This window comes from Cupressus sempervirens, chromosome 6 (genome assembly GCF_028749045.1).
Source record: "Cupressus sempervirens isolate cs-2001-9-10 chromosome 6, ASM2874904v1, whole genome shotgun sequence".
Taxonomy (NCBI): domain Eukaryota; kingdom Viridiplantae; phylum Streptophyta; class Pinopsida; order Cupressales; family Cupressaceae; genus Cupressus; species Cupressus sempervirens.
The window spans coordinates 262,900,918-263,189,275 of NC_143123.1; the positions used below are offsets into that span (position 1 = coordinate 262,900,918).

The 288,358-nt window shown below is 34.4% G+C and overlaps 1 protein-coding gene and 1 pseudogene across 2 annotated transcripts; both read right to left on the minus strand.

The window, feature by feature from the left end:
- Positions 1-167,327: 167,327 nt before the first annotated feature.
- LOC149552245 (obtusifoliol 14-alpha demethylase pseudogene) lies at positions 167,328-168,599 on the minus strand (annotated as a pseudogene).
- Positions 168,600-246,991: 78,392 nt separating this feature from the next.
- Positions 246,992-250,066, minus strand: LOC149552246 (protein phosphatase 2C 50-like). Of its 2 annotated transcripts, XM_089787768.1 has the most exons (5): positions 248,845-250,051; positions 248,322-248,678; positions 248,081-248,186; positions 247,756-247,955; positions 247,096-247,652 (listed from the first exon to the last, which is right to left on the minus strand). In XM_089787768.1, the coding sequence occupies exons 1-5, from the start codon at positions 249,412-249,414 to the stop codon at positions 247,647-247,649; spliced, it is 1,239 nt and encodes a 412-aa protein (XP_089643894.1). In that variant the 5' UTR covers positions 249,415-250,051; the 3' UTR covers positions 247,096-247,646. The 2 variants fall into 2 exon arrangements, with proteins under 2 accessions (XP_089643893.1, XP_089643894.1); XM_089787767.1 differs by having other exon boundaries at positions 246,992-247,955; positions 248,845-250,066.
- Positions 250,067-288,358: the final 38,292 nt, after the last annotated feature.

A 288,358-nucleotide genomic window follows, 5' to 3' on the forward strand; every position in this document is an offset into this window, starting at 1 on the left:
TATGACATCATGCTAAGTGAAATGGGGGCTACGCCTATTGAGGCACTTGCTATGGTTCGCCTTTTAAGCTATCTAAAAAGAATCAAAAAAATGGAAGAGGATAGATGGCCGAAAGTTGTCTTATGGACACACTATGTAAGCGAAAAAGGACATGGATGCAACAAAACATCAAGTGGATGAGTAAATGGAATATTCATTTCAATATGTGCCCCACAAATAATAAAGAAATAAAGGTCTTTGTTATGGAGAAATTCTACAAGAGAAATTGGGGAAGCGAGATTGGGAGGAAGAAACTATATTATATGAGTTCAACCCCATTTGTGATCAACTCGAAAAAGCGTACATAGGAGCCAACATTTCTTGGAGAGCTAAAATTCTTATTGCTCAGCTGAGAACCAACTCTCACCAACTTCGTTGTGAGACCGAGCGTTGGAAGAGGCCAAAGGAGGTTTGGGAAGAGGGAATTTGCAGATTTTGCAATTCTGGGAAAGTGGAAACTGAACAGCACTTTATTTTAGAATGTGAGGCCTACAAGGATAGCAGGGATAAGTTTGCGGATACTATATGTGACAGTTCTTGGCATAACCTGTTCAACGAAGAGTACATTGAGCAATTGGGGGGGCTCATCATTAGTCTACACAAGAGGTGAACAACGCTACTTAAGTCTGCTTGAGTTGTCTTGCTGTCCCATAGGCTATTTTTAGCCTCGTGGACGTTAATTTTTTTATCTATCTATCTATCTATATCTCTTAGGCATGCCCATCACTCGTAGAAGGCTTTGTAGAAGCCATTGGAGTGGCCATTGCGGTGGAGTTTAAAGAAGAGTTTCAACTACAAAAGAAGGAGATTAAAGCCAACTGTGATTGCGAGGATGACAGAAGTAGGTGAATTTTGGACAGAATTGTTGACAAGAATATCTGCGAGACGGGTACAATTTTACGTGTCTAGAGGATTAATACGCATCAACATAATCCAGTCTCAATTTGCAGGAATTCAATTTATTAAAATAAATTTAATAAAGATTGAGAATACATAGTTCAATTTTAATCTATGAAAGACTCTTATGTACATATATGAATTCTTTATATTTGTAATCACATAAAAATTATGTTTAGATTTAAAATTTAATAAATATTAAAAATACATAACTCAATTTTAATCTATGAAAGAATCATATATAGATATATGAATTCCGTACATTTGTAATTACATAAAAATTATTTTTACATTTGTTTAAATTTTATATGTGAAATAAATATTCAATTTATAATTTTTCTAATAAATACATCAAATAATTCTCATTATAAGTTTCTATGATTTGTAAATATGATTTTTTTATTATATAGAAATTTGATGGGAAAAAGGTTAAAAACAATGTCTCATTTTTAGTGAAATTAATAAAATTGATTTTTTATAATAATTTAAGAAATATTTCTTAATTTATTTAAATATATAAAAAAAATTAATGGTTGGAAAATAAGTAGAGTATAATAGTATAATATAAATGACGTATAATAGTATACTTTCTTAAATTCTTGAATGATTCATAACTAGTACAAATTTAGGATTGAATATTATGAAATTGTGATGTTCATATAAACACTTTTTTTTTCAAAATCAAAAGGTAGAATATTTCTTTTACATCAAAAGATAGAATATTTGTTCCCATCTCTTATTCATAACAGAAATTCAACAAATCTAAAATTATATAAAAAATTCACCCCAAATTTAAGTATTTTAATCATCACATAAATTGGCCATAACCAAGAATCCTTGGAAAACCCGAAAAAATAAAAAATGAAGAAGAAAATCTCGAACTGCATATAAGCAAAAGCTTTATATTCACGAAATATACAGAATTAATGCCGGAAATAAATCTATGCTACAAATTATGGCCAATGACAATCTCTGCGACATTTACAACCAAATGATGGAGTAACAGTGAATAAAATATTGGCGAGCATGAGCATGAACAGCAAAGGATGTCAAATGACAGCCAAATTCATAGTATTTATTGATATAATAGAGAAAGAAATCTCCAGAGTATTTACAGGGAGGAGAAGAAACATCGAAATTGATTACATGAAACCCAAGAGTATGGCCTTCTCGAAGAAGGCTTCCATCCAATCTTCACGGGCATGGAAACTGTAGGGAGAAGCCGATGCGTTACTGCTTCTAAAACGCAACCAAGAAGTAGAAGCAGACGAAGCAGAGGAAAAAGAGTGAGTTTCAGAAGATGGTTTGGAGCGCACGCCGAAGTAGAAGAGAGACAACATTGAAGCAGTCGGAGCCATTGGCGGAAGTGAATGCGTTTGAGGAATGGATGGAAGGGGAGTTGATATAAGGGGGGAAATCCGATTCTCATCCGCATGTTTTGTTTGGGGGGTGAGAAATCAATGGGTAGGGCCTCTGGTATTTACATATTTCACCCAACGTTTTGTCCATGGCTCATGGGAGCGTGGCGGGTGCGTGGAAGGCGGGGGGTGGAGCCCATGACGAGTCACAGTCGGGTGATGCACCACGCGTATTCCTCTCCCGCCGCGCATGCCGGACTATGGCAGTCATGCGTTCTACTGGGTCATAGCACAGAGTAACGTGTAAAACCAAGAGCTAACTAAGCTTCACATATATCGGTTTCTAAGTGAAAGGTCAGGGATTGGGGGAGGGGGTCGTAATCATAATCTTGGTCCTAGTTGGCAATTGGGTTCTAGGTTGGCAGAATTTTGATATTAAATCCTTGTTGAAGGTATAGTCAATGTTTTTTATAGCATGAAAAATGATATACTCGTAGGATTCTAAAGTCTTGTTGTTGTTATTATTATATTCATAATCAAATCTACAATGGGTTCTTGAGGCATGAGAAATGATACAAGAAATAGACTTAATTATCTATAGTTTTTTAATGATAATTTATATATATCTATAATTAAGGTTTCAATGGCATGAAAGATGATATATTGGTAAGGTTAATTATATTCATTATAAGGTCTTGTTATCATTATATTCATAATCAAATCTATAATAGGTTTTTGATGGCATGAGAAATGGTACAAGAAGTAGATTTAATTATCTATAGTTTTTTAATGATAATATGATGCAAGGAGTAGACTTAATTATCTATAATTTTTTAATGATCATTTTTTTGTATTTATAATTGTGGCATGATAGATGATACACATTGATTTTTTTATTAGATTAATTTACAAAAGGATTGTCATATATATAGATATTTTATTCATAATCAAATTTTCAATTACATGAAAGATGATATAAAATGAAAATATTTTTATATTAGGTTGTCTTATAAAATGAGAATTGATTTATATGAATATTTTATTCATAATCAAATCTTTAGTTTGGCGAAGATGATACAACATGTACATTTGCTAAGATTTTTTCTATTAGATTAGCTTATTAAATTTACAATCAAAATTAAAATTAGAGAGTCACATGTCACATATGTCAGCATACAAATTATTACACAAGACAAATGCATGTTCATAAAATAGATAATATTTAAAATAACAAAAAATCATAAGTAGAAAGCAAAAAGATAATAAACACAAAATCAACCTCATGGTATCTTCAAATTGTCTATAATGGCTAGGAGCTCTATTATTGAAATTTAAAAACTAGTGTAAGGTTATTCCATCACATGGGTAATTTATTCATAATAAAATTTCATTGAGGTGAAAAATGATATAGTGGGTTTGTCTCATTGTAGCTTTTTAATTATAATAAATCCTTTTTAAATATGGGTATTTTACTCTTGATCCAATCTTCCATGACATGAAGATGATACAAATTGTATGGATATTAGTCAACAAGGTCATGAAGAGTTTGTTTTATTTGATTAACTTAAAAAATGATTGTCAAAGATGGATATTTTAAATTCATAATCAAATCTTCAATGACATGAAAGATGATACAAAATGTTTGGACATGAGCCAACAAGGTCACAAAGAGGTTTTTCATTGAATTATTTTCAAACAAGAAACTACAATGAAAGAAAAAACTAGAAAATCAAAGATGTAGCAAGTCAACATACAATTTATTGCACAAGAAACAACATGTGACTTATCAACGTTTTTACACCCCACCAAAGAACCCTCAAGAACAATACAGTGTACAAACATGATTTCTTTTGTTAAACAAAAGATATTTAATTATACTACCAATGAGAATATACCAACATTAGAAGACATGATGCATACATGAAGCATTGAAATACATTACATATCAAATATATAACAAGAATTGTAGTGTCTCTCATGTTTGTAGAATGTACCTTGTTATATTTTGATCTGAGAGATACTTGTACTCATCTTATTTTTACTTTTGAGATGACCTGAGAGTCAGATGTTATAATTTGATTTTAGTATCATAGATGTTAGACTATTATGTTGTTTAGTTGATCATATTTGCATGATGATGCCATTTTGAGATGACATCATGTTTTATGATGATATTTGGTTACCCGATATTTGGACATATTTTTGATCATGTTTATGTGTTGGATTTAATACTATGGTGATTTACTTCATTATTATGCAAACATGAGTGATGTAAATGGATTATTTCAGTAGAATTGAATAAATGATTAAATTAAGTTATTTAATGAATTTATTGCTTCGACTATGTTATTATATGCAATTGCATTTGATCATGTGTTTTAGTGTGCAGGATTTATATCCTTGGTAGTGGCACATGAAGTTAGTGATTCAACTATTCATATTTTACCAATGTCGTCCCTGTATGGTCGACATATCTTATTTAAGTGTTTTAATTAAACCCTCTAGTGATTTGATAAATCTAGACTCATTTGCATTATGTGATTTGACCTATGAACTTGTTTATGCATTTAGAGGTTCGCATTGTCACGAAAGTTGTTAAGAAAATTTCTGTGATTTTGGATTTTCAGGCTTTATTTTAATCGATTTTAATTTTTGGCAACTTTTCCATAGATGAATTCCAATTACTTGAATTAGCCTATTTTTGTTTGGGTTGATTCGAGATTTAAATAGTTTCTTGGTTAATTGCCCTAATCGATTATTCACTGAAAAAGTGAATAAGTATCCAAAGAGGAAATTAATTCCTCGCTTCTCACTTTTACAAATTTCAAATGTGAGAGCTTTTTCCAAAATCCTCTTCTTAAGGTTTGTATTTCTATTCGTTGTGAGAGCTACGGGCATGGGATCTTCGCAAGATCGGTCTTGTTGGATCCAGCTTGGGGAGACCTTGCTTTCTTGCGACTTTTGGCAGCTTCTATATGATATTTATTTTATCTGGCTATTTTTCATTTCTGCCCCTTTTTCTATCAAGTAGGGCTCTCCCATTTTCATATTTTATCTTCGTTTCTGATAGCTATTTGTTAGGAGGCTAAGAATTAGTGGTTCTACCCAGTTGGTTTGGTATGAATATTTTCCCATTTTTTAGGATGAGGGTTTGGGGTTTCACACTATTATGCTAGTCATTTTTGCATATGGAGTTTGAACCTAAATTTTATTGGTTTTTTGTGGTTTTTGTGCCCTAAGACCAAATGGGTTTTATTTTCAAAGTTTTCAAGTTTTGGGGTCTTGACCTCGATTTTTGTGCCACCCAATTTTATTAGGTTTTCTTGGGATGATGTTGGTCGTGGACTTAGATCATCTATAGGATGTCAATGAGACCCAAGCTGTTATTCGATTGAGTGTTATATTTTTCTTGTGTTCTCATCCAATCCTTATGTTATGATCTTCATGATTGTGGTGCACCACACACGAGCATGTGTGCATGCATTTGTAGGGTGACTTGCGAGGCCTAATCTTCCATGGTATTTCAAGAGTTATGATTATTTGGGGTTGGGTTGGGAATATGCATGCCTACAGGCACTCATCATTGGATGAGCATGGGTAGGGTAGGGTGGCACCATGGAGGGGGCTTCTATCTCATAGCTTGGTGATCATTGTGCCTAGAGAAAATTTTAATCAAGTGATAACTAAATAAAATATTGGGTGGTAATAAAACTAAGATAATAAAAGGATTTTGGATTTTGTTCCTTCCATTGGAAAGTGTGAGTTTCCAATACTAGCTTGGGCTATCCGATGCCAAGAAACTCTCCATGATGTCAACCCCTACATAGTTATTCATTGAGTGTCTAACCTGGACCTTTAGTCTTTGCATTGTCTCATGTTCTTGGTTTCAGCCATCCTTACTGTTTAGCATGAGTGTTAGCCATGGATGTTTTCTTTATGTGTATTTGTGGTTGGATCATTATCTCCATTAGAATGGCGGGAGTGGACCTACAGGTTTCACATGGTTGGGAGGCATAGCTACCTCACCACTATTGGGGACCATCGTATAGAGATAGTCTATTATTCTAGTGTGACCAATGCTTGATGTTCACTTGGTATTTTGGTTTATTTGGAGTATATTTCCTTGTCATTTATGCTTTCATTGGAATGCTTGGATAACATGTTTAGATGATGTTAGTTATTCAATGCACTCCTATATGATGATATTTAGCATGTGATTATATGAGGTGATTTGATTAATTGGAATATCTATTTCTTTACATATTAGCATGTTAGATTTCCTTGTTTTTATGATGTTATTATGCTTTAGTAGTGACACCATCATAAGACAACTCCAACTATGTAGTTGGTAGTTTGGGATGTTGCACACAAGGGATGGCTAGGACCTTCGAGGTCTCATGATGTTATTATGGTTGGGAGGAACCACATAATAGATTTGTTGTTGTTGTTTATTGTGATGTTTCTTTTAGTTCATTTCCTTATTGTTTCAGATTAGATGGTTAGTTTTTTTATCTTCCATCTCGATGTTTTGTGTTTAAGCGTCCAAGCCTTGAGGTGGATCCAATATTCCTCGGTGTGGATGTTCTAATTCTCTATTTTATCTCTCTATTTTCCCTTGGAATGTTTCTTGCTTTTCCTAGGTAACAATGTTCTAGCATTGGTTGATACTTATAAAGTATCGCACACCCAAAGAAGAAGTATCATGTGATAGTGGAAAGTATCGCACACCCAAGGGAAAATTATTGCATGATACTAGAAAGTATTGCATTCCCTTTGAGAAACTATTGTACAACACTGGAAGAGTGTCACACAACCTTAGGAGAAGTGTCACCTAGACCTTGAAAGTACTGTACACCCAGAAAAAATGTCGTATGATACTACAAAGTGTCACACAGTGCTATATGAAATTCTGGCCTGGTTCTTTAGGAAAACCTATTTGGGCAGACAAAGGACACTTTTTGGTTTGTCTAAAAGTTTTTAGGAGGTTTTCTGACTACATCTATGGTGTTCTTGAATCCCTTGGTATTGGATTTTGAATTTAGAATGTTTTAGATTTGAAATCATTTGCATTCTTTCGTGGGTTGTCATTTTTGGCCAATAGTGGCATTTGGAGATCCATTGGTGTTTGGATGTTTTTAAAGTCTTCCTTGTGATATTATTGATCCTTGTATGTTGATTGTCATGTGCATCCATACTTTAAAAAAATAAAAAATTATCTTGTCTTGTATTGAATCCTTGTTCCAAGGATCTTTGGGTGGGGCATTACAACCATGGTAATCATTAAGTAATAAATGGGGAAAGTTTATTATTCTCAAGTGTAAGAATTTGGTATAGCTCTGATACCATGTAAGAATTTTCCTAAGGCAATAATTCAACACCAAGATCAAGAAGCTTAGTAGATAGCACAAGAGAGACAAATGATGATCAAATGAGAATCTCAATAATGATCAAAATGATAATGGATATCTAATGATTGGATATGAGATGAATAAACACTAGAAGTGATTTTTCTATAAAGGCAACTAGAATGACTAGGTGTTAGCAAAGAGATAAACATCACAACTAAGCACATGTCCACCAAGAGTGGATTATTCTCCATTGAGCACAGGAGTTTCGGCGATGATGAGATGATAAGTTTACATAGGTGTATCTCATAAAGAGATGTTGTAGACACCATGTGCTTTATTAAGTTGCTAACTCTTGTGTTGTCATCAAGACAACTCATATGACTATGCATATTCCTAGGTATCTACATGACAACTAATATAAAAATGCATTATCCTAAGTAAACTTATGTAAAGTGTAAACAGTAAATACTTATTTACACCAACATCAAGGGTCCTAAGTATGCCATGATGCAATCACTCAATGAGGACCTATGAGAGAATTTAAACTGGAATCACAAGGCTCTCAATATGAAAAGTAGCCTATGGCACACATTGGCCACTTTGTTCTATGACACTTAGGGTCTAGTTCTAAAGACCCGATCAACAAGTACAACAAACAGGGTCAAAATCTACACATGATTGCATTAAAAGAACTACAAGGGAAATGTGTATCCAAATCTATGCTTCATTTATACCACAAATGGACTAGAACATATGTACCATTTTTTTTAAATTATGAATGTGCCACAAAATTTAACATATGTGCAACAAGATTTAACAAATGTGCCAAAATAATTATCACATGTGTGCTAAAAGAATTGACACATACTCTAAAAATTAACATATGTGCTAATTCATTTTTTAAATCCAAACTTCAATCAATGGTGTTTTTAGGGGTTAAAACACTTAGATAAGGCCAATTAAAAGTCGATTAACTTCCCAAAATGTTTTTGAAAGTGTACAAGAGGGTCACAAAAATGTCTAAGAAGGTCCTAACAATGTTATTCTTCGAAAACACCTTATTACATGACAATTTTCATCATAATGATGAATACACTCACTATGTTGAAGAACTCATCTTCGTACATGCACTAACTTGTTGAGAAAACATTAGAAGCATATGAGTTACATCTAGATTATCATGACAAAATAACATCCACTAGCATAAAACATAAGATTCCATGTGGTGGTTATAACCACATGTTTCATGTACGTGACATGAAAAAATGATTAAAGCATCATAACCATGAGATGAGTAAAGGAGAAAATATCAAAGATTTCTAGAATTCTCCAATTTCATCAACCAAATAAAGATTATTCATGAACAATATGGATGAATATACATTACACATAACCATGGTGATAATACCATTTACATTATAAGAGGTCCAATCATCCCTATGTGAGCATACATCCACCATGTGCTCTAACATAAGTACATGAACAAGCATATAAAGAGTGTCATAATGTCACAATGAAGTCCACTCGTAAATTGGTATTGATAAAATACTTGTACACTTTTCCTCGATAGTGGTCGGCCATGTCACTCTACCATGAGTAACCCTTAGGCCCCCTCTCACCATGCTTTGGAGATGACCATATGTTACATACCACATATTCCAAGAACTTATAGGGTATACACATGCACAACAAAGCAACATCAAACCATGATCACAAGATACTTAACTACAAAGAATTTGGGAATCACAATCACCATGAACAAAATCCTCTCAACATAATGAGGCAATATCATACATTACCTAAGGAAAATAGACAAAAAAATAATGAGAAGAAAGATTACATTATATGCAAGGAGGAGCACACAAAAATATATAAAAGGTTACAACTAATCTAAAACCATAATCACCATGCAAGAAACAAACTCAATAACAAATAATCATAAAATCACAAATTATGTAAAATGGGTGAATAGTTTGGTAATGGGAGTAACATTGCATAGCCTCACTGAGGAATAGAAAGAGTCATTTCCTCACAACAATGTGACTCATGTGGTGCCAAGTTGATCTCTCATGGTGATAAGGAGCTTGACATGTCAATACCCTAGCACATATCCACTATATTTGTGGTCAATACACCTGCATTCATAATTATGTAGGAGGTATCTTATTGGTCAATCACTCTCCAAGCCTACTCAAGCATTGCTAGTCACTCTCCAAGACTAATCAAATTTGGCCAGTCATTCTCCACTTTCCTACTAATGGTATTATTTCTCTTATTTATTTGGTTTACCATATTATTTTATTATACTTTATATTATCACTTGAATAACACTCTTTAATGGGTTCTTGGTGGCCCCTTCATGCCCTAGTCCCTCCCCCCATTGGAGAGCTACTCACACTAATGGCTAGACATCCATTCAAGAATGTGCATGGCATAAAATAAGATATCCTAACAAAAGATGCATAGAATATTACCAATACATCCATTGATTAGAACACCATGATCTTAACCAAAAAAAGAATGACCAATGATGAGGCTAATTATTGCCTCTATTTTATGTTAATTTTAAATACTCTATTTTAATACTACCAAGACATTTGTGAACTTATGCTTAACTGAACTTATGATTAAGTCTAGATAGAACCGTTAACCCATGGGTAGATAATATGTCATATTTTGCCAATATTATACATATAATACAATATTTCATATAACCATTAGAATGTGTGTTCTATTATTTGGATTTAATTTGATTATGTTCATTTGCATAAATATTTCTGCATCACAACTAACTTGTTAGGGAAGAAGTTGAAGGATGGTTGATAGTATTCAAGGAGGAATACTAAGGCCCAGCTACGGTGGAAGAACTATAATGGTACCAGGAGACACAATTGCTACAAAGGAGGAGCTATCATTCAAGGAACATAGGGATGAAGTGTTGCTATATTCCCTCTATATTTATTATTGTGTTGAATTGGTTACCTAGAGTTTATTACCTGTACTGTGAGCTATTATATTTCCTTCCTCTTCTTTGGTAGATTTGTTGTCAATTCATTTTCTTTCCTATTTTAGAATAAGTGTCAAACCTCTATTTATAGGGATTTGATTGATAGCTTTTGTGGTTAGAGAAAATTTTATGAAAAAGCATTGTTGACTCTCGTAGTTAGTTGTTTCATAGTTTTATGTATTGTTCTTATGTATTGAATTTTGAAATATAATGAAGTAATTCTTGGTTTACGTTCCATGTTAGTAGATTAGAAGAAGCCAACCAAGGGGGCCCACTTGGGAGGTGGATTATACTAGAGTAGTGTAGATTTACTTCCAACATTTCTAGTATTTCAAGTAGGAGTTATAAGTTTCTTCTTACAGCATTTGAAAAAGCAGTTATAGTGGATGGTTTGAGTTGAAATATAAGTTAGCATATAATTGTGTTTCTAGCATTCATTTCAGTAAAGAGTTAAGTGTGTTATTTTCTTGCAGCACTAGTGTAGGTTCTTTCTTTGCATTTTACTTTCATGCAACATAAGCATAATGACTCCTTAAGAAACCTAATGCACATACAGTACCAACCATTTCAAGTATACATCCTTGGATTACCAAACTAAATGAACCCCATGGTGGGGGAAGTAATCCTTATATTGAATGTACTATTCCTAAGTAAGGCCTTGGACATGATTATCACACACCTATTATGAGGTAGACCATTTTTGGCATTATTTTCGGGGACGGTGTCAAGCTAGGAATATCTTTTTGGTCATAGTTTTTTTAGTTAAGTTTGTTTAGAGATTTGCAATCCTAAAAGTTTATTCACAAGTGTGAAGAATTCAGTTGCCTGCATCAAAGAGGAAGACAATGAGATGAATATGGAAAATTTCTCCCATGAGAATTTGCTAATTTGAATGACGAAATTGAAGAAGAAGTTGAGTTGCCTTTTGAGGATGCAAACCCTAATTTTCCTACAAGATCTTCCTCTAGAGCGGAACCCTTGGGCAAAAACAGTCTTTAGCCTTTTGCTGAAATTTTGGCTAGCTTTCTTGATAATTCTAGTCCAAATCCACCTGTTGTTAACAATCTCATAGCCAAGGCTCCTTTTCAGCAACAACCTCATAATCAAATACCTCTAGTAATGGCACAACCTACTTTTCCATTTCCTCTCCCAAGCCTCATTACCAATTCTAATCTCAAAAATATACCTACAACTACTCTTCTAAAGTTTTATTGCCTTGTAATTGAGGATCTTGATACTTTCTTGTTTGAATTTGACATACTCTATCATAGCTTTGACAATAACACTGATGCCCATAAGCTCAAGTTGTTTCCAGCAACATTGAAAGAATCAACCTTACGATGGTTCATGGGCTTAGGAGCCAATGTAGCAGGTATCTGGGATGAAATGCAAACTCCATTTCTAGAGAAATAAAAAGTGTATTGCAAGAGGAATGATCCAAGAGGAGATGACATCTTTAGAATATCACAAAAGGAGGACAGAGCATTGGAAGACTATGTTTCACATTTCTTGTATACACTGTAGAAGAACCCCCAACATGTACTAGTGGAGGATTCACAAAAACTAGTCTTCTTAAGAGGGGTAAATGGTAATTGTCTAGAAGCACTAGACCTGATGGCTAGTGGTGATGTATACCAATCCTCTTGGGATGACCTCAAGAAAATTTATCTTAACTACTCAAGGTCAATTGTGAAGAAAGGTAAAGGATACTAGTCCACAACTACTAAAGGGATCAGTCAGGGTATTTCAAAGCTCGAGATATCTAATCTACTCTCAGATTTCAAGTAGGACATCATATATGATGCCACTACACATCTTGACATGATGACTACAAAGAATAAGAATGCAGAAGCTAAATCATGATTCATAGAGTACTATCCTCACTACCACAAATAGAAGTAAGATAGAACACATAAATTGGTATCCAACCTAGAGAATCAACATTTGGCAAAGGAGTACATGAAGATAATTGGGTACAACAATCAAGTGTTCTCCATTGCTCAATGTTGACCATGGGCTTCAAGAAAAGGTATGCCTCAAGATCCTTTACAATTTTCAAATCCTTACAATAGTCAGTGGAAAAACCAAAACTATTAGAATCCTTCTCAGTACTCCCAACCTTCCTGGAAAAACTAGCAAAACAGCCAGTGGCCTAACCAACAAAACAACCACTGGCAAAACCAACAAAATAAACAATGTAAGAATCAACAAAATCAATGGAAACCACCAAAACGAAATTGGCAGCCTAATAATCAATGGAGGGGGCCTCCACAATGGCCTAACCAAAATCCTGGTAACCCACAACTACCGCCTCTAGTCTAACAATCTACAATAATGCCACTTCTTGCAACAAATAATACTAATTCTAAGCCAACCCAATTTCCTACTCAGCCTCAGCCAAATCCAAACAAAAAGTAGCAACAACAAAAAATGTAAACTACTGATACTCAATAGTCCCCTACATATTCACTAGAGGTGCCTAATATCCATTTAAGATTGGGTACAACTTTGCCTCCACCAGAATACCCTATTATCATGGAAGTTAAAAACACTCCTGCAACACCCCTTCTAGAATTAGAATTGCCAAATACCAAACCACCAATTGATGTACCCATCAGAACTATTGACCATACCACTATGAATCCTCCCTTTCCACATAGGCTAAATAAAGAGAAATCTATATTCCAAGAGGAAGAGACATTTGACATTGTTGAGTAGCTAGAAAACATGCACATCCAAATTCCTCTATTTCAATCTATCAAGGATGTCCCTCTTTATGGAAAGGTTACTAAGGAAGCATGCCTTAAGAAGCTAGGGTAGAAGAAGAAGGATCCTCAAATAGTCCATGTTGTCAAGAAATTAATAGATATCATGTTAGGGAAGGTAGTGATACCAAAGTATTTAGATCCTGGTAGTCCATTAGTTAACCTAGTCATAAATGGATAGGTTGTGAAAGATTCTTTAGTTGATCTATGAGTAACAATAATTGTGATGAGTAAAGATACAATACATAGGTTACATATGGAAGGCTTAAGAATAATGCCCACAGTGTTACAACTTTCAAATAGTTCAGCTATCACTCCAGATGGTCTCATAGGAGATGCAATAGTGACTTTAGATTCATAAGAATACCTTGTTGATTTTCTTATCTTATCATCCAAAGTCAAACTTGCTGGCTATCCTATCATATTAGGGAGACCTTGGTTAGCCACCATTGATGCTAAAATTAGTTACAAACCATAAGGAAGCTAGAGCTATATCCACCTGCCCAACTCCAACCATACTTGGGAGAACCTATTTGGCTAGATGTAGGAGATGAAGTGGAAGAAATTAATTCTATAGCTCAACTCATAATTTTGCATAGGAAATCTTTTCTAAAAATGAAGGAAGAGGATGATGTAGTACATAGCATTCTTACCAATGAGTTTATAGTGTCCAAAGATATTGTTGAAAGTTCTATCTTCCAGCTATGTACCTATGAAGACTATGTCTACCCAGCAAGCCCTAAAATAATTGAACAATTACTACCAAGTGAAGTACCTACAAGTCCAACACTAGAAGTGTCAATGGTAGAATTAACAACTATTGTGGAACTTTCTCTTGGTCATAATCTCCATGTAGACAACAAGTTGTCCATATCACAATTGGAATTGATAACCAAGCTCCTCAATTAGCATGAGAAATCCTTTTCTTGGGGCTATAATGATATAGTAGGATTGAGCCCTAAAATCTGCACCCATAGGATATACATCAAAGATGGAAGCTTGCCACTCTATCAGCCTTAGAGGAGAATAAATCCAACATTGTGCAAAATAGTTAAGACTGAGTCATAGAAGTTTTTGGATGCTATATTCATCTATCCAATATCTGATAGTAAATGGGCATCACCATTAGTTAGTGTACCTAATAAAGGAGGAAAGTAGTAGATATGTGTAGACTATAGGGAATTAAATAATGTGACAAAGAAGGATCACTTTCTTTTACCCTTTATTGATCAGGTTTTGGATACTTTTGGCTAGAAATAAATACTTCTCATTTCTAGATGGATACAATTAGATAAGTATTGCTATAGAAGATCAAGAGAAGACCACATTTAAATGTCCTTGGGGTACCTATGCCTATTTTTTATTACCATTTGGCTTATGCAATGCACTTGTTACTTTCTAGAGAACTATAATCAACATCTTTGTCAACATATCACATGATTGCATGGAGATATACATGGATAACTTCACTACATTTGGTGTCACATTTGAGGAAGATTTGGAGAGCTTGGAGAAAGTAATGATCCAATTTGAAGAGCACAACCTATCTCTCAATAGTGAAAAATGCTTTCTAATGATGCAAGAAGGTGTGGTATTGGGACATTTTATCTCTAAAGCTAGAATCTAGGTAGACCCTACAAAAGTAGAGGTAATTCTCACACTCCCTACTCCTACAAAGAAAAAAGAAGTTAGATCTTTCCTAGGACAAATTGGTTATTATAGGAGGTTTATCAAAAAAAATAGCTAGATAGCTAGCCCTCTTTATACTTTTCTTACTAAGGAGGCTGAATTTTCCTGGACAAAGGAATGTGATAACTCCTTCCAGGAGATCAAGTCACTGTTGACAACTACACTAATTCTTAGGGGTCCTAATTGGACTTTTCCCTTTCAAGTACATATAGATTCTTCTAACTATACCATAGGTACAATCCTAGGACAAAAATCTTGACATCTTTAAAATGCAATCTACTATATCAGTAAGAGCCTTCATGGACTAGAGTTAAACTATACAGTGACTAAAAAAGAACTATTAGTAGCAGTTTATGCTCTAAACAAGTTCTAGCATTACATAACTAGTTATCCCATATTTGTTCATATTGACCATGCAACAATTAAGTATCTCATGAACAAACCTACTATTATAAGTAGGTTAGCAAGATGGCTACTTTGTAGCAATTTGATATTACAATCATTGACAAACTTGGGAAGCAACTGTGGCAGCTAATTATCTATCAAGAATACACCATAATGAAGATGATACTACTTTGATAGATGATACATTTCTAGATGAGAATTTGTTTCATATTGCTATCAAAACCCCATGGTATTTAGACATTGCTAACGACATTGCAACTAATAAAATGCCAACACATTTCTCTTACAAGGAAAAGAGGCTACTTGCAGAGAAAAGATTTCATTTCTCTTGGATTGATAACATACTATTTTACACTGGACTGATCAAGTTATGAGGAGATGTGTGAGAGAAGATGAGACATATGACATTGTACATGCATGTAATAATGAACCATGTGGAGGAAAATTTGTAGCAAAAAGAATAGCATTGAAGATTTTAATAACTAGTTACTATTGGCTTACACTTCATAAAGATGCAACCAATTTTACACAGAAGTGTGATAAATGTTAGAGGATAGGCCGACCAACAAAAACACATGAAATGCCTCTCAATCCATAATTGGTGTTAACACCATTTGACAAATGGGGCATGGACTTAATTGGTCCAATAGATTCTCCATCCAATGGGAAATCATATATCCTTGTATGCAGTGACTACCTGACAAAACGGAAGCCATGAAGCATGCCCGTGATCATAAAGTTGTCAAATTTATGAAGAAATCTTTACTCGATATGGCATTCCCAGAGAACTTGTCACTGACTAGGGTCCTCAATTCACTTCCATTTTGATCACAAAACTCATGAAAGAATATAATATCAGACACCATAAATCAAGCCCCTATCACTCCCAAACTAATGGACAAGAAGAAGTTACAAATTAGGAGATAGAAGCCATCTTCACAAAGACAATTCATTTGCACCATAGGATTGGAGCAATAGACTACTAGAAGCTATTTGGGCATACTGAACAACATGGAAGACTACCATAGGGTTCACACCATTTGAACTATTGTATGGAAAAGTAGCAATGCTACCCATTGATTTTAAACAAAAAACTTTAAGAACAACACTAGAGTTGAACATTGAACTTCCTAAACTTAATTCTTTGGATGAAGTGTGCAAGTTTTCCCTAGAATGCAAAAAAATCATACATAAGCAAAGGAAGTAATGACATGGCTCCCACATTAAGTGTAAGAAACTTCAAATTGGTGAGTGGGCATTGCTTTATGATTCTAGATTTAAAGATATACTAGGAAAGCTACAAACACAATGGATGGGCCCCTATGAAATAAGCCACATCTTTGAAAATGGAGCCATTCAGTTAACCAAAATTGATCGAGTACACTTCAAGTTATTAGTCAATGTACATTGGCTAAAGTTACATAAACAAACCCAAAAAAAACAAGACTTCCTAGAACAATTTCAATAGCCAATTTCGAATGCAAAACAACTAACACTTCCTATAGCAGAAGGTGCTAACCTTCTGCCTGCAGCTCTTTAATAAGAATTCCTTTGACCATGCCCATAATAAAATCTTTATGTCCACATAAAATTCAAATTCTCCATTCACTTTCTAATTTATTCCTTTTCAACTCATCTCATTTCCTTCTTTACCACCCACCATCTTCCACATCATCATTTTACAGTACTTTCAATAACACAGAGAGTTCGCTAATGTATGTTGTTGTTGGTGACCTTCAACTCTTGTCACCTTTATCTGGCACATGCAGTGATCAATTAGAAAGTATAAAATTTTCAAATTTCATTCATTTTTAACACATATATTTCATTGATTATATCTATTATAGCATTAAATATATTGTTGTGGGATTATGCCAATTCCATACCTTGTGCCAAGTATGACTAGTGAGGACACTTGTCCATATTTTGTAAGGGGCGGGGAAGGTTACTAATTCCTAATGACATTTCTATTTATTCATTAAAGATCATCAAATTTGTACTCTCTCTTTGTTTGATTAAAACCCAGTCACCATAGTATGCAAGTGTCAAGTGTTGTACCCTTATTCCCAAATAGTTCCTCATTGTCAGGCTATGATATAACCCAAATTCAATTTTAATGTGACCCAAATTCAATTTTGGGATGATTCTCGCATATCTATGATTTATTTTCATTAAAACCATATTATTATTGCTCATGACATATTATTCATAGAAATGAATGTGAAATTTGAAAAGGGTTCGTGGTTTTCAAAAACAAAAGAAAGTTTGAGTTCACAAAAGGGAAGAAGGTAATAGTGCAAATAGAGAAGAGATTGAAATTGGTAAATACAAATGGGAGGACACTTATAGAGATGAGAACTAGTGGAATATAGTGTTTTACTTTTTGATGTAGAAGCAGTGAGAAGATTTAATGCATGTGGCTGGTTAGGATATTTCTTGAAACTATTAGAGTTTGATGAAGAATAAGTTATTGAATTTATACATACATTTGAGGAAGGTGAAGCAAAAATATGGAGATTGACAATTGTTTCCATAGAAGAGAGGATAGAAAAAGTAACTGGGTTGCCAGTAGTAGGAGAATACTACCCCAATGCACATGATGCTAGATCAGCTAGGGCCTAGTTTTCATGCCAACTGAACCTCCATTGGATATAACCAAGCAAGGTTGCAAAAGAATGTATCTTCCACCACCGTACAATGAGTTGATCATACATATTTTCAGGTATTTTACTTGTGAAGGAAGATTTTCATATTTGTATGCACATCACTTTGAGTTGCTTAGTTATGTAAGGCATAATTTTCCAGTGAATGTTCCCAATTTCTTGTACAATATGCTATGCATTAATGTTGAGGAAACCTAGAAAAGGAAGAACACCTCTTTTACTCACCATGCCCTAATCAAATTTCTCATAGAGTGATCTCTTAGGGATGCCTCTCCGATGTCATGGGCAAAATTTGTCTAGCATAAAACCTTGTAACCTTAGACTACCTGAATAGCCCAGTGAAGAAAATGCAATCCCCATTGACACAACTATTGAGAAAAGCACCCAAGGTACGAAAATTGAAAATGCACAAGAAAATGTGCCTTTACCTACTCGAAAGAGAAATATACCTACCCTTTCTTGAGCAAAGAGGAAAAAAAAATTACAAGAAGAAACATTAGCTCCAATAATAGAAAAAAAAAAACCCTACAATCTCAAAGAAAAAGAAGACAAAGTTGGGTCCTGCAACACCCACTCCTATAGTAGAGACACTAAAAAGGGTTAGTAGGAAAAAGGTTATGGTGCTTGAAGAAACCCTTGTGTGAAGAAGCCCTAGAATGAAATGACAAACTCCTAAAGTATCAGAAGAAACTTAGTCCACTTCACCAAAACCATCTAATGAAGAATCGCTAGTACAAGTTGTCCCATCCCCCAATCAACCTAACATTTTAGACATTCCTCAAAACCCTAATTAGGACTATAAGGTTGAGATAAATGAAAGCCAAGATAATCCCCCAACAAGCCAACATGATACTCCAGGATCTAAAGAAGAAAAAGCTCCAATAATGCATCAGTTAACTTGTTCAAAAACTTCCTTGGTTCCCTACAAGAAAACATGGTTTACAAATTTCTTGGTCTGGGAGAGAACACAAGGATTCTACTACACCTTCAGAAGTAGCATACAAGGGAGGACAGAAGGTGGAGATTTCTGATCAATGACTAAAAGATGCAATGCTTGAGGACAAGCATTAAAATTACCAGAGGGCAGATGATGAGGCTAATTATTGCCTCTATTCTATGTTAATTTTGAATATTCTATTTTAATACTGCCAAGACATTTGTGAACTTATGCTTAGTTGAACTTATGATTAAGTCCAGATAGAACCGTTAACCCATGGGTAGATAGTATGTCATATTTTTCCAATATTATACATATAATGAAATATTTCATATAACCATCGAAATGTGTTTTCTAATATTTGGATTTAATTTGATTATGTTTATTTGAATAAATATTTCGACATCACAACTCACTTTCTAGGGAAGAAGCTAAAGGATGGTCGACAACATTCAAGGAGGAACATTAAAGCCCAGTTGCGGTGGAAGAACCATAATGGTACTAGGAGACATAGATGCTACAAAGGAGGAGCTATTATTCAAGGAATGCAGGTATGTAGTGTTTCTATATTCCCTCTAGGTTTATTATTATGTTGAATTGGTCATCCAAAGTTTATTACATGTACTGTGAGCTGTTATATTTCCTTCCTCTTCTCTAGCATATTTGTATTTAGTTTGTTTTCTTTCCTATTTTAGAATAAGTGTCGATCCTCTATTTATAGGGATTGGATTGATAGTTTTTGTGGTTAGAGAAAAGTTTATGGAAAAACATTGTTGACTCTCATAGTGAGTTGTTTCACAATTTTATGTGTTGTTCTTATGTATTGAATTTTGAAATATAATGAATTAATTCTTGGTTTACATTCTATGTTAGTAGATTAGTAGAATCCAACCAAGGGGTCCCACTTAGGAGGTGGATTAGACTAGAGTAGTGTAGATTTACTTCCAACATTTCCATTATTTCAAGTAGGAGTTTTAAGTTTCTTCCTACAACATTTGCAAGAGCAGTTATAGTGGATGGTTTGAGTTGAAATATAAGTTAGCATATAATTGTGTTTCTAGAATTCATTTTAGTATAGAGTTAAGTGTGTTACTTTCCTACAGAACTAGTGTAAGTTCTTTCTTTGCATTTTACTTTCATGCAACATAAGTATAATGACTCCTTAAGAAACCTAGTACACATACTATTTTGACCATTTCAAGTATAAATCCCTGGGTTGAAAAACTAAATGCACATCATGATGGGGGAAGTAATCCTTAGATTGAATGTACTATTCCTAAGTAAGGCCTTGGGCATGATTATCACACACCTATTGTGAGGCGGACCAACATAGCACTAACTTAGTCCTCGACAACCATATATAAATTCTCATCCTTAGAAGGAAAATCATGGAAGTACCAAAGATGGTGTAAATATAAAATCCATTTAAAATTAATGTGAGCCCATTTAATGGGTCACAATGTCAAATTATACCCTCATAAGCAAGGCAACATATCAAATGGAAACAACAATACCAAAAAGCTATACTCTCACAACATTAGAGTCACTTGGAATAAAGAAGGGTCCAACTAGATACACATAATCCATAAAATGATGATACTTATAATTACATGGAACCCAAAGATTCAAAACCATACAACATTTTTGTTCATCATGATGACCATAGTTTTTCCTTAAAAAATTGAATAATTACACAAGGCACACTTCCAGATACACAACCAATAAGATGTCAAAGAAAATCATGCAAGAGCCAAACATTTACAATAAATATGACATGAAATAATTACATCCACAAGATAATGAAATCACAAGAGAAAATGAAATTCCAAATAGAATTTCCAAAAGTTATATTATTTCATTCACATCCAAATAGAGGATTGTCCAATTTTGGCTCGACACAATCACATGATGGTTATCACACACTATCATTAAAATCCAAATAAATGACATCCCAAATCATAGAAAATACCATGAATAACATTATTCATTCCATAATTATTTTGCACCGAGTCATTCTACATTGGTAATTCCATTAAAATTGAATGCATACAAGCACTAAGCAAAAAATTGTTAGCCACAATTGATGATGTAACTAAGAATATTATGAATGTATGTGAAAGAGTCATATCAATTATTATGTTACCATTGGTATCAAAGTGTTATTTGGATAGAAATTATGTTAATCTTGTAAACTCTCGTATCATTTGATTGATGAAGAGGATTTGAAGAAGGTATGTTGATGATAGAGTTGATGAGTATGGTATTCAATGGGAACATGAATGAATTGGAAATTGATAATTTAATGTTGGTTTGATTGTTTTACAATCATGTAATTCTATAAAGTAATGATTAATTATATGTATTCTAAAATCTATACAAGCTAAACCGAGTAACAAGGTGAAAGAAGGAATACAATATTGCCTGAGATACTATAGTATTAACCAAGGAATTTATATGTTAACCAAGTGATGAATTGACATAGTGAAATGTAGTGTTCACCAAGTATGAGTTAGAATGACAAGTTAAGAAATATAGAATCCAAGGACAAATTATGGTGAGAATATAGAAGCATGAGAGGATTAAAGGAAAAATTCAAAGTTTGTTACACAATCTACAAATGAAAAAATACAAAGAAGATTTGATGATGGAGATTGAAACAAGATAAGGATGAGTACAAAGTTCTATGAAAGTTATAATTTTAGATTGGCTAGATTTAACATATTTGGTATGAATATGAGATCTAGGGATGTGGTTAAGCAACAAAACCTTAAAGAATCTATAAGAAGAGAGTACACTATTTAAGGAGAAGTTGGAACAAGTTTTTGGTTGTTGATTGTTGTTGATCAATATTGTTAAGTTGGAGATTTGTGTGAAGAAAAGAGAAGGGAATGAGAAAGGATAATTGAGAAGAGTAGAAGGACGATCAAGTAGAGCTAGACAAAAGTGAAAGTGTGAAGAAGTTAATCAACCAAGAAGAGATAAAGAAAAGATCTAAGAAACAACAAGAAGAGAAAAACAAAGATCTAAACCAAAAAGGTAGTGTTAAATCTTATAGATCATTTAACAGTTACTTTCTTACCATTGAAGTAGAAAAATATCTTAACTAAGTGGACCTAATAAGTCTATAAAGTCCTATATGGTGACATCAATCAATGATGTTTGTAATTCCTTTAGAGCGGGCCACTCTTTAGACAAGATCAAGGAATGATAAGGTCTAGATGATATTTCTATTAAAATCCTCTAATGAGGTCACACTAAAAATGTTCATGTACCTTTAACAAGGTTGGTTCCTAATAGATATCACTTTAGAAGAGTAAAAATTATTTGGGTTGTCTATCCCTAGTGTTTTTCCCTTTACAATGTTTCCACATTAAATTATGGTGTCAATTGTGGGAGTGTCTTTATGTTGCAAGTTATTTTTTCATGATATTAACTTAATAATGTGTTTTCTAACTCCTATTATGGATACACTTTGAATAGAACCCAATCCAACTATAAGTTTATACTCCTTTTCTCTTTAGGATCTACGAAACCTAGGTGGGTAGACCTTAGATTTATTTATGCCACTAGTGTAAAACATTAATCTAAATCTAGACAAAGCAAATAAACCCCCAATTCTTCTATACTTATGCATTAACAAAGGTATGCAACAACAAGTTACAAAACCTATGCATTCACAAGCTAAGTGAGGGTTATCCTTTTAGCTCTTCAACATAAAATAGAAAAATGATTTTGATAATAAATGTTTTTCAACATAACCTAGATATGAAACAAAAAAATTATGCAATCTCCTAGCCGAGATTAGTGCCTAATCCATTGGGTGTTACACAAAATACAACACACATTAAGATTCCTATGATCTCTCCATCTATTTTATAAATTAGACATCAACCTTTATCATGAATCTTCTACTTATCAAAAATATTTCCATAAGATCTACAACCTTGTTAGAATACATCAAGCATTTACTTAACACTTTGAGTTAACAAAAAAATAGTAAGATATAAAACCCTAAATAATTTTTAACTAAGATCTGGGTTCTTTTTCTACAAATCACATAAGATTGTAAGACTCAGAGATAGGAGACAAGAATCATAATGAAACTATTTGCAATAATGTTTTGTATTCATTTCTTTGAAATGAAACACATCAAGATGAATGTAACAACTCATGAAAATATGTAATAGACTATAAATATGACTATCAGTTCTTTATTTATTGTTCATAGAGAGAGAAAATGTTGAGAATAGGTAGAATCACAACTAGAGGCTTTCTCAATAGACTAGAATCAACTCTGTACAATGAAAGAGAAAGAGATTAAGTAGAAGAAGAAAGAAAAGTCTAACTTGATGTGATCATGTCATGTGTCTTCTTAATTATTCATCATCTATTGAGTCCAACTATATCTCTTCTCTCCTCAACCAAATACTAAATCAAATCTTCATCAAATTATTGTAATAAACTTTGAAAATATCTCTTCAAAATGATGAAACCCTCTTTGGAAGAGAACCATAACTGCTGATAAAACATTGCTAAAAGGTCAACCTAATGGATTAGAAAGAAAAAAAACCTTAGTAACAACATCCTCTACAAGTTGGGTGACAACTCATTTCACCATTTTGCCACAAGTTGAATTTGAACTGCCAAACTAGAAATACTATTGGGAAAATGAGCCTACTAGAAAAATTTGAGAATAACTCTCACCCACTAATACATGCACTTAATTTGGTTGTAAAAATGAAATCTACACCTCAAAATATTTTCAATGATATATGAAATGCCTATGTTTGGATCAAAAACATGCCTCTAGAAGCCAGTTGAAGTTGCTGACTAGAATAAGGAATACAACTTTTAATATTTGAAAATATTCGATTTTATAATAAAGTGTAAACCTTTGATATTTCTTGTTAATTATTTACTGGCATGTTCAACTCAAGAGAATTTTATTTTATATTTACTTTGAAAACTTGATCCTTTCCCTCTAACTTCACTAAGGTCCAAACTGTTTGAATTTGGATAGGTGTCACATGTCACATTCCAATTGGTCTTTAGATCTCTATCATCAGCTACATCACTACACCATTTGGGAAACTACCACCTTAGTGCCATGTGGCACTCTCTAATTTTTCAGATGATCCACCTGAAATCCAAGCCCACATGTGCCATGTGTCATGTTCTCATTGGGTCACTTTTTTATATTTGTTATCTAGTTAGCAAATTTTTATGGCAACCTCATGACAACTATTGATTTATCTCCATCTGGGAAAATTTGGTACGCTGTCTCATTTGAGCTCACTCCACCACATGTCATCATGTTGTAGACCACCTCAGTAATTGCCATGCCAATAGTGACAAAGTGACTGCTCACCATATGTCTACTCTACCAACTCATCTTCCTTGAGATGCATGCCACATGCTATGTCCTTATTTGTCATCACTTTGCCACATTGGACCAAAATTACACCTTTGATCATTGTCCAGTTAATTGGGACCCACACACATGGGTTTTATGTCTCACAAGGTGATGCCTTTTAGAAAATTTATAAATGTGTGTATATAAATACAACAAAATATTCTCTTCCACTATCAATTTGGGATATACGAGATACATCATTTTACTCTTGGAAATCCTTATGATTAGGCTACTACCTTTTGGATTTTCACATTGGAAATATACCAAAATCATAATGCAATGTGTGCATGGTTTACTGTCCTTGTAATTTCTACTTTAGAATCATCTATGATGTATCTTCATGAAAACTAAGTAAAAAATTCTATTGCACCAAACTTCTTATATTTCACAATGGTGACCTCCTCTACATTTGGTGTTACTTAGATGACTCTATGAAGAATGATGATCATTGTGTAGTCTTTACTCTTCTTACTATTGCTCTTTACCAAATTCCAAAACAAGATAGTGAATCTTTGTTTGTTTTTGGTTCTTGTACTTTCTTGAATGAATAGATTGGAAATGGATTCATTTGATTCATATTTAGATTAGGCCTCAAAATGGTGGTGCTCTCCTCCCTTTCACAGAATAACATGCACTTGTAATCTATCCAACAATGACATCTTGGGTAGTCTGTAAATTATTCTCAATAACATCATTGCATATTTCATAATGTATGTAGATGCAAAATGTGGAATCCTAAAAGAGGGAACAAAGCTTTGGAAAAACTATTATCTTATTCTATATAAAATTGAATGTACATAGGTAGTAGGAAAACACAACATTTCCTAAGGTATGAAACATACAAAAAATAAGTGTTGCTGGAAGAGACTACATAAACAAAAGGTATGTCCAAGATGCAGGCTTATAATAGACGATTATCATAATCAAAGATGAAATTGCTGTGTAAAATGCATAACTTTCTTCATAATAAAATATAGAATATTAAATTGGAGCATAAGATTTAATGGTATAGGATATGTGCAGGATCAAGGTGGGCCAAACTATACCCTTAAGTGGAAATCTAAAATCAACACATCAAGTTTATATCAATTTGACATGCAATTTTGAGCTACTTATGAAAATTATGTTGTAAGAATAGAATCTATAGGAAATTGAATATAGTTTCTAAAATACTAAGCCTTATCTAAAAATAATTTAATTTGATTGTTCAAAACTATGTATTTTAATGCAATAGTACAAGAATTTCAAGAGAAAATTAAGAAGTGGGTGTATGTCTGACCACCTTAATCACAATCATATAATAATATTTTCTTATAATATTCTAGATATAAGAAGTAGAATCATGCCTAGATGTGACACATTTTTTTGGGTATATTTATTCCAAAAATAATAATTAATTATGAATTTTCTAGTACACCATTTTTAGAAAAAAGGCTTGTGTCTGACCACCTTAACTAATTCAAAACATGACCAAATTTAAATATATATTTTTATTGTAGTAGGTGAAGCATAGAATGTGACACATCTTTCCAACTTCAAAAATGTTTTATGGTTTGAAAGTAATAGTCATTTTTCAATAAGTATGTAAATCAACACTTTACATATATTTTCATTTAAAAATAAGTAACAATTACATATCAAACTCATATTTTGACAATAGTTATATCATTGGAAACCTGAGAACATCCTCAAGAAATCCTTTTCATTTTAACAAATTTAGTCATATTAAAAGTTGTTAGGTAACTCCTTGAATTCTAGAAGTCACCTAAATGAGGAGAAATCATGTTCTTTGAGTTGAACAAGGAGGCTTGGTAATTACCAAGTCTAATTGGACACTCAATATATTGGGTATCTGATATATCTCGCCTAAATATGTAAACAAATCAAATTTAAAATAGAGGGCAAGGATTGAAAGTTGAGGAAGGGTCCTCAATACCCCCTCCATGATCCATGTGAGGTGTTATAACTATTACAAATGATATTTTTGTTCAAGTATGTTATAATATATTCCTATTATACTTTATTATATTATAATATGAATTATATTATATTATATTTTAATATCAAATAAACTATATTAAATTATCTGATATAATATATTTCCCCATGGGTACTAGGACCCCCAGAGACATATCTTGTCATGAAATATGTTGAAAGGGGTCATAGGTTAAGCTATGACCCCTTTCAACCCATACGATCAATTAGAATTTGTCCCTAGGGTCCTATGACCCCTAGGGACATATGTTGTCATGAATAGTGTTAAAATGGGTCATAGGTTGATTAGAATATGTCCCTGTGAGTTGTATGACCCCTAGGGACATATGTGGTCATCAAATGTGTTGAAAGGGGTCATAACTCAAATCGTGACCCCTTTTGACACATATGATCAATTAGAATAGGTCACTACAGAAGCTAGGACCCCTAGGGACATATGTTGTCATCAAATGTGTTGAAAGTGGTTATTGGTTAAGCTATGAGCCCTTTTAACACATATGATCAATTAGAATATGTCCCTAGGGGTCCTAGGACCCCTAAAGACATATGTTGTCATCACCAACATTGAAAAGGGGTCATAGGTTGAGCTATGACCCCTTTCGACACATACAATCAATTAGAATACATCCCTACGGGATTATCATCAAACATGTCAAAAGGGGTTATAGGTTAAGCTATGACCCCTTTCAACCCATATGATCAATAATAATATGTCCCTAGGGTTCCTAGGACCCCTAGGAACATATTTTTCCATCAAACATGTCAAAAGGGCTCATAGGTTGAGCTATGACCCCTTTCAACCCATACAATCAATTAGAATATGTCCCTAGGGTTCCTAGGACTGCCAAGAACATATGGTGTCATCAAATATGTCAAAATTGGTCATACGTTGAGCTATGATCCCTTTCAACCCATACAATCAATTAGACTACATCCCTATGGTTCCTAGGACCCCTAGGGACATACATTTTCATCAAATGTGTCAAAAGGGGTCATAGGTTGAGCTATGTCAACCCCTTTTGACACATATGATCAATTAAAATATGTCCCTAGGGTTCCTAGTACCCCCTAGGGATATATGTTATCATCAAACATGTTGAAAGGGGTCATAGGTTGAGCTATGACCTATTTTAACCCATACAATCAATTAGAATATGTCCCTAGGGGTCCTAGAATCCTTAGGGATATATGTTGTCATGAAACATGTCAAAAGGGGTCATATGTTGAGCTATGACCCCTTTCGACACATATGATCAATTAGAATATGTATCTAGGGGTCCTAGGACCCCTAGGGACAAATTTTGTCATGAAACATGTTGAAAGGGGTCATAGGTTGAGCTATGATACCTTTTGACCCATATAATCAATTAGAATATTATAGAATATCATTTATATTAAATATTATAATGCAATATAATATATTAAAATATAATATAATATAATATAACATATTATAATATAATATAATATAATATAATAAAGTATAGCATGAATATATTATAACACAATTGAACTGAAATATTGTTTGTAATACTTATAACACGTTGCATAAATCGTGAAGGGGATAATGAGGACCCTTCCTCAACTTTCAATCCCAACCCTCCATTTTCCATTTGATTCCTTTATATATTAAGGTGGGAAATATGAAGTATTTGATATATTAGATACCTAATATTTTACTAGTGAACTTTTTCAAAAATGTGACTGTGATCCCCTTACCCGAGACATGCAAAAATCCAAGCACATTTTCACAAATGTTTAGAGTTTTGCAGGGAAAAGACAAAATTTGGGGTCCATATTTTTAGAAAGTGATCCAATCTATTGATTAGGTTTCTTAGAATTACTTACACTCTAGGGAGCAGTAGTAGGAAAAAGTATAAACAAAAGAGGAAGGTGATGAATGAAGGATTTGAAGAATATAGGGAAAAAGATAGAGAAAACCATCATAAAAAGAGACACAATATGTTAAATGTGAATGAGGTCAAGCCCTTAACAAAAGTTATCAACAAAGATGATGTTGAATTAGATAATATGAATCAAGTTAATATTGTGAATGACAATGTATTAAATAAATAAGAAATTGTAGATCTTGAAAGATAAAATATAACAATTGAGAATGATAGTGTTGCAAATGAACCTTACACATCTGGTCATTATAATCAATTTGAGGTTCCTTGTAATGAAGAGAGATAAACATATGACCCTAAACCTAGTAGAATACTAAAGTAATTACTAGAAATTTATGAGGTCATTTTGATCCTATTGGAAAGGAATATATCACATAGAATAGTTTGGTTGTGGGCTTCAAGACTATATGAATAATGTTTTGGCAACATGACATTAGTGGAGTAATGCCAATTTTTTGTGCAATTGTTAAAGATGCAAAAAATTAAGACATGCAATTGAAATTGAAAATTCATGTGAATAAGAAAATGGAGAGACATGTCATAATTGTGAAGAATATTTTCAATGCTCTTGATAGCATAGGAAAAAAGAGTAAGGAAAAGGAAAAGGCAACTACTCGTAGGGTTATTACAAATTCCTTGGTAAGTCATCATTTGAGAAAAGTGAGATTTATTAGACAAAATTGTGTTAACTTTAAAATAAGTCATGAATTTTTGAAGAACACTTAAAAGAAGAGAGAGACTTGACAATCCTCTTTAAATTGATGCATCAACTTATTGTGAGAGACTTCCATGTTCTGATAAGAAACTAACAGAGGGTGTGAAGGAACAAATTATACTTTTTGACACTAGCTCAAGAGTGTCACCAAATGAAAAGGATGTTTTAAAGTTGAGGATTGGAAGTAAAGATTGTATCCCACATCCAAAAATTTATTTGGAGGTAAGTCAAATAATGTTGTTCAAACAATTTTGTGAGGCTAATCCAACATTGCATTTATCACAAAGGGATTTTGAATAAATGAAGCCATTTTATTGTGTGCCTCTTAAGATTCAAAATGCATGTTGTCACAAATATCATGTCAAGTTTTCTATGCACCTTGAAGTATTACACTCCATCCATTCTACTTTTTCATACTGATAAAATGTTAGAAATATGTGGTGTGTTAATTCATGATTTTTTAGAGTCATCATTTTTATCCTTTATTTTTGGTTCACTCTTGTTTTCAATTAATGTTTATGTTGAACCATTGGTTCTGTCAAGAGTCAAATGTAATTTGAGGTATGATAAAATTTTCATCGATCATTCACCAACCTCATCCTTTCAATTCATTCTTCCCTCAAGATAATTGTTGACCAACTTCAACCCCCGAGGTTCCTTTATAAACAATTTGGTTAAGGCAATTTTTGGTGATTTATTTTTCTTTGATCTGTCTTGAACCTCTTGTACCCCTTGTACCATTTGGACTAAGTTCCAAAGGTTCAATTGGTTCATCATTTTAAACTTTTTTTGGTCTTCATGTAATATAATTAATAAGCCATATCTTTTCATGCCATAGAGTCCAATTCTTAGAAAGTGTGCTACAATTGGATGCCTTTTTGGGTTTGACATAGAGGGTGTGTGATGTCATCAATCATGGATGGTTAATAAATTGAAGCAAGGTAATGATCAAATTTCATGCTGAAAGTTATTTTTAAAGGGTGAAAGAGAAGTTTGGCATGTGCGGAGGCAACAAATTATTTACATTACTCACTTTATATTTATTGTCAGAAACCACATTGTCACATCCTCCTTTCCCTATGACATGTTTAATTAATTATGTCCTTCCCATGATTAATGCCTTGATTTGGCTACAAATTATATAAGAATAAAATTTCCCTTCTATGTAGACATATTTTTCTTTATTTGATTGAGTGTAAACAATAGGAGTTTGAAAAAGGAAAGTGTTGTGGTGTCCACAACAGACGCCCCATTCCTCAATAGGAATGGGGACCCCCTACTTTTTTTTACTCCCAGACTCATAGTTTCGGAGTTGGGAGAAGAAATTTTAGAGTATAAAATAAAAAAAAATTGAAAAAACACTAAAATTAAAAAAAAAAAAAATTGAAAAATAGCAAAAAAAAAAAAATCATCTCGCGCATGTGTGCATTGAGGCGCAGTGTTCTTTGCAAAAGAGAGAGAGGGTTATAACCCTCCCTCCCCTTCTTGCCTTGCTCATTTTTCACAAGAGCAAGGAGGGAGAGGTATGGAGACACCCCCTCCCCCCATTTTTTTTCCCTCTCATCTGTGTGCACGCATGGGATGTAGCACACAAGGCCCTTTATGTACGTACATGCTATGCTTGAGTGATGTGCCATGCTACTTGCAACCACTTTTGGGTGCATGCAACGTGATGCATGCTCAGCATTGCTCGCACCCCCCTCCTGGGTGCATAGCATGACAGTGTTGCTGCACCCCTTTTGGGCATGAGGTGTGGCACCGCTATGCCCCTTTTGGGTGCGAGGTGCAATGCTGCGTGAATGCCCTTTGGGATGCACGTGTAGAAGCACTGTAGTGCCCCTTTTGGGCATGCAGTGTGGTGCTGCATGTGCCCCTATGGGCTACACGCATGGCAGTGCTGTTGCACCCCTTTTGGGTGCGTGGTGCAGAGCTGAGTGCACCGTTTTGGGCTACATGCACGCACCTTTGGGTTGTGCACGGTGCTACTTGTGCCCCCCTTTTGGGCACATATAAGGCACATGCCACCCTCATGCAAACCCTAGCCGCGTGCACCACCGTGTCTCCACCCACACACCCTAGTTTTTAAAATTTAATTTTAGTTTTATTAGTTTTAGAGAAAAAGGAAAAAAAACAAATAAATAAGTTCCCAAAGGGGACTTTTTTTCTTTTATGCTATATTTTTTCAATATCCAATAATTAATTATGTTTTCTTTTTCCCATGACGTGTAGGTAATATAATTAGATGGCATCCACATCTAGATCAACATCAAAACTAGTTGTGTACAAGTTCCAAGTTGTAACCCCAAAATCACGGTTGGACAATGAGTATTCTAAGATCAAAGACATAGAACTTGGACACACGAAATTGGGAGAGTTCTTGAGAGTTTGTAACAATCCAACTGAAAGTTCATCCTTGAGATCTGCCCTAATCCATTCTAGATTTGTAAATGCAGCATCACATCCCAGGACCATGCAGTCAGCTAAATTGATTATGAACCTATCTCGGCATTTTGTTCCTAATGAAAGGGTGCTAAAGAGCATCACTGGGGAAGTGGTCTTGGATCTACGACTTGATAATATTGAGAGGGTTTTTAATCTACCTAGAGTTGATCAATTCATCAAGCTTTCATATGAAGTAGCTAAGAGGTGGCATAAGGATCATTACCAAGAGGCCATCGACATCATATATTCCTCATACTTCATTGAGAAACCACCTTAGGGGAAGACAATAAAAAAAGTGGATATGACTCAAGGATACATGAAGGATGACATTGGATATTCAATCATTCTCCTTAACAGAGTTATGGGATTGCCTACAGCAGGTCATCTCGCTTCATTCATGGTCAACTTCATTGAGACCATAAGACATGAAAAGATGCCACTGGATTGGGTCACCACACTTAGTGAGAACTTGTGTGACCAGTCATAGTTAGTAAAGGACAAGAAGAAGTCCTATATGACTTCTTATGTGGTATATCTACTTGCAGCAAGGGCAAGCGACTATCCCAAGTTGTACAAGAAGGGAATTATGTAGGATCCTAATGCATGGCCATAAATAGTCTATCCTTAGCTAGTGAAGAAGAAGCTCTCACTACAGAGCAAGGAGTGAAGAATTGTGAACGATGCCTTCATCTTTGCAATTATTCAATTCATTGAAAGGGATTATGGGAAGAGGTTGTTCGATGAAGCCAAGATGCAGATCATAGCTCTCAGTGCATATTCCATCCAGTTTCAGACATTCACATACATTTAGGCTGGCGGTGCATCAATCAATCCAAAGAAACTCCCAAGGTACCCAAGTGACAAGTTGGTTCTAATGGAAATTTTTTGGCAGATTGAGTCAGCTTATGAGAGGATCAAAAAATAATGGAGGCATCGTTGGGATTGGCCTTCTGCAATAGGAGCATACTAGGTAAAGAGAGAGTAGGATATCCTAACTTTCGAGTGGGAATGGGAGAATTATCCTCTTGAAGAATATAACTCTCCCTGGCCATTCTTTGACAATGTTGGTAAAGTGGAAAACCTGGCAGGAAAAGAGTTCTACCACAAGGATGCCATTGAAGATCATTGGATGAATGCCACAAATGACTACAATGTTTGTATTGGAGACTATTGTAGAATGAATTTGTATTTAGCATAGAAGACTCTCCACTTGGCCATCCTAGATGAGATAAGGCTACAAGACTCGCAGGAGATACTAGATCCCCTATTCAATGCAAATAAAGTGGGCGAAAGGCCCATTCTAAATGCATAAATTGATAGAAAGGAAGGAGATGATATTAATCATCAAGCAAGACATGTCATTAGAATGACAAAGAGTTGGATCAAGAAACCATTTCTACTTGATCCAATTCTAGATACAGTGGTATTCCATGCACATGCTCACCCAAAAAGGGGAAAGGGAAAGAAAGTCACAATTCCTACCTTTGCACTCTAGTCTCCTATTAGGCTGAAAACAATCTACTAGCTAGATCATCGAGTGGGATACTACCACCCTTCAGAATAGAAGGGAAAGAGGAAGAGAGCCTCTCTTTAGAGGATTTAGGTAGAACATGTTGAAGAATAGGCCCCTTCACAGCGACAAAAATCCACTCCCCAAGAACCCCAAGATGGTGGAGCTTCTCATATCTAGGTTGAATTTCCATTACCTCCAATTTTGTCAAGTCAATAAGAAGAGGGAGAAATTCTAGAGACATCCATTCATCCAGTGCATGAAGAGCCCACTTTTCCTATGGTTACACAAAAACCAAAGAGGATCAAGGTTAGAATGAACAAGAGGCAAAGAGTTCATAAAAGATGAGTGCCTAATTCATCTATTCATGAAACCACTCCCAAGGAAGAATCATATGAGGGGGAAACAGAGTTAGATGAAGAGGAGGGGAAAGTTCCTCTACAAAGGAGAACTTGGCTAGCCAAAGCTATAGAATTGGAAAGAAGCAAGAGTGTCACAAATACCCCACCACCCACCCAATCTGAAATGGTAGAACTCTCTTCTTTAGAAGATGAAGTACAATGATGGGTGGATGAGAAAAGGGAGCTAGGTGATAATGTTCTCTCCATCACAAATTTTGATTTCATGCCAGTGGGTACAAAATTGGTTGGAGATAAGATTAGAGATACTCCTACAAGTGAACTTCAATAGCAAGATTGGACGCAGATGCCACCCGAGACACAAGGTCCTCATCTCACTCCCCCATCTTCACCTCAGGTTATGATGGTAGATAAGGTATCAGTGACACCTCCACTTCTGAGTTCAGAAGAACATGTTCAGAAGGAATTGTCATTACAAGGAGAACTAGAACCAAGGGTTACTGATGAGCCATCAAAAGAGGCACAGGTAGTAGAATGTATACAACAACCTTCTTAAGAAGTTGAGTATCAAACTATGGGATCTATAGAAATTGAGACTATAGAAGAAGAACCCTCACAATAGGAGACTCCGAGAAAGAGTGATAGAGGGAAGGAGGTAGTTGAACACATCCCTTCATCATCCAGAGCCAAGGTTATAGAAAGAAATATCCCGAGATGGTTTCAGAAAGAGATAATGAGGAGTGCTAAGCATCAATTAAGTGCTTCAAAGGATGATATTTGTGACATTGCAGAGATTTTGAACAAGCTTGACTCTCCATTACATGATGCAACACCATTTGCATTCATTACTACTACTCGGAACTAGGACTTATTTGCACAAGTGGCTCACCCTTTGAAAGGTATAGATGAAGAAGTTGTTAGCCTTTAGAACTATGAAGTGAAAGATATCATGTTAGGAAAGCCTACACGGGATACTTCTTGACAGATGATGACTATGGGAGTCAAGGAGGTTCTCAGCCATATGGAACAAGATGAGATTGAAATTAGAACACTTTGAAGGCAAGTTGAGATCTTAAAATGATATTTAGCTGAAGTTATTAGTCCTCTTGATTTTGAATGCCCTGAGGAGACTTTGAATACCATTCTTAGAGAAGGGGAAGGTGTATGACTCAATCCATTTTTTGAAAGCTTGTCAGGATTGGCAAGATAGCCTTGAGGATAGGGGTGTTACTATAATCATAGGAAGTCTAAAGTTATTGCATGCTATACAAGAAAATGTTGACAAGATCGTGGCAATTTTGAGGCAAGACTTCAGCATCATGGATGAGGTATGGGTATGGAGTAAGGATTTACAAACTCTACAAGCCATAAAAGGGCAAAGGTACCACATTCTAATTGATGTATATACTAGAGAAGAGTTAGACATGATAGATGATTGGATAGAAAATATTGTAGATGGAAATTAAGTGATGGAAACATTGCATGATGAGATACATAGGCTCAAGGACCAAGCTCGAGAGCAAATTTTGGAAGCAAAAAGGTTGTACAGTGATGCATGCTTGGACATTTTTGAAGATGAAGAATGGGAGAAGCTTTTACCAGTTGAGGTAGTTGTGGAAAATTTTAGAAAGACTTTAGAGGAAGCATCCAGTGATGAAGACATCAGACAAGCCTTCAAGACAGAGGAAGCACTGTTAGAGTTGGACACCAAACTCGGAGATTTTGTAGAAACTTGAATTGAGGTGGAAAACTATAAATAGAAGGTCAAAGAAAGGTATGAGGCTTTGGATCTTTCAGATGCTGCTAAGATTACTGAGATTATAGAGAAATTCAAGGGAAAACATCCAAACATATCTTTAGGATAAAGATGAGCAAAACCCAAATGCCAGAATTTCAATTTTGACACTAAGTAAAATTTTGAGATTTTTGACCTAGTTGAGGTCCATAGCTCCGCAGGTCTGCAGCTTTGTAGCTCCGCAAGCCTGCAATTCAGAGGTGCACCAACAGTTGACTGCCAATTCCAAAAATAGCACTTTCCATGCATCAAGAGCACATTCTGACGATAGTTTAACTTTGACACATGCTTAGTGAAGGCCACAGCTTCTATTTTTAGTGTCTCCATGCACTTCTACTTTGACTAATGACTTCCTCCTACTTTCTCTCTCATGCTTTCATTTTTTTTGACATGGTAAGGGCTCATACATCCAATTAATGTATAAAATATGGATGAAGTCCCTCTAAGCACCTATTAGATTATCAGTTTGTATATATTTAGTTTGTTTAAATGTTTTAAAAGCATTTTATTGCATCAAGATATCCCTCACTCTCAACACAAATTAAGGAGATGATTTCTTATAAATAATCCATTGTAGAATGTAACAAAGGCTGCCATTATTATGCAATAAAGTTATGCTTTTGGTGCTAGCATTCATAGTGTAGTTATTCTTTCCTTAATGTGTCATTGTTTTATGGATTTTTTTCATGAGATTGTGATTGAACCAAAGGTTTATTGTGTTGTTTTTGGTTTTGCGATCTTTTAGTTTTGGTCTTTGCTATAGATATATGAATTCTATTAATGTAACAAGCTTGAGAAGAGATCACACTATTGTGTCTACATATCTTTTTATCTCGCATGAGCGCACTTTTTGTGGCCTTGCGATTTGATGAAGAGTGAAACATCATTCGATTTATTAAAGATTCTCACCGACGATTGCATCAATGGATTCTAGGAAGCGTTGCTCCTATTTTCATTGGTTTCCTACCAATTTCTTTGAAGGTTTAACTTGCAACTTGTTGTGTTTTGTGGCTTATTTCCATTTAGGAATTTCAATTTCAAGTTATTTGATTTCATGTTATTTGCTTTCAGTTTTGTTATTTTCTTTGCTAACCCCTTGTTAGAGTAGGACCTCATAGTAGCTGCATTGTTAGAGTTGCATTCATTGAAAAAATAGAAAATAAAAAAATATTGTTCTTTTGGTGTGATATTTTGAGACAGTAAATAGATTTTACTTTGATTCCAAGATAAAAGAGTTTTTAGAACCAGCAAAGGCCTCCTTGTGAACACTCACATTTATCTTCTACTAATCAGATTTTGGTATGTCGCAAGACAAAAATTGAACTTTGGAGTGAATCCTTAAAAAGATTTTCTTTTCAAGAGAGAAATTACACTATGGATTCCTGCCATTGACGTCATGCAAAATGAACACCCAACAAACGTGGCACTAGAAGGAGGGCCCAAAACAAAGAACCTACTATTGGAAACAAGACAACTTTGATAAAGTTTCAAAATTTTTGCACCCTTGCAATAATCTACACTCCGTAAAAGTTTAGAAATCACTTCTAAAATTTTTAAAAATTCAGATCCGCATGTCCGTAGATCCATAGAACTCTGTGGTGGGAAAAATTTAGAAGAAGTGAGGAAGTGTACTTCTGTAGAGGTGTGCTTTTTCTAGAATTGATACAAGCTGGAAGATATTGATCCAAGATCCCCATTCCAACGAGTGTTGAGATCTTCACCAAGTGCCCAAGAATTTCTAGAGCTTACTCATTTTTGTAAGCCACATAGTGATAGAGGAATACCCTGAATTCAACCACTTCCATTTGACATTTCATCATCTTCTTCTACTCCACCACCCATTCAACCACCAGGTAGACCTCCACATATTCCAACACTCCCATCACCATCCCAACCACCTTTAGGTCCACAACATCATCCAATGGCCTTTTTCACAAATGTAGTTGATTCACCCATTAACTTGAGAGGTGCCCTCCATGACCTCCCTAAGAATCCTGAGAAATTTTTTCCAAGGTTCATCTATGGAGAAACAAGAATTTTTGAAGATCATGTTGTGCACTCGAAAGTGTCACACTCTAAACCCTTCTATCCAAACGATTCCATGAGTTGAAATGTTCGAATGTCGGCTTAGAGCTCCCTATCCACAGAGTGTAAGAGAGTATATTTCAAGAATAAGAAGGCTCTTAGATGAGCCTTAGAGATACTCTTCTTTCTAGTAAACCATGCAATGGGAGGTTCCAAAGACAAGATGCAAGAATGCAAATGTCCCAAGGAGTTCCTCAAGAATGCAATGCAACTAAAGATTAAACTAGAATGAATATGAAAAGTGCAGCTATTCTAAGCATGGATGAGAGTTGTACAATCCAAACATTAAGCTATGTGAGATAGATTATTGCAAAATAGAAGCTAAAATGCTATGGTATGAGAGAATGTAGACAAGAAATAGAAGTTCTCCACAAAGCTCCAAAGAAACCTGTTAGAAAACCTGTAGCATAACAATATTCAAAATGAGGATGGATTGAGGGGGAAAGATTTCTCCCTTTTAAAGATGCATGGATGGTAGAGATCAAGATGAAGATGGTGGATGATCAAAGGTGGAATTCAAAAAGAGGAGTGATCCATGTGCACACACAAGTCAACCAATAGAATATAAGTTGACTTGCAATATAAGATAAAAGTCACAAAGCCTTTTCTTTTAATTGCAAAATAGAAAAAGGACTTTATGTGTGCACTTTAAGTGGGTTAGGAGAATGGGGTATTTTATTTAATTAAAAGGGGACATGTTCTTTTAATCAAATAATGAACTTAGGATAGCATAGTCAAACTATAGGTTATAATCAAATAAATTGATTATTAGCAATTTGGTCTAGGTAAATGATTAAATTAATTTAGCCAAAATGCTGAGAAGGGGGCTAATAGTCTAGATGACCATTTTTAGGTGATTACATTTGCCCCTCTTTGAATAATGCATGATCGATCTGGGAACACATTATGTCAAAGAAAATCAAAGCCAAGTAGGCAGTGGTAGACATAGATGTCTGATTCCAAAGAATGAAATGCAGAAATAGATAGCAGGTCCTGAATGCACAGCCTGATAGTGGTAGTACTAAACATTAGGAAGATGATGTTAGGATCCAAAAAGGATTCTAACACCTAGAAAAGTGAATAGATTGAGAGCAAGTGATAAGGTCAAACAAATGCTCCTAAGAAATAGATAGTTGTTCTAGTATTTCTGTCCCCTCGGGATTGAAATTGAAATGAGGTAAGAGGAAGCAGAAAACTTAGCTAGACATGAGAAAATTGAGATATAGCAATGTCCGTTATGACAGATAAATGATTAGAACCCAAGAATGACTATGAGAAATTGATAAAATGCCCCAGTTTGACCAAAGTTGACTGCGAAAGATAAATCATAAAAGTTAGGTCAAATTGAGTAGAAAGAGGATTTAGACATGAAATAGTGAATTGAAGTAGATATGAAGTATGGAAATGATGAAGATATGAAGAAATGAAGATGCCCCAATGATGATTCAGAGATTAGACCTTAAAAGGTCAGCTAACTACTCAGAAGAAAGTAGAATATTAAAAGACAATTTTGACCATCAAGATGAACTCAAATTTGGATTTTGATCTCGAAAATGAATCTAGGATGTTGAAATTATTTAAGAGGTCAAAACTTTATATAATGTGATGATAAGATAGAAAAGAGATGAAGTGAAAGATTAAGAAGGTAAAGGACATGAACAAGAAGAAAGTAAAGAAATATATGAAAGGAGTTAGCCGATATGTCTATGAAAAGATGAAGAGAAAGCTCTCCCCATATGCAAGAGTGCAAGACTAAGCTAGAAAATGAACCTAAAATGTAAGCTAATATGCAAAGTGGTTTACCAGAAAGAAGTGTATAAAATTTAGACTCTTAATTTCATCATTGAGCATTTATTAGGGACATCATGAGATCATACAACCATCACTAGTATAACTATGAAGATATGAATATGATTGAGATCAGATAGGTATGTGGAAATCCAATCTAAGCATCAAAGACATGTAAGTCAAGATAACTACGTGATTAGATTCCCTAAGTTTAATTTAGCAAGATTACACATGTATCAAGGCATAAGTGCTAGGATAAACCCCAAGTGTGGTCTTGTGAAACAGTCAAGGATGATACATTTATAAGTCAAAGTATTGAATAGGACAAGCACGAATGCTTACAACACTATAGACAAACAAAGTATACCCACAAGCAGAAATCAAGAAAACATGACCCATGCCCCTAGTCTTCTAGTCAATGACATCCTTGAAAGACTATTAGGGATGGAACATAGAGTCCTTTTTCTATTTTACAATTAAAAGAAAAGGCTTGTGAGACTTTTTTCTTATGTGACAAGTCAACTTATATTCTATTGGTTGACTTGAGTGTGCACATGGATCACTCCTATTTTTGAATTCCACCATTGATTATCCACCATATTCATCTTGATCTCTACCATCCATATATCTTTAAAAGGGAGAGAGCTTTCCCCCTCAAAGAAGGGAATCCATCTTTTGAATATTGTCATGCTGCAGGTTTTCTAATAGGTTTCTTTGGAGCTTTGTGGAGAACTTTTCATTTCTTGTCTCATTCTCTAATTCCATCATATTAGCATAAGATCATATGGCATTGTTAGCATAGTTGCATTTTAGTTTAGCTTTGATTTCTTGCAATAATTACCACTCTAAACCCTTCTATCCAAATGATTCCATGAGTTTGAAATGCTTGGATGTCGGCTTAGAGCTCCCTATCCATGGAGTGCAAGAGAGTATATTTCAAGAATAAGAAGGCTCTCAGATGAGCCTTAGAGATACTCTTTTTGCTAGTAAACCATGCAATGGGAGGTTCACAAGATGCAAGAATGCAAATATCTCAAGGAATTCGTCAAGAATGCAATGCAAGTATGGAAACTAAGCTAAGATGAAAATGCAAAATGTAGCTATGCTAGAATGTGAATGAGAGTGTTACAATACCATTATTTAAACTATGTAAGATTAAGCTACATGTAAAAATGAAAGCTAAGCTAAGCTAGAATGCCATGATTCCATGAATGAGAGAATGTAGATAAGAAATAGAAATTCTCCACAAAGCTCCAAAGAAACCTGTTAGAAAACCTGCAGCATAACAATATTCAAAATGAGGATTGAGGGGGAAAGCTCTTTCCCTTTTAAAGATGTATGGATGGTATAGATCAAGATGAATATGGTGGATGATCAATGGTGGAATTTGAAAATAAGAGTGATCCATGTGCACACACAAGTCAACCAATAGAATATAAGTTGGCTTGTCACATAAGACAAAAGTCTCACAAGCTTTTTCTTTTAATTGTAAAATAGAAAAAGGATTTTATGTGTGCACTTTAAGTGGGTTAGAAGAATGGGGTCTTTTATTTAATTAAAAGGGGACATGTTCTTTTAATCAAATAATGAACTTAGGATAGCATAGTCAAACTATAGGTTATAATCAAATAAATTTATTATTAGCAATTTGGTCTAGGTAAATGATTAAATTAATTTAGCCAAAATGTTGAAAAGGGGGCTAATAGTCTACATGACCATTTTTAGGTGATTACATTTTCCCCTCTTTGACTAATGCGTGATTGATCTGGGAACAAATTATGTCAAAGAAAATAGAAAGCCAAGTAGGCAGTGATAGATATAGATATCTGATTTCAAAGAATGAAATGCAAAAATAGATAGTAAGTCCTGAATGCACAGCCTGATAGCGGTAGTACTAAACATTAGGAAGATGATGTTAGGATTCGAAAAGAATTCTAACACCTAGCAAAGCAAATAGATCGAGAGCAAGTGATAAGGTCAAACAAATGCTCCTAAGAAATAGATAGCTGTAACAATTAGCAATAGAGTATTTTTGCCCCCTCGGGATTGAAATCGAAATGAGGTAAGAGGAAGCATAAACTAGCTAGACATGAGAAAATTGAGATATAGAAATGTTTGATATGACAGATAAATGATTAGAACCCAGGAATGACTATAAGAAACTGATGAAATGCCCCAGTTTGACTAGAGTTGACCTTGAAGGATATAGCATAAAAATTAGGTCAAATCTAGTAGAAAGATGATTTAGATGTGAAAAGGTGACTAGAAGTAGATATGAAGCATAGAAATGATGAAGACATGAAGAAATGAAGATGCCCCAATGATAATTCAAAGATTAGACCTCAAATGGTCAGCTAACTGCTCAGAAGAAGGTAAAATTTTAAAATGCAATTTTGACTATCAAGATGAACTTGAATTTGGATTTCAATCCCGAAAATGAATCCAAGACGTTTGAAATTATTTAAGAGGTCAAAACTTTATATAATGTGATGATAAGATAGAAAAGAGATGAAGTGAAAGATTAAGAAGGTGAAAAGACATGAACAAGAAGAAAATAAAGAAATATATGAAAGGAGTTAGCTGATATGTCCACAAAAATATGAAGAGAGAGCTCTCCCCATATGCAAGAATGCAAGACTAAGCTAGACAATGAACCTAAAATGCAAGCTAATATGAAAAGTGGTTTACCAAAAAGAAGTGCATAACATTTAGACTCTTAATTTCATCATTGAGCATTTATTAGGGACATCATGAGATCATACAACCATCACTAGTATAACTATGAGGATATGAATATGATCGATATCAGATAGGTATGTGGAAATCCAATCTAAGCATCAGAGACATGTAAGTCAAGATAACTATGAGATTGGAATCCCTAAGTTTAATTTAGCAAGATTACTCTTGTATCAAGACATAAGCGCCAGGATAAACCTTGAGTGCGATCTTGCAAAATAGTCAAGGATGATACATTTGTAAGTCAATGTGTTGAATAGGAGCAACATAAATGCATACAACACTATAGAAAAACAAAAGTATACCCACAAGCAGAAATCAAGAAAATATGTCCCATGCCCCCAGTCTTCTAGTCAATGACATCCTTGAAAGACTATTAGGGAGGGAACACATGGCAAAGAAATAATCATAGACAACACACAAAGTAGATAAAGATTAGCATAGCTCAGTCGTTTAAGTGTTGAAGTGCATGTGTGTAAGTCACTTGGCCATTTTTTCAAGACTTGATTCTGATAGTGAGAAATATCGTGACATCGGAGACCGTAGATAAACTATTTGTAAAGTGTTAAAAAAACACTTGATGTCAAAGTGGGGGAAGTGTTGAGAAACATTGTTTTGTGAGTTGTCAAAGAAACCCTAATGCACAAGAATACCTCAATAGGCTAAGTAGCTATGCCCCTAAGATGAGGACAAGAAACAATTCCAAGCCAAGAAATGTGTAGCGAAGTGGGTGATTGAGACTGATAGACATAGGTGCAAGGGTTTCAAGTAGTTCATATTTCTAAGTTTTCACCACTTGATAGATTTTTTCAGGACTTTTTAAAAAAAAATTTGGCAATACATCAAAGTGCCTATTGCTAGGTTTTCACTAAGATGATCCTTTTTTCAGGACATTTTCTAATTTTTAAGATTTTTTTTTTAGAATCATATATGATTTTTTTTGGAAATTTTTAGAAGGTTTTAGATATCACTAGTTCTCAAGCAAGATCACATCATTTTCTCCCAATGTCTAGCAAGGTATAGGATATGATGGAGCAGAAAGTTGGTGAATAGACAAAGATGGATAAGAAAGGAGTATGAAGCAAGTGAAAGTGATCCTCAAGGACTGACTCCTCAAGAGTACCCAAGCTAGGGAAAGAGGTGAAAAAGTCATATGAAGCATATTTTGGATAAGCAATGGAAGAAATGAGCAAGATAGCATGTAGGATAAGTAGTGAAGCCAACAAGTGTGATAGCATATAAGATTAGCGATGGAAGCCAATGAATAAGATAGCATGTAGGATAAGCAGTGGAAGTCAATGAGAGAGATAGCATGAAAGCGTGTAGTCCAAGAGAGTAGCCATGTCAAGAGACCTATGAGAACCATGTTTCATTTATTATGATCAAGACTAAGGGGTCAACTAGATAGTATAGCAATGGGATAGAGCAATAAGAATAAAGCTCAAGATAGAGCTATGAGTGAATGGGAGAGCACAATAAAAAATCCGGTGGATAAGATAGCCAATATGCAAAGATAGCTTAACATTGTCAAGATCAAAGAGAGAAGAGGGGATAGGTGGATGATGAAAGAATTACGCATGATGCCTGTTTGCCATGTTTTCATCATGGTACTTATCCAAGGTGCTACAAGAAGTAGTTTTCATGGTAGGATAAATTTATTTCTCTTTACTTTTGCTACCAAGGTGCCACAAGAAGTTATTTTCACCAAGGCACATTTTCATTTTTCTTTTTTTCTTTTAGAAAGAGCTCAAGCTTTTTGAATGTAGATAGTGCTCCTATAGGAAAGATAAGTCATGATAAGCCAAGACCATAGAAAGGTATGCTCAAAGATGTTGATAGGGTGATGAAAGAGAAATGGTAGTAGGAAGAGTATATGGAGGATAATAGTTCAGGTATGGAAAGTAAGTGTAAGCTTTAGAGGATTTCATGAGGGTAGCTGAAATATTGGACAAGATCAACGTTGACACACACCTTGAAGGGTATTGGAATGATGGAGGAATCATGGATGAAGTAGCTTGAGGTTTAGATGTATGAGGTGGTAGAAGAGATTTGGAAAAAAGTGGAGTGGAAGGCTTTGGAATATTTTTAGAAAGATTTTTGGAAGAAGATGGAATGGAAGCCTTTGGAAGCTTGAATGTCAACTTTGAAGTATTTTCAATATTCAAGTCTTTTAAAAGAGACTTGGGAATCCATATAGCTTTAGATTTTTCTTTGGATACTTTAAAACACATTTCTTCTATAATGGGTTTAGGAACCCATATTTTCTTTGATTTAGCTTTTTTAATAGTGGACCTTTGCATTCTCTTTTGTGCATTCTCATTCTTAGCATTCACATGTTGATTAGATGGGACATAGTGATCTCCATTTTTCAATGGATTCTTATGTTTATTCTCACTTCCAAAGGACTTGGGATTTGTGGATGAATAAGGATGATATGAATAGTTTAGATGTATAGATGGGTGAAAAGTCATCATGGATGAGTTCCTTTGTTGATCTTGAGGTATTATAGGAGAGCTAGGGAATGTGCTATGAGTGAATGTAGGAGATGGAGGAACATAAGGCCCCAATATGGATGGAAGGTTTGAAGGCTTTAGCTTTGATGGATGAGGACCAAGGATAGATTTATAAGATGCAAAGGGATAGTGGGAAGGGATATCAACATCTTTAGAATGAGAAACATGGTCAAATCCATCAATAGACTCATGAATACCTTTGATAGGAACAACATTTTTAATAGAATCACTTGAAGCTTGAGCACAATTTTGAAGTGGATGTGGAGAAGTAGAACATGAGGGGATTCTTTGGTCTTGACAAGTAGCTTTGGATATCATAGGAAGAAAAATTTTCTCATAATTTTCAGTAAGCTCAAGGGAGATAATGGAAGTGGTATCTTCATCATACCTAGGAGGTGGACAAGATATAGGATATGGAGGGGAAAAATCTTGAAAGAGATGAAAGGGTGCTTGATCTTGATCTTTCTTGACATTTATAGCTTTTTCTTTTTGAGATTCCTCTTGACATGGAGCCACTTCTAAGGACAAGGGAGAATGAAGAGTGAATGGAGTAGTGCTTGTATTAGGCATAGTAGTGCATGAAGGTTGAGGATGTTTAGGATTAGTAGCACGGAAAAGGTTTGCAACCAAGTGAAGGTTAGCTTGAGTTTCTTTTAGAGGTAGCCCTTGAGGATACACATAGTCAATGTGGAAAGCATTAGGTTCCTTTTTTGATAGAGGCATGTTGGAAAGCTTTGAAGTGTTGGGAGATGCATGAGTGTTGGAAGAAGTGGAAGATGTAATGGAGCCACTACTAGACATAGGTTCATCAATGTGATCTTGCTCAAGAGAAGTATCCTCAGCACATGAGTCACTAGAGGTTCCAAGATCAAAAATCTCATCATCAATGAGATCTTGGATTTTATGTTTGAGCTCTCTACAATTAGAAGTAGCATAGACATTAGATTGATGATAGGCACAATAGGTATCCAAGAATGGATTTCCATAGGAGCTAGACTTAGGAAACATGATGAGCTTGGTGCCAAGAAGTGTTCTCAAAATTTCATCATAAGAATTCTCCAAGGGAGTAAAATTTCTCTCAAAAGTATGTCTATAGTCCTTTGGTTGTTTCTCAAGTGAATAGAATGCATCCATGTCTTCATTATTATCTTGGTCAAAGATAGGTCCATCATGAAATTTTGGCATAGGCTCAAAGGAGGTATCACTTGCTTGTTCTCTAAAGAGGTTTTTAGATCTAGAAGATGAAGACATTTGATGTCTTGAAGTAGAGCATGTAGACCTAGAAGAAGAGGATGACCTCAAAGAAGGTGACTCACATGCATGTAAAGATCTTAAGGAAGATTCATGTAATTATGCAATATTTTCCTCTAACCTTTTCTCAAGTTTAGACTTCATTTCTGTCATGCGCTTAGAGAGATGAAGGTAAGAAAGATCATTTGTCTCTTTTAGTTCTTTGTAATGCACATATAGATCTTGAAAATATTTAGTGACATGGAGGATATCATGATCATCTAGATTTGGTTGAGGTTTGGTAGCACAAGCTTTGAATTCCATAGTTTTAGATGCAAATCCAAGCATAAAAGAGCCTAGAAGATAGCTTGATGTTGAAACTATAGGAGGTAAAGTGTTCACTTGCCAAGATAGTAGAGAGAGATTAAAGTGACTTGTCAAACAATATGTCCAAGAAACTTACGACATGAATGACTCAAGTCAATGGCTAGGCAAGATGCCCAAATAGCCAAATAGATAGAGCAAGTAGGGTGACAAGTGAACAGCTCTCCAACCCAAGAGTGTAGTCAATAAATCAAGGAAAACATTTCAAAAAAAGGATAGCTAGCAAGCAAACATAGACCATGAAGACAAAAAGACCAAGAGCAATAAGACCAAAAATTCACTTTAAGCATGTTCAAGAACTAGAGACATAGAAAAAAAAAATCAAATGATGAGACTCCCCTTAGCAAGCAACACAAGAAAAATGTTAAGAATTGATGCTTTGACTTGGTTGAAAAAGTTTGACAATAGTTGATAGCATAGCAAGTTTGACGTTCAAAAGCAATTTTTTTCCAAGCAAGATAGTGGCACATGGAGTATTCTTCAAACAATCAAGTAAGGGGCAAAGAAACCTTGCGTGATACAAGCATATGTGACATCTCAAAAGAATTCCCTAGAATTATCGTCATGTGTATGTTCAAAAGATTTTCACTGGTATACCACATTCGAGAACGCATCAAGCAATATCTACTTAAAGGACATGGTTCATTACTCAACAACTTGGCCCACGCTTGATGCTTCTTTGCCTCACACCAAGTGGTTGCCCACAAGAGATATTGTCTTTGTCATGGAAATTCCATAAGCATAACCAATGGAACACATATGATGAGTGTAAATCTTGGGGTGATCAAGGTAGTCCACTAGGATCAATCCTTGCACCAAGAAGTTGAGCAGTTAAAAAGGGTAGTTACTAACTTAGGATGTTTAGATAGGGCTTCCTTTCATATTGTTCCTCTTGCTCCCAATTACGGGACACCTCACCTTGCGATGAGTAACCGATCTCGCGATCACAAGAGTACCTTAAGCATTCTTGCCTAGTGATCTCCCTATGGTCGAAATCCCATAAGTGATCACACTAGGAAAAGATAAACACTACATCTACCAAAGTTTTGTGTCCTTGATAGCCTTGAGTTTATAGTGGGTTGGAAGAGCTGGGTAATTTTCTTGTCCCCACTTGGGTCGTTCCTCTCAGGTTGTCCGAGAGCAGGCCCTCTAAAGGATTCTAAACTACACAAAGAGTGGATCAACTTTTGAAAGTCAAGATTTTTGATTCACCACAAGGGTGAAGATCATACTCTCCTATTCCAATCATTTTCTCCCAAACACGCCAAAAAGATTTAGTTGCCTCTTACTCTTGAAATCAAATGGTATGTCAAAATTTCTGATTCACCACAAGGGTGAAGAGCATACTCTCCTATCACCTAAAGATCCAAATTGTAAGTTTTAATGTTCCTAAAAATAAAAAACTAGTATATGCCGCACATGTAAAAGTAAAGAAAAAGTAAAATTGAGTTTTTATGCGTTGGGCAACCCTACAAACAATCGTTAGTAGCTCTTGTGCATTTGAAGCTTTGACATGCATTCTTTTTATGCAATGTTTTAATTTTTTTCATAAGGATGGCAACCTGTAATCACAATTTGTTAGCACCAAAAGTTAGTGTGAAATAACATAAAAATCTGCAATAAAACATGGTGAGTTACCTCAAAAATCCAATTTATCTTTCAACCAAGTGAATGCAAAGAAAGCGCAAGTTAATCACAAATGCTCTCATTTTTACTCTTTGATTTGACCTAGTCAACAAGATTGGACTTGTTTGCTATGATTTCGTATCCAAAAATAAAAATGAAAAGAAGAGACCCCTATTAAAAATTAGAGAGCTTTCCAAAAATGCAAAAAATTTAAAAAAATCTCTTCATTTGCGCTCTAGAGATCGATTTTGTCAAAACAGGCCAAATTTATCAAATCAAATTTTTGATCCTTAATACAACCTCAAAATTCAAAACAAAAAGAAAGAACTCCCATTAGAATTGAAAACACTTTCTGAAAATGTAAGTTTTTTTGAAATTTTTTTTGATTTGAGATCAAAAAATGCTTTTTATGAAAAAAAAAAAGAAAAAATCATAACTCCCAAAATCAAGTCAAAATGTTCTGAAAATCGAACTGAGACATTTTGAGCACATACCCAACTTGAAAAAAAAAAATTAGAACCAAAATCTAAGCGGTTTAAAAGATATGATCAAATCTTTAAACCAACTAAGTTTTTGGCCTTCAAACCAATCTACTTATGGGTTGGCCTTAAAACCAAAGTGATAATTCTATAAAAGCATTTGATTAGATCCAATATGCTACTATAAAAAACTAGAGATGAAAAATAAAAGAAAATGGAGCTAGAAATTTGATTCAAGCCCCACGGTGGGCGCCAAAAATGTACACTCGAAAGTGTCACACTCTAAACCCTTCTATCCAAACGATTTCATGAGTTGAAATGTTCAAATGCCGGCTTAGAGCTCCCTATCCATAGAGTGAAAGAGAGTATATTTCAAGAATAAGAAGGCTCTCAGATGAGCCTTAGAGATACTCTTCTTGCTAGTAAACTATGCAATGGGAGGTTCCAAAGATAAGATGCAAGAATGCAAATGTCCCAAGGAGTTCCTCAAGAATGCAATGCAACTAAAGATTAAACTAGAATGAATATGAAAAGTGCAGCTATTCTAAGCATGGATGAGAGTGTTACAATCCAAATATTAAGCTATGTGAGATAGATTATTGCAAAATAGAAGCTAAACTAACATGCAACATGAATCTAAGCTAAAATGCTATGGTATGAGAGAATGTAGACAAGAAATAGAAGTTCTCCACAAAGCTCCAAAGAAACCTATTAGAAAACATGCAACATAACAATATTCAAAATGAGGATGGATTGAGGGGGAAAGCTCTGTCCCTTTTAAAGATGTATGGATGGTAGAGATCAAGATGAAGATGGTGGATGATCAACGGTGGAATTCAAAAAGAGGAGTGATCCATGTGCACACACAAGTCAACCAATAGAATATAAGTTGACTTGTCATATAAAAAAAAAGTCACAAAGCCTTTTCTTTTAATTGCAAAATAGAAAAAGGACTTTATGTGTGCACTTTAAGTGGGTTAGAAGAATGGGGTCTTTTATTTAATTAAAAGGGTACATATTCTTTTAATCAAATAATGAACTTAGGATAGCATAGTAAAACTATAGGTTATAATCAAATAAATTGATTATTAGCAATTTGGTCTAGGTAAATGATTAAATTAATTTAGCCAAAATGCTGAGAAGGGGGCTAATAGTCTAGATGACCATTTTTAAGTGATTACACATGTCAAAGTTTTAAAGGAAATTTGCAACCGAAAGCAAATTGCTAATGAAGATGTGGTTCTTCATTTATTTCCCTACTCTTTGGGGGAAATTGCATTCAATTGGTATTTGAACCTACCACCAGGATGTATTAGAGACTGGGACACTTTCAAAAAAAAATTCTTGGAACAATTCAAAACATTCATCAATCCAACAGTGATACATCAATAATTCATATCAATAAAAAGGGACCCAGCTAAGACAGTTTCACGCTTCAATCATCGCTTTCATATGGACTATCGCAAGTTGGAAACACCATACACAACACTGGTTGAAGCTATCATCCAAGTTTATTTGAATGATATGGAACCTCTTACTGTGATTTTTCTGAGAAGATTTCCTACAGAAAATATTTACACATTGGATAAAGTCTTTGTAGAAGCAATCACATTCACAAAGCAAGCTAATCCTAATGGGGGAGGAATGATGCTTCCTACACAAACAGTCCCTACAATGCCAACATATACCGTGGGAGCACCCACTGTGCCTAGTTAGTTCATACCTATGAACCCAATTCCATTGCAGCAGGCATCCACTCTACAAACTCAAGTGATAACATATCCAGGGTACGAGCCCTCGAAAACAGCTTTCTTTGAATTTTACTGTGGAAGTAGATAACAATCTCCTTTTAGAAGTTGGTCAAATGAAGAAGACCATGTCACAAATGAAAAATGAGTTGACACGTCTTAGATTGTCACAAGGACAAAATAACAACTTCCAAAGAAATAATGCTGGCCCCTACAATAACAATTTTAGTCAGAATTACGACAAGAACTTCAACAATAACAGTGCCAACAATGTAGGAAACAATGACAGAGGAAACAACTTCAATCCTCTTGATCACAATAATGGCTTCCAAAGACAAAACTGACAATGGAATACTTGACCAAATAATGGAAGCATCCTTTCTAATAACAACAACAACAACAACAATAACGACAACAACAACAACATTCAGTATGCTGATATCAATTAGTATGATGATGGCCAAAATATGCCTAGCAATGATGGTTCATACTATAATGGTAATCAGGAGGTGAATCAAAACTCACAAGTGAATGATGATCCTCCTCCTATTAAATTCAATGCAATGCTATTAGAATCTTATGATTCTACACAGAATGTAAAGGTGGAACAACAAGAAAGTGAGGAATTCTCATTCCCTTTTAGTCAAGAACACGATCTTCAACATGATGAGATGTTTTCCTTTTGAAATGACAATCAAAATACATACAATCTTAGAAACAAAAAGGATCCCTTGACCAATGGAATTCCTCTTGGTTTGCAACCAACTCCACCTGATCCTAGAGTAAACAACAATCCACCACCAGTAAGGCCAGCCCAAGGAGGAAAATAGTATCAAAATCAAGTGTACATACCAACAATACTAAAGAACCGTACTTGGTCTATTGAAAATTATAATGCGGTTGAAGCTCTCAAGAAAATGAAAGACAATATGTCCATGTTCAACATGTTGCAGAATTGTCCACAAAAAAGAGAAGCACTCATGAAGACATTGGATAATACAAAGGTTTCCCATAATATGAATAATGTCCCTCAAAAGATGGTGTTGCAACAAGTAAATGCTGTAGAAGCAATGCCCACTATGTTCAAGGACAAATTTGAGGTACCCCCATTTTTTGCTAAGCATAATGATTTAATGGAATAATCTTCACAATTGTCTTATTGATTCAGGAGCTTCTGGTAATGTGATGCCATTATCAATAGCTCAAAGGCTAGGAGTTAATATTCAACCCTCTAATCAAGTGGTAATATAGTTGGATAAAATAGAGGTAAAAGTCATTGGAGTATTGAAAGATGTGTGGATACAGTTAACAGTTGATCCTTAGATCCAAGATATTATTGACATACATGTGGTTGATATCCCAGAGACATACAGATTACTCCTAAGTAGAGAATGGACAAAATGTCTTAGAGGATGGTTCTCTATAGACTTCACTCAATTATGGTTGCCATGGAAAGGATTGAACAACCAAATCAAGATAGATGTTGAGCCCAAATTGAAAACAATGATCACATATTACAATGCCCTGAATGAGATATCATTCTTACAATCGGATTTGGGTTCGTACAAAGTGATGGTATTGAACATGGTTCCAAACACTACATCTCAAGATCAAAATGAAGAACCTAAGGTGTCGATACCCAAAAGCGAGACCGTGACACAATTCATAGAGAGTATGGTGACTAATTTACATTGTTTAGGAGAGGAAGCTGACCCTAGTATCCTCCTCCTTCCAAGATTTTTCCAGTTACACAAACTTAGTCATTCAAAGTTTGAATTTTTAGTATGCCAAGAAGCAGTAGCAAAGGTTTTGACACAAATGATGGAAAAAAAGAGTACAAAGACCTCAAAATATGAAATCAATGAAAGTCAAGATTCAATGAATTCATTCAACCTTATTGAACAAACTGAAGAAGAAAGTGAAGATTTAAATGTATCATACAGTGATAACTCTTTAGATGGTGGAGGTTTATCTTCTCCTCCTCTCGGGATGATTAAAGTTCAAAGAAGAAGACTATATGTCAAATGTAAAGGATGGACTTTAGTAGTCATTCATCCTAAACCTAAAGTTGAACTAATTAGTGAGCTAATAGGGGAAATTTAGGAGAAGCAAGAAAAACACACTCTTCCTCTATCCATATGATATGAAGGAGATTAATCAAGCCCTACATGAGAAAAGTTACAATGGGTGCCGAAGAAATAGTCATTCAAGGCTCAAGTAAAAGAAAAGTTAAGGACGAATAAGAACAAACTCAGAAAACCAAAGGAAAATACAGTTTGGATATTCCACTTTGATTGTTCTAGATGAAAATTAGGAGCCAGTGTAGGTATTGAACTAATCAACCCAAAAGGTAGGTCTTTCTATGTTGCATATCGATTGCAGTTTAGATGTACTAACAATGGTGTAGAATGTGAAGCTTTGATTCGAGGACTTCTCTTTGCATTGGAAAAAGGAGTCATCGCTCTTATAATTGAAGGGGATTCTCAACTGGTCATACGACAAGTAAAATCCATATACTCATGCAATGACAAAATATTAATCACTTATAGGAAAAGGGTATGGGATACAATGGATGAATTTGAAGCTCTAAACATCAAATCTATTCCAAGAAGAAAGAATGTGGTATTAGATGCCCTTGCTATTTCAGCTAGCACTTTGCAACTAGTTGAAAAGATGAAGTTAAAAATATTCTCAGTCGAATTAGTTGTTGTTCCTTTCATTCCTGACATATATCATGAACTTTTAGGTCTTTCAGGATGATCATTATGTACTTGAGTTTATTATGTGCAGTCACCATTTTCAAGGACAAGAGATTGATGATACACTTGAGGACAAGCCTGAAGATGATGAGCTCAAGGATAATGATGGAATCCTTAATTTGAAAACCAAAAGCATTCCAAAAGGAATGGTTGAAATTGAACGCATCTTTGACTATGATGAATCAACACTCAATAGAAGGGAAACTCAAGAGAAAGGAATCAAAGAATGTGACTCGTACAATTTGGGTACTGATGAAGAACCAAAAATGGTACAAATAGGAAAAGAATGCAATAAAAAAGAAAGGGATGACATGCTCAAATTGCTCATCGAGTATAAAGATGTTATTTCTTGGAGCTATGAAGAGTTAAAAACTTATGATCCTGAGATTATCACACATGACATCCCATTGAAACCATATGAAAAACCTTTCTAACAAAGACAATGACTAGTAAATCTGATAATCAAACCACTAATTATGAAAGAAGTTAAGAAACTTTTGGATGCTAAGATCATATTTCCTATCCATCATTCAACATGGGTGGCAAATTTGGTTTATATACGGAAGAAGACCAGAGAGATTCATCTTTGTGTTGACTTTCACAACTTGAATTTAGCATCTCAAAAGGATAACTACCCTCTACCCTCACTAGATGAGGTGTTGCAAATCGTTAATGGTTCAAAGATGATGTCATTCTTGGATGGTTACTTAGGATATAACTAGGTGATGGTCGATGAAGAAGATAGGCTAAAGACTGATTTCACAACCAAGTGGGGAATGTTTTCTTATAGAAGGATGCCTTTTGGGTTGATTAATGCAGGAGCTACATTTCAACGAGCAATGGATGAAGCTTTCAAAGGATTGATAAATAGGTGTATAGTCATCTATATGGATGACTTGACTGTCTTTTCAAAAGATCAAAGTACTCATATTGCTGATCTAAGGTAGGTATTCAATAGATGTCATAGGTATGGCATATCACTCAATCCCAAGAAATGTTCATTTGCTGTTACTAAAGGGAAGCTTCTGGGACACATCATTTTTGAAGTCAAAATTTTCATTGATCCAGATAGAGTTGAGTCTATTTTGAAGTTAGCACCTCCACAAAGTTGGAAGGAATTGAAATCTTTCTTTGGAAAGATAAACTTTGTATGCAAATTCATAAGTGGTTTCACAGAGATAGTTCACCCCCTCAATGATTTACTCAAAAAGGGAGCTAAAACAGAATGGGTACTGGAGATAAAGAAATCATTCCAAGATATTAAGGTTGCCATTTCCATAGCCCTAGTTTTGGTAAGTCCAGATTATGAGTTACCATTCAAGATCTATTCATTTGCTTCTAAACATTCTTGTATAGGGATCTTGACACAAAAAAGAGAGAAGGAAGATGAGTGACCAATTACTTTTATGAGTTGTCCTCTAAAGAACGTTGAGTTGAAATATTCAAATCTTGAAAAATAGTCCTTTGCATTAAGCAAGGCAGTAAAGAAGTTTCGTCACTATATACTTAGAAGTAAGGTGTATGCAATTGCACCTGACCTAGCAGTAAAGACACTTTTGATGCAGAATGAACTTGGTGAAAGAAGGGGAAAGTGGATGGCAATACTTAAAGAATTCGATCTTGAAATTCAATCTATGAGATTAGTCAAAGGCCAAGGATTGTCCAAAATGATCACTGACAACCAAGATGGAAATCAAAAGGAATTCAAATTTTATGATGAAATAGATGAAGATGATCAAAAGAAGATGGTTATATCACAAGTTCATATTAATCAAGGTGTGGTGATAGATGTGTGGTACTAGGATATTGTCTATTATCTCTTACAAGATCAATGCCCCAAATGGATGAACAGTTCACAACATAGGGGACTTAAGATGAAATGTGAGTCTTACAAGTTACTTGATAACAAGCTGTATAAAAGGAACTACGAAGGGATTTATTCGAAATGCTTAGGACATGAAGAAGCTAAGGATTTCTTGGAACATTTTCATGACAAGTATGGTACGGGACATAGTTCAGCAGAAGCAACAGCTCACATGATTTTAAGATCAAGTTAGTTTTGGCCCTCAATATTCAAGGATACTCTTGAACATGTGCGTTCTTGCCATATATGCCAAACCAGTGCTAACAAAGAGAGGCATCCAAAAATGCCACTATAACCGGTATACAAGGTGCACCCTTTTGCAAAGTGGGGATAGGATTTCATTGGTCTAGTAAACCCACCATCATCAACTGGACATGCATTCATTCTTACAGCTACAAATTACTGCACATGATGGATGGAGGCTGAGACTTTCAGAAATTGCACTGCTAAGGTGGTGATTGGCTTTTTGGAAGAACATATTGCTACTAGATTTGGAATGCCATTCACTCTTGGATGTGATAATGGATTTGCATTTTCATCTACATTCTTGACACAATGGGAATTTGAAAACAAAGTCATCATCAAATTCTCCTCAAATTACTACCCACAAGGAAATGGGGTAGCGAAGTCTACAAACAAGAACTTAATCACTGTGATAAAATGATTGTTGAAGGAGAGTCCTAGGGATTGACATACACAATTGAAATATGCCTTGTGGATGGATTGGGTCAGAGTTAAAAAGGCCTTGGGGACTTCTCCATATCTACTTGTTTACAGGAAAGAATCGATATTCCCACTCAATCTCAAGATTCTTGTCTTAAAATTCATGAGTGGGTATGTTGATGACATTGACAGAGTACAAATCCGATTGATGAATCTTCTAGAAATGAATGAGAAATGAACAAATGCATTAGAGCACATAGCTAAACATCAAGCTATTGTTAAAAGATGGTTCAACAAGAGGGCCACAATAAAATCCTTCAGGATTTTTGACCTTGTTCTACTGTGGGATAAGGCAAAAGAAAATCCAGGCAGCCATACCAAGTTTCAATGCTTGTGGATAGGCCCATATCAGATTGCAAAAATTCTCAAAGAAAACACTTTTAGGTTAAGTTCCTTATAGGGGAATTTCTACCTTTTCCCGTAAATGGGCAATTTGTAAAACATTATTTTGAAGCCTAAAAAAAATAAAAAAATAAAAAAATTAGTTAGATTTCATTTCTGCATCTAGATTAGATTTTCATTTCTACAACTGTGTTTCTTTTCAAGTTGTGTGTTTGCTTTTAGTTGTGTGTTCATTTTCAAAGTTATGTCAGTCCTAGGGGATAAGGTGTACTTGGGATTTTTCTCAAGATTTTACTAACCACTCTTTGGTCCCAATTTCAAGAAGATTTATTTCTTTGTCAAAACATTTGGGTGATTGTGTGTCTTATACCAACTGAACAATAGACATTTCTTGTGGAAATAATATATTTTCAGTTTGGAAATCAAGCACTTTAGCCTAACAAATTCTCAAAACACTTTGAAAATTTTGAGATTTGATCATTTTTGGTGTTGTTGAATTCAGGTCAAAGATGATGAGAGATGATCCAAGCTCCAACTGGTTCAAACAGGAAGGGTCTCCTCGAGAGATTGCTAAGATCATTGATTGGCATGAGAGTTTCTAAAAGAGTTCTAAAAGAGGAATGCAAGGGATGTTCACAAGAGATCAAATCCAAGAAACGACACCGATGTCCCGATTACACAATCTAAGCATAGTCAGGATACAATTTTTTTTTTTTTAGAAGAGAGAGAGCGAGAGAGAGAGAGAGAGAGAGAGAGAGAGAGAGAGAGAGAGAGAGAGAGAGAGAGAGAGAGAGAGAGAAATACGGTGTTAAGACTGAAGGATTCCAAAGATCTGAAATGGCAAAAGATACGTTCTCAAAATAGAATATCTTATATTGAAAGTATTGCTTCATCAAAACTAGGATTCTTAACGACATGGAACGATTTTCTCAAAAAGCCAAAAAGCTAAAAAATGTGACATCCCGCCAAGAGCCCTCGAACTGATTCTCTCATCTGGTCAACCAATTGATTAATAAAATTCTTCATGGAGGTTCCTACGAATGAGCTAGGAGGAGTGGAAGATCATTTTCAAGTTTTTAGAAAACTTGGATAAACTACATCCCAAGGCATCAAAGGGAACAAATACACATTGCACACACTGAACCTGAAAATCTCGAGTCTTGATGTTTTGACTATGAGGTCATCTAAAATATGCTTCAGATGTTCAAATTTCAGTTGATGTTTAACATACATCGAAAGAATTTTTGCTGATGAAGAAATTCCTTGGTCATTTCTTCCTTTTTTCGGGGCTATTTGTTGTGGTGTCCACAACACACGCCCCATTCCTCAATAGGAATTGGGACCCCCTACTTTTCTCAACTCCTAAACTCATAGTTTGGGAGTCAAGAGAAGAAATTTTAGTTAGGAATTTTAGAGTATAAAAGAAAAATTTTAAAATTGAAAAACAAAAAGAAAAAAAAAATCATCTCGTGCACACACACATCGAGGCATGACGCGCTTTGCAAAAGAGAGAGGGGGTTATAAAACCCTCCCTCCCCTTCTTGCCTTGCTCATTTTTCACAAGAGCAAGGAGGGAGAGGTATGGAGACACCCCCTCCCCCAATTTTATTTTTCCCTATCAGCATGTGCATGGGAGGCAACACACAATGCCCTTTTGGGCATGCCTGCATGCCATGTTGCTTGCGCCTGCTCGGTGCCACTCATGCCCCCCTCTTGGGTGCACAGTGTGACAGTGCTACTCTGACCCTTTTGGAAGCACTGCAACACTCATTTTGGGTGTACAACATAGTGTTGCACGTGCCCCTTTTGGGCTTGTGGCAGGAAGTCACACGTGCCCTCTTTTCTATACCAGTGAAAATCTTTGGAACATACACATGCTGATAGTTATATAGCTTTCTTTTGAGACCTCACATATGCTTATATCATGCAAGGTTGCTTTGTCCCTTGCTTGATTGTTTGAAGACTACTCCATGTGTCACTATCTTGCTTGGAAAGAAATTTCTTTTGAACATCAAATTTGCTAACCTATCAACTATTGTCAAACTTTGTCAACCAAGTCAAAACATCAAGTCTTAACATTTTTCTTGTGTTTCTTGCTAAGGGGAGTCTCATAATTTGATTTTTATCTTCTATGTCTCTAATTCTTGAACATGCTTAAAGTGACTCTTTGGTCTTGGTGCTCTTGGTCTTTTTGTCTTCCTTTTGCTAAAATGGTTACCTTGATTTCTTGACTGCACTCTTAGGTTGGAAAAGTTGTTCACTTGTCACCCTTGCTTGCTCTATCTATTTGGCTATTTGGGCATCTTTCCTAGCTATTGACTTGAGTCATTCATGTCGTAAGTTTCTTGGACATATTGTTTGACAAGTCACTTTAATCTCTCTCTACTATCTTGGCAAGTGAACACTCTACCTCCTATAGTTTCAAAATAAAGTTATCTTCTAAGCTCTTTTATGCTTGGCTTTGCATCTAAAACTATGGGATCTAAACCTTGTGCTACCAAACTTCAACCAAATCTAGATGATCATGATATCCTCCATGTCACTAAAGAGTTTCAAAATCTATATGCACAATACAAAGAACTAGAAGAGACAAATGATCTTTCTTACTTTCATCTCTCTAAGCACATGATAGAAATGAAGTCTAAACTTGAGAAAAAGTTAGAGGAGAAGATTGCATCATTACATGAATCTTATTTAAGATCTTTACATGCATGTGAGTCACCTTCTTTGAGGTCATCCTATTCTTCTAGATCTACATGCTCTACTTCAAGACATCAAATGTCTTCATCTTCTAGATCTAAAGACCTCTTTAGAGAACAAGCAAGTGATACCTCCTTTGAGCCTATGCTAAAATTTCATGATGGACCTATCTTTGACCAAGCTAATGATGAAGACATGGATGCATACCATTCACTTGAGAAACAAAAAAAGGACTCTAGACATACTTCTAATAGAACTTTTGCTCCCTTGGAAGATTCTTATGATGACACTTTGCAAAAACTTCTTGGAAATAAGATCATCATGTTACCTAATTCTAGCTCATATGGAAACCCATTCTTGGATATCTATTGTGCTTATCATCAACATAATGAACATGCTACTTCTGTTTGTATAGAGCTTAAACATAAAATCCAAGATCTCATTGATGATGAGATTGTTGATCTTGGAACCTCTAGTGACTCATGTGCTAAGGATACTTCTCTTGAGCAAGATTACATTGATGAACCTATGTCTAGTAGTGGCTCCATTACATCATCCACTTCTTCGAACACTCATGCATCTCCCAACACTTCAAATCTTTCCAACATGCCTCTATCAAATAAAGAACCTAATGCTTTCCACATTGACTACATGTATCCTCAAGGGCTACCTCTAAAAGAAACTCAAGCTAACCTTCACTTGGTTGCAAACCTTTTCCATGCTACCAATCCTAAACATCCTCAACCTTCATGCACTACTATGCCTAATCCAAGCACTATTCCATTCACTCTTCATTCTCCCTTGTCCTTAGAAGTGACTCCATGTCAAGAGGACTCTCAAAAAGAAAAAGCTATAAATGTCAAGAAAGATCAAGATCAAGCACCCTTTCATCTCTTTCAAGATTTTCCCCCTCCATATCCTATAACTTGTCCACCTACTAAGTATGATGAAGATACCACTTCCATTATCTCCCTTGAGCTTGCTGAAAATAATGAGAAAAGTTCTCTTCATATGCTATCCAAAGCTACTTGTCAAGATAAAAGCATCCCCTCATGTTCTACTTCTCCACAACCACTTCAAAATTGTGCTCAAGCTTCAAGTGCTTCTATTAAAAATGTTGTTCCTATCAAAGGTACTCATGAGTCTATTGATGGCTTTGACCATGTTGCTCACTCTAAAGATGTTGATATCCCTTTTCACTATCCATTTGCATCTCCTAAGTCTATCCTTGGTCCTTATCCATCTAAGCTAAAGCATTCAAACCTTCCATCCATATTGGGGCCTTATGTTCCTCCATCTCCTACATTCACTCATAGCTCATTCCCTAGCTCTCCTATATTACCTCAAGATCAACAAAGACAGTCATCCTTGATGAATTTTCACCCATCTATACATCTTAACCAGTCATATCATCCTTATTCATCCACAAATCCCAAGTCCTTTGGAAGTGAGAATAAACATAAGAATCCATTGAAAAAGAAAGATCACTATGTCCCATCTAATCGACATGTGAATGCTAAGAAGGAGAATGCACAAAAGAGACTGCAAAGGTCCACTATTAAGAGAGCTAAATCAAAGAAAATGCGGGTTCCTAAATCCATCATTGAAGAAATGCACTCTCAAGCACCCAAAGAATGACGAAAATCTAAAGCTATGTGGATTCCCAAGTCTCTTTTAAAAGACTTGAATATTGAAAATACTTCAAAGTTGACATTCAAGCTTCCAAAGGCTTCCATTCCATATTCTTTCAAAAATATTTCTAAAAATATTCCAAAGCCTTCCACTCCACTTTTTTCCAAATCTCTTCTACCACCTCATACATCTAAACCTCAAGCTACTTCATCCATGATTCCTCCATCATTCCAATATCCTTCAAGGTGTGTGTCAATGTTGATCTTGTACAATATTTCAACCACCCTCATGAAATCCTCTAAAGCTTACACTAACTTTCAATACATGAACTATTATCCTCCATATACTCTTCCTACTACCATTTCTCTTTCATCACCCTATCAAAATCTTTGAGCATACCTTTCTATGGTCTTGGCTTATCATGACTTATCTTTTCTATAGGAGCATTATCTACATTCAAACAGCTTCAGCTCTTTCTAAATATTCCAAAAAAATTCCAAAAAAAAAAAAATAGAAAAAGAGAAAAATTCAGAAAAAAATAAAAAAAATTGAAAATGTGCCTTGGTGAAAACCACTTCTTGTGGCACCTTGGTAGCAAAATTAAAGAGAAATAAATCCATCCTATGGTGAAAACTACTTCTTGTGGTACCTTGGATAAGTACCATGATGAAAACCTGGCAAACAGGCATCTTATCCATCTTTGTCTATCCACAAACTTTCTGCTCCATCATGTCCTACACCTTGCTAGACATTGGGAGAAAATGATGTGATATTGCTTGAGAACTAGTAATCTCTAAAACCTTCTAAAAAATCCAAAAATCATATATGATGCTGAAAAAATCCTAAAAATCAGAAAATGTCCTGAAAAAAAAATCTTCTTAGTGAAAATCTAGCAATAGCCACTTTGATGTATCGCCAAAAAAATCAAAAATACAAAAATACAAAAAATTGAAACAAGTCCTGAAAAAATCTGTCAAGTGGTGAAAACCTGGAAACAGGTGCTACTTGAAACCCTCGCACCTATGTCTATCAATCTCAATCATCCACTTCGCTACACATTTCCTGGCTTGGAATTGTTTCTTGTCCTTGTCTCAAGGGCATAGCTACTTTGCCTTTTGAGGTATTCTTGTGCATTAGGGTTTCTTTGACAACTCACAAAATAGTGTTTCTCAACACTACCCCCATCCACTTTGACATCAAGTGTTTTTCAAACACTTTACAGATAGTTTACCTATGGTCTCTGATGTAACGATATTTCTCACTATCAGAATCAAGTTTGGAAGAAATGGCCAAGTGACTTACACACACGCACTCTAACACTTAAACGACTGAGCTATGCTAATCTTTATCTACTTTGTGTGCTGTCTATGATGATTTCTTTGCCATGTGTTCCCTCCCTAATAGTCTTTCAAGGATGTCTTTGACTAGAAGACTGGGGGCATGGGGCATGTCTTCTTGATTTCTGCTTGTAGGTATACTTTGTTTGTCTATAGTGTTGTAAGCATTCGTGCTTGTCCTATTCAACACTTTGACTTATAAATGTATCATCCTTGACTGTTTCGCAAGACTGCACTCAGGGTTTATCCTGGTGCTTATGCCTTGATACAGGTGTAATCTTGCTAAATTAAACTTAGGGAATCTAATCGTTTAGTTATCTTGACTTACATGTCTCTGATGCTTAGATTGGATTTCCACATAACTATCTAATATCGATCATATTCATATCCTTATAGTTATACTAGTGATGGTTGTATGATCTCATGATGTCCCTAAATAAATGCTCAATGATGAAATTAAGAGTCTAAATGTTATGCGCTTCTTGCTGGTAAACCACTTTGCATATTAGCTTGCATTTTAGTTTCATTTTCTAGATTAGTCTTGCATTCTTGCATATGGGGAGAGCTCTCTCTTCATCTTTTTTGTGGACATATCAGCTAACTCCTTTCATATATTTCTTTACTTTCTTCTTGTTCATGTCTTTTCACCTTCTTAATCTTTCACTTCATCTCTTTTCTATCTTATCATCACATTATATAAAGTTTTAACATCTTAAATAATTTCAACATCATAGATTCATTTTCGGGATCGAAATCCAAATTCGAGTTCATCTTGATGGTCAAAATCGCATTTTAAAATTCTACTTTCTTCTGAGCAGTTAGCTGACCCTTCGAGGTCTAATCTTTGAATCATCGCTGGGGCATCTTCATTTCTTCATGTCTTCATCATTTCTATGCTTCATATCTACTTCTAGTCACCTTTTCACATCTAAATCACCTTTCTACTCGTTTCAACCTAATTTTTATGCTATATCCTTCAAAGTCAACTCTAGTCAAACTGGGGCATTTTATCAATTTTTTTATAGTCATTCTTGGGTTCTAATCATCTATCTGTCATCTTGGACATTGCTATATTATAATTTTCTCATGTCTAGCTAGTTTTTTCCTCCCCTTACCTCATTTCAATTTCGATCCTGAGGGGGCAAAAATACTCTATTACTGATTGCTACATCTATTTATTTCTTAGGAGCATTTGTTTGACCTTATCACTTGCTCTTGGTCTATTCACTTTGCTAGGTGTTAAAAATTCTTTTTGGATCCTAACATCATCTTCCTAATGTTCAGTACTACCGCTATCAGGATGTGCATTTAGTACTTGCTATCTATTTTTGCATTTCATTCTTTGGAATCAAATGTCTATATCTATCACCGCCTACTTGGCTTTCTATTTTCTTTGACATAATGTGTTCCCAGATCGATCACGCATTAGTCAAAGAGGGGCAAATGTAATCACCTAAAAATGGTCATCTAGACTATTAGCCCCCTTCTCAGTATTTTTGGCTAATTTAATTTAATCATTTATCTAGACCAAATTGCTAATAATCAATTTATTTGATTATAACCTATAGTTTGACTATGCTATCCTAAGTTCATTATTTGATTAAAAGAACATGTCCCCTTTTAATTAAATAAAAGACCCCATTCTTCTAACCCACTTAAAGTGCACACATAAAATCCTTTTTCTATTTTGCAATTAAAAGAAAAGGCTTTGTGACTTTTGTCTTATATGACAAGTCAACTTATATTCTATTAGTTGATTTGTGTGTGCACATGGATCACTCCTCTTTTCAAATTCCACCGTTGATCATCCACCATCTTCATCTTGATCTCTACTGTCCATACATCTTTAGAAGGGAGAGAGCTTTCCCCCTCAATCCATCCTCATTTGAATATTGTTATGCTATAGGTTTTCTAATAGGTTTCTTTGGAGCTTTGTGGAGAACTTCTCATTTTTTATCTCATTCTCTCATTCCATCACATTAGCATAAGATCATATGGCATTCTTAGCATAGTTGCATTTTAGTTTAACTTTGATTCCTTTGCAAATACTTAGATCACATAGATTAATAGTTGGATTTGTAACATTCCCACCTCTTTGTTAGCATAGCTTGCATTGTGCATCTCATCCTAATCTAGTTTCATTTTTGCATTGCATGATCTAAGAGTTCTTTGACACTAGCACTCTTGCTCTTGTCTAAAGAATCTCCCATTTTGTGGTTTACTAGCAAGGGCTGTATTTCTAAGGCTCAGCTAAGTGCTCCTATATACTCATTTGTATGCCCCTTGCACTCCATGACTAGGGAGCTCTAAGTCAGCATTCGAGCTTTCTAATCTATGGAGAATTTTGGATAGAATGATTTAGAGAAGTGCACCTTTTCTAGTGTACATGATGCACACTACTTTGGGCTACACATGACACCACTCATGCCCCCCTTTTGGGCACGTATAAGGCATGCGTTGCCCTCATGTAAACCCTAACCATGCATGCCATTACGCCTCCACCCACACACCTCATTTTTTAAAATTTAATTTTAGTTTAATTAGTTTTAGAGAAAAAGAAAAAAATATACATATAAAAATAAAAAATAAAATAATAATAATAATAATAATATAAAAAAATAAATAAATAAGTTCCCAAGGGGGACTTTTTTTTTCTTTTACGCTATTTTTTTTGATATCCAATAATTAATCATGTTTTCTTTTTTCCATGATGTGCAGGTAATATAATCAGATGGCGTCCACATTCGGATCAACAACAAAACTAGTTATGTACAAGTTCTAAGGCATAACCCCAAAATCACGATTGCACAATGAGTATTCTGAGATCAAAGAAATATAACTTGGACACACAAAATAAGGAGAGTTCTTGAGAGTTTGTAACAATCCAACTGAAAGATCATCCTTGAGATCCACCCTAATCCATTTTGGATTAGTAAATGCAGCATCACATCCCGAGACTGTGCAATCAGCTGAATTATTTATGACCCTATCTCGGCATTTTTTTCTTGATGAAAGGGCGGTAAAGAGTGTCACTAGGGAAATGGTCTTGGATCTACAACCTAATAATATCAAGAGGGTTTTTCATCTACCTAGAGTTGATCAGTTCATCAGGCTTTCATATGAAGCAACTAAGAGGTGGCATAAGGATCATTACTAGGAGGCCATCGACATCATATATTCCTCATACTTCATTGAGAAACCACCTTGGAGGAAAACAATCAGCAAAGTGGATATGACTCAAGGATACATGAAGGATGACATTGGATATTCAATCATTCTCTTGAGTAGAGTTATGGGATTGCCTGCATCAAGTCATCTCACTCCATTCATGTTCAACTTCATTGAGACCATCAGACACACAAAGATGCCACTAGATTTGGCCAACACACTTAATGAGAACTTGTGTGACTAGTTGTGGATAGTAAAGGACAAGAAGAAGTTCTATATGACTTCTTATGTGGTATATCTACTTACAGTAAGGGAAACCGACTATGCTGGGTTGTACAAGAAGGGTAGTATGTAGGATCCTAATGCATGGCCGTATATAGTCTATCCTCAACTAGTGAAGAAGAAGCTCTCACCATAGAGCAAGGAGTACAGAATTGTGAATGATGCCTTCATTTTTTCCATCATTCAATTCATTGAAGGTGATTATGGGAAGAGGTTGTCTGATGAAGCCAAGACATAGATCACAGCTCTTGGTGCATATTTCATCTAGTTTTAAACATTCACATACATTTAGGTTGGTTGTGCATCCATAAATCTAAAGAAACTCCCAAGGTACCCAAGTGACAAGTTGATTCTAATGAAAATTTCTTGGTAGATTGAGTCAGCTTATGAGAGGATCAAAAAATAACAGAGGCCTTGTTGGGATTTGTCTTTTGCAATAGGAGCATATAGGTAAAGAGAAAGTAAGATATCCCGACTTTTGAGTGGGAATGGGATAATTATCCTCTTGAAGAATATAACTCTCCTAGGCCATTCTTCAACAATGTTAGTAAAGTGGAAAACCTGGTAGGAAAAGAGTTCTACCACGAGGATGCCATTGAAGATCATTAGATGAATGCCAAAAATGACTACGATGTTTGTATCAGAGACTATTGTAGAATGACTTTGTATTTAGTAGAGAAGACCCTCCACTTGACCATCTCGGATGAGATAAGGCTATAGGACTCGAAGGAGCTACTGGATCCCCTATTCAATGTAGATAAAGTGGGCAAGAGGCCCATTCTAAATGCATAAATTGATAGAGAGGAAGGAGATGATATTAATCATCGAGCAAGACATGTCATTAGAATGGCAAATAGTTGGATCAAGAAACCCTTTCCACTTGATCCAATTCCGGATACAGTGATATTCCATGCACATGCTCGCCCAAAAAGGGGAAAGAGAAAGAAAGTCACAGTTCCTATCTTTGCGCTCTAGTCTCCTATCAGGCCACAAATAGTCTACTAGCTAGATCATCTAGTGGGATACTACCACCCTTTAGAATAGAAGGGAAAGAGGAAGAGAGCCACTCCTCAAAAGATTCAGGTAGAGCATGTTGAAGAATAGGCCCCTTCATAGTGATAGGAATCCACTCCCCAAGAACCCCAAGATGGTGGAGCTTCTCATATCTAGGTTGAATTTCCATTACCTCTGATTTTTTTGAGTCAACAAGAAGAGGGAGAAATTCTAGAGACATCCATTCATCTAGTGAATGAAGAGCCCACTTCTCCTATGGTTCCATAGAAACAAAAGAGGATCGAGGTTAGAATGAACAAGAAGCAAAGAGTTCATAAAACATTATTGCCTAATCTATCTATTCCTAAAACCATTCTCGAGGAAGAATTAGATGAGGGGGAAACATAGTCAGATGAAGAGAAGGGGCAAGTGCTTCTTCAAAGGAGAACTTGGCTAGCCAAAGCTATAGAATTGGAAAGAAGGAAGAGTGTCACAAATACCCCACCACCCACCCAATCTGAAATAGTAGAACTCTCTTCTTTGGAAGATTAAGTACAATGATGGGTGAATGAGCAAAGGGATCTAGGTGATGATGTTCTCTCCATCCTAGATTTTGATTTCATGCCAGTCGGTACAAAATTGGTTGGAGATAAGATTAGAGATACTCCTACAGGTGAACTTCAATAGCAAGATTGGATGCAGATGCCACTTGAGACACAAGGTCCTCATCTCACTCCACCATCTTCAACTTAGGTTATGATGGTAAATAAGGTTTCAATGATACCTCCACTTCAATTTCTAAAGAACATGTTTAAAAGGAATCGTTATTACAAGGAGAACCAGAACCAAGGGTTACTAATGAGCCATCAAAAAAAGCAAAGGTAGTAGAATGTATACAACAACCTTCTTAGGAAGTTGAGAATCAAACTAGAGGATCTATAGAAACCAAGACTATAGAAGAAGAACCCTCACAATAGGAGACTCCAAGAAAGAGCAATAGAGGGAAGGAGGTAGTTGAACACATCCCTTCATCATCTAGAGCCAAGGTTATAGAAAGACATATCCCAAGATGGTTTCAAAAAGAGATAATGAGGGGTGCCAAGCATTAATTTCGTGCTTCGGAGGATGATATTTGTAACATTGCAGAGATTTTGAACAAGCCTAACTCTCCACTACATGATGCAATGCCATTTGTGTTCATTACTACTACTTGAAACTAGGACTTATTTGCACAAGTGGCTCACCCTTCTAAAGGTACAAATGAAGAAGTTGTTAGCCTTCAAGACTATGAGGTGAACGATATCATGTTAGGAAAGCCTACACGGGATACTTCTCGACAAATGATGACTATTGGAGTCAAGGAGGTTCTTAACGATATGGAATAGGATGAGGTTAAAATTAGAACACTTCGAAGGAAAGTTGAGATCTTAAATTGATATTTAGCTGAAGTTATTGGTCCTCTTGATTCTAAATGCCCTGAGGAGACTTTAAATACTATTCTTAGGGAAGCAAAAGGTGTATGGCTTAGTCCATTTTTGAGAGCTTGTCAGAATTGGTGAGATAGCCTTGAGGATAGGAGTGTTACTATAATTACAAGAAGTCTGAAGTTATTGCATGCTATACAAGAAAATGTTGACAAGATTGTGGCAATTTTGAGGTAGCACTTCAGCATCATGGATGAGGTATGGTTATGGAGTAAAGATTTACAAATTCTACAAGCCATAAAAGGGAAAAGGTACCACATTTTGATTGATTTATATATCGGAGAAAAGTTAGACATGATAGATGATTAGATAGAAAAGATTTCAGATAGAAATAAAGTGATGGAACATTGCATGATGAGATACATAGGCTCAAGGACCAAACCCGAGAGAAAATTTTGGAAGCAGAAAGGTTGTACAATGATGCATGCTTGGAAATTTTTGAAGATGAAGAACAAGAGAAGCTTTTACCAGTTGAGGTAGTTTTGGAAAATTTTAGAAAGACTTTAGAGGAGGCATCCAATGATGAAGACATTAGACAAGCCTTTAGGATAGAGGAAGCACTATCAGAGTTGGACACCAAACTCATAAATTTTGCAAAAACTCAAATTGAGGTGGACAACTACAGATAGAAGGTCAAAGATAGGTATGAGGTTTTGGATCTTTTGGATGCTTCTAAGATTATTGAGATTATAGAGAAATTCAAGGGCAAACATCCAAACATATCTTTAGGATAAAGATGAGCAAAACCTAGATGCCAGAATTTTAATTTTGACACTTAGTAAAATTTTGAGATTTTTGACCTAGTCGAGGTCTGCAACTCTACAAGTTTGTAGCTTCACAGCTCCACAACTCCACAATTTAGAGGTGTGCCAATAGTTAACTGCCAGTTAGAAAAATAACACTTTCCATGCATTGAGAGCCCATTTTGATAGCAGTTTTACTCCGACACACACCTAGTGAAGGGGCAACATCTATTTTTAGTGTCTCCATGCACTTCTACTTCGACTGATGGCTTCCTCCTACTTTCTCTCTCATGCTTTCATTGTTTTTGACATGTAAAGGGATCATGCATCCAATTAATGAATAAAATATGGATGGATTCCCTCTAAGAACCTTTTAGATTATCAATTTGTATATATTTAGTTTGTTTAAATGTTTTAAAATCATTTTATTGCATCAAGATATCTCTCACTCTCAACACAAATTGAGGAGATGATTTCTTATAAATACCCCATTGTAAAATGTAACAAAGGCTGCCATTATTTTGCAATAAAGTTATTCTTTTGGTGCTAGCATTCAGAGTGCATTTATTCTTGCTTGAATGTGTCATTGTTTTTTGGATTTTATTCATGAGATTGTAATCTAGCCAAAGGTTTATTGTATTGTTTCTAGTTGTGCAATCTTTTAGTTCTAGTGTTTGCTATAGATATATGAATTCCATTGATGTAACAAGCTTGAGAAGAGATCACCCTATTGTTTCTACATAGATTTTTGCCTCGCATGAGCACACTTTTCATAGCCTTGCAATTTGATGAAGAGTGAAACATCATTTGATTTGTTAAAGATTCTCACTGACAATTGCATCAATGGATTCTAGGAATCGTTGCTCTTGTTTTCATTGGTTTCCTACCAATTTCTTCGAAGGTTTAACTTGTAGCATGTTGTGTTCTATGGCTTATGTCTATTTAGGAATTTCAATTTCAAGTTATTTTATTTCATGTTATTTGCTTTGAATTTTGTTATTTGCTTTACTAACCCCTTGTTAGAGTAGGACCTCATGGTAGCTGCATTGTTAGAGTTGCATTCATTGAAAAAATAGAAAATAGAAAATATTGTTCTTTTGGTGTGATATTTTGAGACAACGAACATATTATACTTTGATTCCAAGATAAAAGAGTTTTTAGAACTAGCAAAGGCCTCCTTGTGAACACTCACATTTATCTTCTACTGAGCGGATTTTGGTATGTCACAAGACAAACACTGGACCTGGGAGTGAATCCTTAAAAATATTTTCTTTTCAAGAGAGGAATTATACTATGGATTCCTGCCATTGACCTCTTGCAAAATGAACACCCAACATGAAATTTCTTTCATAGTCATGATAATCGCTTCTATTTAGGTAATTCTTGAACCCTTCAATCCTTTTCCTTTTCACCTATTAGCAGAAGAAATTATATTTTCTACTTTGAATTTCAAGCAAAGGGAGGGAATTTTAAACCATGAAATCTACTCTGTACATTTTTGAGAATACCCACAGTATGTATAGCAAATCTCCTATTGTATCAAACACATATCTTTTAGGGGTCAATTTAGGCAAGGTAATAGAGAGATTGTGTGAAAAACTAGCCCAACCCTTCTCCAACAAAGTCTTAGACACTAACTTTCTTATGGCCTCCAATTTCCCACAAGCCTACCCATGTCGAAAGTTTATTTAGGAATGCATACAGAGATATGATACACCTAGTGGAAGTATTTTGAAGAAAGATAAAAGTATACTACTGAATATCTCTAGGAAGATCATGTCTAAGTTGTTCCACCTTGAAGAGCAAGAATTTGCAGATTTGACCCCTACTTTATCGCGAGCTAGATTTTTAGAAAAATCAAATGTTTATAGAAATCCCATTGTGAAGAGTTGGACTATAACCCCTTATAAAGGTGGCTCTAGATTGCCCAAAATTCTTAAGAGAGGTGAGATGACTCCTCAATTCCATGATGTCATGGTCTTGTTGTATCAAATATATGGTTTCCCAGATGTGTCTTCCTTTGAGGAATGGATGTATTTTTATATTCAAATTATTTTGAAAGAATCTCAATTCTTAGACTTGGCCAAATTTGATTGGTAGATCTCTAAAGAGTTAGCTTAGACGAGTTTTAAGTATAAAGAAGGATTTTTATATGTCTTCCTATTTGATATATATGCTGGCTAGTATGCAAGATTTGTGGTACTTACCTCATGAACCCTGGGAAGAAAACATCACAATTTATAAATATTACATTGTGTTGCACAAAGATAAAGTTCTAGAAAGTTTCAAGAAAGTTCATGACACTTTTTTAGGGAAGTTGTGCTTTGAAATGAAAGGTCCTCCTCATTTTAGGTTTTCTTCTAAATCTCTGAAATTCATTCAAACCTTTGGTAGCATTTTTATCGAGTTTCCCAAGTTTACCTATCTGAGGGTGGATGGTTATGATGAAGAACCTTTGAGACTCTCTAGGTTTTCCCTTGTTTGTTTCATATTGGCTGGAGTATATTGACAAATTTTCTTAGTCATAAATAAATTTTTAACTAATGAAGCCTCTGATGTCATTTTTCCACTCAAGCTCGAAAAGCTAACTTGAAAGAGTATGGAGGATGCTATGTGCATAAGTTCGGATTTAACCAATTTTCATCTTGGCTCCTATCATGCTAGGAAGAAATTTGATAGCAAAGAGATAGCTCATAGCCTATTTGATTCTCACGAATTTTTTTTACATTATCTAAACATTGAAGACTATTGGGAGGATTATGTAGATGAGCTAAAAGTTTGGAAGAGGGAATATGACAGGTTCAACATTTGCCATATTAAACTTTTCCATCTAAATTTTGAAATTGATGTCTCTGGTATGAAAGAAGATAAAGAAGATTTAACATGCACTCAAATAACATAATCATTAATTTCTAACAAAGCAATTATTAATTGGGAATTTGAAGAAGAGGATTTTCTCCTTGAGAGAACAAAGACAATGTTTGAAAGGACCATTTTTTGGTTAATAATGAAAAAGGCACAACATGCTGGGAAATCAATTGATTCCTATTCTAATGTTCATTTCAATGTTGTAGGTAATAGGAGGTATGCAAAAATTAATAAGGTGCAAAGTAGTAGTCCTCCACTAGTGAAAGAGGCCCATTCTCATAGAAGAAGCAATATGGCAATGCCTGTTAAGTCAAATGAAGCCATTCAGGTTAATAGCAAGCCTGATAGGGATTCAAGTGGTGTCTTGATGGATAACCTTCATCATGTTTAGATGATAGTAGGAACTTCTCCACAAAGGATGGATAGCTTGGGCACTCTAGCTAAAGATAAGGAACTTCAAAAGGCTTCTAATTCCACACCCAAATGGCTAGTGGCCTTGGTTAATAAGAAGAGGAGTCTGATCTCAGTGTGCTTCCCTATTTTATGACATCATAAGTAAATACACCACTAGAGCACTAAAATCTAAAAGGACTTAAAGTTTAGCTAGGATAGTCTTTGATCAAGATATAGGTAACAACATTGCTGAGGTGATGATATATAACTTGAAGGATGATACTGGTACATTAGACCTGAGTAACTTTGAGCTTGCTCATACCAATCTGGGGGTAATTAATGAAGAAACAAAAGAGCACTGGGTGGATTCATCCACAAAACAAATTATCCTACTATCACAAAAGGATGGTGTTGAGAAAAAGATGCTGAAGGAAAAAATCCATATGATGGTGGAGTGCATTAGATCATTAAAAGATAAAAGTGCTGCAACTGATGGTTCTTCTTGGCTAACATTTGATCCTAGTGCACCTAAAAATCAATGGCTTATGGATGATTTGAAGAAGGGAAAAGCCATAATCTCTATTATTCATAATTGGATTGATTATGTGATAAATATTCCACTAAGTGCGTACAAGACTTGCATAAGGTATTTTCTCTTGCTGAAGTGGTAATAGGCGAGGCTCGTATCTAGATGACAATATGGAAAGTGTAATCTAAAATGTTGCTCACCATGGTTACATAGCTTGGAGATGTGGAGGAGTGTGACCCTAATAAACTCATAGAGGAGAACCCGTTATAGATGGTTGATGTAGGGCTAATTTATATATTGTGGAAAAACATAGCTTGGTGGATCTCCAATTATGGTTCGGCCATTTTCCACATTCAATCTTTTGAAAATGAATTCAAAATGATCCAAGATGGTTTAAATAAAGACTTGCAACCATTAGTTCAACTCTCTTAGCGCCTTTAAAAGAAGGAGCTTCAGATGTGGAAATATTGGTTAAGCAGTACAAAGAAGCGCTATATGGGAATAAAAATTGAGTCAACTTGACTACAATAGACCTCACCAAGCTTGCTAAAGTTGAAATTATGATTAGCATATGTAACTAGCAACTTCTGAAATACCTAGACAATGTCACTAGAATGAAACAAGATAGGTACATGTGGAAGAACTACCTGCAGAGTATAAAGAGCCCAAATAAGAATGCCATGGTAGAATTCATTAGCACATACAGAGTCTAGGAACTGGCACGTAGACCTCTTGCTAAAGATGATGATGAGGAAGAAGAGCCACTAAAGAAGCATGATGATGATTCTCTCTAAGGAATCTTTATTTTATGATCTTTTTATTTTCTAGTTTTAAATTAGTTACTTCAAGGGGCTATGTACCTATTAAAAACTTGGTTTTCTCAACTATTTTTAAACCGTTTGAGAATCAGGTTTTGATGGAGATTCTTGGACATCACTTTATTTAAACTAGAAACTAAGTAGTGTAAGGGGTTGGTAGTTTTTTATGGATATGATACTTGTTAGAGTAAATAATTATTTATTCTTTTACTTAATTTTACTTAGGTTAATGCATTTATTTATTAGTTGTAGTTGATGAGTTGTTGACAACACAGGAGTTTGTTCCTATCTAAGTCATACTTATCCTCTCATCCTATTCGAGGATATCCCACCTTTTGTGGATGTATGCTTAGTTTTCAACCTTATCTTCTAGCACTTTCCAACTTGTTCTACAAGCTTCCTTGAGGCCTTTATATTCAGGCTCTCTCATTGTATTTTAGATTTCATTTTCAATAGCAATACTTTTTTCTTAGTTTGCAATATCTTCTCTCTCAGTCTGTTTAGTGTTTTTTCCAAGCTCCACCTCTTCCTTCCTTGGTTTCCCTTCAACAAGTTATTTGCATGCAGGTGATCTTGGAAAGCTATGAAATTGGCTTTCATCAACTTCTACATGGTATTAGAGCCTCCCTACTACTTCTTGGCTGAAGTTTTTTTGAAGCCATGATTTAGAGACATAAACCCTAGTTTGTTTGTGCATTTTTCTTCAGTCTAGGGGAAGAGATTTTTTTTCAGAGCACTTTGGGCCTAAATAGATGCTTCCATTGACTTCAGAAGGCCTATTATGGTTAGGATCCATATAAAATTTGTCCATTTTGGTGATAGGAGCTCCGGGAGGCAAAACCATTTTAGTTCAGCCTATTGTATAGACTATACGGATGATTTTACAAAATTAAAAACAAAAAAATTTGGCACTACTACCCAACGCTCACCAGTGCTCCACCACTACACCACTCCCACACTACTCCATAGCCACCCTAGCATTGTCAACCGATCTCCTTTGCCATAGCAACACTAGCGGAGCAACCCTTGTAGCCACTGCCGCTAGTGCCCATTGCCCTTTTGTAGCCCCAACAACACAATAGCTTGCATGGATTTTTTAGACACTTGGCACATTTTCTAGTGGACACATGGCATATTTGCCACATTGGCATTTGCTACATGGTCCCCAACACATCACCCGCCAACTCAACACTCTACCACATGGCACACCATGTGGCCTTTTTTTTGCTGTGACGAATGTGAAGTCATCAATTTTAATAGTGTGATTTTATGACATTAGCATGACATCACACTACATCAACACCCCTGCTAGCACTCTAGATCCTTTTTTTACCTACTCGTGGTATTTTGGCCATAACTTGAGCATATGGAGGTATTTTTCCTATCCAAAAGAAGCACCCAAAAATTAGTTCCGAGATTGAGACATTGGTGTAGGTATTTTCAAGTTTTGATGTAGTTTTGTTTTCTATTTTTGTAGTTGAAGTTTGATATTATATTTTTCACTCTGGTAAGCATATCTTTTGCATCCCATTTCCATTTTTTGAAAATGTTATATTTTTGGAAAGCTGGTTTTGTCATCTTTTTATAAATGCTATCATTTCATTTTGATTCTACCCCATTCTCTTTCTATCATGTTTTTGGCATTTTTACTCTATGTTGTATATCTTGGGTGTTCCAGGTCTAAGGATCATTTTCATGGCATGAGATCTTTTGTTGTAGGTTGTACTATCTTTTGTATTAGCTTTTTACCTTTTTTGATCATTGTAGATATCATTTGTAAGCATCTTTATGTAAATGCACTAAGATAAAGTGCCACTCTTTCATTTTGGGTTCATGAACATTGTTTTGAGATAGTTGTACTTGCACTATTTTATAAGACACCATGGGGGGATAGTTGTTTGTTATTTTTGTGGCCTCTTCCTTTTTTTTGCCCCATGCAGAGTTTGTGACTATGCCTTTATATGTGTTTGTACCTCTTCAACTCTCTCATCATTCTTGGTTCTTTCTATAGGAGAATTTTGGCCCACCTTTTTAGTTTCCTATCATCTCACCCCGTCTACATTAAGGGGGGGTTATTTTGTTGTTCTAATGCTTCCTTATTTTGATGGTTCGATAGTGTGATTTATGTATTCAATACTTGATCCTATATACTAGGTGATTGTAGTGGCTAGCTACATATGCATTTCAGCGAGATGGATCATCTACCATATAGACACCCTTGGTTTGTGCCCTCTTCTTCCATGTAGGTTCTTCAAATCTAACAATTTTCTTTCTGATAATAGAGTTTGCAGCTTCTTCATGTTTCAATGATGCTCTTCATGCTCTTCTCTTTGTTCCTATTTTCTGGGACATTCCTCTAGTTGGAGGCTCCTTTAGTCCCTCACTAGTGTTTCTTACCTCTTTTTGGGGGAGGGTTTTTCCCATGAGGTTTTCTCTCTTTCCCCATTTCTAGAGGTTGTATTTTTTTGCATTGTACATGTGTACCTAACATGGCCTTGTTGCCAGGACCCATTCTGCATTTCATCTTAGTTTTTGTGAGCTTAAGACATTCCCCTAAGTTGCACTTAAGGGGGGGTGTTAGAGTAAATAATTATTTATTAATTAATTATTATTTTACTTAGGTTAATGCATTTACTTATTAGTTGTAGTTGATGAGTTGTTGACAACATGGGAGTTTGTTCCTAGCTAGGTCATACTTATCCTCTCACCTTGTTTGAGGATATCCCACCTTTTGTGGATGTATGCTTAGTTGTCAACCTTATCTTCTACCACTTTCTAGCTTGTTCTACAAGCTTCCTTGAGGCGGTTATATTTAGGCTCCTCCATTGTATTCTAGATCTCATTTCAATAGCAATACTTTTTTCTTAATTTGCAATATCTTCTCTCTCAATCTATTTAGTGTTTTTTCCAAGCTCCACCTCTTCTTTCCTTGGTTTCCCTTCAACAAGTTATTTGCATACAGGTGATGTTGGTGAGCTGTGAAGTTGGCTTTCATCAACTTCTACAATATTGTGAACTTAAATCTAAGTTTCAATAATCATGTAGAGGTTGTAAGTTTTCGAACATTATACTTAAACAAGATTTTTTTTTTGGAATGAGAAAGATCTGATTATTTGAAGATTGTATGCATTGGATTAGTTCATTGTTGATTTAGTATTGAATTGATGTCAAAATATTAGAATCTCTTTCTAGTGATGGATGATGTATGGTGGAACCATACATCATGTAAGAATTTTCCTTAGGGTATAATTCAACCAAGACCAAGGAAATTCAACAATCAAAATTAGGTGCGATCATCAATTCAACAATCACTTCAACAAGCAAAATCAGAAGTCCACAAAGGCCAAAATTGGCAAGTGGCCATTGTAATTGCACTACTTATAAAGTGCCAAAATCATCTATTCTTTTTTTTTTTGGGGGGGGGGGGAGGGGTGGTTTCTTGATTTAGTGAAAAGGGGGGTGTTCTTGGTGTTGTGTTCCTTCTTTTTTGCAATTTTTTTTCATTTTTTGCATTGTGAGAAATTTTAAGTTTTCAAAATTAACTCCACATAACTATGCTACATGGTCCATCAAAATGTGGTATTATTTAATGCACAATGGAGTTTCTTAATATGTAGATGGTACCCTTCCTAAACCAGCAGGTGATAATGTATTAGCAAGTGATATTTTAGCTTGGGTGGAAATGGATAGGAAAGCCCTAGGTGATATATGTTTGGGGGTTGATGAAAAGATCATGTATCAAATTAAGAAGTCTTCTACATCCAAGGAAGCTTGGGATACCCTTGAAATGCTATATGGTAAAGTGTCTGAAGAGGATGTTTTCAAAATTGAAGATGAGCTTGTCTCCTTAGATCCTAAGTCATTTGATTCTATATAAGATTTCATCATTAAGGTGAATGAACTAAGGGACAAGCTTACTAATTGTGGGAGTCCTATCAAAGATGAAAAATTGATCTATCTTATTCATAATAAGCTACCATTGAAGTATTCCACATTTGTTTCTTCTTATAACACATCAAATATTACATTAGGGTCTACCTTAAGAAAGTCTCTTTTGATGAATATGCTGATTTGTTGGATACAAAAAGAAAGAAGTTGAAATCAATGAGGATTCTCAATTCACCTAAGTCTAAAGCATTGTTGCCCAAGAATGAGGTTTCTAAAAATTCAGCAGGACAATCTTCAAATAAAGGAAAGGGTAAGAATAAGAAGTGGAAGAAAAAATCAGAGAATGCAGAAAATACAACACCACAATCCAATCAATAAGGCAAGTCTTCATTGAATTCCAACAAGAAGGGGGGAAATAATAAGGAAAAGAAAAAGTGTGCCTACTGCAAGAAAATGGGTAATGAAGAACATGAGTGTTGTGTTGACAAAAATTTCACTTTTAGAATTAGGGCTTTTTCTACATCATAATGCTTTGAGTGCTTTTCAGAATTGTTGTACATCTGAGCTACAATGCTTAGTGATAGATTTGGGCCTCAAAAGGCAATTGTAATTTTTTTTTTCAGAAAGTCCACTTTGTTCATTTTGATAAGTGGCCCATTGTACACACACTACTTATAAAGTGCCAAAAGCATCTTTTTGGGGGTGTCTTTTGATTGAGTGAAAAGGGGGGGGGGTGTGCACTATGTTTTTGTGTCTCTCTTTTGTGCTCTTTTCATTTTCTACATCATGGATTCATTTAAATGTCCACCTTTAACTTCACATAATTATTCTACATGAAAAGGTATTGCATTAAGTAGATTAATGAAAAATAGTTAGTCTTTATGTTGATATTACAATCACCAAACCTATTGATGCTAAAGAACTCATTGAATGGAAAAAACAAGACCAACAAGCTTTAAGAATTATCAAGAGTTGTGTACATAGAGATCTCTCCTTCTACATTGCTGGTTTCAAAAAATTTAAAACAGCTTGGAACAAACTTGAATCATTGTATGGTAAGGTGGATGAAGAAAAGGGATTTTAGATTGAGGATGATCTACTTCTCTTGTATCCAAAGAACTTTGACACTATTCAGGATCACATCAACAAAGCCAATGAGTATAGGGCACTACTTAAAGATTGTGAAAATCCCATGAAGGATGACAAGTTGATTCATCATATCCTAAAGAGGCTACTTTTATAGTATGCCTCCTTTGTTTTGAGTTATAATACTCATAGGTTGACCATGGGAATTGCTTACTAGAAGCCTACATTTGATGCATTTGGAGATGTTGATTGTTGAAAAATCTCAATTGATGGATTTAAGACTTTTCATGACATCAAAGACCAAAGCCTTGGTGGGCAATGATGAGCACCAATAAAGTCAAGGAGGGAAAAGTTCTAGCAACAATAAGAAGAAGCAGTGGAAGCAAAAATCATAATTTGAGACACAACAATCCTCCTCACAATAAGGCAATTCTTCTTCCAACAAGAAGGGAAGTAATGAAAAGGACAAAATTTTTTGTGCATATTGCAAAAAGCCAAATCATGATGAGCATCATTGAAAGACTAAAAGAATCAATTACTTACAAAATCTACTCAAGAAGAACAAGATTCAAGGGCTAGGTACTTCCAAGGATTCAAATCCAACCTCTTCAAAGGGAGAATAGCAAGCACTTATGGTAAACACAAGTTCTTCTTTAGAATGGATACTTGACTCCAGTGCCTCCTATCACATGGGTTATTAAAGGGAGACTTTTCTTCATTAAAGAAGTCAAAGGTACCACACATCTTCATGGGAGATGATACTAAAATGGAAGTGGAAGGAAAAGGACATGTCAAAATGGAAAATGGGGAATTCAAAGATGTTCTCTACATTCCAAACCTTATCTCCAATCTCTTATCAATTTACCAAATCACTCACCTTGGAGATGGTCACATAGTTGAGTTCCTTCCAGATTTAGTGATGGTGCATAGTCTAAAAGATGATTCATTGGTTGTAGTGGGGAAAGTCAATGATGACAAGAGCCTTTATTCCTTCTCCCACTTTGTGCCTAAGTCTACTTCACAAGCCTTGTTGACTCACTCTAATTCCCAAATCACACTATGGCATGAGTGGTTTGGTCATCTTTCCTTCTGCCATCTTCAACAACTTTGCTCAAAACACTTGGTCAAAGTTCTACCTAACATCAAATTTTCTAAGGGTGAGTGTTCATCATGTTTAGTGGATATCCATCTTGAGGAGAAGTATGATAAAGGAAAGTCTTCTAGAGCTCCATTTCTTCTTCATCTAGTTCACATGGTTTTAATAGGTCCTTTTATAGTGACTTCAGTCAACCAAGGCTACTACATTCTTACTTTTGTTGATGACTTTTCAAGATTCACATGGGTCTACTGCCTTCATCAAAATAGTGAAGTGGTTCATAAGCTTCAAGCCTTTAAGGCTCATGTTGAACATAAATCAAGGAAATCCATCAAGGTTCTATGGGTGGACAATAAGAACATATATGTGGATAGAAGACTTAGAGACTTTTGCAAACATGAGGGAATCGATCTTCAAAATCCATCAAGATTTAGTCTGCACAAGACAACTATTGTAGCTATGAGGATTAAGACTCTCATGACCATAGAAAGTTTCATGATAAATGCCAAGTCTCTTGATCCTACATCAGAAGTTGAAGCCATTAGTAGTGCCACTCACATACTTAATAGGTCTCCTCATAATGCCTTAGATGGGAAGACTCCTTTTGAGGCATGGTGCTGCAGAAAACTAGTTGTGAGTCACTTTAGAATCTTTAGTTTTTCAGCATAGGAAAACCTATCTTATAGGGGATGTAAGGCACCAACACCTAGGCCTTGTACTTTCATAGAATATGAAGACAATGTGAAGGCTTATAGACTTATGGATCCAAAGACTCATGAGATTTTTGTGGAGAAGGATATTCATTTTGACGAAAGTTCACCCAACTTATCCTCTACTTCTCTCCGCACTTCATATATAGTGGAAACTGATAGTGACACTAGCGATAGTGCTTCAATAGATTCAAACATGTGGGGTTCTATCGATAGTTGCAAAGAGAGGTCACATCATTAGTTTAGTCCACATGCTTACATTGCTATAGTGAAAGTTCCCGCACAACATGATACATGTTGTCTTCTAGCTCCAACTTTAGTTGATGACTACATGGAAGACATTGTAGGTTTGTTTGTGGAGTCACACATTGCAAACTTGGGGGAAAACTTTGATGATTTACATCTTCTAGTTGATGAAAATGATCCTTCTATAATTGTTGTGAGGGCTCACTCTGACCCTCATGTCCATTCTCTACATGATCAATCTTTACAGGTTGGCATGATTGTGGATCGTCATGAACAACAATTGGAGGAGGTCTCTTGGTTAGTTGAGGAGATAATGGTTGACTGGAATAGGTTTAATAGATATCTTTTCCAAATCTACCTTTGTTCTTTTTAGCACAATTGGAAGGAGCAAGCATCAACATCAACATAGGGATACTTGTGCAGGTTTTAGGGCCATCATACATCTTCAGGAATGTTCCCTTGCCATTGTTTCTTCTAAAGGAGAGGAATGTCATTCTGCACTCTTGGACCAGCTTCTTCCTTGGAGTGGCTTTCACTGATAGGCATTCTTCATTTGGGGGGGGAGGACTACCTTGTCTCTCTTCCTCTTCTTTCTTATGGGGGGGATTCTTTCCTCTTATGAGGTTCTTGTTCTTCTCCTTCTTCACTTTTGTATATATTGGATGGACGTTGTAATGGGGGGGTCTTGATTACTCCATCCATCCATGCATCCCTATTCATCTCTCTTTTTTGGGGAGGGTTTTTCCCATGAGATTTTCCCTCTTTCTTTGCTTTATGTGAGATTGCATTTGCATTATGTACATTGGTACCTAACATGGCCTAGTAGCTAGGACCCATCATGCATCTTCATCCTAGTTTTTTGTAAGCTTAAGGGAATTACCCTAAGTTTCCCTAAAGGAGGGGTGTTGGTGTAAATATGTATTTACTATTTAAACTTACTTAAGTTTACTTAGGTTAATGCATTATTTTATTATTTTATTTTGTGAGACACTTAGGAGTTTGCACACCTTTTTGAGATGTCATGTTGACAACACAGTAATTCACACTCCCTTATTAGCACATGTTGTCTACAACACTAATTTGTGTATTACACCCTTGTAGGCTTATCCTCTCATCATTGCACTTACTTCCATGCTTAATGGAGTATAACCCATATCTGGTGGACATGTGTTTGGTTTTATGACTTATCATGTAGTTGATTTTGAGGCATTCTAGATTAATCTTAGAGCCATTTATATACAGACACTCCTAATGTACTCTAAATGCATATCGAATGAATATATTATCATTCTGATCATACTCTCTCTTTTTGGTCTATAGTTGTGCTTGTGTTTGAGTTCTTAGTTCCTGGGTGAAATTTTTCCTAAGAATTTTGTCATCACAGGCTTGGAGGTTGTTGACATCATCATTCTACAAGCCTAAATTTGATGGCCATTTGACCATCATACTAGGGAAAATTTGAACTATAGTGATAGCCATATGACCGTCAAATTCAACCTCGTCATTTTCTAATGCAACTCCTCTCCAAATTGATTTTTGATTTTACAGTCCGACTATGGGAGGCCATATCTTAGTCATCCAGACTATAAATTAGGTGCAATTTTTTTTGAAATTAGGTAGAATTTCCTAAGCTTTTCAATGGTGGAGCTCTTTTCTAGTTTTGGTTTACAAATTTATCAAAAATTGCATCTTTTAGCAACTAAACTTGTCCAATCCTACATTTCACAACTTCAAATGCTCTGTACAAGCACATCTTGACTCAAAAATAGGTTCTATTTTTTTTTTTAAAGTGCATTATTTTTTGTCTACTTTCAAGATCTGCAATAGAATTGTAGAGTTGTGTGGAAAAAAGTGTCACTTTCAGAAATAAGGCCTTTCTTTGCTTTATATTGCTTCAGAATTGTTGTACATTGTAAAGTTCTAGATTTCTAATCTTTCAAGAGGTTGTAACAAGAAAAATCAAAAGTCCACAAAGGCCAAAATTGGCAAGTGACCATTGTAATTGCACTACTTATAAAGTGCCAAAAGCATCTATTTTGGGGGGGTTTCTTGAATTAGTTAAAAGTGCGGGTGTTCTTGGTGTTGTGTTCCTTCTTTTCTACAATTTTCTTTCATTTTTTACATTATGGAAAATTTTAAGTTTCCAAAATTAACTCCACATAACTATGCTACATGGTCCATCAAAATGTGGTATCATTTAATGCACAACAGAGTTTCTCAATATGTAGATGGTACCCTTCCTAAACTAGCAGGTGATAATGTATCGACAAGTGATATTTCAGCTTAGGTGGCAATCGATAGGAAAGCCCTAGGTGATATATGTTTGGTGGTTGATGACAAGATCATGTATCAAATTAAGAAGTCTTCTGCATCCAAGGAAGCTTGGGATACCCTCAAAAACTTATATGGTAAAGTGTCTAAAGAGGATGTTTTCAAAATTGAAGATGAGCTTGTCTCCTTAGATCCTAAGTCGTTTGACTCTATACATGATTTCATCATTAAGGTGAATGAACTAAGGAAAAAGCTTAATGATTGTGGGAGTCCTATCAAAGATGATAGGTTGATCTATCTTATTCATAATAAGTTTCCATTGAAGTATTTCACATTTTTTTCTTCTTATAACACATCAAAGACTACTTTAGGGTCTACCTATAAGAAAGTCTTTTTTGATGAATATGCTGATTTGTTGGATATAGAAGAAAAAAAGTTAAAACCAATGGGGATTCTCAATTCACCTAAGTCTAAAGCATTGGTTTCCAATAGTGTGAGTTTTCAAAATTTAGTTGGATAGTCTTCAAATAAAGGAAAGGGTAAGAATAAGAAGTGGAAGAAGAACAAATCATAGGATATAGAAAATACAACAACACAATCCAATCAACAAGGTAGGTCTTTCTAAAATTCCAATAAGAAGGGGGAAAATAATAAGGACAAGAAAAAGTGTGCCTATTTCAGGAAATTGGGTCATGAAGAACATGAGTGTTATCATAAGAAGATTGATAAGTTGACCAACATCATGAAGAAACATAATGTTCCACTACCTAATGTTTACAAGGAGAAAGGATCTTCTTCAGATTCAAAGGGCAAATGGCAAGCACTCATAGAAAATAATAATTCTTCAACATAATGGATCCTTGACTTAGGTGCCTCATATAATATGGGTTCTAAAGGAGTATTTTTCTTTATTGAAGCAGTCAAAGGTACCACACATCTTTGTAGGAGATGATACCAAAATGGAAGTTGAAGGGAAAGGAAACATGGAGATGGAAAATGGAGAGTTTCAAGATGTTCTCTATGTTCCAAACCTAAGTTCTAATCTCCTCTCAATCTATCAAATCACTCACATCAGAGATGGACATAGAGTTGAGTTTCTAGCTCAGTACAAGTGTACAGTCTAAAAGATGAATCCTTTGTTGTAGTAGGGAAAGTGAATCATGAGAAAATTTTGTACTCTTTCTCCCATTTTGTGCTCAAGTCTCCCTCAAAGGCCTTGTTATCTCAATCCAATTCAACAATAAAATTATGGCATGAGTGATTTGGACATCTTTCCTTCTGCTACCTTCAGCAACTTTACACAAATAGAATGGTCAAAGGTCTACCCCAAATTAACTTTTCCCATGGTGAATGTTCAATAGATTTAGTGGATATGCATCTAGAGGGAAGTCTTTAAGAGAAATAGTTGTTCTATAGATGGTTCACATGGTATTAGTAGGACCTTTTGTAGTGACATTAGTCAGCTAGGGTTGCTACATACTTGCCTTCATTGATGAATTTTCAAGACACACTTGGGTCTACTTTATTCATCATAAGAATGAAGTGTTGGACAAGTTTCTAGCCTTCAAGACTCATGTTGAATAGAAATCAAGGAAAGCCATCAAAGTTCTCTAAATGGATAATGAAAGTAGATATGTGAACAAAAGACTTAAAGAATTTTGCAAACATGAGGGAATTGATCTTTAGAATCCACCAACATTCAGTCCACATAAGACAAATGTAGCAGCTTTGAGGATCTAAACTCTTAAGTCTATGGCAAGTTGCATGATACAAGCTAAGTCTCTAGATCCATCACTTGAAGTTGAAGCAATTAGTGGTGCCTCTCACATTCTTAATAGGTCTCCTCATCCAACCTTAGATGGCAAGACTCCTTTTGAGGCATGGTGTGGAAGAAAACCTATTGTGACACACTTTAGAGTCTTCGGTTGTCCTACATGGGAAAACACATCTTCTAGGGGATGCAAGGCATAGTCACCTTGGCCTTGTACTTTCATTGGTTATGAAAATGGTCTGAAGGCATACAAACTATTGGATCTAGAGACACATCAAATTTTTGTGGAGAAGGATGTACACTTTGAGGAAAGTTCACCAAGCTTGTCCTCTAATCCTTTCCACACATCATATCCTATGGAAATTGATAGTGACACCAGTATAGTGCTTTAAAAGATTTAGACATGTAGGGTTCTATTGACAGTTGTAGCAAGAGGTCACTACATCAGTCTAGGCCACATGCATATATAGCCATAGTGATAGGTCAAACATAGTAAGGGACGTATAGTCTTGTAGGTCTAGCTTTAGTGATAGATTTGGGAGATAGTATTGATGATCTGCCTCTTCTTCTTGATGCAACAAAACCTTCTCCAGTTGTCATGAGGACTCCATCTAACCCACTTGTTCATTCTCTACATGATCAATCATTATAGGTTGAAGTGATTGTGGATACTTATGGTCAACAATTGTAGAGGGGTTCTTCATCAGTTGAGTAGAGAGACAATTCTTTGAGGCAGGTTCTTTAGCCAGATAAGCAAGTTTTAGAGACATCATTTATCTATGAGATTCTTTCCATGCAAAATGGAAGAATCTCATTTGTACCCTTGGCCTTGTTTCTTCTTAAGCGGAGGAAAACCATTATGTAGTCTTGGATTGGCTTCTTCCTTGGAGCAGTCACTAGCAGGCATTCTTCTTTGGGGGGGAGCCTATTTTGTCTCTCTTTCTCTTCTCATTTTTCTCTTATGTATATACTAGATGTATATCATAATGGGGGGTCTTGATTACTCCATCCATCCATACATCATGTGTATTTTTCATCTCTTTTTTTGGGGGAGGGCTTTTCCCACGAGGTTTTCCCTGTTTCTCTACTTTATGAGAGATTACATTTCATTATGTACATGGGTACCTAACATGGCTTAGTAGCTGGGATCCACCATGCACTTCATCCTAGATTTCATAAGCTTAAGGACATTCCCCTAAGTTGCAATTAAGGGGGGGTGTTGGTGTAAATAAGTATTTACTATTTACACTTTACTTAAGTTTACTTAGGTTAATGCATTATTTTATTATTTTATTTTGTTAGACACTTAGGAGTTTGTGTACTCTCATGATTTTTCATGTTGACAACACAAAAGTATTCAACTCTAATTCAGCACATGGTGTCTACAACACTAGAGTTTACATCATTCACTCAGTTGTCATGTAGACAACACAGTTATTTGCACTCTCTTTTTAGCACATTTTGTCTACACCACTAATTTGTGTGATACACCATTGTAGGCTTATCCTCTCAGCATCACACTTAATCCCATGCTTAATGGAGGATAATCCATATCTAGTGGACATGTGCCTAGTTGTATGACTTATCATGTTACCGACTTCTATGCATTCTAGAAGCTCTCCAGAGGCCTTTATATATATGCACTCCTAGTGTACTTTAATATGGCATATTGAATAAATATATCATCATTCTAAACATACTCTCTCTTTGGTCTACTATTGTTCTTATGTTTGACTTCCTTGGTATTGGGTGAATTCTGCCCTAAGGCAAATTCTTACAATGGTATAATGTGCAAAGAGGATTAGAGGACAAGCCTGGTGAACTTTCTTCAAAGTGTACAATGGTAAAGGTACAATCTTGAAGATGTATGCCAGTCCTAAAAACCTGCTCAAGTATCCCTATGTTGATATTGATGTTTTCCCCTTCCCCCTATGCTGAAAAGAATGAAGCTAGATCTAGCAAGGGTGCCTATGGAACCTATTCCAATAAGCCATCTGTCTACTCAACTGAAAAAGAGACCTCTGACAACTATTGTTCATAAGGATCCACAATCATGCCAACCTATAAACATTGATCATGTAGAGAATGGAGATGAGGGTTAGGGTGAGCCCTCACAACAACTGTAGAAGGATCACCTTCATCAAAGAGAAGATGTAAGTCCTCAAGGTTATCTCCCAAACCTATAGTGTGTGACTCCACAAACAAACCTCAAATTTTTGCCATGTAGTCATCAACTGAAGCTGGACCTAGAAGACAACATGTACCTTGTAGTGCTAGATCTTTCACTATGGCAATGTATGCATGTGGATTGGACTGATGTCATGACCTCTCACTAAAACTATCAATAGAACCCCATGTGTCTAAATCTATTGAAGCACTATCACTAGTGTCACTATAAGTTTCCACTATGTATGAAGTGTGAAGAGGATTAGAGGATAAGCTGGGTGAACTTTCCTCAAAGTGAACATCCTTCTCCACAAAAATTTGATGTGTCTCAAGATCCATTAATCTATAAGCCTTAACATTGTCTTCATATCCTATGAAAGTACAAGGCCTAGGTGCTAGTGCCTTGCATCCCATGGAAGAGAGGTTTTCCCATGCTAGAAAACCAAAGACTCTAAAGTGACCCACAACTAGTTTTCTATTACACTATGTCTCAAAAAGAGTCTTCCCATCTAAGGCATTATGAGGAGACCTATTAAGTATGTGAGTAGCACTGCTAATGGCTTCAACTTCAAGTGTAGGATTGAGAGACTTGGCTTTTATCATGCAACTTACCATGGTCGTGAGAGTTCTAATCCTCATAGCTACAACATCTATCTTGTGTGGACTGAATGCTGGTGGATTCTAAAGATCAATTCCCTCATGTTTGCAAAAGTCTCTAAGTCTTTTGTCCACATATCTATTCTCATTGTCCACCCATAGAACCTTAATGGCTTTCCTAGATTTGTGTTCAACATGAGTCTTGAAGGCTTGAAGCTTATAAACCACTTCACTCTTGTGATGGAGGAAGTAGACCCATGTGAATCATGAAAATTCATCAACAAAGGTAAGGATGTAGCAACCTTGGTTGATCGAAGTCACTGCAAAGGGTCCTGCTAAAACTATGTGAACCAACTAGAGAACTACTAGTGCTTTAGAAGACTTCCCTTTATCATACTTCTCCTCAAGATGCATATCCACTAAACATGATGAACAATCCCCCTTATAAAAGTTGATGTTAGGGAGACCTTTGACCATATGTTTGGAGAAAAGTTGCTAAAGATGGTAGAAGGCAAGATGACCAAAATGCTCATGCCATACTTTGGTTTGTTGAATTGGATTGAGATAACAAGGCCTTTCAAGGAGACTTGGGTACAAAATGGGAGAAAGAGTATAACTTTTTTTCATGATTTGCTTACCCCACTACAACCACTGAGTCATCTTTTAGACTATGCACCTATATTGAGTCTGGAAGGAACTCAACTCTATGTCCATCTCTGAGGTGAGTGATTTGGTAGATTGATATTAGATTTGAACTTAGGTTTGGAACATAGAGAACATCTTGAAACTCTCCATTTTCGATTTCCACATTTCCTTTCCCTTCAGCTTCCATTTTAGTATCATCTCCCATGAAGATGTACGGTTTTGATTTCTTCAATGAAGAAAAGTCTCCCTTTGAAAACCCCATATTATAGGGGGCACCTGAGTCAAGTATCCATTTCAAAGAAGAACTTGAGTTTTCCATCAGTGCTTGCCCTTTACCCTTTGAAGAGGTTGGAGTTGAATCCTTGGAAGTACCTAGCACTTGAATCTTGTTCTTCCTAAGTAGGTTTTCTAACTCATTGATTCTTTTAGTCTTGCAATGATGCTCATCATGATTTGGATTTTTCCAATATGCACAAAAAAGTTTGTCCTTCTTTTCATTACTTCCCTTCTTGTTGGAAGATGAATTTCCTTGTTATGAGGAGGCTTGTTCTGTCTCAGATTGTGTTTTCTAATTCCACTGCTTCTTCTTGTTGTTGCTAGAACTTTTTCCTCCTTGACTTGATTAGTACTCATAACTAGCGACCAAGGCTTTGGTCTTTGATGTCATGAGAAGTCCTAAATCCATCAAGTGAGATTGTTCAACAATCAACATCTCTAAAAATGCATCAAATGTAGGCTTTTGGTAAGAAGTTCCCATAGTCAACCTGTGAGAATTGAAACTTGAAAGAAATGAAGCATACTCTGAAGGTAGTCTCTTTAGGATGTGTTGAATCAGCTTATCATCCTTCATGGGATTTCCATAATCTTTACGTAGTGCCCTATACTCATTGGCTTTGTTGATGTAATCCTAAATTGTGTCAAAGTTCTTTGGATCCAAGAGGAGTAGATCATCCTCAATCTAAAGTTGCTTTTCCTCATCTACCTTACCATAAAATGATTCAAGTTTGTCCCATGTAGGTTTGGAATCTGTGAAACTGGCAATGTGGAAGAAGAGATCTCTATGTACACAACTCCTGATAATTCCTAAAGCCTATTGGTCTTGATTTCTCCATTCAGTGAGTTCTTTAGCATTAGTAGGTTTGGTAATTGTACCATCAATACAAAGACTATAACCTTTTTTCATTAATCTACTCCATGCAATATCTTTCCATGTAGAATAATTGCATGAAGTTAGAGGTGGACATTTAAATGAACCCATGATGCAAAAAATGAAAAGAGCACAAAAGAGAGACACAGTACACACCCCCCCCTTTTCACTCAATCAAAAGACCCCCCAAAAAAAGATGCTTTTAGCACTTTATAAGTTGTGCATGTACAATGGGCCACTTGTATAAATGAACAAAGTGGACTTTCTAATTTTTCTTTTTACAACTGCCTTTTGAGGTTCAAATCTATCACTAAGCACTGTAGCTTAGATGTACAACAATTCTAAAAAGTAATCAAAGTAGTATAATGGAAAAAAAGCACTATTTTTTAAAGTGAGAATTTTTTCCATAAAACCCAAAAATCTGACTGTAGATTTGAAAAGTAGATGAAAAATAACACAATTTCAAAAAATAGAATCTATTTTCATGTCTAAATGAGCTCATATGGAGCATTTGAAGTTGAAAAATTAAAGATGAAGTAGGTACAATCACCAAAAAATAAAATTTCTAAAAAAGCCTTGCTCCAAAATTAGAAAAGAGCACCACTACTAGAAAATTTAGGAAATTCTACCCAATTCCAAAAAAAAAACATCTAAATTAGAGGCCGTATGACCAAGTTATGGGCTCGCAAAGTTAGGCTACCAAATCAAAAAGAAATCTAGAGAGGGGTATGGTAGGAAAATTGCTATCTTAAATTTGACAGTTATCAAATCATCATAGTAGTTAAAAAATGGCTAGGAATGATGGTCAGATGACTTTCAAATTTTTTCCTATGAAATGCTAACATTAACAAAAAATTGACACCCCAAGGTGACATGGTAGCTAACTAGGATGTTTGTATGGTACAGACTTTACACATGGCAAAGGTCATACACAACACAAAATTGTTGATAGAGCTCTTGCATGGTAATTAATGATGATGTGGGCATAGTACAATGACTATATGCTACTTGGGTAGGTATGCCATGTGTCAGAGTCTATTGTGGCAAACACATGTGTTGAATGTGTAGCTTGCGTACAATGGACCTAATTTCAAAAATCACTTTAACAATCAAAATTAGGTGTGATTTTTTTTGAATTTTGGTGTAAGATGGGTCCATCATGGGTGCATAAGTATCTACAATCACTTTAACTTGTAATGATTGATCATGTAGAGAATGAAGAAGAGGGTCGAATGGAGCCCTTGTGACAACTGAAGAAGGTGTTGCTACATCAAGAAGAAGAGGCAGATCATCAATACTATCTCCCAAATCTATCACTAAAGCTAGACCTAGAAGACTAGATGTACCCTACTATGTTGGACCTATCACTGTGGCTATGTATGCATGTGGACTAAACTGATATCATGACCTCTCACTATAACTATCAATAGAACCCCACATGTTTGAATCTATTGAAGCACTATCACTGGTGTCACTATTAGTTTCCACACGATATGATGTGCGGAGAGGATTAGAGGACAAGATGCGTGAACTTTCCTCAAAGTGTACATCCTTCTCTACAAAAATTTGATGTGTCTCTAGATCCAATAGTCTATATGCTTTCACACCATCTTAACCAATGAATGTACAAGGTCGAGGTGACTATGCCTTGCATCCCCTAGAAGATGTGTTTGCCCATGCAGGACAATTGAAGACTCTAAAGTGTGTCACAATAGGTTTTCATCCACACCATGCCTCAAAAGGAGTCTTACCTTCTAAAGTTGGATGAGGAGACATGTTAAGAATGTGAGTGGCACTACTAATTACTTCAACTTCAGGTGATGGATCTAGAGACTTGGCTTGTATCATGCAACTTTCCATAGACTTAAGAGTCTAGATCCTCAAAGATGCTACATCTATCTTATGTAGACTGAATGCTGGAAAATTCTAAAGATCAATTCCCTCAAGTTTACAAAATTCTTTAAGTCTTTTGTTCACATATCTTCTTTTATTATCCATTCAGAGAACTTTGATGGCTTTCCTTGATTTCTATTCAACATGAATCTTGAAGGCTAGAAACTTGTCCAACACTTCATTCTTATGATGAAGAAAGTAGACCCAAGTGTATCTTGAAAAGTCATCAATGAAAGTAGGTATATAGCGACCCTATCTAACTGATGTCACTATAAAAGGACTTGCTAATACCATGTGAACCATCTGTAGAAAAATTGGTCCTCTTGAAGACTTCCCTTTTTGTAACTTCTCCTCTGGATGCATTTCCACTGTACAAGTTGAACATTCACTTTGGGAAAAGTTGATTTGAGGTAGAACTTTGACCATTCTATTTATGCAAAGTTGCTAAAGATAGCAAAAGTCAAGATGACCATACCACTCATGCCATAATTTTATTGTTAAATTGGATTGAGATAACAAGGCCTTTGAAGGAGACTTGAGCACAAAATGGAAGAAAGAGTATAATCATTTTTCATGATTCACTTTCCCCACTACAACCAATGAGTCATCTTCTAGATTGTGCACCTATAGTGAGTTAGGAAGGAACTCAACTCTATGTCCATCTCCAAGGTGAGTGATTTGGTAGATTGATAGGAGACTTGAACTTCGGTTTGGCACATAGAGAACATCTTAAAAATTTCCATTTTCCATCTCCACATTTCTATTTCCTTCAACTTCAATTTTAGTATTGTCTCCAACAAAGATGTGGGGTACCTTTGACTACTTTAATGAAGAAAACTATTCCTTTGAAGAACTCATGCGATAGGAGGCACTGGAGTCAAGAATCCATTCCTTTGAAGAATTTGAATTTTCCATGAGTGCTTGCTCTTTTCCCTTTGAATCTAAAGAAGACCCTTTCTCCTTTTAAGAATTAGTTAGTGGAGCATTATGTTTCTTCATGATGTTGGTCAACTCATCAATCTTCTTATGATAACACTCATGCTCTTCTTGACCCATTTTCTTGCAATAGGCACACTTTTTATTCTCCTTATTATTTTCCCCCTTCTTGTTGGAATTCGAGGAAGTCTTGCCTTGTTGATTGGATTATGGTGTTTTCTTTTCTACATCCTCTAATTTTTTCTTCCACTTCTTATTCTTACCCTTTCCTTTATTTGAAGACTATCCAACTAAATTTTGAGAACCCTCATTGTTGGTCACCAATGCTTTAGACTTATGTGAATAGAGAATCCTCATTGATTTCAACTTCTTTTCTTCTATATCCAATAGATCAACATATTCATCAAAAGAGACTTTCTTATAGGAAGACCCTAATGTAGTCTTTGAGGTGTTATAAGAAGAAAAAAATGTGGAATACTCTGATGGCAGCTTATTATGAATAAGATAGATCAATCTATCATCTTTGATAGGACTCCCACAATTAGTGAGCTTTGTCCTTAGTTCATTCACCTTAATGATGAAATCTTGTATAGAATCAAGTGACTTAGGAGCTAAGGAGACAAGCTCATCTTCAATTAGGGAAAAAATCTTCTTTAGACACTTTACCATATAGGTTTTTGAGGGTATCCCAAGCTTCCTTGGATGTAGAAGACTTCTTAATTTGATACATGATCTTGTCATCAACCCCCAAACATATATCACTTAGAGATTTCCTATCCATTACCACCCAAGCTGAAATATCACTTGCTAATACATTATCATCAACTAGTTTAGAAAGGGTACCATCTACATAATGAGAAACTCCATTATGCATTAAGTGATACCACATTTTGATGGACCATGTAGCATAGTTATGTGGTGTTACTTTTGGAAACTTAAAATTTCTTATAGTGTAGAAAATGAAAGAAAATTGTAGAAAAGAAGGAACACAAGACCAAGAACATCCCCCAATTTCACTAAATTAGGAATGCCCCCCCCCCCAAAAAAAAAGAGAGAGATGCTTTTGGCACTTTATAAGTAGTGCGATTACAATGGCTACCTGCTAATTTTGGCCTTCATGGACTTCTAATTTTTCTTGTTACAACCTCTTGAAAGATAATAAATCTGGAGCTTTACAATGTATAACAATTTGAAGTAATACAATGTAAAGAAAGGCCCTATTTCTAAAAGTGACACTTTTGTCCACACAACCCTAAAATTTGATTGCAGATTTGGAAAGTAGACAAAAAATAATGCACTTTCAAAAAAAATAGAACCTATTTTTGAGTCCAAATGTGCCCATATGGAGTGTTTGAAGTTGCAAAATATAGGATTGGATAGGTACAATCACCAAAAGACACAATTTCTGACAAATCCATGCACTAAAACTAAAAAAAGTTGCACCACTAAAAAGTTCAAGAAATTCTACCCAATTAAAAAAAAAATGCACTTGATTTGGAGTCCAGATGACTAAGATATGGCCTCCCAAAGTTGGAGTACAAAATAAAAAATCAATCTAGAGAGGGGTTGCATTAGCAAAATATGGGGTTAAATTTAACGGTCATATGGCTATTATAGTAGTTCAAAATTTTCCTGGAATGATGATTATACAACTATCATATTTGAGATTGTAAAATGATGATGTTAGAATAGCCTCAGTCTATGATGACATCAAAATGATGTCAACTATATAGATTCGTACAACCATACTATATGGACTATACAAATAGGGCTAATGTGGTAGGATAATCAGATCCTGACAAGGATGATGTACTACTAACTATTGTATGATGTGGTAGTGACTCAGATGTACAGTCACTATAGAGTCAGCAGTTATGCTTGCTAGTTATGTGGACTCCACACTAGATGGTATCGTATTCTGAGGTGGCTTCCACATATGGCTAATGTATCGACATATGTGGCAGTTAGTTGGCTAAAGATTTGGCGATAGGTGAGCAAGTGTGATTGTACCACATGACAGATGTTGAGAGGTCTACATGGAAGTCTATGCAATGTGGTAGGTCAGCAAACTATCACTACGCTTTCCAAGTGGCTTGTTTGTTGAGTGCCATGTGGTGCAAAAATTGTGGCCCAAAAGTTAAGAAAAACTACCAGTGAATTTTTTTGATGGTCGAGAAACTCCAATAATCCCTAGGTATTGGATTCAAAATTTGTAGGTTTGCGTTTTAATTTTCTTTCACCAGGCTTTGGTTTTTTTTATCCCACATTCACGGGTTGGGAGAACTTAGAGGTGTTTTAAAAACTTCACCACAAACAATGTATATGAAAGCCGTTGGGTGGGTGGGGCTCAGCCGATTTGGTTTGTGTTGCTCACTGATTATGACTTAGCCAAATTATGCTTGCTGATGGTAGAATTTGATTGATTATCAGAAAATTGATTAATGAGCCCGCATAAAATTGGAATATTCCTTACAATAATAGAATATTCCTTCAAAATTGTAGAGCTTGGGTGTGATTGCTCGATTTTGCAAAAAAATTTCTCTGACTGGGCAAAATATCCAAAAATACCCAAATTGCAAATAAATTGTAGAGATTAAAATTAAATTTAGATCTGAAATAAATTCATAGATTGAATTAGATCATACCCAGTTTGAAAATTGGTGCCTTTGGGTGCTAGTTTGTAAATTTTTTTTGCCTCACGATCAACTTTAGCCTAGCATAGGAAAATTTATAGTTGATCTTCACCGAATTGGCATTTCAAACATAATGGCAAGGTCAAATCTAGCTCTAGATGCTCCCAATTTTTGTAGAAACTCTAGATTTAGGTTGAAGTACTGAAGCATGAATGGTCTGAATTGGCTTTGTTTAGAGAATGTCCCTGAGCTCTGATACCATGTAAGAATTTGCCTTAGGGCAGAATTCACCCAAGACTAAGGAACTCAAACACAAGCACAATAGTAGACCAAAGAGAGAGTATGATCAGAATGATGATATATTCATTCAATATGCCATATGAAAGTACACTAGGAGTACTTGTATGTAAAGGCCTTTGGAGAGCTTCTAGAATGCATAGAAATCAGCAACATGATAAGTCATACAACCAGACACATCTCCACCAAACATGGGTTATCCTCCATTAAGCATGAGAGTAAGTGTGATGATGAGAGGATAAGCCTATGATGGTGTATCTCACAAATTATTGGTGTAGATAATATGTGCTAAAAAGGGAGTGCAAACAACTATGTTGTCTACATGACAACTCAGTGAATGATGCAAACTCTAGTGTTGTAGACACCATGTGTTGAATTAGAGTTGCATACTTCTATGTTGTCAACATGACAACTCATTAGAGTACACAAACTCCTAAGTGTCTCACAAGATAAAATAATAAAATAATGCATTAACCTAAGTAAACTTAAGTAAAGTGTAAATAGTAAATACTTATCTACACCAATAGTTGATTTAGTATTGAATTGATGTCAAACTATTGAAATATCTTTCTAATGATGGATGATGTATAGTGGACATGTTAAATAAGTTTTCTATTCTATATGCCCTTTTGAGAAGTTATTGATAGAAAAACTATGTGTTTTCTCTATTTTGTTCCTTCTTGTTTGTTTATTTGTTATTTTTTGATTATCCCTCCATCCAAGAATAAATGGGAAGCCTTATTACTTTCTAGTTAAAAGTAATTCTCATTTAAAAGGGATTTTTGATTGAATATCTAATAAGGAAGATGAACCTTGCCAAAATTTAGATGAAAATTAAAGAAGTTAAAATTCCTCGACTATTCCAAAATTGTATTTGTCTTACAAATTTGGGCATAGAAATTCTTAGTTATTTATTTTCTATTAAAATAAAAATCTATATACAAACATGGTGCTACTTGCCTTCCAAAATCATTAATATTGTTACTAGATCAAATCTTATGTCATAGAGATGATGGTTGTTTCTTTTATAGAAATGATTGCTTAAATGCAAAGTGCTTACAATGTGGTAATTTATCAAAAAAATTGACATGTTTTAATTAGGGTGTGAAGAATATATTGGAAAGATGTTAGTTTCAAAGAAGCTTTATGAAACAATTAAATACACATTGAAGAATGGAGGTGAAGGCTCTAGATGTGAGTTGGTTGCAAAACAAATGTGTGTGGCTGATTTTATTTGAAGATTTCAAGGAAAATACATTTTACAAGTATGCAAGGAATAGTTATAGGTCTCAATATTTGGATCAACAATTTAGAATGTGTAAGGACACTTTTCCCATTGACACTATTATGTCAATTATTGAATTTACATAGAACTATACATTACAACCCCAAAATGAGACACAATCTGAATATTAAAACTCCATTCATATTGCTATTTTTGTCCATATAACATATAGGCATGCCCTTGATAGTGTGGAAGATAACCAAAAGATAATCAAGGAGTACTAATTTTATATGAGTGATGATAGATCTTACTCTCACAAGTTTTTCCAACATTTTTGCAAGAATTATTTTGAGTTCTTACAATAACATGATATTTCTATAAATAGACATCTCATTTGGTCAGATAATTGCATAGGTGCATTCAAGAATGTTTGCATGTTTTATTGGTTGTTTACAATTCATTTTAAGATAGATGTACCTCATATTTGGATATTTCTTGAGTTTGGACATGGGAAAGGGGAGCATGATTGAGTGGGGGCATGTGTGAAGAGAGCTCTAGTGAAGGAGCAAATGAAGATTTCAGCAGTAGAACTTCTTAATTCTTGTACCATATTTGATTGGTGTACGTCTGCATTATTACATGGGAGGAATCTTGATTCAGTAGTCCATAGATTATTTTGGTTGGTTGAGGAGGGATCCATAGGTGATAGATTGGATTGTGCTATAGTCAGAGATTCTTGAAAGATGCATTCATTCTGTAGCTTTGATTGTAGTACATGGACCATTTGGACATGATAGCTAGCTTTCTTTTGTCCTAGTTATTTACAATGTGATTGATATCATTGTGAGTCAAGTGAGTGGGTGGATACATGGGGTCCACATTATCTTGATTCATTATCTCTCATGCCCTCTATCAGAAATGATGACATGGATAGTTCTATTGACCATAACCATCTATCAAATCTTCTTTAGCCATGATAAGTCTTTGCATTGGTTGCACCACAGGGGAATCTTTAGAAATTATATTATTGGTTAGTATGTTGTGTAATAGGTAAAAAAAATCTTGCACAACCGATTACAAATGATGATGGATTCACATATCCTATTGGTTCAATTGTTGTTGCTAGAACATGGATGCGGACATACATACTTAGAAAGAATGGAAATCCCACATTCAAAGACTATGAGAAACAAAAAATAATTCTCATATATTTACATCTTATTATAATGGAAAATATGAAGTTTTGAGGTATCAAGGAAGACCAAAAGTAAAATAACTTTTTACTATTATTAATGTTGATCATAGAGCCCTATTGGAGACCCTCAAGTAGAGAGATGACCCTTTAGGAACACTTCACTAGTTAATATTGACTCACAACAAGGTTTCATATGTTAATAATATGCTTCAAATTTGGTTTCATATGTTAATTATATTCCTATACTTGTACTTAATATTAAAAACTTGCAATACTAACATTTACTACAATATTGAATTATAGGTGTCTTCAACAATAGCAGTGCATAATGATAGAAACAATTTTAAAGAGCTTTAATCAAGGATAGTGGGCAGAAGATGGAGCTTTTTACTTCTAGTTTATGTAATATAGTGGTGAGTTTAAGAAATAAACACAATGAAGAGATCATGTTTCTAGATACTATTGGAGCTAAGAGTCTAGGTAGTCCAAGTAAGAGAGCAAGGTAGAGTATGAAGAAAAAGGTTACTGAGGCTTCTGTAGTTCTTGGGTTTGCTAGGTTGATATCATCTAGCGCACTATGGAGGCATGCAAGGAGGTAGAAAAAATCATTAAAGAGCTACTTTAGGCATGTGTTAGGTTCACTGCTACATTGGTTTATGGTCCATGTTGGTTTGTTGGTTCTACTTTTAGTTGTTTTGAGCTTTTTGTTTTAAACTCTAGGTTCCAGGTCCTTGTAAAACTTGGGTTTGTTTCTAATTGGATTACTCTAGTGGTTTTAGGTCTCTGTAAAACCTATTTTTTTAACATTTTGTGGTGAACTTCAATTTTCAATTCCTTGTTAAACCTGGTGATGTGTCATGTTTATCTTTAGCTTTTGTAAAGTATTTTTTGCATTAATTTAAACAATTTTAAAGAGCGGAACAACGACAATCCTATGATAGTTTAGTCTCTAGGATTTTTGGCTATTGAGTAAATGTAATATGGTTCTATCAATTATATACACAAGTAATTTAGTATGCACAATGATGTACATTATGTACCTTTTATTTCATATACATAACTTTGTATAGAGAAAGATATATTCATATTTCTATCATTTAGTTGTAATTATGATGAAATACTTGAAATGTTGTAAATAGAACTATTGATTTATGATATCTTTTCATAAGGTTCACTAATTTTTGTTTTCATATTAAAAATATTAGTGGTAAATTCTTATGGACATCAATGTAACCATTTAACCTATTGGTCTGTGTTGGTAAAAGGTTGATCAAAATTGTCAAAGTAGTCATAGTCATTAAATAACACGGAGGGAGCATAAAAATTATATTTTTAGTTCATCTAGTTAACATTGGTTATGTTTAAAATGTTCTAATGAACCCCAATAACACCACTTTCTTAACCATAGAGAGCCTAGAACATTCGTGAGCACCTTGAACCAAAGCATCTCCAAGGTGTCCTAAGGATGTTTGGGCTATAATCTTCTAACACTTGTAACTTGGAACTCATGATGCCTATTAAAAAACTATTGTATGCTAAAGATCCATGATATTGATGCCCACAATAACCTCTCTCAATTTTGGGAGATTCAAGTTCATTTGAAATTGACACAATGATCTTTTTCGATACCAAACCTTATAGTGTTCCTTAATTAATTGGTGCACCAGTGTGCAACTTTTGAACCATTCATCATGGTATCATTTTTTCAATGCCAATAGCTTTGGGTGGTCAAGTGAACCCCAATGTCACCATTTTTTTGACCATAGAGAGTGTAGAATATTCATGAACACTCTGAACTAGAGCATCTCTAAGGTGCCCTAAGCATATTTGGGTTGTGATCTTTTGATACTTGTAACTTAGAACTCATGAGTCCTATTGAAGAATTTTCAGTTGCTAAAGGACCATAATATCGATACCCATAATAACCTCTCAATCCTATGAGATTCAATTTATTTTGAAATTAGCACATTGATATTAGCCAATGCCAAACCTCACAATATTCCTTAGTGAATTGGTGCACTAGAGCATAACATTTAAACCATTCATTGTGGCATCATTTCATCAATGCTATTAGCTCTAGATGGTGAGGTGAATCCTAATGAAATTACTATTTTGAATATAGAGAGCATAGAATAGTCGCAAGCACCCCAAACCTGGGCATCTCCAAGGTGCCCTAAGAACATTTGGGCTGCAATCTTTCGATGATTATAACTTAGAACTTGTAAGGCCTATCAAAGAACTATTAGATGCTAAAGGAACTTGATATTTATGCCCACAATAACCTCTCTTAGTTATGTGATATTTAATTTTGTTTTAAATTGGCACAAAAAATCTCATTTGATGCCAAACTTCACAGTGTTCCTTAGTGAATTGGTGCACCAGTACACAACTTTCAAACTATTTATTATGGCATCATTTTGTTGGTGCTATTACCTCTAGATGGTTGGGTGAACCCTAATGACACCACTTTTTTTTTATCACAAAGAGCCTATAACATTTGTGAGCACCCTGAACCAGAGCATCTCCTATGTGCCCTAAGCATGTTTGGGCTGCAATATTTCAATGCTTGTAACTCGAAACTCATGAGGGCTATCAAATAAATATAAGATGCTAAAGGACCATGATATTGATTCCCACAATAACCTCTCTCAGTTCTTCAAGATTCAATATTTTTAAAAATTGGCACAATGATCTTAGTCAATGCCAAACCTCATAGTGTTCCTTAGTGAATTGGTGCACCAGTGCACAACTTTCAAGTTGTTCGTTGTGGCATTGATTCATCAATATAAAGTTTGCAAACACCACACATCAAAGTTTTGACAAGATGCATTATGCACATTTGAGAAATGATCTTTGAGAGTCGTAACTCAAAGCCCTTGTTTTTTTATTTGTTCATTGTGTTCATGGTTAGTTGGATGCTAATAAATTTCAAGGGCTTGTCTTCACTTCTAGCTATATTTTCTTAAGGGGGGATTTCAGTTTTGGGGTTGCTTAAATATTTGGAGGAGTTCAATTATTTTCTATTAGTGTGATATTGATTTCATAAACCATGAAGAAGATTCTAATGAACAAGATTACAATGAATACGATTTCATAAACCATATACAAGATTCCAATTAATGAAAATTCAATTAACAAGATTTTAATGAACATTATTAAAATAAACAAGATTTTATACATTATAAAAATACACATGTGCAACAATTCAGAATAATATAATATATCAAAATATATAATCATATATAAACTCGATGCATATATATGTTGAAAATGTAATGACAAGAATGGGGGGGTTTGTGGGGGGTAATTAGGAACCAATAAAAAATTTCAAACTTAGATTATCTAATATACTACCATGCATGAACACAAAGTAATAATGAAATCAATGTAATGTCCCATTTGGTAGTTTCTCTTAATTTTTTAAATTTCTAAATTCATTTAGAATATTTTACATAACGTATAAATATGTTTAGAACTTCTTCTTATAAAAGAACTATTTCAATCAATGTGCAAGTTCTCTATTTGACTATATTTTAATATTTCTTTATATTCACATCATCCCATTTAAATCTCTTATTTAATTATATCTAATAATCTCTTTTAGTTTTAATACATTATTTATTCTAAGTCCTTTCCTTTATTTTATTGTTGCTACATAATTTGGAATTCCTCTACTTTATATTCTTATCCACACTTCCTCCATCCCTTATTTGTTGTTCCTTTATTTTTAGATTCTTTTTATTAAATCATATTTCTAGTGGCTTACTTTTTCTACATTTTAATATTTCCAACCACGCAAATTTAATACTATATCAACCATGTAAATATTGTTGTTATTTATATGTTGATTTTTTTTTGATATTTTTATTACTTGTTTAATGTCATTCAAAAATTCTCTTATCATTTTTACTTCCTTATTTTTTAGCCACCTTCCCAATAATTCACTCCTTCTCCCTCCGTACTTCACGTACTCAAGTCTTTTATATGCATTCATGTACCTTTTCTCACATGTTGTGTCCCATGCAGTCATCTTATTATTTGATTGCAAATTTAATATTTTAATATTGTATTTCAATTATTTATTTTTAATTGTTAATATTTATATATGTTATTTTATTTATCATGTGAGAGTACTATTTATTAATAGTTTCTTGAATAATTATAAGTAATTGTTTATCACTTGATATTTTAGCTTAGTAATTATTCTAATATTTTAATTATGATATCAATATAATTAACTATGCTTTATTTGTGTAATTAGTTATTTATATTGTTGATCTGATCTTAATTGATTACATTTTATATGCTAATGATGCATGTATTCATAAATGTATTTATTTTAATAATTATATTTATTTTCAAGCTCTAGGATTAGGATATTATAGTACTACTGTTGCAAAATTGCTTGTCGTCAAGCAATTACAATTTTTCATTTCATTGATTAGATCAAAAATCCATCCATGACTTGTTCAATTTTGAGTTTAAAATAATTGATAATTTGAAATGTGCATTTCTGTATGAATGTTATGAGTGATTGTGATATATAGTTTCAATGTCTTATTGGTGTAGTTGATTCATTTATTGGTCATTTTGAGGATCACTTTTTCTTAGTCATTTTTAATTCTCATATGACATCATAGAGGATAGAAATCTCATTGTCATAGGGTGTTAGATACTCTATGAGTAGGCTCCCACAAGGTATTTGGACTACATGTTTGTACCTTTCTTAGACTTTTTTCCTCAAGGATTTTGGCATCATGTTCTTACCCATCTCAGACTCTTTCGTTAGGGCATTTGAAACCATGTCCTCACCTATCTTGGAATCTTTCTTTGAGGCATTAAAACCCATGTCCTTACCTATCTTCTAATCTACCTAACTCATGTGGTTTTACTCTGCCTCTCCCTTCTTGACAATAAAATACTTTAATCATGAATTCATATTCTCTGTGCTAAATTATCACCTATATTCAATTCTTATGATCATGCTTTCTTGACAAGATGGCAAGATCATGCTCTAATACCACTATAATGTCCCCATTTGGTATTCAATCTTAATTTTTTTAATTTCCAAATTCATTTATAATATTTTACATAACATATAGATATGTTTGGAACTTCTTCTTATAAAAGAACTATTTCAATCATTGTGCAAGTTCTCTATTTGATTATATTTTAATATTTCTTTATATTGACATCATCCTATTAAAATCTCTTATTTAATTATATCTAATTATCTCCTTTAGTTTTAATGCATTATTTATTACAATTCCTTTCCTTTATTTTATTGTTGCTACTTTAACTTGGAATTCCTCTTCTTTATATTCTTATCCACACTTCCTCCATCCCTTATTTGGTGCTCCTTTATTTTTAGATGCTATTTATTAAATCATATTTCTAATGGCTTACTTTTTCTACATTTTAATATTTCCATATAGGTTGCTCTTTCCCATGTAAGTGAAAAATGGGATGGGAATATTCTTATATTTGCAACCATATAATTTTTTCTGCTATATATATTTTCAGCCATGTAAATATTGTTGCTATTTATATGTTTATTATTTGTTTGATATTTTTTTATTAATTTTTTAATGTCATTCAAAAATTCTCTTATCATTTTTACTTCCTTATTTTCCAACCAACTTCCCAATAATTCACTCCTTCTCCCTCCGTACTTCTTGCACTCAAGTCTTTTATATGCACTCATGTGCCTTTTCCCATAGATTGTGTCCCATGCAATCAACTTATTGTTTGATTGCAAATTTAATATTTTAATATTTTATTGCAATTATTTATTTGTAATTGTTTTAGATTATAGTAAAACAAAGTTTTTAAGGGACTTGAAACCCTTTACAAAATACTAAAGGTAAACATTTAGTACTACCAAGTTTTACAAGGACCTATAAACTAAAGTTAAAAAACATCAAAACCAGGTTTTACAGGGACTTGAAACCAAAAGTTTAAACTATACAAAATGACCTAGTTTTACAAGGACTTAGAACCTAAAGTTTTAAACAAATTGGAAAGCAATAAAAAGAAAAACTAGCAAAACTGCCTAGACATGAAATCAGCACACCTAATCCACAACCAACACCTACAATAGCTCATTGATAATGTTTTTCACCTCTTTACCTACTTCTATAGTACTCTGGATGATCCTTAGCAACCTTTTCCCTTGTGCTCTACCTAGGTCTCTTGATAGGCCCACCAAGACTCCCCACACTAGCATTACCAAGGGACATAATCTCTTCATCACTTTTCTTTCCTAGACTAGCCATTGCTACACAAAGACTAGAAGTGACTTGTTCCATTTTTAGGCCACTTTCCTTTATAAGGTGACAAAGCTTCTATTTGTACTTATTAAGCTTATTAGGGATGTTACCAATTTTCACTTCTAGTTGGGTTCTCTTAAGCATGTTCGACATCCAAATCTCTTTGCATTATCCCCATTTTCTTCTTGAGACCCATTAATTCATTATATAGCCATGAATCACCCTGAAGATAAATATCCACCTTAAGTTTAGTAGTATAAAGAAAGGAGAGCTTAGCATCATGGTAGTCATCCCTCTCATCAACCATATTCCTAGGCTCAAAGGAAGTCATAGTATTGATCTAGGTATCAGTATTAATGTCCATATTCTTTATCCTTTCCTCATTTGCATCTTTATTCTGGCTATTATCCTTATCAATAGGTTCTTTTTTTTCATTCTTTTTTCCTGTTTCCTCCTCCATTTTCTCCTCATTGGCATTATGTGAAGGGTGATCACTCTATTTATCCTCCTCCTCCCTGAGGGCTTCCAACCCCACATTCATGTCTGTATTTCTTTCCTGACTTCCTTCTACATTATTTTACCAGTTGACACCCCTTTATTTGTAATTGTTAATATTTATATATTATGTTATTTGATTTATCATGTGAGAGTACTATTTATTAATAGCTTCTTGAATAATAATGATTAATTTTTTATCACTTAATTATTAGCTTAGTAATCATTTTAATATTTTAATTATGATGCATGTATTCATAAATGTATTCTTTTTAGTAATTATATTTATTTTCAAGCTCTACAATTAGGATATTACAATCAACACCATAACACTTTTGACACAAGATAAAGTAACCTAGAAATGCTCCAAGTAGAAGGTAAAACTGGGGTGGGGATAACACCCACAAGCTTCACTACTATAGTAATAAAGTTATCCTATTAGGGCTTACAATTGATCACTTCTAGTGATCTACTCTATTAGGAGCATGAAGGACTACTAGGTCCATGTTGCAAAAGGATTTTACAATACAATGAAGTGCCTACTCTATTAAGAGACTTTACATAAGACCGTTAGGTCCACCTTGTTATAGGATTTGACTAATTCACCTATTAGGATGAATCAACAAGATGATCTCTACAATGCAACTTGATTTGTTGAATAATATCCTTTGAATAACCTGATTACTTGATTGTGATGGATGAGTATCTACTTTTCTCTTTATACTACCTTGTAGCCTGATTATATATTCTGCTCCATATTTTCCTTTATTCTAAAAAACAAACATATATATTCTTCTCTTTCAATATTATACACTTACACAAATAATTTTTTCTTTCTTATATATCTTTTAAACAATAACTCTATATCAAGTCAGCTCCCACAATAGAGATCATTACAAAAACCATATATACCTTTTAAGTTAGCTCAAGTATTGATGCTTGGGAAATGCAATGCATTTTATCTTCTATTGTCACTTAGGAAATATAGAGAGCTTGAGTAATACTGAACCTTGGTTAGCCTTGGATGCACAGGTACTACTATGAATCTTGGGTGATATAGCTAGCTCAATTTACATAGACAGCTCGATTAACTCTATGAACTTGCTTCACACTGTCATGCCCAAAATACAGGGCAAAAACACAATTTTTTTTTAAATTTTTTTTTTAATAAGTGATAATCGAATTAAATGTAATACATAAGTATTCAAATATAATTACTTAACTTTCTCACACTCATGTATAATTATGAAATTTAAGTACAAATCAAATGTGAATTTTCTTAACATATTTTAATCTTAGGTTGCATAAATTGATATATATCACTACGTTATCTAATTAACTTCATTCAAATAAATATGATTACAAGACATATGAATGTCGTAGTAAGAGTGAAACATCATCATTTTATCCATTTTCAAATAAACATATGTAAAGAACTGAAATACTAAAAGGCTCAATGCAAGAATATTACTCAGTCTTTTCTCTTCTATTAATCAACCTAGTTCAAGGCTCTATCAAGAAAGAAACAGTAAGAAAATTCGACATCCTTGCAAGTAAATCAAAACTTAAATACATTTTTACATAATGTTACAATTCAATTGAATTCTCTTCTAGGTCTTTCAAAAGAGGTATTTTCCAATATCTCCAATGCACCAAGGAAACCATGAGAAAGACAAGAACTGACCTAGGGGTAAAACAACATATATGATGAATAATTCAATCATGCATTCTCAACTTGGTTTTGCACCATAGGTTCAACATTGAACCAAAATAGGGGGGAGGTGGATTTTCTCAATAGAAGATGTCAATTACCATACCATAACATAGCCCTTTCGATGCTAAAATTCAAGAAGTTTCATTCTTCTACAAATGCCCTTTCGAGGCCAATGCAACAAAGATTTTCATTCTTTCCCTTCTACAAGAATTAAAATTTTCATACAAGGTATGTGATGACAAGTAGGGGCCCATACACGCTACCCTCTTTCCCTCTTCTCACCATGATAGAAGACTCTACACTATTGAGGTCCAACTAAGGCCCTGCCCTCATACTTGGCCACTTCTTCCCTATCCAAAGGTGAGTAATACCAAAACAATCCCCATGAAATCCCCTCAAAATTTTAAAGCAAAGCATAAGAATGACACCCAAGAACAAGTCAAGATCCCTCCCAAAACACCCTCAACACACATACAAGCAATACAAAGATCATCACAATGCCTTATGTATGAACCAAAGTATGAACAATATGAAGAACATGATCAAAGAGTGAAGAACCCTACCTTCACAAAAAAAATTATGTTAAAATGACAAGTTGAGAAGAGCTTATCCTTCCTTTCCTTCAATCTTCAAAACTTCTCTCTAAAAATAGAGATTGGGTAACAACCCCAAAAAATTCTCCCAAAATGCATCTAAAATGATCCTAACTCAACTAGGCTTTAGGTAACCACAAGGTGGAGTTTGAGTCACCAAATCATGAGAGAGAAAAATTAATTTTCGCAATCAACCAAAAGTAGGGTTTTTGAGTGACCCTAAAAGTCAACCTAAGAGGCTAAGGGGGTGCAAAGTACTCCCAATCGATACCCTTACCCCTAGGATACTTAAATTTAATGTTTTTAGGCCTTAAAGACTTAATAGAAACCAAAAAAAGCTAGGAGAATTTTAAGACTATATAACAACCTTCAAAGAAAGACAATGCAAATTAGCACAAATAGTAAGGATTTCAGTTTCGTCTTTCCATTAGATTTCCTAGTTAAATATCCCGCACACTAATTGTACACATCAGTAGTTCAAGAAATCACATGCATATATGTAAATTATGTATCAAGAAAATCATGTAAATTTAAAACATCCATCTTTCTAATAATCAATTGTTTAATTCATTTCTCCTCACATTTAGTCATTAGAAATCACATAATCAATATAACATAACTTATTCATTAATTTAGATTTAAAAACTAGAATAATCATCATTAGGCATGCATATACCTAACATCATAAACATCACCAATTAAGAAACACTTAACTATTTGAAAGCATAAAACTAAAACATTGAAGTGCCAAAATCAACACCCTTATCATTAGGTGAAAATGCCTTGTATCATTGTAAGTGAAATTCTAATCTTTAAACCGTCGAGATAATGCAATAGTTCTCAAGTCATTGAGTATTAAAATATCGATATATCAACTATTCTCTATTTCATTAGGATATTCATAGTATAAAACATAACTTCATATTTGTTAAAAAATCCTACAACCGATTCAATGGAGAAATTGATATCTAATAAGTACGTGCCAGGAGGGACCTTACACACACACAAAGTCTATTTCCCATTGATAGCTCAATTCATACTATGAGCTCAATTAGCATAGTATATTTTCTCAGGTTGCACTAAATTTTTTTCCATAATAGAAAGCTTGGTTACAGTATTAACTAACCTTCCTAGTTAGCTTAAGTGGTTTTTCACTAATTGACAATATGTCTTGCCATAGGGTCAATGATATCCCCCTTTGGAATTAGTGAAAAAAACACTTATCCTAAGTAGTTCTATCTATAATAAAAATTACTTACTCAAAATTTTCTTGTCAAACTCCCCCTTTTCATGTGCATGGTTCTATAACTTGGTTTGAATTGGAATGATGTTGCTCAATTACAACTAAATTTGGATTTTTCAAAAATTTTTTTGTTTGACTTGACAATTTGATTTGTATTATATACATATTCCTCTATACATTTCTATATATTTCCTCATGTACATATTTCCTCCATAATTATATACATACTAGGATTCCCCCTTTTTGTTATAAATGCTAAAAATATATGCTTACAAACTAATACCACAATGTGTGAGGAAATAATTATGCACTTTCAAAATTAAAGATAGTTTTATCCAAAATCTCTTGTAGTACCTTCAAAGTGTGCAATTCAATCTAGAGTTCAATTGATAGCTCCATCATGAGGTCTGCAACTAAGAAATTGGTGTCATGTACTAGTGTCTTTGCATGTGCTAAGTGCTTCTGAATCACATCCATATAAGAATGTATCATACTTTGGATGTTTGTAATGGTTTTCCTTTTTTAAGCTTCCTCACTCAATAAATTAGCTTGTAAATTTTTCAAAAATCAAACATTTACAAAATGGTTTGAGATGGTACTCGAGTCAAGCACTAATTGGTTAGCACCGCTCTTCAAATCTTCATCAAGTTTTCTTAGTTTTTCTTTTATTAACTTTGTAAAAATTAATGTATCACACAATTTCGTAAACAATAAAAAATTATTTCTTACAACTCCTTCAAGAGTTCTAATCAAAGTGGAAAGTTCTACTTGATTTATAAAAACCTTCTTTGCAACATTGTCCAAAATTAAATTTTCAGAATTTCTTTCTACTCTTTATAGAAGTTTCTTATGCCCATCTATATCCTTATTGAATTTATGTACAATATCTACTAGTTTTTCAGTAATAGGGGCCTCATAATTTACCTCTATTTGTAGTATATCCAATCCATGATATCTTCAAACAATTTTCCTCTATCTCTTTTTGCTCTTAACTTCCTCTATTGTGCCCTCTTTCTCCATAGATCACTGATGATCTCCATCTGATTAGAAGTGAGATTAGATTGATCCCAATTTGGAATCACAATCTCAGTATCCAAGTCTATCTAATCAAAGATCTTTACATTTTCCTTTCCTTTTTCACTGGGAGAGACAATGATTGCTTTATTTTAATCATCATCTTTCTTCTCTTCTCCACTTGGTTTACTCATAGGTGCTTCTTTGCTCTATTTCTCAACTTTTTTTTCATCCTTATGTTCTTGCTCATTTAAAGCTATCCCAGATGTAGATTGAGTTTGCAACTCGGTTCCTACTTGGATAGATGGAAGACTCTACTCCTTCTCTAATTGGTCTAGAATGAGTGTAGAAATGGCTTGGATTGGAGTGGAGGGTAGAGATACAATCACTACTACTACCATAATCTCTAAATCAAACTCTTCAATATTCTGTACCTCTTATTCTTCATCTTGCTTCATTTTTCCACCTTTGTCAAAAATTATTTTCCAGAACTTTGTTGTGGATTGCACAACATCCTCAATATTGTTTGTCAAAATTTAGAAGGCTTTGAATTTGAGAGCCTTCCTATTCTTGTTCTTTTTCATGGCCTCTTTGATTTCTACATTGGAGATTTTATGTGTGACACTTTTCAAAGTTTTCTCTCTGATGTCACTTTCTATCTTAACAACATTAGTCCACCTTTGTGTGACTTGCTTTGATAAGACATTAATGGCTTGTCCTTTCAACTCATTAGGGTAATGTTTCCATTTTTCCATCTTCTCCATTAGAGTATCTTGAATCTACTACTTCTCTTCTTTGCCTCTAGTTTCATACTTGATGTACTTGAAACCTGCCATTCAAATTCCTTCTCTTAATCTTTTAACTTGTTTCTCAAAGGATAGTGGGGGATTATTTAACTAGATGATAGTAGTGTTATCCTCTTCATCATCTTCATCCCAAATCTTCAACTTCCTCTTGAATTTCTTGGTAGTAGTGAATATAGGGGTAGCTACCTTGGGTGTAGCCTTCTTAGATACCCTTTTAATCCCTTTTCCCTTCTTCTTAGTGTACACTTGAATTGTGTCACACTCTGAACCCTTCTATACAAACGATTCCATGAGTTCAGAATGTTCGAATGCCAATTTAGAGCTCCCTAATCATGGAGGGCAAGAAGCTAGTATTCAAGCATGAAGACTCTTAGCCAAGCCTTAGAAATGTGCTTCTTGCTAGTAAACCATGCAACGGGAGGTTCTTTGAGGCAAGAGAAAGAGTGCAAATGTCTCAAGGAGTTCCTCAAGAATGCAATGCAAGTATGAAAACTAAGCTAAGATGATAATGCAAAATGCAGCTATTCTAAGCATGGATGAGAGTGTTACAATCCAAATATTAAGCTATGTGAGATAGATTATTGCAAAATAGAAGCTAAACTAACATGCAACATGAATCTAAGCTAAAATGCTATGGTATGATAGAATGTAGACAAGAAATAGAAGTTCTCCACAAAGCTCCAAAGAAACCTGTTAGAAAATCTGCAGCATAACAATATTCAAAATGAGGATGGATGCTTTGAGGGGGAAAGCTCTCTCCCTTTTAAAGTCATATAGATGGTAGAGATCAAGATGAAGATGGTGGATGATCAACGGTGGAATTCAAAAAGAGGAGTGATCCATGTGCACACACAAGTCAACCAATAGAATATAAGTTGACTTGTCATATGAGACAAAAGTCACAAAGCCTTTTCTTTTAATTACAAAATAGAAAAATGACTTTATGTGTGCACTTTAAGTGGGTTAGAAGAATGGGGTCTTTTATTTAATTAAAAGGGGACATGTTCTTTTAATCAAATAATGAACTTAGGCTAACATATTCAAACTATAGGTTATAATCAAATAAATTGATTATTCCCAATTTGGTCTAGGTAAATGATTAAATTAATTTAGTCAAAATGTTGAAAAGGGGGCTAATAGTCTAGATGACCATTTATAGGTGATTACATTTTCCCCTCTTTGACTAATGCGTGATCGATCTGGGAACACATTATGTCAAAGAAAATAGAAAGCCAAGTAGGCGGTGATAGATATGGATATCTGATTTCAAAGAATGAAATGCAAAAATAGATAGCAAGTCCTGAATGCATAGCTTGATAGTAGTAGTATTGAACACTAGGAAGATGATGTTAGGATCTGAAAAGAATTCTAACACCTAGCAAAGTGAATAGATTGAGAGTAAGTGATAAGGTCAAACAAATGCTCCTAAGAAATAGATAGTTGTAACAATCAGCAATAGAGTATTTCTGCCCCCTCGGGATCAAAATCAAAATGAGGTAAGAGGAAGCAAAAAATAGCTAGACATGAGAAAATTGAGATATAGCAATGTCTGATATGACAAATAAATGATTAGAACCCAAGAATGACTATAAGAAACTGATAAAATGCCCCAGTTTGACTAGAGTTGACCTTGAAGGATATAGCATAAAAATAAGCTCAAATCTAGTAGAAAGATGATTTTAGATGTGAAAAGGTGACTAGAAGTAGATAGGAAGCATAGAAATGATGAAGAAATGAAGAAATGAAGATGCCCCAGCAATAATTCAAAGGTTAGATCTCAAACAGTCAGCTAACTGCTTAGAAGAAGGTAAAATTTTAAAATGCAATTTTGACCATCAAGATGAACTCAGATTTCAATTTTGATCTCAAAAATGAATCCAGGACATTGAAATTAGCTACAGGTGTAATTTTTGTACAATTTTGAGGAGTTTGAAAATTAGGTCAAAATGAGGTTAGAGGCTATAAAAGGGGTCCAAGTGTCATTTTTACTATTCATTTCTCTTTTTGTGATTGGAGAGATTTTGTGTGGTCCACATAGCATCATGGCTCAGGCGAACATTCCTCTTCATCGACATTATTTTGAGCGCAGTCGGTTGCACAACCGGCCAGAGCGATATGGGGTGCCGGTAAGTAACTACCTTTTTATCGCTTTTTGTCGCTTTTTCACACGTTTTGAGAGTTTTTGAAAAAAAAGTTGCGCGATACTTTTAAAGTATCGCACGAACATGGAAAAAATGTCGCATGAAATTTTTTTTCAAAAAAAGTACCGCACCCCTTAGAAAAATGTATCACCTCAGGCATACCCAAATGTCGCACGATGTGGTGCGAAATGTCACATGACATAAAAATGTCGCATGTCTTTAGAAAAAGTATCGCGCGACACTGTTTCAGAAAAATGTGTTGCACTCTTTATGTAAAAAGTGTCGTACAGACAGTTTTTGTTGTTTTCCTTAATCTTTTTTTTCATCATGTGACTATTACTGATGATTTCTTATTTTACCTGGACAGGAGGTATTCCTGACATTATAGATTAGAGCTCTTAGGGTGGTTGGTTTGCACATTGTGGAGCATTTGAGCGATGAGGAGTAGACTGTGCTAGTGGCTATGGGCTTGCATTGGGTTGTACGGATGCCCCATATTCGAGCAAACCACAGTTTGCTATCTGCACTGGCAAAGAGGTGGCATAGTGAGCATAACACCTTTCACTTACCGACTGGTGAGGCATCTATTACCTTGGAGGACATATATCACATTCTCTGAGTGCAATGCCATGGCGAGCCAGTAAGTTGTTTAATTAGTAGTTTGTTGATTTTGGATGCCAAGTGTACTAATGTCAAGTTTGATGATGGCACAGGTGTACTATGATACGACCCCGATAGTGGGGCGAGCACGAGTGCAGGAGTTATTCCAGGATGTGACCATTCTAGACCGTCACTTGAGTTGGGAGAGATTGATGACTAAGTATGGATATGATTATCCTTTTCCTAGCTTATTATGCTCTTTGGTAGCCTAGGCCCTAGTGATAGACCAAGGCCAAAAGGGCTTCCCGCTAGGATGGGGTCAACTGGTGTATGATTTGATCTCCCGACCATGTAGGATGGCATGGGGGCCTGCCATACTAGCAGAGATGTACCATGAGCTCCATGAGATAGTATACCATGAGGGTAGGTCATGGGCATGTGGAGCAGTGCTAGCACAAATCTAGGCTTGGGAGCACATCGCTGTGATTCGACCACAGGTGCAGCCACGAGAGCGTAGCCAGCCTTATATTTTTTGCTATAGAGGTTTCATCCCACAGAGGCATAGTGGAGATGTGACCTACTACCAACACATGTTTGATGAGCTGATGTCATTCACATGGCGACCATACCGGGAGTGTTAGCAATGGTCAAATTCATGGGAGTTAGACTATATGTGGTATAGCAGACCGTTGGTGGGTTAGAGCACAGACATTGTGGAGTAGTTTGTGATCAATCGCATATGGTAGTAGTTTTTAGAGTGGCAAGTGGTATCAGTGGAGACCACGACCTATGCTCTAATGTGCATCGATGAGGGATTGGGATGGCTATCGATGCTGGACTATCAGACAACAGTTTGAGATACAACAGCGCTAGTAGCGACTCCCTGGGATTATCGCCCAGATGTGGTGGATGCAGGGGCTGATCTAGGGTATCTTTATGAGATGCAGAGACACCCGTTCCCTCGGTTCACACATCTAGATGTGGCACCTGTAGGAGTGGGAGGTGGAGGCGACGGTGGAGGAGGAGGAGGAGGCAGAGGGAGAGGGAGGGGGAGAGGCGACAGGAAGATGGAGGGGGAGAGTTCTTGAGTAGCGCAGTAGAGGAGTCATCAGAGTCTGATGGTGATGATTGTGGGGAGGAGGAGGTTCCCTTGAGGAGATGGTGAGCGTTGAAGTTAGAGGCACCTGCAAAGCAGCCAACAGGAGGAGAGGATCAGGGTGTGAGGATCCATGCCTTGGAGGCAGAGCTGCAGGCAGCTCGGGTGACCATTGCAATATGGGATCAATAGCTGATGGATGAGCGGGCATGAGAAGATGAGCTGCGCTAAGAGAAAGATACTGCAAGGTGAGAGGCAGCGCATCATGGTGCATGAGCTGCATATTATTATGCCGCCTATACGAGTGTGGTACCACCAGGACAGGGTCTTCCTGATTATTCAGAGTGAGCGGGTAGATTAGAGGGTGCAGTGTAGGCATCGGATAGGAGAAAGGCTCCTCCACAAGGGTCAGCACTAGCCGCAGAGGGTGGAAGTCAGACATGACATCTAGTGATAGCTATGCTTTGATTGTACCTTATGTATTTTTGAGACATTTATCCAGATTTTGGATCTCACATTTGTATATGTACCATGACACATTTGATATATATATATGAGATACTGGGTTTAGCGATATTCTTGTGTACTTGTCTCAAAATGTATGTTTAGCTTTCATGTGGTATTTCAATTTTTTGTTTTCAGCTTATGTATGTGTATATGCTCATGTGTATTGATTTTGATCTCTCATATGGATGGTAAAGACTTTAAATGTTTTTTTTTTTGTGAAAATATGTGACACTTGGATAGATCGTATGTGATGATTTTGGATTAACCCCTTGTGATGACAGGATAGCAAAGAAATGTAGCGAAAGATTAAGAAGGTAAAAAGACATGCAGAAGCAGAAGATAAAAGCAACTAGCTGATATGTCCACGAAAAAGATGAAGAGAGAGAGCTCTTCCTATGTGTAGGAATGTGTAACTAGAAAAAAAGACATGAACCTAAAATGAAAGCTACTATGCAAAGTGGTTTACCAGCAAGAAACTCATAACATTTAGACTCTTAATTTCATCATTGAGCATTGATTAGGGACATCATGAGATCATACAACCATCACTAGTATAACTATGAGGATATGAATATGATCGATATTAGATAGGTATGTGGAAATCTAATCTAAGCATCATAGACATGTAAGTCAAGATAACTACGTGATTAGATTCCCTAAGTTTAATTTAGCAAGATTACACCTATATCAAGGCATAGGCACTAGGATAAACCCTGAGTGCGGTCTTGAAAAATAGTCAAGGATGATACATTTGTAAGTCAAAATGTTGAATGCGACAAGCATAAATGCTTACAACACTATAGACAAACAAAGTATACCCACAAGAAGAAATCAAGAAAATATGTCCCATGCCCCTAGTCTTCTAGTCGATGACATCCTCAAAAGACTATTAGGGAGGGAACATATGGCACAAAAATCATCATAGACAGCACACAAAGTAGATAAAGGTTAGCACAACTCAGTCATTTAAGTGTTAACATGTGTGTGTGTAAGTCACTTGGTCATTTCTTCAAGACTTGATCCTGATAGTGAAAAAAATATCGCGACATCGAAGACTATAGGAAACTATCTAAAAAGTGTTGAAAAACACTTGATGTCAAAGTGGGAGAAGTGTTGAGAAACACCATTTTGTGAGTTGTCAAAGAAACCCTAATGCACAAGAATACCTCAATAGGCTAAGTAGCTATGCCCCCAAGATGAGGACAAGAAACAATTCCAAGCTAGGAAATGTGTAGTGAAATGAATGATTGAGACTAATAGACATAGGTGCAAGGGTTTCAAGTAGCACCTGTTTCCAGGTTTTCACCACTTGACAGTTTTTTTTAGGGCATTTTTTGATTTTTAGGATTTTTTTAGGATCATAGTTATATACAAGATAGCTAAGCAGCAAGCCTCTAAGTATAGAACTTCTCCAAGTGTAGGATGTTGATAGGCTCTGCAAGTTCTTCACCCTCTGAAGTAGATAGTTGATAAGCACCAGACCCGAATGCTGCTGTGATAATGTAAGGACCCAACCAGTTAGGTTCAAATTTCCCTTTCTGTTCTTGTTGTTGCTGATTTTTTTTTATTCTCTCTAAGCACAAGTTCACCAACTTGGAACTCATGGGGGTGAACCTTCTTGTTATATTGTGTAGACATGTGCTTCTGATAAGCTCTCATGTGATCAAAAGTAGCCTTGCAAAATTCATCCAGAGTTTCCAGTTCTTGTACTCGCATAGCTCTATGATCTTCATTGGTTATTAACCCATGTAAGGAGATGCGCAAGGAAGGTATCTCAACTTCTAATGGGAGAACAACCTCAGAGCCATAGACTAGAGAAAAGGGTGTAGCCCTTGTAGGAGTACTAATGGTGGTCCTATAGGCCCAAAGTGCCAAATTTATTTGTAAGTGCCAATCTTTCCCAGACTTGTGAATTATGCGGTGTAGGATTTTCAGTAGTGTTTTATTAGAGGCCTCAGCTTGGCCATTCCCTTGGGGATAGTAAATAGAGGACCAGTGTTGCTTAATTCAAAACTTTTTGCACAGCTATTTTAAGTCCTTATTCTTGAACTTCCCTTCATTATCCGTAACAATAGAGGATGGGATACCATATTGGCAAATGATGTGATTCAGTATAAATAGGACAACATGTTTTCCTGTAGCAACAGATAATGATATAGCTTCAACCCACTTAGTGAAATACTCTGTTGCTGTGATGATGAATTTATGACTACTAGATGAGCTTGGATGAATCTTTCCTACCAAGTCAAAGGCCCATTGTTGAAATGGCCAATATGTCATAGAAGGGATTAACTCTTGCTTGGGAGCATGTATCAAGTTGCCATGGAGCTGACATTTCTGACAGGACTTTGCGTAGCACACAGCATCAACTTGCATGGTGGGCCAGTAATAACCCATCCTAAGTAGTTTTTGGGCAAGTGCAAGGCCATTAGAATGTGCCCCACAAATGCCATCATGGACTTTAGTAAGTGCCTTCTCGAACTCTTCTAGCTCTAAACACCTAAGCAACATTCTGTCTAGACCCTTCCTATACAAGTCACCAGAGACCAAAGTGTAGTGTGAAGCATTACGAAGGAGTTGGCATTTTTGGTTGCGTGTGAGGGTTTTGAGAATAACTTGATCACGTAGGTAGGAGAAAATAGCCGCATAGCGGGAGGAATCATGACCCACAATAGTGTAGATCACCTAGTTATCTGAGGAATCATAGGCTAGATGACGTAATTCTTCCACCAGGAACTCAAATCATGATTCATGTTCTTGCAATTGGAGGATAGATGCTAAGGTGGCCATAGCATCAATGGCCTTGTTTTCTACTCGGGGAATTTGTTGGAATGTTACAAAGGTAAAATAATTCCTTAGAGCATCTATCAACTTTTTATAAGGGATCAACTTGTCATCCTTTGTTTGATATTCATTATTCACTTGGTTCACAACCAGTTGAGAATCCCCATAGATGTGTAGCTCAGTTATTCACCATTCAAGGGCCATTTTGATCCCATTTGTTAATGCTTCATACTCTACAATATTGTTTGTACATGGGAACAATAGTTTGTAGGACTTTGGAATTGTATAACCATGAGGGGAAACAAACAAAATCCCTACTCTAGCTCCATTCTGTGTATGGGATCCATCAAAAAACATCTTCCATGTTCTGTCAGAAATGTACATGATCGAGGCATCTGGAAACTCAATTTGCATAGGTGCTACATCTTCAAGTGGGAAGTCAACCAATTAGTCAGCTATGGCTTGTCCTTTGATTGCCTTACATTCCACATACTAAATGTCAAATTTGAAAATAATCATCATCCATTTAGCAAGGTGACTAGTAAGTGTAGCTTTACTTAAAAAATATTTCAAATGGTCTATCTTAGCAATCAAGTGAACTGTATGGGTCAACATATAATGCCAGAGTTTTTGGGAGGCAAAAACTACAGCAAGGCATGCCTTCTCTATACTTGTATAGTTTAGTTAATAAGCCACCAAAGTTTGACTGATATAGTAAATGGCTCTTTCTTTACCCATCTCATCACTTTGGGCCAAGAGTGCTCCTAGAGAAGAATCCGTAGCTGAAATGTACAAGATCAAAGGTTTTTCCAGAATGGGTGGCATCAAAACTGGAGGTTTTTCCAAGTAGCCTTTGATTTGATCTAAACTTTGTTAACAGGCACTATTCCAAATATGGGTAGATCCTTTATGCAGATTTTTATTGAAAGGTTGAGCCTTGTCAGCTAATTAAGAGATAAATCTTCTTATTGATTGTAGACATCCTTGCAGACCTCTAAGCTAACTAATAGTCTTTGGTGGAGGCATATCCATGATAGCTTGGACCTTTTCAAGGTCAACCTCAATGCCTTTTGCTGAAATCATATAACCTAGCAATTTTCTAGAAGTGACACCAAAGGCATAGTTTTTTGGATTCAGCCTAAGTTGGAATTGTTCCATACGGTCCAATATATAACTAAGGTCTTTGAGATGTGTGTCTCGTTTCCTCGATTTTGCCAATGTGTCATCAACATAGACTTCCATGTTTTTATGCATCATATCATGAAAGATGGTTGTCATTTCTCTTTGATATGTAGCGCTAGCATTTTTAAGCCCAAAAGGCATGACATTCCAGCAAAAGGTACCCCATGCACATGTAAAAGCTGTCTTTTCTTGGTCTGCTAGAGCTATCTTTATTTGGTTATACCTAGAAAACCCATCCATGAGCAAGTACATCTCATAACCCGTAGTCATGTCCACTATCATATCAATGTTTGGTAGTGGAAAGTCATCCTTGGGGCATGCTTTATTGAGATCTCTAAAATCAGTACAAACTCATATGGATTTGTCATGCTTGGAGATAGGTACAATGTTGGAAATCCACTCTGCATAATCAATGGCCCTAATGAAGTTTGCATTCAATAGTTTTTCTAACTCTGTCTTGACCAGTAGGGCCACATGTGGATGCATTTTTCTCAACTTCTGTTTGACGGGCTTGACATCTGGTGAGATTGATAAGTGATGCATGATGAGATCTGTATCAAGCCCTCTCATATCAGAGTATGTCCATGCGAAGTTGACCTTCTTGTCTTGAAAGAATTGAGTAAACTGTGTCTTTTCTTCGTCTGACAAAGATTGAGCTACATGGATAATCTGAGGACATTCTTCTATACCCAAGTTGATAGCCTATGTAGGTTCAATGAGAACCGAAGATCTATCTTGGAAATAGCTTGGCAGACTACCAAGTACCTCATCCGCAGGTGCCTTAGAGAGGTTTTCACCATTAGATATGCCTTTATTTTTACTTTTTTGAAGATCAGACACCGCCACAATGTGGTTTTCACCATCTGATCGCTTATTTTTCCTTTCAATTTTTTGATTGAGGTACTTGATATTTGATTCTGTCATGTTAACCGTAGGTTTTCTAGTGGAAGAATTGATAGGCTCAATTGTGTTTAGATAACAAGCGATCTCATAGTCATTTAGGAAAGATCGTATTTCAGGTCTTTGATTTTGGATAGACCAATCTATGAGATCTGGGTGAATTACCGAGAGTGAGGGGGAAGTTTCAATGTGATTGACATGGAAGGAGTCATCTCTGGTGACCTATGAAGTTGAACCTATAGAAAATGTCGGAAAGGAGTCCAGCTCAAGAATAGTCTTGGAGGAACTAGCATGATCCATTGAGACATTGTGTGAGTCAAACTCATCCGACCCCATACTAGACCATTCGAGTACATCGGGTTGGGTTGTATAGGTATGAATAACATCCACCCCTAGTTTGCAAGATGCATCAAAGAGGCTTTCCCACTCATACCCATGAGAATCTATACTTTGATCCCTAGCTATGAGATGAGCAATATTTTGCCTAATTCATCCTCTATTTATGTCCTTAGAAGTAGACCCTTCATGTTCCTGTTGTTGAGAGGTAGAAGCTTCTTCATTATTAGCAATCATTATTTCTTCTCCCCAAAGGAGGGAAGTGAGAGGAACAAAGCCTTCATCTTGTGAAGTGGTAGCGATTACTGGAGGGTCATCATCCTCCGATTCACTAGACATGAGCAATCTTTGATCACAGGTTGGTATATCATTGTTTAGCCCAAAGCCTAGACCAGTAGTATCTCGAGTATCATGACCTTGAGTGTGACTTAAAGGTTCAACTAGAGCATTCTTACAACCATTTAAGGACCCGTGGCCCTGGTAGCCCATTTTTGTCAAAAAATTATAACCTTTTCCATATTTTTTTGGAGAAATAGGAGTAGTCAATGTAACCTCCTCATCTTCCTCTTCTCTATAGATCCAGTCCCTAATGGCATGTTCCTCCTTTTCTGCTTCTAGTGGTATGGAAGATTGCACAAAAGCACCAAAAAGTGTCATAGCAGAAGCAAAAGACTTCTTTGCAATAGTTGGTTTCCCATAGGACCGAGGGGAAATTGGCAAGGCAACAATAGAGTCCAAAGTGTATTCACCCATACCAAGGCTCATCATTTTCAATTTTTGTTCACATTCTGTGAAAGATGGTGCTAGCTCATGAGAAGAGCGATTGTGCAGGACTAGTGTTTCAGCAGCAAATAATGTGTTGATAGACATGGAGTTGTCACTGGGGACAACTACTTCAATACCATTAAAAGGGAACTTAATGCACTGATGGTACATGGAGGGTACTGCTTGCATATCATGAATCCATGGCCGTCGCAACAACAAGTTGTATGCAAGTGGTATGTCTAAGACTTTGAAAATGACATTCTTCTCAATTAGACCAACTCTGATTGGAAGTACAATTAGCCCTTTAGAAGGATTTTTGACCTCATCATAGGCCTTTATAGTGATCTTGTGCTTAGGATCGATGGCAAATTCAGACATGCCCAACTGTTGGATTACATTGAATGAAATGATATTTAACCCTGCACCATTGTCTATCAGGACTTGACGGACGTGAGTACGAAATATTTGAACTTCGACATGAAGAGCAAGGTTATGGGTATGACTAAGAGCTCAGTCATCTTCTTCAGAGAAGGTGAGATAGTGAGGCAAGGAGATGTGGTTCACCATAGCTTGGAATTGTTCCACATCAATATCTATGGGACCGTTGGCCGAACGTAAAGCTTTCTCAAGGATATCCCTATGCAAAGGAGATAACTCTAGCAATTCAAAAATGGAGATTTGTGCTTGTGTGCATTTCAGTTGGCTAACAAGATCATAGTTGGAGATCTTGTAAGTAATTGGTTGCTTAGATGATGAAGCATTTTTAGGATTATTAGCAACTTTTAGGACAACCTTAGATTGCCCCCTAGTGATAGTGTTAAGTGGTTCATCCTGAGAAGATGAAGACTCAGCCACTCAGAGTACCACCTTGGGTCTAGTATCAGTATGATCTTGAGGAGTGGATCATGTCCTTAAGACCACTCTTGGTCATTGATCTTTAGCATCATGATTTGGCTAGTTGTCATTGTTGGAGCTTGTCATACATATGTATTCAATGGGCTCAAGCATGCCTATAACATTATTAGTGTTAGCATAAGCATAATTAATTTTGGTGTCATGATTCTTTTTGGCAGCTACCCTTGAGGTCTCACCCTTTTCGTATTCAAGTAATGGTTTTTGGAAATCTTTATGATCAACATTTTTAACAAGGCCATCTATAAAAACTTTGCCTGCTTCGATGAGGTCTTGAATTACATCTTTGAGTTACCTTCTTGTTGCTTTGTTGCATAGATAGCATTGGAAAGGTTAAATGCAGGCTCCTTAGTCTTAGGAGTGTCCACTACTCTGTCATTGACAACATACTTGTTTTTGTTCCAAGGTTTGCCTTTGTCTTTACCATTTCCATTGTTAACTCTATCCTTGTTTATGGCAATGTCACCTCTTTTGATAGTAACATCCTCAATGCGATATGCACTTTCCACCATGGCATTGAAGGATGTGAATAACTATTTTCTTAGATCAAAGTATAATTTGGGTACAAGCGTATTGACAAAAATGTCAATTTTTTTAGCCTCAAACACTTGCCAAGGATATCGAGAGTATAAAGATCTCCATCGTTGAAGGTTTATTGCAAAAGATTCTCTTGGTTTTTGTTTGATGTTGCATAAGTCTAGCATAGTCACAGGATGTTGAATGTTGTATGAATATTGCTAGATAAAGCATTGTGTAAGTTCATCAAACGTCTTCAGAGGGGGAATCAATTTGGTAAACCATTCCATGGCTTGTCCTCTCAAACTTTTGGGGAACAGACACATAAGAAAGGTGTCTTCATGCATAAAGTCCATGCTAATAGCATAGAAATGTCTCACATGGTCGTGAGGATCACCATTTCCATCGTATTTGTCATACTTAGGAACCTCTATATCCTTAGGAAATGGCAGCATGTATAGACTCCTATCAAATGGAAAAACACAAATTGATTCAACAAATGATGTTTTAGGTGGCTCTTTTGAAGTTTGCAGTTGTGCAAATTGTTTCCTTAGTTCCTATATTTCTTCCCTTAAGATTTCAGCCTTAGTGGGCTCTCATTTTGGAATAATATGCTCAACATTAAAACCTTGAGGGAGTTTCCATCCCCTAGCTGTCATGTATCTAAAGTATTGGTCTCCATTTTCTTCTAAAGCTCTGAGCATTAGTTTTTGGGCGAAGCCATCTTGTTGAAATTTGATCACGTCATTGCTAGTTACTTCTTCATCACTATCATGATGAGATGGTTTAGGTGAAGGACATGCACCAGCGACAGCTCTAGGAGTCCTTGGAGGTGTGTGATTACCATCATTGTTCTCAAAAGGATTTTGAGGACAAGTTCCTTTATATCCTTCATAGCGCGCCTGATTGCCAGTTTCAACTTGTTGATTTTCTCTCTCCATAGCATATATAGCCTCCAAAGTCTTTTTGGTTTCACATGCTTGTTCTTCTAAGTGATGTTTAATTTCATCAGGGTGCACCATAGTGACTATACCACTTGTATCCTTGGGTGTCTCAAAGGGTGTACCAAATGGATTTTCAAAACTATAAAGTGGGTTGTGCCAAACATTGGCTATTTGTGTTTGAGCAAATTCGAGATTCTTATCACAAGGTTGCTTGTGAGGATGTTTGGGTGGTGTTTCCAATTGCTTGAAAACAAAAGGCGTGTGGCTACCATTACCAACTTGATATCTAGTTGTGATCGGTATGTAAAGAGTTTTCTTTTTTTAGTAGGACAAAAAAAGCAAGCCGAATTTGAAGCTTTTATGATCAGGACTAGTCACTTGTCAAAATGTGATAGATGGCTTGTCAAATAGTGCTCAAGATCTTACAGCATGAGTGACTCGAGCCTAGCAGACGAGCGAGAAGCTCAATAGCGGGTAGCTAGAATAAAATAATAGCTAAATTTTGACAAGTGATTCATCAAGATGTTTCAAGACTTACATTCAACGGACTAAACCCATCTTTTCAACCTAGGATGAATTCCTCACACACTGATACATAGCCAGGATCAAGGGTGACCAATGTGACGCTCCTTAGACCAAATAAATCCAACCACAAACTCTGTTTTGACCCAAAAATGGCTCTAGGCGATACTTTCTCAAAAGGAGGGCAACATAAGTTCAGCAAATAGTGTTGTGCGATAGAATTTCAAGAAGGGTGTGACACTTTTTGTCTAAGTGACAGATATTTGAACTGAGTGCGACAGAATTTTATACACAGTATGACATAATTTACTACTGACATGCGACAGAATTTTGGGTAAAAATATGTCACATGATATTTATCGTGAAAGCGTACGACAGAGTGCTAGTTTTGTGCAAAAAAAAGTCAATTTTTGGTTTGAAGTTCGTTTCAATTTGTCAATCAGACAGTTGTTTCAATCAAACAGTGTTTCATTTTAGTTCGTATCAATAAACAACAAGGTTTGCAAACAGTAAATGTTTTAACATGTCTCAAAATAATTGATCAAGGGTAAAAACAACCTTGTCAATATGCATTTGGGATATCAGAACGGCCTTCCTAACAACTTTTTATCAGAATTTTTATGTTGCAAGAATGTTAACACTGGTCAAAACATCGAAAACAATAGCCAAGAAATCTACCTTAGAGTCACAGTTCATTACTCAACAACTTGGCCCATGCTTGATGCTCCTTTGCCTCACACCAAGTGGTATCCCACAAGAGATATTGGCTTTGTCATGGAAGTGCCATAAGCACAACCAAGGGAACACATATGGTGAGTGTAAATCTTGGGGTGATCTGGGTAGTCCACTAGGATCAATCCTTGCACCAAGAAGTTGAGTGGCTAAAAAGGGTAGTTACTAACTTGGGGTTTTTAGATCGGGCTTTCGTTCATAGTGTTCCTCTTGCTCCCAATCATGGGACACCTCACTTTGTGATGAGTAACCAATCTTGTGACCATAAGAGTATCTTAAGCATTCTTTCATAGTGATCTCCCTATGGTCAAAATCCCATAAGTGATCACACTAGGCGAAGACAAACACTACGTCTACCAAAGTTTTGTGTCTTTGGTATCCTTGAGTTTATAGTGGGTTGGAAGAGCCAGGTAATCGGCTTGTCCCCACTTGGGTCGTTCCTCTCAGGTTGTCTGAGAGAAAGCCCTCTAAAGGATTCTAGCTACACAAAGTGGATCAACTTTCGGAAGTCAAGATTTCTGGTTCACCACAAGGGTGAAGAGCATACTCTCCTATTCCAATCATTTTCTCCCAAACACGCCAGGAAGATTCAGTTACCCCTTGCTTTTGAAACCAAATGGCAAGTCAAGATTTCTGATTCACCACGAGGGTGAAGACTAGTATACTCTCCTATTACCAAAAGACTCCAATCACAAGTTTTATGTGCCTATAAAAATGAACAATTATTCAATGCCGCACATGGAAACCAAAAAAATAAAAATCAAGCAAGTTTGGGTTTTTATGCTTTGGGCAGCCTTGCAAACAATGTTAGTAGCCCTTGCGCATTTGAAGCTTTGACATGTGTTCTTTTATATGCAAGGTTTCAATTTTTCTTCTCAAAGAGGGCAACCTGCAATCACAACTTGTTAGCCCACAAGTTAGCATGAAATAATCACAAAAAATGCAAATTAGACCTCTGTAAAACAACTTAGAAATCTGTTTAAGAACAAAAATCAGCCAACTAAGAAGGAATTTGATCAAATCCCTCAAGGAATGAGCAAAAAATTGTCAGGCAATACTTTTTGCTGAACAAATGTCGTGCGATACTTCGCAGTATACCAGGGCAACAGTTTATGTTCAAGCGATACTTTTTCTTCAGTCGTGCGACAGAGTTTTGCATAGAGAGCGACAGAATGTAGGCTTCAAGTGTGACATTATTTCCAAAAAAGTGTCGTATGATAGTACTGTGAACTATTGTGCGATACTAAAAAAATGTCGCCCAACACTGCAACTATAAAAAAAAGAAAAAATGCAGAGTAGTAAGGGAAATGCAAGCGAAAATAGGAAAATGCAAGGCAAAACATACAGTCCAACCCCACGGTGGGCGCCAAAAATGTACACTCAAATTGTGTCACACTCTAAACCCTTCTATCCAAACAATTCCATGAGTTCGAAATGTTCGAATGTCAGCTTAGAGCTCCCTATCCACAGAGTGCAAGAAGCTAGTATTCAAGCATGAAGGCTCTCAGCCAAGCCTTAGAAATGTGCTTCTTGCTAGTAAACCATGCAATGGGAGGTTCTTTGAGACAAGAGAAAGAGTGCAAATGTCTCAAGGAGTTCCTCAAGAATGCAATGCAAGTATGGAAACTAAGCTAAGATGAGAATGCAAAATGCAGCTATTCTAAGCATGGATGAGAGTGTTACAATCCAAATATTAAGCTATGTGAGATAGATTATTGCAAAATAGAAGCTAAACTAACATGCAACATGAATCTAAGCTAAAATGCTATGGTATGAGAGAATGTAGAAAAGAAATAGAATTTCTCCACAAAGCTCCAAAGAAACCTGTTAGAAAATTTGTAGCATAACAATATTCAAAATGAGGATGGATGCTTTGAGGGGGAAAGCTCTCTCCCTTTTAAAGTCATACGGATGGTAGAGATCAAGATGAAGATGGTGGATGATCAACGGTGGAATTTGAAAAGAGGAGTGATCCATGTACACACAAAAGTCAACCAATAGAATATAAGTTGACTTGTCATATGAGACAAAAGTCACAAAGCCTTTTCTTTTAATTGCAAAATAGAAAAAGGACTTTATGTGTGCACTTTAAGTGGGTTAGAAGAACGGGGTCTTTTATTTAATTAAAAGGGGACATATTCTTTTAATCAAATAATTAACTTAAGCTAGCATAGTCAAACTATAAGTTATAATCAAATAAATTGATTATTAGCAATTTGGTCTAGGTAAATGATTAAATTAATTTAGCCAAAATGTTGAAAAGGGGGCTAATAGTCTAGATGACCACTTTTAGGTGATTACACTTAGGAGGTTCTTTCTCCTCTTCTTCCTCTTCCTCCTCTTCATCTTCTCCTTTTCCCTCAGTAAGAATGAGAGGGTCACCTTTCAATTTATTTTTTAGGGTCTCCATCCTCTTCTTCCCTCTTTTCAAGACTTTAGGAATCTCTATTTCTAGAGATATCCTTGTCTTTTCTTTATCAAAGGTTCCAAAATATGTTGCCTTAGGGTTAGAAGGCTCATTAAGAAGAGCCTCCATGGTATTATTTTTATCATCAATGTTGACTTCATATCCCAAGGGTTTCACCCATATAGTTCTAGGAATAACTTCTTGAATATGAGTGTTATCACAGTCAACCAAGAAAAAAATATCTTGAGTATATTGCTTAACCAACTACTAAGGTATCCTATACCTCTTTTTCCTTTTATACTTGAAATTCTCAAAATAGGCTTCCATTATCCCATCAAAATTTTCTCCAAATTCTTAAATGAATTCATTGATTTGATAAATCACAAGTTTTTCCTTAATCCATACAACACTACCTTTGGATGGAAAGAACTTTTGAACATAAAAGAATAAACAATGAGTAGGGATCCAAAATTATATATATTCTTCTTTGAAGCTCATATGCTCTCCATGTTCTTGTTAAGCTGGCTGAGCTACAACTTGGCAAGGTCAAATGACATGTTGTTCTTCACCACCTTGTAGGACAAGTCAACAACCTCACATGGGACACTATTTGGTCTACTGAAGCTGTAGATCTTTTTAGCAATGACATGGATCCCAAATTTGATCTTCATGTTAGTGACATTGTTTATCTTCGTCCCTCTTTCATCCCATTGAACTAGGGTCTTCTTTTTAAATTCTCCTTGAGCTAGGGTTTTTTTTTTTTTTGGTCTATCGAACATAGGGTAACCCATTACTTAGTGAACAATCTTCTTCATAAACTTCACATGCTATTTGAGCCAGAAGGACATGTCGTGCACTCTACTCAAGATGAACCTACTCCACTTTATCTTGAAATCTCTTGGCATATATAGGAAATGCATCAAACCCTTTATCTCCAATTTTTTTGGGTGGTATGGTTGAATGCACTCCCATTGGATCCTTTTGCTCGATAATTGTTGTATGTAGCTTGAAAGTTGGTTCCTTGCAAGCCACATTCCCCACTAACATTTCTAAACCCTTTTTTACCTTCAAGCTAGAGATTAATGCCATGATTACTTGATGAGTGATGAAATTCATAATGACTAAAGAATTTAATGAAACTTCTCTCTTCAAAACTATCACCTATAAATCGCTCTGGTGCTCAAAATTTCTCTAAAGAATGAATGCAAGGTAACAATAAAACCCTTGATTTTTTTGTTCTATAATTTTGTTTTCAAAATTTAGGGCCTCTTAAATGTATTTTACAGTGGTAGGTGTGAAAACTTGGTTAATTCATTCAAACTCAGCTTGAATTGATCCTCCCATAACTCACTTAGAGATAGGTTCTAACTTTTCTCAGTGACAATAAGAAACTTGGTTACAATTACATTGTAACTTGGTTAAAACATAATCTAGTTATGTTGCAAATTGCTTCCTTCATGTGCATCTAAAAATGATGCAGGATATTCTTGATTGCTCAATTCTAGTCATCTCCATGGATGTCTGGCTAGATGTGGATGCTTCAACCAACTCATTAGATTGGATGATGATATCTTCTTGATTTGGGATTTATTCTATTTTCCTTACCCATTTCTGATTTATCTAAGTTTTGATTTCTTCAATCTTCAACTTACTTTTGTTTCCTTCATCATTATTTTTGTATCTCTATTTATGTAGTTTCTTGCCAAGTGACCTATCTTCTTGCATACATAGCATCTTATATTGGTATTTCTTTTTCTAATGTATGTTTCTACATTATTTATAACAATGTATCCATATCATCCACAATAATGACATCTTCTCCATGTATTACAGTCCCAACCAATAGATTGTCTTTGTTTAGTTCCATTGTGCTGAACATTTGGATATGATCTACATTATGAAGATTTTAAACCTTTTTTATGACATGTGAAACAATTTCCGTCAAATTTTGATTTGGTTCTACATTCATTTGCCTTGTGAACAAATTTGTTTCAATTGTAGCACTGACCTTTAAACTTGGGTTGCATGGTATTGTTCCAATAAAAATTTGATATATGTCTTATTTTTTTACAAGTGTTTCATGTAGGCTTATTGTTCTTTTGTGCTCCTTTTTTTGATGACTCTTCTTGATTTGTGTACCCTAAGCTAGTAGTTCCTTTGGGTCTATTCTGAATTTGCCCATAAAATTGATTCAAACTTTCTAGTGATCTCAATCCTCTCTCATTTAGTTCCTTTTAAGCTCTTGTATCATTTTGGTGTCTCTCATTTTTTTCTCTTAGATTAGTGATTCCCTAATTTGTATCATCTAGCTAATCTACCAAGTGTACTTGATTTTGAAAAAACTATTGAACTTCATTGGTATTTTCCTCTAGCCTTGTAGTAAGTATTCTTCTATCTTAATCTACCATTTATTGATTTTTTCTTTTGCTTCATGATTTTACATAGCCTAATCGAGTGACTTTCTTGTTCTCTTTTTAGTTTTCTCACTTCTTGTAGAGTAGCATTTCTCACCAATAGATATTATATAGATGCATCTTCTTCTTCTGAACTTATTTCTTTGTATAGGTCCTTTATAGTTTCTTATGTGTAGAGATTTGCATTCATTTGTATAGCCAATTCTTTTCTTCTTTTTATAGAGTCATTGAGTTGTTCCTTGAGTTTCTTGACTTGCTCCATGGCCATGTGTAGTTCTAGTTTTTCATTGTCAATAACTTTCTCTAACTTATACACTTCCATATTCTTAGATCTTTAGTCTCTAGCTATTAAGCATTTGACAGGAAAACCTTGCTCTGATACCAATTATTGGAAATTTAATGACAAGAAAGTGACTAAGAGGGGGGAGGGTGAATAGGGAAATGATAAAATTTTTCTCACTTAGATTACTATTTTAGATTATCTAATATGCTACCATGCATGAACTTAAAGTAATAAAGAAATCAACACTATAAAAATTTTGACACAAGATATGGTAACCCAAAAACCCTCCAAGTAGAAGGTAAAACTAGAGTGGGGATAACACCAATAAGATTCACTACTCCAGTAATAAAGTTGTTTTGTTAGGGCTTACAATTGACCACTTTTGGTGATCTACTCTATTAGGAGTATGAAGGACTGCTAGGTTCACCATGAAAAAGGATTTTAAAATATAATGCATATCTTCTTAGTTAAGAGACTTTTCAAAAGACTGTTAGGCCCACCTGGTTAGAGGATTTGACTAATATTCTTGTTAGGATGAATCATCAAGATGATCTTCACAATGCAATTTGATTTTCTAAATAAGATCCTTTGAATAATTTGATCACCAAGTATGATGGATGAGTCTCTTCTTTTCTCTTCATACTACCTTGTAGCCTGATTATATATTCTGCTCCATATTATCCTTTAGTCTCAAACATAAACACACACACACACACACACACACACACACACACACATTCTTCTCTTCCAGTGTTACACATTTAGAAAAATGAATTTATCTTTCTTATATATCTTTCAAATAATAACTCTATATCAAGTTATCTCCCACAATATATATCTTCACAAAAACCAAGTATACCTTTTAGGTTGGCTCAAGTATCGATGCTCAGTCAATAAAGTGCTTTTGATATTCTACTATCAGTCAAGCAATATTGAGATCTCAAGTGATACTAAACCTTGGTTAGCCTTGGATACTTGGGTACCATTGTGAAGTTCAGGTGATATAGCTAGCCCAATTTACATAGAGAGCTTGGTTAATTCTGTGAACATAGTTCACACACAAAATCTATTTCCCACTGATACCTCAGTTCATACTGTGAGCTCAACTATCACAATATATCTGCTCAAGCTACACTATAATATATTCCCTAATAGAAATATTAGTTGCGATATTAACTGACCTTCCTAGATAGCCTAAGTGGTTTGTTACTAATTGATAATATGTCTTTCCATAGGGTGAATAATGTATATCAAAATGTACATTTGTATACAAAATATGGTGCATGCTATCAAAATATGTCTATAAAATCAAATTTTATACATAAAATATGGCATATGTCATTTGAAAATGTACCCTAAGTCATCCATAAAAAAATACTATATCCTAGGTTGTGGGAGGATCATCAAAATGAATCCTCTTCAATGCAATCTCTGAACTCTCAAGCTCCTTTATGAAAAAAAAAGATAAAATCCAAGTTAGGCTATTTAATTAAACGATTTGTAAATATAAAATATAAATTTATTCAAATGCATATTGATTAATAATGAAGGCAACTTCATTTACCTCTCTCCATGCCTTCCTCCACTACTCAGGAGTCCTCGCATATGTCCTTGGCAAAGCACACACTCACTAAGTTTGACCTAAACATGTTTGTATGGTTTTCATATTGTTCTAATACTTAAACTATAATGTTATTAATGATAACATAATCAAGAATTCAAATTATAATTTACCTTATGTGATCTTTGATCGACAAATGTTGACTGAGTGAGAAAAGATACAAATACTAGTAGAATTTTGACAAATAAATGTTTGTGAATAAAACATTTAGTCACATGACTAAACGTGATAAAATCCTAGTAATGTTTTGCAATTTATAAGTATAGGTGACTAAATAAATGACTAATTTGGCCGTCAAGTAAAATCAAAAGGTTAATAAAAGATAGGTGAATAAATAAGTGAATAAATGAGTAAACAATTGTTAACCAAAACGAATGACTAAATGAATGATCGATGAATGTTTTATCATATTAATACATTCTTTAACATTTTTTAGTATAGATTTTATTTCTTATCATTGATTTTTTTGTCCTATCAATACATTGCTATAAATTAAGTTCCTTAAATGTCCTCTAAACTAATATTGAACTAGAAATGAACTCAAAATCACCCCTATCTACACTTGAACTCCTTAGAATCTATACATGAACTCCTCAAATTATATATATATATATATATATATATATATATATATATATATATATATATATATATATATAGAAAATTAGGTGAGAGTTGTTTAGTTATAATAGAATATCTCATCTTACTAACAAAAAATAGTTCATTTATATCATTTAACAATTAGTATTAGTATTACGTTAAAATTTATAAGGCAACATGAGCGAATTTAACATGAGGCCTGATTATCTTCCCCATAAGATTTTTCCTTCTAGGATTATAGAATATGCACAATTTGTGTCAAAATTGTTTTTCACTTTCTCCTTAATTTTGCCAAAGTAAGAGCTTTAGATTAGGGTATGGAATCTATCAACATATAATGGAAGGATATTTTAATAGATTTTTTAAGAACTTTCTCACACTCTCTCACTATCAAATTTTATTTAATACTTATTATTAATTAATAAATTAAACTTACAAAGATACAAAATACATTAATATAGAATTGTGACTTTAGTAATATGTGTTTAATATTATTTATAATTTAAATTTAATTGATAATAAAGTTAATTTTTAAATATAAATTTCAAACAATAGTTAATTTTTTTAATTTAAAATATCATGTTTTAGTATTACACAGAATATATAAGATAAAAAATCCTAGTACCTTTGATTAAAATACATTTTATAAAAAATAAATATGAAGTCCTCGAACCTAATCTCAAAATTCATAAATTGTAATGCATATTTTTAGTTTACTTCACATTTGGTACTTTCTATCATGCCACCACTCTATAGAAGGAAGGGTTAGGCAAATGATTTCATGTCTTTTTCAGTTTGAGCTTCATCCATTCACATGTACATTCGAGCTTTGAATTTGAGATTTTCTTTGAGCTACATTCAAAAATTGAATACTTCAAATGCTTGAGTGCCCTTCATTTTTTGAGATTAACAATTGATATTTTCTATTTTCTATGTAGAAATTTTTATTTCATTATTCTTGAGGATTTACTCAAACATAGCTATGAGGTTAAACTATGTTTTTTTCTATAATTTTAAAATTTTATATTGGGCTATGATCTTAATAGATTTTCCTCATTATAGTGGTAGATTGAAGGTTCTTGCTAAAATTATTTTAAACATTTAATAGTATTTCTTTGTTACACCTATAACTTTCTTTGCTAGAAAATCAGGGATCTACTAGAAAATTAGGGTTTTCTTGTAAATGTTTTCACACTTTACCTTTTGTTCTTCTCATCATAAATAAATGAGGATTTCTATTAAAAAAAATATGGTTTACCTTTAAAAGAAAATAATGAATTCTTTATTGTGGCCACTTTATTCAATCCTTGAAAATAATTGGATAATTACCTTCTATCAAATTAACAATATTCATTATTTAAACTTACCAACTATGGAAGATTGATTAAAAAAAAAAAAAAGGTTAAGAGTCAAGAGCGAAGTTCAAATTCAAAAATCAGATTTAGGATGGTAGCTTGTCAAATGTTTGATGAAATGTCAAACATTAAAACCTAAGGAAAGTAAAAATATATAATTAGTAAAGGTTTGATAGGGGTTGATTTATTTTAGAAGGAAAGATTACTCCCTTCATTGGTATTAAGAGTACAATTAAATTTTTGTTTCAATGAAATGTTTATTATTGTATCTTTCATATGAAGGTTTTCAATAAATCTATTGTTAACAATTACTAATATCTTTAAGATGTTTTCTCTTTTTGAAGATTTGATCTAAAAGAATTAGTAATTTGTTTTGTGTGGGCCAATCAATTTTTCAAGTGGAGTTCTCGACCTACTTGCCAAGGATTATTTATGCAATCTATGCCATCACTAAGTGAAGCTCTTAATGTCATGATTCTACAAAGTAAATATTTGCATGGTTTATTTTTTTGGCTAGGTTTTGCAACATCACTTAGCGATGAAGAATAGTGAAGGGTTTAGGCAATGCTTTTATTAGAGGTCCCATAACACTTTGATATATAATATGTATCTTCAATTCATAGATTGAATACTATATTTTTGTCTCTGTAATATTTATCCTTAGTTAATAGATTGAATACTATTTATTTTTTCTTTCTGTGAGAATGATTTTTTTCCATCTTGTGTAATATTTATCTTCAAGCACCTTTAATGTAGTGCATGTCATTCAATAAACTCAATTTACATAGGATAATCCTATTTTCAATATGTAATCATCTATTTATAGCTGCTTTGCAAACTATCTTTTAGAAATTGGAAGTAATCAAATTTTTATTAGAATTTGACTTGTAAACTTTGTAAAGCAATAAAGAGAAATATCTGGAGAAAGAGACTGCAATTTATAGGACAATTCAAAGAAATTTCTCATCATTTTAGGAAAATGGGCCAACCCACAAATGTTTCTCCTAGTACAAGAGAGAGGGATTTCCTATTTTAAGAGGTAAAAAAATCAGACATCAGTATTGTGTTTTCTATTACATTATGCTCTAGGTTATCTCTATAGATATTGAAATCCTTAATAAATTACCACAAGTTAAAATCTTATACAACATTTAAATCCTTGTAGATTGGAAATGTAAATAATGTAGAGATTTATTAATAAAACACCTTAAATGTGAATCCTTCAACAATTTTGGTGAATTTGTAGACATCCATTAATGGTGCATACCACATTTATGGAGCATTAATTTAATATTTTTAAAGCTAGCTCGATGTATTATAGACTCTATATATATATATATATATATATATATATATATGTATGTATGTATGTATGTATGTATGTATGTATGTATGTATGTATGTATGTATGTATGTATGTATGTATGTATGTATGTATGTATGTATGTATATTGTATTTATGAGTTGTCTTATTTTTGAATAAGAAATTTGTATCTGGGACATGTTATTTTAACTACCTTTAATTACTAGTATACCAAAACCTCTTGGAAGATACTAGTAGTTAGTAACTTGTATTGTCCATTTCAGGTCTTTACTATAGCTATTATTTTGGCTAGCATACTCATGGTTTATGGACCACCCATGTTGGAGATCAATTGAAACTAGTTGGGTGCTAGACAAGGGACCCCTCAGTCCCTATCAAAGCTCTAGTGTACACTAATCAACATGAAGGATACAAAGAGTTAATAAACCCATCACTCAAATTATTGTGCCCATTGGATTTCCAGTAGCACTAACTGAGTAACCCTATCTTGAAGCCCCTTTCCCTAACAAGAAAAATGAATTATTCAAAGTATGTTTTATTAAATACTTATTGCACATTTAAGTATAATAAAAAAATAAAAAAAATGGTTTATTGAATTTACACCAATGATACTGACAATACACTAGTCACAAATTCACTAACTTGGTAGGAATTACAATAATATACTAAAAATTATTTTGTTCTCTCTGTAACCTTATAGTGTCCAATTTCAAATTTTCAAATAATCATTTGTAGCATTATATTTTTTGTAAGATGGAATTACCCTAGCCTTAATAATGTCTCTTGTGAGTCCCACTAGATCTCCTTTACTATCCGACTTAAAGATGCTACAATAAAACAAAATAAAATGTCAAACTGAATTTATTAAAACCATACATGTTCTTTTATTGTTATTTATTTCTTAGGGAAACCATCCTAACAATGCTTTAGAAAAATAACTATAGATGTAGGCAATGTTGGCTTATCACGAATAGTTGGAAACTTTTTTCCCAGGTCTAACTGACCACCAATTCAAAGAGAGTTATGTGTCACTTGGTTAACTATTTCTAAATCTTATTAATGTAGTTAAAAAACCACTTCTTTGCTGCATATAATACTCTAGAAATTTGCTAACCTTATTTTAAATAAAATTGTTACTAATTCTTAATATATATTATAAATTAAACTAGTCACTTGCTTGATATACCTTCTAATCATTCTACAAGGTAGAGACTCAAGCTCTCCAAGAGCACCTTGTTAAAGAATGTTTTAAAACAAATATGTATTTTCAAATAATCAATTAGTTTTCTGAGTTATTTCCAAAAAAATTCAAGATTTTTTTTTTAAAGTCCAAGGTTTTAAAACAATTGCCAAAAATGATTTCAGTCAGAAACAATGGGGTTCATTTTCATATATTTAGAAAGGTTCTAAATTTATGAAAAAACAACTATTTTCAGAGTTATTTGATTTTCTAAAAAAGTTTTAGTTAAAGTACCAAAATTAATTGGATATTTTTAAAAGGATGGGAGACTATTCAAGAGATGCTAGTTACTCAACCTATATGTAGAAGTCTTTTTTTCTACAATTTGGGATACAAACTAATGAGATCTTATGCTCATTGATACTTTTATTTTGGTTAACAAGAACACACAAAGAAAAATTAATATTGCATCAAAGGCATTTTCCCTTCTATTCATATCAAGGTGGATAACCATTTAATAAATATACATATAACTATTTGCTAATGTTTTCCTTATATAAAAATAGTGTCATTTTAGTTAAATCAACATTACTAATTGTTGGAATTTATAAGTGGGAAGAATACTTCTAAGAGCAGGGGGGGCAGGTGAATCGAAAGTACCAAACTTTAAGCCATAAAACTTTTAACTGAAATCAGTACATGCATGAAACATTTCTAATTAACATGAAAGTAAAGGCATGAATGAAAATAGACAACACAATATTTGATCACCTAGAAACCCTCCAAAATGAGAAGGTAAAACTGGGGTGGGGATGACACCCACAACTTACCACTACAGCAATATGTAACTTGTCAAGGTTACAAAGTTTGACCATCATCAATGGTTTGCCCTATGAGAGGCTTGCCCTATTAAAGGCTCTAACACTCTGTTAAAAGTGTACTTGTCTAAAGGATTTACAAAAAATTCACTTGGAATGTCCCTATGTTAAAGGACTTACAAAGTGGTTGTTAAACCAACCTATCTTCATAGGATTTTCATTCTCCTAATACAACCGCTAAAAAGTATGGTAGAATGTGTTGACCTGATAACTTACAATCTTCAATTTCTAATTTTAGATTGATGTTCAATCCATTTTGATCCTTACTGATCTAGTATGAAACTGTTGTGATCTTGATTCATTGTTCTGCTAACTATACATGATGAATCTAATCTTTTTGAGTTAATATACATTTGTTTGGCATATATATAAAACTTCAAAAATTGTTCAAAATTTTATGAAGATACCTCAAAATTTGTAACTCCCCCTGAGTTGATGTGCCTTTGCTAGATCCACAACTTCTCATGTTGAATTTGTCTCATGTTGATTCTGATACTCTTTATCTCTATCTTGCCATTCTTTCTCTATCTACTCTATTCTGACTCCCACTTTCACACATCTTCCCTTGCAATTATTGTTTCCTTTTGGCTTTTCTATTTCTCCCCCCCAAAATTTATCTCCCCAAAATTTTATGTCCCCCTTTTTTGATACTTATGTCAAAGGGATCTATACATTAACAGAATGTTTATCCAAAAAAGGTTTATTTACCTCCATTACTATCTTGAGAGTAGCATCCTAGTTGTCTAGTGCAATTTCTAGTGATTTAAGTTGGATGGCTCACTCTATTGCAAGGTGAACTAGACCTTCCAATGTAGAAAGATTGGGGTCTTTCTTTAACATATTTTCAGCATAGTCTAGTTCTTTGTGAAAATTTTCCATGTGTGGGATTATGGCAGATTGAATTTGTATTAACTTGGCCTTGATATTTGCCTCATCTACTATTAGCACAGCTAGTTCCTTTTGAGTATATAGCATAGTTTAAAAATGCTTCTCACTGTGAGATGGATCATTGGGTAGTTGCATGCTTAGTATATTTAAATTCCTCTCCAAGCTCATTATTTTTTGGCTAGTTTCTTGTGTGAAAATTGATAGGTCACACAATTTTGAGTACAATGAGAATATATTCTCAAGTATTGCCTTTACATTTTCAATCTTCTTTTCTAGCTCCACCTGTGATAGTGCTATTTCACTTGATATTCTTTCATTTACCTTTGTTTAAAACATCTTTTTAGACCATTCTAACAGTTTTATATTAGTATCAAGGTCTTCATTCTATACCTAGTCCACTATACTAGATAGTTGTTCCATAATAGGCTTGGTTTCATTAGGTACCTACAAGCTAAATCCATCTAGAAAGATGTCTTTAATCTCAATTAACACTTGTCTTCGTTTATACTCATTCTTGAGTATCTCCTATTTCTTTTTCTTTTCTAGTGCCTCTTGAAGTTCATTTATTTGATCTATGTTCATAGTTTCATAGTCATACTTTGGAATGACTATGTCCTCATCTAATGCAGGATCTCCATAGTGAAGTACCCTTGCAACCTTTGTGGAGCTTGAGCCTGGTGCTAACATTTGGAGTGGTATTGCCTAAGTGCTCATCTTTTGAGATTTTCCAATTGGAGTCTCTATTGTAGGAAAATCTATCAATGTTTGTATTGCCTCTTGTTCCTTCTTAGGACTTTCCTTGTCCTCTTCAAATATTTCCTTATCAATTATTGTGATTTGTGGGGGTACACCTTGTTCTTGTGTTGTAGAGATAGAGGTATCCATTTATCCTATTTGATCCTTTATTGGCTCCTCAGCAATTGTAGTGACTATAATTATGGAGTCAACCTTAGCTTATGTATCTTATGCAACTTGCTCTTGGGTTTGTCTACTTGTAGCTATTGGGATATGAGAAGGTGGTTCTTGTGGATTCGCCTTATCCCTTGTGAAGTCAGCTACAACTTTTTGTAGTTCTTCCACACTCACCAAGACTAAATTTGTACATAGTTGTGCTTATAGGGTAGTTTAGTGAAGAATCTTTTTGAGATCTTCTACAATCAATGGATTGACGTTCAAACTAGAGTTGTGAGGAACATGTTGTATAGTTACTATATCTCTAGGTATGAAGTTAACATGTGGAGGACTTGGTGGTGGCAATTGTGCATTTTGTATACTCTATTCTATTTGCTGCTATTCAAAAATTTCCATATTATCTTTTTGTGTCTCCTTCTCCACTATATCATCTGCCTTATCTTTTTCTCCTTCTTCTTCCTTATCATTGTCCTCTTCTTCTTCATTGTTTCTTCCCTCAAATGGAACTGCCTCTCCTTCTTTGATAGTTGTGAGGCCATAAATTAATTTCCGCATTTGAGTGGACTTTTTGACAACATCTTCAATTTTATTTTGCATTATACTAAATGATCTATATTTGGGTGCAAATTTGCTCCCATGTTTCTTATTTTCTTTTCTAATTTTCCCTTTATTTATTTTAGGCATTACTCGAGCCAATGTTGATTATCTTATTTCTTTTTCCATATCAAGGCACTAATGCCATTATTTTTCTACAATGGAATATAACTCCTTAGGCATTGAATTGTCAAGTTCAAGTGGAGTGTTCTTGAACTTTTCCATCATGGTGTAGACTAACTCTTCAGCCATGTTTTATTCCTCTCTATTCAACTTATTAAAATCAATGCTTTTTAAACCTAACAAGTTTGCATTATCCCTAATGTTATCACATATGTTTTCTCAATCAGACTTATTGGTGTGACTTACCACTCTGAATTGGTTGTTATCATCAGATTCTATTCTTTCTTCATCTAATTTATGGGGTGCAACATATTTTCTTCTCACCTTCTTATTGGCTGGACCTACCTACTTAGTAGCCTTCTTCTTTTTTTGATCCTTATCCTTTCATGTAGCTCTTGTACTGGCCCTTGTGGTAGGTTTTGCTAAGCTAGGCTTGGCTATCTTCTTGCCTTTGGGCTTAGCTACATGTTATTTTTGATATTTTCCCTTCTTTGGCTCAGGTTTGGTAGGTGCTTCCTTAACTCGCTCTTCCTCCTTGGCACCTTCTACCTCTTTTGCATCTTCTCCCATGCCTTGGGTCAATGAAAGTGGCCCTTGATCCTACTCTTCTTCATCATCCTCCTCACCTTCTGTTGTGCCTTCACCAAATCTAGCCTTAAGCTTTTTCACCAATCTATCCTTTTTCTTCAAGGTTGAAGCAATTTTCAATTCCATTTCAACTTTGGACTTCACAACATCCAAAGTGGCAAAAGGTTTTACACTTTTATCAATATCTTTTGCTAGCAATGCTATAATTTCTGCTAATGCCTCATCAATATTGATTTCATATCCAAGTGGCCTTATCCATCTCACCCTTGGTATTTCTTCTTGGATGTATTTGAAATCATTGTCAACTAAGAAACAAATTTCATTAATATGTTGTTCAACAATAGAGATAGGTATCTCGAGTCTCTATTTCATTGACTTATTAAAGTCTTTGAAGTAGCTAGTCATTATAGTTTCAAAATTTGCCCCCATTTTCTATATTTATTCATTAACCTATACTACTATTGATCTATTTGTTTTCTATTTTACCTTTCCAAAAGAAAGGAATCCATTCTAAACATAGAAAAATAAACATATCAAAATTGATCCAAATTTGCATTGGGCACCCTTGGACCTCCTTATTACTCCCAAATTCTACATAATCTATTGTAGTTGTAGTTTAGCTAGATCATAAGTATGATCCTTCTTAACAATTTTGTAACCCACATCAATTGCAATACAAGGTACATTGTTGAGTCAGCTTGATTGGTAGAATTCATGAGATATGACCCTAATAGAAAATTCTACAAGAGGATCTGTGATGGTGTCAATAGTCATCCCTCTCTTGTTCCACTTTGCCCTAGTGTTCTTCTCTATGGCTTCTTTAGAATCACTCCTTAGGGTCTTTGGCCATTTTAGGGTTGGGTACTCAATTACTCTATGTATAATTCTTTGGGTCCATCTTCCAACCATAGGTGTCCATCATGGATTCTACTTAACACAATTCTTATCCATTTAGTTTTGAATATAGTAGGAAAATCTAGGGCACGGGTTAAGCCCTTCCTTTCAACAATCTAAAACTCTTCCTTCAATACCCCATTCTCACAATGTTTTTCATATGCTTTCTGAATCTCCATGTCACCAATTGCACCTATTTTATAGTTATAACACCTTCTAACATCTTTCACCATCACAACTTTAGGTGGAATAATGGATAGAGCACCGGTAGGGTCATTCGTATATGCAACTTTAGGAATTGGTCTAAAGTCTAGTTGTTTTACTTCATTACTAACCAATTGGACCTCAAACATCTCCTTGTCCTTGGGGTTTCTAGAGCTAGATGCCATTTTCACAAACTAGGGTTTAATGAATTCAAATAACGTGTAGCTCAACACTTGAATAAATACCTTAAATCAATGAAATGATGTTGAATCTTGGTTGAAATCTTTGCAAAGGCTTCAATCTCTACTTGGAATTTCTTTTTGTGCTCTTCTTGCTCTTGCTCTATGTAGCAATGATGAAAACTAATTGAAAGCTCAACCTTATACCTTTCATTTCATAGCATTTAATTCTTAGTGCATATACAACTATCCACTTAGCTCCTCATGCAATTCTATTTCACTCAACTTCCATTGATTTTCTAACACTCAGCATACACTAGAGTTTCCCTTACTAAACTTCAATAGGAATTTCCCTTCACTCAGTATCCACTACTAACTTAGCTTCTTCTAACTTTGGTAGATAGCTTGGCATATACTAGGATTTTACTTGGCATCTGAAGGAAACTTTCCTTACTCAACAACAATGTGAAAATTTTGAAGATTTAACTTTGTATCTTTATTCACACTGATCTATCATTTTCAGTACTAGTTTAGTCTTGGAATTGATGTATGATAAAACATTTAAATATCAATCCCTCATACCTTCTTTTTCTTATTTGGATAAAGTGTGACCACTTGACCTTTTAGGTGAAGTGATCCCTCCATTGGATGTGTTTCTTCCATCTTTTCTTTTCCATGTTCTATTCATTTCTCCTTTGATGTGTTCAATATCAACTTTTCCTTTTCCTCTATTGAACTTAGAGTTGGGTGCGTTTGACTTAGTTGGGTAATACTTGCTGATGTGTCCAGTCTTTAGGCAACTGAAACAAGTGGTTTGACTGAACCACCTATTGTAGTTGCCACTAAAGTGTGTTCTTATGCAGTTCTTAGGAATGTGTCCATATTCTTGACAGTAGTGATAGCTCTACCTAGTGTTGTAGTCCCAATTGTAGTGATGTCCATGAGTATTTGTCTTTACTGGTTGGTTTGGTGTCTACATAGGCTTATATCTACATTCAAAGGCTCTATATCCATACTTCTTGCAATTGTACTAGTGACCTTCAAATTTTGGTGTCCTGACAGTTTTAGTTTTGCAGTCATATGCCCAATGACCTTGTTTATTGCACTTGTGATAGTGTCCCATGTTTTTAGGTTTGTCATGCTAATTGGCATTCTTTCTCCTACATACATTAGAGGTATATCCCTTTTTCTCACAAAAATGACAAGTAGGTTTTGTGTTCTTACCTTTGTTATTTCTTTCATTTGTAGTCTTAGATGACTCTCCTTCTTCAATGCTGGTCTATCCTAGTATTGAAGTTTCATTGTTGGATCTTGGTGATTTTAGTAGCTGTTCAAAGTACTTGATGGCTTCATTAGGTTTGTTGAAGCTTTTTGCAATTTCTTTTTCTCTTTTGAAGTCATTTTGCAGTTGTTCATTTTGCATCTATAGCATGGAGATCTCAATGTCCTTGACATTCAACTCATGATGGGCATTCATCATTTGGCTTAGGGTGTTTAACTACATGTTGGAAACTCTTGCAAGGTCAATTGAATTTTCCTCTAGTCTGTTGGCAAGGTTTCTCTTGTCATTTTCCATCATAGCTTTATCTTCAATAGCTCTCTTCTTCTATTCAGTCACTTCATAAAACATCATGGCTTGTGATTCTTGTTCAGTCTTGAGAGTTTTGATCTCTTCTACATGAGCTCTGTTCTTCTCCATTAGGTCTACAATTGCTACATCAAACTCCTTAGGATCTCCATTGGCAAATACTTTTTTAGTGTCAATCTCCTTATACTATGTATCATTTTCAGCTATGGCAATTTCTTTTCTTCTCTTTAGGGATTTCTTCAATTCTTCCATAGCTTCTTCTAGAGAATGTAGAATGAGATGTATTTCAATCTTATGATTCTCTATAATCTTCCCAAGATTTTAGACCTCCATTTCTAGATCTTTTCTTCAATTTTTAAGGCTTCTCCTTGTAAGAACTTGGCTATAATACCAATTGTTGAAATTTACAAGTGGGAAGAATACTTCTGAGAGAGGGGGGGGGGGGGTGTGAATCAAAAATACCAAACTTTTAGCCATAAAACTTTTAACTAAAATCAATACATGCATGAAACATTTCTAATTGACATGAAATTAAAGGCATGCATGAAAAAAGACAACACAATATTTGATCACCCAGAAACCCTCCAAAATGATATGGTAAAACTAGGGTGGGGATGACACCCACAACTTATCACTTTAGCAATATGTAACTTATCAAGGTTACAAAGTTTGACCATCATCAATGATCTGCCCTATGAGAGGCCTACCCTATTAAAGGCTCCAACACTCATTAAAAGTATACCTATCTAAAGGATTTACAAAAAATTCACTTGGAATGTCCCTCTGTTAAAGGATTTACAAAATGATTGTTAAACCAACCTATCTTCATAGGATTTTCATTCTCCTAATACAATGGCTAGAAAGTATGGTAGAATGTGTTGACTTGATAACTTACAATCTTCAATTATTAATTTTAGATCAATGTTCAATCCATTTTGATCCTTATTGATTTGGTATGAAACTATTGTGATTTTGATTCACTGTTATGCTAATTGATACTGCAATGCTGTCCTTCATCTAAATCTTTTCAACCCTTTCACTTCTTTCAAACTTTTCTAGTATTCTCTGCTTGCATGCATTCTCTTCTCACATACTCTCTCATGCATTCTTGAATTATGGGGTTTCAACCTCCTTAAAAAGGTTTCGTGACTTAGGATTAGGTATGAATCTACAATTGATATTTATCCATCTTTCCTTCTCAATTCTTTCCATTTTTCTAATTGGTTGCATGTTGATTTCATAGGGAATTAAATAGATTCAATCTTATCTTTTAATCCTTCAAGATTCCTCATATGTCAGCTGAAAAATGATTTACATCTTAGTTTGTCGGGGCACAAACTCTTATGTTGATTCTGTGTTACTCGACACTTACTTATTACTGATGCTCAACACATATAAAAAATGTGTCTTTCTTGGCACCTATAGTTTACTTGACAATTGAAACTTGCTTAGAACTATCTATTTGCTTGGCACATATTGCAACTCAACATCAATATTATACTCAGCATTATCTAAGAAAATTTCTTAAGTGTGTTGACACTTAATTGTCAAAACCAATCTAAGACCAACAATATAATTTGTATTTAGATAGAGTGTTTATTGACCATTTTCAAAATATTAGTAATAATATTAATAAATATATTAAGAAAACATTGACAAAAGTTATACTGAATTAACTTAATTTTGAAATCGTTTAAGATTATTATAGAATTCTTGCAAAAAAACTAGAAGTGTGATGAATGCAATTTTCACCTTAGTTATCAGCATGGCATTTGTTGAATAATTTATAATATTAGGATACTAAATTATGAGTCCTCTCCTATTGTCCTTCAACTTTTGATGCAAAATTGTCAAATTGCCAACTAAAATAAAAATACTACTAAAAGCATAAAATATTAATGTAAATAAATCATAATTATGTATATTATTTTATGTTTTGTATATAATTTCATATAAATACAACCTTTGCATCACAAATACTATAAATTACAATATCTATACTAATTCAAGAAATGATTTTAAATATTAGATTCAATGTTGAATTAGAAGGGTCACAGTTGTAAGATAGCTATAGGAACTCCAATTTTTGAAGGAAAATAATTGATAAGATTCTAAAAATTTCAATGGTGATTCTATCATAGTTTGAGTGTTTCTTCAAATATCTTTCTCTTTTAATTGGAATAACAAAATAGAATGGGTGCAATGGGAAGAGAAGAGGAGCCTAATCTAATGGAAAACCTTGAAAGGTTATGCTTGATTCTCATCAAGTATATGTAAGTTTGGGAAATGTTCAAGAAAATAGTTGACTGGTATTTTCTTATTTGGCCTTACATACTCTAAATTTTTCTTTTGTCACATTTGAATTTCATTTATGGAAAAATAGATTGGATAAGGTTTTAAAATATATTGAATATTTTTTGGTAGTAGAAGAGTTTGACCTTTCACAAATATATGTCAATGGGAAAATTTTACCCACACTAAGAAGCACTTAAATAGAATTTTCTAAGACCAGAGTATAAATTAAATCAGACACCCAAAGATATGTTTAGTTCTTCTATATTATATTTTCTACTATTGTATTGCACTACTATATTTGTATTTATTAAAAGAGGGATAAATACTTTGACTTCGAGCTACAAACTAGTGAGAACACAAATGAGGAACCTCATAAAAATATAATTTGAATGGAGAACCTCGTCAAAATGCAATTTGGTTTCCCACACTATATGGTCATTTGGATTTTATTACGATGTGTTATTATCTATTGATTCCTCAATTCTATAGTTAGTGAACTAAAATCCCTAATTCTATACTCAACATGCTAAATTCCTCAATTTATTGTTTGTTACAATATTTTGTGAATTACTTATAGCAATAACCTTGTGCATTTGGCTAAGTAGTAGGGAGCATAATTATGCTAGAAACCAAGATTTTTCTTCCTTTTTTATTGGCCTTTTACATTTCTCTGCATTCAATTTCGATGTGTACACAACAATGACAACAAAAAAATCAGATTTTATATTTGAGAGATTCAAGGATTCCAATGAGTTTTAGTGGAATAAAAAAACAAATATAGAGCATCTTGAAACTCTACCAAATACCTAAGATCTTGATGATCCAACCTCCATTTCAGCATATTGACAATGCAATTGAGACATGTTCATAATACAATATATTCTAGGTGCACCCAATGGATGGGTTTGAAACATATAGTAGAATTAATTTAATGCCCTTCCAAGGGATCCAAAAGAAATAACCTAAAGTTTTACTAAGTTTGGTAGAATTTTTTCTTTTTGAACAAGAAAGGGTAACATACACATGAAACACATAGTATCAGAAGCAATAACATGCAATCAACTAAAAGTATACATAACAGGGTACAATTCTTAAGGATCCCATGATGATGAATCACATTTAAATTTAATTAATACTAGGTTCATCAAATACCACATACATACGAAAGAATAATTATAAAGTCCAATGTCCTTTAAATAATATACATTTTTTCCAAATGACTCTTGGAAAATTATATTTAGAATGCTCAATCATCCACTATACATGTCACAGGGTACGATGCTAAAAGAATATACATATGTAGAAATAAAAATAAATCATCCTCCTCGGATCCATGATACAAGGTACAATAAAAATAAATGAAACCATTCACCATACATGATACATCCATCCATCATAAAAGATATAATATCCATCATGAAATATAACCATCCATCATAATGATACATAGAAAGAATGAAAGTAAATGCAGATAAGGAAACTCTAGCCACGGTGACTACAGATGGATCTCAATGGTAAGAGTGAAAAAGAACCACCACCTAACTGTGTGAAACCTAAATGGCCCACTCCCACTGCGTTGGGGAGAAAGTCTCAAGTCCCAAACAAGATATCAAACCAATATCAGAATACTCTCTAAGTCCATGAAATCCTAAAAGTATTCTAACTCAAAGGGTTCCAAGATAGGTTGACATGTACACTGAGAGACACACAAGACATGTAGGAAACCTACTATGTAAGTGGGCAAGTGTCACCACACGAATCATGCCACAGTTACCCTGGTAGTCTCTCAAGACCTTGACCCCCTAGTGATCCTTATGTAGCCACTAGTATCCTCTTCTACTGACAAGGCATACTATGGATGCCAGGTCACAACCAATCATTCTCTCTACTCCCATCCTAGTTTGTACTAGCACTCGAGGCATGGGCAAGAACATACAAAGACTCTTATTAGGTTCATTTTACTCTCATTTAGTGTAATGCTTTCACTTATTAAACAACTTACAATGAGTTACCCTAGCAGCCACTTAGGGCCCTGGCCCCCATTGCAAGCCACTTCCTAACATTACTTATAGATTTCCTACCCTAGGCTCATGAAATCAAAAATTGCAGAATCATAGTAAAATTCACCTCAGTCCTATACAAGTGACTAGAAAGCATCATAGATAAATCACAATATCTATCAGTTCTCAACGAGCAACTGGAAAGTATCCCAATAATATTAATAAATGACTCAAAAATAGATAAGTCAAATATCTCATAACATAAATCTCACCATCACAAAGGCACTCAAAATAGTAATCACAAATATAAACACACTCAACATAGAACATATCATCACATACCATGGTTAAGTAAATGTAATCAAGATTGAATCAGCATGATAACACACTCACCAAACCCTTGAGCCTTTGGTAGACATCCTATAATTAGTCAACAATCTAGTCAACCCCAAACCCCAAACACAGACATCATATAGAAACAAAATGCAAGTATATGTTTTTGGTTTGTTTTGAATCACATGGTTGGGTTAAATACAAGGTTTCCATTTTTGTTCCAGTGTATATTTCAAGTTAAAAAGATTCCTCGTTTACCCTATAGTTAGGTCATGAATTTGTTTAAATAAAACATGGATTTATCCTCATAATTTTTTTTTGAAATCAATTTCCTAAAAATTCTAAGGATAAATTATATTTTTTTGTTTAAATTTGCTAAGATAAATTCCTATTGGTTTCCAATAAAATAATTGTAATTTTTCTAAAGTTAGAATTAAAATAATCTTCAACAAATTTTAAAAGATCTCCCATCTAGCTAATGTTCATAATAAATTAAATTAAATTCATTTAAAATAAACTAATATCAATTTATATGACACTAATTATAAATTTATTTTAAATGAATTAATAACTATTTAAATATCATGCCTCTTTAACAATTTTTTTAACTACTCTGCAACTTGCCACTCAACTTTGAATTTGAATTTTGAAACCATAGCGGGCCTTGAGCCCCCAGTTTCACCTCCTTGCCTAGATTTGCAAATGGTGCTTGCATTATGTAGGGAATTGGAGGACACCAGGGATGGTTTTGGGTCCAAGGGGGATGTTGGGATGTCTTCTACCAACACTATTGTCTTGGGCAGTGATGGCCCTACTAGTTGTCCTCCAGTGGGTAGTCAAATGATGGCTAATGGGGCCCTGATGGGTTGGAAAAATGTTCTTGTGGGATCCTCAAGGACTAATGCCCATTCAGAGGATCCCAAGATTTCCCATGGTTTAGATGGTCTAGTGATTTCCCTCCTTGATAATTTTATGGATAGTATGACTTTTGGTCTCAAACTTTGTGTTGTTGGCAGATTCGTTGCTTTTAGACCCACAATCAAGATGGTTAAAAAATGGGCGAGTCAGAAATGGAAAGTTAGAGGTAGTGTGGGAGTTTCTACAATACCTAGTGGCCTCTTTTGTTTCGAATTTATATCAGAGGAAGATACCAATCTTATTCTCTCAAGTACCTAGTATTATGGGAAACATTGTCTTGCTTTGACAAAGTGGCATCCGAGTTTTGATGCTAGTGCAGAGCTAAATAAACTAGCCCCAGTCTAGGTTAGATTACCTAGACTGACACTTGAATTTTGGGATGAAAAGATCCTAAGATGGGTGGGAAATTATTTTGGTCATTTTGTCACAATGGATAAGGTAACTATGCAAAAATTATGCCTAGTTTATGCAAGGTTCTGTGTGAATGTACCATTGAATCATGCACTCCCTACTATGATTACACTTAAGACCAAATGGGGAGAGAAAGTCTAGCTCATTGAATATGAGAATGTGGGCTTGTTCTATCAAAAATGTGGCCAGTATGGACACCTTATTGTGGACTACAAGGCCCAAATGCGAAAGGACAAATAGAAGGAGGGTACTCTAGGGATTGTTATGGAAACTTTGGGGGAACCTTTAGAGGCCCCAAGATAGGAGGTGGAGATTTCTAATACACAAATTATGGAGGTTCACCCCATGCTTTCCACCCCAGGCAAAGAGCATAATGCTACTGGGGAAGGGGAAGCCTTGGAGGACAGGAAGAAATTAGAGGAATATCCCTTTAGAAGGGAATTAGAGGAACTATTGAGTTCACCCATGGGGGTACTTAAGGAAGGAGAGTTGTTGGAGGAAGGTGAAATAGAGGTCTTCCACCCTCTTCCTGGCTCACTAGAAAATCAGGGAGGTAATAACCTACAAGGTCATATGGCCATAGAATGTGATACTCAAGTAAAAGTTTGCACACCCTTAAAAATGGTTAAGGCCTTCCCAATGAAGATTGTAGCTAAAGTAATGGCAAGCAATGATAAGGCTGATAAGGAACATAGCCCTACCTCACCACAAGAGGAGGATAATGGGGAATGGGAGGTTCAAAAAAAGAAAAGGAGGGGGGGGGGGGGGGGGTAAAAAGCTGGATGTGGGAACCTATGAGACTACTAGAAGGCCATCTAGTAGAGAAACCAAGACAAAAAAAGGAGCAAGGGATGTGGCTAGTGGTAAGCAACTTACACTAGAGACTATTACTAGAGGTAATAAATGAAATTCCTCTCTTGGAATTTAAGGGGGTTGAATAACCCCTAGAAGAAATATGCTCTGAAATAATGTATTTTTTAGGAAAAAGTTGACTATGTTCTAATACAAGAAACTAAAATGTCTAGTGCCAATTTTGATAAAATTGTTAGTCATGTTTGGCTTGGTGTTGGTTACATGCATATGGAGGCTGATGGAACTTTGGGGGGTATTGCTACTATGTGGAACCTGAACTCTATGATGGGAGTTGATTTTTGGAAGAATATAAATTTTATAATAACTAATTTCCAATCTAGTATTCACTACTGGGGACTAATTAATATCTATGCCTCTAATAAAAAGCTAGGGATGAAGGAAACATATGATAAATTGGCTAGGTTTATAGAAACTATGAAGGATAAGAAATTGATGTGTATGGGTGACTTTAATACTCCCTTGTACCACTTGGAGAAATTGGGTGGTAATAGGGACTATCCAAAAATCATGCAAGATCTAAATGATTTTATGAGCTGAATAGACTTTATAGATGTGGAACTAAGAGGGAACCCATATACTTAGACTAATAATAGAAAAGGAAAGGACCTTATCCAGGTTAAACTAGATAGGTTATTGGTGAAAGGGAACTAGAATCGACTCGGTAATTCCCATATGGAGAATCTCACTAGAACTGCTTCAGATCATTCTCCCTTAATCTTCTAGTGGGAGGATGGTTTTAAGAGAGGGCCAAAACCTTTCAAATATGAAATAATGTCGCAAGCTCACCCAAAACTCAAAGAGAGAGTACAAGAATGGTGGAATATAAGGATAGAAGGTATGGAAATGTACAGACTGACCCAAAAATTGGATAATATAAGGAGAAATGTTAAGGGCTAGGCTAAGGACTCATTTGGTGATTTGTTTAAAATTAAAGGTGAGATGGAAGAAAAAATTTAAAAACTCCAAGGGAAAATTACTAGAGTTATCAACCTAGAAAGTGCAAATCAGGAGGAAGAGAAATATGGAAAAGTGGAAGAATATTCTGTTGAGGGAGGAAATTTTTTGGGGTGTTAGTCTACAAACCTCCTAGATACTTATTTGGGATTACCATTAACTACTAAAGAAGTGACTAATGAATTCTAGAATATGATAGAGGATAGAATTCAAAGGAAACTTGTAGGATGGAAAGGGAAGATATTAAACAATGTTGGAAAATTGCAACTACTCTTGGTAGCTCTCTAGGGCATTCCCATTTACTTCCTATCCCTTTTCAAAATTAGTCAAAATATGGCAGAAAGGATTGAGAGAATACAAAGGAATTTACTCTGGTTAGGAACAAAAGAGAAAAATAAATTGAGTCTAGTCAATTGGGAAGAGGTGTGCAAGCCAAAGGAAAAGTGGGGGTTGGGAGTAAGAAGAACTTGTGACCTTAATAAGGCTCTTCTTATGAAGATTGGCTAGAGATTGGGTGAAGACAACACTGATTGGGGTAATATAATGAAAGCTAAATATCTGTTGAATTCCCCTTTCAATTAGAACCTATTCAATAATGACCTCCCTAGAGGCTCTAAAATTTGAATGAATATTGTTAGGAGTAAAGGATTATTGAGAGAAGGAACAAGGTGGATATTTGGGAATGGTCATAGCATAAAATTTTGGGAAGACAATTGGCTAGGAGGGAAACTACTAGTCTTCAAGAGATTCAAAAGAGTAATGGAGTTACTTAAAGAAGACATGGGAAGGAAGATAGAAGACTATATTGATTAGGGGAGGAAGAGAAAGAAGCTTTATAAAGATACTCTCAAGATGATATTTAGCTACTAAAGGAGTTGGAAGAGTTGTTGGGAACACAGAGACCCCCAATTCTGCTCCAGGAGGACATTATTGTCTAGGACTTAACTTCAAGTGGTTGCTTCACAATCAAATCGACTTACAAACACCTTTTTAGCAAGGACCCCCATCCACCATGGTGGTGTAAGGTTTGGATTTTTAACCTTCTTCCTAAAATCAACTTTTTTTGGTGGACAGTTTAGCATGGCAAAATTTTAACCTTAGACAATTTGAAAAGAAGGGGATTTTATATAACAAACTGTTGTTATCTTTGCAAGGAAAAGGAGGAGAGAATTTCTCACATATTCCTTGAATGCTAGTATGTTGTATGGATACAAGCAAAATTCTAGGAGAGATTTGGTTTGAACTGGGTTATGAAAGACAATATGGATCAATCCATGGAGAACTGGTGTTGTCCTTTCTATCACCCAAGATTGATCTTCCTATGGAAAATTGTTCCACCATATATTTGCTAGCATATATGAAAAGAAAGAAATAACAAAATATTTAGGGAGGAGGAAAAATTGATGGAGGTAGTTTTTGAGATAATGGAGAAACTACTGAAGGACAATATAAGGGTTGCCATATGTAAGGAGTTGAAGGAAGAACTAAGTAGGCAAGAAGGAAAAATTGTAGAAAAATGGGGTTGTGATGAGGGTTTTTTCCTTTTTGATAATAAAAAATGTTAAGGAGACAAAAAAATGAGATGGAAACCACCTACCCTTACACATTTCAAACTAAATTTTGATGGTGTTGTTGGAGGAGGTATTGGAGTGGCAAGTGGAGTGCTATGGGATAGGAAGGGTGATGCACTATTAGTCTATGTTGGCAAGGTGGGAAATGGAAGTAATAATCTAGTTGAGGCAATGGCATTGTTCTAGGGGTTGTAGCTGATTAGTGAAATGAAACTTAAGGAAATAACAATAGAAGGGGACTCCAAATTAATCATTTATTTGGTTAATGGGGTTTCCCAATCAGGATGGAATATCTATACTATCATTATGGATATCAGGCATATTTTAGATGGGATGGAAAGAGTCCACTTGCATCACATCTATAGGGAAGGAAATATGGTGGCTGACGTAGCAACTGCCATAGAGTTTAAATCTATGACATTCACGTGATGAAGGAATATGGAGAATCTTAACAAAGATCTTAAGTCCTTGATAAGCAAGGAAGGTAGAGAGAGTATCATGTAATAATGTCTATAATATTTAATGCTGGGGCAAAATTTGGCAAGTGTGAGTTGAAGTGTGCTAAAATTAAGAAAGGTTTTAGGGAAATGAGGAGACGTGGCCATACAAAAAAAAAAATGAGTGAATGAAAATTAAGAGGAATGCCACTTCATCATTATGGTAGCCTATCATAGAATTAAAATTTCTCCCCATTTAAAAGTATGATTGATATCATTTATCAAATTGTCAGAGATTTTTGGGGTGTTAAAATTATAATACTATACAATCACAAATACCATAATGAATTTGCATGGGATTTTGAATATTTTCAAGCATGGGACTGTAAAACCTTTTTGCTCATTATTGAAAGACTCAAGGTCAATTATAGGTTCAATACTTTTGCAGACAAGGAGGTTTAGATGCACATCGCTAAAGTGGGGGAATGGAAAATTGACAGGATAGATATGGGTAGGGACTTGAATAGGCTAGAGCCCACAAAAATGGAGAACTTCAAAGATAGGATGGCCACCTAGTTTTTGTTGAAGGAGGGGGCTTTCTACCCTACATGAAGTCAATGGCAGGGTATGATGAGAATTGTGCCCTTCAGTTTGTTAACAGGTGGAATGACTGCAAGGTCACCATTAATGGAATCACCTTTCAAGTGAATGAGGAGGTGATAGCCATGGCTACTAGTATTTCAATGAGAGGAAAGAAATGGAAGAAGGTCACTAAAATTGTGGACAAGGCTAGTATGAACAATTTTTTCTGCAAACGGCAAGGAACCAGTGCACTATAGAGGAGAATTTAAGAGGGACAAACTACCAGCTCCATGGGACGATGTGTGCCTGATTCTTATGAAATATATTATGCTACAGGGAAAGTTGGGTGGTTTCTACTACTATCATTTCCCTTTGTTTAATCATTTTAGGATTAGGGATTTTATTTCTATCCTATTTTTTCTATTGCATTCTCTAGAAGATATGGTCAGTGATGTTAAGGAGAAGAGAAAGAAAGGGAAAAACTTTACCATTATCCACCAAGGCCTTATCTTTTTCCTATACTGATTCCACCTTGCCCTTTGCCCCCCTAGGGTAGTGGTGGTTGACAACTAGTGCCACCATCAAAATTCACCCTTGAGCACCAGTACTAGAAAAAAAATTCATACCCCACGACCTTCCCCTAGCCATGAAAATAAGAAAAAGAAAAAACTTGATACTATTGGGGAAAAAAAGGGTAGCAAAAAAAATAAAATGGAAAAACTTGTGGTGGTGGAAGAGGAGGACTCAGAGGCGGAGGTTGAGGGAAAGGCTAGGAGAAGGTCTGGGAGAATTGCCCAATCCCAGGCAAGGCACAAACAAAAATCCAACAAGTTCAAGGTTGAGGATGCTGAAGAAGAGAGTGCAAAAAATAATGAAGAAGAAGGGGAGGAGGAGGATTCCAAAGGAGAAGAAGGAAAGGAGGTAGAAAATAGTGTTAACTTAGTGGACAATTCTATTGACAATGCCCAGTTATATGCTAATAATACTCAAGTGTCAGTTGGCAATGCTGCAACCATGAAGACTACCCATGTTTTTGCCAACTTTACCCTTCAACCTACTGCCTTCTATGAGGATAGCAACAAAGTGGACACTTTCCCCATCAATATCTCCTCCCCAGCCAAAGAAAAACTTAAGGTTTTTATTAACCCAAGGGTTTTGCAGAATGATAACCAAGTGAAGAATGCTAAAGGGAAAGCTAAAAAAGTAGAAGGGGATAATATGGAAGAGACCAAGGAGCAATTGGAGGTGTATGCCAAATTGGAAAAGAGGGTTAAAACCTTAGAAGAAGGGTTCTTCCCCTTCTCTAAATTTTCCCTTAAGGTCACCCACACTGCTGCCACTGCCCTCCAATTGTTGGATCAGAAGAAGGAGGACACTGGAATGGATATGGAGGATCATAAGCTCCTCTTTAAATTCCTTGCTGATGACTGGGCTTAGATTCTACGAGCTATGAAGGGAAAGGAGAAAACTATGAATTAAGTTTTTTAGTTTTTTGGGGATCCTCAGATCCAAGTTTTTATGTTTATATGCGATTTCTAGTTTTGTTGGTTTCTAGCTATTGCTTAGACTTGGGTTGGAATAGTTATGTCAACAATTTTTATGATGAGCTCTTGTAGTTTGATAGACTTAATAGACTGTTACTATAGTTTAGATGATTTTGTTCATAAAATAGTGCTGGTTGGTTACATGCATAAGTTTTACTATGGTTATGTGGAACTTTAGTTTAATCTGTTAAGGTCCTCTATAGGTAATGTGTTGGTATTGGTAATGTCCTAGTTACCAGCTTTTTGTTTGTAAGGGCTAACCCCCTTGTTTTTGGTTGTTTTTTATTTAAAAAACTATTTAAATATCATTAATTAATTATTATAAATTAAAAACTTTTTAATAAATTTTATTTAATAAAAATAATATTAAATAATTTATAATATTTAATATTTAAAATCTTTTAATAAAACTAATTTTAATAACATTTTAAAAAACTTTAAAAAAAATATTGAAACACGTTTTTAAGCCCGCCAGCTTATGCAAACCTCGCAGCCTGTCACAGTACCCTACTGTTGTAAGGCCTACAGTGACAATAGGTATAGAGTACCCATGTCATCACAGTACCTACAATGGCAGGTGCTTGCTGCAATCACGACAGGGGTTATGGGGTAATTCCCTCCCCCTTTGCTTTTAATAATTCTAATTTTTTTATTTATATAAAAAAAAATCATATAAATGTTTTCCCCTTTAAAATATATAAATTTATTTCATTATAATTTTGTAAATAATGAAATTCGGTAAAAAAAATAATTTTAAATGTATTTTTTTTTTAATCAGAGCCCATAATTAATCTGATGGAGGAATACGATGTAACAACTTCTTTTTTCATTAGAAGATTTTTCCATTTAAAATCAAACCCTACCCAATAAATTTCTCATTCCTTTAATCTACTAAAAGAGGGTTATACAAATCTTTTGTTTTCCAAAAAAAAGAAGATCTACTATTCATATTAAAAATGCATATCACTGAAAACATTCATAACAAGAACTATTCAGAAAAACACTCAACAGACATGATGAAGACATGAAAGAAAATAGCATATTAAAATATGCGAAAATCACAAGCATCTACCTAGACACTGATGCTAATCACTACACCCTAGAAAACTGTAGATACAATTCCTCCTCTCAAAACCTTCTCCTTTTCAAAAATTTCTTCCTTCTCCAAAATTTGCGGTGATTTGAAAATGAACCCTCAAGTTGTGATATGGAGTTCTCTCCCAAAAATTGAAGCATTAATTATGCCTTCACTCGAGAAAACTCCTTGCTCATAACCCTTAACTCATTATTAACTTTTTTTAATCCTTCTTTTATCCTTTCCATGCACATTCACTAATTAATTAAATTACTTTATTTAATTTTCACTTGACTCTTTTTAAATTAATTTATTAAATTTAATCGCATGCACGTATCATGCAATCATGAAACTTTAATTAATTAATTTCTTTTCCCACTTCTAAATTTATTTTCAAATGTTAAATTTGATAACTATTTATTAACTTAAATAATATTATTATTTATCATTTACATAAAAATAAACTCTAAATATATATTTGTTATAATTCTTTAGAATAACTGAGAGGGGGGGTGAATCAGTTATCCAAGGTCCAATGCCACTTTTTCTCCAAATCCTTAATAGCACATAACTAAAACTATCATGCATGCAATTTGAACATTTAAGCAACTGTGAAAAGTAAACATGCGTCATACCATAACACTAAGAATTTGATAACCTAGAAACCCTCTAGGAATAAGAAGGTAAAATTGGAGTGGGGATGATACCCACAAAATAACTGCGCAATTGATTTCAACCACTTCTGATGGTCTGCCATGTTAAAAGTCTTCCCTGTTAAAGGCTACAACACATTGTTAAATGTGACCTTGTTAGAGGATTTCACCATACTATTAGGAATGGGCCTAGTTAAAGGACTTTGAAACATTCACTTAGAATGTCACTCTGTTAAAGGATTTACAACATGGCTATTAAACCAACCTAAGTCCATAGGATTTATCTTAACTATTACAATTGCTAGAGAGTAACAACAATGGCTTTTGATATGATACAACTTACAATATATCTTGCAGATTACAGATCACACTATAGTTTAATCCTTTGCTTGGCTTTAATCGCTATAGCTTTGAAAGCTTGTCATCTCAAGCTTTGTCATCTTGAGTCTTCTTACTCATCATACTAATGCAATCATATCTATGGTCACCTATCGAAGCAGAGTATCTGTGCTCTCTTCCACCTTAGCACCTTCTTCAGCATTTCATAATTTCATGCTTGACCACCACACCACACTTTTCTTTGTGACCTTATGACTCCTTAAATAGAAATTTAGAATACCTTTCCTGCTCAATTCTTCCTCTCCAATTTTAGGGTTTCAATGGATTCGGTAAGATACAATGTATCTATCCCATATCTTGCTATTATCTAATAACTTCATCTAGAATCCAATTGTATTTGTCAAGAATGATTTACATAGTGTTCTATGTCACCAGCTCATCATTCTTATCTTCTATCTAATTCATAGAATTCTAGATAACTACCAAGTTGGCTCAAATCTGACGAATCTTTGATTTTCAAAATAATGTAGCAACTCGGCATTATTGATTTATTGATGCTCAGTTTCCTTTGTGTTATTCAGCTCCTATATTTTTCTCGACATCTGATCTTCACTCAGCACCTGATCTTCACTTGGCACTTGATCTTTACTTGGCACTTGAAGATCACTCGGCACATTCTAAAAGTGAACTTTCTCGACTTCAACTGAGAATTTTTTTGGCACTAACTAGCTTGCTTGACACTGTCTTATGAACTTAGTTAGGCTTTAAAAATGACTTAGCTAAACCTTACATTTTTGATATGTCTTGGTGTGTCTATCCTTTGTGTCTTAGAGTATGTCATCAATACACTATTTCATCAATGGCTTAGCTAATCCTTATACTTCATTACAACATCATAACTTCAACCTTTGTCTAGGTACTCTAGTTACATCTTATTGATTGCCACCTCCTTGTCAATCAACCAACTTATAGTATTTGGATCACTAAAGCAATTGTCATTCCTGCAAGTAGAAAGTTTGACATCAATGAAAAAACAATGATTGAAAACATTCTTTACTAGTTCCATTACTCTTCATTCATGAGCTTTTCAATCATTTCCAACAATCTCCCTCTTTGGCATTGATGGCAAAACAAACTGATCACTTGATCAACTTAGTTACCACCAAAATTTTCTACTACATTCTACTTCCTTCTTGACTTCTGCATCCTTTACTACTGATCTCATATATCTCCATATCTTTACCTTTGAATCTCCCTCTTTCATATATATGTCCCTCTTACTTTGTAGATGATCAATTTTCTACATATATCTCCCTCTTTGACATAAATGCCAAAGATGTAACATCTTAATCATGTGAAATAAAATCTTTGCATCTCATATTGTCTCCCTCTGTCACCATGCTTGTGACTGATTTGGAGTTCCTGCTCTTGTTGTCATCCTCTGCATCATTCTTTTGATATTTCATTGATTTGGTCCTATTCATGCAGGGCATCTTCTTTGTTGTTTTTAAACTACTTGAGTTAGGGGCATTACCCCCAACTTGCCTCTAAGATATTCATAAGCATCCTTGGGCAATGGTTGGTGAAAATATCTACAGTTTGTTCCTTTGTGTGAATGTACTCCATCTTCACTTGTTTGTCTTCTACCAATTCTTTGATATAGTGATACTTGATTGCGATATGCTTGGTTTTTACATGCATTACTAGATTCTTGGATATGTTTATTGCACTTGTATTATCACAATACAATATCATAGGTTTGGTTACCTCTTCTTTCATTCCTTGCAATAAATGTGTGATCCACACAATATTTTTGTAGTTGACTACTGCTACCACATATTCTGATTCTGCAGTGGACTGAGATGTGCATGTTTGCCTCTTGCTAGTCCAAGTAACTGGTCTTTTACCTAAAAATAATGCTCCTCCACTTGTGCTTTTTCTATCATCAATGTTGCATCCCTAATCTGCATCTATGTATGCATTGAGCTCAGACTTTTCATTCTTTTTATAATATAGGCCAAAATCATCAGTTCCTTTGAGATACCTCATTATTCTTTTTATTTCTATGAGATGGTTCTCTTTAGGATTAGCAAAGAATCTAGCCACTATTCCAATTGCTAATGCTATGTCTGGTCTACTATGTACAATATATTGTAGTTTTTTAATCATGGACCTGTACATTTTTTGATTAACTTCAACTGATACATCATTTTTGGATAGCTTATGTCCTATTGCCATTGGTGTGCTAACTGGTTTGGAGTCTTCTAATCCAAACGTTTTAAGTATCTCTTTGATGTACTTTGATTGTGTCATAAATATATCATGTTTTAGCTGATGTACTTGCAAACCAAAAAAAAATTCATTTCTCCAAACATAGACATTTCAAACTCATGTTTCATTTTGTCAGCAAAACTTTTGCAAAAGTACTTCCTTTCCTCCAAACACTATGTCATCCACAAAGATTTTAGATACAATAATATTTTTTCCTTCTTCTGATTTGATGTAAAAGTTATTGTTATCATCAGTTCTTTCAAATCCTAGTTGCACTAGATACTTGTGAAGTCTCTCATACCATGCTCTAGGTGCTTGTTTTAGACCATAGAGTGCTTTATGTAGTTTACAAACCATATCCCTATTATTTTCATCAACAAATCCCTCTGGTTGTTCAATATAGACTTCCTCTTCCAATATACCATTCAGAAAAGTAGACTTTACATCCATCTGATAGACTTAAAAAAATTAATATGCAGCATATGCAAGTAAAGTTCTTACTCCTCCCATTCTTGCAATAGGGGCAAATGTTTCCCCATAGTCTAATCCTTCTTCTTGAGCATAACCCTTACATACTAGTCTACCTTTGTTTCTAGCAATCTCACCATTCTCATCTAGCTTATTTATGAATATCCACTTGGTGCTAATCACATTCTTATCAACTGGTCTGGGAACCAAACTCCAGGTTTTGTTCTTCTTTATTTGATCAATCTCTTCTTCCATAGCTTTACACTAGTCACCATCTTGTAATGCATCATATACTATCTTAGGTTCAAATTTCCTTAACAGACATGATTCATTTCTTAGTCTATTTCTTGTCATTGGTCTTGCATCTTTGTCACCAATTATTTGTTTAGCAGGGTGATGCCTCTTCACATATTTGGACAATCTTGGTTCTATCCTTGTTTCCATGTTTGATCTTTCAGATTCAAGATCACTATGCACTTCATTGTCAAATAGTTCTACATCTCTATCATGTGTAATGATTTCAAAGTCAAAATGAGTATTTCCTTCATTCTACAACTCAACTTCTAATTGCAACTCGACATTCATTGGTTGTGACTCGGCTGAGATTGAAACTTACTGTTGAATTCCAATTTGATTGGTAGTACCCTCGTCAATAGGCATTCCTTCATAAGAATACACAAAGGTTTTGTAGTCATCCATTCTCTTTGGTTTTTCAACTTGGACATCTGCATGCTCATCAATGTTTAGATTTGCACTTTCCACAATTTTGTTAGTGTTAGTATTCAAACACTTGTATGCTTTACTTCTAGTGGAGTAACCAAGGAATATGCCTTCGTCACTTTTTGCATCAAATTTTCCATTTCTAGCATCTTTAAAGATAAAGAATTTTCAACCAAATACTTTGAAATGCTTTACATTGGGTGAGTGACTATACCATAATTCAAAAGGTGTTGCACTTGTACCTTTCTTGACTTGTACTTAGTTCAGTGTATAAACAGCCACACTTATAGCTTCTCTCCAATATTTTAGAGCAATAGTCTTTTCCATCATTAATGTTCTAGCATAGTCAATCATAGATCTATTTCTTCTCTCAGTAATTCCATTCTGTGGGAGAGTTCTAGGAGCTGATGTTTGTCTCTTGATTCCTTTGTCATTGCAAAACGTCTCAAATTTATTTGATGTGAATTCACCACCTCTATCTGATCTCAGGCATTTCAAGCTCTTCCCTATTTCTTTTTCAACTCTAGCCACATACCACTTAAACATTTGAAAAGCATCATATTTTTGTTTTAAGAACATAACAGTAATCATCCTGGAATAATCATTAATAAACAACATTATATATTTATCTCCTTTGTAGCTTTGTACTTCTATTGGACCACATAAGTCAGTATGAACTAACTCAAGTACTTCTTTAGATGTATAGTTTTTACTCTTGAAACTTGACTTGGTCATCTTTCCTAGCTGACATTGCTTGCACATGATATTGTCAGGATTTTTTAGTTTAGGTAAACCTTTGACTTTCTTCATTTTGCTGATATTGACCAGATTATCAAAATTGACATGACATAGCCTTCTATGCCATAACCAAACATCATCAAATTTTGCAACAAGAAAAGAAGTATTTTCCAGATCAAGATAAAATAGATTATTTCTTGTTTGATCTCCTTTTCCTATCAATCTACCATCAGTATCATAGATTTTTGCAGTTTTATTTCCAAATTCTACTTTGCACCCTACATTACCTAACTGTGAGACACTTAGAACATTGTAGTTTAGTCCTTCAACATAATATGCATTATCACATGAAATTTTCTCTATAAGCTTAATGGAACCTTTTTCTTTGATTTGACATGGAGCATCATTACCAAATCTAACACTATTTCAATCATACTGAGTAAAGTTAACAAACTTACTTTTATCTCCTATCATGTGATGTGAGCATCCGCTGTCTATGATCCATCTATCATTCTTGTTCATACATGTTACCAATGTTGTAGGCTCTTCTCATCATATTGGCCCTTCATAGCTACATAAACAACTTCATCATCATTATCATCAAAATCTTCTTCAACAATATAGCACTTCTCTCCTTTGTCTTTGTAATCTCTCTTATCATCTTCTCTTCTATTTTTGTACTTGTTGCCTTCCTAGTATTCCTTTTTCTATGTACACCTTACAACAATATATCCTACTTCATTGCAATTGAAACAAATGATAGGCATCTTACCTTTGAATTTTCCTTTGCCTCTATGAAATCTTCTAGCTAGTAAAGCTTCTAATTGATCCACATCTTCCTCATCAGTGCTACTATCACTGGATACATATTTCATCTTTCTTCCTTTCTTTGATTTCACCTAATTAGCATCTTTTAATGATAGCTTGGCCTTGAAAGAAGATTCAACATTCTCAAGTATGTAGTTGTCAAAGTTAGATAACTCAAATGTAGTGAGTCTACCCACTCTACCTTCAAAACTTAGATTGTTTCTTGGCACACATCTTAGCTCTTGTATAGCTGATACTCTAATATCATATATAGGGAGCAAGGTTCTTAAAAACTTACTATTAATAGTATCATCATCTAATTTACCATTCAAACATCTTATTGCACTTACCACTTCCTTTATTCTAGAGGCATACTGAACAACATTCTCACTTTCTTCCATTTTCATATCATCGAACATTCCTCTGAGGCTTTCTCTTTTTTCTCTTTGGATATTTTGATCTCCTCCATAAATGTTTGATAGGGCTTTCCACATCTTGAATGCAATGTCACATCCTTTAATATCATCAAATTCAGCATAGTTGAGTGTAGAAGCAATTTCTAGCATTGTCTGATTGTGTTCCTGTTTGTTTCTCAAATCTTCTGCAGTAAGAGTACCAGTTGGATCAACATGTTCAATAACAATTGAATTTTTGGCATAATCTATAATGGATCCAAGATGTAGCTTCATCAAGCTTTTCCATGCAACAAAGTTGTCTTTGTTGAGCTTGGGAACTTCTCTTAAGCATTTTGATCTTTTATGCTTCTAGTCCCTTTAAACTAAGTCAGTAGCAAAGCTCTGATACCAATTGTTATAATTCTTTAGAATAACTGAGAGGGGGGGGGGGGGGGGGGGGGGGGGGTGAATCAATTATCCAAGGTCCAATGCCACTTTTTCTCCAAATCCTTAATAGCACATAGCTGAAACTATCATGCATGCAATTTGAACATTTAAGAAACTATGAAAAGTAAACATGCATCATACCATAACACTAAGAATTTGATAACCTAGAAACCCTCCAGGAATAAGAAGGTAAAACTGGAGTGGGGATGATACCCACAAAATAACTGCGTAATTGATTTCAACCACTTCTGATGGTCTTCCTTGTTAAAAGCCTGTCGTGTTAAAGGCTACAACACATTGTTAAATGTGACCTTGTTAAAGGATTTCACCATGCTATTAGGAATGGGCTTGGTTAAAGGACTTTGAAACATTCACTTGAAATGTTACCTTGTTAAAGGATTTACAACATGGCTATTAAATCAACCTAATTCCATAGGATTTATCTTAACTATTACAATTGATAGATAGTAACAACAATGACTTTTGATCTGATACAACTTACAACATATCTTGCAGATTACAAATCACACTATATTCCAATCCTTTGCTTGGCTTTAATTGTTGCAACTCTGAAAGCTTGTCATCTCAAGCTTTGTCATCTTGAGTCTTCTTACTCATCATACCAATGCAATCATATCTATAGTCACCTATCAAAATAGAGTATCTATGCTCTCTTCCACCTTAGCACCTTCTTCAGCATTTCATAATTTCATTCTTGACCACCACAACACACTTTTCTTCGTGACCTTATGACTCCTTAAATAGAAATCTAGAATACCTTTCTCGCTCGATTCTTCCTCTCCAATTGTAGGGTTTCAATGGATTAGGTAAGATTCAATGTATCTATCCCATATCTTGCTTTTATCTAGAAACTTTGCTAGAATCCAATTGTATTTGTCAAGAATGATTTACATAGTGTTCTGTGTCACCATCTCATCATTCTTATCTTCTATCTGATTCATAGAATTCTAGATAACTACCATGTCATCTCAAATATGATGAATCTTCAATTTTCAAAATAATGTAGCAACTCGGTATTATTGATTTACTAATTCTCGGCTTCCTCTATGTTACTCGGCTCTTGTATTCTGCTTGGCCTCTGATCTTCACTCGACACCTAATCTTCGCTCAGCACTCGATCTTTACTCAGCACTTGAAGATCACTCGACACATTCTAAAAGTAAACTTGCTCGGCTTCAACTAAAAATTTGTTCGGCACTAACTAGCTTGCTCAACACTCTCTTATGAACTTAGTTAGGCTTTACAAATGACTTAGCTAAACCTTACATCTTTGATATGTCTTGGTGTGTCTATCCTCTGTGTCTTAGAGTATGTCATCAATACACTATTTCATCAATGGCTTAGCTGATCCTTATACTTCATTACAACATCATAACTTCAACCTTTGTCTAGGTACTCTAGTTACATCTTATTGATTGTCACCTCCTTGTCAATCAACCAACTTATAGTATTTGGATCACTAAAGCAATTGTCATTCCTGCAAGTAGAAAGTTTGACATCAATGACAAAACAATGATTGAAAAAATTCTTTACTAGTTCCATTACTCTTCATTCATGAGCTTTTCAATCATTTCCAACAATATTATTATTAAATTAAATAAATACCATCATGTTCTAAATTTATACTTATAACTTTTATCTTCAAATTTACTTCTTTTTATTTAATTAATTTCTCAATTAATTAAATATAATTAAATATTTTAATAATTTTCCATTAAATTAAATCATTAATTTAATCTTTTAATTAGACTTAGTTAATAGAAAATTCACCAAACACTCATAAGGTAAAATATGAAAACCCATCATAGAAAAACACACACAAATCAAACTAAAGGGTTAATAATCATGAATTAATGTCATCTGACACATTTGAAGGGTACACAAATTAGATACTTGTCCTATTTTTCTAAGACAAATGGCTTAAAGGTTTAGGATTTGAACTTAAGAATTTATCTCCCCTCTCTTACCATTGAGATAATGTGATAGGGTATACTCATCTTGGTAATTCAAGGAAGTTGATACCTAGTACCTCAACCTGCATAAAATTCACACATGTAAAAACATGATATTCTAAGCTAAATAGATAATGGAAGGAAGTGGTGCATCTTCTAGATCTCAACTAGCAGGTAACTATTACTCCCTTCCTTAACCACATCAGAAATGCCATACATAAAGGAAAAAAAACACACACACCATACACATGCAATATGGGGTAAGTATCCATAAGAAAACACATATAATGATCCATCTAACTAAACATCATCAATAACTAAAAAACATTGTAATAACCATCATGCATACATGAAGTACAAAGTACCAAGTAATCTCATCATATATCAACTGAGTTTGAAACAACATCTGATAATCTCAAAATAATTCTACTAATCATCAAACATAAAACTAGTCTAAACGTGTTTGGCAATGATAGCAAAAATGTAAACTAGGAAAAATGTGAAGTAGGGGGAGGCACTACAATTAACATTTCCAAGGTTCATGTAAAGTTTGTAATTTTGGGAACCAAAACAACCTCCCATTCAAGGTCATTCTTCAACATTAGAGATATTACTTAACATTTCAATTTGTCAAGGCTTTACAAGAACACCCTTTAGTATTCCAACTCAGTACTTCCAATGAACACTCTACTCAAGACCAAATGATCCATCAAACACTCCTTACCAAATAAACTTAGATATTTAATTAGTGATAAATAATACCTTGAACCGATTCCATTTTTCCTCAACACCCAACAACTATTCTTCATATAAACATATATATCAGCCTTACACATTATTCCTTCATTTGTCCTACAATATCAATGCTCATCCAACAAGAAGATTTCAAGAAGCCAAAAAAAATTCTATTGACATGGTTATTATGTTGTCCTTAAATAAAATCAACAACAAAATTTCATACCCTTGAGTCTCATCATCATTATAACTCTTCACAAAAACATTATTCCATCATAAGATATCACTATCAATCATTATTATTTACCTTCGCTATCCATTCACATTAATAAACAACTCAAATTGTTAATCATTTTGTGATCTTCATTGTTGCTTTCCATGCATACAATACAAACCATGAATGAAGACTAACCATCTATTGGAGTGGTTATAACATAAAATGGAATCATTATAATTTAAAGTGCATAATTTCAAATGACTTTAGTATAAAAGAGCAAAAATCAAAACTTATTTATGACTCTCCTTATTAATGAGTCTATCATTTTATGACAATTTTCTAAACCTGTACTTTTTAACCCCTAAATTTTAGATAACACGTTTGGTTTGAAATCACTCTAGTCATATTTTAAGGAACTAGTTTTCATTTAACATTTCTAAAATGGAGACAAATCCAATGATGCATTAAATAAGTACATCCCCCACACAAAGAGCTAAATTTATAACCATAAAAACAAAAAAATTATTATTTTAAGCAACCACAGCATCAAGATGTACACAACACAAAAAACCCATTTAATTCCAAGCCAAATCTATGTGAAATTATATTTAATCAACCACTTGAATCCAAGATATCTCTATTTTCCAATGGTTGTAATGTGAGATATTAATCAACCCTTGCTTATATCTTTATAAACAAGGGTTTAAAATAGTTCTATATAAATCCATTAGATCTCCCTCTAGCATCCACAAATGTTTCCCTAAATTTATTCAAATGAAATTTTATTCATCATACTACATTCCTAAACAATATGAAGACTTATTCAATCTATTGGCATGTAATGAAATGTATGGAAACAATAGATACATGTGCCAAGGCATAGTCATTCAAGGAATATATAACAAAATTTATCTTCTATTATTGATCTCTAGCATATTTGCAACTTTGATGGCACACAGGGATTGTAATCCATTCTCCACTTCTATTGTAACCATTTCATGTGCTCAAATTGATAAACAAATATCCCTACTATCCACCAACCCTGTAGGAATAAAGGGGACATCCAAGGGTATCATGAGTTTGTCCAATATAAAATTTCCACTAACTAATCCCTTATTAAATTTGGCCAAATGAAGACTTGAATAGGCCTTTTCATCTCGCTTTACAATTACAAATTACCTTTAGGACTAAGTATATCTTTTATTTACTAATTGTGCAACTTTTATGAAATGTTGCATTATGCAACTTTTGACAACTCTTGGATTTTGATACAACTAGCTTCATATTATTACTATGAACATATTTAACATCTTTAAATGGACTTGAGAAAACATAATAAACCCCTCCTAACCATTATTGGACATATTTTCATGACTTAACCCTCATGCCTATTTTAGCACCTTATTTGGACAACTTCGTTTACTCAAAATAGTTGGCATGTATAACCTTATACATAGATTAAAATAAACTCAAAATGACAATATAAAATCACATGTAGTGAATGAAATAAATCATGTTATGAAATTTAATCTCCTTATGTATTGAGATGCTTAGGTGCTTTTGCACCATAAACATTGATTCTCAAGGCATTCTAGAGCTCAATAATTTGACATAAAGTGTAGGGCCATGCTATTTATCCAATCCCTCTATAGTTAAAAAATATCTCCACTAATTCTACAATTTATTTTAGTACAACTTTTATCATGCTATTTGCACATGCATATCAAAATGTGGGAGGCCATAGATTGGCCTTTTGTGGATACACCTTCTAGAAGCTTCTAGGGGTCCTTTCTAGTAAGTACCTTGGTATATTCAATTCTTCCAATAATAGGATGAACAATAATCACATCCTTATAGTAGATTTTGATATTATCACATTATAATAATTTCATGACATTGATGACAACCATGTTGGAGTGAACATTGATGGTCTCATTTCAAGAAAATATGCAATTATGACCTTTGTGAATGACAAGAAGTTGTATAAGGAATTTGATCTTGAGACTTAAAAGAGAATTCAAGGTTGGATAGATTTGGATAGAGAAGATACTTTTCTAAATTTGAGTGTTATCCTAGGGTGTTTGACTAGGCCCAAGGTGCCTTTAATTTTAATGCATCTTGATCTTTCTAGGGTTTTTGAAGAGTTTATGTATGTGGGTTTTTATTCCTCCATAGAGTCTCTTTAATACAAAAGACTTTGGGATGAAGTTTTAGAATGAATAGGACTACACAAAATTTGGGTCTTTCAAACCTTCCTATAGTTTTCAAAATATATCTATTGGCTCTTTTCATTGTGTTGGATGACATTGTTTTGTGAAATCTAGATCTATGATTATTTAAAGAGATTCAGATCCTTGAGGTAACTTCTATCTATTTCTTGGATATTAGGTTTTTTGGTTTCCTAATTATTTGAGCACTAGAATTTCTTGCTACAATAAGAGTTTTTATCAAGAATTACTACCTAAAACTAGATTTTTTGGCTTCCCATATTTTGAACAAATGTACTAAAGTCTAGAAGATCTAGTATTCTTACACCAATTTTGAATTCCAAATGTAGTAACTAGTTAGTTACAAACTCTCATATCAGCTAGTATGTAGTAGATTTTCTAATCCTATAAGATTAATTTTACAAAGTAGTAAAATCCTCTATAAGAAGAATCATAACCTATCTCTAGTGATCTCCATTATAGTATAAACCTAGAAAACAATGCTAAAAATGAAGTTCAATATTATAAATATGTATCTTTTATATATATATTTTTTAAATTTTATTCTTTATACATAAAGGTGCTTATTTTTTTTTAAACTCAATCATTGCAAAAAATAGGGTTCAAATCTTCTATGAGAGAGTGGGGTTAAAAATTTCTCTTTCTTCGTAGCTTTTGAATAGATCAGGCCTTATGATAAGGTGCAATAATGAGGTTTGAACCCAAAAACCACTTGCATCATCCAAAGATCCCAAATACCCAGAAGTGATTCAAAAGCAAGGTATTTTATTGATATGCATCTATGTTAACATTTAATAGTTGACATGTGTTGAATAAGATACTGAATATTAGAGCTTGATTGTGGAGATATTTTCCAACATGAGATATACAAGATAGTTGATCATATTGATGTGGGGCATAGAAATATTATAGGAGGAGATGTTCAAGCCATCCAATAGTAAAAGATCAATACTCTTACTTTCTCCTATATAAATTTCCTTTTTCCTTTATAGATCACACTCTTTTGAAGAAAATTTTCAAATGTTTTTCTTTAGATAATTTTTTTGCTATTAGTCTTCTCCTAAGAGTGTTCTAATCCTATTTTCTTATTTTGTAATAGAATTGGACCATTTTTCTATGTCTTTCTCATCCTATTATATTCTTTTGAAAATATTTGGAAGTTGTGAACTGTTGCCTAGAAGGCTCCTTTGAAACCATTATATTAATTTTCTTTGGAAATTCTTGTGTATAATAGACCCTTTGGATACAATTAGATACAAAAGTTTCTTTATTTTGATATGTTTAACCATGGGACCATTATCTTGCTTCTTATTCTTAGTATTTAAAAGTATTTCCTAGTTATTTCCCTTGAGCTTTACCTAGTTCAATTCATAATGGAAATGATCAAGGTACTTTGAAGGAAATTAGATATTTTTTCCACTTCCCTACATGTAGACTAGCTTCTTTAGACTATGAATGCAAAGACTATACCTTGCAAAATAATCTTAAACTTTTGTGAATTATTCTCCAATCTTAACTTTAAGAGGGCTTCCTCTCAACTTGATGTTGTTTGGAAGCCTTATTTTCAAGCCTCTAGACAATACAAGGTTTTTTTAATTTCACTCTTTTAATACATAATTAACCTAAATTTTTTACTTTCTAAGAAAAAAATTCTTCCATTGCATAGATGATAAAATATATACTTCAACTATAAGTTTCCAAAATTGTTGCAAACACTATCCTCTACTCTTATCATGGAAGAAGTCTAGGAAAGTTCAATTGAACAATATCATAATGTAACTAAAAATTAAATACTTTCTTTTTAAGTTTGGATAATGATTTCAAAAGAACCAGAATATCAAAAACCTTGCACATAGAATTTCACAATTAGAAGCTATGAAGTGATCAAATTAAGCCAAGGAAGCTAACATAAAAGATTTTTCATTTCTACAAGATGAAATCAAATCTAAAAATCACTGAACAAACAACACTCACCTTTTGTAGATGACCATCACCTTATCCTTGACGCCAACCACCATAACATTCCAATCAATATCTAGGAATGGGGAAACAAGTTGGAATTCAAAATTTTGGAGTACATGGATCCATATAGCTTTGATTTGCAGGTTGGAAAAAGGTTCACCCAAAAAACCATACCTCCCTCCTCCAAAAGATATGTAAAAAAAGAACCTGCCACTTTGACATCTTCATGACGTAGAGCATAATAGTCTAGATCATATGCATCTAGATTTTTCAACACGTGTGGAAACCTATATGAGAAAGTTGGAGATGTTACAAAAATATCCCCCTTAGGTATGGTATACTCCTTCCCATTACAATTAGTAACACTAAAATCTTTGTGGTGGTCGTGTAGAAGAATAATCAATGGTGGATATAATCTCAATGCCTCTTTAATAGACCTATAGAGTACATCCATCTTAGAAAAAATTTCATGGTCTATTTTATATCCACATTGCTTCATTATGTCTTTCTTCTCTTACAAGACAAGAGATAAATATTTTTGGTGGTTGTTCAAAGATTGAAAGTGATTAGGTAATAGTAAAATCTTCATTAATATATACAATAAATAAATAACACAATTAAAAATACATAAATAACAAAATAGTAGGCTTCCAACATAGAATATACATACATAAGAAAATGTTAAAGCTATGCCTAATATGTTATGGTATAAATGAAAATAAACCACAGAAGTTTTGAGAACATTTAACCTATAAATAGGTAAGATAATAGTTATAATCTCACCTTAAGATGTATGCCTTAGTCCAATTTGATGTAATAGAGGTTGTATGTTGACCCAAAAAAATAGTTGTAATTAGAAGACCTATTTATCTCACCTTCAATTTTAGAATGACCATCTTTGTACTTGGACTCTATAAATAATTGTAACATGTTTCCTTTCTTGAAACCAAATTGTTGTCGATTGTGAATATTTTTTGTAAAAATATTAGCAAGTTTCTTCCATGCTCTGTCTCTCTTACAATGCAAAGGAATGGGAAAATATGGACATGTGACACTTTTTGGGAGCATTAAACTATCAAGGCCATGAAAAAGGATAGAAAAATCTTCAAGAAATTGGTCCCTAACCTCTGTACCCAAGAGAATTCTTCTAGAAGTTAAAATAATTAAATTTTCCATCTCATATTTGAGAGAAGAATACCCTCCTCTCCCCACTTTGAGAAGTAAGTACACGAATGAAAAAAAAGAAGATAATCTTTAGTGAACCAAATTAAGTACACCATCTCTTATGTAGCCAGACATAATGAATACAATAATTCAATTTATATTATAATCAAAGACATGAAAATTGTGTATATTTATGCATACATGAAAGATATACATGAACTATCTTTCGTATTTAATTATAAAAAATTATTTATATATTTGAATGCATGAATTATCTATCAAATTTAATTTTACACAATTAGCACTCTATGCTTTTCAGTTGAATGTTTTGGTACACCACATCTTGTTCCTTTTCTTAATTAGTGAAAATATGTAAAGTAAGTGTCATAAAAACTTCAAGTGTTTTAATTAGGGACTTCTAGAATTGACATGAAGTAGTTCAATTTCAGTTGTCCATTTCCTTTTATTAATAACAACATTTCATTATTCAAAGATGGAAATAATGTGAGGTAGTGAATATCATTTTTTGTTTTTTGTGAAGTACAACTTAGTTGTGTGTGTATTCATATAATAGAAAAATTATGTAAATAACCTAGTAGTTTGTAAATAGAGATTTTTACTTCATGGCATCACCTCCACAATGGATAAATCTAGAAGAAGAGTTTCTTTATGAATGGTTTTTACTTTCATTTATTTATGGAATACAAGGTTTGCACAATATTCTTCTTGTCACATATTTCAATCTGTCTACCTTTCATAGGTTGAAACTTTGCAATACCATACTCATTGATCATAAGCCTTTCCAAGATACAAGTTACCTTTTAATCTCTAGACACAAATTCTTTATTAAGTGAAGAAGAATCCTTTGATCATGTTAAGTCCACATGTTTACTATATGCATTATAGGTTGAGAAGAAGTATCAAATTGATGAATACTATCATGGAGAATATAGATACTCATATGTCAAATGGGAAACATTTATGGCTATTGGACTCAATACATGTGTCCCTTGGTAATGTGTAAAAAAGAAGATGATCCTAATCAAGTTGAGTTTTGCTTTAATTCTTCAAATCATTTCTACTTTTAGCATTTCTTTATTTAAAATTATAATGTTAGGGACCTTTTAGATAAAGGTTTTGTTTTATTAGAGGGAACCTTTAATGCAAGAGTAGATTGTCTTCAACACTAGCTAACTATAATGAGTATGAAAATCACTAACTATTTATGATATTAAATTGGTTGATTTGTTCTGATTCATCTTTATTAGTTTAAAAACTCAAAATAGATAAGGCAATAAGGTCTACTTTTATCACCTCTATCACATTCTAACAAAGGCTTTATGTAGAAAATTGCTAGATACGGTTCTCTCTCTCATAAAGAATGTAAGAGATGGCTTGAAGGATATTTTATGTGATTCCTTGCAAGCTATTATCTTTCATGGCTAACTTACTCTTAATGACAAAGAAGATAGAACCAATATTTTCTTGGTATTTGTCTAACTATGAAATTAATCTTTGGAAGTTTCAATTTGAGAAAGGTATTAATAAATTAATAATATTATCAATTTATTTAACATTTTGTGAGTGTTCTTAATTTTTTACAAGAACATTTTACCTTTAGCAATGAAAATGAATCTTTATCATAAGTACTACATTAATATTACATTTTATATTTTTGGTCTTTCATTACCTATGTAATCTAATATATATATATATATATATATATATATATATATATATATATATATATATATATATATATATATATATATATATATATATATATATATATATATATATATATATATATATATATATATATATATATATATATATATATATATATATATATATATATATTCTTTTTGCAACAATATTTTGATAAACTCAAAGAAGGGAATAAAGTTAAAGTTTTGGATCCATATGATGGTCCTGTTTCTAGTATTGGGATAATTTAATGCTTATTTATTTTATATGGAGAAAACATGAATGAAACGGGAGATTCCAATTTAAATATTTTAATGTTCAAAAGTAATGTACTACTTGCTTATGAAGATATAATAGATGAATTTGTTTGTCTCAATGAGAAAGAGGGAACCTTCACAAGGCTATCACTCAAGTGTTTGGAGAAAATGACATAGTTGATCAGTGTGTTATTTGTTATAAAATGTGTCTCATTGCTTTATATTATAGTTTTTTTTGAATGTGTTGTTTAAACATTTTAATTATCGATGTGTATTTGAAAGAGTTGCAAACTCTTAGACAATTTTGATGCTTTTTTATCATATTTACGTGTATACTCTTTAGCAAAATTTGACATATTTTTACACACACACAAACACATAACACACACACACACACACACACACACACACACACACACACACACACACACACACACACACACACACACGCACTAATTTTTTTGATCCCAAGTTACCTTTATTTACTTTGATATTGATTCAATATTTTAATTTTAGTGTTATTCATGTGTAATATTTTCATTTATCATGATGTTTAATAAATATTTTAATTTGAGTTATGTTCATGTGTAATATTTTCATTTTCTTTAATATTTTAGTTTAACTCTAATATCATATTTTTTGTATTTTAAAATTCATGGTATTGAATAAATTATTTATTTCATAACTATATTTAGTACTAATCAATTGAAATAAATAGCCAAATCAACTATCAAATAAATGGACTAAAATACAAGAGGGGATTGGGGATATGGCATCGTGGCATGATAGTTAGCAATGGCAGATAGGGAGGTTTGTAGAGAAATTCTAGTTTTCTAAGCAATCGGGCAAGGTGGATTGATTTCAACATGTTGTAGGCAAATGACTCAAATCTTGGGATGAAATTTTCTTTAAAAGGGAAATCATGTAGCTCGAAAAACCCTTTTTCTTAAACCCTAGATTTTATATTAGCAAGAATGCAAAAGCCAAGCAGTAACAGTAGGTACCCTTCGACATTTGTGAAAAAGAGACGCCATTCAATGGTCCTCTATAGGAACTAGTTTTTGAGCAAAGGGTTATGGATGGTGATATACCCATTCAGCAAGGCAATGGACATCCTTCTACTAGGGATACATATCCAAGGTTATTAAAAGAATGAGATGCTGATGTTAATCCCAACCAACAATTATATGGGTGTTCTTCCCAGGTAGGAAAGGGCTTTTGGGAGAAGGGTGAGAGTTCTATACAAGGAATGCAAAGGAAAATGATTTCCACAAACTCTGGGAGAGCTCCTTCCAAACCCAAATTTTTAAAGGCTAATGGAAATGCTAGTAGACCAAAGAAGATTTGGAGGAAGAAGTAATCAAAGAATATTGTTCATGTAGACATAAGATTTAAAGATTAGGCAGTAATGGAAATCACTATTCCAGAAAGGTTGATTTCCCTACATGTTGAATTGTTGAGAAAGATAGTGCTTAGGGTGTAGATTCAAATGCATAATTTAAGTAAAATGGACACACAAGCATGGGTTTTCAATAATTGGCTAGGTACAAAAGAGGTATTATTCCATGATCAAGTTTTAAACTATTTTATTATTTTCTTTACTTCAACTGAGACTAGGGATTGGGTGCATAAATTCAAAGGGTGGTTCTATAAAGGTTTTGGTATATCTACCTATCTATTTTCCTCAATTTTTTCCCCTAAGTTGAGTGATGTTATCTTTTTTCCCCACTAGATTGAATTACTAGATTTGCCTCTTGAATACATAAACACAGAAATTGTTGAATTGATAGAAAACAAGGTGGGTATCTTTATTAGGCATGATCTTATCCCTTTTGAACAAGTCTTTCACCCAGTGAGGGTTTGCTTACTTCTAAGAAATTAGAAACCTATTCCACAATATATAATTTGCCACTCCAAATGGGGGGATAGGAAGCAAATTGTTTGTATTCAAGAACTAGAGGTTATAGATCAACATTCGTTGATTTTGGGGCATTTTAATTTTGATTGCTAAGGTGTTGTTTCAGAATAGATTATGGTATGTGAGGATCATTCATCAATGCCTAAGAAGTGTAAGTTTAGGCATGTTGCTGATGTAAATAGTATAGATACCCATCGAATTACTAGTAATAATGATGCTACTCTGCCTATTTATCATTCAGACTTGGATGTACCAAACAAAACTTCACAAGATCACATCCTTGCATCAAATTTGTAAATTGAAGGTACTATTCTTTTAGATCATTCTTCCCTCTCTTTTTTAGGCTACTACTCTTGTGTAAATCCTACAATGGAGGTCTATAAAGATAACCAATTTAGTCATGGCCTGGAACTACAGATTTTCAATACTTCAGAGAATTGTCATAAGATTATGGATAGAAGGGTTTTAGTCAAATGTCATCTTGCAAAACAATTTCTCATATATTTGCTAGGAGTAATTTTTAAAAATCAATTTGTTTTGATGGCACATGCTCAAAAATTCCACACATTTTATATCATCAAAAAAATTGTAGGCAGTTGAATTTTTAGGATTTTATTTTGCCTAATTGGAACAAACAAAGTTGGTCTATAACAAATTTAGTCACATGTCATGTTATTTTTAATTAGTCCCCTATGGAGATTTTTGTCCCAACATGTAAATAGGCCATGCAAGGGCTTAGGCTAGGTAGTAATGTGGAATCCAAGTTACATCAATTAGCTAATGAGATTTCAGCATTTGTGCTATCAAAACAATTTCAATTAATTGTAGAAGAAGTTATGCAAGAAGATATCTCTCAAATATCAATACAAAATTTTGAGGAAGGTCAAAGACAAGTAGGAGATTTCCAACCTGAACAATTGATCAATGGCAACATTGGATGTGGGTCTACTTTTGATTTCTCACAAACCCCTTTAATTATGAAGTCACCTGGAGATTCCACTATGGTATCCTCTACACCAAAGACTTGGGGCAAAAAGAGTAAAAGTACAAAAACTAAAGAAGAAATTGCAACAGGCATTCAATCCACATTGGATGAGAAATTTAAATCCATTAAAAGAGTCACTAGAAGGACTAAATATCCTCTAGTGGAAGGATGAGGATCATAACATGGAATGTCAGGGGCATCAATGCCCCTAACAAAAGAAGTAAGATCAAAAAATACTTGATGAGTCGAGAGGTGACATTATATTACTTCAAGAAACAAAGTTATCAAATGAAAAGTATGAGGAGTCAATTTCTAAATGGAAACATTGGAAATCTATCCATTGTCCTAGTGCTAGTGCATTGGGAGGTTTAACCACTCTATGGAACCCGAAAGTAGTTACTAGAAGCTTAATAGATCAAGATTTGGGTTGGCAATGTTTCAAGTTTCAATATTTTGAAATTTTGATGGTTATCTTTAATGTTTATGGTCCCTCAAGTACTTCAAATAAGGCTAAACTATAGAATATGATTTTAGAAAAAATTAGATCTTTACCACAAAAAAATTGTATCATAGGTGGTGACTTCAATGCAATCCAAAGTAATAAGGAGAAACAGGGAGGAATTTTTCCATCTCTAAAAATTATGGAGCAATTTGACAACTTTATCACTGCCAATGAATTGTTTGAAATTGAAATGTCTAATGGATGCTTCACTTGGCATAACAAAAGAGATAGTTTCCTGCAAATTGCTGAGAAACATGATAGATTTTTAGTTTCACAAGCATGGAAAGTAACATCTATCCTGCTCTCAGTAGAAATTCTCTCTTTTTTGGGTTTGGATCATTTTCCTATTTCATTATCCTTAGATAATAAAGTGGACTAGTCAATATCACATTATGAATCCTCATTTAAATTTGAAAGAATGTGGCTCATATATCCAATGTTTCTTCCTTTAATTAGACAGTGGTGGATCAGTTCTCCATAGGAAAAAGGTAATAGTATGTTTTGGTTCTATAAGAAACTCCAATATCTTAAAGACAAAACTAGAGTCTGAAACAAATAGGTTTTTAAAAATATTTTTGAGGAGCAAAAATATAGAGAATTATGGTTAAGTGATGGTGACCATAACACAAAATTCTTTCATGCTTTAGCAAGTCAAAAAAGGCAAGTAAATCCATTTTCTTAATTACAGAACAACTTATGGGTAAGAAATTATTGGATGAGGCAAGTATCAAAGGGGAAGGGGTTAGATTCTTTAAAGAACTTCTTAATCCATCATGAAAATGGATGTAAATAATTATCAACTTGACTCCTTCTTAGAGGTAGTTCCAAGAATTATATCAAATCAAGATAATGATTTTCTAATGAAACCCTTCACTTTGGAGGAAATTTGGGTAACAATTCAATCTTTGCCTCTAGATAAAGCACCTAGTCTTGATGGTTTTATAGCTATCTTCTTTTAGAAATGTTGGGATGTTCTACGTTGGGATTTACTTAGGGCTCTAGAATCCTCCTGACACAAGGGTTATATGTGTGGGAATTTTAATTCTACTAATATTGCCCTTATTCTTAAGTCTAGCGATCCCCAAAATTTTGTTGATTTTAGATCAATTTCATTGTGTAACACTATATATAAAATTTTCACAAAGGAAATTTACTCTAGACTTCAAGTTTTTTTGCCCAATATCATTTTTCTAGAATAGGGTGGTTTTATGCCAGGTAAAGAGACCTCAGAAGGGGTAATTTTTGCTCATGAAACACTTCATCATATTAAAGAAAACCAAATCCCTTCCTTTTTTATTAAACTTGACATGATGAAAGCATATGATAGAGTTAATTGGTCCTTTCTTATTAAAGTATTGGGGAAATTTGGATTCAGTAAAGCCTGGTGCAAATGGATTAAAGCTTTTTTTATCAAGGACTACTTTTTCAATTCTTATTAATGCGTCCCTAGAGGGATATTTCAAATATTCTCAAGGTATCAGATAGGGTGATGCTCTTTCACTTTCCTTATTTATTCTAATGGCAGAAGCTTTTAGTAGGGCCATAATTCAATCTCAATAGCTAGAGCTTTGGAAAGGCATCCAATTTGGAGGAAATGATCTAGTAGTCACTCACTCTCTCTTTAAAAATGATACTTTATTATTTGGATCAAAAAAAATCAATGAAGCCAAGCATATTAAGTACTTACTAGATCAATATTCACTGTTCTTAGGTCAGATGATTAGTAGGGTTAAATCTAAAATTTTCTTCTTCAACACAACTCCACCTATTGTACAAAGGATTAACAAGATTCTCGATTTTGAGGAGGAAAAATTACCATCTATGTATTTGGGTGTTCCCTTTTTCATGGGTAGTAATAAAGCTTCTTATTGGAAAAATATAGTAAATAGAATTAAAGCCAGAATAATGGCTTGGAAGGTAAGATGGCTCTTACTATCTGGCAAAATTCTTTTAGTTAAGTCTATCTTATTAGCTATCCCAAATTATTACTTCTCTATATTATCAGCTCCCAAGTTTATTATTAAGTAGATTGAAGGCATTATTCAGGGTTTTTTATGGACAAAAAATATATTAGGTGATAGCAAAATCCCTCTCATCTCATTAAAGGAAATTTCTTTAGAGAAGTACCAAGGTGGGGTTAATCTTCCTAATCTAGATTTAAGAAATATTTCTTTTGGAGCAAAATTAGTTTGGTCTATGAATGAGAAAGAAAAGGCTAAATGGTGTAAGATCTTTTAGAGAAAGTATTTAGATTCTTCTAACCCATCCAAAATTTTCACTAAGGATCAGTTGCCTAAAGGGTCAACTATTTGGAACTTGGTAGAATCTCGAGATTTAGTGGCTAGATGTTTGACTTGGAAAATTAACAATGGTTTTAAGGCACTTTTTTGGCAGGATTCATGGAATGGTCTTCCTTTGCTTTGTAATTCTCCATCCTTTGACAACTAGATTAAAAAAAAAATTATTGAATGGGGCCCCTATGTAGCTGATTATTTTCAGTGTGTTGATTCAATATTAGGTATAATTACTTGGAAAAACCTGGACAAGTTACAAATTCCTAATCAAATCAAAAAGAAATTTGTTAGTATTTTTAAATCAAGGACTATTTTAGTTTCTAATCTCCCAGATACACTGATTTGGGCCCCACACCAAGAGGGCATATATTTAATAAAACTGGGTTATTTAGCTACCAAGAATCTAGAAATTGGGTATAAGTCATTTTAGGCATTCAAATTTTGTTGGAACCCAGTAGTCTTACCAATGGCAGGTAATTTTTCTTGGCTAGCTTTAAAAAACAAAATCTTGATAGGAGAAAAGCTATCAAAATTGAGTATTGTTCATAATATGAAATGTGTTTTATGCATGGAGGTAGAGGAGAAAGTTGATCACCTCTTTGTTTAGTGTAAATTGGCATATCAATATTGGATCTTTGTTCTTCAAAAATTAAATTTTAGTATGCCCCTTTCAAATACCTTATGGGATATGTTCCAAGATTGTCCAAGTCCAATTAATTGTATCCTAGCAATAGTTATTTGGGAAATTTGGTGGGAAACGAATAAAAGGATTTTTAGAAATCAATCTTTGACATTAGAATCTATCTTGTTAGCTTTAGAAGTTGCAATGGGGGAAGTTGTGGTAGCCTATATCAAAAGAAATTCTGAACATCTCATTGTCACAAGTTGGGATATTGCTTTGGCTAATAGATGGTCTTCTTTACCCTCTCCATCTTACCAACTCATTACATCTGGTGGTACTTGTGAGAATTTTAACAAAAATTTGGTTAAATGGATTCCTCCTACCAGTTGAGTTTTAAAGTTAAACCTTGATGGCTACTCGAGAGGTAATCCTAGTGAATAGGGAGTTGAAGTGTGTACAAGAGATCACAATGGGTGGGTGTTGGGTATGATGGCTCAAAACTTACCAGTTGGTACAAATAAAAAAGCTAAAGCCATGGTACTCTTACTTGGCTTAGAACTAGCATTTCAACTAAACATAGCTAATATTCACATTGAGGTGGATTCTTTAGTGGTTATTAATTCATGTGTAAAGAAGAAATCAGAGAACTAGAAGTTTGGCTATACTCTAGAAAAATGTTGGGAAATGATTGATAAATTTAAAGTGGTGTCCTTCTCTCATACTCCTAGTGAGGGAAGATAGGTTGCAGATATTTTATCCAATATTGGTTGCAACTTGAAGAGTACTAAAGAAAATATTACAAAGTTTATACCTACCAACTTTCCCACATTATATTCCTTAATCCAGCAAGAGAAAACCTTTTAATTCTATCTTGATCCATTTATCATTTTATGATGGTTGCACATAAAATATTATGATCGACAAGTAGATTTGAGCAATTCAAGGGTGTACAAATTATGCTAGATCTTAGTAGTTTGGAAAAAGCTAGATCTTAGAAAGAGAATTTTGTTAGGGGAAAGGTTGCAAAAGTTGAAAATTGACCACAACTCTTAATGTGTGATGTGCTTTAGTGTCTACTATGTGACTATGATGTGCTTCAGTGTCTATTGAGTGACTTGGTTTAGAATTGTTGGAGATGCTCAAGTGTAGCTTTTGCCAAGTGACCCAATTCAATGATTACTGAGTGTTGAGTTGTTGGAGATGCTCGGGTGTAGCTTTTTTCAAGTGAACTAATTCAATGATTACCAAGTGTCAAGTTGTTGGAGATTCTTAGTGTAGCTTTTTATGAGTGACTCGATTCAGTGATTACCAAGTGTCTCAGTACAGAGTTGGTTGATTGACCCGAATTAGAGTTGACCAACTTTGGTTGGGTTCATTCATTATTGAGTGACTTGGTATGGAGCTAGTCAAATAACCCTATGAAGAGTACACCAAGTTAGGTTGAGTTCTTTGATTGTCGAGTGACTCAGTACAAACCTAATGTAAAGTTGCTCGAGTGTGAATGGAAATATTAATTGCCAAGTTAATTATGTCTAGTAATTACTGAGTGAGTTAGTTAACACTGGTTGAATTGCTCAGGTCTAGTTATAATTGGGTACAAAATATTAATTGGTTGTTCATGCCAATGTTTAATATGGTTAGTACATATTTGATGTGTTTATGTCAACTTATAATTTTAAGTTTGTCACAAGTTAATTGAAGATTTGTTAGTGGATTTGGAGATTTATGAATTGCAAGTTGACAAAAATGGTACATTATGTGGATGAATATGGGAGTTTGAGATCATTTCATAGCATTCAAAAGGTGGATTTTAGTATGTATGTTCATTAATTTCTTGAGTGATGGAGCTTGTTAAATATGCAATTTTTTCTTTAGTTTCTTTGGTGTTTTCTAAATTTGGGATCATGGTTATTCAGGAAAGTGAGCGTAGATTTTTTAGAGTGTTCATCCTTGGGAGAGAATGTGAGCTTCCATGGTTTGGTAGTGTGCTAGTAAATGAGTTAAAGGAAGTTTTGAATATAAATTATGATGTTTGCATGCATTATTTTAGTGAAATTTTGGGTTCAACACCTTTCTCTTCAATGCGGCCACAAGTCTTTTTCCCATCTCATATTTTATCTTATTTTTTACTTATGTTACCAACCTCCTTGAAGATTTGAGTCTGGTGGAAGGTGTAGCAAATAAGCTTAGTTTTTGTTCTCTACTCAAAATGGAAGGTCTTAGGAGAGCTCTTCATGAGTATGTTTTAGCAGTGGGTGTGTTACCTTATGTAGGGGTGAGTGGTTTTTTCCAAGCTAAGGGTAATTCAGACTTCTTAGATTTTGTGGCATCCTTTTCCAAAGCTTTGGGTGCTGGTAATTTAGGACAAGTGGAGCATTTAATCTTGTGCTATGGTGGTTATCTATCCTAGGAGGCTTGTGAAGAGTTAAAAGGCAAGGCTAGAGCAGTTGATGAACTTATAATGCATGATCATGAGGTATTGACACAAATTGATATGGTGGGGTCTTCAACTAGACAATCTATCAATATTATGTAGATTGATAACCCATTGGGTAGGTTGGATCTCTCGACAAATTTGGCACCCTCTTAGATGGAGTGGGAACTATGTTGAGGAGCATTAACCAACTACATACTTGTATAGTTGGTTTTTTGGTGAGACTAGTAATGGATAAAACATGCCTTCTACTAGTCTATGGTTTTATGGTCTCATGCTAGTATAGTTGGGGAATTTCTTTTTGCCTTTTATCTGGATATGTAATACATTTTTTGCATACCAATTTGAGGCCAAGGCTATTGGGGTGTACAATTGTCATTTTCACAATTTTGCAATACTTTTTGTAAATGTGTGAATTTTTATCATTCACAAATGTAACTTTCAGTGAAGGAGTTAGTATTGTAGAAATGTATAGTTATACTCTAGGTAAGTCTTGTAATTAGGGTAAAGACTGAAGGGTTTCTTGTTGAGTTCTTCCTTCATGAGCCTTTGAACCAGCTTTATTAATATAATTATTTTCGGTGGCTTGCCACCCTATGCCAAAAAAAAAAACTATCAAATAAATGACTAATCAACTACCAAATCAACTACTAAATATGCTATCAAATATGCTACCAAATCAACTACCAAATATACTACCAAATAAGTAGCCAAATAAACTACTATTTAGTAAAAATCAACTACCAAATAAATCACTATTTAATAATGATCAATAACTAAATCAATGACCAAATTAATGATTAAAATAGTTTAGTCATAAATTTAGTTGTGCTATTAATGACTGGAAACAAACTACCAATGGTCACGTGATCAAAATTGGTCATATATCTACAATTTGTAGTAGTTTATTTAATCATATATTATTGTTTTTGTAGTAGTGTTAAAGCCCTATCAATCTCCCTCCATCACATTAGGTGTTTCGTACAATAGTTAAAATGTTATTTTTGCAATGATGATAATAATTTCTTTATAATATAAGAATAGTAAGATAAGTAATAAATAAACAATAAATATACATGCTATAGGGCTCTTGCTAGGAATGGAAATGCCTAAGGGTATGCGATGGTGAATCTAGGTATGTGCATCATTAGAGGCCACCCCATATAAAATAAATAATGAAATAACATTTCATTAGTATAAAAAACTAAAAATTACATATCTATCTATATATGCATTAAATGACTTTAAAACATATAATTACCTTTTCCTTGTAAATGGTTGGTGGCACAAACCCCTCACACTATCCCCCACTAACATGTGAAACCTATAAGAGAAAAAGAATATACAAAATCATTCAAAATATAATTTCAAATAAGAAATTAATGAGTAATCAAATAAAATATATCATAGAGGTCTCAAGGCCAAATAAAATGGCCAAAAGTGCAACAACATCCAAACCTCTCATCTCCTCCTCTATCATTAGCTGGACATAAATAAATCACATAATGTACATAAGTATTAAGTTATTTATTTTTTTAATATAAATATTGATTATAAATTAGCAATGCTATGAAAAATCAAATTTATAGACTTACCATAACAAAAGGAGTCCACATCTTTGCCCACCCCTCCTTGTCCCTTGCAAGAGCTATGAGTATCTCTACATCCATGCCTATTATGTCATCATCCTCAACCTTAAACTGAATCTCATAATCATTAATGTGATCAAGACAAAGACTCTTGCACATAACACAATTATGTGACACATAGACATGTGAGGAATTGTCACATGTACCAGTGCCAACATCATCAACATGGGGAAGCAACAACGACCTAGTCTAGATGACTAGTAGACTACTCAAATAATGAATGAATCTAATAGATGTTGCATTAGCATCAACAATGATATTAGGATACTGGATTGGAGGAGGGGCAGGGATATTAGGGAGGAAAAATGTGGTATCTTTCTTTTGCATCACCCAAGGTCTATCCTAGTGTAGAGCTCTACCTCCTATGCTCATATTCAACTTCATACTCCAATAAGTAACGTTATGCCCAATAACAAACTCAATACATAATTTTCTCAAGAAATATATGGGCACCACCAATTTGTTGTGTAGTGGTTTGTCAAAAACCATCTATTGAGATTATGTGTGTTGCACACATTGCATAATATTATTATATGGTATGATGCAGGAGCATCCAGAGGTATAAGGGCAATCCTATGTCAACCGAAAAATGTACTTAGACTAAGTTTTTGTTTCATGTGTTTTCATTTTTGGATACCCATTTGGGTCAAATAAAGGTTCCAACTCTCACAGTTCCACTATCAATGTTCTAGGATAGAGTGTTTGAACACCTTGGGATACATGTAAATGCCAAAAAAATAGGAGTATGTAATTGAACCATCATTTTGGTGAACTAGAAGGCATAAATTGGTCAGAAGATTGTAATTGTAATTTAGAGCATTCCAAAAAAAGAATCAGGTCAAAAGGCCCCACGGTTTGAAAGTTATCACAGTTTTTTGGTTTTTGGAGACCTCCTAAGAATGCTTCAAAGTCAAGATAGGGGCATTAAATGACCTCAAACAAGGCCAAAAAATGAGGGACGAGCAATGCTGGTCCATAAGGCTATAGAGTTCTTCGAGAGCTTTATGAAAATGTAAACAGTTCGTCAATCAGAGCTATGGTTCAAAAGTTATGCCTCCTAGAAGTTTGATTACCATTTCTGGATTCTTCTAGATTTGCGCCGACTTCTAACATAGCTTCTAGAGCCTTCTACTTGGTTAGTGGATGCCAACTAGCACTTTTTAGAATTTATTCCTAATCCTTAACCTTTGGTGTCTATTTAAGAACATTTTTAGCATTGCAAAAGGAAGTTCAGTGTGGAGTTTGAGAGGAGGTACTAAAAAGAGAAATTATCTCCAGACTTATACTGTTGTAAGCCCTTAGGACATGTTTTGAAGTCTATTTTCTCTGTACTAAATGTAGTAGCATATTTACACAGTTAGTAAAATTTTCCCTTTCCTATTGTGTCCATTCTGTGCTTGGGTCGTGTCCCCATCAAGTGGTATTAGAGCGGGTTTTCCTGAGTGTGTAGATAGAGCGTCGACTGTGAGGCAATTTGCACTAGGACTGTGTGATTGAGGGTTTGAGTTAAGAAGATGCCTCTACAAAGAGAGCATGGTGGAAGGGCTAGAGCTATTAATCTTGAGGAGGTTAGAGCACTCCAAAGGAAGGTACAAGCATTGCAGGAGGAGCTCCATAGAGGAACAAATGTTGTCGTAGGCGACAAAAGTGAGGAAGACAATGAAGAAGAAGAAATTGGACCAGAAGGGGAATTTGATGAGGAAGTTCTGAATCAGGCAGAGAAAAGGCTTTTTAGGGCCATTAATAAGTTTGGGAAAAGACCTATAGTTGATGTGGGTGTATTTTCAAGAAATCTAAAACCAGATGAGTTGATCGACTGGATCAATGAACTAGAAGAGTACTTTGAGTATGAGGATATCAGGGATCCAGGTAGGGTTAAGTTTGCAAAGGCAAAACTGAAAGGCCATGCCAAAATTTGGTGGCAAGAGGTTGAATTAGAAAGAAATAGAAGAGGAAAGGAGAATATTAGAAGGTGGGATCGTATGGTGGACAAATTGAAAAAGCAATTCATTCCTGTTGACTATGAGCTTGATTTTTTTAAGAAGATGCATGGGTTAAAGCAAGCAAAAAAATCAATCCAAGAATATACAGAGGAGTTTTATCGACTTTTGACTAGAGCAGGGCATGCAGAAGCAAATAAGGAGAAGGTTGCTCATTATATCAGTGGGTTGTGACCTAGCATCTAGGAGGAATTAAGTCTGGTAAGAATGACCAGCGTTGAAGAGGCATACTAGTTTGCCCTACAAGTTGAAGAGAAGCTATATAAGAGGTTTGAAAGGAGACAAAAAGGGCATGGTCAAGAAGGGGTAGTGGTAGGTCATCTAGAGGCCGAAATGAAACCTAAAAGAAAAATGAAGATGTGGGTACTAGTAGGAACCAGAGGAATGAGGGTTTCAACCGCTCCCATAATCAAGACTTTAGAAATCAGAGAGAAAGAGGTAGAGGATGTGGATAAGGAAGAGGAGGCTTTCATGGTACCTATTTCCATTGCAATGAAGAAGGTCATCATGCCTTTAAATACCCTCAATGACAAGGAAGGATAGATAGGAGAGCTGAGGCTCAAGCTAGGGTTGCTCATGTGGATGAGGATGCACAATCATCACATTCAGAGGATGTAGAAAGAGGAGAGAATTTAGTAAATGAAAAGGTCCTACTAAGTGGTGAGATTGAACCAGGAAAAAGGAGGAGTTTTTTTCGTACCAGATGCAAGTGTGAGCATAAATGTTGTGATGTGATCATTGATGGCAGTAGCACTAATAACTTGGTATCAGAGGATATGGTCTCTAAGTTGAAGCTCAAGAGGGAGAAACACCCCCATCCCTATCGGATTGCTTGGGTGAAAGATGATCATAAGGTCCCAGTAAGTGAACAATGTTTAGTGAAATTCAAAATTGGGAGTTACCATGATGAAGTTCTCTGTGATGTTATTCCAATAGATGTTTGCTATCTATTATTGGGAAGACCATGGTAGTTTGATAGGCATGTAGTACATGATGGTCATGTAAACACATACTCTCTAACAAAGGATAGAGTTCACCACAAACTGAAGCCCATGAAAAAGGAAGGTGAAAAGGTATGTAGCAGTGCTAGGATTTGTCTTGTTGATGGAAGGAAGTTTTTAGATGGCATGAAACATTAGCGTATGTGCTATGCTTTGATTCCTAGGAAAGATAAAGAAGGTAGTAGTGAAACGCCACTTGAAGTTTCAAATTTATTAGGTGAGTTTGGAGATATCATCTCTGGTAATGTTCCAGAAGGATTGCCACCAGTAAGGAAAATCAATCATTATATAGATTTAATCCCAGGAGCTAGTTTTCCTAACAAGACTACTCACAGGATGACTCCTACTGAAACTAAGGAGCTAAATAGACAGGTTCATGAGCTATTGAGGAAGGGCTTGATTTAGGAGAGCCTGATTCCATGTGTAGTACCTGCAGTATTGGCACCAAAGAAGGATGGAGAGTGGAGGATGTGTACAGACTCTTGAGCTATAAATAAGATAACCATCAAGTATCGATTTCCTTTGCCAAGAATGGATGATCTTATGGACTACTTGAGTGGAGCTCAATACTTCACAAAGATAGATCTCAAGAGTGGCTATCATCAGATATGGATATGAGAAGGAGATGAGTGGAAAATAGCCTTCAAGACCAAGGAGGGTCTTTATGAGTGGTTAGTCATGCCCTTTGGATTGATGAACGCCCCAAGCACCTTCGTGCGGCTTATGAATGAGGTACTTAAGAAGTTCTTGGGAAAATTTGTTATTGTCTATTTGGATGATATTTTAATTTTCAGCAAGACTTTGGAAGAACATTTATTGCATATTCATAGTGTGCTTGAAAGGTTAAGGGAAGAGAAACTATCAATTAATTTGGAGAAGTGTATCTTTGCAAAAAGGGAATTAGTCTACTTGGGGTTTGTTATATCACCTGAAGGTCTCAAAATGGATCCAGAGAAGGTAAAAGCCATCTTGGAATGGCCTACTCCAATGTCTACTACTGAGGTAAAATCATTTCATGGTCTGGTTAGTTTTTATAGGAATTTCATTAAGAATTTCAGCGGCATATGTGTACCCCTAACTAATACAATAAGAGGGGATAGAAAAGAGTTCGAATGGACTGTGGCAGCTACGAGAAATTTTGAATTGTTGAAGAAAAAGGTGAGAGAACAACTTGTGTTGGCACTTCCAAATTTTAGAAAGGTGTTCCAAGTGGATTGTGATGCTAGTGGTAGTGTTATTGGGGTTGTATTAAGCCAAGAAGGTAAGCCTATTTCATATTTTAGTAAAAAATTGAATGATGCAAAAAAGAAGTATTCTGTTTATGATCAAGAGTTCTATGCAATAGTTCAAGCCTTAAAGAAATGGAGGCATTATTTATTGCCAAAGGAATTTTTTTTGTATACTCATCATCATACATTACAATACCTAAATAGACAAGGTAAATTGAATCAAAGGCATATGAAGTGGGTAGAGTTCTTGCATAGCTATACATTTGTGTTGAAGCATAGAAGTGGAAAATCTAACACGGTTGTAGATGCATTAAGTAGGAGATAGTTGTTGCTTACAGTAATGCAGGGTGAAGTAGTTGGGTTTGATGAACTCAAGAAACTATACCCTTAGGATCTTGATTTTGTTGAAGTGTGGAAAGCTTGTAAGGAGCCTGTTGTTGTAGACAGAACTAAGTGGTTAAACTATCTAATTCAGGATGGTATGTTATTCAAGGATAGTCAATTATGCATTCCAAGGAGTTCCATGAGGGAAAATATGATTAAGGAGAAACACAGTGGAGGGATGGTAGGACATTTTGGTCAAGATAAGACCATTTTCATTCTTAGAGAACATTATTTTTGGCCTCAGATTTCACAAGATGTGAAGAAGTTTGTACAGAATTGTTAGATTTGTCAAGTTGCCAAGGGATTTAGTCATAATACTGGACTATATTAGCCATTTCCTATTCCATCAAAGCCATGGGAGGACATAAGTATGGATTTTTTTCTTGGATTGCTGAGGACACAAAAGGGTAATGACTCAGTATTTGTGGTGGTTGATAGGTTCTCCAAAATGGCACATTTAATTCCATGCCACAAAACTCATGATGTTGTCTATATTGCAGACTTGTTTTTTAGAGAGGTGGTAAGACTACATGGTCTTCCAAGGAGTATAATTTCTGATAGAGATACTAAATTTGTAGGGTATTTCTGGAGAACATTGTGGAAGAAGTTGAGAACAGACTTGAAATTCAGTTCCACACATCACCCATAGACTGACTGCCAAATAGAAGTGGTAAATAGAAGTCTAGGCAATTTGGTGAGATGTTTAGTTGGGGATAAGCCCAAGGGGTGGGATTTGATTCTACCACAAGAAGAGTTTTCTTACAATAACTCTATAAAAAGGAGTATTGGTAGATCACCATTCCAAATTGTATATGGAAGTAGCCCAAGGACTGCACCAGAGTTGAGGAAGATAGAGCAAGGGAAGAGGACAAGTGTTGAAGTTGAAGAATTTGTTGAACATATTAAGCATTTACATGAGGAGGTTCAGGCACACATTACCAAGATGAATCAAGAGTATAAAGCTAGGGCTGATCAAAGGAGAAGACAAGGAATTCCAAGTAGGGGATCTAGTCATGGTGCACTTACGGAAAGAAAGATTTCCATCTGGTACTTACAATAAGCTGAAAATGAAGAAATTTGGTCCCTGCAAAATTTTGAAGAAACATGACTCAGAAAATGCATATGAGGTGGAGTTCCCAGATGGAATTCACATTTCTCCTATTTTCAACATTGCAAACTTAATAGAGTATCATGATGATGGTGCAGATGAGGAGCTAATGTTAGAGCCATGTTCAATTCCTACTTCTAAGAAGGAGGAGATAGAAGATATTCTAGATCATCGTGTGGGTAAGAGTACCAAAAATAGGCAATATGAAGAGTATTTGGTCAAGTGGAAAGGATGATCGATAGAGGACTCAACTTGGATATCAGCAGATGAGGTTTCCCATTTGGGATTTCCTCTACCATTCATAAAGTGACAAGGTCACTTTTCAATCTACCCTGGGTGTCCGATACAGGAGCATCCAGAGGTATAAGGGTAATCCTGTGTCAACTGAAAAATGTACTTAGACTTAGTTTATGTTTCATGTGTTTTCATTTTTGGATACCCATTTGGGTCAAATAAAGGTTCCAACTCTGACAGTTCCACTATCAATGTTCTAGGATAGAGTATTTGAACACCTTGGGATATGTGTAAATGCTAGAAAAATAGGAGTATGTAATTGAACCATCATTTTGGTGAACTAGAAGGTGTAAATTGGTTAGAATATTTTAATTTTAATTTAGAGCATTCCAAAAAAAGAATCAGGTCAAAAGGCCCCACAGTTTGAAAGTTATCGCAATTTTTCAATTTTTGGAGACCTCCTAAGAATGCTTCAAAGTCAAGTTAGGGTCATTAAATGACCTCAAATAGGGCCAAAAAATGGGGGATGAGCGATACTGGTCCATAGGGCTATAGAGTGCTTTGAGAGCTTTTTGAAAATGTAAACGGTTCGTCAATCGAAGCTACGGTTCAAAAGTTATGCCTCGCAGAAGTTCGGTTACCATTTTTGGATTCTTCTAAATTTGCAGCGACTTCTAACACAGCTTCTGGAGCCTTCTACTTGGTTGGTGGATGCCAACTAGCACTTTCTAGAATGTATTCCTAATCCTTAACCTTCAGTGTCTATTTAAGAACATTTTTGGCATTGTAAAAGGCAGTTCAGAGTGGAGTTTGAGAGGAGGTACTAAAAGGACAAATTATCTCCAAACTTATACTATTGTAAGCCCTTAGGGCATGTTTTGAAGTCTATTTTTTCTGTACTGAATGTAATAGCATATTTACACAATTAATACAATTTTCCCTTTCTTGTTGTGTCCATTCTGTGCTTGGGTCGTGTCCCCATCGTGGTATTATTTTATTTTATTATGTAATGTTGTACCTAGGAGCACCTAGATAGATGTGCAACATGGAGAGATTCCTACGGGATATCCTTGCTAAGTTGTATTGTAACATTGTGATAATATTTGATGTAATTATTTAATATTGGGGAAAATAATTAAATGGCTAATATTAAATGTGCAATCAATGGGTTAAGTAGCACACGGTTTACGTAATACCACTTGGTGGTTTTGTGTGACTTCCTACTATATAAGCAGCCACAAGGGTAGTTGTAAAGATAAGATAAAAGGAAAAAGGAAAAAAAGAAAGTTGAGCAAGACAAGGCTTGATAGGTTAGCCAAGGGAGAATTTGTGAAGGTTGGAAGCATGTCATGGGATGTATGGATTCATGCTTGTTCACATAGATTGCTTGGTTGTGGCTATGGCTTTAAAAGCTTCCATGGTTGTATTGCAATGATGAATTTTTTGAATAATACATGGTGATGGATGTTTTTTGAAGCTAGGTTGTTTCCCTCAATGAGGGTTTCCCAGGGTATATCTTGTGTCACATTTTTGTGGGTATTTTGTCTTTTCTCTTGTATGTGGATTTCAATTACATATTTGTTTCAGATATATTATGGGTTATGTGGAAATGGTTATATATTTTATTGCAAGTTTCCTTACAAGTGGTATTAGAGATATGGTTTTTTTGTTCTAACTATAGATTGAATCCATAGGAATGCATGAGAGGATAAAAGAAAAGGAAAGATATATGGGTTTCATAGGTGGTTTATTGTAGATATGAGAGTTTTGGATTTTTTGTTATGATGGGATGTTGGCTGATTTTGGGCATGTGAAATTGTTGGTCAAATGCATTTTTTGGATGTTTCATTTAAATAAGTGTTTTAAGGGGGAGCTTGTAGAAATGACCTCCTATGCAAAAGGAGACCTCACCATTGGATCATATCAATAATTCCATAAATTTTGATATATAATATGTCCTAGTTTGACCATGTGAAGAGAAAATGCAAAGATTTTTTAGTTTTAGGCCATGACGACTATCAAATTTAATCCTATCAGAATTTTTGTCACAAAAAAAAATCATAGTGAAAATTAAAAAATGACTACCTTGGTAAACTAACCATAAATTTTTCTCAGGATACTACAACATTTGGGGTCAAACTATGATGGTAGTGTAATTTGTGGTCATTTTCATGTTTTTTTTTGCAATTGTCCCTAACTTTATCGCAATACCAATGTTGGAGTCATAATTGTGATGCCCTCATGAGAATAAAATAAAATACAAAAATCATTTTCCATTTGTTTTGATTTTGGAGAGTTGTGCAAAAAAGAGGTGGAGAGCACTAAACAAGGGTGGAGATTTGTGAATGTTGTTGTGGCCCTTGTGATTGGTGCATTTGGTTGATATACCCTTGTGATCTTTGTATTTCATTTCCATGCCCTTGCTCTAGGATTTAATTTTTATTTCATGCCCTTGCTCTATGATTTCATTGTCATGTCATGCCCTTGCTCTATGATTTCATTTCCATGGCATGCCCTTGTGATCTATGTGCCCTAGCTTTGCGATTTTATTCAAGGGTGAGAAGAGGTACATATGTAAATATTTTTTATTTTCCTTGTAAACATGTATGTCTTTATTTTTCCTTCTAAACATGTATCTCTTTATATATTCAAAGAGATCTTTTTCAAGGTGCTTATTACATATATGATCCAATTGCATACATATTCTAGAATCCAAATAATAAAACAATAAAAATCACTCAACTTGTGCTAAGTGACTTACCTCAAGATCATACACAAAAATAATGCAGACCACAAAAAATGGGCCAACTTTACAAGAAATTTTACAAAAACATATAATAGAAGATATTTTTAGAAAGAAACAAGCCATAACTAGTTAAATGGGTCTAGTTGTTGATTAGTTGGGTTGATATACATGTATATTTAACTGGGTTATGACCTATACAAGGGAATGAGCCTTTTGATTATGGATATGTATTTGGTGCATTTTGTTCCCATGATATATCTCTACATTTTTTTGTCACACCCTTAATCTATGATTTGGTTTTCATGCTCTTATGATCTCTACATTTTGTTGTCATTCCCTTGCTCTATGATTTCAATGTCATGCCCTTGCTCTTCGATTTTGTTTCTATGTTGTGCCCTTTCTCTATGATTTTATTTTCATATTGTGCCCTTTCTGTAAAATTTTGTTGCCATGCCCTAGCTCTATTATTTTCTTCAAGGGTATGTAAATATTGGTTTCTTTTCCTTCTAAATAGGTATCTCTTTATATCTCCTTTTGAACATGTATATTTAGATATATTTTTAAGGTGCTTATTACATCTTAACTACACAATTTTTTTTTAATCTAGCTACATACATATTCCAGAATCCAAATTTAAAAAAAGAAAAAAAAAAAACTCACTCAACATGTGCTAAGTGACTTACCGCAAGATCCTCCACAAAAATAATGCAAACTAGGAAAAATGGGCAAAGTGAAATGTCCCTTTACTGATTTTATATGATATTTGATGCCTCTAATCAGATTTTCAAGATCAAACAACTAATATCACAAAGATCCACCAAATTTCTCAGGAAACCCCAAATCAGGTATGCCAGAAATAGTGCCAAAAGCTTCACAGCTTCACCTATTATTAATAAATCTGAAAGTGGAAATTTTTATAGAAATTTGAGCAGCATAACAGCCTATAAAATGGAATTTCTAGATCTTTATAACATGCACACAATAGCTCCCAAATGGAGGACAAAAGCAATGCTCATCGGGCTCCCGAAAATAGCACAAAATAGCCCAGAATCACCACAAAAACTTAATAGTCTATCACAGAAGTATAATCATATCCAAATACATATATTCAGCTCTATTTTAATATTTATAAGTCTGATATACAGTAGCAACCCAAAATGATATGAAATACTCAACTGGAAACACCAAACTCTTACAAAATATACACCTAAAAACCCACAAATCTGTACTGTTCAGCACAAAGGAAAACTCTGCATGAGCATGCACATGGAATGTCTTCAAAGTCTTGTCCTTAGCCTTCCTATAAACTTGAAAACTCCCGTTCTTAGGTCTCTTTCTCCACAGGTTTGACAGCCTCTGAAGAATAACAAAGAAATGAGCAAAAATCAAGTTCTGGAATGAGCCTAGAATGCCTCCAAACCCCTTAAAAGAGGGCATAACCCTAACTCACATCCAAGAGGGGTTAATAAATTATATTTTAATATTTATTTTCATTTATTATTCCATTAGCTTCCAAATATTATCCCCTTTTTCCAAAACTTCACCTTTTTGGGCCTGCCTGCCTTAGAAAAGATTATTATTTTTAATTATTTGAAAAGGGGACATGACAAGTCCTCCCCTTCCAAATATTGCTTGTCCTCAAGAAATGGCTAAAAAATAAACCAATCAATCCACCTGGATCCCAAATGTAGTCATGAACTATACTATTGTCAATTAACACAAGCTCTTGCAATATCCTCTGCAATATAACCAAGAGGAATCTATAATCAAACTGACAATTACTGCTCAACCAAACTCCTAACTCACAACTTCCACAGTCAAAAACCCACGAGACACAAACTCTTAGAACATCAAAACCCAAGTAAAGTGGACTACCAATACAGTAAATACCATCAATGCATTCCACTGGCATATACAGAATGTACAATCCAACTCTGCAACAATGGTGAATGCTCCCAAATGAAATTGTACCAAGTATAGAGAATCCACACACTATAAAATGCCTGTAGTCAACACAACTCTGTAGATCACCGACCAATGTCTCATAACCATAACTACCATGCACCCCTGATGGTGAAAAGCCATCACAAGATAAATAACAAGAATTGGAACCCAAACCAAATTTTCCTGCCGTCAACTCCTCAACACAAGGATCAAATGCTAACTGATGTACATACCTTGCAATATAATGTTGATAAAAAAAACCAACCTCAGTCAACAGCTCACCATGAACAAGTGATACAACCCACTGTGACTGATCACCAGCTAAGTCAAGAGATGTCATAGCCAAAGGAGTAGAATCAATAACAACACTCACTGAAGCATCACTCTGAAACTCTTGCTCTAAGTCATGTATTATCAAGTTGTCAACTGTAGAACCTATCACCATGTTATGCCCATCACAACTCTCATCCTAAGGCATTAAACTATCCCATAACTGATGATAAGCACTAGGAACCAAAGTACATCTTTGTATCATCATCTCATCAACATGGTCATCAAAGGTAAATTGATGAGCATACCTCACAATGTAATGCTGATAGAATGCGCCAATCTTAGTTAGTGGCTCAGACTGCAATCCAGATGTAACTAACTGCAATCGATCACTAACCAAGTTGGAACTGACTACTACCTCTAAAGACATCGCTAAGGGAGTAGTATTACTAGTAGGAACCATGCCAACTATCGGCTCACCAACATCACACATGGTCTTTGATACAACATCTCTAGTCTTCGTGCCATTAGTGCTAGAGGTCACCACCATGTCAGGCATAACACAACAATCTGCTACAGCACCCAACTCAACTAAACCTGACTCTAGTGGGGATGAACCCAATATGCCAATGTTAGTATCAAAGATGGATGCATCCCCATCTCTACTATCTTTGACAATCTCAACCATGGACATCCTCAGATCATCAAACACCACAGCTTGTGACTGTACAAAATCTAGTAAAGACTGTAGTTGCTCTAACTCCATGGTCACCTTAGCCAAATGAAACTGTGACTCCTTGAAAGCCAACTATGTACTTTCAAGAATCTCAGAAGTCACCTCAAGCTGCTTAGTAAGCTCACTCACCTCATCTTCTTTGGCCAACAATGCATCATATGTTGTACTGCCCCACTCCATAAGATAATCTCTGTCAACTACCAAATGCATATAATCCTGTCTCAGAATTTGGATAGCCTCCCATAAAGAGTGGAACTTTGTTAAGGAAAGATAACTACCTCCCTTCTCATCACTAGTAGGAGAACCCCATCCATAAACTGCTAACAATTGACGAGCAACATCAAAATGTTGGCAAGCGATAGCAATGTCTCACTCACTAACTCTCAACTGATTAGACACATGATGGCACTGGCTTGACTATCTCCTACAAACCTCCTCTGATGCACTGTCTAAAAGAGTATCCTCAAAGTTACTAGTCTCTAGAGTATTACCATCCATATCCTGTGAATCAACTCTAAAGCTCATATCAACATACAGAGTATCAAAAACTATAGCACTGTTATCCAACTCCTTTGTACCCAAGGAAATTAAGTCTTCAAAATTTCCCACTACATCCTCTTGGATGTCATCAATGCCAATATGATCCTGGGACTCATTTGTACACACTGCCAAATATGAAAAATCATCAACACATTCCAGCAAGTATGGTCGACTGGATATATGAACAAAGCCCAACACTGGTGTACAAAAACTAATACCAACATTAGACAAGCTACTAGCACAAGAAAAGACAACACCGTGCAATCTGCTAATCAAATCCATGATAGCACCCAAACAAACACTACTACCAAAAGTGTTAAAGATCTCCAGTCAACTGAATCCCAAACGCTAATATAACAATCTTGAGTCCATATCCATAAACTAGAATCAGCTGGTAACTCAAACAAACTCCTCACCTAAGTAATATGACCAATACCAACTAACTCCACATACCTGTCATGATGAGATAATGAAGTCACAATACTGTCTTTGTTCACTTTCGGCTGGCTGGAAAAATCATGTGAAGTACTACCAACCTCAACCTCATGTGACGAAGCATCTAACTGTGCCTGGTACTCTTTCTTAGCAAAGTCATGAATGCTCAATGTTTGCTCATCTCTATCAAGTATCTCACCATCATGCACAACAACATCCTCATAATCATCATCTAAACCCACTACCTCCTATGGCAGAGTAGAATCTGAGACCTGTGCCTGGTTATAAGCTAGTTTCTCAAACTCCTCATGCAAGTTCTTAGTAATTGTGTCATTTGCCCTGTGAGAAAATCTGCCAAATAGAAATCCAGTCAACTTATCCACCTTAGTTGGGTCAAACAACATGTCATTCATTATACGGTGGTGCTCAACCAACTGTTCAGACATGTCATGGCTTATTTTCCTAAGTTTATCTCGAATGTCTAAATAACCATCCTTTCTACTATTTTGACTTTGGATATCAATTGTCCAAGATCGTGTCCTCTGAGACTCTGTACTATACCTATCCATTTTGGATAAATTAGAGTGTAATCCCAATAGGTTATAACTTCTTCAAACACCAAAAACTAACATGCAATTGATTAGAAGTAGCATGCAACCATACATTTTGACATGCAGCTGATTAGAAGCAACATGCAACCACCAAATTCACCAAGAACTAACATGAAAATTATTAGAAGTAGCATGCAACCATATATTTTGACATGCAACTGATTATAAGCAACATGCAACCATAAATTATGACATGCAAGATTTGGGTAGTTGTCAAAACTGACATGCAAGATCTGGGTAGTTGTCAAAACTGACATGCAAACTTCTACAAACCCTCAGGCTGGCAAGATCATGGATCTGATACAATTGAAATGTCCTTTTACTAATTTTATATGATATTTCATGCCTCTAATTATATTTTCAAGATCAAACAACTAATATCACAAAGATCCACCAAATTTCTCAAGAAACCCCAAATCGGGTATGCCAGAAATAGTGCCAAAAGCTTCACAGCTTCACCTATTATTAATAAATCTGAAAGTGGAAATTTTTATAGGAATTTGAGCAGAATAACAGCCTATAAAATTTAATTTCCATATTTTTATAACATGCACACAATAGCTCCCAAACGGAGGACAAAAACAATGCTCATCGGGCTCCCGAAAATAGCAAAAAATAGCCCAGAATCACCACAAAAACTTAATAATCTATCACAGAAGTATAATTATATCCAAATACATATATTCAAATCTATTTTAATATTTATAATTCTGATATACAGTAGCAAACCAAAATGATATAAAATACTCAACTAGAAACACCAAACTCTTACAAAATATACACCCAAAAACCCACAAATCTGCACTGTTCAGCACAAAGGAAAACTCTGCATGGGCATCCACATGGAATGGCTTCAAAATCCCATCCTTAGCCTTCTTGAAAACCTGCAAACTCCCATTCTTGGGTCTCCCTGGAAACCTACAAACTCTCGTTCTTGGGTCTCCTTCTCCACAGGTTTGGCAGCCTCTGAAGAATAACAAAGAAATGAGCAAAAATCAAGTTCTAGAATGAGCCCAGAATGCCTCCAAACCCCTTAAAAGAGGGCATAACCCTAACTCACGTCCAAGAGGGGTTAATAAATTATATTTTAATATTTATTTTTATTTATTAGTCCATTAGCTTCCAAAGATTATCCCCTTTTTTTGAAACTTCACCTTTTTGCGCCTGTCTTCCTTAGAAAAGATTATTATTTTTAATTATTTGAAAAGGGGACATGACACAAAGTTTGCAAGAAATTTTACAAAAAAATATCATATCAAATATTTTTAGAAAGAAACTAGCCATAACTAGATAAATGGATCTAGTTGTTGATTAGCTAGGCTGATTAAAAATTACTTTAGAACTATCATCAGATTAGGTACAATAAATTAAACAATCACTTATTCCTAGCTAGTGGGATCAAATATAGTTTTCCAAGGTGATAAAATTGCATATGCAAGGAATTGAAGAATAACTTCAATGAAGAGTTGAGTGTAAGAAGTTGAAGAAGAAAGTTTTGTTTCTATGTAATTCCATAATCACAAGGCTCATTCCCTTGCAGAAGCCTCTGCCACAATGAAATTACCTCTAAACCATGCAAAGGATGTTGAAGCGGTTCCCAACCTTGAAACACTCTTATAAGCATTTGATACTTGGGATCATCATAGGGAGACTATACCAATACTTGAAACACTCTTATAAGCATTTTATATTTGGACTATAAATTCTCAAAGACACTTGCAAGTGATTCCAATTTCATGGTACCCACCACAAGACTTTATTGGATTCTATCCAGTGGTTCCCATAATATCCTTTATGTTGTCTAGCTATTGTTTCTATTGTGCAGTCTCTTTCTAAAGCCACTCCTCCTTTTCTCTTGTGCCTTCAATTTTAATTATCAAACTTCTCAATATCTACCTCTACCTTATCTAAAATCAACTACATAGTGTGTTGTAACTTTGGCACAGGTTTTTGATCATCGATAGCTTTCATTTCAGCATTCAAGTTTTCAATATTGGTTAACACCCTCACTTGTGGACCTCTCATGTCAAACACTTTTTGCACTATTTCATCATCATGTTCTTTCTTTTGAGCTAACAAATCTTTAGATGCATTTTCTTTTAAAACATTAATTTTTTTGAACAATTGTAAACTTTTAGGAAGTACATTGTTGTTTTCATGTATGTATGTATGTATATATGTATGTATATGTATGTATGTATATATACAGAGAGATCTTGTGGATTGTGGATTATGGATTATAAAAAAAGAAAAAATAAATCATGACATTAATAATTCTCCATTTGTTTTGATTGATTGTGGAGAGTTGTGCACAAAAGAGGGTGGAAAGCTCTGAACAAGGGTGGAGAGCTCTGAATGTTGGTGAAGATCAGTGGAGATCTAGGATTTTGTTTTTGTTCCCTTGCGATCTTAGTGCCCTTGCTCTGCAATTTTCTTCAAGGAGAGAAGAGGTGCCTATGTAAATGTTCTTTTGTTTTCTTTCTAAACATGTATCTCTTGTTCATATATAATAGCTTTGGTCAAATTCAAGGATAAATGATTATGATGATTGTATGCATATGTGCATGTATGTATGTAAATCAATTCACTATGTGAACTACTTTACATGCATACATACACACTTTCATAGTACTTATGATCAATTAAATTAATCATTCATGTCTTCAATTCACACAAACAATTATCCTTGCATTCAATTGAATTTATTCATACCAAACTAAGTATGCAAAAATTTGTACTTATAGATTATATTATCTCTTGGTGATTGAGTAAAGATCTCATGCATAATATCATCTAGGTAATGATTAGATGCATTCACATTAAGTCATAATAGGATAGAGCAGATGATCCATTTATGTTGCTTCATACTTGTTTTATTGAATATTTTGTTTAACATAATTAGTAATACTGGAATTATACAACTACAACTAGTACTCTTGTTTATTTTATTTAGTCATATAAATTTAAGACTATTATTTTTCTTAAAATTAGACTATATATTTGTTATCACCAAAACAAAATTATAGATCTCTATTAGTTATCTTTTTTAATTTCAAGATCTTCATATTTAATGTGAAGAGTTTCCACTACTGGACAATGGAATAGCCACAACGTGGAGCCACATTGCTCATGGCTTTTTCCACCAAATTATGTTTTTATTATATTTTTGTCCTTCAAAAATATTATAGGTGAATGGTCTTCTGATTTTCCATATATTTAATAATTTATTGCTTATCATTTGAGGTAATTTTCTATTATGAGATAGAGACATCTATCATAAGGATGGACATGCCAATTCTGATCATCTTGCTTTCAAAGCTGATTCCCTTATCTAATTAATGAAACTACTTGCAACTAACACCCTGATTTTCTACAACTTGCCTGATCAGCCATTCACACAAATGAATCATCACATATCCATAAACATCTAATCTTCTAGAAGTCTCTCTCATCTAAAGACCCAACACATGGAGTCATTATCATCATGAATAGACTCACTCTCTTTAGAAAAAATCAATCGAAACTATTCATACCAAACTAAGTATGCAAAAATATATACTTACAAATTATATTATCTCTTGATGATTGAGTAAAGATCAAATACAATTTTTCAAGGTGATAAAATTGAATATGTAGATGTATGTATGTATATGTGTATCTCTACATCTCATTGTCTTGTCCTTGTTATCTTTGTATATGTATGTTTGTATGTATGTATATACATATATACTTATGAATATGTATGTACATGTATATATGCACATACATATGCATAAAGAGAAGCTTCTCTAATCACCTATTAGGGGAATATAAAGAGATACATATTTAGAAGGAAAAGAAAATAACATTTACATACTCTTCTCCCCTTGAAGAAAATCACAAAGAGAGGACTACTACATTTGGGCCCAAACACCACAAATTACACCATTGTCACAAATTACTGTCACAATTTGACCTCAAATGTTGTAGTGCTACAAAGGGCATAGATATCACAAGGGCACAACATAGAAACAAAATTGTAGAGAAAGGGCATAGAGATCACAAGGACACACCAACAAAATGAAGAGATCACAAGGGCATGGCAACAAAATCCTAAATCTCCACTGATCTCCACCAACGGCATGGCAATGAAATGCATAGATCATAAGGGCATGAAAATAAAATGCAATGATCACAAGGGCACAACAATGAAATATCCACCAATGTTTAGAGCTCTCCACCCTTTTTCACACAGAACTCTCCATAATCAAAAAAAATGGGAAATGATTTATTTCATGTTTTCTTCTTTTTTTGTTTATCTAAAATCAACTTCACACTATTTTGTAACTCTATCATAGGTTTTTGATCCTTGATAGCTTTCATTTCAGCATTTCAACATTCAAGTTTTCAAGTTTCCTCTTCATTATATAGTCCTTTCTACCCTAAAAACCACTTTGTTACTTCATTAAAATCAAGACTTTAAAAAATCCAATGATAAAACAAGGCCCATATTCCAGAATCCAAATATTAAAACAATAAAACTCACTCAACCCATACTAACTAACTTAGCTCAAGATCCTACAAAAAAAAATGTAGACTAGGAAAATGGGCAAGAAATTTTGGAAAAATATATCATAGAAAATATTTTTAGAAAGAACCAAGCCATAATCTAGTAAATTGGTCTAGTTTTTGATTAGTTGAGTTGATTACAAATTCTTGGAGAACTATCATCAGATTAGATACTATAAAATGAACAATCAATTGTTCCTAGCTAGCAGGATCAAATATAGTTTTCCAAGGTGATAAAATTGCATATGCAGATGTATGTATGTATGTGTATATATATGTATGTATGTATATGTATGTATGTATATATGTATGTATATATATGTATGTATGTATGTATATAGAGAGAGATCTTGTGAATTATGGAGATCAATGGAGATCTAAGATTTCATTGCCATGCCCTTGTGATTGTTGTATTTTGTTGCCATGACCTTATGATCTCTGCATCTCATTGTTGTTCCCTTGTGATCTCTATATATGTATGTATATACATACATATACATATGTATATATATATTGGTATATGTATGTATATACATACATATACATATGTATATATATATTGGTATATGTATGTATGTACGTATGTATATAAACAAAGAGATCTTGGCACAACAGAAAAACAATAAAACTCACTCAACAAGCAGTGTGGCCATGGGTATTGTCACAAGATTTTAAGCATAACTATATAAAGAGTGAGTTAGGATGTATATAGGTTAACCTTACATTAACTATAAACTATAACACAAAGGTTCCACTACGGTATTACAATATTGTAATTATAGAAATCCACCTGATTCGCCTGAGTGCGTGTATGATGGAAAAGAGTTGTATTAGGTGAGTAAAGTTCACCAATGGTTATAGAAATACAACTACATCAAAACAATTAGGAACTATAACTACATATTCATCAAAGTGAGTAGTTCAAGGGTCTTGATCCTATGGATACGAGTATGTAGGTAGCCTGGTAGGTAGAGTATGCCTCCAATGTGCAAACACCTTGGACATAGTTAGGCAACACTTAAATATTTTAAGACATTATATGTTAACTCAGAAGGCTTATATTTTAAGATATTATATGTACCTAGTGTACTTAGCTTTTGAAAATAGGAGGATAAATTCTATGTTTCAGCATTAACTTGACTTTTCTATTTAGACCCATTGATTATTGTCACAAGATTTTAAACATAACTATATAATGAGTGAGTTAGGATGTATATAGGTTAACCTTAAATTAACTATAAACTACAACACAAAGGTTGCCCTAGGGTATTACATTATTTTAATTATAGAAAACTACCTAATTCATAGGAGTGGGTGTATGATGGCAAAGAGTTGTATTAGGTGAGTAAAGCTCACCAGTGTTTATAGGAATAAAATTGCATCAAAATAATTAGAAACTAGAACTACATATTCATTAGAGTGAGTAGTTCAAGGATCTTGATCTTGTGGATACAAGTATGTAGGCAGTCTAGAAGGTAGAATATGCCTCTAGTGTACAAACACCTTGGACATAGTTAGGTAGCACTTAACCATATATGTATGTATATATGGATGTAACTATTCTCTACTTAACAGTGCCATTCACATGTGTGGGGGGGGAGGGGGTTGGATATTTGAGCTTGCACCTTCTACTATACTTCATTTCCATTATTTGCACTCTCTGAATCAAAGGTATATAACTTTATTACTTGTAACCATAATTTTCAAATAGTATAAATCACAATAGTTTCCTATAATTCTATGGTTCTCTTTGTAAGTTTATAAAATTGAAGTAAAAATTAATTGCATTATGTACATCTTTTTCAAGTTTGATATTTTTTACTAGTTGGAGATTGAGCCAAAAAATTGTAAGAATGATTATGCCAAAAGAGCTAAAAACATGATTGGTGCACGATAATCATCTTTTTATGCTCTTTTTGGCATAGTTGTTCTTACATTTTATGATTTTTGGTGAGAAAAAAATTCCAAACTAATCAAGTAAGTAATCCAAAATTAAATCATAATTGGTTGAGGCATGTTTAAATACCTTATTTCACATGTTATTGAATGTTATGTGTTTATGTGCTACTATTAATGAATTTTAAAGGATGAAAAAATGTTGGATGTTAGCTTTGGACATTATGAGATAATTTTATGAATGCTCATAATTTGTTTTTACTTCATGTGATAATGAATGAATTCTATATTTTATTAATAAATGAACGTGAGGTCCATCTCTTTTTAGGTACTCTTTCTAGGCTATTGTACTAGTGTTCTTAAGTGCAATCCCTCTATCTAGATGTTTCAACAAGGGGAAAGGTAAGTCTTTGGGAGCTATTAAAATTTATAGGTAGTAATTATAAAAATGTAATGAATATCAACATCCTTGGGAATTCTAGACAAATCCTTCATAAGGAGTTTCCAGATAGCAAGTCTGCTAAGATTCTCTACTTACGAAACTTATTCCCTTATCCATAGATAACTAAGCTTTCATATTTTCATGTGATAAGACCTATTTCTTTATTTAATAATAATTATATAAAAACATAGATTATAATTCTATATTGATTTTTTAATTATTAAATGTAAGTATACCGCACAAACAATTCCTCCATGTAATCTTTCTTGACCCAAGTGCATTATGAAATCTTGTAGAAGTGCTTGACATTGTGACCAAAGAGATTCCTGATTGACATTTCTTACCCTTAGAATGCCATAACTCAAAGATTAATTGACATATTTCATTATGAATGTGCATTGCAAGTTGACAAGCATCAACTATTTGAAGGAGAAAAGATTGTCCAAATTATAAACAACTACCTTATCAAAACTAAGATTATAAGAGCTTAGATATAAAGAAGAACCTAAATACAAATTAAGAAAGTTTTGATTTTTTTGACCTTGTACAATGTCAATCAATGTGGACTAAGTGAAATAGGTGGTCAATATTTTATCCACATTCTAATTATTGATGTCCATTTAATTTACTAGCATTGAAAACCACTTTCACAGCCAAAAATAGGAACTTTGTTCATTCCCTCCTTTTTTCTACCAATTTTAAGCACAATATAAAACTTTTGATAGTATTACTTTGAAAGTTCTATTAAGATGCATCTAATTTTCCCCCAAAGAAGAAACCCCATTAGATAATTTGTTTAGTTGCCAAATAAGCTAAGACAAAGTTTTGACAATGTAGGAACAAATGATATTTTTAATGGCATGGAAAAATTTGGTTGATTTTTTATTTGTTTTTGGCTAATACAAACTTTTATTTCAAAACTATGTTTTTTTTGAATCAAATGCAATGATTTCTAACAAGAAAATCTAGCTGAAATATCATATAGAAATCATATAATATATCTAATTTTGTTAAGGGAAATTTTTTTTATCTTTCTAAAGAGTATCTATATTTAATGATTTCTTTATTTTGCAATGGGGTTTGAAATATGTTTACTTTTTTGTGCCTTTTAATTATAAATATGTTTTCTATGTGCTCAAGAAATACGAGTTTTTTAAATTCCAATTTGACTTCAATTAGATTCAGGAAAATTAGCTAAGACATGTTATTAGCAATGTAGGAACATGTTGGGAAACTTAGTGGAATATGTTATTATTTGTTCTATGTTTGCTAGTAAACTTAACTAGAGTGTCTAGATCTAGGAGACTTGTTATTTTATGCCTATCTTATTAAAGGTTTATAAGAATTTTTGATAAATAAGTTGATTTAAATTCTATAGGTTTTGAATTGTATTGGTACACTCTCCTTGGAAGGTTTCCAAGTATCTACTACTATTGTTAATTTGGTCTAGTTGCTAATTAGGTGGGTTGATTACAAATTTCTATAGAACTATCATCAAATTAGGTACAATAAAATGAACAATAATTGTTCCTAGCTAGCAGGATCAAATACAATTTTCAAGGTCATATAATTGCATATAAAGATGCATCACTTGAATGTCATGCATGAAGCACAATCACCAATTTATAACAAATGGTTGTATATAAGTCTCCATACACTTGCCCAATAATGGAATCCAAGGTTGTAACCATGCATGTATTGGCACACTCTCCCTACGAGGATCCCACATATCTAATGTCTATGCTAATTTTGGCATCACTATATGATCCAAAATATAATGATGTACTAAAACTAGAAGTAACTTCTCCTATGTCTCCATAAAATGTAGCATAGGTTCAAGGTCCCTTGGCTCTCAGGAATTATAGCATTTATTCTCACTGCTAGAGGAATAACTTCAGTTAAGAGTTGAGTGTAAGGAGTTAAAGAAGCAAGTTATTCTATGTAAATTCCATAATCATGAGGCTCATTCCCTTGAAAAAGCCATAATCTAGTTTTATATACATATATAGAAAAGCCATAAAAAATTTAAATGGGTCTAGTTTCTAATTGCTTAGGTTGATTACAAATTTCTATAGAATTGTCATCAAAAAATATATAATAATTATTTTTTTGCAAGATCTTGAGCTATGTCACTTAGCATGGGTTGAGTGAATTCTATTGCTTAATTATTCAGATTCTAGAATATGTATGTAGTTGGATCAATTTTTCTATTATGCTTAGATGTAATAAGCACTTTTAAAAATATCTCTTTGTGTACATACATACATGTATATATATGTGTTAGTACTCGATGTGGTCACAAATTTAAAACTTCAAGTTCAGAGTTTTTGAACCACTTCAAACTAAAGTTTAAAGTAGTTCAAAGTGGTTTGATGGTTTGAATTGGTTCAACATGAAGATTAAAAATCAAGACTCAAGCTCAAAACTGTCAAATCTGGTGCAGGAGCACGTCTGCGATAGGAAGTTTGGTGGCGACAGGAAGACAACTTGCAATATGACTAAAATGCAGGGTACAAAGCAAATATCAGAAAGTTTTGATTTTAAAATCTAAATTTTGAAATGTTTGTGTGTGTGAGTTTAGAGTTTTATATTTTAAAATAATGTCCTATGATGTGGTGTCATAAATGGAGGAGTGAAATGATAAACTCTCCAAATATAGCCACTTAGGACCATGTGTGTTTGTTTTAGTGGAGTTAGTAGTGTGCAATGATTTAAGAATCTAATCATATCCTAAAAAAAGGACAGATAGTTGGCAGCAGGAATATTCATAATTTTTGAAATAGTCTCCTATTCTTGGATAGGGATGTTTCATATTCCTTATTTAGGGAGTCAGATTTTAGAGAGGAAGAGAGAGGAAGAAGACAAGTTTTTATTTTTGGGTTGAATTCGGTATGTTGGCAGAAATCAGTCTCAGTGCGTTTGTAATATCTCCCAAATGCACTGTTGGATTTTGATGAGCTTTGGATATGTTGTTATAAGCCTAATTACGCCCATCTTCACCAAGGCGATTGAAGATTTTTGATCTGGTTCAAAAGTTATTCATGTCTGAGTTCAGGTCTATCTAGAGACAGCAAGAAGCAATATTTTGCAAAAAAATGTACTCTGATGCGTGGTCAATATCTCAAGTTTGAACCATTAGATTTCTCTCAAATTTTTATATGTTGTTTGAAACCTAGTTATGCCAAATCTCAATGGTTGGATTGAGTAAATATTTTTTAGTTCGAAAGTTATTCATGTCTAAGTGAAGGTCTATCCAGGAGGCAGCAAGAATGTATTTTCTGGGCAATTTGTTTTAAAACTTTTGTTTAATGGATTAAGTGGATGGAAAAGTATATAGAATGGATTCAGAGAGTATATGCATTTTTAATGTGTATGAAGAAATTCAATTAATACATTGTGATCTTGGATTTTAGTGTGTGATCCTGAAGGTTGTAGATGCCCCTTGAAGCAACTCAGTTGAGTGTCTGATTCCTCCTGAGTTTTCCAAGGTGTGGCTCTGCATCAAACTCTAATGATTCAGAGCAAAGGTATAGGGATCATTTAATTCAGGTTCAGTTGACTTCACAAGAGGCTTCAAAGGTGCAAGTCATCCAGAAGGTCTGAGTGCATGCCAAAAATTAAACTTTGGTTATGATATCTACACTGACTAACCAAATGAATGAACCTACACAACTAAGGGGATCTTGAGAATATTCATTTGCCTTCAAATTATTTCAGCAATCATTTTCTTCCAAGAAGTTATGGTATGATTAGACAGTGCACAGGCTTGTGGCTATTGGTTTGATAATAAAGAAGGATAATGGTGTTGATAAACATATCTTACACAGTCAAGGAAAGAGATGAGTCATGGTATTCTCCAAATGCCCGCAAGTATATTTAAGAATGCTTAACTGAATGCTATTCCTATGGGACATGACTGTCATCATATAAAGAACTTGTGCTTCCTTCACTTTCCTATGCAGCTTCATAATGAATGATAATCCTCATTTATTTGGAAAGAAACTTGAGTAGTTTACAAGAGGGAAAAATTGGGTTGAGGCGCAGTTACGTCAAGTTCAATCAAGCTCAATGATGGTGTCAGTGTGAAGGTTTGTTGTAGATTACTAAAGCCTATGAAATACTATGTGTGTAGCAATGGTGAGTGACAATGGTAAGATCAAAAAGACCGCAAGCCCCCAGTTTATATATATCAAAAAAAATCTCATTTGAAATTTAATTTAGGGAGATATGATGTCTTCCTTTATATTATCCTCGTGGTATGAAGAATCCAAAGTCAAGAATGTGAAATGCTCGAGACCCATGGAACTCAATGCACCATATGGCAACTAAGAACGATCATGTTGAGCCACATGGTAGAGCAGGAAATTGGCATAACACACCAATTCAATAATGTGTATAAACAAACTAGCGCTTGGAGGTGAGAAACTAGCTAACACACTAACAAGCGCCCATGGTATTTGCAACAATTACAACAGCAAGAGCAATTTTCCCAGATTTTAGTAGTGAAGACATATACTTGGCAAAATTCCCACTGGCACATATCTTTGAATTAGCAGCGGAGTGCACAATGGTTATTGCGGGTTGTGCAATTGATCATGGTTCTCCAATAAAGTTGATAGATTCATCAAGCCTATGTAGATAATTACATGAATCAAAGCCAAAATATTTTAGTGTTCATCAAGTATCTATTATGCAGAATGCTACCAAAAAAAAGTATATGTCATTGATTTAATTAAATTACATGTTGAGAAGTTGGCCAAGTTGGATAATTGCCTTAAATAAATTTCGGGTTCCTCTAACATTTTGGAGTTAGATTATGCTCTCCATAATGAGCTGAGATAAGCATCCATTGAGTCCTAAGCAACTGCACTATTCAGCCCTCGAAATAGATGTTGACACCCAAGCATGTAACAGTTGATGAATGATGTTATTGATTTTGTAAAATATGAAAACAAAATCTACCAAAGAAAATGATAGAAAAATTGCTATCTTCAATTCTTAGTCTATTCCAATTACATTCAAAATCATCATCCAAAAGACACATTGTATTAGATCATGTGCAAGGAGATGCCATATAGTAGGTGTTGTGCTCAAATCCAAAAGATCATTTGCTGCCGTTGTGGAAAGATTGAAGCTGTCCTCCAAAATTGGAGTTATTGAATCCTTACTTGAGAAGGTTGATATTCTTCTTGGAGGAGGTGTAATTTTCACTTTTTATAAGATCCAAAGATGTAAAGTTGGAACCTATCTTGTTGAAGAAGACAAGCTTGAGCTTGCTGCAAGCCTGATGCAGAAATGTCATAGTTCCCAATAAAGGTGATTTATTAGGTTGGAGAAGAATATAGCAGGTATTCCCTATTATATATAGAGAATATAATGCATTGTAGGATGAATGATGCCTTTCAAGAATCTAAAGCCTATGAACAGCTAGTTACGCATGATAAAGCAGAATTCTCTGACACCTCTTTTCAAAGCCAAGGTCATAAACCCGAGATGCAATTTTTAAAATCCCATGGGAAATTGAAATAGGAAATATATGTGGAAAAGTGAGTAATTGACATCTGTCAATTAATTACATACACCTGTCCAAATCAGATGTAACCATATAAAGATATTGAAACTTTGGTTAATAATCCTAGAAACTTTCCTACATACAAAGATATTATAAAATTGAGAAGTTATCGAGATAATTATTGAAAAATGTAAACTTTTAATAAATTTTAGCAAGGAAAACCAATAGAGAAAAGATAAAAATTTCTCGAGAATATGAAAGGAACCAATCAGCAAGAATCAGTTACCCAAAACAGAATAGGAATAGACAATAGAAAAGATAAAAGGGCCAACAAAAACAAGGAAAAAGGGTTACATGGATCTTTCTCTCTGAGATTGGAGACTTGGTACTATAGCAGGGAAGAGAGGTTTTCCAAAATATTTATTCCATTTTCTTGTGAAGTTGTGGGAGGCAGAGCAAATTTTCATTTTCCTGTTTTGAACTACGTGTTAGCAATAGGAGAATTTTGATTTGTTACAACTTTCTGTAATGGTGATTGTAATAGAAAATGCATCTTTATGCTTTTAGAGGAGGGAGACTTGAAAGTTAGTTTTTTGTCAAAACTTTGAGTTTGAGCAATCTACTTTCCACTATTGTGATCTTTGTGTCGCTTTAGTTTTCTCTGAAATATGCTATTATATCTCCATATCTTCATTTTTGCACTTTCTCAAGAAGATGGATAATGTGTTTCTTGATTTCGTCTTTTGTAGCATGTTAGGGTGAATGGACATTGTGTCATTTACCATTTAATTTCTTGTAGTTGTTTAGTTTTTCTCGCATCTATGCTATATTTATAGGTAGATGTTCGATATCCTTTTATGCTTTCTGGTTAAAAGCATTCACAAATAATTTGTTGAATATTTCATACAAGGAGCTATACCCAATAAAATTTAGAGGAAGGTTATCAATTCCATGATAACCTATCCAACTGTTGGTGTTGATCTATCCTTCCACTTGGGCATTCAAGGTCAGATTTGCACATGTTTTCTTGGAGGACAATCTGTTCACTAATAATATGTATGTATATATGTATGTATGTATGTAGTATGTATATGTATGTATGTATGCATGTGTGTATGTATATATCATGTGGAGATATAAGATTTTTTTGTTGTACCCTTTTGATCGTTGCATTTCATTGTTGTGTCATTGCGATCTTTGCATCTTGTTGTCATGTCTTTCTGATCTCTGCATCTCATTCATTTTATTATACCTAATATGATGATAGTTCTATATGAATTTTTTTTCACGCCCTTGTGATCTCTACATCCCAAGTATCTACTACTGTTATTAATTTGGGCATCACTATATGATTTAGAATGTAGTAGTAACTTTTCCCATGTCTCCAAAAAATGTAGCATAGGTTCAAGGTCCCTTGGTTCCTAGGAATTTGTAGTAGCTATTCTCACTTCTAGAAGAATAACTTGAGTGAAGAGTTGAGTGTAAGGATTTGAAGAAGCAAGTTATGCTTCTATGTAAATGCCATAATCATGAGGCCTATTCCCTTGTAGAATCCATAACCCAGTTAAATATACGTATATATCAACCCATCTAATCAAAAACTAGACCCATTTAACTAGGTTATGGCTTGTTTCTATCTAAAAATATCTGCTATGATATGTTTTTGTAAAATTTCTTGTAAACTCTACCCATTTTTCCTGGTCTACATTATTTTTGTGGAGGATCTTGAGGTAAGTCACTTAGCACCTTTAACAAGATCTCTCTCTATATATACATACATACATACATACATGTATGTACATATGTATGCATGTATGTATATGTATGTATATATGTATATATGTATTTATATATGTATGTATGTATGTATGTATATACATATATATACATGTATATTTATATGTGTATATGTATGTATGTATGTATATAAGCAGAGAGATCTTGGCACAAAAAAAAAAAAAAAAAACTCACTCAATGGGTAGCATGGTCACAGATGCGATGGAAATGTTGATTGGGAAGTACATTCCTCTTTCTCTCTCTTATTTTTCATGTGTTTATTTCACTTGAACTATTATTTCTTAGGGGGAATTTTCTAATATTGGATTCATTTCATGTAGGGGGCGACAATGACATTCTTGAATGTACTCGTGTGATGAATTTCTCATGAGCAATGAAAATGGACTTTTCCTAAGAGTAGCAGGAGGCAATGAGGAAATTTTAGATACTTTAAAGATTGATCCCTTCTTAAAAATTTGATATATTAAAGGGGAATTTAGATGTTAGGCTGGGGGGGGAGCAAATGAGCTTTCACCTTCACATGGTTGGCCCTAATTACTAGAGAATATTAAACTATTTACAAAACCAAGTGAATCTCAACAATAACCTATGATTGTATGACAACTAATAGTGTGAATCTCTTGGTTTCAGGTATTTCAAAAGGACACAATAGTTCAATATGCAATGTCAATTCATATGCATACGAAATTAGGTGGAGCTAAAAAATGCAACAGGTTTGCACTTTTGTTAGAGGTCTTTAATTAGATATTTTAAGTTATAGACCATCATGAACATTGTTCATGATGATGGTCTACAATTTTAAAAAACTTAATAAAACTATTAAATAAATGTAATCATTTTGTGTTTTATCAGCTCTATGTGTTGTCCATGCATTCACAATTTAGACTAGTAGAATCTTATTTTGAATGTGACATAAAAATAACATGCACCAAAATATGAGAAAACAATGTCACTTTTGCAGGTTTGGAACCTTTTTGTGTACTTTAAACATTGATCATTTCTTTAAGATTTTAGATGTTATTGGAGAATTTAGATGTTGGGGGGTGAGAGAGGGGGGTAGGGGGGGAAAATGAGCTTCCACCTTCACATCATTGGCCTTGATTAATAGAGAATATTAAACTTTTCTCAAAACCAAGTGAAGCTCAATATTAACCTATGATTGCATTATAGCTATTCAACCTTTGCCGCCAATTCTTTATTTATTAATATAGTATGTCATCATAATTGTGACTGCTGGTCATTGATCCCACAACATTCTTGCCACATGCCCATCCCAATTGTGATAGAGGTTTCTAATAGCTTGTTGTGGGACCCATAATATTTTTTTCACACAAACATCACAATAGTGATGGTGTCTTTGAAAAATTTCTATTGCAATTCTTACGGTGAAAATGAACAATTTGCCAGAATGGTAGCCCTATTAATGACACATGTAGTTTTCTCAATTGTGATGATAACCCTTTCCATTAGAACTTGCAACAACAAAACTTTGATGCCCATCTGACGGGAGCCAATTCTAACTAATGTCAGTTGGGTGATGGGTTACTATCATAATTAAGATGGCCTATCATCATAATTAACTAAGATGGGGGGTGAATCAGAAGTACTAGCCTTTCTACTTTCTTGTCAAATCCTTAATAGAATATAATTGAAATTATCATGCATGCAATTAAACATTAAACAATCATGAAAAGTAAACATGCATCACCCCATAACACAAAGGATTTTGGTGACCCAAAAACCCTCCAGGAATAAGAAGGTAAAACTAAGGTGGGGATGACACCCACAAAATTACTGGGCAATAGATTTCAACCACTTCTGATGGTTTTCCCTATTAAATGCTTTACACACTGTCAAATTTGACCATGTTAAAGGATTTCCACACCCTATTAGGAGTGTGCCCTATTAGAGGACTTAAAAACATTCAACTTAGAATGTCACCCTGTTAAAGGATTTACATAGAGTTTTTAGGCCCACCCAAGTCCATGGGATTTACAGTCACCTTCTCAAAAGAATCTTTTATCCCTCTCTAAGGATCTCCTATCCTTCTCCTGAGGATCTCTTATCCTTCTCCTTGGGATCTTCTATCCTTTTCTTGAGGCTTATCCACCTAGCTGTTAAGCTAACCTAGCAATGTAGGATTTCAATGTCTAGTACAATGGTAAGAAAGTATTAGAAAGGTTTTGACCTAATAAAGATTGCAACTCTAACCTTGCAGATTTCATATCACTCTTTAGTTCTTTTATTTGCTTGGCTTTTCTTCCTTGCAGTGTTGATAGCTTGTTCACCCTTCACAATCTATCTCCTTGAGTTCTTCCACTCATTATGCCAATGCACTCTATGGTCACTTGATCAACTCAGAGTCTTGATGCTCTGTGCTTACTTCTCACTGTGTCCTCTTCTTGACACTTCACACTAGCCTTCTCTTGGCTTCTTCACACGACCACACTTATGACCACCTCCCTCACACACTCTTGATCTTTGACCTATAACTCCTTATAAAGAAGTTTTTTTTTTCATTTCCTGATCAAATCTTCCCACTCATCAATTTGATTTGATCTAAGAGAACGATATTGTTTTCCCTCCAAATTGTTTCTTCCAGAAACTTCATGATAAGTCCATCAGTATTCACTCAAAACTAGTTTGCATGGTTTACATGAAATTTTGTGACATCTACTCATCATCCTTATCATCCAACTAATTCACAAAATTCAATGTAACAACCTTATCATTACTAATCTGGCAAATCTTTGTGTCTTATCAATAATGCAACAACTCAACATCATTTGTTTACTAATGCTCAGCACCTTCTGTGATACTTAGATTCTACTACATTTACTAATGCTCTGCACCTTATGTGTTACTCAGCTTCTACTACATTTACTGATGCTCAACACCTTCTTTGTTACTTGGCACCTGAAGGATTGCTCGACACACACTAAAGTTGAACTTGCTCAACTTTAACTAGCTTGCTCGACACTCATAAATGAACATAGTCAGGTTGTACAAATGACTTAGTTAAACCTTACATCTTTGATGTGTCATAGTGTGTCCATTCCCTATGTCTTAGAGTATGTCATCAATACACTATTTCATCAATGGCTTAGCTGATCCTTATACTTTATTACAACATCATAACTTTAACCTTTCTCTAGGTGTTCTAGTTACATCTTGTTGATTAACTCCTCCTTGTTAATCAACTAAGTGATAGAATTTGGATCACTTAAGCAATTGTCATTCCTGTAGTTAGCAAGTTTGACATCAATGACAAAACAATGATTGAAAGCATTATTTACCAATTCCATCATTCTTCATTCAAAGATCTTTTCAATCATTTCCAACAAATTAAGATGGCCTATCATCATAATTTAGGCTCAAATGTAGTAGTGGGATATCATATTTTAGATTACTTGTAGTTGTTGGAAAGCTAATTCAGAGTACTACAACTTGGTACAAGTTTGATTCTATGATTTTGACATTTTTTCAAGTTTGAAGAGCCCAAAAGTTAGATATTGTTTATTTTGAGCACAAATTTTGGCGTAACTTGGGAATACAGAGTTAGATTTTTTACTTTGAATAGTCAACAGAAAGCTCTTGGAGAGTTCCATACATTGGTTGAGATTTGGTGCAGGTTTGGCTTGATTTATTTGGTGATATATTCATCTTAATGGTTTATGATATATATTTATTGTGGTAACATTGTGAGTTTATGACATTGTATATTTTGAAGCTTTAGATTTGATGTCATTGCATACTCAGTTCATACTTCAGATTGGTCCCATGATGATATGATTATCAATGTTTGGTTTGGATGTGTATGATGACTTGTTGGGTCGACAAGTTGTTGAGTGTTGTAAGTAGTCTATACTTACAAGTTTTATTTATGGTTTGGTTATGGGTTGTCTTTGTCCACTAATTATTCATTATTAATGCATAGTCAGTGATGAGACCAAAATTTGCCTTTATTTTATGATAGTTTTAAGATACTTTATTGATACTCTATTTTATCTTTGTCAAAAAATTTGTGGACCTATGTTTACGGAACCTATGATAAACCTATGAGTAGAAACTATGCCATCTTTTGCTAATATTATATATAGCATGTAGTATTTCATATAGTTATCAAAATGTGTGTTATTATATTTGAATTTAATTTGATAAATGTTTTTTTGCAAACATGTCTTTATATTGAAACTAACCTATTAATGAAGACTAAAAGATGATTGGATGAATTCAAAAGTTAATGCGCCAACAATATTCAAGGAGAAGAGAGCACTAAGGAGTAGTCATGACGAATGTAAGTTGCAATGGTTCTAGAAGACTTGGCAATGAGTAAGGAGGAGTTGTGAAGATTTATTACCTTCTCTACATTTATTCTTTGGTGAGAGGATGTTCAAACTTTATTATTCCTACCTTAAGCTATTATTCCCTATTCTCGCCTTCCATTGTTTTTTATTAGGTAAAACAAGTTTTGTAGGGATCTTGAAACCCAAAGTTTTATAGCGAAAAGAGTGAGATGAAATAGACTAAACAAACAAAAAAACTGCCACAAAAGGCCAAAGACAAAAGAAGGCCCGAAGCTAAAGTACAAAAGCCAGAGATAGAAAAGAAAAGCTAGGCGAACAGGCTAGTGGTCATCCATGTCCATGGCATGTAGGGTTTCTGCCTTCAATTGTTATCCTCCTATTTTCTCTCAGCTTGAAAATTTAAAGCTAGGTCATTTACTTTTTTGTTATGGAATAAATGTTGATTTCCTATATATATATAAATAGGAATTGACCCAAGTGTGTTAAGTTTTAACTAGTTAGAAGAAATAGTTTAAGAGAACAAACTGTTAACTTTTATAGTTGTATTTTTATAGTTCTATGTTATGTAATGAATTTTTGAAATCTAATGAAATAGTTTTTGGCTTCTATCTTGTGTTAGTAGTTTAGCGAATCTGACCAATGGGGCCCACTTGGAAGGTGGATTAGATTAGAATAGAATAGATTTACTTCTAAGCATTCTTAGTTTCATAATTAGAAGTTGTAAGTTTCTTCCTATAGCATCACACTTTGTGAATGTTCCTACAACATATGTGAGAATAATTATTGTGGATGAACCAAGTTGGAATATTTTTTATCCTTTCATTGTATTTCCAGAATTCATAGAGTTAAGTGTGTTAGTTTTCTTTAGCAATAGTGTAAGTTATTTTCCTTGCATTTTACTTTCCTGTAGCATAAGCTTAGTGACTCATTAAGAGACCTAGTGCACATATTGTGCTGACCATTTCAAGTATACGTCCCTAGGTTGACAAGATTAAATGCACCTCATAGCAAGAAAAATAGTCCTTAGTTTGAATATATTATTCCTAAGCATGGCTTAGAGCATGACTATGATACACCTATTGTGAGGCAAATCAGTCAGATTGGTGGCTCGGATTTGGATTGTCTATGCCTTAATCACATTATTTTTTGATTTGTCTTTACGTAGAAGGGATGATATGTTGTTACTAGGTACAATCATGGTGGAGGATTATAGTTGACTATTTTATGATGATAGATTGGACACATTAAGAGTTAGATGCTTGGTTCATAGATGTGATCATGGTGTCATAGATTTTGGCACAACATGCTTGATATACATTAACATCCTTGATTTTCATTGGTTTGGATTCCTTAATTGGTTATGGTGGTATATCTTATTAGTTGAGGATCATGGTTATTTGGTTTCTTGATGTGCACTTTGAGTTCTTTGATGGTTTGATGCCTTGGTTGATTCTCATGGTTAGAGGATGATTTCAAATCATGATGTCATGGATAGCTTGGATACATGATTTAGTGGGAGCTTTTGATAGTGATGAGGTGGCAATGAGAGATTAGTTCTTGGTTAGGTTTATATCTTATTGGTTTGGAGATCTTGGTTTCACTTGGTACTAACACTTTAGTTGTGTAAGTGTAGAACTAGAGGATTTTAATGTAGGAGATGGATTTTATGATGCAATGGATGAATTGGTACCATGGTTAAGTGGGAGTTTTTTGACATTAATATATGTTGAATTTGATGAAAGCTCAACCCCAAAACTCCCAAGAATCACCTGCATGTAAACACTTATCACAGAAAGAGAGAAGCAAAAGCTATGGAGGCTAAAATTGCTAGATCCATAGATGAGATATTCTTGAAAAGAAAAAAGAGAGATTACTATTATCAATAGTGAATAAATAAATTATAAAGAGATCAATCCTTATAAAAGGAGATCAAAACCCTAACATGAAAATAATCTAAGTTGCATGATAATAATTAATAAAAGAATAATTATCCATAGGATCAAATACTAAATACATAGCTCACTCCATCAAACCAAGAAAGTAATAGATCTCGCATAACCATATATTTATTGAGAATTTGTAGATGTTGGAGATTTTTCTTAGATCATATTGTTGCAAAATCATCTTTGACATTTACATGGTGTATTCATTATCTGCATGGTGTGTGAAGATGGTTACATCTTGAAGACTCATGGGGTTCTTAGTAAAATTGTGGTTTATGCTTTCATTTGACATGTTATCCTTAGTGAGGATGGTTTTAGTATTATTTCATGGTATACTCTAAATACATGTATAGATTTTTGACATGTTATAGTATATTCATATGGAGCATGCTATCTCTTTGGTTGAGATAATTTAGATCATGTTGTCATTTTTATGTTCCTAAGGCCATAGTTGGAATTTTCACATTGATCTTGGTTTAGTTTCTTGGCATTGAGTAAATTGATCATTTTTTGGATACTTCATGATACTTCTATGTTGTATTTGGAGTTGGCATGTATTGATTGGTTACAGTTGCTCATGGATACTTATAGATGGTGTTGATATTTTCTCTTGGATTAGATAGACATTTTTTGGGACAATTGATAGTTTCAATAGGAATTTTGAGGGGCACTCACTTGATATGGACTTGAGAGGAGATTTTTCTTAGATGATTCTTGGTTGGAGACTTAAATATCATGATGAACATTTGCATTCCTCACTCTTGGTCTACTCGATGGTTTACTAATCAAGAGGTATAGATAATTTTCTCTCTCAAGTGTATTATGTTTATGCTTATCTTTCATTGATATGGTACATGAGTTAGTTCTAGAGGGTTCATTTGAAAGGTGGATTAACATTGGTTATCTCCATGCTCATATGTCATTATTATGTTGGTTGAGTTTGGGAGATGGTTTTATATTGGGTATATTCCTTGGATTAGGAATGGTTACTCCTTGGTTTAGGAATGGTCTATGAGTTTGATCTTCTTGTGAGAGGCTTACATCCATGATTAGTTATATCATATAGTTTGGGTGTTGCCATGGCTTCTTGGCTGGGGTTTTATGGAGGAGATCATACTTGGCACAATTTACATCTAGAGGTGTGTATAGATGGACATGATACATGTTATGGTTTGCATGGTTTTCTCTTTGGTCTTAGTTATCTTCTTGGATGTTTAGTTTCACTTACATTGGATTTGATATTGGTTAGAGATTGTGATGACTAGTTTGTGCTCATGTATGGCATGTGAGAGATGACATAGTTATTTATTTATCTCTTTCCTCTATTGGTTGTGAAGAACTTGAGAGAGTGTTGGAGATTTGTTATGAGATTTATTCTTGTAAGTTATTTGTGTATGCTAGAAAACTAGACCTATTAGAAGCAAGGGTTAACAAACAAACATTAGTTGATGTGCATGCATTAGATATTCAACAATAAGAGAAAAACTAACATTTTCTTGAGTTTTGCAACTCAAAGCAACCAAAAACTCAAGTCCTCAAGCAACCTCAAACAACTCAACAAAGGCACCCATGAGAGGCCTTGTTGGTGTGTTGGATTGGAGGGATGTTTGGTGTGCTCTCTCAAACACAAATATGTTTAAATCTCTTGATGTGAAGGTGCAAGTGTGATTGATGAAACTATGAAACTATGCTATATGAGATAAAGAACACCTCAAACAATGGCTATGGAGGAAGCCATGTTTGAAAGCATTCAAGGATGTGGAGATGGAATGCAATAAAGAAACTAAGCTAATGTGCAAGCTAAACTAGTATGCAAGTGAAATGAAGATCCAAGCTAAATGTAACAATGCAAATGCAATCTAAAATTAGCTACCAAGGGTTAGTATGCAACATGAAAATCACTATGAAAACTCAAACTAGCATGATAACACTATGAAAGCTCAAAACTCAAACTAACATGATAAAAATGCATGTGGAGGAGAAAAAAATGCTTCAGACAAGGGCTCTATTTATAGGCTTGAGGGAAACCTTGGGTGAGGTGGCATCTATGTGGCATCCACATAGTGCCACAATGAGACACATAAAAAAGCCATGCAAGTGGTCAACATTCAAAGTTTGCTCACACATGTGTGAGCAAACTTGGAGAGAGGAGTGGGGGACAAAGCTTGCAAGAGGGAGTGATCTCACACATGTGTGAGCACACACTTAGGCTTGAGAAGGGTTTAGCAAGATGATTAAGGTAATTAAGTGGGATTAAATGGTGGATAGGCTTACGAGGATGAAAGTGATGGTTGTAGGTTAGGCTTTAGGCTAGGTTTAAGATTAAATTAAACAAGATTTAATTTAATCATAGGTTTAGAGGAATTAATGAGATGGAGGGATTTAAATAAATAGAATTTATTTATAAGGGGAATTATGGAGGATCATGTATTAATTAAATTTAACACATTACAGGGGGGTGTATTTAAATTAAATTTAAATACACTAGGCAAGTGAACCTATTTAATTAAATAAGTAGAAGAATATGACGAATATAATTAATTAGTAAATAATTAACTATAATGTCAAAGAAAATATTAAATAAATTAATATAGTCTCTTTTGGGATGATTTTAAGCATCTACAATTTGTTTATGTATTATGGATATCCTTGATACTACATGGATTCACTTCTTTGAGATGTTGTGAGTGGATTGGTTATAGATTTTACATTATCTTTTGCAGCGGGAGCTTCTTGGTATATGTGTGGCAAGTATTTATCTTGAAGCTTGTGATTGTATGTTATAGATTGGATATGTTGATGATGTGAGATTCACTTGGTATACCTCTAGAGTTATGGATAGTTGGATGGGTTTGGCACTTGTTGTGGGGGTTATTTTAACTATGGATATTTGACAACTACATATACATGTGATTGCCTTTAGATTAGGTGTTTGTTCTTGGCATTTTAGTTGGTACAAGATTTTATGATTGTTTTGTGACAAGTTGGGTGGCTTTATCTTTGGATGGCTTTTATGTATGTCTAGTTGCAATGGAATAATAGGAGGTGAGTTCATTCATGTATGAGATGCTAGATACTTTGGATTTTTTGGGGATACCAGGATGGAGCACTTGGTGTACTTTGATCCATGATGGTGGATGTGCTAGGAGGGATTATTTCCATGTTCATTCATGTGGATATAGATTTACCCTATGCAATGTATACAACAAGTGGGAGATTGTTAAGATTATGTGTGTTGCACACATTGCATAATATTTCTAAATGGCATTGTTTTATTTTATTACGTAATTTTGCACCTAGGAGTGAAACATGGAGAGATTCCTATGGGATATCCTTGAAGAGTTGTATTGTAATATTATGATAATATTTGATGTAATTAATTTAATATTGGGAAAAAGAATTAAATGTCGAATATTAAATGTGCAGTCAATGGGTTAGAGAGCACATGGTTTATGTAATACCACTTGGTAGTTTTGTGGATCTTGTTACTATCTAAACAACCACAAGGGTAGTTGTAGAGACAAGACAAAAGGGTAAAATGTAAAAAGGAAAGTCGACCAAGACAAGGCTTGATAGGTTATCCAAGGGAGCATTTGTGAAGGTTGGAAGCATGACATGGGATGTGTGGATTCATGATTGTTCCCATAGATTGCTTGCTTGTGGCTATGGCTTTGAAGGATTCCATGGTTGTATTGAAATGGTGATTTTGTTGAATAATACATGGTGATGGATTCTTTTGGAGGCTATGTTTTTCCCTTAATGAGGGTTTCCCACAGTATATCTTGTGTCACATTTTTTTTGGTATGTTGTCTATTCTCTTGCATGTAAATTTCGTTTACATATTTAATTAATATATATTATGGGTTGTGTGGAAGCAATTAAATTTTTATTGGAAATTTCCTTACACCATCCACCAATGATCCCAAAAATGAGTTCTAATGGCCTCATTAATGCATCATTTGATTGATGATTTTGGTTTTTTAGGGTCAACTTTTATACAAATTTTGGGATTGGAAAACAAGTTGGTTAATTCATTAAGGGCCAAAACCCCATCATAATCCAAACCATCATCAAAATGGAGATGTACCAATGAAGAGTTGCATCATGTTGTTTGGTAAGGGTCTCAATATTAGCCACAATAGTATCAAGGGTGGCTAACATGGGAGATAAACTAGGGATAGTGTTATATGTTTATTACAGAACCCTAAATTGATTTATCTTCTCTTCGATTAGGTCTTGAATTTGGGGAGGGTTTTGAGGGGTTAGTGGTGGTTCTCAATTGTTTTGAGGATCATCATTTGGTGGGGAATTGTTTGGAGGTTGGTTAGAGTTTGTCATGCCTATTTATAACAAAAATGAACATATAATTATAATTTGAAAGAATAATTTATAAATCAAACTAAAAAACTTTCATTTTCATTGTAAAAACCTAATGAAAAAAAAAAACCAAATCATTTGAAAAATAATACAAATTGAACTTTCTTGTCTTTGGATGCAATGTGGAATGACAAAGTGGAAAATATATTTTGTATACCCAATTTTGTGGTAGATAACTGATAGCAAACGTTGTTAATGTTGAGAGAAAATGACAAAATAAGCATTCAATTTTATTTTTTAAATCTATGCCCAAGTTTTAGGTACTTGATATATTGGATACCTAATATGCTATGGTAGGTTTTTTTCTTTGGTATTAGGTGTGGGCGAAAAAAAAAAAGAAGAAAATTTCAAATCTCTTTTAGACTATATTTTTTTCCACGTTAGCAATTTTTGGCCCACCATGATCCTTCACATACCCTATACACAAAAGAAGTGAGAACCTGAAGTTTTCTTGACAAATGGGTGCCTTCTAGCTATCCCTTCTGCAACTCTTTCAATCTCTCCTTTTCAATCCTTCCTATGTTTCCAACTCTGCTATCTTTTTCCAGCTCCACGGTATTTTCCCAGAATGAATAACCACCCTTTTCTTTTTTTCTAAGGTTAGCCTTTTACCATTCCCCTTATTCCTAGTAAGGGACACAATTTCCACAATAATGTAATCAATTCTTTAATCTCTACCATCAAGAATTATAACTAACAAGATAATTTTGAATTCTCATTTTAAATTTGGAATTCATTAAAAAAATCTAGATGGTTAAAAGGCCCATTGGTATCCCCATTCCTTATGTATATTCACTCCTACATTTACACTACTTTAGATTGAAAGGTTCATCTTAAAGTCCCAATTTAGAAATAGATCAATGATAGTAGATAAAAAGAATTTAGAGATGGGTATGTTCTTGCTTGTCTATAACAAAAAAAAGTCATAAAAACTGAAATTAAGTTTAAAATAGTATCTAACATATGTATCTTAAATAAAATTTTTAGAACAATACTCCATTAAAATTATTTCTTATGAGTAAATCAAAAGAACACTCTAATTAATAGAGAAAATGTACTTTGCTAGGGTTTGTATGACTTTCGTCTGAATCCTCATTGGTTTTTTGCCTAACATACTGCATTTAATGTGAGACTTGTTTTTGTTTATAGTGGCCTAGGCCTTCTCCAACCCAACAGTTGATGTTGGTGCTGGAGCTACTACTATTGGGGAGAATGGTTCTATAGAATAAAAATTCACGCAAGTTTATACCCAAGGTGTTTCATGAGCTAACTCCTCTCCTAATATTGTTTTAAATGCCAAGGAATTTGATAGTGCATGCACTTGGTTAGAACAAAAAACTTTGATTGGATATTTTGTAGGTCACACTCCTTCTAAAAGCATGTTGTGAGAATGGGTTTCCAAGGTCTGGACACCTCAGGGTGTCTACTTTTAAGGCATTCAAAGCCTTGCCAAAGGCTTTTGACTATTTGGTTTTGGCACTCCTAACCAAGCTAAGCATGTTTTTATTTGAGGTCCCTGGACTGTCCAGTCCTCTCTTCAAGTTTTTCAGTGTTGGTCACACAATTTTGTTTTTTCTAATGACCATAAGCTTAAGGTGCTCATATGGGTGGAGTTCCTTGGGCTTCCTATCCCATGTTGGTCCTTTTTATAAGCCATTATGCAAACTATCAACAAGAATTTTTTCCTTGGGCTAGAAAAGTTTTCAATGCTCAGCCCCAACATAGGGTATTTGTTGAGGTCAACATCTTTAGGGACCTCAAATAATTAGTTGAAATATAGATAGGTGGTACCACCTTCACTTAGAAGGTTCTTTACCTAAACCTCTCGAATACCTATTAGCGGTATCAATCCATAGATCACAAGATTAGGGATTGTCTAGTGCTATAATGCAATCTTCCACTAGTCTTCAAAGCCAAACCAGCTCTGGCTACCAAAAAAGATTAATGGATTGTTGTTGTGAAAAAGGAAAAGGGATCCATTGTGGCTAAGGTAGGCTCTTTGCCCCCAAATAATGGTTAACCCAGTTCAAGCTTGGTGTTATCAAAGCCTTTAGTCTCATTGCTTCCCCTACTACCTATTTCAAACCCTTGTGTTAAGGGGATAGTGGGTGTTCACACCCTCGACCCTCACTCTTTATGGGTTCAAGCACCACAAGTAGTGTTGATGAGTTTTTCACAAACCCTCTATCATTCTTGCAACCCAAAATGCTATGATGAGGTTTATGATAATGAGGAGAACATGCAATGGATCATCTCTCTTGGACACCTTCATTTGATGCTCCCACATTTTTGCACAACTTCTCCTCTCTTAGGGATGTGGATGACATGCAAGATAGGTTATTTTTGACACAAAAGTCTACACCCTTGCTTGAGGTATGACCCTCAAGTGAGCTTGTGTAATATGGAAATAACCTCCAAGTGTGGGAATTGCACTTTGAGGCTAAATCTCTAGAGAAGGCCGACTTCCTTTCAATCAAGATGCACTTGCGCTACCACTTTGAGGGAAAAGGGAGAAAGAATGCAAGAAATTAAAATGATGAAGGGAAAGGGGGGTGATACACTTAAATAGAAAATTGGTTATTTCTATGCCTATACTTACACAAAATATGAATAGAAAGCCCAAACACACAAATCTCAACTCAAATCTACCCTTTCAAAATTTGCATGAAGCTAAAACCAATGAAATGTTGCAATGAAAAAAGCTCACAAGACAATTTAGCAATGAGATACACATGAAATACAAACATGAAAGAATAAAAGAGAAATAACCCATTAAAGACATAAAATGCACAATATATCAGGCTAGCAAGATGAGGTAGAAGTTAAGTTTTTCATTAATATAAGGAAAAAGGGTTACAAATAAAGAGCATAATGTTGCTTTAATGAACTAGAGAAGAACCTTGAAAAAAGTATTTACAACTATCTTTTAAAGAGTTCAGGCATAACTCTGATTTAACAATGAATTTTAAACCCCAACCAAGGTGGATTCAAGTTGCAGAGAGTAGAAAAAAATGAATGTTAGAGTGAGATCTAATCATGAAATACAATCTATTGTAGAAGTGACAAGAAGAAACCAAAATCAATGCATCCAACTATAAGAGATTGAATCCAAAAGATATGATCATTACATGTAATGAAGAGGCACGAAGATGCATTAACATTTTGGAACAAGGCCAAAATATTACTTTGCATTGAATAAACTTTCCTTGTAACATGTCATGGTCATAAAAAATCAATTCACACCACTGTTAAAAAATGTGGGATGAGATAACATGCAATGTTAACCCACTGTAAAAATTGCAGAGTTGACCCATGTGGAATAAAAAAAAATTTCCCCCAATAAGATGAGTCATCCATGTAGATCTTCATTTGAATAGGGATGGCCAAGATGCTATGAAAATCCCTTCAACAAGTGATTAAAACCCAACCATAGATCAAGATTTTTGCATTCTCTAATGAATGCTTGTGATGCATTTCAAAATATCCAAATATGCATATAGATCTGACAACCATCACATCTTCACAAGAGAAAAGGGTAGCAACATGAAAATATGAGAACCCTTTGATCAAAAGAAACTCAAAATGATAAGAATCTACCACATGGAAGAAATGATTGGTTGGTACATTTTCCAAATGCATAGTGGAGGAGATAGCAACAATTTCAAATTTTCATAGAACCCAAAAGTGAGACTTTCTAAAATAGTGAAAAATGGTTAATGCAAAATGCTAACCCTAGAAGATAACACGTGTTAACCTAAAACTTGGTGAAAGAGGAAACCAAGTTCACTTGGTCAATGAAGGAATGAAATTAGCTTAGTTGATGAAGAACTGAGCCAACTTGGCTCATGAAGAGACTGAGTTAACACAAGATATTAACCCCAACCAAAAAGTGCATTAACCCACATCAAAGAATCCAGCCCATTGAAGATCTCTCATATTAGTTATCGGTGATGGGCTAAATGGGGGGAAAAATTGGCCAATAATCTTGGTAACTTAGAGGGGATGCTTTCCTACTAAGTATAGATCATTGGCCTTAAGCAATCCATTGGGAAAGGAGTCACTGCCAAGAATTGACACGTTATCCCACTTGTAACTTCACCAAAATTCTACAACCAACAAAAAAAAAGCTCCTGGGAGCTTCAGAAAGCTCAGAAAAAATCTAGAAAAGGAGAAAATGTGTTGGTACACTTCTTGGAAAGCATAAAAACTCCTACTCTACTATGTACAAGTATTTCCAATACAAAAAAAAAAACAAATCCATTGACTAGCTTGTTGAAATAACTACCCTTCCTCACAAGTTGATTTCTTATTTCATGCATAAGGGTAGTCAAGTGAATCAACAAGCATGACAAGCATATTTCTAGATGGGGTGTCTTCCTCCCAATGCTAAAAAAATGAATCTTTCCAACTTTGGGGTATTACCTTCTTGATAAAAACATACTTGCTCTTCCTTGTAGAACTCTCCCTCATGCTCAAGAGTAAGCATGACTAGGAGCAACTTGCTAATTTTTTGTAGAGCTAGATGCCTAATGAGGCATCTTCTTGATGGCACTTGGTCTAAGAAATTAGGCTCAACCATGTTGATGTGATCTATAATGGTGGTTTTTAACTAGTTTGGAAATGACTCCTCCTCTTCTTGTGAAGAAATAATCTCCACATATCTTCATGTTGTTCATGAACCACTTCCCTGGGAGCTACTGGTATGGTGTATCTCTCCACTTTTTGTTGTTGCAAATCATGATCTTCTAATGAAGGGGAAAAAATTTTCATGTCCAAGGATGAACAAAACATCTCTAGCTCATCCCAAAAGTTATCTTCATCAGAGTCCTCTTGCTCTGTTGTAATAAAATACATAGGTTGAGGGGCAACCTTATACATATCAACATGTTCCTCCTTAAGGAAAAAGCTATCCGTGAGGCTATCTTCTCCATCCTCCACATCATAGAGGACTATCTACTACAACAAATGATTTTCTTCCTTCTCCAGTACCAAATTCTCATTCACTTGTAAAGGCTCAAAAGCCATGTTTTTTTCCTCAAGAGAAGGAACAACCTTTTTTTTTTTTTTCTCCTAAACAAAAGAGGGAAGCTCTTCAAATAAGAGGATTGGATCCTCTTCCTTCTTCTCAATAGAAACCTCTTTGTCCTCCTTAGTAGGTTGTAACTCCTCTCTTTATGGTTCTGCCTGCTTCATTTTATTCTCCCAAAACTCCATGTTTGGGCCATTGTGGGTCCATACAACTAGTCCACCCTCAAAGAGTGAAATAGTGATGGGTATGGAAGGTTCATGAGGCCATCTTTTCTATACAAGGAGTGGAGGGGTTACAACAATAGGCTCTTGTAATGGAGGGGGATTCCTAAAGCTTGGAATGACATATTTGGGAGAAGGGATTACCTCTACTTCATTGGTCTGAAAATGGGCTAACTAGAGCCTCATTTCCTCATCTTTGTTGTAGCAACTTGCCTTGCAATATTATCCTCAAAATGTCATTATCTCTCCCTATCTTCATCTGGTTATTGGAGATTGGCCTGGTATGCCATCTCCTCCTATTCTCTTTCAATCTCTTGTTGTCTTGCAACCTCATCAAGTCACTTATCCCAGGCCAGCAACTTCTCAGTGTTTTCATGAAACCTCCAATCAATCTTCTTTTTGAATTCCAACATCATATCTTGAAGCTCTTTATATGGGGATGTTGGGACTAGTGGAGCAGGGGTGGGAGGAGAGTAATAGTTCAAAGTAGATTGGCTATAAACAACTTGAAATTGAGGTTGAAATTGGAAACATGAGGGTCAAGGAATAGAATTATCATGATATGAAGGGGAATAGTAGTTATTTCTATGAAATGGGTCCATGGTTAGAGCTTCATAAAAACTATAATTTGATAGAAAACTTGAAAATAACAAAAAGATCAAGAATGATCTTTACATACCAGCATTGTTTCATCTTGAAACTAGTAGATGTGCATTACAGTCACCATGGTGTTTGATAGAATGCCTCCAAATGATGATGACACTAAGAATAACACCCAAATTCTTAGTGAATAAGATTGCAATGGATACCAGTAGACTTGTGTAGCTGAAATTATTTGTCCCACCAGGTGTACCAAAAACTGTGGTATGACCAGTGGAGGTTTTGAAAACTTATTGAAGCCTTGAATGTTTGCCCCACTAGGCATGCCAAAAACTATTAACACAAAAGTATGAATCCTTTCTTGAGGTATGACCCTCAAGTGACCTTATGTAACATAGAAACAACCTCCAAGTGTGGCACTTGTGCTCTAAGGTTGAATCTCTAGAGAAGGCCGGCTTCCTTAAAATTAGGATGCACCTACACTACCACTTTAACAAAAAAGGGAGAAGGAATGCAAGAAATTAAAATTTTGAATGGAAAGAGGGGTGATGCACCAAGATAGAAACTTGGTTACAACTCTGCCTATACTTGCACAAAACATGAATAAAAAGCCCAAATACACAAATCTCAACAAATCTACCCTTTTAGAATTTACATGAAGGTAAAACCAATGAAATGTTGCAAGTAAACAAGTTCACAAGACAATATTCAACAATAAGCTACACATGGCATGCAAACATGAAAGAATAAAAGAGAAATAACCCATACAAGGCATAAAATGCACTATCTATTAGACTAGTAAGATGAGGTACAAAAGTTGAGTCTTTCATTCATATAAGGAAAAAGGGTTACAAATATAGAGCATAATGTTGTTGTAATGAACCAAAGAAGAACAAAGAAGAACCTCAAAAAAAGTATTTACAACTACCCTTTAAAGAGTTTAGGCATAAATTTGATTGAACCTTGAAGTTCAAACCCCAACTAAGGTGGAGTTAGTTGTAGAGAGTAGCAATAAATGAATATTAGATTGAGATCTGATTATGAAATACAATATGTTGTAGAAGTGATAGGAAGAAACGAAAATCAACACATCCAACCACAAGATATTAAATCCAAAAGATCTTATCATTACATGTAATAAAGAGGCATGTAGATGCATTAACATCATGGAACAAGGCCAAAAATATTAGTTTGCATTGAAGAAACTATCCTTGTAATGTGTCATGGCCAGAACAAATCAATTCATTCCACTATCAAAAAATGTAGGATGGGATAACACATAATGTTAACATGTCACAAAAATTACAGAGTTGACCCTCATGGAATAAATTTGATTTGCCCCCAATAAGACAAGTTGTCTATGTAGATGTTCATTTAAATATGAATGGCCAAGATGCTACAAAAATCCCCACAATAAGTGATTAAAACCCAACCACATATCAAGATGTCTTCATTCTCCAATAGACAGTTGTGATGCACTTCAAAATATCCAAATATACATATAGATCTTATGGCTATTGCATCTATGCAAGAGCAAAGGGAAGCAACATGAAAATACGAGAACTATCCGATCAAAAGCAACTCAACATGATAAGAATCTACCATATGGAAGAAATGGTTGGTTGGTTGATCTAGGTGGATCTAGCAAGCCTAAAATTTTCACACTCTCAAAATTTCTCAAATTCAAAATCATCCCAAAGATCTCAAAATATTAGACTCCACATAACTTGGATGGGGTCAAAAGGATCTCATATGCAAAATTTATGCTCAATCAAAAGTTTGTTGAGATCAAAAAATCAAAGGGCTTAGAAAAAGGTAAAAAAAATAAAGTCATAAAAAAGGGTCAATATTGGTATCATTGCAAAGAGTTTTTTAAGAGCTTTCTAATAGTGTTTATTCCATCAAAATATGAGATAAAATGTGGAAGATATTATAGAATTACTTTTACTTCAGAAAAAGGAGCTCCCTATTTTCAAATGCCCAGTTTTTGTGGTCTATATTTCCTAACAAATTAGCCACAATTTTTTTTTTAAATGTCATTTACCATCCCTAGTTTAAAGGGTTGGATTATGAACCCCTATAAAATAGCAAGCTCTATTCTCTGCTATAATTAAGGATACAAATCCTTAAAATGTTAAAGCAATTTCTAAGGAGAGCCAAACATATATTAAAATGATTTATAATTTTTTTTTGATAAATTCCAAGAAAGATTTTAGGATCAACTTATAAATCATTGATTCCTTGGAAGGTATATTTTTTGTAAGATATTATTTTAATGGGGAGATTATTATATAAAAGTGGGAGATTTGTAACTATTATGGTTTTCACCATAATAGGAAAATAAACTTGTATAAAAGCGGGATTATTTTCCCTTAGAAGGGGAATTAGTCCTTGCAAAAAATAATAGTCTTGGAGAAATTCTAGAGAGAGCATTTTTGTAAAGGAAAAAATTTTCCTTGTGAGAGGATTTGTAAGCATGCAGGCATTGTGTTTTTTCTTCAAGTGCATAGGAGAGACTGTGAAGGCTAGAAGCTTGGATTTTTTAACAAAGTGTTTTGCTTAGCAAAATTAATAAAGCGGTCCCCCGATTGAGAACCAGACCCAGAGACATAGTCCTACCTGGACGAAATTGATATCAAATTGTTTGTGTCTCTTTATTATCTTTCTTATTCTCTCATCCATTATTTTTATATTTTATATGCATTAAACACATTATTTAATTAAGTATTTTAAGCATAAATATTCTTGTAATTTCAATGGTTAAAACACATAGCTATGCAATTATTACCTAGATCAGGAATTAAATCTGTAATTTGGATTAAGTTATAAAATTGTAAATCCTAGTTTACAAATCAAGTTTGGTATCAGAGCCTAGTTTGTAATGAAATTGTAGGTGGTGAATGTTAACTAGGTTGAAGTTGAAACAAGGAGAAGGTGAACTTGCAGAGTTCAATCCAAAGATTGGAAAAAGAAGAACTTTTCCATGAATCATGGCATTTGAACAAAAAAAAATTGAGTTTGATGCAAAAGCCTTCCAAAGAGCTTTTGTGGAATTGAAGGCTTTGGTGGACATTCTTCTTCAAGAGAGGCATGAATGATAATTGAGAAAGGTAGACAAGACTAAGAAGAAGGAGAAGCTAAATCCTCAACAAAATATGACAAAAGAAAAGGAGTAGGAGGTGGTAGTGACCCTCTTGAACCTTCATCTCCATCTTCTTCATCATCTTCTTCTTCTCTATCTACTTCTTCTAAAAAGAAACATTCTGTGAAGACACCCTTGTTAAAGCTTGATTAAAGTTTGATTTGCTTGTATATTGTGGTAAATTGGATGCTAAAAAACTAGATAATTGGCTTAAGAAAATTGAAGTGTACTATAGGGTTCAAAATATTCTGGATGATTCTTCCAAAATCTAGTTGGCTACTCTCAGAATGGGAGGTACTATATTAGTCTAGTGGGAGAGTAAGATCCAGGATGATCTTGCTACACATGGTAAAATCATTTCATCTTGGTATGAATTTACTTTCTCTATAAAGAAATGATTTTATCCTTTGGGTTATATGCAACAAGCCATTATGGATTGGCAAAATCTCAGGCAAGGTAAAGGGCAATCTATACAAGAGTATATACATTTTCTTAGGAAGAAGGTATTAACTCCTAGAATTCCTCTTTATACACAAGATATTTTGTTAAAGTATATAGGCATAATGCATTCATATTTTAAATATACAATATTGATGTTTAGTCCTTCTAACTTTGATGAAGTATGGGTTCAAGCAACCCATATTGAAGTATGTGGAGAAAACACAAATTCTAGTTCAAAGAAAGAATTTATTCCTCTCGAAGGAAACAAGAAGGGTAAGAAAGCAGCCACTATGAAGAAATAGGAAGGTGAAAAGCCTACTTGTTCACATTGTCAAAAGAAAGGGCATGCAGTGGTGAAGTATTGGAAACTACATCCTGAATTGAAACTAAAGTAGTTTAAGAATGATAACAAAGGAAAGAAAAAGACTATGACTATTGTTTAGGATTTTAGATTAGATTATGATGATGAAACAAAGATATCAATTGTGGATCTAAAAAGTAAAGCTTTCATTAGTCATGATTCTTCCACTAATGTTTCATGTTCTACTTCATAAAGTTTTGATGCTTCTAAAGATAGTAAAAGATCTAAATTATTTCATATAAGGGTGATTTCTAAGAACACTAAAATTGACACATTGATAGATAGTGGATCCCAAGTTAATTTCATTTCAAAGGAAGTTGTTAAATAGCTGAGATTGGAAACTAAGCCACATAAGAGACCTTATCCTTTAGGTTGGGTGTCTAATGATAATAGATTGTGAATAACTAAGAAATGTAGGTTAAAATTTGTAATTACATCCAAGCACATAGATGAGGTTGATTTTGATGTGGTTCCACTTGACATCTATGGGATTGTGTTGGGTAGCCCATACGTATATGATAGAAAAGCTATCTTCTATATGGAGCATAATAAGTATCATTTGTTTAAGGATGGAATTGAATACATTATAAGAGCTCATTGAATGAAGAATGAAGGATAAATTGTAAATATAGGGCATTTGAAAATGATTGCAAATGCAAGAAGTAGATTGACTCTCATGTCTGCCACAACAAGTGAGGACCGAGTGAAAGCAGAATCAAGTCTTCAACCAGTGATGGTAAAAGAGGGCTCAAATGATTTATTTTATAATGGTGTTCCTATGTAGGAGATCTAGAGAGTTAATACTTTTCCTTTTTCATTAGTGTATTCAGTGTTGTTGCTTCTTTTTCTACTAGTTGGTACTATGTGGGTGATGGATGCAACAATGAATCTTGGTGGATGTATGATTAATTGTGTCAGCGATGCTATCTCATTTTTATTGTGTTTATGATGAGTCAAATATTCAGAATTCCAATAGGTTGTACAAGTAATAGTGGACAAGTGAGAAGAACATGCTATCACTTTTAATCTATGTAGAAAAAGACTTTTGGAGGTCCAAAAGATTTTCAGTGGGAAGGAATGATCTAGGTGGATCTAGAAAGCCTAAAACTTTCACAGTCTCAGAATCTCTCAAATTCAACATCATTCCAAATATCTCAAAAGGTTAGACTCAACATAACTTAGATGGGGTCAAAAGGATCTCATATGCAGAATTTATGCTCAGTCAAAGGTTTGGTGAAATCAACAAATTAGAGGACTCAAAAAAAGGTGAAAAAATAAAGTCATCAAAAAGGGTCAATATTGGTATCATTGCAAAGAGTTTTTTACAAGCTTTCCAACAGTGTTTATTTCATCAAAATTTGAGATAAAATGTAGAAGATATTGCAGAATTACTTTTACCTCAAAAAAAAGAGCTCCCTATTTTCAAGTGCCCCAATTTTTGTGGGTCTATTTTTCCTAACAAATTAGCCACAAGATTTTTTTTTAAAAATGTCTTTTACCATCCCTAGTTTAAAGGTTTGGATTATGAACCCCTACAAAATAGCAAGCTCTATTCTCCACTATAATTAAGGATACAAATCCCTAAAATATTAAATATATTTATAAGGAGAGCCAAACATATATTAAAATGATTTATAATTTTTTTTAGATAAATTCCAAGAAGGATTTTAGGGTCAACTTATAAATCATTCATTCCTTGGAAAGTATATTTTTTGTAAGATATTATTTTAACAGGGAGATTATTATATAAAAGTGGGAGATTTGTAACTATTATAGTTTTCACCATAATAGGAAAATAAACTTGTATAAAAGGGGGATTATTTTCCCTTAGAAGGGGAATTAGTCTGTGGCAAGAAATTAGACTTTGGGAATTAGTCCTTAGGAAAAATAATAGTCTTGGAGAAATTCTAGAGAGAGCATTTTTTTAAAGGAATAACTTTTCCTTATGAGAGGATTTGTAAGCATGAAGGCATTGTGTCTTCAAGTGCATAGGAGAGACTGTAAAGGCTAGAAGCTTGGATTCTGTAACAAAGTGATTTGCTTTGCAGAATTAATAAAGCAGTCCCTCAATTGAGAAGAGGACCTAGAGACATAGTCCTACCCAGATGAACTCTGTATCAAATTGTTTGTGTCTCCTTATTCTCTTTCTTATTCTCTCCTCCATTATTGTTATCTTTTATATGCATTAAAAACATTATTTAATTAAGTGTTTTGAGCCTAAATATTCTTGTAATTTCAATGGTTAAAACACATAGCCATGCAATTACTGCCTAGATCAAGAATTAAATCTATGGTTTCGATTAAGTTGTAAAATTGTAAATCCTAGTTTACAGATCATTGGAAAATTTCCCAAATGCATAGTGGAGGAGATAGCACCAATTTCATGATTTCATGGAAGCCCAAAGTGAGACTTTCCAAAATAGAGAAAATGGTTAGCGTGAAATGTTAACCCCAAAAGATAACACGTGTTAACCCAAAACTCAAGAAAAGAGGAAACAAAGTTCACTCAGTCAATGAAGGAACCAAGCCAATTTGGCTCATCAAGAGACTAAGTTAACACAAGATGTTAACCCCAACCAAAAAGCGTGCTAACCCACATCAAAGAATCCAACCCATTGGAGATCTTTTAGATTAGTTATCAATGATGGGCTGAATAGGGGGCAAAATTGGCCAATAGTTACTATGAATTGTCTCTCATGGAATGTGTGTGGACTATTAGACCTCTCACTAGTAAATTTTGACCCAATTTTTGACAAATTTTGGTCAAAATTTTGACCCATGCTAGTTGAAAGTGCAACCAAGGAGTATGTTGCAATTTTTCTCTCAAAATTTTGACCAAACCTCAAGTTGGTCAAAATTTCAACCAAAGCTTTGGTCAAAAATATTATATTTTTGCTAAGCCTAATTTGTCATTATTGGTCAAAATTTTTACCAAATCTTGGAGGAAAACTTTCAAGAATTGGTCAAAATTTTGACCAATTCTAGTCCATCCCGAGACCAGGATGCCATGGTCATGACCAAAGGGTTGATCAAAATTTTGACCAATTTTGGCCCATCCCACAACTAGCCATGGTCATGACCAAAGGGTTGGTTGACATTTCAACCAAATCTTGGTGGAAAACTTTCAAGAATTGGTCAAAATCGACCAATTTTGGTCTATCCCTTGACCAAGATGCCATGGTTAGGACCAAAGGTTTGGTTAAGATTTTGATCAATTATTGGTGTAAAACCTTGAAGAGTTGGTCAAAATTTTGACCAAACTAATTTATTTTTAAAAAAATGTAGTGGGTTGCATTGGATATTGATTACCATCAATATGCTATGTAGCTACTATAGAAATTTTCTACCTACGTGAACCCCCTAATGAATGCCTACTTGTGGACTCTCTCTTAGATCATCCTCTTTGATCACTCAACCAACATAATTTTAGAAGAGGCTTGGTAGCAGTTACCATTCTATAATGTGTCTATTCAGTGATTTTAAAGTTGATCTAATGGTAAGCCCTCATCCAACATTAGGTGGTTGATTGGTGCTCTAGCAATTTGTATGAACCTATCATGGCTAATGGTATATTTGATAATGAAATCTCCCAATGACCCTCCAATAGAATCAGTGTTGGTATTCAAGAAAGACTCATTTTCTAGATTTCAACTATTGGCATTAGCATCCTTTCTATTGGAGGGTCATGAAGCATCTTGATTGCTATGTGAGGGCTCCCCAAAGTCATCTCTATGCAACTTCATTGACACAATTTGTGGTTGTTGTTCCAACATGTCATTTTGGTTGTCTGGAAAGTGATCTAAAGGGTGATTTTTCATTTAGTAGTTGGGCTACTTATCACGAGTGATGAGGGAGATTTTTTTATCAGAATCTCACCATGGCCATCAAATGGAGCCATTGCTTGCATGAGAAAAGGATGAATGCATTCCTAGATTCCAAATGAAATCAATGACATTGGATCTATAAGAGTGGAATGAAGCAGCAACATGTCTACCATGCACGACTCCCTAAAGATGCTTTTCTTTCTTACTCCATTGGCACAAATTTGGGAGTGTGGTTCGATAGTGATTATCATTCTAGTGTGGCATTGCAGTGATATGGAAAGTGATGATAAGGCTGGACCTTGCATCTAGCACTTGGGATGTTTGTGCAAGTGAGTAGGGGAGCTTCTATTTTGCAAGCATGCTCAGACAAAGCAAATCTATTGGAACCATTAGCAACCACAGATGAATCATTAGTATCAGAGTTTGAATCCACAAACCATTAGGGGCATCAAGTTTGATATGCTCAAGGAGGTCCTTCAAAGAATCAATCACCACAAGGATGCACATGAAGATCTTCCATGACAACAAGGTTTTAGCATAAATACAATAACTTGGCATGTGTTAAAGATAACATGACATTCTCAAAAGGCTCAAAGGATTCTTTATAGTTGAATTCAGCAGTACTTTCCACACCTATTAGATAAATTAGAGTTGAAAGCTTCTTGGACTAAATTTGACTTAAGAGACATCAAATATATTTGTGTCGAATATAATACTTCTTAAAAAAATCATTATCCCAAGTATTTATTGCATGCATGTAGAGAAACACATGAATACATACATGCATGCTACTCATTTATATGTCCAATGATGTTTAATTCTGGAACAACCATCTACATCCATATGGAGAAATCTCAAATTACATGAATATCACAAACAATTTCATGTTTCTCCTCTTCATTCCTATCAAAAATTTCCAAACACATTCCTTTAGCATATAACCATTTCCTCGAAATTTCATAGGCCAAGAAAAAATCATGAGCATTCTTGAGGTTCATTTTGGCTACCTTAAGGTGTAATATCATATTTTAGCAATTAAGGTAGAGATCTTCTAAAAGTTCCTGCCAAATGTTATTAAAAATTTTGTGCATAAAAGCGTTTTTGTCCAATCAACTATATAAACTAATAATTCTCTTTAACGAACTACAACAAACATCTACATATATTTGATAGATGTAGTTAGTTATTAATAATATATCAATTTTCCAACAATTTCCCTTTGATTAAAAACAAATCAACTTGTCAACAAGTTCCCTTTGACCAATTTGTCAATATTGTTTCATCTTTCATGAATTCAAATTCATGCTAGACCACTACATTTAGAGGTCACATTTCTCCATTATGCTAATGTTTTTGCTAGATATGCATCTTCATGGAATCATTTTTGTGACAATCACCAAAATTAAAACTCTCATTGGGTCATTGCATCCATTGGGATGATGTAACTGCAAGACATGTGTCTTCATGGGAGTGCTCATAGGTTGTAGACTTTCACTTGATTGCAATAAGAGCTCATCTTGTTGACAAAGGTGCATTAAAATGGTAATAATTTATCATGCTAACATTTAAGAATTTCACTAAAATAATTTACAATAAAGCATTTTCTTCCTATTCATAGATGCTTCTGAATTATTTTCCTAAGGCATTGCAAATGGCCCAAAAGGAACCTTAACTCTTTCCTACTAGAAAAGCATGGAAATAACTGATATGGAATCACATCAATAGAACTTGGAACAAGACTAAATGAAACTTTCCTAAACCAAATATGCCCAACTAATATCAAGTGAATGCTACCAATTAAATCCAAAAAATATAGTAAAAAGATAATGATACTATCAACATCTATTATTTTCCTATACTACCACAATCCAAATGCTTTTTCACCAAGAAAAACTTCTTCAAAAGAATGAGTTCTAGTTGACATTAAAATACTCTCCTCACAAAACTATATAGAACAAAATCTTATCATAGTCTAAGTAGTTTATAAAGTACTATCTAGAACAATGTGAACTGAATATCATTGTCTTTCTAGTAACCTAATAGAATCAAATTCAGAATAATAAGGACTACAAGGAATAAAGATTAAGTACCCATTAATCAGAATGTTGTAAATATAGGCATTTTTCTTGGTTCCAACCACATTCATTTCCTTTGTGACTGCTAGAGTACTTTGCATCCTTCCTATTTTGTAGCATGCCTTAAGTAAGGTTCCATATGATATTTCATCAAGCTTCAAACCCTCACTCTTCATCTTTGTAAAATACTCAAAATCTCTACCAGTACCAATCTCACCAATAGATGCATAACCTTGCATTATAGTGGTGTATGTATGCTCATTTGGAGATACCCCATCCAATGACATGTCATCAATAATCTTGAGAACATTATCCATCTGCTTTGAAATAGAATTTCAATGATCTATCAAAGGCAATTTAATTACTTGCCTATTTGAAACAAAAAAGGAAAGTTGTGGCAATCCTAAATATAAGATAATCATTTGTCTCTTGCATTACAGGAGAAGATATCAATACTCAATGATGTAATTATCTAGTACTTGTTTGCTATAACCTTGAATTGAGTGTTGACTATATTAATCTAACACCAATGTGTCCCAAATAATCAAAGGTGAATGGGAACTTACCTACATCTTTTGGACTAAACCATATAGGAGAACATTAAACATTTGTATAGTAGGAATGCGACTACATTCCCTCATCTATTTAACTATTTTTAAAGCCATATTCATATCTCCAAACTTTGCATACCCATAAATTATGGTGCTAAATGTTTGTGCTAATGGCTTTTTCCTTTCCTTGCGCATTTGTTCAAGAATTCTAATAGCACGGTCAAGATTACCAAGCTTACAAAATGCATTGATAATGATATTATGATTTACAACATTAGGCTAAAAACCCACTCTTAGCATAGCCTCAAAGATAGAAAACACATTTGCACAATCATCTAATTGTACATAACCATTAATCAACATTAAAAATGTTTTTTTGTTGTGTCTTGTACCATGGGCTTCCATCTCCTTGCTCACTTCCAATACTTTAAAAATGTTACGAACTTGAAAAAATTAGGAGAAAAAGAACATACATATCATGGGCAATGAGGCCCCAAAATTATACTATAGATAGATTTTTTTATGGATTAAATTATGTATAACTACCTTTATAATTTGATCACATGAAAAAATTTAAAAGTCATCAAAATTCAAAGCTTTTTAGATCATTAAGCTTGTAGGTTATGACATCTCTTTTTTACTAACATTTTTGCAAAATGTGTGCCTTAATATGGTTGTTTTGTTTGTAGACTATAGGTATTTACTTGATTGTTGTGATAAAGAATTTGACCAAGGTGATAATGCCTTAGAAAACAAGGCCCCCAAAATAGTAGTCTAAAAAGTAAAGCTAATGAAAACAAATCCATTGAGTAATCTCTCACTTACTTTATAAACCTAAATAAACCACATTAAAAAAGGTGGAGTATTTTATTTGTCATATTAATCTATTTTCACAAATAACCCAAAAGGCCCTATTATAAAATATGCAGGTAGCTCTTTCACTTTTGGACCAATATACTGATTATATCTGCACCCATTGAATTCATTCATTAGCAAATATCATTTTTAAATATAGACTATCATGATAGTTTAGAGCAAGTCTAATTAGTTACAAATCATTGGGAGAGTAAGGAAAGAAATCTCTTGGTTGGCTATTGATGGTGTATGTGTTGAAGTCATTTGGAACGGTTCCTCTTGCCAATGCATTTGCTATCACATCTTCCACATTTAAATTCCACCATTCCTCTAGACACACCATAGATAAACCATTTTAATTATCTTATACTTCAACATTCAATAAGAGACTTTGACAATAAACCAATTTTACTTCATAATTCAGCATTGATAAGGACTTTAACAATCAACCAAATTTATTTTATAAGCCAATATTCACAGGAGAGTTTTTTGAAAGTTGTAGTCTAAAATGATTGGGATAGATATATGATGTAAGATCTCTTATATCATTTATTGTGCTAGCAAAAAAAATGAATAATAAAAATATATGACTTTTAACAAAGTAAATCTTTTAGATAGAGAACATAAAATGTAAAAGAGGTTTACATTGAAGAAAGTGGGGATGCATATGTAGAGATGAAATTTTCTTATTTTGTATTCATTAACTAAATGAAAATACATTATCTAAATGAGAATACAATAAAAGGGGGTAATACACATTTTTATCTCTATATAGACAATATGAAAAGAAACACCTACCCAAGAAAATGGGAAACTCAATAGCTGGTTTAGGAAAAGGGTAAGCCTTTACAAGTTGGGGTTTAATGACCAAAGCTCCATGCAATGTGGTTCTCAAGTACATAATATGTGCATGCCACCACAATGTCCCTTCTTGTTATGTGATTGTAAAGTTGTATATAAATTCTTCCCTAGTGTAATGGGGCATTGTGTTATGTATGAAGGTCCATCTGCCCAGCATGATTTCAATTGCTTCACCCCATGCTTGCAATAATCACAAGCAATTAAATCTCAGTAGAAGATCTATCTAGTGTTCATAAAAATAGAAATAATGAGGACATGGGTAGTATAATTTGGAGCATAGTATTTTCTAATTATCAACGAAGAGTCACATTATAGGGATCATTGTTGTTCACATCAATGACAAGATTATCACCTTCATGAACATATATAGTGGGGCCAAGAAAATTTCCATTCACTATCACAATTGTTTCTGTGTTGCACAATATGGTCACATTTTGTGTTCTAATATATAACACATTGTAAACAACATGATTACATTAAACTCATGCATATTTTCACAAATAAGACAAAAGACCCTAATAACATTTTCACAAGATGCATGCCTTTACAAAGTTGGTGTTAAAAAGATGTGTATGTATGCAAAATTGTTGTGTTTGCAAGCTACAAGCCTTCACTTGACCATTGTTTTGTTTGCAAGACATGTGCCTATGCAAAACTATTGTGTTTGTAAACTACAAGCCTTCACTTGATCATTGCACTTTTAAATTTGAATAAAATGACAATTTATGATATTGCGATCAAACTTCAATTAGATAGTTTTTGAATCTAACTCATAGACCCATGTTTTAGGAAGAATGTTAAACAAGAACCCATCTATCTCTCATTAAAATGAATGGTAAACAATTTCCACTTAGGCAAATGAACATTAAACCTTAAAGTACTAAAACTACAACTCAAACCCACTAATTTCTTTGCACTCAAAATAATAATGTATTGGATAGTGAGAACCCTTAATGATGATCTGGTTACCATAAAATCAAAAGAAAAATATTACCATGCACAATCTCTCACCAAACTAAAAACCCAAATAATCCAGATGAACAAAATTGAGCTCTAAATCTTTGCCATATATGGTGCCCCATCATTCACACTGAGTTGGATTTGTAGTGTGTATTTTGTAATATGACAGAAACCCATGATTTTGATTGATGGAAGGAAAGAATGACAATTTTTGTATTATCTTCCAGGTGTTAGCATTGATCGAGGTAAGTCATTTGTAATTTATTTTCCTCTCTTTTTGTCAACCATGACTAGCAGGCATGACATGTCCATAGCATTTGGATTGAAGGCATTTTTATCATAGTATAGCAGCAACTAGACCAAAAGATAACTATGTGATTATAGTAGAATTATAGGGATATCTTATATGTTTATGCCATAGATATACTTGCATAAATTATTGATCTTTGTGACTAGTCTAAATGATTTTTTATTGCACACATGTAAAGGAATATTCATATGATAATCAATTTTGAATTTAGAGGAAGTGGATTGCAAATGGAAAGGATAGCTAGCCTTCACAAGAGGTGAAGGAAGATAGACCTTCATGTTCTTATTGAGGACACCAACTCAAGATGAAATGGAATGGACAACAAGCCTTCCATAATCTTGAACTTGACCAAGGATAGAGAGCCTCCAAGGTGATCTAAGGGATGGAAGGAGACCCACAGTCCATGCTTTCATAGTACAAGGGTGATAATCCTTGAGACTATAATTTGCAAATGTTTCGATGAATTTCTAATGAGAAAATTATTGGTTTCCACATTGACTACTGCCTTGATTTGATTTTTAATATGAGCAATGTTAATATGATCTCATGATCCATACTGCAATTAGCCAAAATAGATGTTATATTGTCTTATGACTTAAATGTAAATTTCTAGTCACTATTAATAAATGATAGCATAAATAATCATGCACCTTCTTGTGCAACCACCTCAAGAAAATATGTTGCACTGCACCTTGTATTATCTAGATCAGTAAACTTCAAAATCATACCATGCTTCCCAACTTGTTGGTATCATAAACAAAATTAATTTAGGTAGAAAATATAAAACTATCTTCAAAATAATCATCAATACTCAATAGAAGACCAGAATGCCAGTCCATTTTCTTAGAAAGGTCAATCCATTCACAGGGCTTGGACAAAGTAGTTTTATGGTTTCTCAAACCAAGTATCTTAATTGGATAATTTAGCTTTAAAAATGTCCACACACATGATCAAATCAAGAAGAGAATGAAATGTCCAAATGAATGAAGAGTAATGTATCAAGAAATGCACCTCCCAATCTAGATAATTGACTGCAAGCTCATAATTTGTTACTATAGACATAGTGCATTGCAAGTATGGTATTTCCCTGACCTATATAGGTGGGAAGCAGTGATCATGTAAAGCACTGCAACAAAAATTGTCATTTCAAACTTCTTAAGCTAAGGATAACAAAAAAGCTACACAAAGATTAATGTATAATAAACTTTAATCAACATAGGATCTGATGTGAAAAGTAAACAAAAACTTTAAAACCTTCTGAATTCTAATCAATTATATATCAAGCTTGAAAACAACAATAAATTTTTTATGGAATTAAGAGGTCAAGAAAGAAGTAGACAATATTAAATAGTTTATAATTAATTTATTGATGCATATGAATGAATATATTAGACAAATGGAATACAACCAAAACTTGACCAATTTCTATATATTAAAAAATTTCTTTTCACATTCATCCCCTCTTTTATTACTCTTTTCCCACACACCAATCAAGTCTTCACTCGGCTCCTAAAAATTATTTTGACTGAAAGTTCAGTTTCATTAGTTTATTTCCAAAGACAAAAACTTGACCAATTTCTATATATTAGAAAATGCTTTCCATAGTTATTCCCTCGGATGCAAATAAAGCTTCCCTTCTTTACCTTTTACCAACTTTTAGATCAAATCAGGACAAAATTATATTGCCCCAAGTTCAAGCAATTTCTAAATATTTGTAAATGATTTGTATTTGTTTGTTTATTCATTCCCAATCCGTACATGGTATCTTTTCTACTTACAAAGAGGAAGGTAAAACAATATATATTTCCCATATCTTGACCTTACAACTTCAACTACCTAAATCAAACCAAAATAAAGCTAACTATTGAGCTTCCACATTTTGCAAAAAAGTTGCAAAAAAAGTTGCATGACAACTTTTTTTGCAATTTTTGCAAATTTTACATTTTTTCCAAAAACAAAACATAAGAATTTCACCAAGGTCACCTAACTATACCAAAATATAAATAAGGTTTATACAACATAATATTGATGATTTTTTTGGTCAACTCCCATGTTTGACTACTTGTTGACCACCCTTTGACTTTGGTTGTAACCTTAGTAATCATGCAATCCAGATGTCAAAAATGCACAATAAGAAAATCTAAACTAATTTGTGTCAACTTGGACACTTATTAACCTTCACACTCTTCTCCTCAGTGTTTGACTACCTTAATCAAGACCTAGGGCCCCTGCACTAGGGATGGAATGTATGGAGTCCTCATATCCAAAGAAATCAAGAAGATAATTAAGAATGATATTGGGTGAGCAACGGTCTTCCCACCTACACATCAAAAAACAAAATTAGTCTTAGACAAGGCAAGAAACTACAATCCAACTACTAGACAAGTTGTCACACCAAAGGTAAGCATTGGAGTTCTACCTACAACAAATGTTATGAGGATTACTTTCAACATCCCAGTGCACGGGATAGGTATTTGTTGCATGGATACATACATTTTGGAGAGAAAAAAGACATCTTTATTGATATACACTTACAAATATCCAGATTCCATAGGATACTTGTATAACCAGCTTTTAATGGATAGATTCCTGCATATGGAATTCCATAGATCTTTTGGTAGGATATTTGATCCTTGGGACTAGTTTCTTGTCACCTTTAGGTCCTATGTAGATCATTACTTTCCAACAATAAAGATTTTCTACTCTAGCTTATCACCTAAACCGATAGGATCCAATAACTCACTTGAGATGTAATAATTTTCAAGGAGGGTACCTTTGTTATATGTGTTAGCAGAGAGACATAATTTAATAGGAAAGAAAGGTGTCAAAATGCCAAGAATTCAACCAGACTAGTCTGAGCATGCAAGAAACCAATCAACTAGTCCCAATAACTAACATAATATAGACAAGATACTCATAACATGGAATGAAGGATATCTAAAAATTTCTTCATAATGTATTCATACTTTAGTAATCAGATAACAACTTATAGAGGATCGTCAAGGTTACAATCATCCATATCATCTACCTTTAATATTCTCTCCAAGTTATACATTCTAGGAAGCATTTTGGCATTACAATAGCATATCACTATTTCTTCAAATTATTGACAAGACTTACACTCCCAAGTGACTTTGGTAGAATCTTGATTATATTTTCACATGGATAAGATCTGATATACCCAAGATGATTCTTGATCATGGATGCATATATTCATCTCTACTTTGCCAAGGTACTTTCTTATATAGCTTTGGCCCCCCTAAAATTTGGCTATGTGACATCCTCTTATGAGATTGCTTAGGTTTTTGTCTTATTTTTTATGATTCAAACCACAATAGACTTATTCTTCTTATATAGCTTTGTACACAATTCTTTTAATTTGATATAAATTTTAAATTTAAGTATATATTTCAGTTCTTCAACATGTAAAGGCATTGTCCTCGTTCTTATAAAATATCCCAAGCATACAAAAGAACAAAGATAAACAAGGTAGACAAAGATAATATATATAGTCAGCATGAAAGATAAAGCCTCTATTGGGAGTAGCTAAGTGGTAGGGAAAATGTCTGATATAGCATGACAAAGTTATATAAGAATTGACAGAAGAAATGAATAAGTATAATAATACATTAGCTATTTTGTAGAGGATCATACATGTATGGTGGATTTTGAAAGTTTTCTTAACTTTGCTAAAATCCTTTGTAAAATGCATTCAAAATCAATTTGATCTCATTTATTTGTGGGTTCTCAAATCCTAGTTGTTGTGCGCCAACATGATACTCTGTGAAATCTTTCAAATCTTTCTTAGGATGTTTCTTGTGGGTTTCTAGTATGATTGATAGCTTAATGTGCTAATTTATTTGATATGAAATAAGGAATTTTAAATATACTATGAACATGCAATAATCTAAAGATTCATATCATTCATCAATGGAAAGCTACAAATATAAAATAGATTCGAATGTGGAAACATAGAGTTTCAAAGTTAGAGATTTAAAAAAGAAATTCAAACAAGAAACGTGGAGTTTCAAACATGTATCGATTATCTTGCATACATGATTATCTTACATACGTCCCAAATAAGGCCAAGGAAATAACCTAAAAATGGCTCTCATGCTGCTGTAGACCACCACCAAAACCACTCAATGCCAAATAACAAAGTAACACTTTTTTTTTTGTTGTTATGGGCCCGATTTGGTCGAAATTTTGACCAAATTGGGAAACCCTATGTTGGTTGAAATTTCAACCAACACAAGCAAAAAATAAATAAAAAAGTATTCAAGAAGCCCATTTAGGGCTTGGTCAAAATTTTAGTGCAAATGTACTAGTGTCTCTAGGAAATATTCTATTTGGGATACCAAGCATCAACTTGGTCATCTTGATGTTGTTTTTCTTCAAGAAGTTAAAGTTGTTGGGTTTCTTCTCTCTTCCACTTGCCAAGTTATTTGGTTGTACAATGCCTTATTTTCTTCCCAGAATGAGGCTGGACGAGGTGGCATTGTTACTTTTCTCTCTCCTCATTTACTTTCTTATGTTATTTTGCATGGCTTTGACCCCATGCAAAGGACTATTTGGATTTTGTTGTCTTTTCAAAATCATTCTTTTGGTATTGTTAAGATTTATGCCGCCAATGATGATGTTGAGCATTCATACCTATGGTGTTGGTTGGCAGATCACTTGTCGACTGTGACCTGGGTTTTTTGTGGGTGTTTCAATATGGTTGAGCTGGCTACTAACAAGGAAGGGCTCCTTCCTTTTTGATGGGAAATTGGTGAGAGAAAGGCCTGATTTTACATGCAAAATAAGCTAGGCCTTTTTGATCCCAATGCTAACTATCGTTGGTCTTACAAGGTTTGGCATACTTGGTCCAACTTTTGAGCTGGGTCAAACATAGTATTAAAGAGACTTGATAGGGCTATGCTTTAGCTAAGTCCTTTTTTTTCCTTCTCACATGAGCATGCTTTTCCTATCACCCATTTGCCAGATGTGACCTTATTAGATCATTACCCCATCCTCTTTTCTATCACCTGGCACACAACTCAGCCTCATCCTTGCAAAACCTAGTTTAATCTCAATATCTCCTTGTTGTCCCATCCACCAACCGTTGCCTACATTCTTCGAGTTTGGAATCTCAAGCTTTGACCCCACACCTAGGTTGGGTGGATTCAATGGTGGAATGATGCCATTCTCCATACTACAAGATTTCTTCACATTTACGGTAGATAGTTGGCCATATACCGCAAAAGATCTTAAGCCACTACTAAAGATCTATGTATAGCTTCGGAAGCCCTCACCATGAATCCATTTGATATAGATCTTCAAGTTTGGCTTGCCAATCTTCGACACTAGAAACAAGTTGTAGACAACTATGCTGCCAGGGGAGCTCAGATCAAAGCTTGTCTCCATTGGCTAGAGGTTGGTGATCAAGCTTCCAAAGAATTTTTCAGTGCTATGTGGGCTCTCCATTTTGCGATGGGCATCAAACACATAAGGGAAGATCAAGAAGTTCTTTTTGACCTACCTAGCATCCTTTAGGCTTTTGTGTGTTACTATGAGAAGTTCTTCACCACTCAAGGACCCTCCATAGCGCATGACCAAGCACTACAAACCTGCCTTTCTGTTACTCCCAATAGGCTTGCTCCTGAGCAATATGCCTTTTGTGAGAAAAAGCTCACACTCGCTGACCTCAAGGAAGCTAGGATCCCCATGGCAGATGATAAAGCCCCTAATTGTGATGGTTTCCCTTGTGAATTTTACAAAATCCTATGGGATGATATTGGCCCTAATCTACATTGAGTGTATCAAGAAGCTTACAACTATCATTCCCTAGGTAGCATTATTAATAAGGGTAATATCAAATTCATACTTAAAGTTGGTGATCCTAAGGAAATATGCAATTAGAGGCCTATCACTTTGTTGAATGTCTCTTACAAGATTATTGCCAAGGCTCTCTCCCTTAAAATCCAACATCTGCTCCCTCAGATTGTTTGTCCTAAAAAAATTGGTTTCATTAAATTCAGATACATTTTGGACAATATTATTGTTGTTTGGGAAGGTATGGAGTGGCCTCGACAATCCAAAAAATAGACCTTATTTCTTAAGATTGATTTCGCCAAAGCTTATGGCCAAATTGAATGACCTTTCATTTTGGCCATGATTCAAGCACTAGGGTTTGGCCCAATCTTCTTGCAATTGGTTCAGATGCTCTTTGGTGATGCCTCTGCTTGTATTACCATAAATAGTTGACAATTTGAAGCCTTTGGGCTCTATAGATCTATTCGTCAAGGCTACCCTTTAGCACCTTCGCTTTATGTGTTGGCAGTTGAAGGATTTGGCTACCTTCTTGCCAACACTATCTCTCAGGGTCTGGTGCGTGGCATTGCTCTACCAAATTCCACTACACAACTTGTGAATGGCCATTTTGTTAATGACTCTTTTCTTAGCCTTTTGGAGGATAAAGATAATATTGCCAACACCTTATAATGCTTGGATACTTTTTACCTTGCCTCTAGGTCTGCTATTCAATGGCACAAGACCCTTTAGTATAGACAATCCTTCTTGCCAAGCCCTCAATGGATGCAGCACTATGGGTGGAAATGGATTTAACATGGTGAAATCTTTAAGTTTTTGGGCATTCCATTTTCTTAAAAGGCTTCTCCTATAGAGCTGTGGAATGTTGTCCTAACATAGATTGAAAAGAAATTGAACTATTTACACCAAGCCTCTCTCCCTTGCAAGAAAATTTTAGATTTGTTCTAAAGTGTTGGCTACTACACATGTCTACTACTCCTCGTGTTGGGCCCCTTCTAAGGCTTCATACCTCAAGGTTGAACATCTCTTAAGAGATTTCCTCTAGGTCTCTAATGTTGTGCATCATGATTTTCATAGAGTTTCTTGGGATTTATGTTGTTTGCCCAAAGACTTTGGTGGTCTTGGATTGCTTTCCACTCACAAACAGGGGATTGCCCTATGTGCTAAGTGGGTCATTCAGGTTCTCACTAGAGATGAGGCTTGGAAAATCTTAGTGTGGCATTGCATATCTTCAAGATTTCAGATTAATCGACCTGTCTAGAAGGGGATTGGCTTTGAAATCCTTTTTGTCACTGCTGAACCTATGCAAATTCAGGGTACTTTTATTGCTAAAAGTATCTGGAAAGCCTAGGAAGCCATCAATTCGTGGCTTCGCTAGGATGGCAATGGGTTCAAAGATGGGCTCTCTATGAATCAACAAAGCTTGTGGTGGTCTCCCTTGTTTGTTGCTCAAGGTGTTCCAGTAGCTAAAGTTCAAGGAGCTAGCATGTTGTGCTTGTTTTGAAGGGGGATCAAGACACCCAAAGATTTGATTTCCAGGCTTACTATGAGCCTTTTCTCATGGGAGGACTTGCAGGTGTAGTTCTAGCTTATCCGTCCAGATCGACAGATTGTTGATCTTCTAGTTTCTGCAATGCCTCCCCATCTATTACACAATCTTGGAATTCACTCATCTCACCCATGGTGGAAAGTTTGGAAGTGGTATCTTGCCACTTCTATAACCAATTACAAACCTAGGTTGGGTAGTCAGTGGTTGGTTCCCCACCTTCTGATGGATGATACTCTCAACCAGTGTTGGCATTTGCAATCCTCTCACAAGACTTGGAGTCTTAGATTTTCCATAGTTTGGAACACCGTCACGAAGCCAAAAATAGCTCACTTTGCTTGGTGCGTCCTTTTCCAAGGGTCGCCTTTGAGCCCTCCATTCCAACATCTGGGAGTCTTGGACCTTAGATGTCCTTTTTTGTGGTTAGTTGGAAAGCTTCCTGCATTTTTTTTAGATCTGCATGCGAGCCCAGAATTATTGGCTCTCAATCCATGATTTTTTTAAGCCTTTCTGCCTAGAGGCTTTTACATGGCATATGGTTGTGCTAGGAGATTTGCCTAGGCTTCCTTTCAAGTACTCCCAGATATGCATGCTTTTAGAATGGAGATATTATTTACTATTTGGAAGGACCTCAATGTCGTTTTATTCTCTCACAACTTTCTTGATATATATGTTGCTATGTACTCTAAAGCACACATTTGCAATAATGTCATGATGCAAATTCAAGTACAGATAGATAAGGTCGTGTAGGAGGTTGCTCACCTATGGAAGCTTTTAGTACATTGGGGAAATGCCCCTTGTACGGTTGCCCAGGTGCCACCAGATGCCTTATCCAGTAATCGTACTCCTCCCCATGGTCATTAGAAAGGCCGAAGCAGTTTTGAGCACCGCTTATAGACTCATCGACGCTCTCCTAGTGGCAGTTTCGCTGGTCACCGCCGCTCAGCCTCGCCTTCGTGGAGGTTGGGTTCGGGTTGGTCCCTTGTGGCTCCTCTTGCTACCCTTGATGCGGACTGGCCTTCTACTCATAGAGACCCCAAGTGGGTTTTCCCTCGACTGGACTTAGCTATCTCTCCAACCAAGTTGGAGGGAGAAAAAGAACCTGATGATGTTGTCGATACTCCTGCCAATGGTTGGGCTACCCCTGAGTCAACTGCCAACCCCAAGGACTTCTAGGGTTCTGATGATAAAGATCCTCCCTTTGTTGGCACTACTCTTGTAGCCCAAGAGCTTTATTTATTCTGTTGATTTTTTTAGTGAACTCGCGGAGTGATCTTGTATCCCTCGACCCCTTTTTTTGTGGATATGTATCTTTAATATTTAATATATAGAAAATGTCTATTCATAAAAAAAAATGTCTTATCAATATTAATATGATATTATATAAATAAATAAGAATAATCACGAATGGTCCCACCGCGCTACCAAACGAATATGTTTGCTATCTGACTTCACTATACATAAGGTGCAAATGGCCACATAATAAGTGGAAATTTATTGTCAAACAAAATGTGGTGTTTTTATTTAATTTCTACTTTGTTACTCGTCAAAAAGAATACAAGGGAATTTTATCATCACCTACGCGTATACAGAGCAATTTCAATATCAAAAGCAAATGCATTGGAAATGTTGCCCACTATTGAAATTCCCTGGAATCACCTCGACATGGCTGAAACTGCCCTTTTGAGTGATTCCAAACAAATGTATATTGCAGAAAAAAACTATGGTTTGGACGAATCCATAGACAAATCATACCGATACCGATTATGAAATGAATCGACCCCAGGTTTGTCTAGGTTTTGGGCCATTTCGGTAAGATGGGTTCTATTCGAAAAGAAAAATTCCCGAATGAAACATTGATTGAATCTATCAAGATATCTGTGATTGTGTCAAGGATTTCCTCTACAATGACTCATGAATATGATTAAGAAGATCTACAGGAGAAGGGCAGTTTGGAACTGCATATAATACAGGGATTCGTGACAGAAATTCCAAGGCTGAATGGGTAGGTGACGTGTACACTTGATCTCCATTTCAGAATTCACAATGGAGAGACTGAATCAAATGTTCCAGTCCCATGGCACCAGGAATATATACTTGAAAATTGGCATGCCCCTCAGCTTCTTGTTTGACGTCTTCTCCTCGCCTTCAAATCTACAACCACAACTGTGATGTTATCAGAGCTATTGCGCTCTAGGGCTAATCTGGACAGATATTCAGCAGCTGCTTGTGCTGCTGATGGATACCTTTCACTTACATTACCAGAAGAAGATGAGCTTGCATTTGCATTTGCACAACCATGAGCAAGGCATCTCCGAGCTGCTCTACAGACCTCCTCATTTGATAGGACGTCCCATAATCCATCACTTGCTATTATCAAGCATTCATCTTCCTCTTTTCTCTGGGTGAATGTGACATCAGGATCAGGAATAACAGATGGCTTCAGATATCGATCCCCTGCAACACTTTAAACTCGTTAGCTAAACATCAACAAATAGGATTGGAACTGACTGAAAAATCTGAGGCACACACAAACAATGAATATACTGATTAGCCAGTAACCACAAGAGAAAGTGGTGTACCAATGGCCCTGGACATTGCAAGGACTCCAAGGACGCGATAACCTTTCCAATTTATAACCTTTCCTCCTGCCGCTTCGATCCTTGCCACTTCATCCTCTCTGTCAGGCTGCAATCATGTTCAATTCAAATCCATATACAGCATTTCATCCTGAATCTCTCCAATCTACCATAATGATATATGATACAACAAGAAGAGCAATGAAATACACAGATTGTAACTATATCAGCGATTTGGCCTCACTTTATGATCCACAGAAAGTGCAATGGCTCTTCCTGCACGAGATAAAACAGCCCTTGAATCCCCGCAATTAGAAACAATGATCTGACAAGGCCCCACTATTGCAACCACAGCTGTGGATCCAACAGTCTCGGAAACAATGGGATCTCTAATGCATTCTTCAATCACTGCTTCACCATCACTATCTCTTCTAAAAGTCCCCCCTGCAGCCTCAGCATCAACTTTGCGGAAACAATCAGAAAACGCCTTTTCCCATTTCCCTTGCCAATCGTTCTCCATGTTAACACTCCCACCATTCATCACAACCTCAAACTCCTCCGCCAGTGCATGGTGAAGACGATCCCTACAGAAATTAGCAGCCTACATGAACAAAATACTCCAGTCAATTGGCTTCGACAATTTTTATAGTTCTAGCAGTTAATTACAGCCCAGAACAGGGGATTCTTTCCTCTTTCAGACGTGGTAAACATTAAAATCTAGTGATCCAAAACATCCCAAAATTAAAAGTTATAACCTTCAAACTAACCTGGGGACCTCCATGGCCGTCATAGACTCCGAAGAAATGAAGTGGAGAAGTTGTATTAGCTTTTTCTGGATCACAGGCAACAGACATAAAGTTGTGAACCACCGCCATAGCATCCTCCATCTCGGCCCTCATGCCACGAATGGAAACAGAACCCCAACGGACAGCTTTATGATTGACAGTATATCTAGTTCTAGCTTCAAGCACATTTGATTTAAACCCACAGCCTTTCGATATCAAATCCTGCTGCAGAGGAGGAGAAATGGGGGTTTCAAACACTCTATCAGTCTGAAGTAGAGGAATGCATTCTCCTTCTCCTTCGTCGTTGTCATCATGCCAAGGGTAGTGATCTACCACGCTTTGGATAGATGAGGAAGCGGAGGAGGAAGATATGGTTGGGACATGAACAGAAGAAGAGGGAGGCTCAACATCTGCGGAACAATGGTGGGATCGCTTACTCAAAGGCTCAACAAGACTCCCGCTGTTTGACATAACTTTGAAGTCTGTCCTCGGTCGCTTGGCTACAGCACCCGCCTCCTGTTGATGATCACTCTTCAATTGTTCTTCGTCCATGCTTACTCGTCGATCAGTTTCCTATCCTGGTGCTGTAAATCAGACGAATTCAATTTCTTTGTGGCAGATGTATCATCGTAATCAGTCCCAATTATCGGCAGATCAGGGCAACTTTTCCATTCCTCTCCACTCAGTTTTTCTTCAATCTTTCAATTAGCAGCAACTCGATCGCCCGTCTCAAACAGGGGTACTCGTTTCAGAAGACAACAATATATGGGCTTCCTTCATCCCAGTTGGATATTAGATTACAACTGTTTAATCGCATTCAATCTGTAAGATCTCGACAGGGATGATTCTTTGGTTCTCCCCTGTTTATCAACAAAACTGAAGTGAATACATCACATCTGCCAAAACCGACCAACTCAAATGATTTTTCATGTTTGCGGTGCTGAATTAGGCGGGTTTCCAAGTTGGGAAACGATTTAGTTCTGTTAAATTCATCAACCAGAGGATTCTACAAGCTGATACCGTGGATATAGGATGCAATTTGTGTGTGATGGGCGCCCTTACAAAGCTTACCCAGCATGGAATGTGCAATCCGCTTCCCCGAACACAAACACAAACCAATTTTTTGGCTTGGGAAAACGGGGAAGCTCTGCTCAAAGCACAAAATTCCCGTTGATCGGGGTAACTCCGCAATAAGGGCGAGAACGGGAAAGGGATTGAGTTATTAAAAGTAAAAGGTGAGCGCAGGGGACGATTGAAATAATGGAGGAAGCAAGCTGAGGAGGACGCGTGTTATCAAGATCGTTGGAAAATACCAACTTTGGGGACAGATTTCATTTGCGAAACAAAGGAATCCATCAATTTCAGGCACCGTCCCACTCAGCCCACTTGAGAAAGCTGGTGAGAGTGGAAGAAAAGATGTCGAATTTCGATTGGTAATGCTTCCTCGTACCTGTAATTTGGTTGTTGGTGCTGATGCAGACCCTCTAGTATATTTGCCATGTGATTTGTTTTCTTTCCTGTGTTGTCGTCTTTCCATGGGTTCATCACGCTTATCCCTTTGCTCTGCTTATTCTTTTCCACGCCTTCTCTGCTCTAACCTTTTTCACCACCACCTCTCCAATCTCTGCCTTTCGCCGACTCAACACAAATATTATTTTTCTTGTTCTACCATAACTTATTTTCTCCGCCATTCGGGGGAGAGCCTCATAGTGGGCTACTCCATCATGTGGGGTCTAAGCCGAGCATCATGTGAGATCTATGTGGAGTGCCATGTGAGATCAAGATCAGTTTTATTTCGTTTTGTGTTCAGTGAGGTGGCAAAATTTAAAATCTATTTTTCGGGTTTTTAGTTGTCATGTGGACTATGATAAGACAAGAAACTTCGAGCAATTCAAGAACAAATCTAATAAACTTCAGCATACTTCTTATTAGTTTTGAAGTAGATTCTAAATCTTATTCATGTAATGTCAATTCTGTCATCAGTTTTAATTGATAATGCAAATATATGTATAAATGTTTACATAAGGAATCTAAGAATAAACATCATATAGTTTAACTATAGTTCTTATCTAGCTTTGAAGTAGACTCTAAATATTCTTCGCATAATGTGAATTCTGTCATGAGCCCTGATTGACAATGCAAACATATTTATAAATGTTTACATAAGCAATCCAAGAACAAATTTCATATAGTTCAAGCATAGTCCTTATCTAGCTTTGAAGTAGATTCTAAATCTTCTTTAAGTAATGTGAATTTTGTCATGAACTCTAATTGACAATGCAAACATATTTATAAATGTATACATAAGCAATCCAAGAACAAACCTCATATAGTTCAAGCATAGTCTTTATCTAGCTTTGAAGTAGACTCTAAATCTTTACATAATGTGAATTCTATCATGAGCCCTAATTGACAATGAAAACATATTTATAAATGTTTAGATAACCAATCCAAGCTCATATAGTTCAAGCATAGTCCTTATCTAGCTTTGAAGTAGACTCTAAATCTTCTTTGCATAATTTTAATCTTGTCATGAGCCCTAATTGGCAATGCAAACATATTTATAATTGTATACATAAGCAATCCAAGAACAAATCTCATATAGTTCAAGCATAGTCCTTATCTAGCTTTGAAGTAGACTCTAAATCTTCTTCATGTAATGTGAAATCTATCATGAGCCCTAAGTGATAATGCAAACATATTTATAAATGTATACATAATATAAACAATCCAAGAATAAACCCTGGATAGTTTAAACATAGTCCTTAACTTGCTTTGAAGTAGACTCTAAATCTTCTTCATGTAAGGTGAATTCTGTCACAAGCACTAATTGACAATGTAAACATATTTATAAATTGTATTTAGAAATCCAAGAACAAATGTCAAATAGTTCAAGCATAGTCCTTATTTAGCTTTGAAGTAGACTCAAAATCTTCTTTACATGGTGTGAATTATGTCATGAGCCCTAATTGTCAATGCAAACATATTTATAAATGTATACATAATATAAACAATCCTAGAATAAACCCCAGATAGTTTAAACATGGTTCTTATCTAACTTTGAAGTAGACTCTAAATCTTTTCACCTAATGTGAATTATGTCACAAGAAAAATTGACAACGCAAACATATTTATAAATGTATACATAAGCAATCCAAGAACAAACATCAAATAGTTCAAGCATAGTCCTTATTTAGCTTTGAAGTATACACAAAATCTTCTTCACGTAATGTGAATTATGTCCTAAGACCTAACTGACAATACAAATATATTTATAAATGTATAGATTTTGTTTAAATAAATGAATTCTTAGATTAGTCAAATAATTAAAATATACATATATATATATATATATATATATATATATATATATATATATATATATATATATATACATTATTAATATTGTTAACTAACATCATCAATTTAATCAATCTATAACATAATATTGATTAATATAATAATACTAATCAATATATTAATCATTGTCATATAATAGCTAAATTAAAACCAATTAATAAATATTTAAATATGATAAACAAACAATAAAATTCATAATCGACTGTAATAAGTTGATGATATTTTGCAAATAATAGCAAATGGAAATAAAACTAAATAATTCTAACCAAATCATCAAATATGTGTCATGATGTATGACTTGTGGACTATAATCCAAGCACTGGGTATTAGTAGGGAGTTAGAAATCAAGACATAGGGACGACATACAAAAAGTATATTGTAAGGGAAACTAAGGAAAGAGTGTAGAGGAATACCATTCCTTGGGAGAAGAAGAAATTTTTGATCACTAGCAACACTTAACAAGTAAATTGGAAGGGAAGAACATACAATCAACATTGATAAACAATACAATCAACGATAAATGTAAAGTGTGTACTTTAACTGATAATTCAATTGATACAAAGCCACATTTGTAAGGAAGCAAAGTGTGTGAAAATGATGCAATGGGAAAAAAACCACGTAGCGGGAACACAATAACAAGAAGAAATAATACCAAATCTAATACCAAATTACAATTCTTAATTCATAAATATATATAATTGATTACATGCAATGTGTCGGGCTGTAAGGCCTTCCCGATTACGGCCAAATACAAAGCAAGTAAAAAGTTCTGCAAGATCCCTCAAGATCCACTCGCAAGTCCACCAAGAAATCTCCTTGTTTTTTAAGCCACAACTACTAGCTCTTCTCAAACTCAATCCAAGATCCAAGTATAGACTGCCTCACATTCGACGCTTTGTCCCACATTCACAATCTCATCACAATCCTGCTATAAATTGCCTCACATTCGGCACTCTGCTTACAGACTCAGGAAAACTTTCCCATTAGCTACTCTCCATTCACTCTCCATCTGAATGAAAAATGACTAAAGACTCCCTCACAAACCCTACTTATACCAATCTAAGCCACAAGTCAGCCTAGAACACAAATTAAATATAGTTACACAAATTAAATGCCACAAGTCGGCCAACAACAATAATTAATCCCTAAAATCGATGTCTTAGGAAAATCTCGATATCTCCTAGCTCCAGATGAATTAGAACTCGTGCTTCGAACCGTAGGTAGAAATCAAACTCATTACAAAAAATTAATTATGTGACCTGCAACAGGCACCAAATTTCTAGACCCTAAACTCTTAGAGCCTCCTCCCATGAACTCCAAAATAGTCACTGAGTAAAACCAAGATGCTCCTACATCACACTCCCCATGTAAGTAGGAAAGTGTTGTACACTCGAAAGTGTCCCACTCTAAACCCTTCTATCCAAATGATTCCATGAGTTGGAATGTTCGGATGCCGGCTTAGAGCTCCCTATCCACAGAGTGCAAGAGAGTATATTTCAAGAATAAAAAGGCTCTCAGATGAGCCATAGAGATACTCTTCTTGCTAGTAAACCATGCAATGGGAGGTTCCAAAGACAAGATGCAAGAATGCAAATGTCCCAAGGAGTTCCTGAAGAATGCAATGCAACTAAAGATTAAACTAGAATGAATATGAGAGAATGTAGACAAGAAATAAAAGTTCTCCACAAAGCTCCAAAGAAACCTGTTAGAAAACCTGTAGCATAACAATATTCAAAAGATGGATGGATGATTTGAGGGGGAAAGATCTCTCCCTTTTAAAGTCATATGGACGGTAGAGATCAAGATGAAGATGGTGGATGATCAATGATGGAATTTGAAAAGAGGAGTGATCCATGTGCACACACAAGTCAACCAATAGAATATAAGTTGACTTGTCATATAAGACAAAAGTCACAAAGCCTTTTCTTTTAAATGCAAAATAGAAAAAGGACTTTATGTGTGCACTTTAAGTGGGTTAGAAGAATGGGGTCTTTTATTTAATTAAAAGGGGACATGTTCTTTTAATAAAATAATGAACTTAGGATAGCATAGTCAAACTATAGGTTATAATCAAATAAATTGATTATTAGCAATTTGGTCTAAGTAAATGATTAAATTAATTTAGCCAAAATGTTGAAAAGGGGGCTAATAGCCTAGATGACCATTTTTAAGTGATTACATTTGCCCCTCTTTGACTAATGCGTGATCGATATGAGAACACATTATGTCAAAGAAAATAGAAAGCCAAGTAGGCGGTGATCGATATAGATATCTGATTTCAAAGAATGAAATGCAGAAATAGATAGCAAGTCCTAAATGCACAGCCTGATAGCGGTAGTACTAAACATTAGGAAGATGATGTTAGGATCCAAAAAGAATTTTAACACCTAGAAAAGTGAATAGATCGAGAGCAAGTGATAAGGTCAAACAAATGCTCCTAAGAAATAGATAGCTATAACAATCAGCAATAGAGTATTTCTGCCCCCTCGGGATCGAAATTGAAATGAGGTAAGGGGATGCAAAAACTAGCTAGACATGAGAAAATTAGAATAGAGCAATGTCCAAGATGACAGATAGATGATTAGAACCCAAGAATGACTATAAGAAACTGATAAAATGCCCCAGTTTGACTAGAGTTGACCTTGAAGGATATAGCATAAAAATTAGGTCAAAATGAGTAGAAAGGTGATTTTAGACATGAAACATTGTATTGAAGTAGATATGAAGTATGGAAATGATGAAGACATGAAGAAATGAAGATGCCCCAGTGATGATTCGAATATTAGACCTTAAAAGGTCAGCTAACTGCTTAGAAGAAAGTAGAATTTTAAAAGACAATTTTGACCATCAAGATGAACTCGAATTTGGATTTCGATCCCAAAAATGAATCCAGGGTGTCAAAATTATTTAAGAGGTCAAAAATTTATATAATGTGATGATAAGATAGAAAAGAGATGAAGCAAAAGATTAAGGTGGTGAAAAGACATGAACAAGAAGAAAGTAAAGAAATATATGAAAGGAGATAGCCGATATGTCTATGAAAAGATGAAGAGAGAGCTCTCCCCATATGCAAGAATACAAGACTAAGCTAGAAAATGAACCTAAAATGCAAGCTAATATGAAAAGTGGTTTACCAGCAAGAAGTGCATAACATTTAGACTCTTAATTTCATCATTGAGCATTTATTAGGGACATCATGAGATCATACAACCATCACTAGTATAACTATGAGGATATGAATATGATTGATATCAGATAGGGATTTGGAAATCCAATCTAAGTATCAGAGACATATAAGTCAAGATAACTACGTGATTAGATTCCTTGAGTTTAATTTAGCAAGATTAACATGTATCAAGGCATAAGCGCCAAGATAACCCCCAAGTGTGGTCTTGCAAAACAATCAAGGATGATACATTTGTAAGTCAACATGTTGGATAGGACAAGCATAAATGCTTACAACACTATAGAAAAACAAAGTATACCCACAAGCAGAAATCAAGAAAGTATGTCCCATGCCCCCAGTCTTCTAGTCAACGACATCCTTGAAAGACTATTAGGGAGGGAACACATGGCTAAGAAATCATCATAGACAACACACAAAGTAGATAAAGATCAGCATAGCTCAGTCATTTAAGTGTTAAAGTATGTGTGTGTAAGTCACTTGGCCATTTCTTCAAGACTTGATTCTGATAGTGAGATATATTGAGACATCGGAGACCGTATGTAAACTATCTAAAAAGTGTTGAAAAACACTTGATGTCAAGGTGGGGGAAGTGTTGAGAAACACTATTTTGTGAGTTGTCAAAGAAACCCTAATGCAAAAGAATACCTCAATAGGTGAAGTAGCTATGCCCTCGATATGAGGACAAGAAACAATTCCAAGCCAGGAAATGTGTAGTGAAATGGATGGTTGAGATTGATAGATATAGGTGCGAGGGTTTCAAGTAGCGCTTGTTTCTAGGTTTTCACCACTTGACAAATTTTTTAGGACTTTTTTTCAATTTTTTGGTTTTTTTTTTTTTTTTTGTGATACATCAAAGCACCTATTGCTAGGTTTTCACTAAGAAGATCTTTTTTTCAAGACATTTTCTGATTTTTAGGATTTTTTTCAGGATCATATATGATTTTTTGGATTTTTTTAGAAGGTTTTAGATATCACTAGTTCTCAAGCAAGATCACATCATTTTCTCCCAATGTCTAGCAAGGTATAGGATATGATAGAGCAACAAGCCAGTTGATAAGCAAAGATGGATGAAAAAAGAGTATGAAGCACGTGAAAGTGATCCTCAAGGACTAACTCCTCAAGAGTACCCAAGCTAGGGAAAAAAGTGAAATAGTCATATGAAGCATATTTTGGATAAGCAATGGAAGTAATGAGAAAGATAGCATGTAGGATAAGCAATGAAGCCAACAAGTGAGATAGCATGAAGTGTGTAGTCCAAAAGAGTAGCCATGTCAAGAGACCTATGAGAACCATGTTTCATTTATTATGATCAAGACCAAGGGGTCAACTAGATAGTATAGCAATGGGATAGAGCAATAAGAATAAAGCTCAAGATAGAGGCTATGAGTGAATGGGAAAGCACAAATAGAGAATATCATGGATAAGATTTCCAATATGCAAAGATAGCTCAACATTGTCAAGATCAAAGATAGAAGAGGGGATAGATGGATGATGGAAGAATTACGCATGACGTCTGTTTGCCAGGTTTTCATCATGTTACTTATCTAAGGTGCCACAAGAAGTAGTTTTCACCATAGGATAAATTTATTTCTCTTTAATTTTGCTACCAAGGTGCCACAAGAAGTGGTTTTCACCAAGGCACATTTTCATTTTTTATTTGTTTTTGCTTTTTTTCTTTTTCTATTTTTTTTGAATTTTTAGAAAGAGCTGAAGCTGTTTGAATGTAGATAATTCTCCTATAGGAAAGATAAGTCATGATAAGACAAGACCATAGAAAGGTATGCTCAAAGATGTTGATAGGGTGATGAAAGAGAAATGGTAGTAGGAAGAGTATATGGAAGATAATAGTGCATGTATAGAAAGTAAGTGTAAGCTTTAGAGGATTTCATGAGGGTAGCTGAAATATTGGACAAGATCAACATTGACACACACCTTGAAGGGTATTGGAATGATGGAGGAATCATGGATGAAGTAGCTTGAGGTTTAGATGTATGAGGTGGTAGAAGAGATTTGGAAAAAAGTGGAGTGGAAGGCTTTGGAATAACTTTAGGAAGATTTTTGGAAGAAGATAGAATGGAAGCCTTTGGAAGCTTGAATGTCAACTTTGAAGTATTTTCAATATTCAAGTCTTTTAAAAGAGACTTGGGAATCCACATAGCTTTATATTTTCCTCGTTCTTTGGGTGCTTGAGAGTGCCTTTCTATAATGATGGATTTAGGAACCCATATTTTCTTTGGTTTAGCTCTTTGAGTAGTGGACCTTTGTGGTCTCTTTTGTGCATTCTCCTTCTTAGCATTCACATGTTGATTAGATGGGACATAGTGATCTTTCTTTTTCAATGGATTCTTATGTTTATTCTCACTTCCATAGGACTTGGGATTTTTGGATGAATAAGGATGATATGACTGGTTTAGATGTATAGATGGGTGAAAAGTCATCAAGGATGAGTGTCTTTGTTGATCTTGAGGTAATATAGGAGAGCTAGGGAATGAGCTATGAGTGAATGTAGGAGATGGAGGAACATAAGGCCCCAATATGGATGGAAGGTTTGAATGCTTTAGCTTAGATGGATATGGACCAAGGATAGATTTAGAAGATGCAGAGGGATATTGGAAAGGGATATCAATATCTATAGAGTGAGCAACATGGTCAAAGGCGTCAATAGACTCATGAGTACCTTTCATAGGAACAAAATTTTTAATAGAAGCACTTGAAGCTTGAGCACAATTTTGAAGTGCATGTGGAGAAGTAGAACATGAGGCGATGCTTTGATCTTGACAAGTAGCTTTGGATAGCATATAAAGAGAACTTTTCTCATAATTTTCAGTAAGCTCAAGGGAGATAATGGAAGTGGTATCTTCATCATACTTAGGAGGTGGACAAGATATAGGATATGGAGGGGAAAAATCTTGAAAGAGATGAAAGGGTGCTTGATCTTGATCTTTCTTGACATTTATAGCTTTTTCTTTTTTGAGAGTCCTCTTAACATGGAGCCACTTCTAAGGACAAGGGAGAATGAAGAGTGAATGGAGTAATGCTTGGATTAGGCATAGTAGTGCATGAAGGTTGAGGATGTTTAGGATTAGTAGCATGGAAAAGGTTTGCAGCCAAGTGAAGGTTAGCTTGAGTTTCTTTTAGAGGTAGCCCTTGAGGATACATGTAGTCAATGTGGAAAGCATTAGGTTCTTTATTTGATGGAGGCATGTTGGAAAGATTTGAAGTGTTGGGAGATGCACGAGTGTTGGAAGAAGTGGAAGATGTAATAGAGCTGCTACTAGACATAGGTTCATTAATGTAATCTTGCTCATGAAAAGTATCCTCATCGCATGAATCATTAGAGGTATCAATAATTCCATTATTAATAAGATCTTGGATTTTATGTTTTAGCTCAATGCAATCTGAAGTACTATGCTCATTATGTTGATGATAAGCACAATAGATATCCAAGAATGGGTTTCCATATGAGCTAGACTTTGGTAACATGATGATCTTATTGCTAAGAAGTTTTTGCAAAGTGTCATCATAAGAATCTTCCAAGGGAGCAAAAGTTCTATTAGAAGTATGTCTAGGATCTTCTTTTTGTTTCTCAAGTGAATATAATGCATTCATTTCTTCATCATTTTCTTGGTCAAAGATTGGTTTATCATGATATTTTGGCCTAGGCTCAAAGGAGGTATCACTTGCTTTCTCTCTAAGGAGGTCTTTAGATCTAGAAGATGAAGATATTTGATGTCTTGAAGTAGAGCATGTAGACATAGAAGAAGAGGATGACCTCAAAGAAGGTGACTCACATGCATGTAAAGACCTTAAGGAAGATTCATGTAATGATGCAATCTTCTCCTCTAACCTTTTCTCAAGTTTAGACTTCATTTCCATCATGCACTTAGAGAGATGAAGGTAAGAAAGATCATTTGTCTCTTCTAGTTCTTTGTATTGCACATATAGATCTTGAAACTCTTTAGTGACATGGAGGATATCATGATCATCTATATTTGGTTGAGGTTTGGTAGCACAAGCTTTGAATTCCATAGTTTTAGATGCAAAGCCAAGCATAAAAGAGCCTAGAAGATAACTTGATGTTGAAACTATAGGAGGTAGAGTGTTCACTTGCCAAGATAGTAGAGAGAGATTAAAACAACTTGTCAAACAATATTTCCAAGAAACTTACGACATGAATGACTCAAGTCAATAGCTAGGCAAGATACCCAAATAGCCAAATAGATAGAGCAAGCGGGGTGACAAGTGAACAACTCTCCAACCCAAGAGTGTAGTCAAGAAATCAAGGCAACCATTTCAGCAAAAAGATAACTAGCAAGTGGACATAGACCATGAAGATAGAAAGACCAAGAGCGCTAAGACCAAAGAGCCACTTTAATCATGTTCAAAAACTAGAGACATAGCAAATCAAAGTCAAATGATGAGACTCCCCTTAGCAAGAAACACAAGAAAATGTTTGCATTTGATGTTTTGACTTGGTTGACAAATTTTGACAATAGTTGATAGCATAGCAAGTTTGATGTTCAAAAGCAATTTATTTCCAAGCAAGATAGTGACACATGGAGTAGTCTTCAAACAATCAAGAAAGGGACAAAGCAACCTTGCATGATACAAGCATATCTGAGGTCTCAAAAGAATTCCCTAGAATTATCGTCATGTGTATGTTCAAAATATTTTCACAGGTATACCACATTCGAGAACACATCAAGCAATATCTACCTAAAGGACATGGTTCATTACTCAACAACTTGGCCCACGCTTGATGCTCCTTTGCCTCACACCAAGTGGTTTCCCACAAGAGATATTGGATTTGTCATGAAAATGCCATAAGCATAACCAAGGGAACGTAGATGGTGAGTGTAAAATCTTGGGGTGATCCGGGTAGTCCACTAGGATCGATCCTTGCACCAAGAAGTTGAGCGGCTAAAAAAGGTAGTTAATAACTTAGGGTTTTTAGATAGGGCTTCCATTCATAGTGTTCCTCTTGCTCCCAATTACGGGACACCTCACCTTGCAATGAGTAATCGATCTCGCGATCACAAGAGTACCTTAAGCATTCTTGCGTAGTGATCTCCCTATGGTCAAAATCCCATAAGCGATCACACTAGGAAAAGAAAAACACTATGTCTACCAAAGTTTTGTGTCCTTGATAGCCTTGAGTTTATAGTGGGTTGGAAGAGCCAGATAATCGACTTGTCCCCACCTGGGTCGTTCCTCTCAGGTTGTCCAAGAGCAGGCCCTCTAAAGGATTCTAAACTACACAAAGAGTGGATCAACTTTTGGAAGTCAAGATTTCTAATTCACCACAAGGGTGAAGAGCATACTCTCCTATTCCAATCATTTTCTCCCAAACATGTCAAGAAGATTCAGTTGCCTCTTACTCTTGAAACCAAATGGTAAGTCAAGATTTCTGATTCACCACAAGGGTGAAGAGCATACTCTCCTATCACCAAAAGATCCCAATTGTAAGTTTTAATGTGCCTAAAAATAAGCAACTAGTATATGCCACACATGTAAAAGTAAAGAACAAGAAAAATTGGGGTTTTATGCATTGGAAAGCCCTGCAAACAATCGTTAGTAGCCCTTGTGCATTTGAAGCTTTGACATGCGTTCTTTTTATGCAATGTTTCAATTTTTTTCACAAGAATGGCAACCTACAATCACAACTTGTTAGCGTCACAAGTTAGTGTGAAATAACATAAAAAAAAAAAAAAAAAAGTGGTTAGTTGCCTCAAATATCCAAGTTATCTTCCAACCAAGTGCATGCAAAGAAAGTGCAAGTTAATCACAAATGCTCTCATTTTTACTCTTTGATTTTGACCTAGTCAACAAGATTGGACTTGTTTGCTATGATTTTGGATCCAAAAATAGAAATGAAAAGAAGAGACCCCTACTAAAAATCAGAGAGCTTTCCAAAAATATAAGAAATTCAAAAAAATCTCTTTATTTGCTCTCTAGAGATCGATTTTGTCAAAACAGGTCAGATTTATCAAATCGAGTTTTTGATCCCTAATACGACCTCAAAAGTCAAAACACAAAGAGAGTACCCCTCTTTGAATTCAAAATTATTTCTAAAAATATAAGTTTTTCCAAAAAAATTTCTGATTTGCGATCAGAAATGGCTTTTTCTGAAAAACAAAGAAAAAATCATAACTCCCGCAAATCACATCAAAATTCTCTAAAAATTAGACTGAAACATTTTGAACAAATACTTAACTTTCAAAAAAAAATTCAGAACCAAACTCTAAGTGGTTTAAAAGATATGATCAAATCTTTAAACCAATTAGATTTTTGGCCTTCAAACCAATCTACTTATGGGTTGGCCTTAAAACCCAAGTGATAATTATAAAAAAAATCAGAGATAAGAAATGAAAGAAAATGGAGCTAGAAACTTGATTCATGCCCCACGGTGGGCGCCAAAAATGTACACTCGAAAGTGTCCCACTCTAAACCCTTCTATCCAAACGATTCCATGAGTTGGAATGTTCGAATGCCAGCTTAGAGCTCCCTATCCATAGAGTGCAAGAGAGTATATTTCAAGAATAAAAAGGCTCTCAGATGAGCCATAGAGATACTCTTCTTGCTAGTAAACCATGCAATGGGAGGTTCCAAAGACAAGATGCAAGAATGCAAATGTCCCAAGGAGTTCCTCAAGAATGCAATGCAACTAAAGATTAAACTAGAATGAATATGAGAGAATGTAGACAAGAAATAGAAGTTCTCCACAAAGCTCCAAAGAACCCTGTTAGAAAACCTACAGCATAACAATATTCAAAAGATGGATGGATGATTTGAGGGGGAAAGCTCTCTCCCTTTTAAAGTCATATGGATGGTAGAGATCAAGATGAAGATGGTCGGTGATCAACGGTGGAATTTGAAAAGAGGAGTGATCCATGTGCACACACAAGTCAACCAATAGAATATAAGTTGACTTGTCATATAAGACAAAAGTCACAAAGCCTTTTCTTTTAAATGCAAAATAGAAAAAGGACTTTATGTGTGCACTTTAAGTGGCTTAGAAGAATGGGGTCTTTTATTTAATTAAAAGGGGACATGTTCTTTTAATCAAATAATGAACTTAGGATAGCATAGTCAAACTATAGGTTATAATCAAATAAATTGATTATTAGCAATTTGGTCTAAGTAAATGATTAAATTAATTTAGCCAAAATGTTGAAAAGGGGGCTAATAGCCTAGATGACCATTTTTAAGTGATTAAAAGTGTGTCCCACACTTTGATGCCCAAAGAAAGATCACTCACCATCTTCATCTTCACCAAAAGCTTCCACTCCAACAGGGGCAAGAAAACCAATATGCAAATCATCCACATTTGCATCACTCCATCAAACTCTAGAATCTCAACCATCCAATCAGCATGCTCACTCCCAAGAACAAATTGAAATAATGCATCATCAGAAAATCCTCATCCACATCAATAACTAGTGAATCCACACTAGCAAAAACCAACTCCACATCCATCAATCCATTTGTAAGCCCTCTGCAATTGTAATTCAGAACCACAATCTGCCACCTTACAACAAAGAGATCTAGGACTCTAGAAAGAAAATCCACCATCAGATCAAGATCAATTCACATATGCTTCTCCAACCCAAATCCTGGTTCAAACTACCTCAGCTTTGACAATCTGTCTACACACTCAGGAACAACTATGCTCTGATACCATCTGATGCAATGGGAAAAAAAACCATGCAATGGGAACACAATAACAAGAAGAAATAATGCCAAATTTGATACCAACTTACAATTCTTAATTCATAAATATATATAACTAATTACATGCAATGTGTTGGGTTGTAAGGCCTTCCTGGTTACGGCCAAATACAAAGCAAGTAAAAAGTTTTGCAGGATACCTCAAGATCCAATCCAAACCCTAGCTAGTCTAGAACCTCACTCTGGTAGAAACACCCAAGGAAGATCTCAACTTGTGCTCGCAAGCCCACCAAGCAATCTCCTTGTTTTCTAAGCCGCAACTACTAGCTCTTCTCAAACTCAATCCAAGATTCAAGTATAGACTGCCTCACATTTAGCGCTCTGTCCACACATTCACAATCTCATCACAATCCTTATGTAAATTGCCTCACATTTGGCACTCTGCTTACAGACTCAGGAAAACTTTCCCATCAGCTACTATCCATTCACCCTCCATCTGAATGAAAAATGACTAAAGACTCCCTTAAAAATCCTACTTATACCAATCTAAGCCAAAAGTTGGCCTAGAAGATAAATTAAATACAGTTACACAAATTAAATGCCACAAGTCGGCCAACAACAATAATTAAATCCCTAAAATTAATGTCTTAGGAAAATTGCGATATCTCTTAGCTCAAGATGAATTAGAACTTGTGCTTCAAACCATAGGTAGAAATCTAGGTCGTCTTCAATCTCTAAAATTTTCAACCTCTAACTCATTACAAAAAATTAATTATGTGACCTGCAACAGGAACTAAATTTCCATACCCTAAACCCTAACCCTAAACTCTTAGAGCCTCCTCCCATGAACTCCAAAATAGTCACTGAGTAAAACCAAGATGCTCCTGCATCAGAAAATGCTTCTTGCGCTAATCTTGAGAGGAGGGGTATGCAAATTTCAACTTAAATATTACAAAGATCTCAAGAAATGCATAATAAAAATAAAAATGAACACATAACACAATGATTACCATGGGGAAACCCTTCTGGGAGAAAAACTCCACCCTCCAAAACCTACACAATGTATTATCAAACCAAGATTATAAGAGTACACTTGCAATGCAAGTTCTTATAGGAGTGCATCACCACAACTCAAACACAGAGAAACTCCTTCTAGCACTAGTCTTGCAAAAATCAATGACTCAAACACCTCCCCAAGCCCTCCTTTTATAGTGATTTTACAACCCGTAAACCACTTGTGGTTTTACAAAACCATGGGAAAAACTACCATGTCACATGTTACCCATTTTTGACATTTACATTTCCATGATGGATTAACAACTAGGTTAAAATAGTTATGTCATCCATAATTTTTTCTCTTAGTTTAAACCCCCATAAAAATTATAAAAAAAGCTAACTATGCTATAAAAATGGCCCTCCTATATTCTACTATGGATAGGGCACCTTTTGGTATTTTATACACTCTTTTCCAAGATATAAAAAAGTGGAAAACTTCCACAAACAAATTCTAGAATTTTCTAGAAAAAGATTGCAATGTTGAGACACAATTCTCAACATTCTCCCACTTTTCAAACACCTCACAAGAGTCGGGGGATCCAAAGTGTCATGGACTTAATTGCTAGGGGCTGAGAGGCCCATAGACTCTAAACACCATCTATACTTCTTTGTACTTACGAACTTAGTTAATGCATCAACAACATTCACCAGAGTCTCTACCTTCTCTAGTTTCACTTTGCCATCCTCAACCATATCTCTCACAAAATGATATTATACGTCAATGTGCTTGGTCCTGGAATGAAAAGTTGGGTTCTTTGCTAGGAAAATTGCACTCTAAGTGTCACTATAAATTGTCATTGCACTTTTTTTGAACTCTATATCTGAACACAATCTCTTTAGCCAAATGGCTTCCTTGTAGGTATGAGTAGCTACCATATACTCTATCTTAGTAGTGGATAAAGTGACCATAGCCCATCACTTGCTCATCCAACTAATTACACCACCAAATAATGTAAACACATATGCACTAGTGGATCTTTGACTATCAACATCACCAACCCAGTCTAAATCTGCATAGCCTTGAATGTCTAAGGAATGCTTGTTTCCTATTCCATGAAAACATATCGAGTACTTTGAGGTACCCTACAAGTATCTAAAAACTCTTTTATTGCGTCCCAATGTGCTCTTCCTTGATTAGACATATAATAGGAAAGTACTCCCACTGCTTGGCCAATGTCTATATTGTATAGACCATAGCATACATCAAACTTCCAGTAACACTCTGATATGGTACTCAACTCATCTCTTCCATCTCCAACGTAGATGTGGGACACTATGAACTAGAAAGCTTTGTTCCCATTGTAATAGGAATACTCAATGGTCTAGAATCTTGCATATTGAACCTTCTTAGAATAGTGTACCGACATACTTACTTTGGCCTAGCCAAAGCTTTATGTTTTGTCTCTCTCTTATAATCTCCATTCCAAGAATGTGCCTAGCTACACCAAGATATTTCATTTCAAATTTTATCAAGAGCTAAGAGTTTAACTCTGAAATCAAACCTTTTCCTTTGCCAAGAAACATGTCATCGACATACAAGGCAATAACAAGGAAACAATCACCAACAGATGTGAAATATATACAGTGATCAAATTTAGATTGCATAAATCCCAAACTCAACACATATGTATCAAAATTCTAGTACCACATCCTAGGACTCTATTTTAAACCATACAAGGATTTCTACAATTTACAAACCAAATGACTTTTACCTTTCACTAGATAGTGCTCTGGCTATGACATGTAAATTTATTCCTCCAAATCTCCATGAAGGAAACTAATTTTCACATCCATTTGCTTGATCTCTAGATCGTAGGCTATTGCACAAGAGAGAAAAAATCTAATGGATGTCATTTTGGCTACTAGAGAAAAAATCTTATCGTAATCTACTCCCTCAACTTGAGAGTAACCTTTTGCAACCAAACATGTTTTATACTTCTCAATGCTTCCGTCTGAACTCATCTTCCTTTTGAACACCCATTTACAACCAATAGGCTTCTTTCCTTCAAGCAATGGTACAAGGTCCCATGTTTGATTCCTCTTGAGAGCTATCATTTCTTCATCCATAGCTATTTTCTAGGACTCTGAATCATTCATACCAAGAGCCTCTTCTATGGATTTTGGTTCATCAATATTAGCATTCAAAGAAAATCTACATCTCCAATCATCAGGAGAATACCCATACCTTTTAGGTGGTTTCCTTTGTCTAGTAGATCTTTCAACAAGATCTGGGTCCAATTCAGCTTCAGGTACCTCTTATTTCTTTGATGATTCAGAACTCATAGAGCTCTCTTCAATTTCTTGTCTTTCTAAAGGCCTTGATTCAAATTTCTTTAGTGTAGTAGGTAGTTGAATCACATCTTTCTTTTCTTCTATTTGTTCTAGGTGCATTGTAGCAAAACAAGGCTTAACTTCTCTAAAAATAACACTTTTTGAATAAAATAACTTTTGTTCAATAGGATTCCAAAGCTTGTATTCTTTCACACCATAACTGTATTTGATGAAAATACATTTAATGGTTTTTTTATCCAATTTTGTCTGCTTCTTCTTTGGCACATGAGTATATGATTTGAAACCAAACACTCTCAAATGTCTAAGTGAAGGCTTATGGCCTGACCATGCTTCCATTGATGTCTTATCAACAAGAGCTGATGTAGGAGACCTATTTATTAGGTGTCAGGTAGTGGCTATAGCTTTGGCCCATAACTTTTTTTCTAGTCAAGCACCACTTAGCATACTCCTAGCCTTCTCCATCAAGATCCTGTTCATTCTTTTTGCAACTCCATTATGTTGTGGAGAATACAGAGTTGTGTTCTCTCTTTTAATACCAAAATCTTTACAGAAAGTGTCAAAATCATTGGAGCAAAATTGACCACCATTATCAGCTCTCAAACATTTTATTTTCCTTTGAGTCTGCAACTCAACCATTGCTTTAAATTCTTTGAAATGACTAAAAACTTCAACTTTACTCCTTAGAAAATAAACCCATGTTCCTCTACTGAAATCATCAATGAAAGAAACATAATAAACTGATCTACCAATAGAAGGAACATCAACTAGACCAAATACATTCAAATGGATTAGATCCAAAAGACACAAGGACTTATGAGAACTTGAGTAAAACTAAATACAATTTTCTTTACCATAGATACAATGCTTACAAAAATCAAACTCAAGATTGCAGTCATTCAACCCATCAACAAGGTTTTTATTTTTCAAGGTCCATAGACCCTTCTCACCCCCAGCAACAAAATTTTTATTTTTGAAGGTCCATAGACCCTTCCCACCTATGTGGCTGAGTCTCTAGTGGCATAACATGGTCTTCGTTGTAGGAAACTTTGATTCAGTAGATAGAGCACCCTTGGGTACCCAAAAACTATGACTATCCATTGAAAGAGAAACCCTCTCCTTCTCCAACAAAGTAGTCCTCTTCACAATCTTATCAAAAGTACTATTGCACTCAACTATGCATGCATCGAGCTGGTACAATGTACCCAATTTTTCTCCCTCTTGCTATCACCATAGCACCTTCACCATTTTCACACCTACTTTAGAATACTATACATGCACACCCACATCTATTAGCTTGCTAACAGATAACAAATTAATTTCTAGTCTAGGGATATGCAAGACACCATCAAATCTTCTAATTCTACCATCAAAAAATTTCACATGAATACTTCCATGACCAACAATATCAAGAATTGAGTTATCATCCAAATACACCTTATCACCATCAAACTTTTCATACTTACTAAACTAGTTTCTATTAGGAGTCATGTGGAAAGATGCACCTGAGTCTATTAACCATGCATTTTCACCTACATGAGTGGCCAAGATTATGATGAAAACATCTCCATCTTCCTTCTTAGACTAAAAATCAGAATCTTGCTTCTTCTTCTTTTTCTTCTTCTCCTTTGTATAGTCCTTTTGAAAGTTTCCAAGTTTGCCACAATTCCAGTAGATCGCCTTGGACTTACGAGGAGATTTTGATCTCCCCTTATTCTTGGACTTAGAATAGCCATGCTGCTTTTCATTCTTACCTCTTTCTTTTGGTCTTCCTTGAACAGTCAAAGCCTTTTTGGCATTCAGAGAGACCTTCCTTCTCATCTCCTTAGAAAGTAGAGAACCAACAATGTCCTCCATCTTCAAGACAATTGAAGTGCTCCCTATGGCCATGACAAGGCTATCCCATGAGTGTAGCAATGAACATAGCAAGATTTGGCACCTTTCTTCTTCATCCATCAACACCCCAACTAAGGTCAATTGAGTCACCAACATACTAAAACTTTCAAGATGCTTAGAAATCTATCCACCTTCTTCCATTCTCAAGGAATACAACTTCTTCTTTAAGAAAATCTTGTTCACAAGTGATTTCTCTTGATAGATCTCACTTAGCTTCTTGCAAAGCTTCTTTGCAGTAGGTTCTTCATGGACATTAATCAAAATTGAGTTTGCAACACACAGCTTAATGAGACCTTTAGCTTTATTGTCTATCACATCATACTGTGCAACTAAAGTTGGATATGCGGGCCTCAATTTCTTCTCATCAATCACATCTCATAGACCCTGACTAGTCAACAGATCTTCCATCTTCAACTTCCACATCTCAAAGTTTGTACCAAAAAACTTTTCAACATCAATTCTCCTCGACATGCTTGCCATCTTTTCAATCCTACAACACATAAATGAAATACTTTGCACAAGCTCCCACTCAAGCCTTGATTAGCTCAAAATACCCTATACCCAACAAATAGAACCAAAACTATCTAGGCTTTGATACCACTTGTAAGGAAGCAATGGTGTGGAAAGATGATTTCTATGCTAATCTTGAGAGGACAATTATGCAAATTTCAACTTAAAAATCACAAAGATCTCAAGAAATGCATAATAAAACATAATCAAAATAACAATGAACACATAACATAGTGATTACCATGGGGAAACCCTTCTAGGAGAAAACCCTCACCCTCCAAAACTTGCACAATGTATTATCAAACCAAGATGATTACAATGCACTTGCAACGCAAGTTCTTACAAGAGCCCATCACCCCAACTTGAACTTAGAGAGACTCATTCTAGCACCATTCTTGCAAAACTCAATGACTCAAACATCTCCCCAAGCCTTCCTTTTATAGCAATTTTACAACCTGGGAACCACTTGTGGTTTTAAAAAACCATGGGAAAAACTACCATGCTACATGTTACCCATTTTTGACATTTACATTTCCAAGATGGATACACAACTAGGTTAAAATAGTTATCCCATCCATAATTTTGTCTCTTAGTTTAAACCCCCATAAAAGTCATAGCACAAGCTAACTATGCTCTAAAAATGGCCCTCCTATATTCTACTATGGACAGGGCACCTTTTGTTATTTTATACACTTTTTTCCAAGATATAAACAAGTGGAAAACTTCCACAAACAAATTCTAGAATTTTCTAGGAAAAATATTGCAAGGTTGAGACACAATTCTCAACAACATTATGATTTATCAATGTGAACTGATATGAATTAGGATATTGTAGAGTGTGTGTGTGTGTTTGTATATATATATATATATATATATATATATATATATATATATATATATATATATATATATATATATATATAAAAGCTAAGAGATATCCTTCTCTTGCACAAATTGCATAGAGATAATTTATGAAATAGGTGCCTTGAGAAGGATATCTCTTAGCTAGTAACACTCACAAGGAAGAATGAAAGATATTATAATCATCATTTTATTATAGTTAATCTACAATGTTGTGTCACCACATATATGATAATTAATATGATCAAAATATATGTTTTGGTACAAGTAATTAGAGCCAAATTTAGGGTTGAAATCAAAATTATTTTTTGCATTAGTATTACCATAAGTTTTATTGTTAAGGTTATATTACAATTTGAAATAGAGAAAAGTTTGAAGTTAAAGTTGATATACATATACATGGAAGTCAATATTGGAAGGCTTTAATTTTTATAATATATCTAGTCTATTTGTGAATTATTATATTAAAGACACGAGAACTCTCTCTCTCTCTCTCTCTCTCTCTCTCCCCCCCACCATCCTCTCACTATATGTCTTCTTTATGTCTCACCCTCATCCCCTTGTATCACTATCTCACATGTCCCATTCTATAATCATCTCTCTCTATCTATATCTGTACTCTACTCTACTCTTCCTCTTCTCATCATCTTCTCCATCTATTTTGTACCCTAATTATCCTCTTTCTTTATATATTTACCTCACTTGAGCCCCACTCCCCCTTCTACTATTCTTCCATCTCCCTTGTCCTCTAACCTCCCCTCTCTTTCTCCCTCCCTCTCTCCCTTCTTCCATATCCCTCCCCATCTAACCATCTCTCTCTCTCTCTCTCTCTCTCCCCCTTATCCTCCCTTCCTTCTCCCATCACCATGTTCATCTATTCCATACCCTAATTATCCATCCCCATTCTCTCTCTCTCTCTCTCTCTCTCTCTCTCTCTAAATCACTTACCCCTTCTCCCATATCCCTCCACCTCACACCATCTCTTCACCCTAACTACAATCGTAATCTCTTTCTCTCTCTCTCTCTCTCTCTCTCTCTCTAAATCACTTACACCTTCTCCACTCTTCCTTTCTCCCATATCCCTCCACCTCACACCATCTCTTCACCCTAACTACAATCGCAATCTCTCTCTCTCTCTCTCTCTCTCTCTCTCTCTCTCTCTCTCTCTCTCTCTCTCCCATCACAATGTCCATCTATTCTATTCCCTAATTATTACATTTATCTCTTTGCCTAATATATCTCTCCATCCCCATTCTCTATCTCTAAATCATTGCTCCCCTTTCTCTCATGTCCCTCCACCTCCCACCATCTCTTCACCCTAACTACCATATATATTTCTAGTTCATCTCTCCCCCCTCTCTCTCTCTCTTGCTTCCTCTTTTCTCTCCCTCTCTCCTTCCTCTAACTCCCAAATGTATCCTTTCTTTCTCCTCCTGATCCCTATATCTCTCTCTATCTCTCTGAGACACTAATTTCTCCTTCTAATATTCCTCTTTCACTTTCTTCCCTCACTAGTTGATCATATTCTCCCATTAATTACCCTATCTCTAATCTCCTTCTCTAAAATTTCTCCCCCCACTCATAATTAACCTCTTATACTCTCCCTTAAGTAAATTCACCATCTCTTCCCTTTGTTTATCCTCTTTCTTCACATCCTCTCTCTCTCTCTCTCTCTCTCTCTCTCTCTCTCTCTCTCTCTCTCTCTCTCTCTCTCTCTACCTCTCTCTCTCTCTCTCTCTCCCTATATATATATATATATATCAACCTCATATATGTAGCCCTATCTCCTCTTGTCTCACTCTCTCACACATAACCTGTCACTCGTGTCTCTTTATCTCTTAAGCATTCTCTCTCTAGATATACCTCATGTCTCTCACTCACTCTCCCTAGTGTTTATCATGTCCCCTTTAGTTATTATTGCCTACTCTCTCTCTCTCTCTTAGACATCATTATCCCCACCTATTCTAGGACCCATTTATCATCTTTCTCTCTTTGCCATCTCTCCCCCTTCTCATTTTTCCATCTCTCTCCCTCTCTAACCATGTCTTCCCCCTAATTACCCCCCGCTCCGCCCCCCCCCCCCCCTCTCTCTCTCTATATATATATACATATGTATACATATATACATACATATATGTATACATATATACATACATATATACATATATGTATGTATATATGTATACATACACATATATATATGTATATATATATACATATATATATGTATACATATATACATATATATATGTATACATATATACATATATATATGTATATATGTATACATACATATATACATACATATGTATATATAGATACATACATATATATATATGTATACATCTATATATATATATGTATGTATATATGTATATATATACATTTATATATATATATATATGCATGTATACATATATATATATATATACATGTATGTATATATGTATATATGTATATACATATATACATACATGTATACATATATATATATATATATATATGTATACATATACATATACATATATGTATATATGTATGTATACATATATATATGTGTGTGTGTATATATATGTATATGTATATCTACATATATACATATATATACACACACACACATATATATATATACATATATATATATATATATATATATATATATATATATATATATGTACATATATATATATATATATATATGTACATATATACATATATGTACATATGTACATACATATATGTATATATGTACATATATGTATATATGTACATATATATACATATATGTGTACATACATACATACATACATACATACATACATATATATATATATATATGTAGTTTTATCATTTTAATTAAAATGACATGTATTTGTTCTTTGATTGTTAAATAGAATAACTCAATTTTATACATAGTCATAATACATTAACTCATTGCATCATTTATATTTAAATACTTAAATAAAATATACTATTTAATTTTGGCAAGTAGAATGTTGAATGCACATATTATTTTTTTAACCTAAACATATTGAAACTCATTACTATCACAAAGAAACAATTAAATTGAAAAAATTTCAACATTTTCCCCTACCAAAATATAATAGTATATATATATTTTAAAAATTATAAAATATAATTTCAATCTTTTTTTAATACTAACTTTCAATAGTTGTACTGAAATATAATTTTTTTTTTTCTCTCTTTGTTAACTCTCTCCCTTCTCATTTTTCCATCTCTCTTCCACTCTAAGCACGCCTTCCCTCCCCCCCCCACCTTCTCTCTCTCTCTCTCTCTCTCTCTCTCTCTAAATATATATATATATATATATATATATATATATATATATATATATATATATATATATATATATATATAATATATATATATATATATTTGTAAACATATGTAGTTTTAACATTTTAATTAAAATGACATTTAGTTGTACTTTGAATCTTAAATAGAATAACTCAATTTTACACTTAGTCGTAATATATTAACTCATTACATCATTTATATTTAAATACTTAAATAAAATATTCTATTTAATTTTGGCAAGTAGAACATTGAATGAAAATATTATTATTTTAACCTAAACATATTGAAACTCATTACTATCACAAGAAAGAACTAAATTGAAAATTTTCAACATTTCCCCCTACCAAAATATAATACTATAATTTTATTTTTTTTAAATTATAAAATATAATTTCAATATTTTTTATACTAACTTTCAATAGTTGTATTGAAATATAAATTTAATTTTTTAATCTTTAAACTCCAAACCTCTTTTTCTCATCTCATTAATAGTTTTTATAAATGTTGTAAAATATAAAATCAAACACATGCAATAAAACTTAGTTATATTTAATAATCCTTTATATGATTAATGATATCAAATTAATTTTTGTAATTTTTAATCAAATTTAAATAATGATAGTACTAAATAATTTGGAAAAAACTATTCTGATAAAATTCACTTCAAAATCTAAAATAATTTCTAAGCCTTAATTTTTTAAAACTTTATATTATAAGTTTGTTATTATTATATCTAGATGCTAAAGAAGAAAAATAATATTAAAATAATTTGAAAATAAGAGCTTTAAAAGATGCTACACAGAGATAGAACCGTATGATTCATGTGAAACCAGTTGTCTTCTCATCTTGATCTTGAACAAAATGACCATAGTGATGCCGAGAATAAAAAAAAACTTTCCAAATTTGCATATTTGAAGCTTTATTTTACTGACATAGCACTGATAAGATAGAGACAAGACTCTTCCAAATGAAGCTCATGTTCCACTGATTCTCCAAATGTTTTCCTCAAGAAAAATCAATCAAAACTACAATATTCATAACATACACATTCCATTTATGAATCAATATCTTCGAGTAAACACAAGTTGATGAAGTAGAATCATTAAATAGTTAGTTCTCTCCTCAATTCAAAACTAAAACATTTTGAATCCAGAAAAAGCCAAATTATATATAAATCTTGACCTATCTTTGTATGATATTGTGGTTTCTACCAACATAAACCAATGCCATTCAATTTGTACATGTTACAAGAATAGGGCCACAAGATTGATTGTTTGCATTTTAAATAAAATACAAGCTTGTAACTTCATATTCATGTTTGAATCAATTATATCAAAAACCCCATAACCATTTCTATTAAAAATGATAATAAGAGCCCTCAACCTGAAACATTCAACTAAAGAAAATTCTGAATCAAAGAAATACCAATTCTTGGATCGGTTTGAAGGAGTCATATGGTAATTAGAACCATCTTGAATCCATAGGCTGAAGTCATTACATCCAATACATAAAGAAAATCAATCTGCATGAATCGATAGCCTATGTAATTTTGAATGAGAAAAATTGACTCTTGGAGCTTTATAAAAGGCCCAATACTAAAAAATGATAAAAAATTCCTAAGACCAAAATAGATAACATCCATTTACTTTTGATTTTGGTGGGATAATACCACAATTAGAGATGATGAAAGGTCTAAAAAAATGATAACATATAGATAGAGAAATCGCTAAATTCTTTGTACCTCTACCCCATAACCAATTCCACAACCAAAAGCTTGGATAACAAGACATTTCAAATAACATAGAACCCTTAAAAAAATCTAGACAATCATAATACAGAGTCCAAACACATTTCAAAATGCACTATGAAATACCAATAACATTTAGATTTTGTAATCGAATAACAATTTTAAGATGTTTACAATTGGGAAAAATCCTTCCATCTATATAATTTCCCAATAAATTTGTGAAAGATTAGAGGAAAGTATAGTTGGAAAAAATATTTTCTACTAGCCCTAGAAAATATCTATAAGAAGTATGATGAAGATGAAGCAAGATCAGATCTTAAGAATCACTGCTAAATAATTGAATCATATAACTGCTAAAGGGTTAGCCCCTTTAGAATAGTAGGGCTCATCATTTTATTCCCAACTAGATTTATTCATTCCTAACCATCATCTATTCTAGGCATCCAAGCAGGATAAGGAGAAAAATTGAAAGTGAACCCAACACACCCATAAAAGCACCTGTTGAGAGCTAAAAGCACTAGTTCCTTTAATATGTAAGGGAGCTTACTATATCAATTTGTTTTAATTTATTTTCATTTCCATGCTTTGCTAGTTATATAAGTTTCATATTTTGCATTCATAATTGTTGTTTCTTTTCAATTGAATTTAATGTGTAACAATAGAACATACCACTCATATTTTTAATATTTCCAAGAATAATGAACAAGTGGCATTAAATAAGATTTTGTAATATCATAAGACAACAAATTGACTATCAAATTTATTTAAAAAGGCTAATTTTTTATAGTGATGAATGCTTCTATTGTAGAAAGCCTCTCAGATTAACAAGACAAAAGAAAGAATACATTATGATTGATATTTTTAATACTAGCATACCTAAAATTTCAATTAATCTTTTTTGTAAATTAAGCTGAGAGATATCTAAAGTTTAAAAGTATAAATAGTTCATCAAATATTGTATTACAAAAGTTGGAAGGCTGCAAATAAACAAAAAATAAGATTACTAAAAAATATTAGTTTCATAAATGTATATCTGCAATAAACATCAAATGCATAAGATCCAATATTTTTGAATGATATGATAGATCCATCACTCAAAATTTGGATGTGCTAACTTGCACAGATCCAAGTATTTTATTGAAACATTTGAAAATATTTTTTTAGCTACAAGTAAATACATAGAATGAAATAAACAAAGTAGAACCTAGATCTAAACAATTGAATCTAATAATACTTTGCTTTCAAATGCATAGTCAAACTTTTCAACATTGTAAGCCTCTTCTTTCATGACAACTTTAAATATAAATTTATTGAAAATAACCTTTCATACAATTTCTCCTAGTTTGGCATCATCTTGTTCTTCATCCTTCAATATTTTTAATTTATTTTCTGTAACACCCATATTCTGTTCTATTGCTTTCCGAAAAATAGTAACCCAAGTGAATGTCGTGTGATCTTGCACTATACATTGAAGCATGCATATGTAATCACATTTAGAAAAACTCTTATTACATCTTTGACAATACCAATTACCATTTCTATTATTGTTCACCTTCTTTTTGCATTGTCTATCTCCATATTTTAAGGGGAAATTTGCATAATAAAAATTTTCTACCTTTATAAAACATAGGGTAGCTTTTATTATGCCTGAAAAATGTGCATTAGATTGACCAAGTCCCCAATCATTAACTTGTGCCGCAATTTTAAACATTTTATCTTGTCCAATAGATGATATTTTCTTTGTAATAGAATGGGAAGCAAGACCTTCCCCTTTTGTATCAAACTACAATTTCAATTGATGTGCCTCTTGAAGATCTGGATTTATAAAAAGCTGGGTTGTGCTAATTGTCCCTATAGATTTTCCTCCAAAATCACTGATGCATCCAACATTTATAGAAAGAATAAGAAAAATTTCTAAGTCACATAGGTTTTGGAGTTGTTAGTCTTCCTTATTACAAAACTCACCCCACATTGTGAAATCCACTATGAAATCTAACCTGTCTTTCAATTGAAGAATTATTTTTTCAAATTGTGTGGCATTCTTTTTTAATATTAAATTTTATGGATCAACTGCTAAAACAACACCAATGGTATCAACTATTGAATTGCTTTCCATGGCATCAACTTCACTTATTGATATAAAATTGAAATTTTATTTAGGAATAAAACTATCTTCCTCCAAACACAATTCAACTATGGAATTAATTTATAGTAGAATTTCCCAATCATTCTTCAAATGATAAAAAAAAAAATTGTGCAGGTTTAAGGCTCTCTTTTGAGATTGTAAACAATTTCCCAATCTCTATGCATTCATAAAATTTATCTATAGCAACATTGAAACATGTAACTCTTATTTCCCCACCATCAAATCAACCAAATCAAAACTAAAAACTTTTCCATCTCCTCTTGCATTTTGAACTGATGATGATGAGTCTTTGTAGTACTAGCCTTGATTGTCCATACACTCCTATAAGGATGTAATGCTGCAATAGGAATGATTTTTGCAACAACTTTATTTCTTGCAACATTTATTTGATCACATGAATTGTTGGTAGAGCCCATGCCTATATCATCATAACATAAATAAAATAATAAAACATTAAGAAATATTAAACATGATTAGATTTAAAAATTATAATTTATTTTTACTAATAGAAAATTATGCTTGGAAAACATAGAAAATAACTATATAGATAACACAAAATAATTGATTTTTACTAAAACAAGTCATATTATTCACACATTCTTAACTCAAGAAATTTCAAATTACTTCATCATTATTTTACTAAAAGTAACTATATAAATATAAATATATAATTGATTTTTTAAAGCACAATAACTCTTCTAAAATACATAACGTCTTCTAAACATATTCTATATTAATGTCAAAGTGCACAATATAACAAAAAAAAATGTAATGGAAGCTTGTGTATCCATAAATCCTTAATGAAAAGGCATAAACCCCAATACAATTAAGATGACCAATACATTTAAGATGACTATATATGTCATATATGATTTTAACTCATTTTACTATATCTTATTATCAAATAATCTAATGAGCTAATGCCAAAACAACACCTAATGTTTGGTTTTCTCTTGGCATAGGAAATGATTATATTTTCTTCACATTTCATTGCATTTTACATGCGAAGTTTTCTCAAATAAGATGTTGGAATTACAAGTAGGAAAGGTAAAATGAACCCATAAAACTTTTCACCACTCATCCATCTCATGCATTCAATAGATAAATTGAAATAACATGTAAAGCACATACATCTAAATCATGTAAATATATAAGCTATCACACATTTGACACCAGATATGATTACCCAAAAACCCTCCAAACAGAAGGTAAAATTGGGGTGGGGATGACACCCACAATTCTTCACTAGTGTAGCAATAAAGTGTAGCCAATTAAGGTTACAATAGTATAACCATGAAACATGATTTTCCCTGTGAAAGGCCTACCCTGTTAAAGGCTTACAAGGATTGTTTAGTCCCACCTTGTTAGAGGATTTCAACACCTTGTTAGAAGTGTGCTTGGCTAAAGGAATTCAGAACATTCACTTGGAATATCACCTTGTTAAAGGATTTACAATAGCCTGTTAGGACTACTCCACCTAGGAGATTTGACTAAAATCACCTGTTAGGATGTTTCAACATAGATCTTGTGATTGGCTCTAGTTGCCTGATTAAAGATCAAATCTATACAATGCTCTTCTTGATCCTTCCTAATCTGATATGAAAATTGTTGTATCCTTTTGTACTTATTCTCCTCCAACTAATTTTGCAATTCACTCTCTATAACTTCTTAGTCTTCATGAATGCTCTATTTTTCACATGCAAACTTCTCTATACTTCTTAAATTCCTTACATGCTCATATGAAGTTTAGGGTTTTGTCCTCCTTAAGAAGACTAGAAGACTTAGGGTTAGGTATGAATCTATAGCTGAGATTCATTAGTTTTTTCCACTTAATCCTTCCATTTTTTTGATTGGCTACATGTAATTGCATAGGGAATCCACATATAGATTTGTTCTTATTTTCAAAAGATCATATTCTATCCTTTGGTTAGCTGAAAACTAGTTTACATACTTGTTTGTGCAATTGCAAACAAATATGTCCAATTTGTGTTTCTTGGCACTTGAAGTTACTGATGCTTGACACATACTATAATTCTAATTCTGACTTGGCACCTAAACTACTCAGCATCTACTTTTTACTCAAAACTTGAATCACTCAGCATGGTCTATCTACTCAACACTTGAGTGACTCGACACATTAGTGAGTTAACACCCATTGCAACTTGGCATAGGCTTGTATATCATACTTGACATGCATTACTAGTTCAACATGAACTTAGTAAATGACTTAAGTGTGTTGACAGTCAATTGTCAAAACCAATCTGAGATCAACAATCTCCCCCTTTGACACATGTGTCAAAAACACTTAACTATACATAATCAATCTAACCTTCTCAAGTATAATATATTCACAACTTAGCTTATATAGAAAACTTTAAAATTGCAAAATTTTGTAATAGACTATATACCTCAAGATTTTATAACCCCCTGAGTTAATATGCCTGATTTGTATCAAAAAAATTTTCTCCATTCTGAGTAGATTTGTCTCTCGCTGATACTCTTTGTCTTCAATGTGTTGATACTCTTTATCTGATATGCTCTATTCTTTCTTTATTCTATTTTCTCCTCCTTTAGTTTATTTTTCCTTTTTTTTTTTGTCTATCTCCCCTTTTTTATTCACTTGTATCTCCCCTTTTTATTCTTTTATATCTCCCTTGCTTATTTATCTTTCTCTTTTTCGACACTTATGTCAAAGGATCTATATGCTTATGGTGTATCTATCAAAAAATGATTTATGGACCTCCATGATTATTTTTAGAGTAGCATCCTAATTGTCACATACAACATCTAATGACTTTATTTGGATTGCTAGCTCTGCTACAAGGTGAACTAGTTCATCTAATGTAGAAAGATTAGGATCTTTCTTCAACAATGTTTTTGCATATCCTAGTTCTTTGTGAAGTATCTCCATATGGGGGTAAGGGAGGCTTGGATATTAATCAAATTGGCTCTTATATTAGCCTCTTCTACTATTAACATAGCTAGTTTACTTTGTGATTGAAGCAATGAGTGAAAATGTTTCTCACTCTAAGCTAGGTTCTAAGGTAATTGCATACCTAAGACTTTTAAATTTCTCTCCAAACTTAGAATTCTATGGCTTATTTCTTGAGTGAAGAGTGTGGGATCACACAGTTTGGTGTATAATGAGAATATGTTCTCAAGTACCTTCTTCACTTTCTCAATTTTTGTATCCAATTCAACTTGTGTCAATGCTATGTCACTAGATATCTTTTCATTTACTTTCCCTTGAAATTTCCTTTCAAACCATTCCAAAAGTTTGACATTAGTGTCCTAGTCTTCATTGTTCACCTATTCCACAATTTCTAATAATTGTTCCAATAGTGGCTTTGATTATTTAGGTGTTTGTAAGCTAAATGCATCTAAGAAGATGTCTTTGATTTCTTGTAATTTCAGCCTCTATCTATACTCCTTTCTTAGTATTTCTTGATTTTTCTTCTTTTCCAAGGCTTTTTGCATTATGCCTATCTATTCTAATGTTATAGTTGTGTAATCATACTTAGGTATCACTATTTCTTCATCTAGAGTTACATCTCCATAGTCAATTACCTTAGCAACCTTGGAGGAACTTGAGCCTGGTGCTAAGATCTGCTATGATACAACTTTAGTACTCAACTCCTGAAGGACTTTTATAGGAGTGCCAGATGTTGGTAATGTTACCAATGCTTGAACGACCTCTTGTTCCTTCTCCTTTGGTATGTCCTTACTTTCTTCATGTTTGCTTCCATCAATCATAATGATTTGTGTTGCACCTAGTGGTTGTGCTGTAGGTATAGATGTGTCTTTCTGTCCTATTTTCTCTGTTGTAGTTTCCTTTTCCTCTTCTCTTGTAGTTTGTTGCTATTCAACCAAATTAACTTTAATAGTTGTGTCAACCTTTGTGGATGTGTCTATTGATGTTTGTGTTAAAATTTGAGCATAAGTAGCTGAAGGGATGGAAAAATGTGGTTCTTGTTTGTTTATCTTATCCCTTGTAATGTTAGCTACTACCTTTTGAAGTTCATTAATGCTGACCAATACTAGATTTTCACACAATTTGGCTTGTAATGTGAATTGATCAAGAATCTTCTTTAGGTCTTCTACAGTTAAAGGATTGATATTTTGAGTTGAGTTATTAGGAATATCCTTAACAGTTATAGTTTCTGTAGGCATGCTTGTGTCATGTGGAGGGCTCATACTAGGCATTTGTGTGTCTTGCACACGCTGCTCTTCCTGTTGCTCTTCAGTTGTAGCAATGTTATCTTTTTTCCTTTTGTGTCTCCTCTATAGTAGTATCCTTTTCTTTATCTTCTTCCTCCTTATCATTGTTATCATCATCATTATTTCTTCCCTCAAAGGGATCTTCTTCTCCTTCTTTAACAGTTGTCAACCCATAGATCAATTCCACATTTGAGTGGATTTCTTGACAACATCTTCAATATTGTTCTAAAGGATGCTAAATGCCCTATATTTGGGTGCAAACCATCCACCATATTGCTTATTTTCTTTGACAATTTTTCCTTTTGTCAATTCTAGCATCACCTAGGCGAGTGTGGATTCTCTAATTTGTTTTTCTAGGTCTAAACAATAATGCCACTTATTTTCAGCAATAGCATACAAATCCTTAGGCATTGTATTATCTAATTCAAGTGGAGTGTTCTTGAATTTAGACATGATTACATATATTGATTCCTCAATCAAATTTTGTTCTTCTCTACCAAGTTTCCCAAAATTATTATTTTTCAAATTAGATAAATTTGCATTATTTCTAAAATTTTCACAAAGATTCTCAAGATTGGATTTTGGTCGATGATTTGCCACTCTAAACTGGGTTGTATCTTCAGATTCTATTCTTTCATCATTAGTCTCTAGTGGTGTAATGTATTTTTTCCTTTGCTTCTTTTGCTCTGGCTCTTCTTGTTTAGTAGCCTTTGTCTTTTCTTTGGCTTTCTTTTTGGCCTTTTGAGTAGTAGTCCTTGTGTTTTCCCTGGTTGTTGGTGTTGTTAGTTTTTTTGGGCTGGGCTTAGTAGTCTTCTTTGACTTTTTATTTTCCATAGGTTGTGCCTTGGCCTTTCTTTTCTTAGGTTTTGTTTGAATTGGTGCTTCTTTGGTTTTCTCTTCCTTGGCACCTTCTTCTTTAATGTCCTCACCCATGCCTTGGGCCAAAGCAAGAGGTTCTTGGGCTTGTTCTTGTCCTTCCTCTTCATCCTCTTCATCTTCATCTTCTTCCTCTTCACCTGCACCTTCTCCAAATTTGGCCTTTAATTTTCTCACCAATTTGTCTTTGTTCTTTATTGTGGAGGCTGTCTTTAACTCCATTTCAACTTTGGATTTCATAACATCATAATTACCAAATATCTTGGCACTTTTATCAATCTCCTTTTCTAGGAGTGTAGTAATGGTAGCTGAGGCTTCAACCACATTGATTTGATATCATAAGGGTCTTACCCATCTTACCCTAGGTACTGCTACCTATATGTATGTTTAATCAATTTCTACAAGAAAACATATGTCATTGTAGTATTTTTCAACTAAGGAGATAGGTATCCTCAACCTCTACTTCATAGACTCCTTGAAGTCTTCAAAATAACTTGTCATAACTGTTTCAAAGTTCTCACCCATCTGCTCAATATATTCATTGATTTGTATAGACATTGATTTGTTTGTCTTCCAACCTATTTTACCAAAAGATGGAAATTCATTTTGTACATTGAAAAATATGCACACAAGTATTGATCCAAATTTACATTGTGCACTCTTGGTTTTCCTAACTACTCCAATATTTTCATTTATTGTTGTAGTTGAAGTTCTACAAGATCATAGGTATGATCTTTCTTGACAATTTTATAGCCAACATCAACTGCAATGCATGGTACATTGTTTAACCTACTTGACTAATAAAATTTGTGAGAAATAACCCTAACAAAAAACTCAAGTAGAGGATTAGTGATGGTATTAATTGTCATTCCTCTTTTATTCCATTTTGTACCTGTGTTCTTCTCAATTACCTCTTTTGAGTCACTTCATAAGGTCTTTGGTTGATCTTGGGTTGGAAAACTAGTCACCCTATGAATAATTCTCTTTGAAATCTTGATTGGTCCTCCTTCCTACCATAGACATCCATTACGTATCTTGCTTAGCACTATATTGATCCATTCTATCTTGAACACTATGGGAAAATCAAGGGTACGAGTAAAATCCTTTCTCTCTACAATCTTAAATTCTTCTTTCAAAATGCCATTTTCACACAACTTATCATAATCTTTTTTTATCTCCAATTCACCTATACCTCCTACATTGTAGTTGTAACATTTTCTTACGTCTTGGACCATTATGACCTTAGGTGGAATCATGGATAACACACTTGATGGGTCATTTTTATAGGCTATGTCTAGGATGGCTTTGAAATTTAGTTATTTGACCTCATTGTTGACTAATTGGACATAAAAAAACTTCTTTCTCCTTCACATTCTTTGAACTGGAAGCCATTCTATTGGACTAGGGTTTAACAAATTTTAAACTATGTAACTCAGTTTATGAAGAATACCTCAAAAATTTGATGAACTGGTGCTTGATCATTTCTAGGATCTTTGCAAATGCTTCAAACTAGATTGTGAATTTCTTCTTCCCTCTGCTTGCTCTCGCTTGAATTTGTAATGAAGAAAAATAGGTGAAAATTACTTTATACCCTTCAAAACTTTACATTTAATGCTTGGTACTTGTATAGCTGTAAACTCAACATCAACATGATTTCTATTCCACTTGGCATCTATAGAGATTTCCCTCACTTGGTAGCTAATATAGGCTCAACTCTAACTAAATTTGATTGGCAACTTGACACTCACTAGTATTTCACTCAACATACACATAAGACTTTTCATGCTTAGAAACAACATGAAAACTTGAAGATTTAACCTTGAATTTTTCACAACTTCTTGCATCTTAATTAATGCTAATGTAATATTTTTACTAATAATTTCTTTTGGAATTGATGTATAATGAAACACTTTAAGTATTAGTCCCACATACCTCTTTCTTGCTTAGTTTGATGAAGTGCGACCACTTGACCCATTGGGTGAAGTGACCACTTCTTCATTTGATGTACTACCACCATCTTTCTTTTTCCATGCCTTGTTCATCTCATTCCTGATGTGTTCAATATTTGTCTTGCCTTTACCTTTATCAAATTCACAACTTGGTGCCTTGAACCTAGTTGGACAATGCTTATTGATGTGACCAACCTTATGATAGCTAAAACATGTGGTTTGACTCAACCACCTTTCGTAGTTACCACTAAAGTGAGTCCTAATGCAATTTTCAGGTACATGTCCATAGTCTTGAAAATAGTGATAGCTATATCTTGTACTGTAATCCCAATTATAGGAATTTTTAGAGCTTCTTACCTTTTCTATCTTGTTTGATGACCACATGGACTTGGATCTATATTCAAAGGCTCTATGTCCATACTTTTGACAATTGTAGTAGTATCCTTCAAATTTTGGTGCATGCATGGCTCTAGTTTTGCATTCATGTGCCTAATGACCTTGTTTGTTGAACTTATGACAATGAGTCATGTTTTAGATTACGGTAAAAGTAAGTTTTGAAGGGACCCCAAAATCCTTTAACAAAAAATAGAAAGATAAAGCAAGACAACCCAACCAGGAAAAAACTTGCAACAAACTGAAGAACAGTATCAAAATTAGGTTTTACAGGGACCTGAAACCACTAGAAAAGTCCAAAAACAAACTAACCCAGGTTTTACAGGGACCTAGAACCACAAACAGTCTAAACTATGAAAAACCAAAAACCAAGAACAGAGTCCCCAAGCAGCGAAGGCTTAACATTCTGATTTGTATTCTTGCTCCTACACACATTAGTTATATGTCCATTCTTACCACAACTATGACAAGTAGGTTTGGAGTTCTTACCTTTGTTGTTCCTTTCGTCAATAGCTTTGGATGATTCTCCTTCTTTAGTGCTTGTGTAGCCCAATTGTGATGTATCTCTACTGGATCTAAGGGATTTCAATAGTTGCTCAAAGTACTTGATGGCTTCATTTTTCTTGTCAAAACTTTCAACAAATTCCTTTTCTCTTTTTAGGTCATTTTGCAGTTGTTCATTTCACAACTTTAATGTAGTTATCTCAATGTCCTTGACATTCAACTCATGATGATCATTCATAAGGTATCCAATTCCATGTTTGAGATCCTAGATAGCTCTATTGACTTTTCTTCCAATCTGTTTGCCAAAATTATTTTGTCTTCTTCAATCATGGCCTTGTCTTCTACAAATTTTTTCTTTTGTTCAGTCACCTCACACAATTGTATAGCTTGTGATTCTTGCTCCAACTTGAGATTTTTTATTTCTTTAGCTTGTGCTCTATTCTTTTCCATTAGACCTACAATTGCTGCATCAAATTCACTAGAGTTACCATCTGCAAATAGCTTTGTGGTGTCGATCTCTTTGTATTGTGTGTCATTTTCTACTATAGAAATCTCTTTCCTTCTCTTCAAGGAACTCTTTAAAGCATCTTTGGATTCATTTAGTTGATGTAGTATGAGATGTATCTCAATCTCCTAGTTCTCAATGGTCTTTCCCAACTTGTAGATTTCCATTTCAAGATCTTTCCTCTAAGCTGCAAAGCTTCTTCTCCTGAGAACTTAGCTTTAATACCAATTTTTGGAATTACAAGTAGGAAAGGTAAATTTATCGAGGGGGGGGGGGGGGGGGGGGTGAATCATAAGTTAAAACATGAACAACATAAAACTTTTCACCACTCATCCATCTCATGCATTCAATAGATAAATTGAAATAACATGTAAAGCACATACATCTAAATCACAGATATGACTACCCAGAAACCCTCCAAAGAGAAGGTAAAACTGGGGTGGGGATGACACCCACAATTCTTCACTACTACAACAATAAAGTGTAGCCAATTAAAGTTACAATGGTTTGACCATGAAACATGATTTGTCTTGTGAAAGGCCTACCCTATTAAAGGCTTACAAGGACTGTTAAGTCCCACATTGTTAGAGGATTTGAACACCCTATTAGAAGTGTGCATGGCTAAAGGACTTTAGAATATTCACTTGGAATGTCATCCTATTAAAGGATTTAAAACAACCTGTTAGGACTACTCTGCCTAGGAGATTTAACTAAAATCATCTATTAGGATGTTTCAACATAGATCTTGTAATTGGTTTTAGTTGTTTGATTAAAGATCAAATTTTTATAGTGTTCTTCTTGATCTTGATTTGATGTGACAATTACTGTATCCTTCTATTCTTATTCTCCTTCAGCTGATTCTACAATTCACTCTCTATAACTTCTAAGTCTCCATGAATGCTCTATTTTTCACATGCAAACTTCTCTATACTTCTCCTTCAATTCCTCACATGCTAATATGAAGTTTAGGGTTTTTTCCTCCTTAAGAAGAATAGAAGACTTAGGGTTAGGTATGAATCTATGGCTGAGATTCATCCTTTTTGTTACCTAATCCTTCCCTTTTTTTGATTGGCTGCATGTAATTGCATAATGAATTTGTATACAAATTTGTTCTTATCTTTAAAAGACCGTATTCTATCATTTGGTCAACTAAAAAATGGTTTACATAGTTTTTTGTGCAATCACAAACAAATATGTCCAATTTGTGTTGCTCAAAACTTGAAGATACTAATGCTTGTCATATACTATAATTCTAATTCTGACTAGACACCTGAACTGCTTGGCATCTACTATTTACTTGACACTTGAATCACTCAGCATGGTCTATCTACTTAGCACTTGAGTGACTCGGTACATGAGCGACTTGGTACTCATTACAACTTGACACAGTCTTGTATATCATACTTGACATACGTTACTAGTTCAACATGAACTTAGTAAATGACTTAAGTGTGTTGACACTCAATTGTCAAAACCAATCTAACATCAGTATAATATTGATTTTGTGTTTTATTTTGAATAATATGTATAGGATAAAAATAAACTCATTAAAAATGCAATGACAATAGCCATAGAAAAATATATATTTGGTATACTTTCACTATCATATAAGCTAAAGAAATAATAGCCTCTACAAAAAAGATAAGAAGTGGGTTAAACATTCCATCATTTTGTGTCAGGCTACCATAAATTAAGAAAAATCACTACCATGGAGGCAACACATGCATGTGAGCTTTCACTAGATGATATAGGTTCAACTCTAAACAAAAATTATCCAAGGTAATGTTGAGTCGATGGGGGCTGGAAGGACGTGTGGTTGACAGAGCACCAATTCTGAAAATAGTAGTGATGAAAGAAACAATGTCCCTCCCAAAATAAATGAAGGTCACTAAAATGGAAGATGCATCTAAAAATAGCCTAGGAAAACAACATTTATTACATGATTGTAGATTCCACTAAAGAAAATAGGTTGGATGATTAAAAAAATGAGATAGAAAATTGGATGGCTAATTGGATTTCTAAGATGGGAGTGGTGATGGTAGAGAGGATTCTATTGTAATTGGAAAATGACTTTCTCCTATGAATGAGAAAACAACCATAATGGAAAGCACTAAATAAAAATGCATAAGAAGTAAATTAAATGACTAAATTGAGATATTCATCAAAATAAATTAAATTTAGTCTAATCAACAAACCAAAGATGAATAGAAGCAATGAAACAAGCCTATAGCAAAATTTTGATGATAAAAGCTAAGAAATATTTGTTTCCAAAGCTGAAAAATGCCGATGGAAAAATTCATATATGTAGAAGCTTCATGCATTCTTCCATTCATTACCATGTTTCTTCATTAGCTAGCATAACACTTCATGCAAATTTTATTTGGAATCAATACAATAAAGTGGGGAATAATGCTAGTTTCTTTCCCTTGCTGGAGTAACGTATAAGAGGTGTATTTAATTAATAGCATTGTAATTATAACTCAACTCATCTCTTTTCTAGCCACTTTAACTTCATGTAGAGAAGTTGTACAAACTCTTGCTTTATTTGATATTAAAAATTTATATTCATTGATTGATTCTTCAACTACTCAGCCAAATCAGCAAAATATGGTGAAATGGACGTCAAAGATTTTCAAAAATATTAAATTTTTTACATTGATGAATGCTTCCACTATAGAAAGCCTCTCAACTTAATTAGTCAAAAGAATATAATAAACAGATTGGCTAATATCATTTGCAATAATGTTAAGAGAGATACGAAAACACTATAAAAATCAAAGAAGAGAATGAAAAGAGAACTCTAGATGGAGAATATTTAAAATAAATCTTAGATATTGATTGATGTAAAATGAATAATACAATGGATCATACTTATTGTTGGTTAGTAGGCTACACTAAGTTAATACAGATTACAATCTATTGAATCATAATATTATTAAGAAATAAGAGATAGAAAATATGCATAAGTAGTATTAACACCAAAATATATGCATATAGACTAACATACATAGTT

What these genes read in the sequence shown, in the direction of transcription:
- LOC149552246 (XM_089787767.1), bottom strand. Translation starts at nt 249,414, where the DNA reads ATGGACGAAGAACAATTGAAGAGTGATCATCAACAGGAGGCGGGTGCT. An exon ending in ACGGCCATGGAGGTCCCCAG is followed by an intron (nt 248,679 to 248,844) that starts GTTAGTTTGAAG and finishes TTGTTCATGTAG; the next exon opens with GCTGCTAATTTCTGTAGGGA. An exon ending in TGCAATGTCCAGGGCCATTG is followed by an intron (nt 247,956 to 248,080) that starts GTACACCACTTT and finishes AAAGTGTTGCAG; the next exon opens with GGGATCGATATCTGAAGCCA.